General features: G+C 42.6%; 2 protein-coding genes across 2 annotated transcripts; one reads left to right on the top strand and one right to left on the bottom strand.

Moving 5' to 3' along the window:
• The first annotated feature begins 61,055 nt into the window (after window positions 1-61,055).
• CDHR1 (cadherin related family member 1) lies at window positions 61,056-238,085 on the top strand. Its single transcript, XM_029610651.1, has 18 exons — window positions 61,056-61,121; window positions 75,056-75,091; window positions 96,519-96,614; window positions 114,929-115,074; window positions 125,250-125,300; window positions 137,790-137,879; window positions 151,772-151,858; window positions 169,770-169,886; window positions 171,219-171,362; window positions 174,430-174,512; window positions 179,377-179,473; window positions 188,280-188,483; window positions 196,470-196,622; window positions 197,775-197,939; window positions 201,865-201,932; window positions 220,227-220,455; window positions 229,849-230,103; window positions 236,988-238,085. Exons 2-18 carry the CDS (start codon window positions 75,067-75,069, stop codon window positions 237,531-237,533), a joined length of 2,556 nt encoding a protein of 851 aa, XP_029466511.1. The 5' UTR covers window positions 61,056-61,121; window positions 75,056-75,066; the 3' UTR covers window positions 237,534-238,085.
• Window positions 238,086-258,374: 20,289 nt separating this feature from the next.
• On the bottom strand, window positions 258,375-277,703 carry LRIT2 (leucine rich repeat, Ig-like and transmembrane domains 2). The gene is made up of 3 exons (XM_029608050.1): window positions 277,594-277,703; window positions 276,501-277,282; window positions 258,375-259,254 (listed from the first exon to the last, which is right to left on the bottom strand). The coding sequence occupies exons 1-3, from the start codon at window positions 277,701-277,703 to the stop codon at window positions 258,413-258,415; spliced, it is 1,734 nt and encodes a 577-aa protein (XP_029463910.1). The 3' UTR covers window positions 258,375-258,412.
• Window positions 277,704-283,458: the final 5,755 nt, after the last annotated feature.

Below are 283,458 nucleotides of genomic sequence, written 5' to 3'. Positions count from 1 at the left end.
TAAGCATGTGTATGTTTATTTAATAAGGGTATTGTGTCAATAGCCATCATTCTGGCGAGTCACCCACTCTTCATTGGCGGCCTCTTGACTTTATGGATCCGCAGTGTTTATCCCACGCCCCTTTGAAGTCTTTCACAGTTCTGGTCTTCACCACTTCCTCTGGAAGGGCATTCCAGGCATCCACCACCCTCTCCGTGAAGAAATACTTCCTGACATTCTCCTTTTCCCTGTAACCCCTGGAGAGGGTCACAGCTGCCTCCTTCTCCTGGCTTGGTGACTCTGGGGGAGCCCCTGCCCACATCTTAACTAGGGTAATATGCCCTTTTCAAAAACAATTCTGTCTATCAAGGATTTCAGGAAAACCTCCTGACCAACAGATAACTTTTGTTGACTGGAATCTTCCCTGCTCCTCTGCTCACTCTAGGATTTCCCATAAGGGAAAATCACATTAAACAAAATACATTCTCTGCATGTTACACTTTTCACTTTTTCAGTAGCACACAGATGTTACATATTTTTGCCATTCTGTTTTGGCTTAGGGGTAATGGTCTAATAGCATGTGCAATATATTTATAAGGGATTTAATAAAAACATTTTCATTGGAAAATGTATTTGAAATTGGTAAAAACATTTTACTGGGGTTGTGCAATATGGGGTAGATTTTAAGAGGTATGCGCAGGCGCACATGTACACACGCTACCTGGCACACACACATGTACGCCCGATTTATAACATGCATGCGCAGGCATGAGCATATTATAAAATTGGGGGTTGGCGCATGCAAGGGGGTGCATGATTGTGCACCTTGCGCATGCCGAGCCCGCGCCAAGCCGCACTGCCTTCCCCCGTTACCTACTCCCCCACCCCACCTTCCCTTCCCTTACCTCCCTTGCCCTTTCTCCTCTACCTTTTTCTTTTTTTTGTTTTGTTGTAAAACTTCAGCCCTGGGGCTGAAGTAAGTTGTGCACGCCGGCCGACTGCTAGCACACGATCCACAGCACAGCGGCAAATGGCCACTGTGTCAGGAGCCTCTGACCCCGCCCCGCCCCTTTTTGCAAGCCCTGGGACTTACATGCTTCCCGGGGCTTTATGCGTGTCGCCGGGCCTTTTGAAAATAGGCCCGGAGCGCATAACCTTTTGAAAATCCGGCCCTATATCTTTAGTGAAGCTATATATGTACACAATACAATTCTAAATCTGCTTATATCCCTAAGATCATCCCATGAATGGCAGCATATGGCAGTCAGTCACTCTCTAGGAATACAGCGCACTGGAGCTTGGCATGTCATCAAACATCTTACATTACCGAAAATACTGAGGTATTGGTCTTCTACTTGTTACTTGACTGATCCAAATCGCTAGTATGTTAGATTTCAGTAATTTAAAAATGTTGTTTCTCCTAATGTTTCATGCAATTTAATTTAATGTTTTATCTCTTAATGTTTTATCTTAATGTTTTATCTCTTAATATTTTATGCACTTTAATTTAATTTAATTAATTATTCACCCAGTTCTTCATTTCCTTGTTCTATGTAAGACACTTGTGTTATGTCATCCCAAAGTTATATGTAAACCGAAGTGATTGGTAACATTGTTACCAGAACCTCGGTATATAAAAAATGTTAAATAAATAAATAAATAATAAATAAATAAATAAATATATTGTTCTTTGATTTTCCTGCCATTACATATCCACCAACCATGCTGTGCACTTTTCTTATGCATTCCAGCCCTAAGGCAGAGGACCAGCCCTAAGGCAGAGGGGCCTTGCTAGGTGTTGGCTCAAAAGATAAATGGAATGTGACCTATAGGAAGCTCAAGAATGCAGATTGCCTGAGGTCCTCAGAGATTCACCACTAGCACATAAAATTCAGTGGATTAGTTTTCCAGAAAAGACAGAGATATTAACAGAAAAGAGAAGCCAAAAGGCTTTACAAATCCTAAATATATATATTCACAATTTATACTGCTCAGTCAGTGATTCAGTTCTTTGTGGGCCTAACTGGCCCCGTAATACCAAGATTTCACATTTTCAGTCCCTCTCTAATACATTTAGCTATTGCCATTCATCAACAAGAAGAAATGTATAGTATTTCAGTGTAAGTTATATACTTATAGATGTCTATTGTTTATATATGCTGATGATATCTTATTGTTCATAATTCTCCAATATACCTCCATTCCATCAGATTGTTAGATTGTTCATCCCACTTTCTGGATATAAGATTGAGATAAATTGGATCTTAAACCACTGAATTATCTTTGTCAAAGAGTGCTATTTGAAGATTTCATGAGAACATAAGAAGTGCTATGATGGGTCAGACTAAGGTCAATTGAGCCCAGCATCCTGTCTTCAACAGTGCCAGTCCAAGACTCAAGTACCTGACAGATTCCACATAATCTATTTCTTATATCTCGCTTCCGGGGATAAGCCCTAGCTTTGCCAAGTCAACATAGTTAATAACTGTTTATGGACTTGTAATGGGGTCCAAGCTGTCACTAGTATTTCCCTTGTAATTTGGATATTCAGTAGCTATAGGAGAGGGATTGGTATTTTTGGTTCCTCCCTATGTGTTAACCCTGCCTTTTTGAGGGCATGGCATCTGGGGTATATATTACCTAGGAGCATGTCCAGAACTTCAGAGGAAAGGAAGAACTTCAGAGGGAAAGTGATACAGGAAGAGACAGCAGGTAGAGATCCCCCTAAGATTTCAAAGCAAAAAGTGTTAGTGTGGGGGCGGCTTGCAGGAATGACGGCTACTACCTGGAGATTAATATCCTAATTAAATAAACATACACACGGTTAATGCGACTCCAACATTGCTCTATGCTTCAACGGCAAGAGGAAATGGAAAAAAAAGGATTTGCATCCACAAAAAAGCAGGGGAGTAGATTGCTTGATACAGCGGTTACTACCCCAAACCAAATTAACCTGATACTTCACTTTCAATGATATCCAACATAGTTCTCTGCTTCAACGGCAGGGGGAATGATGAAAATATGATTTATATTAAGACAACAACCAACAAGGACTGAATTGCACAGGCTGGATAAACATGCATGGGAGTAGCTGGGTTAGAAACTGGCTGAGTGGGAAATGACCAAGGGTAGTGGTAAATTGAGTTTTCTCTGAGGAGGGGGTTGTTACTAGCTGTGTGCCTCAGGGTTCAGTTTTTGGACCGGTTCTTTTCAAAAATTTTGTGAGTGACATAATGGAAGGGTTGTCAGGAAAGGTTCATGTTTTTGCCGATGATACCAAAATCTGTAACAGGGTGGTCAGCCAGGAGAGAGTGTAAAACATGAGGAGGGATCTAGTGAAGCGCAAGGAATGATTTAAGGTCTGGCAGCTAAGATTTAATGCTAAACAATGCAGAGTAATGCATTTAGGATGCAAATGCCCAAGGAAAAGTTACAGTATTGAAGGTAAAAATCTTCTAAACACAAAGGAAGTGTAAGATCTGGTGATAATTGTATCTGATGATTGTAAGCTGGTCAAACAGGTTAATAAAGCAATGGTAAAAGCCAGGAAGATGCTTGGCTACATAGGGAGAGGAATGGTTAGCAAAAAAACGGATGTGATATTGCCCTTGTTTAGGTCCCTATTGAGACCTCACTTGGAATACTGACTACAATTCTGGAGACCGCACCTTCAAAAGGATATAAACAGGATTGAGTCTGTCCAGAGGGAGGCTAACAAAATGGTTAATGTTCTTCGTTCTAAAGCATATGGGGATACCCTGTATACCCTGGAGGAAAGATGAGATAGAGGAGATATGATAGAGACATTAAAATATCTCAAAGGTTTCCATGCACAGGAAGCAAGCTTTTTTCAATGGAAATGAGGCTCTAGAATGAGGGGTCATGAAATGAAGTTGAAAGGGGGTAAATTCAGGAGTAATCTTAGAAAATATTTCATTACAGAAAGGGAGGCTGATGTGTGGAACAACCTCCCAGGGAAAGTGGCGGAGACAAAAACAGTATCTGAATTCAAGAAAGAATGGGATAATTACAGGGCATCTCTAAAGAAGTGATGAGAATTGCAATGATAAATTAATTGGATGGATGGGCAGACTGGATGGGTCATATGGTCTTTATCTGCCATCATGTTTCTATGTTTCTATATGCTTGGGAGATAAGTATATTTTTTCATTTTGTACTGCACATTCCTAACATTTTTATAATTTTTCATTATTGGAACATATACTTTCTTGTTTGTTATTTTTCTTTTATAAATCAATTGAAAAAACTGAACATAAAAAAAATCTATAAAAAGTAAAAAAAAAAAAAGAGCAGATTTTAGTGTGGCCAACAAGAAAGTATTTAAATCTTTTTTTTAAAAAATGATAATATATCTTCTTTGAAGTATCCATCAGCTTTAGCTTCCCTCAAACCCCAACCCCCCCCCCCCCCCCCACATACACTTCCTTTAAAAAGTAGCAAAGAGGAACCTACAAAGCACATGGCCGTGGGTTACAATTTTTTGTCTTTTCTATTTAGTGTGGTGAAAGCTTTTCATTTATGCGGGCAATTTATTTACAAACTGCTGAACGTGTTCTGAAGGTTGGAACAGGCAGTATTGTAGCATGGGAAAAAACATCCCAGAATTTCAGGGCAATACTTGCTCCACTCTTCCAATAGCTTTCTAAACAAATCAATATCCAAGTCCCACAGAAAAACTGCCTCAGAATTCCATGGTATTGATTATTTCATGCTTCAGAACAATTCTAGCAGTTTGCAAAGGTAGAGAGTTAGCCCAGGAATAATAATAATAAAAAAAAAAAAAAAAAAAAGAATGAACGCACTTTAAAAAAGAACTCCTTTGTCTTTGGGAGCTAAATTATTGTATAGGCTTCTTGATGAGACAGGGTAGGAAATCCATATTGGGTCACTGGTTTTTAGCATCACTGATGTCTAAATGGGCACTTAGCATTGGAAAATTTTGAAAAAGCCTTGGAAAGGATGCACCAAAACTGTAAACTATTTGGCTTTTGTTTGATATCCTGAATGAGAAATATGGTAGTATACAAATATCAAAACTTCTAATCTGTCAAACAATAGTTTAAGTTACTTTGCTAGCTAGCTCCATCAGCTTAGTTGCCCTGTTAATAGAACTTCCTAGTGAAGCTGGAGAATCTCCAGAAATACTTGGAGATATTTTGCAAATCTTAACATCCCTCAAACCAAATCTTACAAGTTTTTTTTTTCTGATTTTCACAGCTTCTGATGAATAAATTATCAGTTTGCTGATGATCCAGTTCTCACTACACTAAGCAATTATTTCAATGCTGAATAAACTGTTCTTGAGGTTTAAAAATAACTGCATCATCCTGTGGCCGAGTTAGAATTTTGCAACCATTTCACAGTCTAGTAATAAAAATAATATTAAATCATATTGTATGCAAAAAGTAAAAATCTGTGATAACTTTACATCTTTCCTAGAAGATCCCTATAGTATTGAGAACCAAATATTATAAAAATACTGAAGAATAAATATATAATATGCATACACTGTCTAATAAATAGCCAAATGCCTATGTAGATAATATATGGGATTAGCCTGTTCATGCCTCTGTTCTGCAAAACTTGGCTGCATGAAAACAAACATTATGCACAGAAATACACAAAGCTCCATGGGACAAAGCTGAATATTCCCCCAACTGGCCCAATTCTTTTTTCTTTTTTTAATTTGCAGCATGAGAAAAACATTCCCAAAGTCAGATACTTTACAAGTATTTGGCCATTTACATGGCTCTGGAATTTTGCAGAATAGAGGTTCATTAAGAATGATGTAGCCATTGCTGATAGACCAGATACAGATGTTTTAATGCTGCTGTAGTACTTGACAAGTGCAAAAGATTTCATTGAACCCACAACTCACAGAAATATATCTGGAGCCTGCTGTGAATCCATAAAAAGACTTTTGTTTTATGAAACTGTAAGCAGCAAGTAAGGCCAGGATTTTATTTTTGTAGAGCAGAAAATGTCAATAATCATTCAATAAAGCACACACTGCACAGCCCAGAAGCTGCAATGACAGAGAATACGAACTGCAACAGAAATGCGGCACCAGGCTTTATTTATTCATTTTTATTTATTTGATTTATATTCTGCTATTTCAGGTACTTCAAAGCTTGTTCACAGTGGGACCCCAGTGAGCAGAATACATCTGCCTGTCAGGTGCTTACCAAGACATACAGTCAATAAAAAATTCTGTTAGAGAGGACCACACCCTGTATTCCTGGCAATATTTTGCAAAGGTCCTGATAGTACCTGAAAGGGAGCCCTAGCAGCTTTGGAGAAGGGCTCTGCTAGCGATTAAAGATATAGGGGTAGATTTTATAAATCTACGCACGCGCGTACTTTTGTTCGTAGCCGCACGTATCTTATAAAATCCAGGGTCGGCGCGTGCAAGGGGGTGCACATTTGTGCAACTTGCGCGCGCCAAGTCCGGCGCACGCTGGTCGTTCCCTCCGAAATCGGAGCGGCCTCGGAGGGAACTTTCCTTCTACCCCCCCACACCTTCCCCTCCCTTCCCCTACCTAACTCACCCCCCCCCCCCCGGCCCTATCTCAACCATCCCCCTACTTTTGTTGTTAAAGTTACGCCTGCCGGAGGCAGTGGTAATGCTGCGCACGCCAGCGGGCTGCTGGCACGCCATCACCCGACCCGGGGGCTGGTCCAGAGGCCTCGACCACGCCCCCGGGCCGGTGCCACGCCCAGACACGCCCCTGGAATGCCACGAAATTCACACCACCCAACCAACACGCCCACGACACGCCCCCCTTGCGAAGCCCCAGGACTTACGCGCTTCCCGGGGCTTGCGTGCGCCGCCGAGCCTATGCAAAATAGGCTCAGCACACACAGGGGGGTTTTAAAATGGTTATGCACGTACATTATGTGCGTAACCCTTTTAAAATCCGGCCCATAATATACTATTTAACGGAATTTGTTTAGGTTTCAGCGATTGTCTGCATTAGCCTGCTGGAAGCATCCAGTGCTAAGAAAGATCTGACTGACTTTTCCTGCAGCACCTCCCACCTCTGAGACAGACCTTCAGAATTTTTGCTGGAAAAAATAACTGTTCAAGTTAAAAATAATAAGTGAGGGATATCTGCATTGGTTCTTCCAGCATCAGAAATCAGGCTGTCTAACTGAGCTGTCCATCTTGGGCTTTCTCAACTGCTTTCCCAGTTCCCAGCTTCATTTTGAGACAGCCATTTTTCATTTTAGTCTATGCTAGAAGTCCTCAAACTATGGCAATTAGGGCACATCCAGTCTGCCAAGCAAATTTATTCAGCCCGTCATGCTTTCTGCTTCAGCTTTTGCAGACAGAGAAAAAGGAGGCATGGGCATGAATTTCACCAGTGCACTGAAGAGGTAGGCACAGGTTCGAGCCACCATGGTGAGAGGAAGGAGGCGCCTAGCACAGGTAAAAGGAGATGGGGAGCTAAGGCCTACTGGGGAGAAGAGGGAAAGAGCCATTGGAGAGAGAGGGTAAGAGACAGTATTGGGGGAAGGGGAAAAGGGCAATGTAAGGAGAAAGAGATGCTGTGATAGGGTAAGAGAAATGGTGTTGGAGGATTAAGACAGAATTAAAGGAGTATAATTGGGAATTGTTCTGAATGGTCATAGGGTTCTTTAAAGTATGGGCGAACAGATGGCATAGTGGACTGCAGGAGAAACCATTGAAAAGCAAGGGTGAGCAAATTCTCTCTGAAGAAGCACTGATTTGTATAAGTCATGGGCTGAAAAGACTGCAGAAAACTACAAAAGTTGTGATCCCAAAAATGGTATGACTTTTATTTACAGATGAATATTTACAAGCTGTTCAGGAGGCAAAATTTGAGTGTACGTAGATTTATTTATCTCTGCTGAGCAAAGTGGGTTCAATTTCAAAATTCTATAAAAGCTCAAGGTTGATATTCATGAAGGTAAGTTATGCATTGATGAACCAAAATGTGTGTTATTTACCACAAATCCCATTATGGCCAATTCACCAACAATGCATATTTTGACATTGTCAGAGAGCTAGCAGCCAGGGCTGGTCTCTGAGGGTAGGCCTCCGGCCACTTCAAAGGCCCTTTCGGACCACATAGAAACATAGAAATGATGGCAGAAGACGACCAATAAACCTAAACAGTCTGCCCAGCAAGCTTTCACACTTATTTTCTCATATTTATCTGTTACCCCAACTGCTGAGTTCAGGGCCCTTATTGGTAACATTTTGATTCTAATTTCTTTCCTCCCCCACCACTGATACAGAGAGCAGTGTTGGAGCTGCATCAAAGTGAAGTAAAAGGCTTAATGTTTGAGGGTAGTACCGTTGAATCGAGCAAGTTACCCTGATGTTTGCATACTCATACTGCTCAGATCAATGCCTTGTTAGATGTTGTCTGGATGTAAATACTATTTCTTCATTCCCCCCTGCCGTTGAAGCAGTGAGCTGTGCTGGATATGCATTAAAAGTGAATTATCAGGCTTAATTTGTTAGGGGTAGTAACCGCCACAATAAGCAAGCTACTCCCGCGCTTATTTGTTTACCCGGACTGTGCTAACTTGTTGGTTGTTGCCTGAATGCAATTTCTCTTTTCCACATTTCCTCTTGCTGTTGAAGCATAGAGCAATGTTGGAGTCACATTAACCATGTGAATATTTGTGGAATAAGGGTATTAATCACTCAGTAGTAGCCGTCATTCCCACAAGCCACCCCCATACCTCTTCTCTTCATTCCCATCCTCCAGGCTTTATGGATCCACAGTTTTTATCCCATGCCCCTTTGAAACCCTTCACAGTTTTGGTATTCACCACTTCCTCCAGAAGGGCGTTCCAGGCATCCACCACCCTCTCTGTGATGAAATACTTCCTAACATTGGTTCTGAGTCTTCCTCCCTGGAATTTTAAATCATGACCCCTGGTTCTGCTGATTTTTTTCCAACGGAAAAGGTTTGTCGTTGACTTTGGATCATTAAAACCTTTCAAGTATCTGAACATCTGTATCATATCACCCCTGCTCCTCCTTTCCTCCAGGGTATACATATTTAGATTCTTCAATCTCTCCTCATAAGTCATTCGATGAAGACCATCCATCTTTTTGGTCGCCCTTCTCTGGACCGCCTCCATCCTGGCTCTGTGATATGATCTCCAGAACTGAGCATAGTACTCCAGGTGAGGCCTCGCCAAGGACCTGTACAAGGGGATAATTACTTCCCTTTTCTTACTCGATATTCCTTTCTCTATGCAGCCCAGCATTCTTCTGGCTTTAGCTATCGCCTTGTCACACTGTTTCGCTGACTTCATATCACTAGACACTATCACACCAAGGTCTCTATCCTGCTCCGTGCACATCAGCCCTTCACCCCCCATTGAATACAATTCTTTCAGATTTTCACAGCCTATATGCATCTCTGCACTTCTTTGCATTGAATCTCAGCTCCCATAACTTCGACCAGTCTTCGAGCTTCCTTAAATCCTCTCTCATTCTCTCCACTCCTTCTGGCGTGTCCACTCTGTTGCAGATCTTAGTTTCATCCAAAAATTGACAAACCTTAACTTCTATCCCTTCTGTGATGTCTCTCACAAAGATATTGAACAGGACCTGTCCCAACACCGACCCCTGCAGCACTCCGCTCATCACCACTCTCTCTTTAGAGTAAGTTCAATTTACCATCACACATTGTCTTCTGTCCTTCAACCAGTTTGCTATCCAGGCCACCACCTTGGCACTCACACCCAAGCTTCTTATTTTATTCACAAGCCTCCCGTGCGGGACCGTATCAAAAGCTTTGCTAAAATCCAAGTAGATGACATTGAGTGCTCTTCCTCGATTCAATTCCTTAGTCACCCAATCAAAAAGTTGATCAGATTTGTCTGACAGGATCTCCCTTGGTGAAACCATGCTACCTGTGGGCCATCAATTCTGCTTCATGTAGATAGTTCACTATTCTTTCCTTCAGCAGTGACTCTAATACTTTTCCCACCACCGAGGTGAGACTAACCGGCCTGTAGTTTCCAGCCTCCTCTCTGCTCCCACTCTTGTGAAACGGGACCACCGTTGCTCTTCTCCAATCACTCGGCACCACTCCCGTTTCCAGAGAACTATTGAACAGGTCACAGGTCACAGGTCACACATCTCTGAACTCCCTCAGTATCCTGGGATGAACCTCATCTGGCTCCATGACTTTGTCCACCTTCAGTTTTCCTAGTTCTTCCCATACATTCTTTCCGTAAACAGAGTTTCATCCATTCCATTCCCGTCCAGTTTCTTGTTAACTAGCATCAGTCCTTCTCCAGGGTCTTCTTTAGTAAATACAGAACTGAAATATTTGTTTAATATTTCTGCCATTTCTTCATCTGTGTCCACCCATTGATCCTTTTCTCTTTTCAATTTCAGTATACCACTTTGGACTTTTCTCCTTTCACTGATGTATCTGAAAAATGTTTTGTCACCTCACTTTACCTCTTTTGCAATCCTTTCTTCCGCTTGACTTTTTGCTTTCTTGATTACTTCTTTGTCTCCTTCTGTTCCACCAGATATTCTTCCTTGTGCTCCTCCCTTTGGGATTCTTTCTATTTCTTGAACGCTGTTCTTTTAGTTTTTATTTTGTCAGCCACCTCCTTTGAGAACCAGATAGGTTTCATTTTTCTCTTGCTTTTCTTTACTTTTCTAACATATAGATTAGTTGCCTTGGTAATTGCTCCTTTTAGTTTGGTCCACTGTTGTTCCACATCTCTCTTGTTCTCCCAGCCTTCTAGTTCTTCCTCCGGGTACTTCCCCATTTCATCCAATTCCATGTTTTTGAACTGCAAAACTTGGGTCTTCATGCTACATCTCCGTATCCTGTTTGTGATATGAAACCATACCATTTGATGATCACTGGTGCTGAGGTGGGCACCCACCTGGATATTAGGGACATTATCTCCATTAGTGAGCACTAAATCGAGTATAGCTCCCTCCCTCATGGGTTCCATTACCATTTGTTTGAACAGAGACCCTTGCAGGGCATCCACTATCTCTCTACTACTGTTAGATTCTGCAGAAGGGATTCTCCATTCTACATCTGGCAGATTAAAATCTCCAACAATCACCACTTCTCCCTTCTTTCCCATCTTTTGGATGTCTTCAACTAGATCTATGTCAAGCTCTTCCATTTGATTTGGAGGCCTGTAAACCACTCCAATAAAAATGGATGTCCCATCATCTTTTTTTAGGTCGGCCCATAATGTTTCTTCTTTGCCCCATCTTCCTTGCAGCTCAGATGCTTGGATATTGTTTCTGACATAAAGAGCCACTCCTCTCCCTTTCCTGTCCTCTCTGTCCTTCCTTAATAAGTTATAGCCTGGTATTGCCATTTCCCAATCATGAGATTCTGTGAACCACGTCTCCGTGTCAGCAACAACGTCCAAGTCCACCTCTACCATTAGGGCTTGCAGATCTGGGATTTTATTGCCCAAACTATGAGCATTTGTGCTCATAGCTTTCCAGCTTTTCTCATTCAGGTTACTGCTTTTCTTGGACTCCTTTTGAGGCTTATTTAGTTGAGTTTTGTTATCCACCTCATCCTTTTCTATTGCATTTGTATTTGGGGGGTGACATTCTAATTTCTTTCTGCCACCCCCGGCTTCTAGTTTAAATGCCTTATGACATAGGATTTGAATTATCTCTTAGGATTCTTTTTCCTACCACAGAGAGATGTAAGCCATCTTTGAAATATAGCTTTTTATTTCTTTGACATATAGCAGATAATTGTGAGCCCCTATGCTATGGTGCAACCTAAACAGCCCCAGGGCTATCATAGTCCACACCGCTGGCAGGTGAGCGCATCCACGCACAAGCAAGGCAAACACAAAAGACACAGAGTCTAAGCAAGACAAGGCACCAGGTGAAAACTAAAGACAAAGAGTCCCAGCAAGACGAGGATTCAGACAAAGACTGAAGACAAGTACCAACAGACCCAGGCATGACCAAGGCTCCAGAAGAGATGGCATGGGAACTCAGGACCAGAACTCAGGAACTCAGAAGACTATGACTAAGACTAGGAACTCAGGAACAGGATTCTGAAGACTTAGAACTGGACTCTGTTCTGAAGGCTGAGGAAACCAGAATGCTGGACCAGGTGGAAGACACCAAACGCTGGAACAAGGCAAAGACTATTGGAACCAGACGTAGACCAGAATGGTGAATCAAGCTGAATACACCAGACGCTAGGACAAGGCAAAGACTAAGGCACTGGAACAAGATGAAGACCACAGGAGACCTTGCAGTACTGGAGACTTGGTATCAGGAGCGAAGACCTGACATCAGGAATAAAGACAAGGAATCCACAGGGCCAGGACAAGAAACCAAAGACCTTGTGAAGGCCAGAAACAAAGACTGAAGAGCCCTTTTATCGCCATCCAAGAGTGATGACATCAGAGGGTGCTGCAGCCTTTCCACTACAGGCCTTTTAACCCTTTGAGCCTTAGGTTCCTATGGCGATAAACCCATCAACCCTAATTTCCTTGGGAAAACCAATAATTTTTGTCAATGTGCTATTTTTAATATTAGTATTGGTTATTCAGCATGTGATTATACGGGTTTACTGGTTATTCAGTATGTGATTATACCGGTTTACCAGGATAACAGGTGTTGATATTGATATTAGGCCATCCCTGAATTCAGGGACAATGGGTTCAAATCTTATGCAGAGGCACACTTGCCTAGGAGGCATCGCATTGCTTCGGGGATTGCCAGTGGCATTTCAGGAGTCAGGATTGCACCAGCATGGAAGAACCTTCCCATGATTGGTAAACCTAACAGACATGTTAACACTTACCACACCTTCATGAAAAGGAGTCCAAGCATGTGTTTAAGGCAGTTAGCATAGCTGGGTTCAAAAAAGGTTTGGACAAGTTCCTGGATGAAATGTCCATAAATTGCTGTTAGTCACATTGAATTAGGGAGTAGCTACTGCTTAATACTGGCATTACTAGCATAGGATCTATTTAATATTTGGGTACTTGCCAGGTACTTGTATCCTGGATTGGCCATTAATGGAAAAAGGATGCTGGGCTTGAGGGACCCTCAGTCTGACCCAGTATGGCAACTTCTTATGTTATTTACTCACATCCCTGATAGCTTTTTCATTAAAAAGTATAAAGATTTTAAAATGTGCTGCTTCTCCCAGCCTTCCTGAGCTAATAGATTACATACACTTCCCTCTCCATTACAAGCTATCTCCTATAACTGGCTTTAATTTGGAACTTTAGGAACACAGTTGTAAATTCAACAGAAATATAATCAATTCTGGGGAGCGGTAAGAGGAGGAAAGAGAGACGCCCTCAGTAGCCCCGAGCACTGTACCTGGATTGCCCCTCAATAAACAGCTATGGAGGAACAGCTGATACTCGGAGAGGAGGCGGGGTTATGGTGACATCATCAGCCAGTGCCAGTCCTTTAAATCGACGGTCTGCCGAGAGAGAGACTGGGGAGCGGTAAGAGGAGGAGAGAGAGACCCCCCTCAGTAGCCCCGAGCACTGTACCTGGATTGCCCCTCAATAAACAGCTATGGAGGAACAGCTGAGACTCGGAGAGGAGGCGGGGTTATGGTGACATCATCAGCCAGTGCCAGTCCTTTAAATCAACGGTCTATTGGCGCATTGTCGCCGTCGGTGCACCTAAGCCGCGAGCTCCCAAGGAGCGAGCGGCTTGGTCCGGCTTAGTCCAGAAAGGCCGGACAAGCTGGCACTGGCTGATGGAGCTCTTTGAGTGAAAATTTGTGTTAATTCCAATGGTACACTTTCCTCCTTAAATTCATGGGGAGGAAAAGGAAAGTGAAAAGCTTTCCTATTTCACCAATTGCTATAAAGGGCCCTATGGACGATCATGTGTTTAAGCGGATCAAATCACCGAGTGAGGACAAGATAGGGGAGCATTCTTCAGCTTCCCTAAGTCCTGGTGAAGGACCATCACTTCCTCCACAGCCTTTGGCATCAATTTCAGATGGATTTTTGCATTTGGGAACTGAACCCGTTGCTTCAGGAAGCATAGAGATAAGTAACCAACTAGTTGTAATGGATAAAGGTTGTATTGAAGGGGAGGTGAAAAGGCCTGAACAATGGCCTGATAACCCCCCTGACAATATAACTATGAAAGATTTATGAAAACTGATGTCAAATGTTAATAATAATGTTATACAACTGAACGATTCATTGTCAGCTGTTGTAAATACAACTAAAGTAAAGGTAAAAGAACTAATGAAGGAAGTAGCTACTCTGAAAGAGGAAATGGGGAAAATTACATCGAAAATTAAATTACTTGAAAACATTGATTCTGCCCATATTAGAGATAGTTTCTCTGTACATAGAGAGCTAGAAAATATAGAGAATATAATGCGATATAAAAATCTGCGAGTGATTAATTTCCCGCAGACCAGACTTCTGTCACCAATTGAAATGTTTAAAAAATATTTAAGGGAGATTATGCAATATGGCAATGGCATAATGAAAAGATAAAGGAAACCAAAAGAAACCTGAGAAAGAAAGAGAATGGAGAAAAACCAAAACACAAAACCTAACTAAATATAGAAAACATCTAGCCTACTACAAACAAACTATACTCAACGCAAAAAAACAATATTACAGTACTAAAATAGAAAAATTTGCAAACAACCCAAGAACACTATTCAGCATTGTAAATAATCTCATCAATGATAAAACGGATACTCCCCAAAACTTATCAGAAAATAAATGTAATGAAATAGCCACTTTCTTCAATGAGAAAATTATGAACCTAAAAAACAAGATTCCTAACACAACCAAACAAATCATTAAAATGCAAAAACGAGATGTTAATCAATGGTCAGAATTCAATGAGATTTTGGACTAGAAGTCGAAACCATGCTAAAAAGAATTAACCCCGCCCCACATGCCATTGACACTATACCAACCATAGAAATAAAAAAAATAGTCAACACAGTATCCCCGACACTAACAAAGATTATCAATCTATCTTTGACAGAAGCAAACATGCCAGACTCACTAAAAGGGGAAATTGTAAAACCAATTTTAAAGAAAAAAAACAGTAATCCAAACATTCTGAACAATTATAGGCCAGTATCAAACTTTCCACTAATCGCAAAATTAATAGAAAAATCCATACAAAAACAGCTCGCTGAACATTTAGAGAATAACAATATCCTATATCCATCACAACATGGCTTTCGCAAAAACTACAGTACTGAAACGCTACTGCTTGCCCTAACAGATAACATCATGAGAGGCTTTGACAGCGGGAAGCGGTACATCCTAATGATGCTTGACCTATCAGCAGCATTTGATACTGTAAATCACAACATCCTACTAAATAGATTAGAAGAAATAGGCTTAAGTAATAAAACAATCAAATGGTTCCAATCATACCTAGACATCAGATTCTACCAAGTGCAGATAAAAGATGTAATGTCAAATAAAATAAAACTTCAAACTGGAGTCCCACAGGGATCAGCTTTATCGGCCACCCTATCCAACATATACCTACTACCACTTTGTCACCTCCTAGCTGGTCTAAGCATCTCACACTACATTTACGCTGATGATATCCAAATAATCTTACCCATTGATGATACAATCGAAAAGACCCTGAACATAGCTAATATGTATCTGGATATCATCAAACAATTACTAAACCAGATGGAACTAGTGATTAACATAGAGAAAACAGAATTCCTACTCTTGGAACGCAAAAACATTGAAATCATCCAAAACCCTATCACACTCAAAAACAACCAAAAAATTAAACTAACTGAGAAAGTGAGAAACCTCGGAGTAATAATTGACACAGAAATGAACCTAAAACAACACATATCATTAAAAGTAAGCGAAGGACACGCCAAACTCATGACCCTCAGAAGACTAAAACCACTACTGACAAGTAACTTCCGTTCAGTGTTACAAGCTCTTATTTTCGCAAGCACGGATTACTGTAATGCCCTCCTACTTGGTTTACCATACACAACAATTAGACCACTCCAAATAATGCAGAACACGGCCACCAGAATTCTGACTGGTAAAAGTAAAAGAGACCACATCAAGGAAACCCTGATGGAATTATACTGGCTACCCATTGAGCAAAGAATACAGTATAAAACCCTTTGTACAATACATAAGCTAATACATAATGAATATGCTGAATGGCTGAATACAGCCCTCCACGTACACGTCCCTAACAGAAACCTGAGATCAGCTAATAAAGCTTTACTGTCCATCCCCTCAATCAAAACAGCCAAACTAACCCGAGTAAGGGAAAGAGCGCTCTCCTTAGCAGGTCCTATGCTATGGAACTCCATGCCCGTCAAGATCCGCTTACAAAGAGACATCAAAACCTTCAGAAAACATTTAAAAACATGGTTATTTAAACAGGCATACAACAAAGAGAAAGGAGAGTAGAACACTGGGAAAAAGAATAGCGATTGGCAGCACACCCTAAACACACTACCCAAATCAACACGGGTACATATTCTATTTTAATCTTAAATTTCCAGAATAAGATGACATACATTCTCTTTTGTTCCCGCTCACGCTCAAAATAAACGGACATAACATAACACATCCAATTATGAGTTTTTATAACTACTTTTGTTACCGTAACATCTTGGCACATGTATAGTGATAGAATTCATAATCTGTTCCAATATTAATATTTGTGTCTTATTGTAAACCGTTATGATGGTACCTAACTTAATCACGGTATAGAAAAGTTTTTTAAATAAATAAATAAATAAATAAATATGAGGAAAGGAGATACCAGTAGTTTCAAAAAAAATTTATTTTTCAAAAAAAATGGGAGAAAAGGAAGAGGAAAACTCTATATCTTCAAGTGTGGGAGTTTTGACTTTTTTAGAAGAGTCCATAGATATTATTCATAGGAGAGCCACTTTATTTGTGTCTTTTCAGTTAGAAGCTGATAAAGATAAAGTGTTTAGGGATTTCCTTAAACACAAAGGGGTAGATTTTAAAAAAATGCGCGTTTGCGTACTTTTGTTGGCGCACCAGTCGCCAACAAAAGTACGCTGGATTTTAGTAGATACGCGCGAAGCCGCGTGTATCTTCTAAAATCCAGGATCGGCGCGCACAAGGCTGCCGATTTTGGGCAGCCGGCGCGCGCCGAGCCGCGCAGCCTGCCTCCGTTCCCTCCGAGGCCGCTCCGAAATCGGAGCGGCCTCGGAGGGAACTATCTTTCGCCCTCCCCTCACCTTCCCCTCCCTTCCTCTACCTAACCCACCCCCCCGGCCCTATCTAAACCCTCCCCCCTACCTTTGTCCACGGATTTACGCCTCCCGGAAGGAGACGTAAATCCACGAGCGCCAGCGGGCCGCTGGCGTGCCGAGACGCGACCCGGGGGCGGTTCCGGAGGGCGTGGCCACGCCCCCGGACCGCCCTGGGCCGAAACCACGCCCCCGGGCCCGCCCCTGAAATGCCATGTCCCGCCCCCAAAACGCCACGTCGATCGGCCCCGCCCCCGACATGCCCCCGACAAAAAACCCCGGGACTTACGCGAGTCCCGGGGCTCTGCGCGCACCGGCAGGCCTATGAAAAATAGGCGCGCCGGCGCGCAAGGCCCTGCTCGCGTAAATCCGGGCGGATTTACGCGAGCAGGGCTTTTAAAATCCGCCCCAAAGAATTAAACTTTTGTGGTCAGAGAATCTTAATTTTTCCTGATGTCTCACGAGCCACACAGGCAAAAAGGAGACATTTCCTCTCCTTGAAGGTTAAATTAATTGCCATGGGAGCAAGTTTCTTTTTAAAGTATCCATGTTTATGTTTAGTAACCTATCAAGGTAATAAGTACAGTTTCTCTGACCCATTGCAGTTGGAGACATTTTTGTTGGATAAAAATGTAATAAGAGGTAGTCTTGATGATCAATAATATTCCATTGTCTCTCTCTCTTTTAAAAATGTTTAATTTTATTTTGATTATTATGGAAATAGCTCCCCCATTTATAGGTTATGTAATGGAGATGTAGATGATTATGGTAATTGTTATTATGTTAACTAATTACATCTGTATTACTTTCTGATATTTTTGTTTGAAAAATTTTTAAATGAAAATTCAATAAAGATAAAATTAAATAATAAATAAATATAATCAATTCATCTTATGTAAATTCAGATATGCTATTTAGAGTAAAGCTCCATGACTTTTAGAGATGTGCTTCGGGTAAAAATTTCATGTTGGGCTTCGTTTCGGGCCCTCCCCATGGGAATTTCATTTTTCCCACGGTTTGGGGTTTTTTTCGGGGGTCCTGATTTTCGGGTTTGTGCGTGCTAACTCCCGTTTCTGCATGCTAACTCCCTATAGTGTGCACTAACCTGGCAGAGTTAGCGCGCACTTTTGGGAGTTAGCGCGCACTAACTCAAAAATGAATTTTTTCTGAAATTTCAGAAAAAATTCTATCGTTTTTTTGGTTCTCCTGAACCATTCCGAATTAGGAAATTTTGACATTGCCTAATTCGGGAAAAACGATTGCATATCCATAATGATTTTAATGCATGTGGCTTCTCTCCATCTTTCTCATGGAATGGATGTTCTTACTCATTCTTTTGTTGACTGCTTTCCCTCGTAGAAGGTACTACTCAGTGAATCCTTTCTGTTCCAGAGGTACAATAAAGTAGAGTTTCAATTTATCCTTAAAATGTGTATGTTGGATATGTGAGGAGAACTCCTTTTTATTCACTATTCCATGTCCTCACTGACTGGAAACTCTAACAAGTACAGTAGCTTACTTTTCCCAGGAACTTAGGATTTTACCAGGAGCTTGCTATCCTTTCTTCAGTCATAACTCCTGCAAACCTCCTATTCTTAGTCCTCTTCCCTGCAGTTGCACTCATACCCTACCTCACACACAAAAATCCTACTCAAGATGGGCATACTCACAAAATCTCTGGGTCGCTACCACTGACACTCAAAACTAAGAGATTTCCTCTTTCTGGGACATACTATATGGCACAGGTGCTACAGGAGTAAGAGGTGGGGGAAGAGATGTTGAGGAAGGAGAAAAGTGAAGAGTTAGTGATGTACACAAGAGAGTGAGAGGCAGAGAAGAAAAATAGATGGCAGGAAATATCATGAAAGAGACAGGTGACAGAGAAAAAAGAAGGGAGAGGGAAAGGAGAAGAGACACAGAAGATAAGACAGAAAAAAGAATAATAGAGAAGCCAGACAAGGTAAAATAGGGGGCAAAACTGGAAACAGTGCAGATCAGACTGTAATTTTTCTTAATTTAAATGTTAAATCATTATATCCTGGATTCCTGGAAATGGGAGTGGTGCCACGTGATTGGAGAAGCGCGGTGGTGGTCTGCTTCACAAGAGTGGTAGCAGAGAGGAGGCTGGAAACTACAGGCCGGTTAGCCTCTCCTTCGTGGTGGTAAAATTAATGAAGACTCTGCTCAAGAAAAGGATAGTGAATATCTATAATCAGGAGGGTTGCTGGACCCGAGGCAGCATGGATTCACCAGGGCAAGGTTCTATCAAATAAATCTGATTGACTTTTTTTTATTAGGTGACTAAAGAATTGGATCAAGGAAGTGTGCTCGATGTAATCTACTTGGATTTCAGCAAAGCTTTTGATATGGTCCCACATAGGAGGCTTGTGAATAAAATGAGAAGCTAGGGAGTCAGTGCAAAAGTGGTGACGTGGATTATAAATTGGTTGATGGATAGAACCTACTCTGAAGAGAGAGTGGTGTTAAGTGGAGTACCAGAAGGATAGGTGTTGGGACCAATTATGTTCAATATCTTTGTGAGAGATATTGTAGAAGGGATAGAAGGTAAGGTTTGTCTATTTGCAGATGATACTAAGATCTGCAACAGAGTGGAAATGCCAGAAGGAGCAGAGAGAATGAAACGTGATTTAAGAAAGCTTGAACAGTGGTCAAAGATATGGCAGCTAGAATTCAATGCCAAGACATGCAGCATCATGCATCTGGGGTGCAGTACTCCAAAAGATCTGTATGTGAAGGGAGGTGAAAAATGGTTGTGCATAGACAAAGAGAGGGACCTTGGGGTGATAGTTTCTAGCAATCTGAAGATGGTGAAGCATTGTAACAAGACGATAGCTAAAGCCAGAAGAATGTTGGGCTGCATAGAGAGAGGAATAACCAGTAAGAAAAAGGAGATGATAGTTCCCTTGTACAGATTCTTGGTGAGCCTCACCTGGAGTACTGTGTTCAGTTCTGGAAACCGTATTTCAAAAGGGACAAAGTCAGGATGGAGGCGGTCCAGAGAAGAGTGACCAAAATAGTATGGGGTCTCCATCAAATGACTTATGAGGAGAGGATGAAGGACCTAAATATGCATACCCTGGAAGAGAGGAGGTGCAGGGGAGATATGATACAAATACAAAACTTCAGATTCTTGAAAAGTTTTAATGATACACGATCTTCTAAACTTTTCCATTGGAAAAGAAACAGTAGAACTTAGGGTCATGAAATGAAACTTTAGGGGAGATGACTCAGAAACAACGTCAGAATATATTTCTTCATGGAGAAGGTGGTGGATACCTGTAATGACTTTCCAGAGGAAGTGGTAAAGACAAAAACAGTCAAAGGATTCAAAGGGGCATGGATAAACACTGTGGATCCCTAAAGGCTAGAGGACAGAAATGAAGAAAAGAGTGTATGGAGGTAACCCGCTTGGTGCGACACTACAACCCTTATCAGAAGCACCCTCAACCAATAAGTCTTGATAATTTTGATGCAACTGTAGTATTACCCTCCATTTTGACGGCAGGGGGGAGGTGATTTAGATTCAGACATCAACCAATATGGGCCCCAACTTTTATGGTCTGGGGATACTGATTTGCAGACATAAGGCGAAAAAGCACAGGACTGTTCTACAGCCAAGTCCAAAAGCAAAGCATTGCTGGAATTTCCTGGAAAGCTCTTCACCTAGTAACAATTTTGCTACCAGTAATTTTTTTATTGTTTTGACAGTTGTTTTTTGATTGTAAATATTTCAAACCTTATCATAAGGACTGGGGATAAGTGCACGGACTACCCTTAAGAGAAACCTGGGGTATCGTACATGGCATGGTAGAGATATTACCATGTGAAGATTGCTGGGCAGACTGGATGGACCATTTGGACCTTTTCTGCCATCATTACTGTGTTACTATGTATATGTTACTATGGATGTAATAGTTGACTTGTGCCACATGTCTAGCTTTGTTAGTTCTATTTCCCGTACTATTTAGCAAATACTATTTTTGATACTTTATTGTAGTAGCATTCACTCGCAGCCCTTGAGGGCTGCCAACAGTTTGAGTTTTCATGATATCCCTAACGAATTATGCATGAGATAGATTTGCATACAATGCAGGCAGCGTGTATGCAAGTCAATTTCATGCATATTCATTAGGGATATCCCAAAATCCCAAGCCATTGGTGGCTCTTGAGGACTGGGAATGAATACCATTGCTGTGTTGCATTGATTTTACTATACTTTTTTTGATTTATGTAATGTTTTTAATGTATGTTGTGTAAGCCACTTTAGTCATTGATAAGGAAAAATAGGTTATAAATTATGTGGTTAAATCAAATCAAATTAAATTATTTTCCAGCTCTGATAATGGGATGATATTTCAGCTGCAACAGTTGTTTTGGTCTGACTCCCCAGTGTCCTGGAACTTTATTTCCTGGCTCCAGTGATGGGGGTGATATTATTTCTGCAGCAGCAGCTCAGTCCTGATTTCCCAGAGTCCTGGCACTTTGTTTTCTGCTTCCAGCCGTGGAGTCATGGATATAGTGGACCAGGAGAGAGAAAATTGTGCTCTGCCATCAGCACATTCCCTTCACAACTACAGGCACCATGCAATCATACTTTCTTCTAGCTTTGCACCCCTTTAGGTGACTGATAGGATAGGCCTCTTTCTTCTTTTCACTAACTAGTAGTATGGACTCCTCCAGCTGCCCTGCATCTCCTTGTAATGACCCCATAGTGCTTTGGGAAAATTTGGGAGGCTTAGCCTTCCCAATACTATTATATGCACTGACTATGGATAAAAGTTTTCCCAGCCCTGAACACAGGTTGCAACCATGGCTATTAACTTCCTACACCTCACCCTTGTCTAGTTATTGCTTCATTCCTTTTCCTTAATTAGTGGAAGATTATGACCATGCATCTAACCTACAACTTTAGTGTCTGGAAAATCTGGTCAGAACCACCTGATGAAGTTTATAATACATAATGTCAACAAGTGAATATCCTGCCAGATTTCAGACCTATAAAATCTAATTATAGTCCAGACCAGGGTAATGCAAATCCAGACTTTCAGGACCACAATCTAGTCTGGTTTTTCGGATAAACAAAAAATGCAAATTTATAAGCAAATATATCGAATTAATATATATTGTGAATATTCTGAAAACTGGCCACCCCTTGAAGAACCTGGAATTGAACACATGTTAGCCAGTTTAAAAAAAAAGCCCTCTTCTATTACTGGCCTAGTGGCCTTATGAAACACGGCCATTATACTACAGGCAATGTGGGAAATGGAAGGGTGAAGTGAAGGGTAATGGTTGTAATTGTCTACAGTGTGTCAGGAGGAAACTTGTGTGATCTTAAAATCTCATGCACTACAACATCTCTTTTGTCACTTCTTTCATATATATCATAACCTATTAAGCAGTTTCAATTTTTTTCAGGACCAATATGGCTACTAGAACTGTGGTAAGGGCACAAAATGATTTTCAACTGCAACCCCCTTTTCCTTCTGGGGTCAGCTTCTCAGCTTTGGGTAGGCTGGGGTCACTCACTCAAAGTGAGGAAATCAGATCTCCTGGATCTGTATTGTGACCCTTACTTTTTAATATATTTATAAATGATCTGGAAAGAAATATGACGAGTGAGATAATCAAATTTGCAGATGACACAAAATTGTTCAGAGTAGTTAAATCACAAGCAGATTGTGATAAATTGCAGGAAGACCTTGTGAGACTGGAAAATTGGGCATCCAAATGGCAGATGAAATTTAATGTGGATAAGTGCAAGGTGATGCATATAGGGAAAAATAACTCATGCTATAATTACACAATGTTAGGTTCCATATTAGGTGCTACAACCCAAGAAAGAGATCTAGGCGTCATAGTGGATAACACAATGAAATCGTCGGTTCAGTGTGCTGTGGCAGTCAAAAAAGCAAACAGAATGTTGGGAATTATTAGAAAGGGAATGGTGAATAAAACGGAAAATGTCATAATGCATCTGTATCGCTCCATGGTGAGACCGCACCTTGAATACTGTGTACAATTCTGGTCGCTGCATCTCAAAAAAGATATAATTGCGATGGAGAAGGTACAGAGAAGGGCAACCAAAATGATAAGGGGAATGGAACAGCTCCACTATGAAGAAAGACTAAAGAGGTTAGGACTTTTCAGCTTGGAGAAAAGACGGCTGAGGGGGGATATGATAGAGATGTTTAAAATTATGAGAGGTCTAGAATGGGTAGATGTGAATAGGTTATTTACTCTTTTGGATAATAGAAAGACTAGGGGGCACTCCATGAAGTTAGCATGTGGCACATTTAAAACTAATCGGAGAAAGTTCTTTTTGACTCAACGCACAATTAAACTCTGGAATTTGTTGCCAGAAGATGTGGTTAGTGCAGTTAGTGTAGCTGTGTTTAAAAAAGGATTGGATAAGTTCTTGGAGGAGAAGTCCATTACCTGCTATTAAGTTCACTTAGAAAATAGCCACTGCCATTAGTAATGGTAACATGGAATAGACTTAGTTTTTGGGTACTTGCCAGGTTCTTATGGCCTGGATTGGCCACTGTTGGAAGCAGGATGCTGGGTTTGATGGACCCTTGGTCTGACCCAGTATGGCATTTTCTTATGTTCTTATCATGGACTGGGGGCAGACAGACCTGAAGTGCCAAACTGAGTTTAGAACATACTCCCAAACACCTCCACAAATCATTGTCCACTACAGATGGTGTGCCCCAACAGAAGGTAATTTATTTAAACCTGTTCAATCAGTCAAAAAATTGTAGAAATCACACTTCCAGAAAAATTAGCAATTTCAATCTCAATCCTTTTCCAAGAGTTCAGAACAAATTAAAATCACAGTTCTATGAACAAATCTCTCTTCAGCCTTGAACTAGGCGAGAGTTCCGTAGCATTCACAACAGTTTAAATCCAGTTTGTTACTCACAACATTTAGGACAGCTGCAAGCAACTCTCTCCTTCTTCTGTAGATTGAATGCAGCTCCCCAGTCCTGCTCAGAGACTCCAATCAGGCACAGGCTTCCTTCTGGTCCTGAAGGCCCTCCTAACAGTTCCCTTAATTCAGTCTGCAAACTCCCAGAGTAATTTCTTTAGAAATCTCTTCACATTTCTCAGGGATTCTGAGACACCTGTGGGGGGTATCTCTGCCCAACACATTTCCATCCCACTGTAACCCCGGGAGAGGGTAACAGGTACCTCCTTCTCCTGGCTTGGTGACTCTGAGGGAGCCCCGTCCTTGTCTTCACCAGAGTAATACTCCCTTTCCAAAGCCCTGCCCATAGGAGCTGAGAATGATTGTCAAAGGATTTCAGGAACTCTCGCCACCCCACAGATAACCTTTTGTAAACCGGAACCTTCCCTGCTCCTTTGTTCACTCTAGGATTTCCCATAGGGAGAAAAAGCACCTTTTAAGCACAACATCTTCTGCACATCACACTTCCCCCTCTCAGAAAGCATACCCTTACCAATTTCCGTTAGGAGGAAATACCAAAATTTTCAAAAATTATACACTCTGCATTTTCTCTGTGGCATGCAGGGGGCCCCACAAAAACAACAACAACAAAAATAGGCATGGACCATTGCACTGGTGCAAGTCCTCCCTGCTCATCCAAAGCACACAAAATGCATCAAAAAGAGATTTTGTAGAAGTAAAAACTTGGAAAGTTTGTAGAAAGGTACATAATAGCCTGTGATTCAGTGGAACACTGTGTTTATCTATTGCTGCAGCAGTGCTGCAAAGTACCTGGATACAACAATTCAGTTTTAATTAGTTTTCTTTACAAAGAAACTAAGTACACCAATATGTTATATCACTGACTACGATAGTCTATTGGTAATTACAGTATAAGTGCAGTTATAATGACTTTTAGGATCATTAGAGAACATTTGATATGCTCTTTTCAGAAACAGTAGCGTGTTTGAAAGCAGGTTTGTTCATCAGCGTGGGTTTAGAATGTAAAATTTCAAATAGGTGTTAATGGGAAAAATGTTTATTAGCTGCCATTTGCTCTTCTTGTATTTCTCTAAGTTTCTCATTTTAACATTTGCACCCAGGATAAAACCACATTAAGATAATAATTAATGAACCTCATTTATTAAGTTGGCGCAGAGCAATTAAAACAAATTTATAACTAGTTTCTCTGGGTCTGAACTTTGAGTTCTGGGCAATTGGCAGCTGCATTGTATAGTACAGGACTATTAGCTTAACTAAAAAAAAAAAAAAGCATCATTATGGGCTGAGGTTTGCTCAGTGTTTCCTTTCCTATATATGCTAACTCCTTTAAATACCTGGAGGTATTGACGTCATGCAGTGGGGACACCCCCGAGGTTCCCGCCATGCAGTGGGGACACCCCCAAGGTTCCCGCCATGACGTGTACATAGGCATAGGCAATGTGCGCGCGCGTGCCCTAAGAGGCCACGGGAAGGAGCATGGCGGACTGGGACGCCCATGCTGGATTGGAGATGCCGAGGGTTGCGGCACTCGGCACTGGGGGCAGCCATCTTGCTCAAGGAGGAGGAAAAGGGTAGAAAAGGGGTAAGGCAGAGCAGTCGCAGCTGTCTGCGATCGACGGACGCAACACTTTACACGTTTGAATAGGGAAGGGGATTTGTTAGAAACAAAATTGGAAGCCAGGGATATAATTACCTGCCTTACATCAAAATGGCACCCTCTGTTGGGAAGGATGTGTCGTAGTTAATTAACCTCTACACCTCCCAAGCAAACAGCATGATTTTGTCGAAGAAGAAAGAAGACTGAAGACTTCCGAGATCTGGGTGACGGGTTTGGGCTTGACCCTGGCATCAGGACCTGGCCTCCAGGCTGGGACCTGGTGTCTGACCTGGGCCCGGGCATGGGAACCTACTCTCTGGACTGGGCCAAGGCATAGGCCTAATCTGTGGTAGATTGCCAAGACTTTTGCTTAGGCTCTATGCAAGGCCCAGGCTTTGGCCTGAGTATAGGCCTCAGCATTGGACCTCCCCACTCCCCTGGACCGAGTAAATGGGGACTGGAAGGATCCTGGCTCCTACATTTTTTTGGGTAGGAAGGATGGTTGGGGGGGGGGGGGAGGGGGGGAATGAGAGGGCTCAGGAGACCCTGTTTCTTTTATCATTTTTGTTTTTTTAATATTTCAATTTTTTTACCTAAATAAATGAAATAAACATTAGATGAAATGAAATTTGTAGAAAACCAACCCAACAAAAACAAAATGAAATGACATTTTTTCTTCTTCCCACCCCTATTTTTGAATACTATGTGAGTAAATTGGCTCCTCACCCTGGGAATATTTTTTAGGTTATTTACATATTAGCTGCTTGATTCACTATGGCTTTTCTCCCATTCTGTGTCTATGGGAAAATACTTTGATGAATCAGGCCTTGGGTTTGTTGCTGCACAATACCTGAGTATGCCCTTATTTAACTTCTTACTCGCAGAACTGTAGAAAGGGCTACTGGTATCAGTAGAGAAATGTAAGCTTATTTGTAAGACCAATAATAAGCTCTTTGAAATGGTGGGTGACTTTTACATTGAGATCTCAGATTAACTGGAAGCATGTGGAATCCAGGTGCCCTGTCCTCTAGCTCATGGGCAGCCAAAGTAGGTTCTTTATATTCTGTTATAAAACTAATTATTAAAAGAATCCTAGGGTTTATCCATCAGCTATACCTTGTTGTCTCCCCCATTTCCCAGTATGTGTGTAAAATGTATATAAAATAAGATGCTCCGGAATGAGATCCAAAAGCTTTATTCTTTATTATTTTAATAGAACATTTGGAACTTCACAGACAGCTGAGGGTGAACAAATCTTTTCCTAATTTTTCTGAAAATTCACATTTATCTTTACAATAGTGCTTAACCCCTCAATGCTTAATATGTACTGATGTGGGTGCTCATTAACCCTTCATCTCAGTGAAACACTTTTTGACATGTCACATGTGAAGTCATTATTCCTGTACTCCTGGGTTTTTGTTTTTTTTCATTATACGCAGTTTTGTAATTACTAACAACATTATAGTCTCAGCCTTGCACTTGTTTTTCCTAGACAAAAGTCTCCATACATTAGATAAAAGATGCTGAAATACAAGGCTGTAGAACATTCTGAACTGATAGGAGGTCAGTTTACATTCCATCTAAGATTATAGAAAATATTCTTAGAACAAGCACAAGGTTGCTAATGTTGGCAAATTCCAAGAAGACATTTATATATGAGACAAGGATTAATTAATTTGGAGAATTAAAGCAAATTACCATACAGCCATTCGGATTATTTATTTATAATAGGAAACTAATCATAGAGATTTTGACAATTGTGTAACCTAGTTTAGGGTTTGGAAATATACAATTGAAATTCTATATATTGCTGTGCTATCAATAAAATCATTTGAGAGGGAGCTTATGCTAGTGTCTTGCCTGGCATTCTTCTTCTCTATAAGGTAGCTTATTATTTAATGTCTAAGATTTATATTATAGCAGTTAATTAAAAAAAATGTTTTCTCTATAGCTAGTGGCTTTAAGTATTCTTATTTTCAATGAATCACAACAATTGGCAACCCAGATGGGACCTGGAGAAGATAGTAGGTGAGATTGCCTGGTCTTTTCCTTTTGTCTTTCAGAGAAACAGCTGGATAAAACTTTATTAGGATAAGATTTAAGATTTATAGTATAAGATTTATAGTTTAAGATAGGCATGGGGTAGATTTTCAAACTAGCGTGCGGGCGTACATAGCAGGTGCATGCATGTTATAAAATCGGGGGTTGGCGCGTGCAAGGGGGTGCACGCTGACACCCGTGGGATTCCCCCATTCCCTTCCCCCTAACTTAACCTTCCCACTCCTTCCCCTAACCTTTCCCCCCTAGCCCTACTCTAACCTTCCCCAAAAATGTTATCAAACCTTTTGCGCCTGCCTGGAGGCAGACACAGGTTGTGCGCGCCGGCAGCCTGCCAGCATGCGATCCTCCAACACAACGGCAAATATATGCTGTGTCACAGGCCTCTGGCCCCACCCTTGCTCCACCCCCGGACCACCCCGCCCTGCCCCCACCCTTTACTAAAGCCCTGAGACTTAGACATGTCCTGGGGCTTTACACGTGTCACTGGGCCTTTCTAAAATAGGCCCGGTGCACATAGGCCTTTGAAAATCTGGCCATAGGGGTACCGAGCCCGCGCTGAGCCATGCTGCCTTCCCCCGTTCCCTCCCAGGCCACTCTGAAATCAAAGCAGCCTCGGAGGGAACTTCCCTACCCCCCCACCCCTCCTTCCCTTCCCCTACCTCCTCCGCCCTTTCCCCCCTACCTTTTTCCTTTTTTGGCTTTTGTTCTAAAACTTACTTCAGCCACTGTGCCAGGAGCCTCTGACCCCTCCCCTCCCCCTCCATGCCCCTTCCCTGCCCCTTTTTGCAAGCCCCGGGACTTTGCATGCATTGCCGGGCCTTTTGAAAATAGGCCCGGCACGTGCATAACCTTTTGAAAATCCAGCCCATAGAGTATAGCTAAGGATGTTACGGTCCTTATCAGACTAGAACACATAGGGGCCGATTTTAATTCCTGTGCATGCGGGGTACATTTGTGCGCGCTACCCGGCGCGCACAAATGTACATCCAATTTTATAACATATGCACCTTGCGTGCGCCGAGCCCGAGGGGAACCCTAATGGCTTTCCCCATTCCCTCCAAGGCTGCTCCCCCCACCTTTCCCTCACTTCCCCTATCTAACCCAGCCCCTAGCCCTACCTAAATCCCCCATCTTATTTCTTCAAGTTACATCTGCCTCCCTCTCCCTCTCCCTCCCTCTCTCTCTCTTTCTCAACATGGTCCCCCAGTGGTTGTATGCTGGAAATACAACAGGTCTGGCACTTATCACAAAGTCTAAAAACGATATCGCAATTTGCGCTAACTTAACTTTTCGCATAGGTAATTAGCGCAAATTATGATAAACTGTCTATTAGCCCCTTTTGCTATTGCATGCGATACTTATCGTATTTTGATAAATCCAGGCCTATGTTTGGTCCAAAAAATGCATTGGTAGTATTTGGAATATTACGTCTCTAATGACTTTCACTTATTAGCAGGAGAAAGCCATGAGAGCAACTGAATTTGCGCATGTGTGTGTGTATGTGTGTGAAAGGAAGACAGAAACATTTGAGTATGGCTGCAACTGTATGTGTGTATGTCACTACTGTAGTGACAATTTTGTGAAACTAGCTCTGTACCAGCGCTAATTTATATGAACTGGCTACGGAGCTTTGTCTGTGTGTCTCTATGATCTTTATTAAGGGTGTGCATTTGTTTGCAACGTATTGGCAATCTGCAATGTATAGGGCCATATTCGTTGTATTCGTGGGGAAGCGAAACGTATAGCGATTCCCACGAATACAACAAATCTTCACCGAATTATTCGGCCATCTAAAGGAGCGAATTTAAACAAAACCCCCACCCTCCTGACCCCCCCCCCTCCAAGACTTACCAAAACTCCCTGGTGGTCCAGCGGGGGTCCGGGAGCCATCTACTGTACTCACGCCATTGGCTGCCGGTATTCAAAATGGCGTCGATAGTCCCTGTGACATAGTAAGGGCAAAGGCTATCGGCGCCATTTTGATTACTGGCAGCCGATGGCCCGAGTGCAGGAGATCGCTCCCAGACCCCCGCTGGACCACCAGGGACTTTTTGCAAGTCTTGGGGGACAGCTTGTCCCCCAAGACTTGCACTCGGGCCGACTTTGGGCAAGTCTTGTGGGGGTCAGGAGGGTCCCCCAAGCCTTGCCAAAAGTCCCTGGTGGTTCAGTGGGGGTCCGGGAGCGATCTCCTGCACTTGGGCCGTCAGCTGCCGGTAATCAAAATGGTGCCAATAGCCTTTGCCCTTACTATGTCACAGGGCCTATCTGCGCCATTTGTCGGCCCCTGTCACATGGTAGGATCAATGGATGTCTGGCTCCATTTTGTACTCCTACCATGTGACAGGGGCCGACCAATGGCACCCGTAGCCCCTGTTACATAGTAAGGGCAAAGGCTATCGGCGTCATTTTGAATACCGGCAGCCAATGGCGTGAGCGCAGTAGATGGCTCCCAGACCCCCACTGGAACACCAGGGAGTTTTGGCAAGTCTTGGGGGGGTCAGGAGGGTGGGGGTTTTGCTTAAATTCACTCCTTTAGACGGCCGAATAATTCGGTGAAGATTTGTTGTATTCGTGGGAATCGTGATACGTTTCACTTCCCACGAATACAACGAATATGGCCATATACGTTGCGGATTGCTAATATGTTGCAAACAAATGCACACCCCTAATAAAGATCATAGAGACACACAGACAAAGCTCTTTAGCCAGTTCACATAAATTTAATTAACTACAACCCCCCATACTCCTGACCCCCCCAAGACTTACCAAAACTCTCTGGTGGTCCAGCGGGGGTCCTGGAGCCATCTCCTGCACTCGGGCCATCAGCTGCCTGTATTCAAAATGGCGCCGATAGCCTTTGCCCTTACTATGTCACAGGGGCTACCGGTGCCATTGGTTGGTCCCTGTCACATGGTAGGAGCCCAAGATGGCGCCGGACGTCCATTGATCCTGCCATGTGACAGGGGCCGACCAATGGCACCGGTAGCCCCTGTGACATAGTAAGGTCAAAGGCTATCGGCGCCATTTTGAATACTGGCAGCTGACAGCGTGAGTGCAGTAGATGGCTCCCGGACCCCTGCTGGACCACCAGGGAGTTTTGGTAAGTCTTGGGGGGGGGGGGGGGTCAGGAGGGTGGGGGGTTGTAGTTAATTAAATTTTAGCCAGGAAACAAATAAGAATGGAATGCATGAACGGATCAGGCCCCCCCCCCTTGCCGAATGCAACATATCTGCCTCCCCATGAATACGAATACCGAATGTAACGTATGTGGTCCCTCTGCACATCCCTAATCTTTATGTAAAGTATAGCATCAACAATAAGATTCTGATAGCGCTTATGAAATTTTTTTTATTACATCTTAATGCCTTGCAGAATATAAGAGCTCTATATTTTTTCTCCTTAAAGAAAGTTGTTCTAGGTTGCACTGCCACCATGCAGTTGTGTAACTGAAAATTAGGTAAAACTCCTGTCCCTTTCAATGCTTAATTAGTGTAAAATTATTTTTTTCTTATCAGTTTTGTCTTGAAAAGGGGATTGGGGAGCTGCCCCTGCTAGTAGCTCAGAATAAAAAGCTATGAAAAACTGAAATGCTTTTTTTCTTTTTTTTTAAATATACATAAAAACTTCTAAATATCTTAAGATATGTCACCATGACTGCCTTTAAAATAATCCTGCTTCAATATTTAGAATTCTTTTCATGTTTGCCATTTATCTAATGTCTGTATGTTTCAGATGTTAATTTCCTATCTGTATACTATAGATTTGAAATAATAAAATGTTTCCTAATAACCTTCTAACTGCACAAATGTAAGGAAAATAAAAGCTGTTAACTATTAACCTCTTCCTTTTTTTGCTCTGGCTGGAGGAGGAGATTGTGGGGAAGGGATGGCGGGGGGCCTGCCTGTTTCTATTCTGTTTCTGTTATTCTCTTATCTGCATTAGTGTATATGTGTGTTATAAACAATAAGGAATATTACTCTCTGCTCTAGATTTATCAGTCAAAATGCTTAGATTTTTCTTCTGTGTCTGTCTTCCTCAAGCCATTACTATTAAGTTTAGATAAACTATCTCTGCTTTATTTTCAGGCTTTAGAACTGTTCAAATTTATTTTCATCTTATAGTTTCAGTCATTACTGACTAAAGCTGTGGTTAATATTCATAACTCTGAAATGCCTGCTTTTATAAAGTAATGAGAAGTAATGCCATGGTTCAAAATGGCTGCTGAAGGAATATCTTATCTTACTACTGAAATGTCAAAGGGAAAGCCTACTGCGGTCTGAATTGTCATTGCCTATCATTAATTATGTTAGAATTCTTATTCTGTTTTTTTATTATGAGCTGATCTTTGTTCTTGTACACTGAATGCATTCAAGAGAATTTGTGATTTATAAAGCTCATTAAATAAGAAACTAAAAAAGAAAAAAGATACTCACAATGTCAAAGTTGCTGTTTCCTAAACTCCCAGGTTTAATTTTGTTCATTTTTCCTGGCATATGAAGGGAATAATGGATTTTGTAATAATAACATAATACGTGCTTCAAATTTGTTTTAACTCTATCCTCCTCTATGTAAAAAAACTTTTGATTCAGACAAATTGCTGAAAGACAGATCCATTCTATATTTATACCAATCTAGTCTGAATACACTGAGTTTATTTTTGTGAAGGTTTTGAAAAAAGTTTATTTGAAATGTGTATTAGAATATCAGAAAATAATATAATTTTCTTATTTTCTTCCTTGTTCCTGAATTAAAAGTAATAATTTTTTTTTACAAAATCTTCATTTTAACTACTAACAAGTCAACAAAAATGTATGAATACTACATTTGTCAATATGATAATTTATATTATACTGTATGACAATTAATTGCAAAGAAATCTTTAATATTGTTTTCCCTGTACTGAAAACACTGAATTATAAAATGCAATCAGAATTGTTTAGAATTTTTATGATCCTGCAGAGAGAAGAGAGATTCTTTATAAACAAACCCCTAGATTCATCAAAATGTGATAACACCTGCAATAAGGAAAGGGGGTGTGGATATGATAATTTTAGAATTACCGCAGTGCGTGCTATCTTAGCATTTCACATAGGTAGTTTATCGCAACATGTGTTAAAGTTTTCGCACCCTGCGATACTTGTCCTTTGCTACTTGCGAAGTGCCCAGACAGGCATTTCCTTACTTTTATATGACTATAGGAGGGCAGGACCAGCTAGTAACTTGAGTTGAGCTTTAGGTGGTGGTCTAGAGTTTTGGGGCCAGTTTTATATGCAGAGTGAGACATACGAACAGCACAGTAGAACTCAGTGACAACTCAACATGGGAGGAGGAGGAGTCTAGTGGTTAGAGCAGTGGGCTATGACCCAGGAAACCCAGCATTCAAATCCCACTGTCACTCCTTGTGACCTTGGGCAAGTCACTTTACCCTCCATTGCCTTGGGTACAGAATTACCCCATCATACATCAAAAAAAGTTGATAATGCATGTGTTATGAATAAGGGGTGTATGTCAGGAAATTTGTAAGTTATGCTTTGCATAGGTATTTCAAATTTTAATTAAACCAGGGAGCATTACACTTGGCAAAATTACTATTATTTAGAGATGTGAATCGGAACCTGAATCAGTTCTGATTCCGGTTCCAATTCACATCGTGTTTTTTTTTTTCGTCCAGCCCGATTGCGATTTTGTTTATCGGCTGCGCTCGAGCCGATAAACAAAAAACTAGGGATGTGAATCGTGTCCTCGATCGTCTTAACGATCGATTTCGGCTGGGAGGGGGAGGGAATCGTATTGTTGCCGTTTGGGGGGGTAAAATATCGTGAAAAATCGTGAAAAATCGTGAAAAATCAAAAAAACGTAAAATCGCAAAACCGGCACATTAAAACCCCCTAAAACCCACCCCCGACCCTTTAAATTAAATCCCCCACCCAAATGACTTAAATAACCTGCGGGTCCAGCGGCGGTCCGGAACGGCAGCGGTCCGGAACGGGCTCCTGCTACTGAATCTTGTTGTCTTCAGCCGGCGCCATTTTCCAAAATGGCGCCGAAAAATGGCGGCGGCCATAGACGAACACGATTGGACGGCAGGAGGTCCTTCCGGACCCCCGCTGGACTTTTGGCAAGTCTCGTGGGGGTCAGGAGGCCCCCCCCCAAGCTGGCCAAAAGTTCCTGGAGGTCCAGCGGGGGTCAGGGAGCGATTTCCCGCCGCGAATCGTTTTCGTACGGAAAATGGCGCCGGCAGGAGATCGACTGCAGGAGGTCGTTCAGCGAGGGTTCCGGCGCCCCGCTGAACGACCTCCTGCAGTCGATCTCCTGCCGGCGCCATTTTCCGTACGAAAACGATTCGCGGCGGGAAATCGCTCCCTGACCCCCGCTGGACCTCCAGGAACTTTTGGCCAGCTTGGGGGGGGCCTCCTGACCCCCACGAGACTTGCCAAAAGTCCAGCGGGGGTCCAGAAGGACCTCCTGCCGTCCAATCGTGTTCGTCTATGGCCGCCGCCATTTTTCGGCGCCATTTTGGAAAATGGCGCCGGCTGAAGACAACAAGATTCAGTAGCAGGAGCCCGTTCCGGACCGCTGCCGTTCCGGACCGCCGCTGGACCCGCAGGTTATTTAAGTCATTGGGGTGGGGGATTTAATTTAAAGGGTCGGGGGTGGGTTTTAGGGGGTTTTAGTGTGCCGGCTCACGATTCTAACGATTTATAACGATAAATTGTTAGAATCTCTATTGTATTGTGTTCCATAACGGTTTAAGACGATATTAAAATTATCGGACGATAATTTTAATCGTCCTAAAACGATTCACATCCCTACAAAAAACCCACCCCGAACCTTTAAAACTAATCCCTTAGCTTCCCCCACCCTCCCGACCCCCCCAAAAAACTTTTTATAGGTACCTGGTGGTCCAGTGGGGGTCCCGAGAGCGATCTCCCGCTCGCGGGCCGTTGGCTGCCACTAATAAAAATGGCGCCGATGGCCTTTGCCCTTACCATGTGACAGGGTATCCATGCCATTGGCCGGCCCCTGTCACATGGCAGGAGCACTGGATGGCCCGTGCCATTTTTAAAGATTGTGCCGGCCATCCAGTGCTCCCTCCATATGACAGGGGCCGGTCAATGGGATGAATACCCTGTCACATGGTAAGGGCAAAGGCCATTGACGCCATTTTTATTAGTGGCAGCCGATGGCCCGAGAGCGGGAGATCACTCCTGGGACCCCCACTGGACCACCTGGTACCTGTAAAAAAATTTTGGGGGGTCGGGAGGGTGGGGGAAGCTAAGGGATTAGTTTTAAAGGGTCGGGTGGGTTTAGGGGTTATTTTTGTGTGCCGTTTTTCCTGCCCTCCCCCAAAACGATAAGAGAACCCCCACAAACAATTTCGTGGGGTTTTCCTATCGTTTTGGGGGAGCCCCCGATTTCTGATGATTTTGGAAATATCGTACGATATTTTCAATCGTCCGAAGCCCGATTCATATCCCTACTACTATTGCTGATAGTTTTTGATATAACTGGGCTAACATAATCAGCCAAAGAAGTGAAAGGCATAAGAAACATTTTGCCTCTGTTTGGGCTACTTTGCTCTGTCACAGTGCCTTGGGATATTCCTGCCGCTCTTGGTACCACTTTGCCCCACTCATGGGGGCGGATTTTAAATGCCCTGCGCATGTAAATCCGGCCGGATTTATGCGCGCAGGGCCCTCGCGCGCCGGCGCACCTATTTTGCATAGGCCGCCGGCACGCACAGAGCCCTGGGACGCGCGTAAGTCCCGGGGTTTTGTAAAAGGGGTGGGGAGGGGGCATGTTGGGGCGTTCCCGAAACAACGTAGCGTTTCAGGGGCGGGCCCCGACGTTTTGGGGGCGGGCCCGGGAGCGTGGCACCGGCCCGTGGGCGTGGCACCGGCCCGTGGGCGTGGTCGAGGCCTCTGGACCAGCCCCCGGGTCGGGTGATGGCGCGCCAGCAGCCTGCTGGCACGCACAGATTTACGTCTGCTTTTAGCAGGCGTAAATCTGCCAACAAAGGTAAGAGGGGGGGGTTTAGATAGGGCCGGGGTGGGTGGGTTAGGTAGGGGAAGGTGGGGGGAGGGCGAAGGAAAGTTCCCTCCTAGGCCGCTCCGAAATCGGTGCCTGGTGCGCCTGGTGCACGAACAAAAGTACACTTTTGCGCAATTTTTAAAAATCTAACCCATGGTGTCTTGGAGTGCTCATTCCACTGCTGCTGATGTCTGCCTACAAGTTTCACTAAACTTGAATAGAAAACCCCAATTTTGGAGCCCAAACTAGGGTGCATTGCTTTCTCTATTGACTTTAAAGGGAAAAAAGTGAACTAATGACATGAATAATGAAAAAAATAAATTTTTGTTTGAAATGAACAAAATAAATTATGAAAGCAAACAAACAGAAATAATAAACCAAATAAAAAAGTTTTCCACGCATATCACTAGTACAATATTCAGAATATATAGGATCATTTATCACAATGCATTATGGTGTTAACGCATATGATAATGCATTAACGCAATAACGCAAGCGAAAATTATAGCAGTGCATGGCTCGAATGCAAATTTTTGAGGGGGCGGGATTGTGGGAGGAATTTGGGTGGGTTTTAGTTAAATTAGGGCCCATATTGCACCGTGCGATAGCATAACGCATGATATTGTACTGTTTTAACGCTAGAAATAACCACAACTTTTCCCCTGTTGTTAAGCATTCTGTCACCCTACCTTGATTAGAGTCCATCAAGCTAGAGTGAGAGAACATAGTAGAAATTTCATCTTTGTGAGACTTTCCTCACTCCAAATGATGTCAAATCTTCACCAAGGTATACTGGGCTGTTCATATATCTCACTCTACATGCGAAACTGGCCCCTAAACCCTAAACCACCACTAACACTTCACCTTGACATATCAGGTGGCCCTTCCATAGAGATATAAATACTTAACTACTCTGAGGGCCTTGGAAATAGTCGCTCTCCCCTCCCCCCCTGCATAGTGCAGGATGTTTAAAATAGGGATTATCACAGTGCATGCTAAGTTTTTTTGTGCCTTGTGGATAATTACCACACCACACAGTAACTTACAAATTCCCATAAACACACCCCTTTTTGATAACACATGAGTTATTAACTGTTTTTTATAAATGATGGGGATAGTGCTGTGCAGAAATATCTTCTATGAAGAGATATTTTTCCATTGGTTCAGACTTTTACATATGTAATCTCTGTCTGATTTTAAAAAGCATTTACACACTTATAATATTGGATTTTACACATATAAATAAGCTTTACCCATGTAAGTGGGCTTTAGAAAATTGAAACAATATATGCCATTGAACAGTCCAAAGGATATTCATAAGTAAGTGCTCTTCATGCACATAAATGGCTTTTCAAAATTTCTATGATAGTATGTTACATTTACTAGTGTAACTCCTTTTAAAATAACCTCCTTAGTGCGCACCAGTCTGATAAGCACTGTAAATTAAGTTATTTGTGGGATCGCACCTAAAACTACCCATAGGATATCATTTAATCATTCTTCTTTCTTATTCACAGGAGCATAGGAACTTAAAGGTCCAGAGTAGCCTGATGACTGATGATAAAAGTGTGACAAATGGATTGAAAAATGATTGTTCCTTCTGCTTAAAAAATATACAGCGATGCAATACAGTGGCTCAGGAATACACAGCCCTACTGAAGTAAATCAATACTTTCAGCAGCATTGAACTTTCCAGACTGAAGCCGACAGTTAACTAAGGCCTTGAGCACAACCATTATCTTGAAATTACATATAATTGCTCCTGTGATCCCACAAATATTCTAGTTTTGTTAGTTTTATTTAACCAAAAGTATATTTACCTTTTAAAGAGTAAAATTGTGCAATAGAAATTCTACTGAAAATAAAGTCCAATATTACTTATAAAATATAATAAAAGCTGATCCTGAAGGTTTTGGTGTCAATGTACTCCCTGCCGTGCCTCTCACTTTGTGGGGAAAATACTAATTCTAAGTATGATTGCTAAGAGTAAAATGTTTTTAGGATCAATCTCAGAATAAAGAACTTTTTCTTTGATTTGTCTAAATTCAGTAATTAATTCCTTTTATTTATATATTAAATGCATAATAATTTGGTCATTTAGTTATGTCACAGCATCTCAATTGACTCCATAGATCAATCAACTAAAGTTTTCACAGATTTATAAATTCATAAATCCTATCAATTGATTAACCCCCAGATTACTTGGGACCAATTCGCTGACCTTTTTAAATTAATTAGGAGTTAAGATCTGTTTTCTTATCACATTGATAAATGATAATGATTGAAGCATTGAACAGTGTCTTTTTGGGCAAGGATCCTCTGCGCTGGGCAGGAACACAGGGATTTCAGTGTCAGCAGCTACAGATTTGTCACAGAATATAAAACAAAGATGCAGGCTTGTGTAGAAACCATGGATTTACACACTGTCCCCCTTTCAGTCATCAATTCAAATTGGATCATATTATGATCACTATTGCCAAGTGGCCCTACCACTGTTACCTCACTCACCAAATCCTGCGCTCCACTGAGAATTAGATCTAAAATTGCTCCTTTTCTCATCGGCTCCTGAATCAATTGCTCCATAATACTATCATTTATTCCATCCAGGAACTTTATCTCTCTAGCATGTCCTGATATTTCACTTACCCAGTCAATATTGGGGTAATTGAACTCTCCCATTGTTACTGAACTACCAATTTGGTTAGCTTTTCTAATTTCTCTTGGCATTTCACTGTCTGTCTCACCATTTTGGCCAGGTCGATGGTAGTATACTCCTATCGCTATACTTTTGCCCAACACACAAGGGATTTCTGCCCATAAAGATTTGATTGTGCATTTAGTCTTTTGCAGGATCTTTAACCTATTGGACTCTATGCCATTCTGGACATAAAGCGCTGCCCTGCCACCAAGTTGCTCCTATCTATCATTGCGATATAATTTGTACCCTGGCATAGCACTGTCCCGTTGGCTATTCTCTTTCCACCAGGTCTCTGAGATGCCAGTAGTCTATGTCATCATTCACTGCTATACACTCTAACACTCCTATCTTACTTCTTAGACTTCTGGCATTAGCATACAAACATATCAAAGTGTGTTTTTGGTTTGCATTAACATTCTGCTTTTCAGTTGACAGGGATAAATTGGAATCTTTTAGCTCAAGTGAGTCTTTAATTATAGGCACTTGGACTACTTTTCTTATTATTGCAACCTCTCTGTGGGGCTGCCCTAACTCTAATGCTTCATTTGTATCCTTTGAAGATACCTCCCTCTGAACCATGCGCTGCTGAGCAACTGTCGGCTTTCCCCTTTGATATAATTTTATAATATAATATTATTATTATAATATTATAATATTATTATGGGACTAGACAAAGGACATTCTTTTCTTCTAATCCTTTTAGACATATCAGCGGCGTTCGATACCGTCAACCACGCCATCCTCCTGACTCGTCTATTAGACATAGGCATCTCAGGACAAGTCTACAACTGGTTCAAGTCTTTCCTTAGCGATAGAAGTTTCAAGGTCAGAATAAATAATAAAGAATCACCACCAACAAATTCATCACTTGGAGTACCTCAAGGATCCTCCCTGTCCCCCACCCTTTTTAATATCTACCTCCTCCCCCTATGCCAACTATTAACAAGCCTCAACCTTATTCACTACATTTACGCGGATGATGTGCAGATCCTGATCCCCATAACGGAATCCATCACCAAATCTCTCTCGATCTGGAACAACTGCCTACATTCTATCACTAATCTCCTCAACAGTTTAAATTTGGTCCTCAATGCTAAAAAGACCGAACTCCTCCTCATTTCCGCCTTCCAAGATAACTATCAGTCACAGGCCCAACATAACCACGCCCTCTCTCATACTCAAGTTAGAGACCTTGGGGTTATACTTGATAACCGTCTTAACCTAAAGAGTATGATTAACACTATAACCAAAGATTGCTTCTTCAGACTACAGGTATTAAAAAGACTCAAACCCCTTTTATATTTCCACGACTTTAGGACAGTTCTTCAATCATTGATTTTTGCCAAAATAGACTACTGCAGCGCGCTCTTCACAGGATTACCCAACTCATCCATCAGGCCTCTCCAGATGATACAGAATGCTGCAGCTAGAATCCTGACAAGCACCAACCGGAATGATCATATTACACCCATTCTCCGAAATCTACACTGGTTACCAGTCAATTACAGAGTCCTTCACAAATCTTTAACATTAATACACAAATTCATCTATAATCTCCTTTATCTCGACCTTGAAATTCCATTAAAACTCCATACTTCTAACAGGCCAATGAGAGAAATATCCAAAGGAACGCTACAAGCCCCTCCAACCAAAGCCACACGACTCATCGCATCCAGGGACCGAGCATTTTCGACAGCAGGCCCAGCCATCTGGAACAACCTCCCTGCAGAACTTAGGCTGGAACCTTGCCTGCTAACTTTTAAGAAAAAACTCAAACGTGGCTGTTCCGCCAAGCCTTCCCAGAACCCTGGGATACACATTAGGCGTTATCTACCCATGATTAATGGATCCTCCCCTCCTCTGAATACCTTGACAGCATGGATACCGACTCTAACATGTGGACTATCTCTAGTCTGGACTACCTCTAGTCCGGAATTTGTTTCTCTCCCTTTAACTTAACTTTATATTTCTCTTCTAGCTTCCTAAGCTTCCAAGTTCACAGTCCTCGTTGTAATGTAACTTTGTTTTTCTTCCTTTATCTAGTTATTTTACCCCTGTTCGATGTAAACCGTCCTGATATGGTATTTAACCATGAAGGTCGGTATAGAAAAATGTTAAATAAATAAATAAATAAATAATTTAAAAGCTACTCTATCTCCTTTTCATAGGTTAGCACCAGCAGCCTAGTTCCACCCTGGTTAAGGTGGAGCCCATCCCTTCAGAAAAGACTCCCCCTTCCCCCAAAAGGTTCACCAGTTCCTTAAAAAACTGAATCCATCTTCCTCATATTCTCCTCTCATTCATACATTGAGACTCCGGAGCTCTGCCTGCCTCTGGGGCCCTGCACGTGGAACAGGGAGCATTTCAGAGAATGCTACCCTAGAGGTTCTGGATTTCAGCTTTCTACCTAAGAGCCGAAATTTGGCTTCCAGAACCTCCCTCCCACATTTTCCTATGTCCTTGGTGCCCACATATACCAAGACAGTCGGCTCCTCCCTAATACTGTCTAAAATCCTATCTAGGTGATGTGTGAGGTCCACTACCTTCACCCCAGGTAGGCATGTTACCAGGCAATCCTCATGCCAACCAGACACCTTGCTGTCTACATTTCTAATAAACAAATCACCAACTATGACGGTCAACCTAACCCTTGAGTGTGGTTGCCACTATTTTTTGCTGTCTTGTCCATTTCTTCATGCCTTAAAGTGTTGATGCCACTGCTCTTGCTGCCCTGCCCCTTTCTTGGTTCTTTGGGGTACTGATGACACAGTTGCCATTTTCTTACCCTTTTTTCATTGTCTTGGGTGTTTACGACAGCTGTTGCTGCCACCCCCTCTCTCAATGTATTGAGGCATTGTTGCCTCTGCTCCTACTGCTTTACCCCTCTTTCAGTGTCTTGGGTTCTTGTTGTCTCTACTCCTTCTGATGTGTCCCTCCCTTGATATCATGGGGTGTTTTTGACTCTTCTCCTGTTTCCTTGACCCTCACTTTGAGTTTTGATGCCACAATTTCTGTTGATTTTCCCCTCTCTCAGGGCCTCATTTTCTAAAGTATCGCAGGCCTGCGATACTTTAGAAGATAAGGGGCGGGGGGCCAAAATGGGGGGAGGGCCTGCGCTAGCCAGCAGCGATCGCACCGTCACAGTGCGATCGCTGCCGATTTCGCACCCAATAGCGCCACCATAGGAGGTGTAGCTATTGGGAGCGAAAGCTGTCCGCGGCGTCGGTGCAGAGTCAGCCCCGGTGACGCCCCAACTCCTCCTCTTCTGGGGCCGACTCCGCCCCCATCCTGGTATCGCACGCGATAAGGGACTTTTCGTGTGCGAAAGGTCCCTTATCGAATGCGAGCGGCGTGGAAAATGAGGCCCTCAGTACCTTAAATTGCTGTTCTCTCTGATATGGCTCTTCTGCCCTTTCTTGGCATCTTCTAGGGCCAGAGTTCTTGTACACTGGTGAGGGACTCCTCCCTTCACCTGTTGCACTGGAGGTGGACCCTTGGCCTGAGGTGAGGTTGACGCTACACGTAGGGCAAGCCATATGGGTCCCCATCATTGGGAGATGGAGCATACTGGGAGACAGAGGCCGACTGGAGCTTTGCCAATACCAGTCCACGTTCCCCGCATGTTGAGCCCTTGAGTGCCGGGGCCAGCTGGACTTAGGCGGGCCTCCGTCAGATGACTCCCAGTGGATGTTGTAGCAGGTAGCCAGGGACCAGCAGAAGTATTGGAGGGACCGAAGCAGGTCCAGATGAGGCAGGATCCAGAGACCTGGGCACCAAGGACGGGCCAGAAGCAAGAACGGGTGATGCCCAGGAAGTAGAAGGCCAGAGCCTGAGAGAGCCAAGTCCAGGGAGACACCGAAGGTGTAGTAGAGAACAGGCTGAAGTCGGGCCAGGCAGCAGAGCTAGTCAAGATACGGAGTTCCAATGAAGCAAGGGTCAAAAACCAGAAGTCAATCCTGAGGTGGTCCAAACATAGCAAGGGTCAAAGCCAGAGATCAGTCCTGAGCATGGTCCAAACGTAGCAAGGGTCAAAGCCAGAGATAAATCCTGAGCGTGGTCCAAACATAGCAAGGCTCAAAGCCAGAGATCAGTCCAAGCAAGGCTAGGTAGGAACTGGGAACAGAGTCGGGAACTGGGACCAGGAAAGAAGTCAGGAACAGGTACCAGGAACGAAGTCAGGAACTCGAATGAGCAACGAGCACGTGACAAGCATGGAGACCTGTTGCCAAGGCAAGGAACTAGTTGCGGGCCCTGCCTTAAGTAGCAGGGCCCAATGATGTCATCATCTGGGGCCAAAGCCCCTTTAAAAGCTGGCAATACACGCGTGTGCCTAGAGGGAAGCAGGACGCTGGATGGCGGCATCCCCCCATGGCACATGAGGGGAGACTCGCTGGGAACTGGGGAGGTCCACAGAGGAGCCAGGAATGCCTGAGGAGGCAACGGAGGTGCAGGAGCGCAGGTGACTGCCAACAGCCACGAGAGAGGATGGGCCAGGTCCAGGAGCCAGGCACCGGAAGTGAGTAGGCCCAGCCGCGGGCCTACCATGGGCAGGACATGTAACATCACCTAGGATTCCTTGTGAGTCTGGATCCTAAGGAAGGCTGGGCGACAAAGCTATGCCTAGTCCCTTATGGTAGTCTGAGAGATTTTCCTATAGAATCCCTCACAAGGTGACTATTAGTTTTCTGATGCATGATTAAAACATGGCTTTTTAACTAATGTGCTGATTAGGAAGAGTTTTAATTGTTTTTTTTTATTTTTTAGATGGCTGTTTTGTGTTTTTTTAGTTAGTAAAGTATTTAAGAAACAAGTTCCACAAGGTTCGGGACTCTCCACTGCCATGTTTAACATTTACCTTGCACCTCTTTTCTACTTTGGGTCTATTTTATAGAATCTATGCAGATGTGATACAGTTTTTCTTTCCCATCACAACATCTTGGTCACTCACATCACAGTTCATCTCTCTCTGTCTCTTTTCTATCAGAGCTTAGTTGACACATAATAGACTATCCCTCAATCTTGGAAAAACAGAAATCATGATCTTAGGAAGGACCTCATCACAGGACATTCCATCTTTATTACAATTTGACCGTCTATCCATTCCCATTGTTACATCTGCTCGCAACCTTGGTATCTAGTTGGATTCAACTTCATCCATGAAGAACCGTGTTAAAACAAGGATACATTCCTCCTTTTACAAGTTGTACCTTCTCTGACATATCAAGCCTTTGCTCTACACACAATATTTTCAGTCAGTATTACAATGTTTAATAATTATTTCACTTGACTATTGCAACTCTCCCTTTGGTCTCCCATACCATTAAGCCATTACAAATAATTCAAAACTCTGCAGCAAGACTTCTTGCAGGACTACAGAAACACAAAGACATTACTCCAATGCTGCAAGCTCTCCACTGACTTCCCATACAGAACCGTATTTAGCATAAACTTGTACTGCATGTACATAATCTATTACATCACATCAAATCCCCTTTGATCAGCAGCTTGTCTTAAATTCCATATCCCTACAAGATTGCTCTGTTCAGCTTCCCAATCCTTACTAGAAATCCCCTCCCTGTGTGATGTTAGTTTGTCAAGTACAGGTGAAAGAGCCTTCTCTCTTACCAGTCTGACCACTTGGAATTCTCTCCCTCAGCAACTCCTTAATTTGCCTGACACTAAAGAGTTTAAAAAATCTCTAAAATCTCTTTTATTCACAAATGCTTTCTCCTTGTCAACAACAGTCAATCTTCCTTTTAGCAAATATGCCCCCCTTCATTGTTTATACTCAAAGTCAGATTGCTTCTCCCTAATGAAGCCTTTTGCATCTCAGACTTACTGTCTCATGCAGGAAGCAAATATAATAAGTGGAAACTGTCTAGATCTGTTTTTGTATTGTCTATTTTACCATATTATTATTTTTATGTATGTAATACTGATACCTGCCCTAAACCTTGGAGGGTGCGGGCTATAAATAATTATAAATAAATAAATAAACATTTTATCTTTCTAGATTACTGTTTTATAACATAAAAATGCACTAAAAATGTTATCTTTTAGATTATTATAGTGCATGATTTTTAGATCTTAAAGTATGATTTGATTTGTTTTAATGGATGGACAAATAACATTGTTCTTGTCAAGTTTTCTGTAATGTATTTCTGCCTTGAGCATTAGTTTGGAGTGGCAGCCTCCAGATGTTAGAATTAAATTAATGTAATTAAATTAAACCAGTCAGATTCTCCAAATGGTAAATGCAGAGTTGATAGAAAAACAAGTATTTAGCAAACTAACTTCATCCATTTCTCCCTCCCACTATCTTCATTATAGAGAGGGAAAGTGAAATTGAAGCAGTCATTCTTAATTCAGAACCTGCTATAATGATCTAAATAGAACTGTGGTTTATCAAACGAAATGAATAATGTTTATCATCTATATATATGCTGAATATATATAAAATAGTCATAGGAAGAATGTCTGTCTGCAATTGGTGGGGTGCACACAAACACTGTTTCAGAGTTATGCTCATAAGTGAAAGCTCTGCGTACAGCTCAGCAGTTACACACATTTGTTTCAAGCTATGTGTGAATGCTGCTCAGCATATAGTGTCTAATTACATTCACCTTCACCCCTTCATTGAGTTAAAGCCCAGATATTGCCAGCATTAAAACCACCATCTTTCCATGCTGGTTTTTAACATGGCTTAGTACCTAGCCTCCTGAAAACTGATTGACTAAAAAGTTTGTGCCAGTGCTAATGCTTGACCAATGAGCCCCTGGGGCAGATTTTCAAAGCCCTACGCGCGCCGGGCCTATTTTCAAAAGGACCGGTGGTGCGCGTAAAGCCCCGGGATGCGTTTAAGTCCCGGGCCTTGAAAAAATGGGCGGTTCGGGGGCAGGGCGGGGGTGTGGCCAGAGGCCTCTCCACAGCTGCTGGGCTGGGGAATCGCACGCCGGCAGTTAGCCGGCGCTCGCAAATTACGCCTACATAACTTGTGAAATAAAGATACGGGTTGTTTTTTTTTTCAGGCTGGGGGGCAGGACAAGTAGGGGGAGGGAGGGGAAGGTGAGGGGGGGGGAAGGAAAGTTCCCTCCAAGGCCTCCTAGTTTCTAAAGTGTCTGTTGTCAGGAGATGCTCTCCTTTCAGAAATGATTGACAGGGTTTTCCTATTCAATGGGCAAAATAAATTCTGTCCAGCAAAGACTGAGCTTCTTCCAACAGGTTAACCTTGCATTAGACAAGGTATAAAATTGCTCTGTTATGGATCTCATAACAGTAAGCCTTGGTTGAAGGTTAAGTCCTGGGGAAAGTAAAAGGTCTTTATCACCCTTCAGAGCAAAACATTCACAATGTCCAGCCTGCACAAGCAGTGCTGTATCTAAAAGAAACCAAAAGAGTTCATTATATAGTTCCATTCACTCACAGTCTTGCTTCATCTTGTAGCAGCTTTAAAACTGGTAACTCTGTTGAAAACCTAATCCCTTGGTAGTCCCAGCAGACAGTCTTGACACTACCAACCTCCCCTCACAGGTAATTGCATACATATATCCCTTTTTCAGAGATGCATGGAAAAGAACAGTTCTCAGCTTCTAATAGGGATGTGCATTCATTTTCAATGAATGTGCAATCTGCAATGCATAAGTCCCTGTTTGTTTGATTCATGGGTTCGCGAAATGCATGGTGATCCCCCACGAATGAAACATATCATATTAGTTTCATTATTTTGGTTCACAGCGATTTCTTAGCGGCCTTTTGAAATAGGAGGCCATATGAGAGTATCCATAGCAAAAACCAGCAAGGAGACGAGAATGCAACCTATCAGAGCTAAGCATTTTTCTAATGCAGCCAATTGCTGCTGTCAGTGCTCTGTGATGCTGTTCCTGCTGACGCTGTACTATTTATACCTTAAGCACGCGTCCTGCCATGCACTTTTTTCTTGGGTGTTGTCTGGGGAGGTGGCTTTAGTCAGAGCTAGTCCGAGTGTCTCGAGTCTGTATTCAATTGCTATTGCTGCTGTGCTTGCTACTTTGATAGAACTTTCCATTGAAAAAGATATTTGTTCGTTTTTGCTGCTGTGCCAGCCAGGCTATTTTACTCCACTTTTTTTTTTATTGAACTCAGACTATCTCTCTGTCTCTCCCACTGAGACAAGCTGCCAGGAGTGGCATTTTGCTGCTGATCTTATCCCCCTAGGGTAGGTTGCAGCAGGGTTTGGGTGGTGTGGGTGGGAGATAGTGTGAGAGTTGCAGTGGCTGTCTGGGAGTTGGTATTTTCAAAGAACAAGCAGCATCACTGTAGGACTTGGGCTTGCTTAGGCTTCCAGTCTGTGTGTATGTAATTTTCCACACTCACATATATTGGTCAGAGGTGTTCAGTCACCAATAAAGAAATAATTGTTTTAATTGAAATCCCTGTAGGCAGTGACATTAAATCCATGATGTCAGGGAAAGCTAGACGTGGTCAAGTGATTGGGTCTAGCAGAGGAGGCACTTCAAAAGGCAGTACCAGTCCCCCATTAAAGTTAAAAAGGGAGCTGTTCCAATCTAAAATCTCTGGAAAGGCAGGCCGTTCAGGCCGTTCAATCCAGAAAAAACTGAAATTTGAAAATGATGCACCACCACCACTTGTTTCTGACCCTGTAGTTTTGGAAGTGAGGGAAGGGGAGGCTGAGTCATACATGACAAAAGGGTGATACCCAAAAGCAACAGTGCGACAGCAGACTCTAGTTAGCACTGAAAATGTAGCACAGACACTGTTTGCTTCTGATTCCGATGGAGAATCTTCTTGTGTGGGATTCTCATCATCAGAAATGGAAGAAGTAATAGCTGAAGAAGGTTTAGGAGGATTAGTTAGTTCTGTCTTAGCCTCCACTTCAGTGCTGCAGGGGAGAGATGAAACTGATGATGATGAGGAGGAAGAGCAGTCAGTGCAGGCACAGAGTATGACTGATACCCCTGGCATTGCTTCTCAGGGTTCACCCACTACTTCAACTCCAGTGCCAGCATCCACCCCAAAGGCTATAGAGAAGGGATCATGAAAGAAATCTGCAATCTGGAGCCACTTTAAAGTGACGGAGGACCCACATTTTGCTCAGTGTAATTACTGTGCCAGGGCTATTAGCAGAGGCAAGCAAATGGGGCATCTAACCAATTTTGGCATGATGTATCATATGCAGAAACAACACCCAACAGTACTGCCATCTGGGGATGGAGGCAGTACCAGTCAGGAGACCCCTTTTTCCAGGTAGCATAAAGTGCTTGAAAAGGAGCAGAGTCATCCCACACCCTCAGCCCCTTCTAGCAGTCAGGTGGCAGGCCAGCAGCCCCCTGCCATGTGTCAGAAGTGACAACCCACTATGGAGGAAATAGGGTAGTGTTTGGTAATGCTATCCCAGGGAAGGAGGCAGGCAGCCTCAAAAGTTGTAACCAGGAGCATTGGGGAAATGATTGCCCTTGATGACCAGCCCTTGCAGATAGTGGAGAATGTGGTTTCAAGCATGTGCTGAAGGTCTTAGTTCCAAATTACAAAGTCCCCTCCAGAACCACATATAGCAGAAAGGTCATCCCCAGTCTGTACAACCAGTGTCATAGTCACATCCAAGCGCTGCTAGCTAAGGCAGAGAGGAATGTGCATGTCACCTGTGATATCTGGACCACCATGAATTCTGCACACTCTTACCTCTCCCTGACAGCACACTGGTGGGACCTGGCTGAGGCAGGAACAAGCAGCAGCTCTATTAGTGATGCAGGTATCAGGGTGGTGGTGGGCTTTACTGCATACCACCTGACGGACGAGGGCCATACCTCAGCCAATATTCTAGCATGCATCAGACAGATGGTGGCGGTCTGGAAGCTACACCAGCGAGACAGGAATCTTCAGGCAGGATTATTTGTCACAGACAATGGTGCAAACATGGTAAAGGCAATATGCAAAGGGTGCTTTCAGAACATCTGATGTTTTGTACTCACTCTGCACCTGGTACTGAAGTCAGTTCTGGGATTGGAGTCCAGTCACCAAGAGAATGAATATCTATAAATATTAATACACAAGTGCAGGAACACAGCAGCGCAGTTCCACAGAAGTGTGAAGGCGGGATAGGTTCTCTGACAAAAACAGACTGATTTGGAGATGCCTCACAAGCGTCTCATTCAAGACATTGGCACCTGGTGGAATTCTACCTATATGATGCTGCAGAGGTTAGTGGAGCAGCAGGCACCCCTTCATAAACTTTCTGCGGCAATGGACATAGGTGTGCAGAGTACCCTAGGGCATCATGATTTGTTAGTCATGAGTCAGCTGGTAAAAATCCTGTAGCCCTTCAAGGATGCCACAGAGGAGCTGAGTTCCAGAAGTGCCACCTTGGCTGACATAATCCCTATAGTTAATTATCTGGAGGAAAATTTGGAGGGCTTTAAACAGGAAGAGGGAATGACAGCAGAGGTGCTGCATTGTCTGGACTTTTTGCATAAGCAGGTGCAAGAGAGATTAAGACCTTTAACAAAAGACCACACATACATGCTCGCCACAGTCTGTGATCCCCGTGTAAAAGGGAAACTCTCCCTACAGTCTGATTGTCTCACATTTGTGAAGGAACTGCAGTTAGTAAAAGTCCATGAACAGGGTTGCCATAGGCAGAGACAGATTAGGCATGAAGCAGAGGAGGAAACAGCGGGCACTTCAGAGAGTAGTGCAAGCCCAAGCAGGAGCAGCACTCTGTCAGCGACAGCTAGTACTTCCTCCTTCACTTCAGTACGCCAAAGCAAAGTTTCCCCAAAAAAAGCATTTGTTCTGCAATGGACTAGAGCAAAAGCAGCTGGCAAGAAGGACTCTCAGCCCACCCAAGCAAAGGAGACACCAGCACAAATGTCAGTGACATGGTATCTCACAGAGCCCATAGAGGACATGCAGACAGATCCGCTGGCATATTGGGCACACAAGTCCATTGTCTGGCCACACCTAGCCAAAGTGGCTCACCAATATCTGTCATATCCACCAACCAGTGTGCCCAGTGAACGTGTATTTTCAATGACAGGGGATATCATGAGCCCTCACCGCTCAAGACTGGCACCAGAGTTGATGGAAATGCTAGTGTTTTTGAAAATAAACATGCCTTTGCTTGGGTTTGAAAATTTTCCCTGTGAATGGCAAGATGAATAAAAGCAATTTAAAGCCTTGCAGCAGCTCCAACTGCCTCATATGCTCCAGATAATATCAGCACATGTACCTGACTTCAACTGCTGTGCCTGTCTGTCCACTGTCCAGCCCTTACGTCACTACAAGGGCCTGACCCCAAATGCTGTGCCTGTCTGTCCAGCCCTTATGTCACTACAAGGGCCTGACCTCAAACACTGTGCCTGTCTGTCCACTGTCCAGCCCTTATGTCACTACAAGGGCCTGACCCCAAATGCTGTGCCTGTCTGTCCAGCCCTTACATCACTACAAGGGCCTGACCTCAAACGCTGTGTGTTATGGCCACCGGCCACGGCGGTCCGTGACCGGGACCAACCTCCCATCCACATCATCGGGCCGCCTCCGAGGCTCCCGCTGTCATGGCCACCTGCCTCAGCAGTCCACGACCAGGGCCGATTACTTACCCGCGGCGTCGGACTGCCTCCAAGGCTCCTTCAGGAGCAGGCAGCCATCCCCGACACTCCCTTCGCAGCCGTTGCTGCTGCTGAGGCTTGGCCGCATGGCATCCTCCCTGCCGGACTGACTCCTTTCCCTCCAGATCTGCTTAGAGCCACGCACATGGTTGAAGAGTAAAATTAAAGGGGCCATTACAGGAAGTTGTCGTGGCACCTCCCTGGGTCTCCTTCTTGAGTTCCTGTATTTAAGGTAAAGTCTGCTCCTCAGACCTTGCCTTGGTATTGTGGCTTCTAGTCAGGTTGGTTCCTGAGCTCTGAGTTCCTTGTTCCCGCTGTTGGTCTGCTTCGGTCTTGTTCCTGTACTCCTATTCCAGCTTCTGCTTCTCCTCTCTCATTGGACTGATTCTCCTGGATTGACTCTTGGACTGGCTTCCGACCATTCTCCCAGCTCAACCTTGGACTGGCTTCCGACCATTCTCCTGGCTTTGACCTTGGACCGACTTCCGACCATTCGCCTGGCTTTGACCACTGGACCGGCTTCTGACAATTCTTTGGCCTCAACTCCTGGGCTGGCTTATGACCTGCTGGAGGTGCCAGCTGTCTGGATTCCATGACCTGCAGGAGGCATCTGCATCCAGACCTATCTTCAGTCTTCAGCTATTCACCTAAGTCCAAGCGGCCTGGCTTCTCCTGGGGGGACCACGGGCTTCCAGTGGTGAAGTACCTGTTCATCTTCTGCTGTACCCGGCCTTGCCTTTCGACGGTAGGGACCTAAGAGGGTTTACTCTCTCCTAGGTAGTGCTAACCCTTCCTTGGACTAAGGAAAGCCATGGACCCGGCAGAGACCTCAGCTCTGCAGGCCATTCCTGGACTGGTCCAGAAGATTATGGAGCAACAGTGATATGAGAATCCATAGTGTCCTCCTTGGATCGACTCAACGCCAGTCTTGATTCGGTAGCTGCGGCTCAGGCAGCTCCTCTACCATTACCACTATCATTCATGATGCAGAGAAATACTCGTCCAACCATTCTGTTACCGATTCCTCCATGCTATTCTGGTGAACCTCGCTTGTGCCAGGGAGCTTCCCTTTTTCCGGATGATCTTATAAAGACTACATATATCTTATCCCTGTTAAAGGGTAAGGCCCTGGCTTGGGCTTCTCCCTTCTGGCAATGGTCAGCCCCAGTTCTGCAAAATCTTCTAAATTCTTGGAGCTGTTCCAAACATTATTTGACGATCCAGGAAAACAGTCGCTGGTTCCAGCCTTCTGCAACTTCGCCAAGGAGGTTGTCCACGGGCGGATTACACCACTGAATTCAGAACTCTAGCATCAGAACTCCATTGGGAGGAGAGCTGTCTCCGGACCATATTTTTGGAGGGATTTTCATCCAGAATTAAGGATGAAATGGCAGCCCGCAAGCTGCCTCGCTCTTTGGACTCTCTTATTGAGTTAGTAACCAGGATTGAACGCCGTATACAGAAAAGGGCTCGTGAAGGACTGAGCACAAGAAGACGCACGGCGGGTCCTACTTCTTCTCGTCCCTTTTCTCCTGACTCTCAAACTGCATCCACCACAGAGGGGACTGTCGAAGAACCGATGCAGTTGGGACGTGGCCCTTTCTCTCTGGAGGAACAGAAAAGAGATGAGAAGAAGTAGGACCCACCGTACGTCTTCTTGTGCTCAGTCCTTCACGAGCCCTTTCCTGTATATGACGATCAATCCTGGTTACTAACTCAATAAGAGAGTCCAAAGAGCGATCGCGGGGTGCCATTTCATCCTTAATTCTGGATGACAATCCCTCCAAAAATATGGATTTTGTGCATTCTTTGGGATAATTTTGAAAATGAAATTTGCTCTGAAAACTGGCATAAGCTATGCACTTTGACAACATACATTATGTGGGTTGCTGTGATACTGATATGATCTCCTTGTAACAGTTTCTACATCCAGTTTTTTTGCTAATTAAAGCAAGGCCAATGTAATAAAATGTGCTCAGCAGAGGCTCAGTTTTACCTGCAGCCATGTGAACATTTTTTGTGCACAAACTTTACTGCTGATGCAGCAAGGAGTTTTCCCCACCAATAAATGTGCACATAAAACCATATGCTTTGATTAGTGCCCTTATATATAGATCCTAAACTAACAAAAGCATTAGCTATTACTAGAGATGTGCATTTGTTTTTCCCGAATTAGACAATTTCAATGACAATTTCAGAAAAATTCATAGTTTGTGTTAACGCGCGCTAACCCAAAAATTGGGGGCCCACAAAAAAAACCCCCGAACCACATGAAAAATGAAATTTTCTGGGAGGGCCTGAAAACAAAACCTGAACCAAAAAAACCCAATGCACAACTCTAGCTATTATCTCTGCCCTCTCCCTTCCCCATACAGAGAGGTATGTTGATTGAACATGTGTTTTCTTAGTGTTGGAAACTTAACTCCTAGTCAGAAGTGGAGTAAAGTTTACAGTATTAATGTTAATCTATGGGCAGAGGCTGGAGTTTTGGTGACGAAAATATGCTTTGTGTGCACACAGCATGTTTTTTGCACACAGAACAGAGAGGGGAAAGGAGTTTTTCCTCTGACCCTGTGCTTTCATTTCCTGCAGTGCCAGAGGCTGGATCTTGCTTGTTGCAGAGCTCACAAAGTCCACCCCCCCGACCTCCCACGAAGAAAACGCCACTGATAAATGCGAAGAACTAGCAAAGTACTTCCAAAACAAAATCGCCAACATTCTCCATCGCTTCCGCACCAAGCCTTCACCCACCTCTCCGCTCCCTAATGACAAAGGAATCAATTTTGGGTCCCTCGACCTTACAACAACCTTGGAGATTGAAACCATCTTGAAAAAGATGAAACCAGCCACTCATATCTCAGACACAATCCCCTCAAAATCCCTCCTCTCTATCCCCACTGCCATTGCAAAACCCATAGTTGACATAATTAACTGCTCCCTTACTTTTGGTAAAGTCCCAGACTCTCTTAAACTTGCAGTCATCAAGCCCCTCCTTAAAAAACCTTCCCTCAACCCCACTGACCCAGCAAACTACTGGCCTATCTCCAACCTGGTAGTTAACACGCAACTCACTGACTTTCTCAAAGACCATAGTATCCTACACCCATCACAATTTGGCTTCCGTAAAGGTCGCAACACTGAAAACCTTTTACTAGCAATTACAGACACCATCCTCAAAGGCATGGACCAAGGTAAATCGAATTTACTTGTCCTCCTAGATATCTCGGCAGCCTTTGATACTGTCAACCACCAAATCCTCATTTCACGTCTGGCAGAGATAGGTATCTCTGACACAGCGCTTTCATGGTTCTCCTCCTATCTCACCCACAGAGAATACTTGGTAAAAATTGATGTCTGAATCCTCGCACATTCCCCTCACACAAGGTGTGCCCCAAGGATCCTCCCTATCCTCCACCCTTTTCAGTATTTATCTTTTGCCACTCTGCCACCTACTCTCTGACCTAGGCCTGAAGTTTTTCCTGTATGCTGATGATGTGCAGATCCTTATCCCTATTCAAAAAACCCTCAAGGAATCCCTGCAATTCTGGGAATCTTGCCTTGTTTCTATCAATCCCCTACTATCCAACCTCCACCTTGCACTTAATGCATCAAAAACAGAAATCCTCATCATCTCTAATCAACCGGTACACGCATCACAGTCCACCTCTCATAACTCTACCTTAGCCCATACCCCTCTGCACTCTGTAAGAGACCTAGGCATCTCACTAGATCAACACCTAAATTTCAAACCCCACATTAAGTCCCTTCTAAAGGGGGGGCTTCTACAAACTCCACATTCTTAAAAAACTTAAGCCCCTCCTCCACGCCCAGAACTTCCGCTTAGTTCTGCAGATGATCATTCTATCTAAACTGGAGTACTGCAACTCCTTCCTCCTAGGTCTCCCGTCTTCCTCCATTAAACCCCTTCAAATCCTGCAGAATGCCATGGCGAGAATCATAACCAGCACCCGTAAAAGGGACCACATTACCCCGTACTAAAGGATCTGCACTGGCTACCCACCCCCTTCCGCATTCAATACAAAAACTCAACATCCTATACAACACGCTTTACAATAACAATCCCTCCTGGCTCAAGGAAATGCCACGTTTCCGCTCCTCTAACCGTCCCACCAGAACCTCCCTCGTGGGTACCCTTCACACCCCATCCCTCAAAACTGCACATCTTTCCCTCACACGAGAAAGAGCCTTCTCCATTGCCGCCCCTACCCTATGGAACTTCCTACCCACTGATCTCCATCTTGAACCTTCCTTACACAATTTCAAAAAAGGTATCAAGACATGGCTTTTCAAGCAAGCCTATCCAGATGCTAATCAAACCTAGACAGTGCCCCCCCAGCCTTTCAGAACTCGTCTTGAATCTAGTATATTTGTGTACGGCTAATCCAGTTACAGTATGTACTCCTTTCCCATGATGTGATATTTAGTAAGTTATTATGGTTTTTATGGTTACTCTCCACTCTCTCTTCCTAACTTCATTCCTTTATCTCTCCCTCAGTCTTTACTCGCTCCCACCCCACCTCTTCTTCCCCATTTCTTGCCTGCTCCCCTCTCCCCCTCCTTGTTCAATGTAATTTTCCTCTCTTTTAGTTAATTGTAAACCGGCATGATGTGTTCTACAAATGTCGGTATATTAAAAGTTGTTAAATAAATAAAAAATATAAATAAATAAATAACCTCCTCCCCCCCTCCCCCACCTGAGTAAAAATGGCTGAATGCACATTTAAACTCAGTCTATGAATACTTTTTATGAATCCCAATACATTAGCATACCATTTGTTTATTGCATCAGGAGTAACTTTTTTTTTTTTTTGCTATGTGAGTTAAAAAAAACAACTGTGCACTGATTATCAGAATACAATTTTAGCACACTCCTTTGTATAATGGTCCCTCAGAAAAAAAAACTGACTTCAAGGGAAAACATTATATGTACTGAGTATCTCACTGAAGAGATATAAGCTTAAGAATCATTTGACTGTTAGATATGGTGTTGACTTTTCCTTATATAAATTCATCACAAAAGGTGTTTGACAATGTTGAGAAGATTCTGAATGATATTAGCAGTGTGTGTGTAATGTTGGTTTAATTAACTTCTTGTTACTCTTCTCTTGATTGAAATAAAATGCATAAGCTGTTTTGGTAAAAAAAAAATATTTAAAAGATATACAAATAAGAATGTTATTCCTTCCTATTACATAGGCATAATCAATGGGACATAGTAATACCAGGGTACAAATTATATCAGAATGATAGTCCAGGTCAAATTGGTGTAGGGATTGATATGTGTGCCTGAGCTTGAGACCAACATGGAGATGGCAACTGACCCAGAATCCTCTGCTATCTTAGCCTTTCTGGCTATGTGAACTTTAAATGTCTTACTGAGCCTGACCTGGAGGAATTCCAAGGACACCTGGACAGCAGTTGAAGCTGGTGGTGACACTTTGTGATGCCTAATTATAGGGTCATAAAAGCAGAAAGCAAGGGTTGGAACTTCAGGCTAGACTGTCACTACAGGGGCACCATTAACAGGGGCATCTGTAAACCCAGCCTAAGATGTGATTATTGCCCTGACCAACAGAACAAAGGACTATCTAAAGAGTGATGGTAAATGGGCTCTACCTTGGAGAAATAATCAGGGTAGTTTAGGGATAATCTATTATGCTGTTGACATGACAATCAATGTAAATGATTCTCTGGGTAGTCACACACTTTTAGAATTTGTAACCTAGTACTACATTGTATTTTACCTATAAAAGAAGGATCAGTTCATGTATACGAGATGCTGGTGGTCAGTTTGTCAGAAAAGTGGAATCAGCATTTCCCAAGAATATTTAATAAAAAAAATAAAGAATACTTAATAAAAAATTATACTTTCAACAAAATCCAAGTGTTCTTGTTTCCCTGGGTAAGCGTCATAAAGTATAATTTGGTGCTTAACAGGATGGCACTCTATCTTAAGGATGGCATAGAGTCAAACAGAGTGAAAGTCCTAGAGGAGGCAAAATGCACTATGGATAGAAGAGTATAGCAGTGGGAGTATACAAGCATTCACCTAACTACGATGAAAAGACAGATACAGAAATGCTAACAGAATTTAGGAAAGCTAACAGATAAGGCAACACAATAATAATGGGAAATTTCAATCACCCTAAAACTTATTGGGTAAAATTCTCATCAGGACATGCTAGGGAATTAACGTTTCTAGATGCCACAAGTGACCTCTTCATGGAGCAGCTGGTCTCAAAATTGCTAAAAGTTGGGTCTTCTATAGCTCTAATCATGATTGGGAAATAATATTGGTGGGACTACTTGGCAATACTGTTCATAACCTAATCTTAATTAATATAATAACTGAAGAGGGAATATTAAGGAAAACTATTGCCATAGTATTACCTTTAAACTTAGATAAAATGAGGAAATTAGAGAAAACCACAAAAAGAGCAGTTGCAAAGGTTAAAAGTTTCCATGCGGCATGGATGCTGCTTCAAAACACCATATTGGAAGCTTAGATCAGTATACATTAAAAAGGGAGAAAGAAGAACAAATAACTGCCAACATGAATAAATAATGAGGTGAAAGATGCTATCAAAGCTAAAATGACATCTTTCAAAGACTGAAATTGGATCCAAATGAAGAAAATAGGAAAGAGCATAAGCACTGTCAAGTTAGCTATAACGCCCTATGAGCAAGCCAAAAAAGAATTTGATAAGAAAATTGCCTGAGAGGCAAAAGTGCAAGGTGTTGCATATAGGGAAAAAATAACCCTTGCTGTAGTTACACAATGTTAGTTTCCATATTAGGAGCTACCACCCAGGAAAAAGATCTAGGCATCATAGAGGATAATACTTTAAAGTCGTCGGCTCAGTGTGCTGCAGCAGTCAAAAAAGCAAATAGAATGTTAAGAATTATTAGGAAGAGAATGGTTAATAGAACGGAAAATGTCATAATGCCTCTGTATCGCTCCATGGTGAGACCGCACCTTGAATACCGTGTACAATTCTGGTTGCCGCATCTCAAAAAAAATATAGTTGCGATGGAAAAGGTACAGAGAAGGGCAACCAAAATGATAAGGAGCATGGAAAGGCTGCCCTATGAGGAAAGGCTGAAGAGATTAGGGCTGTTCAGCTTGGAGAAGAGACGGCTGAGGGGGGATATGATAGAGGTCTTTTAAGATCATGAGAGGTCTTGAACGAGTAGATGTGACTCGGTTATTTACACTTTCAAATAATAGAAGGACTAGGGGGCATTCCATGAAGTTAGCAAGTAGCACATTTACACCAAGTCCCAAATCCATTCTGGCAGCCCCAGTGCTGCCTTGGATCAGAAAGGTCTCCCAGTAGGTGAACATCACCCTGGTGTAACAGGAAGTGATCCTGTAGCAAACACCTGCTCTCCAGGTGATGTATTGTCCTCTCACACTGAGGACAAATCTCCCAGGGCTACTGCTCAGGAGGGAAGGGTTAGGCCGGCCATCATAGTTGGTGATTCGATTATTAGAAATGTAGATAGCAGGGTGGCTGGTGGACGTGAGGACCGCCTGGTAACACGCCTTCCTGGTGCGAAGGTGGCAGACCTCACGCGTCACCTAGATAGGATTATAGACAGTGCTGGGGAGGAGCCGGCTGTCATGGTACATGTGGGCACCAACGACATAGGAAAATGATGTAAAATCTTCACCAAAGTGTACTGTGCTGTTCGTACGTCTCTCTCTATATGCGAAACTGGCCCCTAAACCCAAAACCACCACTAACACCTCATCTCTACCTATTAGGCGTCCCTCATATAGAGATTTAAATAGGTGCATACAGTGAGTCTCTCTCTTATATGCATTAACACCATAATGCATTTTAAAGAATGATGTGGTAAGTTTGGACTGAGACAATAGAGGATAAAGTGACTTGCATAAGGTCACAAGGAGCAATAGTGGGACTTGAACTCTGGTGTCCTGGTTCACAGGCTACTCCTCCACCACTACTACTTCTATTACTTAACACTTTAACTACTTAACACCAGTAAGTTATGTACTTGAGATACATATCACTGTACAAAAAGATGTAAGAGACAGTCCCTTTTCAGTAAAATTTACATTGTAACCAAGATGAACATACAGGGCAAAAGAGACTTGGGGAATTTCTTTTATAAACAAAATAGCTAAAAATTAATGAGGTTGTAAGTGGAACAATCTTGAGTTAAGATTTAAAAGCAGCTCAAAATGGTTCATTTTTCGATGGGATTTAAATAAGGTGAGAGAGGGAGCAAGATGCACTAGCTCTGTAAATCCATTCCAAGCATATAGTGCAGCCAGATGGAAAGCAAGGAGTCAGGAATTAGTGGTAGAGGAGAAGGGCATATATATAAGAGTGGTTTGCCTGATGAGAGGAGTACATAAGGAGGAATACAGAGAGAAGAGATAGTGAGGAGCTGCAGAGTGAAGGCTCGAAGATGATTAAGAGGAGCATGAAATGTATGCAGGAACAGATAGGGAGCCAATGATGTAGTAACTTGAAAAGAGGGGTTATATGGGCATAGCGACTTTGGTGAAAAATAAATTACACAGCTGAATTTTGGATGGATTGTAGAAGGGAGAGATGGATCACTGGGAAACCTGTGAGGATCATGTTGCAATAGTTTATGCAGAGAGAAGAGAGAATGAACAAGGATACTAATAGTGTGTTCAGAAAGGAAGGAATGGATTTTGGTGATGTCATAGAGATTAGCACATTTGGATATGTGTAGAGAAGGAGAGAGAGAAGTCAAAGATAACTCCAAGGTCATGGGCTGAAGGTACTAGGAGGATTACAGTGTTATCCACAGAAAAAGAGAAATGAGGAAGAGGGGAAGTGGGCTTGGGGGGAAAGATAAGTAGCTCTATCTTAGCCATGTTGGGGTTAAGGTGGCAGTGGGACATCCAGGCAGAAATTCAGAACCCCACTATGCTCCCCTTGCTACGTTAAGAATATCCCCCTCAATCTTAATAATGCTTTAAATGAACGCTGTATGTATAAATGAACACTGTATGTATAAATGAACGCTCTATGTACGTCAATGCATCTACTAACCTTCTAACACTTTATCCATCGAATACAAGTTAACCAATATGAATACAATGTTAATCCCCATCCTAACCTCTTAACATCTTACCCATCGAAACGTGTAAACCTTTGTGATGGTGAAACCGAATGACGGTATATAAAACTCGATAATTAATTAATTAATTAATTAATTACATTCTTGATGAAATTTCTGATGTAGAAAAGTAAATCTGGAAAACATCAGCATAAAGATGGAATTGAAAGCAATAAGAGGAAATAAGAGCATCAAATTAATTAGTATAGAGAGAGAAGAGAAGAGAGCTCGCAATCCAGAGACACACCAGTTGATAGTAAGATGGCAATAGACCAAAGGAAATACTAAGGGGTAGATTTTCAAAGGGGTATGCGTGTATGATATGCGCGTACCCCACGAAAACCTACCCCAAACCCCCCCTGCGCGCGCCGAGCCTATTTTGCATAGGCTCAGTGGCGCGCGCAAGCCCCGGGACGCGCGTAAGTCCCGGGGCTTGCATGGAGGGGCATGTCGGGGGCGTGCCACGAGTGACGCGGCATTTCGGGGGCGGGCTGCGAGTGACGCGGCGTTTCAGGGGCGGTCCCGGGGGCGTCGCGCCGACCCGGGGGCGTGGTCGAGGCCTCCGGACCAGCCCCCGGGTCAGGTGATGACGCACCAGCAGCCCGCTGGCGCGCGCAGATTTACACCTGCTTTCTGCAGGCGTAAATCTACCAACAAAATTAGGGGGTGTTAGATAGGGCCGGGGGGGGGTGGGTTAGGTAGGGGAAGGGAGGGAAAGGTGAGGGGAGGCGAAAGGAAAGTTCCCTCTGAGGCCGCTCCGATTTCGGAGCGGTCTCGGAGGGAACAGGCAGCGCGCGCTGGGCTCGGCGCACGCAGGTTGCACAAATGTGCACCCCCTTGTGTGCGCCGACCCCGGATTTTATAAGCTACGCGCCTGGTGCACGAACAAAAGTACGCGCTCGCACAAAATTATAAAATCTACCCCTAAAAGTGCAATGGGAGAATTAAGAAAAGAATCAAGACAGGAAAGAGTCCTGACATCTAAGTAAGGACAGAGTATGAAGGAGTTGATATTCTCATTCAAATTCTGTTTCATTAGGGTAATTTTTAATTGGGAGTTTTTTCTTTTTATTCAGCAAATTGTGTGCACTATTTCTGAATACATCACACTGTTTGCAAATTGTGCATGCTATTCAGAAATATTCACATTAAAAATTAAAGAAAATAACCTTTTAAGTTTCTATTATTTCTTTTTAAACATAGAAATCTGACAGCATTAAAAGATTATATGGGCTATCTAGTCTGCCCATCTCTGTAATCCCTACCACTCCTTCAGAGATCCTCTATGCTTGTCCTAAGCTTTCTTAAATTCAAATACTGAATTTGTCTTTACCATCTCCACTAGGTGGCTGTTCCATGCATCGCTCACCCTCTCTATAAAGTAATATTTCCTTAGATTATTCCTGAGTTTATCCTCTTTTCACCTTCATCCCACGATTCTTTGTTCCAAAGCCTTCTTTTCATTGAAAGAGGCCCAACTCCTGTGCATTGATACCTTGGAAGTATTTAAATATTTCTATCATATCACTCTTATCCAACCTTTCCTCTAGTTTATTACATGTTTAGATCTTTAATTCTGTCTACTTATGCTTTACAACAAAGACCACTGACCATGTTACTATTTATTTGATTTATATTCCACCTTGCAGCCACTTCAAAGCAAATTACTAGCTACCCTCTGGACAACTCCATCCAGTTTATATCATTTTGAAGGTGCAAGCTCCAGAATTGTATGCAGTATTCCAAATGAGGTCTCACTGGGACATATCTAGGGGTAAGATCATTCTTTTTCTACTGACTGTTGCAAGACAACAGCAGGTATTTTATGAAATGTGAAAAGTTTATTACCTAACTACTGTTCGTTGTATGAGTTAACATTAAGTTAAAAGTTAGATGTAATACATGTTTGCAACCCCATATGATAACATATTAATTTAGAGGAACAAGCTTGTTTGTTTTAAATCAATGCTTTATTTAAAGAAGACTAAAGATAAAATGCTTCATTACCTATTTGTTGCAATAACCACTTTGATAATTTTCTATAACACAATTTAGGGATAGTTAACATTATTTAAATAGCTGCAATTTCTCTTTCAAAATCTTTTAGAGAAAATATGCAGAAAGAACAATGTTTTCTTTATAATAATGAATTAAGTTTTAGTCTAGCTTACTGATGGCAGGAATTATTTTTTGTTGGGAGGACTCTGGTCTTTTGCTGGCTTTTGTTTTCTGCCACTAGGCTGGGCAAAATGGATGAGCTTTGTTACTAGATTTCTTCACATTCAGAGTATGGCTTATTCCTGCATTAGTATCATTAATACTTGCGCACAAATTCTCACTCATACTGTGCTAACCATTCTTCTCCAATCACCCAAGAATCTTTACGTTTTTGCCATCACGTTCTCCACCTGTTTGACTATGTCAGGTATGGTTGCCCCCGATCTCTCTTTTCTTTCATGCATAGATTCATTTCATCCTTTACAATATATCACTTCCTTGGCTTTTTTGTACTCCAAGTGCATTGTCTTGCATATTTTAGCATTAATTTTTAGTTACCAGACTCTAGATCATTCCTCATGTTTTTCTACATCTTCCTGTCTATACTGTTACAGAGTTTGATATCATCTACAAAAAAACAATAGCCCTTCCATAATCTTGATTATGAAAATGTTGAGAATAATCGGTCTAAGGACCAATCCCTGTAGAATACCACTACTAGTAATACCCAATTCCTTGGAGTTAACTCCATGATCCTTTGTCTCCTCCCAAAACCAATTTCTAACCCAGATAGTCCCTTTAGAGCCCATACGAAAGGCACTCAGTTTATTTATGTCGCCTATGCAGAACCATGTGAAAGGCCTTAATGAAATCCAAATATATTACACCTAGCACTCTCCCTAACCCAATCTCTTGTCGCCCATCAAAAAAATTGATCAGATTTATTTGACAACATCTATCACTGGTAAAACCAAGCTGCCTCAGATCTTATAATCCATTGTATTCCAGAAACTGCACTATCTTCTTTTTTAGCAGCAATTCAACTTAGTTACCACCAAGGTCAGACGAACTAGCTTCCATTTTTGTGAAAAGGAATCACACTCATCTCTCTCCAGTTCTCCAGAAATACTCGTTAATTTAAAGAAGTATTATCATTTTAAACACAACATGAAATGATATAAGGCATTAGAGACAATGTCAATGACATTGTCTATGTTGTTTCAAATATAAGCATACATTTTTAATGAGGTACCTCAAAGATCTGTTCTGGGTCTGGTGCTTTTTCATATTTTTATACATGATTTGGAAAAGGGAATGATGAGTGAGATGATCAAATTCACATGACACAAAATTATTCAAAGTTGTTAGATCATGAACTGATTATGAGGAATTATAAGAGGACCTTGCAAGACTGGGGAATTAGTTGTTTGAATGGCAATTAAATTTAATTTAATGTGGACAAAAGTAAAGTGATACCTATAGAGATGAATAATCCAAACTAAAGGAACATGATGCTGGGTTCTATATTGGGCATCATCACCCGTAGCGTGGTGATGGTTAATAGAGCAAATACAATATTAGTTACTATTAGCAAAAGAATGGAAAACAAAACAGAGGAAATCATAATACCTCTATATTGATTCATTGTGTGACTGCACCTTATTTATTGCAAGCCATCCTGGTCACCCCATCTCAAAAATGATACAGCAAAACTAGAAAAATACAGAGAGTGACCCACAAGATACAGGGAATAGAATGGCTTCCCTATATGAAAAGGTTGGAGAAGAGACAGCTAAGAAGTGATATGATAGTGGTCTATAAAATCTTGAGTGGGATGAACAAGAAACAGTTATTTACCTTTTCAAATAGTACTAGGATTATGTGAAACTATTAATTAGCAAGTATAAAACAAATCGAAGAAACTATTTTTTCACTCAGTGCATAATTAAACTGTGGAATTTATTGCCAGAGGAGGTGTTAAAAGCAGTTAATATAACTGAGTTTAAAAATGGTTTAGTAAAGTTCCTGGGAATTAATTTATAATCACAAATATATATCTATTCATAAAAAATTCCACTTTACACATTAATAGCCTAATTTTAAAAAGCATTTGCAAAAGTAAAATAGGATGTAAAAGCACTTTACCCATCTAAGTGGACTTTAGAAAATTGCTACAGGATGTGGTGCTTAATGGACCTTGGTCTGATCCAGTATGGCATTTCTTATGCTATTAAGACTCATCTAGTACAATTATTCAATAGCATTTTACCATATCATTAATTCTCCTTTAATTAAACTGCTTTCCTAAAGATTCTGAGACAATCTGTCACATGAAGGACAGAAATTTTCAAATTTTCCATAGCAAAATATATATTTTTTTTTTTGGGGGGTGGGGGGGGAATCCCAACCAGCAACCTTGGCTTTGAAACTATCAGCACTCTGTGTAACATACAATTGTCAAATACAATATTTGTAACCTTTCATTAAAATTCTTCATTGTACCTGAAGACTGGAGGGTGGCCAATGTAACCCTGACATTTAAAAAAGGCTCCAGGGATGATCTGGGAAACTATAGACCAATGAGCCTGACTTCAGTGCTGGGAAAAATAGTGGAAACTATTCTAAAGATCAAAATCACAGAACATATAGAAAGACATGGTTTAATGGAAGACAGTCAACATGGATCTACCCAAGGGAAGTCTTTCCTAACAAATCTGCTTCATTTTTTTGAAGGAGTTAATAAACATGTGGATAAAGGTGAACAGGTAGATGTAGTGTATTTGGATTTTCAGAAGGCGTTTGACAAAGTCCCTCATGAGAGGCTTCTAAGAAAACTAAAACATCATGGGATGGAAGATGATGTCCTTTCCTGGATTACAAACTGTTTAAAAGACAGGAAACAGAGAGTAGGATTAAATGGTCAATTTTCTCAGTGGAAAAGGATAAACAGTGGAGTGCCTCAGGGATCTGTACTTAGACTGGGGCTTATTTACAAATGATCTGGAAATGAATACAACAAGTGAGGTAATCAAATTTGCGGATGATACAAAATTATTCAGCTGTTGTGATTTGACTGTTTAGTGGATCCTTGGGCCAACCTGCCGGAGACTATGGTAAGGTGGACTATTGTCTCCGAAGGAGGGGGAGCAGGCCGGGAGGCAGACACCAGGCCGGGTGAAGGAGGTGGCCTTCACACCGGGAGCACGTACTCCCCAGGAGGAGCCTGTGGGAGTCGAGGGATTAGGGCTAAGAGAACTGAAGAGGGGTCTTCACCCTGGAAGCCGAGACTCCCCCGGGAGGAGCCCGTAGGAGCCCGGCCGCTGGGGCTTAGGGGATCGGTGGTGATGACTTCACCCTGGAAGCTGAGACTACCCCGGGAGGAGCCCGTAGGAGTCCGGCTGCTGGGACTTAGGCGAGTAAGGACGCTGAGAAGGTGAACCAGGATCAAGCAGGTATCTTGGCTGGAACTGAGGCAAGGCACGGAAGCTGGAACCAGGCTGGGACTGAAGCAGGGTACTAAGGCAGGAACCTGGCTGGAACTGAAGCAAGGCACAGAAGCAGGAACCAGGCTGGAACTGAAGCAGGCTACAAGCGAGAAGTTAGCGAACTCCGAGGCACACAGCAACTAGGAACTGCAAGGTAACCTCGTTGCAAGGCGTCTGCTAGAGGCAGCCGCTGACCTTACATACCCGCCGGCATCTGACGTCACGGGAGCGGGTGGAGCACTGAGTGGCGGGATAGGGCCTATATCTTCGGCGTCTTTGGGCACATGTGCGCCTAGGAGGAGGGCGGCTGGGTTGGGCGTCCCGATAGTGTTGCCCCTGCGGGGACGCCGCTGAACAGGCCCGGAACTCGGCGGAACTCTCCAGCGAGACTGGACCCGATGCCAGAAGCCAAGAGGTAAGGCCCCAGTTGCGAGTGCCACGACGGGACCGCAACAGTACCTCCCCTCTTAAGCCCCCTCTTAACCAGTCCTGGTTTATCTGGGTGCTGACGATGGAATTGTCGTAGAAGCTCTTTATCCAGGATGTTGCAGGCTGGTTCCATGTGTTGTCCTCGGGGCCACAGCCCTCCCAGGCAAGCAGATATTCCCAGCGTCGGTGATAGAACCGTACGTCTAGGACTTCTCGGACTTGATAGGTAGGCTTGTCCGGCATTGATGGATCTGTGGAATCAGGAACTCGAGGATGATACCTGGAGAGAACAAGGGGTTTCAACAAGGAAACATGGAACACATTGTGTATATGCATGGAGGAGGGTAGGCGTAACCGATAAGATACTGCCCCTACGTGCTCAGCAATACGGAAGGGCCCACAGTATCTTGGAGCTAGCCTTCGAGCCGGGATTCGAAGCTGAAGATTCCTTGTGCTAAGCCAAACCCGGTCTCCGGGAAGGAAGATAGGCACCGGCTGGCGGTGCTTATCTGCCCATCTCTTAGTGGCCTTGGCCGCTTTAGCAAGTTTTCTCTGGATGGACATCCATAGCGAAAGTAATTGTCGGGTGGAGAGTTGCACTGCTGGTAACGCACTAGAAGGGGCAGAGGTAATGGCGGTCACAACTGTTTTCCATAAACTATAAGGAAGGGCGAGCTTCCTGTAGCAGAATGCGTATGGTTGTTATATGAGAATTCTGCCCATGGCATTAGCTTTGCCCAATTGTCCTGTCTCTCATTGACAAAAGAGCGGAGAAACGTCTTCAGGGTCCGGTTGGTGCATTCCGTCTGCCCATTGCTTTGGGGGATGGAACGCAGACGACAGGCTGAGTTGCACATTGAATCTCTTAGACAAGGCTCTCCAGTATCAGGCGGTGAACTGAGGACCCTGATTGGACACTATGTCCTGCGGTAGACCGTGGATCCTAAAGATGTGTTCTGCGAATAGGTTAGCCAGCTCCGGGGCTGATGGTAATTTCGGCAAGGGAACGAAGTGAGCCATTTTGGAGAACTGGTCCACAGTCACCCAGATGATGGTTTTCCCTTCGGAGACTGGGAGGTCCACCACGAAATCAGTGGAGATGTGAGTCCATGGTTCTACCGGGATGGGTAATGGCTGTAGTAGGCCCCAAGGTTTCCCTATGCGTGGCTTCTGCAAGGCGCAGGTGGGACAGGAATCCACAAATGCGTGGACATCTTGCTTTATCGTAGGCCACCAATAGAACCGGTTAATCAGGTTGAGAGTCCTATCGCGGCCAGTATGGCCCCCAGTGAGGGAGTCATGGGCCCAGACGAGAGCCGCTCTCCGAGAGCGTCGTGGGACTACGGTCTTCCCTAGGGAGCTCACTGAGGTCACAGAAAGATTGACCTTTGCGGGGTCCAGGATATACTGTGGCTGTTCCTTAGCCTCTTCCAGTTCGGTGGAACATGACAGGGCATCAGCACGGACATTTTTGGAGCCTGGCCGGTAACGCAGTGTGAAATTAAAGCGGTTGAAGAAAAGGGACCAGCGGGCCTGTCTCGGGTTCAGGCATTGAGCCTGACACAGGAAGTCTAAGTTCTTGTGATTGGTGTATACCGTAATGGGGTGGTCGGCTCCCTCCAACCACTGCCTCCACTCTTCAAAAGCAAGCTTTATGGCCAGCAACTCCTTGTCTCCAATGCAGTAGTTGTTCTCGGCGATCGAGAATCTCCTTGAAAAGTATGAGCAGGGTAGTAGTTGTCCAGAGTCGGAGTACTGGCTGAGCACAGCCCCAACCGCGACATTGGATGCGTCCACCTCCACCACGAATGGTCGGAGTGGGTCAGGGTGGTGGAGGCAGGTATCGTGCAGGAAAGCCTCCTTGAGGGTGTCAAAGGCTTGACAAGCGGAGTCAGGCCAATCTACCGCATTGGCTCCCTTCCGGGTAAGGGCGGTGAGCGGAACCACAATACGTGAATAGTTCGGGATGAAATGTCTATAAAAGTTTGCAAAGCCGAGGAAGCGTTGTAACGCCTTTAAGCCTCTCGGCTGAGGCCAGTTTCTAATGGCGGCTACCTTCTCTGGGTCCATCTGGAATCCGGAGGCAGAGACTATGTATCCCAGGAAAGGCAGGGAGGTCTTCTCAAAGGTACACTTCTCCAGTTTAGCGTACAGACCATTGTCTCTGAGGATCTGTAAGACTTGACGAACCTGCTGGCGATGTGACAGTAGATCATGGGAGTAAATTAATATGTCGTCAATTTAGACGATGACTGAGGTGTTCAGGAGGTCTCGCAGTACCTCATTCATTAGGTGCTGGAATACCGCAGGGGCATTGCATAGTCCAAAGGGCATCACGAGGTACTCATAGTGCCCGTCCCTGGTGTTAAAGGCGGTTTTCCACTCTTCCCCAGGACGGATATGGACCAGATTATAGGCACCTCACAAATCAAGCTTTGTGAAAATCTTCGCCCCTTGCAGTCTATCTAGGAGCTCTGGTATTAACGAGAGGGGGTAACGATCCCGCTTCGTGATCGCGTTAAGGCCCCAATAGTCTATGCATGGCCTTAGTGAGCCATCCTTCTTACTCACGAAAAAGAAACCCGCCCCAGCTGGTGATTTGGACTGGCGGATGAAATCTTTAGCCATGTTCTCCGAGATGTATTCAGACATGGCCCGGGTCTCGGGTAGAGACAAGGGATATACCCTACCCCAAGGAGGCGTTGTTCCGGGTAGTAGCTCAATGGCACATTCAAAAGGACGGTACTGGGGAAGGATCTCCGCCTTTGCTTTTGAGAATATGTCAGAAAAGTCTTCATAGGGTTCAGGAAGACTGACAGCAGCGTGCAGAAGAGGAAGGCTGGGAGCCTTGGGCACCTTCAGGCAGTTGGCGAAACAAAATGGACTCCACTTAGTAATTTGCAAGATGTCCCATTTGATGGTGGGAGACTGTTTCTGTAGCCATGGCAACCCTAGCACCATGGGGTGGACGGCCTTCTCCAATACCAGAAAGGCTATCCCCTCCGAATGGATCGCCCCGGTGCATACTGTGATGGGTGCCGTGGAAGCTGTGATGCGGCCTGGAAGGAGGGTTCCCTGGATGGAGGTAATCCGCAGAGGTGTCTCCTGACACTGTGTGGGGATCTACAACTGGTGTACCAGATCCTTCAGAATGAAGTTACCTCCTGCGCCGGAATCCAGGAAGGCGAGGGTTTCCAGGGACCCTCCCGGGTACTCCAGGGTAATAGGTACCGTACATTGAGGAGCTGCAGCATAACCTAGGAGGAGCTCCTCACAACCTCCTAAGTTCTGGCATTTTCCAAACGCTCCTGGCAGCGCGCCAGGAAATGGCCTTTCCGATCGCAATAGAGGCAAAGGCCCAGTGTGCAGCGACGTTGTCTCTCCTCAACGGAGAGTGGGGCATGCCCCAACTGCATAGGTTCACTGGAAGAAGTCTCTGGATGCACAGTCTTGGGAGAGGACACTGGCTTAGAGGATGCAGAAGCCAATGAAGGATTGCGTATGGCCGGCCGTAACTCTCCGGCCCTCTGCTGGAGGCGACTGTCAATGCAAGCCACCATTTCTATAAGACCATTGAGGTCCTCCGGGAGGTCACGGGCAGCTATTTCGTCCTTGATACACCCGACCAGGCCCTCCAGGAAGATGGCTCTGAGGCTGTTGTCTCGCCATCCCACTTCTTGGGCGAGCGTGCGAAAATCCATGGCGTAATCCACCAAGGAGCGTACTCCCTGGTGCAACTGCAGCAAGTCAGTTGTGGCGGTGGCTAGTCTAGCAAGCTCATCAAAGGCTTGTTTGAAGTTGGAGATGAATTGTGGCAAATCCTCGAGAGAGGAGTCATTATGTTCCCAGAACGGGGAGGCCCAAACTAGCGCCTTCCCATCTAGCAAGAACAGGATGTATGCCACCTTGACCGCATCGGTAGGGAACTGCTGAGGAAGCAGGGAGAACCGTATGAAGCATTGGTTCAAAAACCCTCGACAGGTTTTCGCTTCCCCAGCATAGCGTGACGGTGCTGGCAGCTGAGTAACAGTGCTAGAGTTTCCCTCTTGAGCCGGTGGCGCAGCGGGCGGAGGGTCCATGGGCATAGTATCTAGGCTGGCAGCCAGCTGCTCCACAGTAGCTGCTAGTACATCAAGGCAATGCTGTTGTTGTTGCATTCGTTGGGCCATTCCAGGAATGGCCTGAAGGCCTGGCATATCCGCCGAGTCCATGGCCTTGCAATCTGTTGTGATTTGACTGTTTAGTGGACCCTTGGGCCGGCCTGCTGGAGACTATGGTAAGGTGGACTATTGTCTCCGAAGGAGGGGGAGCAGGCCGGGAGGCGGACACCAGGCCGGGTGAAGGAGGTAGCCTTCACACCGGGAGCCTGTACTCCCCAGGAGGAGCCTGTGGGAGTCGAGGGATTAGGGCTAGGAGAACTGAAGAGGTGTCTTCACCCTGGAAGCCGAGACTTTCCCCGGAGGAGCCCGTAGGAGCCTGGCTGCTGGGGCTTAGGAGATCGGTGGTGATGACTTCACCCTGGAAGCCGAGATTCCCCCGGGAGGAGCCCGTAGGAGTCCGGCCGATGGGACTTACGCGAGTAAGGATACTGAGATGGTGAACCAGGATCAAGCAGGTATCTTGGCTGGAACTGAGGCAAGGCATGGAAGCTGGAACCAGGCTGGGACTGAAGCAGGGTACTGAGGCAGGAACCTGGCTGGAACTGAAGCAAGACATAGTAGCAGGAACCAGGCTGGAACAGAAGCAGGATACTGAGGCAGAAACCTGGCTGGAACTGAAGTAAGGCACAGAAGTAGGAACCAGGCTGGAACTGAAGCAAGACACAGAAGCAGGAACCAGGCTGGAACTGAAGCAGGCTACAAGCGAGAAGCTAGCGAACTCCGAGGCACACAGCAACTAGGAACCGCAAGGTAACCTCATTGCAAGGCATCTGCTAGAGGCAGGCGCCGACCTTACATACCCACCGGCGTCTGATGTCACGGGAGCGGGTGGAGCAGTGAGTGGCGGGAAAGGGACTATATCTTCGGCCTCTTTGCGCATGCGTGCGCCTAGGAGGAGGGCGGCTGGCTTGGGTGTCCCGATGGTGTTGCCCCCGCGGGGATGCCGCAGAACAGGCCTGGAACCCAGCGAAGCTCTCCAGCGAGACTGGACCCGATGCCAGAAGCCAAGAGGTAAGGCCCCGGTCGCGAGTGCCACGACCGGGACCACAACATCAGCGTAGTTAATTCACAAGCGGATTGTGATACATTACAGGAGGACCTTGTGAGATTGGATGATTGGTCATCCAAATGGCAGATGAAATTAATGTGGACAAGTGCAAGGTGTTGTATAAAGGGAAAAATAACCCTTGCTGTAGTTACACAATGTAGTTACACAATGTTTCTATCTTAGTAGTTACCACCCAGGAAAGAGATCTAGGCATCATATTGAAATCACCAGCTCAGTGTGCTGTGGCAGTCAAAAACAGAATATTAGTAATTATTAAAAGGGAATGATGAATAAAATGGTGGCTATCATAATGCTTCTGTATTGCTCCATGTTGAGACCGCACCATGATTACTGTGTGCAGTTCTGGTCACCGCATCTCAAAAAAGATAGGGGTAGATTTTATAAATCTGCGCCCATGCGTTCTTTTGTTTGCGCACCAGGCACAAACAAGAGTACGCGGGATTTTAATAGATACGCACGTAGCCGCGTGTATCCATTAAAATCCAGGGTCGGCACGTGCAAGGCTGCCCAAAATCGGCAGCCTGCGTGTGCCGAGCCGCGCAGCCTGCCTCCATTCCCTCCACCTCCCCCACCTTCCCCTCCCCTCCCTTCCCTTCCCTCCCTTCCCTACCTAACCCACCCCCCAGCCCTATCTAACCCCCCCCCACCTCTTGTTGTACAAGTTACGCCTGCCCGAAGCAGGCGTAACTTGCGCATGCCGGGCCGGCCGCACGATTCCCAGGCCCGGGAGCCGTTTTGGAGGCCTCGGCCATGCCCCCGAGCCAGAACCACACCCATGGCCCCGCCCCCAAATGACACGCAGCCGCGACACGCCCCCCTACACGCCCCCCAGGAAAGCCCCGGGACTTACGTGCGTCCCGGGGCTTGCGCGCACTGCCGAGCCTACTCAACATAGGCTCGGCACGCGCAGGGGGACTTCGGCCAGGTTTTTGGGGGGTACACGCGTATCTTACGCGTTTACCCCTTTGAAAATCTGGCCTGGCGCCATTTTGCAATACGGCTCGAGTGCAAGAGGTCGTTCCCGGACCCCCGCTGGACTTTTGGCAAGTGTTGTGGGGGTCAGGAGCTCCCCCCAAGCTGGCCAAAAGTCCCTGGGGGTCCAGCGGGGATCCGGGAGCGATCTCCTGGACGCGTGACGTCGGGAGCTAGGAATCAAAATGGCGCCTGCGCTACCTTTGCCCTGCCACATGATAAGGGCAAAGGGCCACTGGCGCCATTTCTCTTCACAGCAGTCGTGGCCAGAGAGTGGGACATCGTGCTGGGATCGCGCCGGGACCCTCCCACTGGACCCCGGGTCATTTAAAACATTTTGGGGGGGTTCGGGGGGGGGGGGTTGTTTTAAAGGTTCGGGGTGGGTGTTAGGGGTTTTTTTTGTTGTGGCCAGAGAGTGGGACATCGCGCTGGGATCGCGCCGGGACCCTCCCACTGGACCCCGGGTCATTTAAAACATTTTGGAGGGGTTCGGGGGGGTGGGGGTTTGTTTTAAAGGTTCGGGTGGGTGTTAGGGTTTTTTTTGTGTGGCCAGAGAGTGGGACATTGCGCCGGGACCCTCCCACTGGACCCCAGGTCATTTAAAACATTTTGGGGGGGTTCGAGAGGGTGGGGGTTTGTTTTAAAGGTTCGGGGTGGATGTTAGGGTTTTTTTGGTGTGCCGGTTTTCCCGCCCTCCCCCGATTTACGATTTTTAACGATTTCAAAACAAAACAAAACACGACGATCCGATTTCCCCCCCCCCCCCAGCCAAAATCGATCGTTAAGACGATCGATCACACGATTCACACCTCTATTGCATATTACAAAAAAACTAGAGCCAATTTTGCATTTTCACAGTCACATTTGTGTTTAGCACATGGAAATTTATAAGAATTGACTAATTTCATTTCCGTAACATGACTTTTGTGAAAATTTGTTGCCCAGTGTTATGAAAAGCATAATATTAGTGATCAAGGAACTTGAAGAGGTATTGAAATAACTTTTATCCATTCACTTTTTCACCTCTGTCATGCTGTTCAGAGAAATAGTCAGTGCACCTTGATCTAGATATTTTTTGATAGGAAACTAGCTCCATTTTAGCTGTAATGCTGAATCTTCTGTTAGATTCTTTTGTGTTGAGACTATACTTGCTCTTTTCTAAGTATTGTACTTTTATTACTACCTCTTTTGTAGCTGTCCTTATCTCTCCAATAGCTTTACTTTTTTCATCCTGTCCTTTCACTTCTTCAGCTCCAGCAATTCTCTCTGCTTTCTGATTGCTTTCTCCAATTTATTATCCGACTCCAACTTTGTATCTTTCAACATTTCATCTATCTCTTCTTCTTTATCTTTGTCTTGTAGACCTTGAATAAGTATTTTTTCACTCAATATGTCTTTCTTCTCTTCACTCTCCTGTATCCTCTTTCACAGGGCAGCAATCTCCTTGTCTCTCTCTAAGACACACAGAAAAAGTTTCTGTAAGTCACTCTTCAGAATATATCTCTCAGCCTTTAGTGTCATTCTTTCCTTTTTGCTTTCATCTATTTTCTCTTTCAATGTCACCACTTCTATGTCTCTCTCATATAGGGTCTCTTTCAGACAAAAGCAATTACTCTGCAGTGCTTTCTTCTGTTCCACCGCCCATTGTTTTGTGGCTACCAGTGTCTATATTTGATGATGTTGTGCCATCTCAGAGCATATTAATGTGGCCTATAGAGAATTTGCTCATGTTTTTCCTGCTCTTCATGCTCTCTCAGGGATTCCATCTCACTTGTCCATTAATGAAGTGCAGCCTTAACTCATGTCAATTTCTCCTGGAGGGCCAGCTCTTGGGCCTCCTCCTCTTTTTAATACCTTTGGAATGGTCATAGCAGAAATTCCTCGCCCTTCTGGAGCAACTTTTGGGTGAGCTCTTACAGATGCATCTATTGTTCTTCTTTATACTCCCAAAGCTCACTGATCTGTTCCTGTCTCTCTCTCTGCTTTTCATTCAGTATCATTTTCCAGTATTCTATATTCTTTGTTCTTTTCTCATCCTCTTCTAACATCACCTTAAACTCTCCAGCTGGCTCTGAATTCTGAGTTGTGTCTGACTGGAAAACTTCTTGGAACTCCTCCTCAGATATATATTTATCAAAGTATTTTCCTGTGGCCAAACTTAATCAGTTTTTGTGGTATCAGTTGTTTTAGTGAGAACAAGTTTATCTGAAATGTTTTCCCATTGCATCAAATGAGCTTTGTCTTCCATTTCCATTTCCACCAAATTTTTCTCTTCCGGATGGATGTCCCCTTTTAACAACTCTACAGGAATATGAAAATCTGTTTCTGTACAGGCTTTCTCAAATTATTTCCCAGTTTTCTCTTCCAGTTTTGCCAGTTTCTTCACCTGACTTCCTTTCTCAGGCTTCTTTACCAACAAGACCATTTCTGATCCTGATTTCTTTATTTCATCACTTCTTTCTTTCTCAAGTGCAATTTTCCCTGATGGAATTTTTTCTTTTACTGAATTATATGCAGATACCTCTTTTGTATTTTGTTCTACTCTGTTCTGTTTTTGCATTATTTTAGCTGGACACTGAAGCATCATTTTCTCATCCAGCTGCATACTCTATCTTCTCTGTAGACATTTACTAAGTTTTATTTTTCATCACAAGAACTTTCATATTATATTTTTCTACTCAGACTTGATGCCTATCCTTGATGTTTTCTTTCTTTCTCATCATCTTTCTTACATCATCTTTTGAATATTTCACTCCATGACAGGATTGTCACTTCCTCAAAAACTTCTGGATAATACACACGACTATCATAATTGCAACTTCTCTCTGTGCTAGGCTCTTGTCATTCAATAACATCTCTTGCCAAGCTCCATGTGGATATAAATGTTTCATAACTTCTTTCACTGTACTTTGCCATGGCTCTATCATATTGACTGCTGTAACTCTCTCAATCCTCTTCCCATATTCTCTGCCTTTCTTCATATGCCACCTGTCTATCTTCCAAACATTCCAATAGACATTGTAGCAAAGATCTTTCAAATCCTGGCCTTTAGAACTTAAATCTTCTGATTCCTGCCTACTATGCCAAATATGTAAACTGCTGACTTGGCCAAGGTTGAAAGTATACAAGTGTAGTCATGTGACCAGAGCAACAAGCTCTCAGATGGAACCCATAGGAGTGTGGTCAACAACCCATGTAGCAATGTCTTTTAAGGTTAAGAGTGGAGGCAAGGATAAATGTACAAAGAAATAAACTTCTCTTTCAATATAAACAAATGTGACTATTTTATTTCATACAAAAGTTTTTCTACTTTTAAAAAACAACACTTTTTATCTCTAATTCAAATAAATGTGCATATAATAATAAATTCCTGAATATTTTTTTATTTTCTCTTAGACACCCCTACTTTTTAAAAAATGAAACCTAAAGCAAAAAACTATGAGGTCTCATAATTCTCTCAAGCAAATATTATCATGCATTACAGTCAGATAAATATTAGACAATATTCATTTGGATTAATAAGTTAACTCAACTTTTGTTCATTAATACTTTAAATAAAGAACTGAGTCTTTATGTGCTCTTTGATTTTTTCCAGGTAAAAGATAAATGTCCTTCCTGGAGTTGCATTCAAGTGAGTTTGTACTTTTTGTTGTTTGCTTTGTTTCTGTATCTGTGTTTTTCTGTGTGTGTTCTCACCTTTCCTCAATGTCCTTTTCTTTCTTACTTTCTTTATTTCTTTTGTTGTTTATTTATTTACTTGTTTGTATTTTATGTGTTTATCAGCTCAGGCTTGGCTATATTATTGAGTTTTCTTTCTTTTCTCCAGAATGGTAATAGTAACAGTTCTTGCAGGTTTGGATATTCTTCTTTGTTTCTTCTTCCCCAGTTCTTTTCCCTGCTACCCTAAACTTAAGAAAATCAATGAGAGGCTTCCTCCCTGCTCCAAGCTCCTTCCATAGCCTAAATGTGACAAATTCTCTCAGTGTTTTTGTCCTCAACGACTTAATGAAAACTGTGTTTAACTAACTAAATTTAAAAAGAAGATAATTAATATACTCCTACACAATGAGAAAGAACATGATTTCTTTCCAATCACATGCTCCAGCACTGTTCCCTAAAATGTGTTACTTTTGTAACATATATTGCTTTATTTAAGCTCTTGAAACATTTTTATTCTATTCAGGAATACCTGTTACCCTGTGGTCCATGTCTGAGGCTACATTAGTAAGAAGGGGTAGGATTCTAGCTTCATTTTCATCATTCTTTTGTCAGCTTTTATCTACAAGCTAACCAGTTAGTGTCATGGGCCTCATAGTAAAACTAAATGAGGTGATGAGCTTCAAGCACTTTGATTCCCTCTTTAATAAATATCTCCTTCTTACTGCATGTGAGGCTTTAGTCATATATTTTTTTCCAATCTTATATCTCTATAAGATTGGAAATATAAACAATGGTGCTTAAATTCACTGCGGAGCAGCATTCTTTTAATATTACTATCCTATCCCTTACCTTAACTGGACAAGAACATTGCTTCTAACATCTACATCCACACCAGACATTCACACTCTACAATGTTTCCCACTGATTTTCTCAATTATAATGTGTTTATTAGGGATGTGAATCGTTTTTTAACGATTAAAATTATCGTCCGATAATTTTAATATCGTCTTAAATCGTTATAGAACACAATACAATAGAAATTCTAACGATTTATCGTTAAAAATCGTTAAATCGTGTTAGTGCACACTAACAGGAGTTAGTGCACACTAACTGCCAGTTAGTGCGCACTAACTCGAGTTAGTGCGCACTAACTGAAAATGATACAAATTGACACTTTCCAGGTCAGTAAAGGTCGGTTAGGAATGAATATGTGTTCCTATTGGCTGGCTGCCCTCTTATCTATTGATGTTAACCAGGTTCCCACTGAGGTGATGGTTGGGGGGATGGGAAATGGAAATGGAAACTCAGGAACACTAACAGAAAATGATACAAATTATTGACACTTTCCAGGTCAGTAAAGGTCAGTTAGGAATGAATATGTATTCCTATTGGCTGGCTGCCCTCTTATCTATTGATGTTACCAAGGTTCCAACTGAGGTGATGGTTGGGGGGATGGGAAATGGAAACTGTTGGTAGTTGACAAAAAAAGTAATGTGATCAGTCAATATGACTAGAACCTGTGCCCTATTCCTGATACCAGGGGTGTTGTGATCTTCCTGCACTCAGTGCCCTATCCCTGATACCAGTCTGAGACAGCTCCCTCCCTGCATTATTAGTGAGAGGCTGGCTTCACAGACAGGGGGGAGCTGCCTGACCCTCACTCCTGACTTCCCCCATGTCTCAGCCAGTGAATGGTGTTTGGGTGAGGGGGGGGAGGATGGTGAAGTCTGAGACAGCTCCCTCCCTGCATTACTAGTGAGAGGCTGGCTTCACAGACAGGGGGGAGCTGCCTGACCCTCACTCCTGACTTCCCCCATGTCCCAGCCAGTGAATGGTGTGTGGGTGAGGGGGTGGGGGGAGGATGGTGAAGTCTGAGACAGCTCCCTCCCTGCATTACTAGTGAGAGGCTGGCTTCACAGACAGGGGGGAGCTGCCTGACCCTCACTCCTGACTTCCCCCATGTCCCAGCTAGTGAATGGTGTGTGGGTGAGGGGGGGGGGAGGATGGTGAAGTCTGAGACAGCTCCCTCCCTGCATTACTAGTGAGAGGCTGGCTTCACAGACAGGGGGGAGCTGCCTGACCCTCACTCCTCCGGGGTATTGTGATCTTCCTGCACACAGTGCCCTATCCCTGATACCAGGGGTGTTGTGATCTTCCTGCATGCAGTGCCCTATCCCTATTAATACCAGGAGTGTTGTGATCTTCCTGCACGCAGTGCCCTATCCCTAATACCAGGGGTGTTGTGATCTTCCTGCATGCAGTGCCCTATCCCTGATACCGGGATGTGTGCAAGAAGATCACAACACCCCCAGTATCAGGAATAGGGCACTGTGTGCAGGAAGATCACAACACCCCCGGTATCAGGAATAGGGCACTGTGTGCAGGAAGATCACAACACCCCTGGTATTAGGGATAGGGCACTGTGTGCAGGAAGATCACAACACTCCTGGTATTAATAGGGATAGGGCACTGTGTACATGAAGATCACAATACCCCTGGTGCCAGGGTTAGGGCACTGTGTGCAAGAAGATCACAACACGCCTGGTATTAATAGGGATAGGGCACTGTGTGCAGGAAGATCACAACACCGCTGGTGCCAGGGTTAGGGCACTGTGTGCAGGAAGATCACAACACTCCTGGTATTAATAGGGATAGGGCACTGTGTGCAGGAAGATCACAACACCCCTGGTGCCAGGGTTAGGGCACTGTGTGCAGGAAGATCACAACACTCCTGGTATTAATAGGGATAGGGCACTGTGCACATGAAGATCACAACACCCCTGGTGCCAGGGTTAGGGCACTGTGTGCAAGAAGATCACAACACTCCTGGTATTAATAGGGATAGGGCACTGTGTGCAGGAAGATCACAACACCCCTGGTGTCAGGGTTAGGGCACTATGTGCAGGAAGATCACAACACTCCTGGTATTAATAGGGATAGGGCACTGTGTGCAGGAAGATCACAACACCCCTGGTGCCAGGGTTAGGGCACTGTGTGCAGGAAGATCACAACACTCCTGGTATTAATAGGGATAGGGCACTGTGTGCAGGAAGATCACAATACCTCTGGTATCAGGGTTAGGGCACAAGTTCTAGTCACATTGACTGATCACATTACTTGTTTTGTCAAGCTACCAACTGTTTCCATTTCCCATCCCCCATATACTGTCAGTGGGAACCTTGGTAACATGAATAAATAAGAGGGCAGCCAATAGGAATACATATTCATTCCTAAACTGACCTTAACTGACCTGAAAAGTGTCAAATTGTATCATTTTCAGTTAGTGCGCACTAACTCCCCGTTAGTGCGCACTAACTCGAGTTAGTGCGCACTAATCGGAAAAAACGATTTTTAACGATTTTTTAACTAAAAAATCGTGCCTAACACGATTTTCTTGCCCTGCCACACGATTTCTATCGTTAAGACGATATGGAACACGATTCACATCCCTAGTGTTTATTACTTATTCAAGGCCTTTTGGGACTGATCACCAAGACAGTACTTCCAACCTCTAAGAGATCAGTATATTTTCTCTGTCCAATTCTAAACAGTCACTGGCCTTACTTTCCCTAGGATACGGCTTCAGAATTATACTTGTACTGGATTCCTTGGTGCTTTGGGGCTCTCTAACTGAGATTTTTCTGGACTAGGCCATTCCCTCACTGTCCCTTCTACAATCACAGGAATCCATGACAATAAAGTGCTTGAAGCTTGTCACCTCATTTAGCCTTACTATGAGGCCCATGACACTAACTAGTAAGCTTGTAGATAAAAGCTGAAAAAAGAATGAAGGGAGGTGCCCAATAAAGGGCCCAGCATGTCGCCGAAGTGATAAGGAACTATCTCTGCCTCTGCCTGCTTGGACTCTCTCTCCTGGGCAACCAAAGGAGCCTAGTTCACTCACCACCATCTCCTGCTGGAAAGGACAGTTGTCAGTACCATCCACAGTCCCTCTCTCATGCAGACTTGTTCCTGCCCCACTTCTGACATCATCGGGAGGTGCCCGATAAAGGGCCCAGTGTGTCACTGGAGGCTCTGCATGCTGGTGTATTGTGCATCCCCTGGTGCGATCCTTCATGACTTTATCATCCATGCTTTGACTGACCTTGGGTCATGCTTAAAGATAAGCTCATTTATAACTCATATGTGATTTCTTTAACTACCATGGAAATCAGTACTATTACAGGTAATGGCCGCTATAGACAATTAAATAGGCCTTATTGCAAGCCCATCCCTTCATAGACTTCTCTTAATCCCATTGCTATTTTCTCCAAAGTCTATTTCCTTATTATTTACCAGTATCTCAATCTTAATTTTAAACGCACAGCCTATCAGAAAGAAAATACCAATTATCCATGATCTAATTCTTTGCCATTCTCCTGATGCTGTCATCAACACCAAAACCTGGCTCTGTGACTATGACAACATAATCCTATATATGCCCCAACGGCTATCTCTGTTTTTCAGAACCCCGTCTAATTGCCTCATTAACCACGCTAGCTAAAATAATCACATCAGTAGTACTCCATCAACTAAATGAATATATCAATAAAAATAACATATGGTTTCCGTAAAGAGCACAGTACAGAATCTCTACTACTTTCTTTCTTGGATTCCATAATTAGAGGTTATGACGCCAATGTAGATTACATATTAATATTCCTCAACTTCTCAGCAGCTTTTGATACTTTAGATCACAACATCCTTTGTGCCAATCTTCAACATATTGGCACAATGGTATGGTCCTCCACTGGTTTAATTCATTTTTAACAAATAGATCACAAGTTAACCTTGGACACTATCATTCCAACTGGTTTTATCCCTACTCAGGTGTTCCTCAAGGGTCAGCTTTATCTGCTATTTTATTTAACATTTATCTGTTACCTCTCTGTCATCTCCACTCTGGTCTCAATATAAGATTTAAAATATATGCAGATGACATTCAAATCATTTTACCATATAACACCTCTTGGAGTAACTTTTTCTCTCTACTTAACCTTTACCTAAAATCAATAAAAACATGGATGTCATGCAATCGACTCACTCTCAATTCTGCAAAAATTGAAATTATATACTTATCCACTATTCTCAATACATCACATGTTCCTCCTTCAGAATTTACATTTGACAATATCACCATCCCACAGGCATGTAATCTAGGTGTCATTCTAGATTCCAACCTATCCAAGACTGCCAATATTTCATCGGTAACAAAACATTCTTTTTATAATATACATCTGTTAAAAAAATTAAAACCCTTGTTGTATCCAAATGACTTTCATTCCATGCTACAAGCTTTAATACTGACTGGTTTAGACTACTGCAATTCACTTTATTTAGGTCTCCCTGACATCACATTACGTCCTCTCCAGCTGGTTCAGAATGCTGCAGCTCGCTTATTAACCAACACAAGCCAAAAAGATAAGATTACTCTGGTCTTAAAACACCTCCACTGGTTACCAATACATCAACATATTCATTATAAAATTGTATCCGCCATTCACAATCTGATTCATAATACATCAACTGTGTGGTTATGTTCCTCCTTGCATCTTTACCAACCTCCGCGCCACTTATGCTCTCTTGATAAAAACTATCTACAGGTACCAAACATCAAAATAGCAAGGCTAGACCTAACCCGTAAACGTGCCTTTTCTGTGGCAGGCCCCATATTGTGGAACTCATTACCAAATGCAATTCGACTTCTTACAAACACAAAAACCTTTTAAAAAAGCCATAAAAACTTACCTATACTCATTTGTAAACAAATGAGTATAGGCATGATGGCTGTTTCTTTTCTGTTTTGTCACTTTAATTCATAAGTTGTACAATTGTGTGTCTATTTTAATTTACACAATTTTTTAACATATTTGTTTTTATTTCTTTTATGATTATTGTTTACATGTCACAATTTGTTTATGTATGTTAAATTTTGTAAACCACTTAGACCTGCATACTGTATAGGCAGTATAGAAAAGCTTTTAAATTTTTTTTTTTTAAATAAATAAACCTCCAGGTTAATTCAGACCCCAGACACAGGCCTTGTACTGGCTTTTCTTTCTCAGAGGCATGCAGTCAGGACCCAGGTGATTTCTATTTTTATTAACATTTATAATTATCCCATATACATTTGCCTTAGATCTAACCCCAGCTTGTGTTCTGTATCCAGCCCTCAGCTGGTACCTGCATCCAGTCCTTAGTCTGTCCTTGTATCCAGCTTCCAGCCTGTGTTTCCAGCTAGTCTTGCCTTGACCAGCCTGCCGTGCCTTGTTCAGCCAGCCTTGGCTCATCCAGACTGCCCTGCCTCAAACAGCCTATGCCTGACCTCAGTTCCCAGCCTGTACTCAGCTCCCAGTCCATATCGTGATGTTCCATAGAAGACAAGTCCTACCAGCCCCCAGAACCTAAGGGCTCAACCTGTGGGGAGGGGCTTGGTTTGGCAGAAGACCAGCTCCAGTCCTATCCTGAAGTCCTTTTCTGCCTCTGTGGGGCTGCTCCCTGACTCCAGCCTGCCAGTCCATGATTCCAGCGCAGAAATCAAACTTAGGTCACCTCTGTATAGTATTGTGAATTCTGTTTTTATTTGCAATACATCTGAAGAATCAAAATACAATTATAATCAAGTCAGTGTCATAAAATGCAGTGGAGCTAATTACAGATTTACCTCTTTACTGACCAAACATATAGGGGTAGACCATCCTCTATGGCAGCGCTTCTCAACCGGTGTGTCGCGACACACTAGTGTGTCGCCAAACACCGCCAGGTGTGTCGCGTCTTCCGGTGTCCCACTACCCCGTTCTACTTTCCTTTTGCCTTTTTCCAGCACACGCGGGCCAATTGGAAGCCTTCGTTCTTCCTACCCCTATTACACAATGGGAAGCCTCCTTCATTCTGCCTGCCCCCGCGCAGGCCAATCGGAAGCCTCCTCCCTACCAGTGGGAGTAGGAAGAAGGGAGGAAGCCTTTGATTGGCCGGTGAGGCAGGCAGGGAGGAATTTTGAACTCTGACGAAGCAAGATCGCGCAGTGAAGAAGAAACCCGACCCCCGACGAAGCAGAGGAGACCTGACCCCGACAAAGCAAGGCCGCCACAGCCTGTGGCGGCGAAGAGGAAACCCGACCGAGGCCACCACGGGAGCCCATTCCCGCGGTGGCGAAAAAAGAAGGCCCGCCGGAGTAAAGCCGCGGCGGAACTGGAGCCCATCCCTGCAGCGAAGGAAGAAGAAGTTTTTGGTGAGAGCGGGTGCATCTGTGTGCGTGGATGAGTGCCTGGGTGAGAGCGGGTGCGTCTGTGTGCGTGAATGAGTGCCTGGGTGAGAGCTGGTGCGTCTGTGTGCGTGGATGAGTGCCTGGGTGAGAGCGGGTGCGTCTGTGTGCGTGGATGAGTGCCTGGGTGAGAGCGGGTGCGTCTGTGTGCGTGAATGAGTGCCTGGGTGAGAGCGGGTGCGTCTGTGTGCGTGAATGAGTGCCTGGGTGAGAGCGGGTGCGTCTGTGTGCGTGGATGAGTGCCTGGGTGAGAGCGGGTGCGTCTGTGTGCGTGAATGAGTGCCTGGGTGAGAGCGGGTGCGTCTGTGTGCATGAATGAGTGCCTGGGTGAGAGCGGGTGCGTCTGTGTGCGTGAATGAGTGCCTGGGTGAGAGCGGGTGCGTCTGTGTGCGTGGGATGAGTGCCTGGGTGAGAGCGGGTGCGTCTGTGTGCGTGAATGAGTGCCTGGGTGAGAGCTGGTGCGTCTGTGTGCGTGGATGAGTGCCTGGGTGAGAGCGGGTGCGTCTGTGTGCGTGAATGAGTGCCTGGGTGAGAGCGGGTGCGTCTGTGTGCGTGGATGAGTGCCTGGGTGAGAGCGGGTGCGTCTGTGTGCGTGAATGAGTGCCTGGGTGAGAGCGGGTGCGTCTGTGTGCGTGGATGAGTGCCTGGGTGAGAGCGGGTGCGTCTGTGTGCGTGGATGAGTGCCTGGGTGAGAGCGGGTGCGTCTGTGTGCGTGAATGAGTGCCTGGGTGAGAGCGGGTGCGTCTGTGTGCGTGAATGAGTGCCTGGGTGAGAGCGGGTGCGTCTGTGTGCGTGGATGAGTGCCTGGGTGAGAGCCGGTGCGTCTGTGTGCGTGGATGAGTGCCTGGGTGAGAGCGGGTGCGTCTGTGTGCGTGAATGAGTGCCTGGGTGAGAGCGGGTGCGTCTGTGTGCGTGAATGAGTGCCTGGGTGAGAGCGGGTGCGTCTGTGTGTGAATGAGTGCCTGGCTGAAAGCTGGTGTGAATGGGTGCCTGGGTGAGAGGTAGTGTGTGAGGGTGTGAATGGGTGCCTGGGTGAGAGGTGGTGTGTGTGGGTGTGAATGGGTGCCTGGGTGAGAGGTGGTGTGTGTGGGTGTGAATGGGTGCCTGGGTGAGAGCTGGTGTGTCTGGGTGTGAATGGGTGCCTGGGTGAGAGCTGGTGTGTCTGGGTGTGAATGGGTGCCTGGTTGAGAACTGATGTGTCTGTGTGTGAATGGGTGCCTGGTTGAGAACTGATGTGTCTGTGTGTGAATGGGTGCCTGAGTGAGAGCTGGTGTGAATGGAAGCCTGGGTGAGAACTGGTGTGAATGGGTGCCTGGGTGAGAGCTGGGGTGTCTGTGTGTGAATGAGTGCCTGGGTGAGAGCTGGGGTGTCTGTGTGTGAATGAGAGCCTGGGTGAGAGCTGGTTTGAATGGGTGCTTGGGTGAGAGGTGGTGTGTGTGGGTGTGAATGGGTGCTTGGGTGAGAGCTGGTGTGTGTGGGTGTTAATGGGTGCTTGGGTGAGAGCTGGTGTGTGTGGGTGTGAATGGAAGCCTGGGTGAGAGCTGGTGTGGGTGTGAGAGCATTTGTGTGTGATTGAGAGCTTGTATATAAGAGACCATGAGTGTGATTGAGAGAGAGACTGGTCAGGGAGGTGAGAGAGACCGAGACTGTTCGTGGGGTCTAATTGGAGTTATTTGTGTGAGTGACTGGTTGTGGGCGCTAAGGAAGAGGACTGTGAGGACAGAGCTTCAGCAGCCCTTGCTGCTTCCTGTGAGTGCTATTGGCCTGGAAGGGAAAGAAGTAGGAGAGTTGCTGGAGAGGGTAAGAAAAGGTGGCTTTTTAAATTTATTTTTCTTGATTGCCATTTTAATTATTGGGTATTATGCGATGTCTGCTGTTTTGAAATATTTTATTGATATTTGGACATGTTTTAATAATTTTTATGAGTTTTTAATTGTTGGATATTCTGTTCAGCAGCTGTTTTGTAACATTTTAGTAAAGCTTTACAATTATTTCTGTGTGGGGCGCTATAGCAGCTTGGCTTATTCTGTTTTCCCAATAGGAAATGTATTAGTGTTTAGGGCCTGGTTTAATAGTTGTGTTTCTTAGATAGGGTTGTTACTGGTTGAGTGTGTTCCATAATACAGGTGTATCTTTGTGCGGGTTAGTTTGTGTGCATTATTGCAGATCCTGGGACTATGTTAGGTGCTATATTTCTCTTTCCATTTCTCTAGGTTTGCACTGCATGCAGAGTGGCTTTTTTGGTTTTCCATTCCAGTTTCTGTCTCCATATTTATAATGTGTGGTCTTTCTGTACTTGGTGAAGGTCAGTTCTGGGTGTGTGACAGAGATGAGATATTTTACTAGCATGTAGGCTTTTGTATCAATCTTATTTGTTGTGTTTTCTCAATAGGATATGCATTAGTGGTAAATTACTGTCTTTTCATAAGAAGGGCTATTGTGCCTGGTAGTAAAGGGAGTTTGTTTTGCTTTTACTGAGATGTCATCAGAACCAGAATATCTTTTTTTGTATGGCGAGTTGTACAGGGTAATGCCCTAGATCTGCTCTGCACTCATTGCGGGGGGTTGAGGGGATTCCTGTGGATGCAGAGTGCATGTTTACATTTAGCCCCGTGACGGTCACATGCTCAGTGTGTCACGCATGTGAGAACCATCTGTCAGGTGTGTCCCGGCCAAAAAAAGGTTGAGAACCACTGCTCTATGGCATGAGACTGAGATAAGCAGAGAACTGTTGTAGTCAGGCTCCTTTCCTGTTTAGTTCTGCAACCTGTTCAGTGGAATTGAACAGGAAAGAACCCCAGGAATAGTAATGTTTAGCGTACAATGCCTGTCACTAACAATTCCTGGCAATGAGCAGCATCCCAAAGACAAGCCGCAACCAGCTCCACTGAAGTCATTGAAGGCACAGCAGGCAGGCTGCTACAGCACCTCTCGGAAAATCTGCAGGTTGTCAGAGGTGGTCAGCAGCCAGTTCTGTGACTGATGTCACATGCAACACCACACCAGGGTGAACAGAGAGACTGGAATTCCTGACAAAGAAAATAATGGCAAGTAAGGTCAAATCTGGCCAATAAACAGACACCTAAAATTATATTATCTTAGATCCAATGTACCCCTGAAAAATATACAACAGAAAAGCATTTTAGAGTATAAATAGTTACTATTGTTTCTCTTCAATGCAGCTTACAAATAAAAGCTTCTATTAATTTCTTCCTTCCTGGCTTTCAGGGCAATATTCAATAAGAAATTTTCCTTAGATCTCATAAACTCAAAACCAGAGAAGATTCAAACTAAACAGAATGATTATTTTATACACCTACAGACAGTAAAGTATTGCATTATAAAATAAACCAATACACTAAGTCACACTACTCAATTTTAATCTGCTATCTGGGAAGAAAGCAAATCATCAAATACAATTTAAATACATCATCACTTTTTACCTTGTTCTATTCTTCTGTGCCCATTTTAAGAAGTGGACAGCAGACAGGAACTTTTATTACCAACATACCAAGCACAAAGTGAGAGACTACAGGGGAGCACAGCTGCTTTCTCCAAAACTGCAGCAGTTTCACAGACGAGTCCCTCAGCTCCTTGCAAAGTAATTGGTCTAATTAGGTGGTAGGAAGGAGCTTCTTTAAATTCCATAGAAAAATAAGACGTGTCATCCGCTTAACATCTTAACATCTGTTACTCCCTCTTTCACATTTAGCCACTGAGCAGTCCTGTAGGGCACTTTAGCAGTTGAGAAAATACCTCCTAGAACAACAACAACATGATAAAAGCTGGAAAAATTGCATCTTTCAGCAGTGGGATGAAGCAGGAGAGACACTTCCATGCATTCCTATTTCTGTCTGTGATTCAGATTGGTTTGGGTAAGTACAATGCTCTCTCCTTCTGCAATGAGAAGCAGTGCAATTACATTTCATGGCGCATCCTCATTCATTTTTATTGCACTCATCACATTTCTCTCGAAGATAATTTTGATCATTGTTTGATGACAAATCTCCTCTCTCTAAGTTTTCTTGCGGTTGTAATGCTGATTTTTAATTCAGTAATATTCCACTCTATAAATTGTCGAACTCACCAGTTTACATTTTCTGTTTGTCACTTTTCTGTTTCTGTCAATTGGCACCAGCACTTATTTACTGTGGGGTACATTTGTGTGTGTATATATCATGTGCTAAAATCAGAAGGAAAATATGTTATGTAATCTTTGTAACACCATCAAAATGATGTTCACTGAAAAAAATTACAGTTTTATTAGACTCTAAGTCATTGAATATGCAGTTACTAAAAAGCTATTTGTCTTTTTTTTTTTTACTTAAGATTCTATTAGTGGTAGATTAAAATATTTAAGTCTAGAATTAAAATAAAATAAAGTGAATGTAGTATTTGTTAAAAGAGCTGAAATGGTTACACAGGAAACTAACAACTGTCATTTATCCAGATAATAAGTAAGGTGTGGATAGTGATATACATTTCCCATATGACTCCTACTAATGGGTCTCAAATCTGTTCTGAAAGGGTCATCTCTAAGGGTGAGAAGGCAACTCATATTTAATACCTGTCAAATCTTAGGCCTCTCTGCTTTGACTGCTAGTGGAAGTTAATGTGTGAGGTTTATGAAAAAACTAAAAATAGGTGAATCTAGCTTACATACTGTAGTATAGAACAATTATTTGTCTACAATGATATGAAATTAAAATGGTTAGCACTGAAAAGGATAATAATGTGAATACCTGTTCTAGCATCATATGTTCAGTATAATTATATATATATATATATATATATATATATATATAAATTCTGGGCACACTTTTATTTTACCAATGGGAATTATGGTGGGTTTGATTTGAGAGTTTATATTGGAGTGGTAGCCTAGAGGTTAGAGCACTAGTCTAAGAAAAAGGGAAGCAAGGATTCAGATCCCACTTCAGCCATTATCACTCCTTGGGCAAGTTGCTTCACCCTCTAACACTTCTTCAGATATAAACTTAGATTATAAACCCTCAAGTAGGGAGACATACATCTTCTATCTGAAATTAAACTTGCCTTGAGCTTGGGTTTTGAAAGGCAAGTAATCAAATCCAAATTCTGTGGTTTGCATTAGTGAGTAAAGTTCCATTTTGAGACAGAAATATTTTAAATACTGCAAGATAAATATGAACTCCATTTCCCATCCTCTCCTTAGCCCCAAATCCATGTTCCCCAAACTATGCATTACTGGAAGGCTTCCTACTGATTCAAGATAGATGGTCCTCAGCATATTGGAGCTCCAATAAGTCAGTGCACCTAACAAACCTCAAACATGCCAAGGTCTGGGCATGCCTGAGCCATGCAAGCCTAGATATTGTGTACCACTAAAAAAACTGCAGACCACTTCAATATAAGAACATAAGATATGCCATCCTGAGTTAGATCAAGGTCCATCAAGCCCTGCATCCAGTCTCCAACAGTGGCCAGTTTGAATCACAAGCACCTTTTAGGCATGACAAAGTACATCTATTTCTTGTTGCTCACTCCCAGGGCTAAGTAATGACTTTCTTAAGTCTACCTGGTTAATAATTGTTTATAAAATGTTCCTCCAAGAATAAAAAAAAATGTGAAGATTCAAGGTGTTACTGCAGAGCTAAAGGGGGCTAAGTGAAGGACAGGATTAAAGGGCATATATTTCCCTACAAAAATATCCGAGAAGGAATAGAGTTTAGATTATTATGGTTATTTGTGAATTTGGAAGTGGGTGACAGAGATCACTGTGTTTGTGGAAGGAGTTATATGATAGTTGAACCTGTAGGAAATCAGAGAACCTTGAATATGTATATGTCTATGCATAATGTCTTTGTGGTTAGATCTGTTTGGTTACTCAGTTTATGGAAGAGAAGACTTTGGCAATTTTGGCTGCTGCTGTGAAATTAACCAGGTTTTGAAGTATCTGTTCAGGATATAATCTATGTGTGTTCAGCGTGAGGACTAAAAGTATTTTTGCCTTGTGATTGCAATCTGCTGATGGTGTTTGGTGTGAAATGGAGTTTTTTTTTTATTAACCTCATGGAAGTTCTGAAATTACATGTACATGTTCAGTACAACAAAATATTTGCTATGTAATATGTTACATGCAAATATGCCAAGATCCCAATAAATAGATCAACTTTTAAAATTTAAGCACATTAAATAATATGTATTATAATAGTATGACCATCATGCCTTAAAGCCATTAATAACACAATAGTTCTGCATCTTGAGTATGGCTTATAGGTTCTTTTGGGACATAGAAATGTTTTTCCCATGATTAAATGCTTTCCTGATTTAACATCTCAGATAGTATTTTACTTGCAATAAGAAAAAAACTTTTTAAAAAATGTGATAATGATTATATATGACCGATGATTACAACTTTCTAAGCCATACTCAGATTCAAGATGCAGAACTATTGTGTCATTAGTGTCTATAACATATGATGGTCATACTATAGAATACATGTGCATAAACTTTAAGATCTATTTTTTGGGATATTGGTCTATTTCACTCTTTTAAGCCTCTTATTATTATACTTGCTTTATAAATATAAATATGCATCAGAATCTGTCTGTGATACTATTTACTAAGTATCATACATGTCTTTCATTGGGCTCTGTTTAGTAAATTGTGACAGTGCTATTGCAGACTTTAATTAGCTAATTCATTAATTAAAATTTGTATATCACCTCCTTGAACAAAAGAATTCCTGAAGCTTTGAACATAAAAAATATATGAACAATGTACATAAACACTAAAGTATGCAATAAAAACATACAAGCAATGTCATATAGCTCTGCATACCCCACAAATTACATAGTGGTCTTAGACTAGACAATTCAAAGCCCCCATCCCTACAAACGTGAATAGATATTAAAACCACATTAAAGCAAGTTAGACACATTAGCACAGTTTAGTTAAAGCAATTTTAGTACTTGATTCCCCCCTCAAACACTGCTTCCCATGCTAAAATGAAAAGGATCTCATTGTTATGAAAACAAATGGAATATAGCAAATAATAGGCACATGCAATTAGTTCATTGGTATGGTAATGCTGCTGATGGATGAAGATTAGCTACAGTTCAGCTTAGGGCAGTCCCCCATTACTGCTTAAAGTTGTCTAAAGTCCCAACTTAACCCCTTCCTCTCCTCCCTCCACCATGGCACTAAGCACTCACCAAAAGTATAAATTTGTATGTCTCCATCCCTTGCTTAAAACCATGCCCCCACCCAAAATGCCGCCCCCCCCTGAAAAAAAACTCTGACCCCCAAACCCATGGAATTTTCCTACTCCAAGGAACTGCTAAGATCTTTGCTCCTGCCCCACTGGCACTCTCATCCAAAATGGTGCCAGCCAATGTAAGGTTTCCCTTTACCCTAGCTGTTAAAACAACACTCTTCCTCAGTATTCACTAAAATGCAGGAACTAACCAGCTTTAGAACTTGGTATTAACACCCACTTTTAAAGTTGTTTTGTAAATAAGCCCTATTATCAAAGCCTCAAGTTTCCTGGACAAATATTTCAAGATTTTGTGGCAAAAGTTAACACATTCTGACAGATTCTTCAAAATTATGTGGCAATTATGTGCAAATTCGCAGCATTTTGCATAAAGATTCACATCTCAAACTAAGCCAAAAATGTCATTTTTTTTCACTGAAAACCTTTCACATTGTTTTTAAATATTTAAGATATATACAAATACAAAAATTAACTATTTAGTAAGTAAAGACATATAATTTACAAACTCAACTGTGAAATATCACTTTCATTTTGAATTGAATTGCAGTGCAATTATCCTTTTTTATATTTTCTTGCAAAACGTCCTTGTCATCTTTCCAAGTATATGAGTTTATGTATGCTGAAATTTCCCACAGCATTATCAGTTTGTCATGCCATTAATTAAACAGAAAGATATGTCTGCATATATTGGACAAATAGCAACTGACATATAAAGGAGTTGAATTAGCACAAGTTTGAACTTGAGAGCTGTAGTGCCAGCTGTCAGCGCTTCTATAAATTGAAATTAATGTCCTCCTTGTCAGTTGTGGGAGCCCAGCAGTTGCAGGCTTCCAAAACTTTTCCAAGACTCTAGCTTGCACATGGTTTTATGAGGTTTGGTTACCTCAGAGATCAGAATTGCTCTCCCTGTTGCTGCCACAATGCAAGCATAAGAATCTTTGTATAAAGATGAAATTCTTCTAAAAGGACATCACTGCATCCAGGAATTATATCAAAATCATCTTTGGTTTGATTTAAGAGATCTTTGAGGGACCAAGCATTCTGACTGCTTTAGAGTTGACAGAGAAAGCAGTCAGAATGCTTGGTCCCTCCTGTCCAGTCAGAATGCTTGGTCCCTCCTGTCCAGAAGGGAACAGGAGAGGAGGGGAGAGGTAACTCTAACCTTTGTTAGAGTTACCTCTCCCCTCCTCTCCTGTTCCCTTCTGGACAGGAGGATTGGGGCAGAGGGAACAATAGGAGATGAGGGGCTGGATTAGAGGGCAAAGTGCCTCTTCTCTCTCTCTCCATCTGCTTGAGCCTTGACCTCACCCCTGCCCTACTGTCCCCTGCAGACTGCTTGCAAGGGGAGAGTATAGAACAGGAAGCAGAGAGAGCTGAGGCTCAGATGATAGCTTTCTTCAGATGATTGAATTGCATCAGGTGTGTTGATTGTATGGCAAAATTATGTGTGTTAATTATGTGGAAATTATGCAATTTCGCCTGCAGTTGCAAAATTGTGGGTTCCTGGGAATGGTGCCTATTATTTGCTATATTGCATTTTATTGTATCTTTCCTTACATTAGACTGCAGAGCAGAGGGGATTTACTTTCTCTGTTTATATATATAATAAATTATATATATGTCACCCATTCTTGGGGAATATATCTAATTCCAAAGAACCTTAAAATAATTTCTTTAGCTGATCTAGCTCCTCTGTCCTTTCCTCAACTCTTCTGTCTCCTTTCTGTGGGGGGAAGACTAACCTTGGCTCACGCACTAGAAACCTTTTGTATATGTGTGTGTGTGTGTGTGTTACCATAGCTCTTTGGGGAAGGTACCGGAACAGACCAGGCAAGATTCACTGGATGAGTGCTCAAATAATATTTTACTGTGAATTATAGTAAGGCAAGCAAGATGTTTAAATAACTTATGGCTTGATTTTAAAAGGTACCAATCCACCTGATCGGGCAAGGGAAGTAGTCAGTTGGTGGAGTAGTTGCAAGATATCGACGGTTGGTGAACTGGTAGAGATTTGTGACGGTGGAAAGACAGATTGTGCCCGGAGGTTTCTTGCTGTGAAAATAGTTAGTAAATATTCTAAATCTGTGAGTATGGATTTGGTTATCAGGTATTTAATATGGTATTGGGTTAATATTGTTTATAACAGTTGGTTTGTATTCCAGGTAAGAATTGTTCAGTAGCACCTCGATAGTTGTAGTGTACTGGTGTCGCTCCATTTGAGGTGTGTAGCTTGTCCATCAAAGTTTGTATTTAATTGTGGGAGTTATGGACATAATGGAGATTATGGATGTTTTAGATTAAATGGTTGTGTCAATATTATTTCTTATCTTTTTTCAGTGGATATTGGGAAAATAATTAAGTGAGTGGTGTGGACATGTATCGGGTACTGTTTAATTAAGTAAGTTGGTTTTAAAGGTATTAGGTGATATCCTATTGGTGGATGTATGTATAACATAGTATTTAAGTGGTGGATATGCTAATTCTTTATATGTATGTTCTAGGAGTTTTGCTTGTGAGTGGGGTTAATAACGTGATATTCTAGAGGTGGTTACAGACCTCCCCTGACGAAGCCCTGAGTGGGTGAAACAAAGCACCTTATTGGGGTAAACATCACTAAAGAAGGGGTGAATTTCATTGAAGAAAGGAGTAGAACATCTTGTGCACCCGATGAAGATATGCGAGCATCTCTAGATTTTTATGGGATGAAGTTTTTATTATGAATGAATGAGGTGTGATTGTGGTGTGTATGCTTATTGGGGTGATGGGTGATTAAATGTCCATTTTTTGTACGTGTGCAAAATTGTAATGAGTTGATCACATTGTCATATCTACTCTAGTTGAGATTGGTATGTATTATAAATGTTGGACAATGTGGTTGTAACAAATTCTGTGACATGATTAAGGTATGAAATGTAATAAATTAATGACAATTTTTTTGTAATAAATATATGTTTTGATTGTAAAGGGAAGAAATGCAATAATCAATAAATAATGTTTTATAAAATATGTGAGTTGTGTGTATAAAAATTAAAAATATTGAATATACAATGTGGGATATAATTAGTGTTGTAGATTTATTGATTTTAAAAGGGCCACACACGTAAAAAATGGGGGTTACGCGTGTGGCCGGGACTTGTACATGCTGCGCACATTTTAGAATGGCCCCGTCATGCACATAACCTCTGTTATGCTTCGAAGTGCCGGGCCCTGCAAAAGGGGTGGGCCAGGGGGGCCATGGTCTGGGCAGGGAGAGGCTGGGTAAGGGGTGGGCCGGGACAGCACCTTTAGCCTCTGCCTTGGGGAAGTGCATGCCAGCAGCTGGCTGGCACGTGGGTATTACTTCTGCTCTCGAGGAGCAGTAAGTATTAAAATAAAAAATTTAGGGATAGGTAGGCTAAGGTTATGGGTTAGGGAGGAGAGGGGAAGAGGTAGGAAGGGTAGGGTTAGAGATAAGAAAGTCACTCCCAGTCCACTCCTTAATTGGAGATGACTGGGAGGGAACTGGGGGATGCCCGATTGCATCACTGCATGTATTTTTCTAATATCCCCCCCATGCGCGGAGCAAGCCACCCACTCACACATGCATGTGTGGATATGAAAATCCAGCATGCATGTGTGCATGGGACCCATATTTTATAATATGCGCATGCCGACGCACGCATGTTACAAAATTGGCGCATCCATGTGCACGTGCCAGGAACTGAGTTCACACTGATATGTGCACTCCTTTTAAAATTGACTCCTTTTTTTTTATTTTTAAACTTTTAACAAAAATATAACAAGAATATATCTTGCTAGGGAAATACAGTACAATTCAAATATAATACTAGTAGTAAAGAAATGAAATATTACAATTCACTCTTTGTACTAAAAGTAAAGGAAAACAAGAGCGGATAATCTAAAGAAACATATATTTTAAACTTAATTCAGGTCGCCAGGTAATTAGACATAACCTATTCTATTTGTGGACCACATGTGTGCTACCTCTGGGTGTGAGCTTCCAAAAAGGCTCTTAACTAATCTATTTCAAAGAAGGCATAGTTAACATTATTATAATATATAGCACATTTGCGTGGATAGCGTAAAACAAATTTCTCTCCTAATTTCAATACATCAGGTCTTAATTCAAGAAAATGTTTCCGTTTCATCTGTGTAGATCTGGTCAGGACCGTAAAACAGCAATTGCCTATTACAGAAAAAACATTTTCAGAATATTATTGTGCTCTGACACAAATGCAAATGTAACTAGGACCGGTCTCCTCTGGATAATTTCTATTTCATTAGAAAGTTCCAAAATTTCAGAAATGTCCAAAAATTGACTCCTTAATATTCAGTTACATCCAGATTTAGTGATGATTTTAGAATACAGGTGTTTAGAAGTTCTTTTCCTGTGTAGGTGTCCCTCAGTGTGGGGAGTTGGAGATCTTTGTATCCTCCATTTGGGAAGAACAGGTATCCCAACAAGACCGGGATGTCCTAGCAATGTAGAGGATTCCTGGGTCTCACAGTACCAGGTGCATGTCATTATCTCCAGCCTATCAGTGGTCCTGCATCCCGGGCTAGAAACTCTGATTGGAGGTCTCCAGGTGTCATTCTCCTCTTCTCTCCAATTCTGTTTTCAAGGGCCTCTTTTGAGGGAAAGATCTATTCTGAAAGCAGATCTTAACTTCCAGTTCTGAGCTAGGAAGGGGGCAGAAAAATGCTTCCTTCTCAATAGATGGTACAAGCTCAATCTTAGAAAAAAACTGGAACCTTGTTATGATCTCTGCAATCTCCTCTTGACTGGGTGAAGCAGTATACAGAGTCCTCCTGCATTCCTGGGGAGGTTTTTTTTTTTTTTTTGCCTCCCAGAAGGTACAGGTCTAGTAGTTAAAAATCTTAAAAGTATTCAAAAGTGAAAAGAAAACACTCTTCCCCTTCTTCCCTCCAGTCTGTATTATAAAGACTAGGCTGAGTATCTCCCTTGCCGTGCAAAACTGAGGGCCTTGGAGAGCACATAAACCATTTCTTCCTTCGACAAACTCAAAGGTGCACTGTCTCAACTATCCCGAAACTCACCCCCCTTTCTGGAATGAGATTATACCATTCAGCCAGCTTTAGGGGGAGGATCTGTAAGGAATGGTATATCCACCATGGCTGACTAAATGCAAGGTGTCTACATATAACAAATAAAAACAAAATTATTCATCTGTTTTATTTTACTTGGGGTTTTTTGCAATTTTTTTCAATCTTACTTCTCTCCATCTTCCTTTTATGTTTTGTTTTATTTTTTCAGGAGTTTTATTTTATTTTCTCTTTTTCCATTTCTCTTTAACTTTCTTAATTTCTGGCCCTTTTCTATTTATTTCATTTCTCCAATCATACACCTTGCCCCTAAACTCTCTCCTTATCAAGTTCCCCAATGTCTCTGAATGTCCCAGATGTCTTTTCTTCTTCCTAACCTTACTAATTTCTCCTGCCATCCATTCAATTGACAATGTTAATGTTATTTTCAGATGCATAATGAGAAGTATATGTCTTGGGACCATATCAGTTGTAGGAAATATTGCTTTTGGACTATAATTTTCCATTACTCATTAGAAACAATATTGCTATATCAGTCTCAGATGAGTTCTTTATTGAGATGTTATTACAAAAGTGATGTGTGTTACCTGAGTCTTTAAAATGCAGATTTATATAACTTTTCATGTATTATGTTCTATAGTGATGTGTAAATTGGATGTATTATAATACATTGCACTGCATTTTGTCAATAGAAAGACCAATAATCTGAGCTCATCAGTCAGGGCACCATTAGAGAGAGAAAATGACAGTTTAGCAAACATTTAGTAAAGTTCAGGGAAGCTTATTAGCACTGTATTACTACATGTGTTATGGTTCCCTGAGTCTATTCTGTTAGGGCTCCCAGAGTCAGGGACACTCACCTGGGGAGCAGCATGGGTTGGCAAGACAGAACTTGGAACAAGAAAAGGGCCGGTCTTCCGCCTAGCTAGCTCCTTCCCCCACAGGTTGAACCCTTGGGTTCTGGGAGCCAGTAGGCCTCTGTGTCGGCAATACATCATTGTGGTAAGTCCACACAGGCAAGGCTTGGACAAGGCAGACTGGAGACTAGCAGGGCAAGGCAGGCTGTAAACTGTGGCTGAAAATAAGGCAGGCCTAGCTTGGCAAGCAAGGCACAAAGCAGGCAGACTGGCAAGCAGGACAAAGCAAGGGCTGGCTACAAACAGCACCTGCAACTAGACGAGATGCAGTTAATTAAGGGAAGACAAAGACAAGACACTGGTATAGGCAAGACTGGACAGGATACTGGAACAAACAGGACAAAACCAACAAAGAAGACAAGGGCAGGAGTCAGACAAGGCAGACAAGCGAAAATCTGAGCAAAGAACATACAAGTCCGACGGCAACAAGGCTAAAGGAAGAGTAGACCCAAAGGCATCAAGGCAAAGCACAAGGCAGAAGGCCTGTTGGCCACAAGACAAGGCTAGAGCAAGGCAGAAAGCCCATAGGCCACAAGACAAGGCTAGAGCAAGACAGTAGGTCACAAGACCAAGCAAGACAGAACAAGAATCAGGTCACAGAGCCAGAAGTGACATCTAGAGAAGACAGGAAGCTTCTGGCAAGACAGGTTTACATAAGGCTGGGACTTGGGAGTGGCAAGGGCAGTAAGGAGGAGCCTGGCAAGACTAGTAGACAGGCTTACTGAGGGCCTCTGCTGGTAGAGAGGCATCAAGAAGCTAGGAAAAGGCCATGAAGCAGGCAAAATCCTAACAACATGCAAGAGTCAACACTGTTCTAATATAATGAGATCACTGTGCTGAGAGCTAGAAACTCCAAAATGCCAAAATATAAAAGCTCTTTCTTTTCTAATTGCAGCTCAGACAAATTATGCTCCCTACTTCTTTGATAATGGTGCTAGCAGCACAAATGGGAATATGGCCCTCCTCAGTATTCCTGAAGATACACCTACTGGTTAGTATAAAATAATACAATTGTTTGTTTGTTTCCACTGTATTGATTATATGACAGTTAACAGAAATAAGAAATTAAAAATGTACATATTCTAGTGGGAGCCAACAGGAATGTTGACTGACTGTTAGCTTGCCCTAGACCACAAATGAACTGTTCTTTAAGCCAGTGGTTGTCAAATCAGTGAACCTTTTTCCTTTCCAGAATTTTCAGAAAACTGAAATCTTGAGCAAGATGCATTATTTTTAAACTGTGCAAGCAAGCTAACTTGCAGGTTGCTTGCCATTTTGTTACTCTTTCCTTCTCCTACCTATTACACCACTGAATTTCTCTTCCTTACCAAATACTTCTCCAGGTTTTGGTTGATCCCATGAGCAATTTTGCATTAAGCCCCATGCCAAAAGTTGTCAAAAAAATGAAAAAACAAAAATTATCAACATCTGCAAAAAAAAAAAAAAAATTACATGTGAAATTTTAAATGATGTAACCCCCTCCTCCACAACCAAATTCTCCTTCTCTTTAGAGCACACATGAAAGACTCAAGTTCCATTCTACTGCTTGAGGCCACACTTAGCAAGAGAAGAAGAAAGAAGTATTCAACCAGTTTAACCACATAACGACAGAACACTCCTTGATAGTTTATAATAGATATTATATATAGTGCAATAACATTTGTTCTCATAGTACATTTAGTACATCAGTCAGAGATGATCTAAACAGTAGGATCTCCCTTTTATTAAATAGAGACTAATTTAATAGCATTCATTCATTTTCTTCATATGCTAAACTTACATTGCCATGGATACCAGTATACTCTGGCTATCATTTGTACCTGTTCTATGGGATGTAGTTCTCTTATTGAAAGTTTCTCTAAAGAGGATTTGGGAGTACATTCATCACTTGCATATGGGTGGTTTTTTGTAAGAATTTCCTGTAATAGTGGTCATTCATCAATCACTTAAAGCTCCCAAATTGTAAACAGCCCATTAGTAATGTCACAAACAAAGATAAATGTGTTATTGCTATAATTTTTTTTCTTTACTGAAGAAAAGATCAGTGGTTTAAAAGTTCTCAAAATGTTCAAAAATTGTTATTTTTTTTTAAGCTTGATCACATTCCAAGGTCTATGTAGAAATAGCTAGATGAGGGACAGAAAACGATGAGAAAAATAAAAAAATAAATAAAACAGACTGGCATAATTACAGGATAATATGCAAATTATACAGCAATATATTAAAATAAATGCAACTAGAAATAATTATAAAATAAAAACAGAAAACAATATATATATATATATATATATATATATATATATAAATCAATACACATGTATTAAAGCAATATATAAAACAATAAATACATAAAAAACAATAACTGGTTCTAAAAACATGTTAAGAGTGCCAACATTGCTGTTTTTTACACAAATGCCTACCTCAGCAGAATATTTAAAACCAAGATAAAAATATTTCACATGGATAAGAAAGATTCCTTTATATGAATGGCAAGTGACAGCCAATCAGAAGTATTTAACTTCAACTGACTATATTGTTAAAAGCAAATGCCCATTATTTGTAAAGAAATGTTCCAAAGTGCCACAGAAAATGCCAGAGGTCTCTACTGCTGTATCAATAAAAGTTCTGAAGCACAGTCATGGTCACACTAAAAGTTGAGTTATGTTTCATATGATATCTTTTTATGTTTTTTTTAATTAATAAGCAATAGGGATGTGAATCGTTTTTTGACGATTTAAAATATTGTCCGATATATTTTAAATCGTCAAAAATCTTTAGGGCCACGATACAATACCAATTCCCCCGATTTATCGTCAAAAAATCGTAAATCGGGGGAAGGGGGAGGGCAGGAAAACCAGCACACTAAAACCCCCTAAAACCCACCCCCGACCCTTTAAATGAAATCCCCCACCCTCCCGAACCCCCCCCCCAAATGTCTTAAATTACCTGGGGGTCCAGCGGCGGTCCGGAACGGCAGCGGTCCGGAACGGCCTCCTGCAATTGAATTGTTTTGTCTTCAGCCGGCGACACAATTCAATTGCAGGAGGCCGTTCCGGACCGCTGCCGTTCCGGACCGCCGCTGGACCCCCAGGTAATTTAAGGCATTTGGGGGGGGTTCGGGAGGGTGGGGGATTTAATTTAAAGGGTCGGGGTGGGTTTTAGGGGGTTTTAGTGTGCCGGCTCACGATTTTCACGATTTTCACGATACTTCAAACACCCAAACGGCAACAATACGATTCCCTCCCCCTCCCAGCCGAAATCGATCGTTAAGACGATCGAGGACACGATTCACATCTCTAATAAGCAATCCCCTGAAATTGTCATCTTGCTAACACAAGGCCATGTTGGCCTTATTTTTAAGGAACCTTCTAGATGTCAACTGTTCACATTAATTTTGTTCAATAAATTTTGTGTAATTACTCTTAGTTTTATAGTACTATTGTTAGCATTGTTAACTATTTGTCACCATTCTTTTTTGACATAAAATCAAAGACCATTACCAGTGGTTTGCCTGGCATATTTTCCTAGGTGGATCTTCCTAAAGGGTTTTGATGGACTAGGGCACCCTATCCATTTCCTGACTTATAAAACATATATATATATATATATATATATGCTCTCCTGAAAGTTAAGACCCTGTGGACCTTCATTTTTCATTCCCAAATGGATAAGCTCATTGAACATTTTAACAAAATCCTGAAACAGCTGTTTGAAAGCTTGGAGGTGTTGATAAAAATTAAACTGGGACAACCTCTTGTTAATGCCTGTTCACTATTTCAGAAATGCCCCAAACCTATATGAGGCCTCTCTCTTTTTCAACTATTATATGAGAGAACCCCTCAAGAATAGCTAGATATTATATAAGGAATTTGGAAGAAAGAGCCAGAGCCAGGTGAAAATGTAATAGATTATATATCCTTAAAGATGAATTTTAAAAACCCAACTCATGCATTAATTAGTAGGGATGTGAATCGTTTTTGAACGATTAAAATTATCGTCAGATAATTTTAAAATCGTCCAAAATCGTTAGAGTGCACGATACAATACAAATGCCCCCGATTTATCGTCAGGGGCATTTGTATTGTATCGTTAAATAGGGTGCGGGAAAACCGGCACACCAAAAAAACCCTAAAACCCACCCCGAACCTTTAAAACAAATCCCCCACCCTCCCGAACCCCCCCAAAATGTTTTAAATTACCTGGGGTCCAGTGGGGGGGTCCCGACGCGATCTCCAGCTCTCTGGCCACGGCTGCGTTGAGAAATGGCGCCGGTTGCCCTTTGCCCTTATCATGTGACAGGGCAAAGGTAGCGCCGCTCCCGGACCCCCGCTGGACTTTTGGCAAGTCTTGTGGGGGTCAGGAGGCCCCCCCCCCCAAGCTGAGCCTGGGGACTGCATTAAATACAGGGGCTCTGATCTCTCTGCCTCCTGCTGCTTCTTCTTCTTCTTCTCCCACTACATCTATGAGTAAGGACCTGTGGAGCATGGGTATTGGGTGGCTGGTCCCAGGAGCATCCCGGCTGGTCCCTGAGCATTCCTGGCTGGACCGGCATGTTCCTGCTCGAGAGCTGTGGAAACAGAGAAGAAAAACAAAACATAAGTACACCAGAGCTGCACTTTGCTTCTTTGCAAAGTGATCATCTAATGCCAATTTCTGTGGGCTTTTTACTAAAGGGTTTTTGCCATTCTGAGTCAATGGGAAAAACGCCTAGTAAAAGACCCCTAATGTCTACAGCTGTTGTTGTCTGGCCATTTATGGGTGAGGTAAACTTATTGACATCGGCTTGTGTGGTGTCCTCCTCACACTCCTCTCACTCATCCTCTGCTCCTCCTTCACTCCTTACACACCTCATTCACTCCTCTTCTGATTCTCATACTCCTCCTCTGCTCCTCAATCTCCTCCTCCACTCCTCACACTCCTCCTCATCTCATCCTCCACTCCACAGAAAATGACAAACAGGACTTGCTATCTTTCACTCCAACAATTATCACAAAAGACAAAGGTAAAGGGAAACAAATGACAACACAAAACAGCACAACTCAGTTAGAAATTGCAAAACTACACCACCAAAGCTCCTCTAACATCACTAACCTCCTCTCCTCTCACTCCAATGCCCAGCACATCCTCAAAGAAGGAGGGGCAGGAAGTGAGCATTTATACTAGGAAAAATATCATGTGCGCAATGATGTACCGTGTACCGCAATGACATACCGCGCACCTTGATGACATACCATGGTGTGCGTTACCTCCTTGTGTGCTGCGGCAAGCCACCAATTTGAATAAACATGCCCTTTTTGTTTATTACATGCAATAGTCAAGCGATAAACAAAGCATTTTTGATGAATCTAGGTGTAAGTTTTTACCTGAGAAAATGGAGGGTAAATGACTTGATTTGAATGCTGGTTTTCCTGGTTTGTAGACTGCTGCTCTAACTACTAGGTAGGGTTCATATTGTCCCTTGCCATTGAGAAGACACATTCACTTGGCATGCTGGTTGATGGGCAGGAAAGATATTCCTGTGTCACCTTGGCTAAGTCTGGCCAGACTGCCAACTTTGGTGACCAAAATGCCTGTGCATCTGTTTCCATGTCCTCAATGGGCTCTGTGAGTTAGCGTGTCACAGAAATTTCTGTTTGGGTCTACTTTGCTGGGTTGGGCCGAGGTTCTGACTTGCCAGCTTCTTTCCCGTGTCAGGAAAGATGGTTCTGTTTGAACAACTTGGCTTTGTAATATTAAGATGGGGGAAGCAGTCTAGCTAACTAGGTGCTTTTCATGCCTGCACTACTCTCTGAGGGGGCCACTCTTTCCTGTGCTACATCCCTACCATGCCTCTGCCTCTTGTGCTCCTGTTCAAATACCCTACCTACCAGTATCTCCTTCATGTGTGTGAAACACTGGGACTGGAGTGTGAGACTCCCTTTTACTTGTGGATCACAAAGTGTGGCAAGAATGAATGTATTGTTTTTTGTGAGAGGTTTCAGTCTCTCTTACACCTGCTGCTGCAAGGAGTCCACCAACAGCAACACCTCTGCCTCTATTCACTCTTGATCATAGATACTTATACCTTTTCCTCCAGAAGATTTACTATAGAGATGACTCAGCCCAGGATGGCACTTCTGGAACTCAGATCTTCCATGGCGTCCTTGAAGGAGCTTCCAGCAGCTGCCTCATCACTACCCAATCATGATGCCCAGGGGGCAATCCACACCTATTTGTTTCCAGAGACACATTGTGAAGGGATGTCTACAGCTCCACCAAATCTGTAGCATCATAGAGGTGGAATTCCAGCAGGCGCCAACATCTTTAATCAGACACTCATGAGACATCCCGCGTTCTTCCTGCTTCTCAAGGAGAAGCAGATCTCATTCATGTTTTGAAATAAATGTCCTGCTATTTTCTTCTACCTTTCTATCACATCCTTCAGGAATAGATTCCCACAGTCCTTGAGCCCCAGCCGCAGGGCACACCATACTACCAACCTGTAGCAGATACCCTGAACGCCTCATATTCCATTGAAATTATCATATATTTCTCTATGTGTGCCACAAAGAAACCTGCTTGAAGATTCCTGCTGCTCTAGTCTAGGTGCTAGGGATCTGCAGAGGGAAGAAAGTTCATAAGTTCAGTTCATAAGTTCATATTGTGGGCACCTCAGTTTGTTTCATTAGGTTTTAGAACAAAAAAAATATTCGTTTATTTATTACATTCATTTTTTGCTTTACCTGAAGTCAATGGGGGAAGGACCCATTGACTTCACTGTAAAAGAAAAATAGGCAGTGGCTCATGCCCAACATTGGGACCTGTTGCCAAGGCCTGGGCCTAGCCCCAGGTCTAATGCTGAGACCTGGGCCTGGGCTTAGTTCTGGTCCTAGGCTCAAGGCAGGGATCTGGTTGCCTTGGCCTGCATCTGTTGCTGGGTCCCGGATTACTGCAACAGCCTGTACCATAGGCTTCCAGTTAAAGCTATTTATCACCTTCAGCTCTGTTAGAAAAATGTAGCTTGTATTAATAGTGGCTCAACCTAATTTGGCCATATTCACCTTAGTTTGCATAAACTTCATTGGTTTCCATTGACAGCTCATGTACAGTTCAAGGCATTAATTCTAAATTTTTTCTTTTTGCACCAAAATTTACCTAGTTATCTGTTGGACTATTCTCCTTACCAGCTTGTTAATGTTTGATCAAGAAATGCTACATTTGATATAATTTATTAGATTTTATTGTAACTGCATTGATGACGCTTTACTGAAGGGCAGTTAATCAAACTAAATAATAATTATAATAATATTCAATGGAGATCTACATTACTGCCCAGTTAAGTCTGATGTCTGCAAAGCTGATTGTTCCTGCAGTTTCTAGCCTGCTTGGTATGTTTAACTTTCTGTTCTCTTCTTTTTAAGCAGTAGGTGTTTGTCAGCACCAGAGAAAGAGCTCTAATTGGCATTATGACTGTGTGAGGAAGTGTTCACAGTGTTGTTAATGATATGGGCAGCTTATACTGATAAGATGAAAACATCACTTACTACATGTGAAATATTTGCTTGGATTACCTGAGAAACTGCACAAAAAGAATACAGTTGAAAAGATATTTTTGCTCAGTTCTTCCATAACTACCACTAACAGTGCTATTTTTTTATTTTTTCTATTTTTTTGCTATTTTTATATTGGATAATCAATTTTTAAAAATCTCATGATTATTTGTGCCTTGTTCATGAATGACTGGAACAGCTCAGATAAACTATATATTTTTTCATGAATTTATTTGTTCTGTTGCACATATTATTGTTACACCCCTGCCCGCGCTTCACGCGGACAGGGCCTAACCTCTGTGGCCTGGCTTGCGGCCGACGCTACTCCTCGCGTCCCAGAGGCCACAGCTGAAGCCGGGGCCTTGCCTGAGGCGGCCAACGCCGGGTGCTCCCGCGGCCCGGCTGCCATCTCGCCGGCACGACAGGAGCTGTGCCGGGTCCTTGCCTCATCCGGAGTGCCTGGAGGCTGACTCCCCCATTGGGGCCTGTCTCCCTGTTGATGTTGTTCCGGTCCTAATGCTCCAGGTTCGGTGGGACCCATGCCTCCTGAGATTCCATGCTTTTACTCTGAGTTCCTAGCTCCAAGATTTTATCTGTTTTCTAGTTCTGACTCTGGAGGATCCGAGGGGTTCCCACTACCCTGTGCTATGAGACTTCCTGAGCCTGCCCCGATCTCCTCATGGTCTGCGACTAGCCATCCGGCTATGTAGGGTGCGTAGGGGACAGTGTGGTCTGTGACCAGCCTCACGTGCTGTGTAGGGCGCCTGAGAGTCTTGCTCATCCCCATCTGTATCCACATTCTTCTACGAGTCTGCAGTGTGGTCCGCGACCAGCCCCACGTGCTGTGTAGAGCGCCTGTGGGACTCAAGTCTACGTCTCAAGTCTTCGTCTACATTCCTAGCCTATGTTCCATGAGCCTGCAGTGTGGTCCGCGAACAGCCCCACATGCTGTGTAGGGTGCCTGTGGGACTCGTCTTCCTCATCCCAAGTCTACATCCAGTCTACGTCTGTGTTCCTCGTCTCTACATTCCAAGTTCCAAGTCTTCACCTCTACGTTCCAAGTTCCAAATCTTCATCTCCACGTTCCAAGTTCCAAGCTTCACGTCTCTACGTTCCAAGTTCCAAGCTTCATCTCCACGTTTCAAGTCCCAAGTCTTCAGCTCTACATTCCAAGTCTTCAGTTCTACGTCTCCACGTTCCAGGTCCCAAGTTCTACGTCTTCATGTTCCAGGTCCCAAGCTCCACGACGTACTCTTTGAGAGTTCCCAGCTTAACGTCGCCTTTCTCGAGAGTCCCAAGTTCCTTCTGACTCTTTGCGCTCTATCTCTGTTCAAACTCTCCAATGGTTCCAGTTCCTAGTTCTAGCCAGAAACCTATGTGGTAGCCTGTGTTCCTAGTTCCGTCCAGCTCAGCTCCTGCACTCGCACCTCACCATGGGTACAACTGATATCTACCTGAGCCGTCCTATGGCCCAAGGGCTCTGCTCTCCCATGAGCCAAGTGATGCGCACCGAGCCCATTCCATCGATCCCAGAAGGCAGCGCTCACAACAATTATATTATATGTAAAATATGTGACATACATAAAATATATTCAGAATACTCCAAATTGTATTGGCTTTATATTTAAGTTATTGTCATAAATGGATTATGTTCTTAACAATGTGATATATTATATCAGGTTAGATATGTTTCAGTTTGTTTTAAGAAAACTATTTTGTGTATGAATGTTACTTATTCTGATTACAAGGCAGCATGTTTATCCAGTATCTATGGGGTCAGTTTTTGAAGGCTGAGCATGTGACCTAGGCATCTCAGGTTTAGACTCCTAAAGATAGACAAAGTTTTAGTCAAACTCAGACCTAGATTTATCATTTTGCTATAAAATTTGCAGGAATACTGCCCGTGATACAAAAGGCAAGTTTTCAAGGCAGCGCAACGTGCGATATTTTGCCGCATTGACTAGGTATTTTAACGCACGCTGCATTGCAGCTTCGCATTCCGCGTTGTGTCATCATGCAGCACATTGCATCATCGTGGCATGTGTTATTTTTTTCCCTGTTTAAATTCAGGCTTCCTGCACGTGCCTCTTTGAGGTTATGTCAGGCATTTGGAGAGAGGAGAGAAGAGTAGGTGAGTTGGTGGTAGTTGGTAGTTGATTGGAGGTATTTAGCAAGTTCTAAGTGAGGTATCCTGGAGCTTGTTTCTCATCTGTTACCCTTTGCCTTTGTCTTTTGTCATCTTTGTTGGAGTGAATGTGTTTGTTTGTTAGTCCAGTTTGTTTGTCTGTTTTTTTGTGTGGAGATGTGAGGAGGAGTGGAGGTGTGTGCGGTGAGAAGGAGTGGAGGTGTGTGCTGAGGAGGTGTATGTGTGTGCTGAGGAGTGGATGGAACATGACAGGCATGGGGAGAAAGAAGAGAAGAGGCATGAGGATAAGAGGGGGAGGAGGCAGGAGTGGGGGTGACAGGTTGAGGGCAGGAGTGGCAGGGAAAGGGAGGAGTGGGAGTAGTGACGGGGCAGGAGTGGAAAGAGGCAGGATAGAAGGGATAGGAAGGTGCAGGAGGAGGAAGGGGCTAAGCAGGCTAGTTTGGAGGGAGGAGTAGGGCAGCATAAGGATAGAGCAGGCAAACTCATCTTGACTTCACCGATCGCTTCTTTACAATTCTTTACAATTTGGATTGGCTTCCGTTTTGTTTCTTATTGCTGAGATGAGGCAAATACGTGCAGAGCTTCGAGCCTTGAGGAGGTCTGTAAACCAGCAGAACCAGGTCCTTCAACAGGATACAGTAGCAAACACTCAAAATATGAATACACTGGTTGCTGCCATCAGCATTATAAGAACATAAGAAATAAGAACATAAGAAATTGCCATGCTGGGTCAGACCAAGGGTCCATCAAGCCCAGCATCCTGTTTCCAACAGAGGCCAAACCAGGCCACAAGAACCTGGCAATTATCCAATGTGCTCACACAAATCCTCCAAAGGATACCAGAGCAGCCGCTGGAGTCCTCTGTGGAGTCAACACCCCACAGCAGTCCCTGTCAGGGGACACGCCCAAGGGGTAGGTCCTCCAAAGCCATGGCCTCCTCCAAGTGACAAGCACGACATGGCCGGGGTCCATCATAAACAGAACCACCTGCCTTACAAGTCCCAAAAAGAAAATGTTTCTAAGAAGCCTGGGCCCGGCCTCACAACAGAGTTGCTGTGCCATCTAGATGGAAGAAGACAGCTGGGCCTGGCCTCGCAACAGAGTTTCTGTGCCAGCATGCAGAATGGATGGTGTACTTTCAACCATTTTCATTAGTTTTAGAACCAAAACAAAAATGTTCTGCATGTTTTCCAATCTCTTTTAACTCCCCTCCACTCTGTGTGCACCTGCTGCCTCTTGTCATCATGTCTCATCTGCTACTCAATGCTACTGGTGTCTCATCTCGGCTCCTGCAACCGCTGAATCCACGCTGCCGAGATTTCTCCTGGGCCTCTTGCTGTGTCCATGCTGCTGGGTCTTCTGCTTCCCCTGCTGCATCCATGCTGCAATCTCCAATCTTGGTCCTGTTGCCTTCATGCTGAAATGTTTGCTCTTGGCTCCTGCTGCCTTCTTACTGAACATTGCTGCCTTGCTCCTGAGGCTGTTCCTTGAGTGTACTCTTTCAACATGGTCTGCCTGGGGCCTTTACTGTTGCGTCTGTCACTGCTTGACGCCCTCACTCCGCCCTCTGTGGCGACTCCCTCCGGGTCTGATGGACGGTTAGCCGCCGCGGCATCTTCTTGCCGACTCCCTCCGGCGTCCCCGGACCGGCACAACGCTGTGCATCCGCCATGTTCCTGATGACGTAGGGCGCGCGCTCCGATTGATGTACCAGCAAGGGCACGAACCTTGGGGGCGTCCCCTGAGATGACGTCATCCGCTTCCAATATAAAAGGTCTCAGTATTCTCTAAGGAATCGAGTTAGCAAAGGGGGATTGCTTCGACTTTCCTCCCAAGCTACTCTGCCTCCTCGGACTTACCAGGGGTACCCGCTCCTCGGGGGCCTCGCTCTCTTTTCTTTATTTCAGATTGCAGATAGGAACCGTTACTTGCTCCTCGAGGGCCCTTGTTCCTGAACACTCTGAAGATTCTCTACTGCCTGGAAGCTATCACAGATACAGACATTTGTGAGTTACCATTGCTGTCTCAGAGCTTTCCCTGGAACCAGGTACTCGCTCCTCGAGGGCCTAACCCTTTCCAGCTACTGAGATTCCTTAAGACCTTATGTGAGTTTTATCATCTAGTTCTGGCTATAAACACAGCACACCCTGTCTACTCACTATCTATAGTTTCTCTACAGCTCAGCAACCCTGGGATCGCTGTTCTAGTACCTGAGGGACTTCAGCCCTGCCGGGCATGTCAGCTCACTACTGTCACCTCTGGTGGTTCTACTAACCTGTCTAATAAAAGAATTATCTGTGTCTGTCCACGTACTCAAGCCTAGCCGGTGGTCCCTCTAAGGATATTCTCCTGGGGGCGCAGTCATCTGCCATCGGCCCAAGGATCCACCTATCTACATTCCTCTACAGCTGAGTGCCCTCTCCAAGCACTCCACTGGTAACAGATTGCTTCTCCTTCTCCATCAGGAGTCTTCAGCAACAGATTCATAACACATTGCTACTCCACAGTCTAAACCCTAACAGATTGTTTACTATTCCCTCTACAGGAGCTGAGCATATCAGATTGTTAACTCCTCCTTCCACAGGAGCAGATTCATTACAGATTGCTAACTCCTCCCTTCTTGAGGAGTAGATAATAACAGATTGCTAACTCCTCCCTTCCTCAGGAGCCGAAACATAACATTTTACTTGAATGTTGCGGCCTTGTCCCTGAGGCTGTCCCCTTGAGGGCACTCTTTCAACATGGTCTGCCTGGTGCCTTTACTTGAATGTTGCGGCCTTGTTCCTGAGGCTGTCCCCTTGAGGGCACTCTTTCAACATGGACTGTCTGGGGCCTTTACTTGAATGTTGCGGCCTTGTCCCTGAGGCTGTCCCCTTGAGGGCACTCTTTCAACATGGTCTGTCTGGGGCCTTTACTTTACAGCACATAGTAGTGCTGCTGTAACCTGTAACATTACAGCAGTACTGTAGTTATTGGGTTGCCACGTCTTCTTTCTATCTTCTTAGTTGTAATCATGATTGTACATTAAGGATAAGATGCTAAGCCTGTATAGGTAATGGTGCCATTTCAAAGTATTTTTGTACATGTGTTCACAGAATGTGCAGGTCATGAAATTTACAATGCTTTTTGCTATTTCTTATCTTGTCCTTGCATAATGTGATTACCTCAGACTTGCATAATGTGATTACCTCAGACTTTCACTTTATTTGTTAATAAAGTAGTCACTACTTTCCAAAACAAACTTCCTGGTCTCCTTTCATTATGTTCTTTTTGGGCTAACATTTGAGATGGTTAAAGGTTTGCCCTCCACATGACCTTGCATGTTAGAATGCACTGGCACATTCCTACTTTGCACTTATGTAGCAGGTAAGACCATCTGGCCTAGGCCATACCACAGAATCTTCAGGGTATGCTGGTAAGGAAGACAACCAGAGGTTACGAGGAAGTTCGTACCTGGGGGCCTTCAACATTGCCTCATGTTACCTTCTTCACATACCATACTGTTAGCTAACTCCTGATTACATGGCCCTGTATATGACATGCATAGTGGCTTCATGGGCAACACTGAATCTTGTGTATATGTACAACATGTGTGGTAGTAATTGGAAATTAGTCATCCTCTGACAAGACTAGATTTTCTGCCCCCCTTTTTGGTGTCAGGAATAAAAGTGTGTGTGAATGCCTCCATTTTTAGCTTGCACTGTTAACCTGTTAAGACGTACATGCTGAGTGTACTGACACAGTGTCAGCTGCTGTGTGACAAGTGAAGAGGAAGAGTAAGGTAGTAATGTGTGGTCCACAGACAAATAGCAGAGGGCGTAGAGGCCAGCTGCTGGTGCTACAGACCAGGCACACTTCCACAAACTGCTTGCAACCCCTGTAATGGCAATGCTTGTGGGTCAGGATAATATGTGAAAGAGAAGGATGACCTTACAGGTAGCATCCAGATCCCGGTAGGCAGCCCACTACAGGGATGGAACTCAGTCTCTGGAAGTCTACCTGCTCTTCTGCAGCAGCCCTCTATATCCTGTGTTATTTGCCTGTGGACATTGTGGACCACACATTACTACCTTACTCCTCCTCCCTACTTGTCACACAGCAGCTGCTACACAGTGTTCCAGCACTCAGCAAGTATATAGCGCTGTGGCATGGCTTGTTAGGGTACTGTACAAGTGAAGCACCTACAATGGCTAGCATGGCCTGTCCCAGACATTTCACTGCAAATATGGCCGCACCACTTCTATATCTACACAGGGAGGGTACTGTCCTTCAAATGGCACAAAAAAGGTTGGCCTACCCTGCCATTGTTTACAGAGCACAGAGTGAGTATCAAAAGATGCAGGCTGGGGTGCCTACCTCTATGTGAAGTGCGCATGATATGATCCATGGAGAGGAGGCAAAGCAGACCAGTGACAGCAAAAATGGACTCTAGAATAGGAGTTCCATTAGGTCTCAGCCACCAGGCAAGCTAACCTGCGTTTACGAGCATAGGTTTAGCGCCTAGGCCTGGAAATTAGGACCTTGAACCTTATTTCCTCCAATCAGACCATGCCCCTGGCCCTGTACACTTTTAGAAATCTTGATCTAAGCGAGCGCAGATTAAAAATAAAATGCTAAATTTAGGAGCTTAGCAAAGGGAATTTTTTTATTTATGCAGATCTGGGTAGGGATGTACTGGCAAAATATTTTTGGTTCAGTTTATTTTGTTCATTTTGGCCAGTTTTTTTTTTTTCTGGCAAATTTCATTTCAGTGGCAGGGGGCAGAGTTTGTTTTATTTATATTTTTCATTTCAGCAAATAGCATACACTATTTGCAACTAGTGTGTGCTGTGTGCAGTTAGGGGTAGATTTTAAAACATTGCGTGCACATGTCCATGTGCACGCAATGTTTTATAAAATGCCAAGTTGGCGCACGCAAGGGGGGAAGATATATGCAGTTTCACGCAGCGACGCATCAGGGCCTTCCCCAGTTCCCTCCCAGTCCACTCCCAGTCCCAGGGGTGTATGTGCATGGCCGGGCCCTTTGAAAATTGGCCCGACGCGCGTAAGGCCTGGCCAAGTGAGTAAACCCCCGGGTTTCACGCACTTAAATCTTTTAAAATCTGGCTCTTAATGCACTTTAATTGCAAAAAGTATGCTTTATTTGCCAAAATGAAAACTCAGAAGACTTTTGGGTTTTTCACAGTTATTTTATTTGTTTTGGATTTAAGAACATGAATGTCAGTGGCCTCATTAGTTTGGAATGCACATTCTTTTTAAACAAATGTACATCTTTAGATCTTTGCACCTAACTCCTTAAGTTAAACACCTATATCTTTTAAATATCTACCCCTAACACAGTCTGTCAGTGAACTCCTTATAGAAGTCCATTTATCAGCAGGAAGAATGGGTTTCATACTTTTCCATTCATGACCCAGTTCTAAGGAAGTTGAGAGATGACATTTGCTACAGCAATTTAGGCTGGGATAGTAAAACAGACTCAGTTTGCCAAATAGTCTTTATCTGCAAAGATTTACTTTGCTACCTATTTTTTTGTGTGGAAATTACACTTTGAGTTGTGTTTTGGTCAGACTAATGATGCCAGTTTTTTACCAGGAAACAATGCCTTTTGTTTTACAATCCACCTTTTCCCCATTCATAAGACCAAGAGAAGTGGGACACAAATCAGAGAAAATTCTTTTTCACTCAATGCATAATTAAACTCTGGAATTCATTGCCAGAGGATGTGGTTACAGCAGTTAGTGTAAGTAGGTTAAAAAAAAGGTTTGGATAACGTCCTAGAGGAGAAGTCCATAAACTGCTATTAACAGGGGCAGCCTGAGGCAGGGGACAAGATGGCACCCTACCCCCCTCTTGCTCCACCCTACTCCACGCTGCCGGCCTGGCCTCCGGCGGCAGCTTCATCTCTCTTCCATGCTTCCGGCCTGGCCTCCAGTGGCGGTGTCATCGTCCCTCTTCCACGCCTTTGGCCTGACCTCCGGTGGGCGTGGCTGCGGCCCTCCTCCGTCCTGACCTCCGGTGGCAGCAGCCCGCAATAGCGACCCTCCTCTTTTCTGCCACCACCAGCCTGGGTTGGCAGCTGTGGCAGGAGCAGGCAGAGTGAGGCGGATGCCACACTGGCGTTCTGAGGGGCATTTTTTGCTGCCTCAAAATTCTGCAGCCTGAAGAAGCACCTCATTCTGCCTCATTATAGAACTGCCCCTGGCTTTTAATCAATACGGAATAGTAGCTTGGGATTTATTTAATTTTGGGGTATTTGCCAGGTACTTGTAACTTGGATTGGCCACTGTTGGAAACAAGATGCTGGGCTTGATGGATTCTTGGTCTGACCCAGTAGGGCATATCTTATGTTCTTATGACACAGGTATTTTCTTTAGATCTACTTATTCCAATGACATGCATGTAATTGTCACTTCCAAATAACTTTTCTGTTTTGCATTTGTTCTACAACTGATCCATACCAAATTTTCATAACATGTCAGGGTGTCCACAAGGATCATTGTTTGGGGGGATTCACATGTTCCAAGAATACACATGTATATTTCAACACCAAATCATTTTTTCACAAATACAGCACTTAATAATTGTTTTGTTTTCCATCTTATTCACACTAAATTTTCAGGACATGGCAATTCTGATAAGGGAAGGGTTTTTTTATTTTTTAGCTATGAATTCTCTGAATACACAAATTGTTGCCCCCTTAACATCCTTTTGGTTTTGCATCTAATCAACACCAAATTTTGAGGACATGTCAGGGGGTCTACAAGGATCATAACAAGTGTATACTTGGGGGATTAGTTTATTCCACAAATACTTGTGCAATCACCTAATAATTTTTTAGTTTTGCATCCAATCTATACCAAACTTTCAGCAGAGGTGAGAGGTCTATAAAAGCATGATAGACTATTTTTTTGTGTTTACCTGTGTTTCATGAATAAGCTCACATGTAATTACACCACATAATAACTTTTTGGTTGTATATCCAATCCACATCAAATTTTCAGGAGATTACAAGGAGGTCAGGAGGAATTGGAATCTGGTATTGTTTTCTATGAATCCACATAAGTACACAGAGCATTCCAGAAAATAAACTTCATTAGTTGTGTGGAATTTCTAGCTTATTTTATAGGTATGTGCATAGTGCTCAGTTCAATAGTGTTGAAACAGACCAGGTCATACAAAGTTTTCTCCCATTTTGTGTCTATGAGAAAAAAATGCTTAGTACATAGGCCCTTTAATGTGGGGGTTTCATATTACATAGAAACATAGAAATGACGGCAGAAGAAGACCAACCGGTCCATCCAGTCGGCCCAGCAAGCTTCACACATTTGTTCTCATACTTAACTGTTTCTCTTGGCTCTTAGTAACCTTATGTTCTAATTCCCTTTTCACCCCCACCATTAATGTAGAGAGCAGTGCTGGAGCTGCTTCCAAGTGAAATATTAAGTTTGATTAGTTGGGTAAGCGGCAGCATAGCTCTCTGCCATGAAGCAGAGGGCAATGCTGGAAATGTGTGAAGTATCAGTTTTTCTTTTCCCCTGTCATTGAAGCAAGGAGTCATGCCGGACATGCACCGAAAGTGAAGAATGCCTTGAAAGTCACATTAACTATCATCAAATATTGAAAAGCCTAATAATTGGTAATACCTATAAGCCCATGAACCCATCCCTGTTTTTTTTTCTTTTTTTTCTTTTCTTTTTTTAATTGGGAGATGGATGCCCTTCATCCTTCTACTCTGTGAAGGTGGACACCTACCACCGGCCACTGGCATCCCGCTCCGTTAATGCCTCTGTGGCTACTGCCGCTCCATGCAGTGTTTTACTACCTGCTCTTTATATGCGTCCTCTAGAACTGATGGATCCCATCCCTGGGTTTTTTATTATTTATTTAATTGGGAGATGACAGCCCTCCATCCTTCCGCTCCGTGAAGGTGGACACCTACCACTGGCCACTGGCATCCCGCTCCGTGAATGCCTCTGTGGCTACTGCCGCTCTGTGCAGTATTTTACTACCTGCTCTTTATATGGACACCTACCACTGGCCACTGGCATCCCGCTCCGTGAATGCCTCTGTGGCTACTGCCGCTCCGTGCAGTATTTTACTACCTGCTCTTTATATGTGTCCTCTAGACCTGATGGATCCCATCCCTGTTTTGTTTTTTGTTTTTGTTTTTTATTTAATTGGGAGATGACAGCCCTACATCCTTCCGCTCCATGAAGGTGGACACCTACCACTGGCCACTGGCATCCCGCTCCGTGAATGCCTCTGTGGCTACTGCCGCTCCGTGCAGTATTTTACTACCTGCTCTTTATATGCGTCCTCTGGACCTGATGGATCCACAATATTTATCCCATGCCCCTTTGAAGTGCTTCACAGTTTTGGACTTCACCACTTCCTCCGGAAGGGCATTCCAGGCATCCACCACTCTCTCCGTGAAGAATTCTTCCTGACATTGGTTCTTAGTCTTCCTCCTTGGAGCCTCAGCTCGTGACCTCTGGTTCTGCTGATTTTTTTCTGTTGGAAAAGGTTTGTCATTGTCTTTGGATCGTTAAAGTTTTTCAAGTATCTGAAAGTTTGAATCATATCACCCCTGCTCCTCCTTTCCTCCAGGGTGTACATATTTAGATTCTTCAATCTCTCCTCGTATGTCAACCGATGAAGACCCTCCACCTTCTGGTCGCCCTTCTCTGTACCGCCCTCCAAACTTGTCCTTGTCTCTTTGTAGATCGGTCTCCAGAACTGAACACAGTACTCCAGGTGAGGCCTCACCAAGGACCTGTACAAGGGGATTATCACTTCCCTTTTCTTACTCGATATTCCTCTCTCTATGCATCCCAGCATTCTTCTGGCTTTTGCAATCGCCTTGTCGCATTGTTTCGCCGACTTCATATCATTAGACACTATCACCCCAAGGTCTCTCTCCTGCTCCGTGCACATCAGCCTTTCCCCCCCCATCGAATACAGTTCATTCGGCTTTCCCCTCCCAAATGCATGACTTTCCACTTCTTGGCATTGAATTTCAGCTGCCATATCTTCGACCACTCTTCCAGCTTCCTTAAATCCCGTCTCATTCTCTCCACTCCTTCCGGCGTGTCCACTCTGTTGCAGATCTTAGTGTCGTCCGCAAAAAGACAAACCTTACCTTCTATCCCGTCCGCAATGTCGCTCACAAAGATATTGAACAGGACCGGTCCCAACACCGATCCTTGCGGTACACCACTTAAAACCGCTCTCTCTTCAGAGAAAGTTCCATTTACCATAACCATTAATCTCTTGATTTTTGTTTACCACAAACATTTCAGAGCTGTGAGATCAATATTCAACCACTGAAATAGCATGAATCAGCCTCAAAATATTTTACCACATCAATAGGGATGTTTTTTCTACTACAAAACAAGTAAAAAAAAAATCCCATACAACAAAAATCCCTAGAATTTAATTAGTTCTAACAGCCACCAGTTTATTCCTCTATGTTATCTACTTTGTTTTGACACCCACAAAAAAGATGAAAATTAATCAGTGTGCATATTTTCAATACGCTGCAGTAAAAATAACAAATTGTTAAAAAATAAGTATAGTTAATTCTTAAATTATAGCACTAAGATATTTCTTTTGACCATTTTTTTTCAGGATCACACATATATACCCTAAATGGAACTGACCCAGAAGGACATTCTGTGATATATGGTCTGACTTTTGAACCTGGGTCAAAGAACTACTTTGCAGTTGATCCGGTTCTTGGGAATGTCACGTTGATTGAAAAACTCGACAGGGAGGTAAAGTAACGCACCTGTAGATGCTGCTCATAAGAGCTATTCACTAAACTGCATGCAAAATATTTTTTTTATCATTGAGGTTCTAAATTTTTTAATGTGCATGCTAAATTTGAATGTAACCCCCATTTTACTAAGATACAGATCATGTAGTAGCACAAAAAAAAGATGGTAACATTTTTAATGGGTATACAAAGAGTTTATCATGCATGCTGGTGGAAATTAGCGATTGTATGGTACTCTCTCTTTAGGCAATGGGGTTTTAATGTTATGACACCATTTAAGGCATGGACCCTTGTTTGTTTTCTGCAATTTATGCCCTGTATTTCCCAAATTAATATTAGTCTTCCCCTCTTCCATCTGACATCCGGGCCTTTATTCCTTCAATTCTAAAATGACTCAGTGACCTAATCCAAGGTATGTAGATAAGATTGGCATTAGAAAACAAGATGGATGATATTGTTCCTAGCAGCAAGTTGTCGTGGGCCTGATAATCCAGAGCCATCTTTCTCTTCTTTGGTGTTTCTCTCTTTCTCTATCACTCTCCTTTCCTTCTTTCTCTTGTTCCTCTCTGTCTGTTCCCTTTTTTCTTGCTCCTTTCCTTTCTGTCCATCTCTTCCCCTTACGTTTCCCATAAACGTCTCTGCACAGCTGGTGGTTTTTGGAGCAGGTGCAATCAGGGCCTAACGTGTATTCTACAGTTGGCTGTTCATTTTTGTTTGTAGTGTGTGGTGGTAAATTAATAGGGATGTGAATCGTTTTTGAACGATTAAAATTATCATCAGATAATTTTAAAATCGTCCAAAATTGTTAGAGTGCACGATACAATACAAATGCCCCCGATTAATTTTATTTATTTATTTAAAAACTTTTCTATACCGTCGCTAAGTTATATACCATTGCAACGGTTTACAAATAGGCACATAGACTAAGGTAAGTAAATGTAGGATATCTTACATTCTAACAGGTGCCAATAAAGTTCGGTTACAATTTCATAAATAAAATCATTATTTGAGTAATGTTGGTCAAGTCCAGGTATTTTATTGAGTTACTATCACTTTGAAATATTACTTCTTAAAAGTAGGATTGATTAAATTCATTCTTATCTGCATTACCTTGTACTTTCATTCTCTACCCTCCACACTCTTTAGTGAAGGCTTTTTTAAAGAGCCATGTTTTTAGATTTTTCTTAAAAGTTTTGAGATTATTCTGTAATCTGAGTTTGGGTGGCATCGTGTTCCATAGTATGGGCCCAGCCAATGATAAAGCCCTTTCTCTCACTTGGGTTAATTTTGCTGACTTTACTGAAGGGATTGTTAGTAGTGCTTTGTTTGCTGAGCGGAGGTTTCTTTGTGGAACGTGTACTCGTAAGGCTGTGTTTAGCCAGTCTTCTTCTTTATCATATATTAGTTTGTGTATGGTGCATAAGGCTTTGTATTTTATCCTGTATTCGATGGGTAACCAATGTAAGTCTGCTAGAGTTTCGGTTATATGGTCCCTCCTCTTTTTTCCCGTTAGTATTCTGGAGTATTCTGCAGTATTTTGAAGTATCTGGAGTGGTCTTATCGATGTGCTTGGGAGTCCTAGTAAGAGTGCGTTGCAGTAGTCAGTGCTAGAAAAGATAAGTGTTTGCAATACTGTTCTGAAGTGGGCAGGTGTGAGTAATGGTTTTAATCTTCTGAGGACCATAAGTTTTGCATAGCCTTCTCTTACTTTTATAGATATGTGTTGCTTCAGGTTGATTTCTGGGTCCATTATTACTCCCAGATTCCTTACTTTTTCGGCTAGCTCAATTTTTTGGTTATTTCTTAGGGTTATTGGTGTTTGAATGATTTTAGTATGTTTTCTCTCAAGGTGAAGGAATTCAGTTTGTCAATGTTGATAACCAGTTCCATCTGGTTTAGTAGTTGTTTAATTATGTCTAGGTACATGTTAGCTAGACTTAATGTTTTTTCAATTGTGTCGTCTATTGGTAGAATTAATTGAATGTCGTCTGCGTAAATGTAATGTATTATCCCTAGTCCTGCCAGCAGATGACATAAGGGTAGCATATATATGTTAAAGAGGGTAGCAGACAGCGCTGAACCCTGAGGTACTCCTGTTTCAAGTTTAAATGCCCCTGATTTATCGTCAGGGGCATTTGTATTGTATCGTTAAATAGGGCGCGGGAAAACCGGCACACCAAAAAAACCCTAAAACCCACCCCAAACCTTTAAAAAAATCCCCCACCCTCCCGAACCCCCCCAAAATGTTTTAAATTACCTGGGGTCCAGTTGGGGGGGGGGTCCCCGACGCGATCTCCCTCTCTCTGGCCACGGCTGCGTTGAAAGAAATGGCGCCGGTGGCCCTTTGCCCTTATCATGTGACAGGGCAAAGGTAGCGCCGGCGCCATTTTGGTTCCTGGTTCCCGACGTCACGCATCCAGGAGATCGCCCCCAGACCCCTGCTGGACCCCCAGGGACTTTTGGCCAGCTTGGGGGGGCCTCCTGACCCCCACAAGACTTGCTAAAAGTCCAGCGGGGGTCCGGGAGCGACCTCCTGCACGCGGGCCGTATTGCCAATCTTCAAAATGGCGCCGGCACTACCTTTGCCCTCACTATTTATTTATTTATTTATTATTTTTGTTATACCGAGTTTCATGATTAGCATCACATCAAACCGGTTTACAATTAACAATGTGTGTAAGGCAGAGAGTAACTTAGTAAACAATATTCCCAATTCAAACTTCAAATACAGTAAAACAATAATATGGATGTGAGAAAGTTACAATAAAACAGGGCAAATTAACTAGGATCTGGAAAGGGGGAGAAATTGAACAAAGAAATATTTACATTTCAGCCAATTGCATCAAATAATATAGTTGTATAGCAAAATAAATAAATTGCATCAAATAATATAGTTGTATAGCAAAATAAATAAATATGATACAGTTGTGAAGGATGATAATATGGTGCTGAGTATGAGTGGGTAGTTGGTGGATTCTTATTTTAATCCAATTTTTGAATACGAGTTGTGCTGATGGGTGGAGGTTTTAATCAAGGCCTGGGAATGCTTTTTTGAAAAGCCAAGTTTTTAGTCTTTTCCTAAATGTTAGCGTGCATGGTTCTTGTCTTAAGTCAGGTGGGATAGAGTTCCATAGAGTTGGACCTGCTGAAGAGAAAGCTCTGAGACTCAAGGATTTATGTTGGTAGGTTTTGGCAAGTGGAATCTGGAGAGACTCTTTGTAGTATTCCCTGATGGGTCTGGCGGATGTGTGCTTTTTAAATGGGATTTGTAGGTCGAGTTGAGTGTGTTGGTGGATAGCCTTGTAGATGATATTGATGGATTTGTACACGATTCTGTAGTGGATCGGTAACCAATGAAGGTCTTTGAGGATAGGGGAGATGTGATCGATTTTCCTGGAGTTTGTAAGGATTCTGGCTGCTGTGTTCTGTACCATTTGTAGAGGCTTGGTGTAAGTAGCTGGGAGGCCTAGTAGTAGTGAATTGCAATAATCTAGTTTGGAAAAGATTATTGCTTGCAAGATTGTTCTAAAGTCCTGAGCGTGGAAAAGTGGCTTTATTCTTTTCAGAATATGTAATTTGTGGAAGCAATCTTTGGTGGTTTGGTTAATGAATGGTTTGAGGTTAAGACAGTTATCTAAGATGTATCGTTAAATAGGGCGCGGGAAAACCGGCACACCACTCTTACTCTTACTCTTACGTGAGTGAGTGGTTTGAAGGAGGGCTGATGGCTTTGAATGTGTGTTGTTGTTTTCCGGTGATATGAGCAGGTATTCCGTTTTAGAAGCATTGAGGACGAGGTTTAGGCTGGTGAGGAGATGTTTGATTTCTAATAAGCAACTATTCCAGTATTCCATTGTTTTTGAGATTGATTCTTTTATGGGGATCACGATCTGTACGTCGTCTGCGAAGAGGAAGTGTTTCAGGCTTAATTTTGTGAGTAGTTGACATAGGGGTAGCAGGTAGACATTAAAGAGCGTAGGTGAAAGCGATGAACCTTGCGGCACCCCTCGGTTGGAAGGGTGATATTGGGATTCTGTATTGTGAATTTTGACTATATCCTCTGTTTTCCAGGAATGTTTTGAACCAGGTTAGTGTAACACCTGTCAATCCAATGTTTGCCAGTTGTTTTAGAAGGAGGACATGGTTGACGGTGTCAAAGGCCACCGAGAAGTCAAGGAGGATTAGTAAAAATGCTTGGCCTTTATCAATTCCGGAGAGGAGGAAGTCCGTGAGTGAGAGGAGTAGCGTTTCAGTGCTTGCGGCTTTGCGAAAACCATATTGGTTTGGAGACAGAATACTGTGGTCCTCTAAGTAGTTGGATAGTTGAGTGTTTACCAATTTTTCCATGATTTTGGCTATGAATGGGAGGTTGGAAATAGGGCGGAAGTTGTTGGGATCATATGCATTTAGAGTTGGTTTTTTTAGGAGTGGTTTGATTGAGGCAGTTTTTAGGTCATTTGGGTAGATACCATGTGACAGGTAACAGTTTATGATTTCGGCTAGGGTTTTTGATATAGTATCAGGGATGAGAAGAAGCATTTTGGAAGGGATTTGATCAAATGGGTGTGATGAAGGTTTCATTATCTTCAGCACCGATTGTATCTCTGTGATTGTGATGGATTCGAAAGCGTTAAGCTGAATGTCTTTGTTTGAGAGGAGATATGTGTTATCTGGAGAGGTAGTGTTTGGTATCAGCTGATTGAGGAGGTCAGATATTTTTTTGTTGAAATGAAGAGCCAGTTTGTCTGCTTTAGTCTGAGATAGTTCGGGTGGGATATCTGGAATGATAGGTTTAGTGAGACTGGAAACGAAGGCGAATAGAGCTTTTGAGTCAAAGATGAGGTGGTGAACCTTAAGGGCATAGTAGTCTCTTTTGGTTTTCAGAGTAAAGCTTTTGTATAGGTGGAGTGAGCGTTTGTAATCCGAGAGTGAGGCCGGTGAAGGGGCTTTGCGCCATTTTCTTTCTTTCTGCCGAAGTAGTTGTTTGAGATTTCGCAGTTCATCATTAAACCAGGGTTGTCTTTTGGATGCATTTAAAGTCTGTTTTTTGGTTGTCAGGGGGCAAAGAGTGTTTGCTATTAATTTTGTTATTTTGGACCAGGATTGGAGTGCAGAGTTGGGGGTGGAAACATCGATGAGTGGTAGATCTAGGGCTAGAAGTTTGCTGAGGTTTTCCGAGGTGCAAGGTTTTCTGTATAGGAAAGAAGGTCTTGAGTCGAGATTGGAGTCTGATCGTGATAGAGAAAAGCTGGTGGAGATTAGCGAGTGGTCTGACCATGGGACTTTTTTGCAATCTGGTTGTTTTGTTTGAGAAATACCGGAGTTTGTAAAGAAGAGATCGAGCATGTGGCCTGCTTTGTGAGTGGGTTTGTTGATTTGTTGTTTGAAACCCATCGCTGACAATGCGGTGAGGAAGGCTTCACAGTTTGTTGAAAGTGGGACTTTGTCAACATGTAAGTTGAAGTCACCCAGAATTATAGCAGGGGAGTCAAGGTTTAGGTGCAAAGTTATGGTTTCGAGAATAGAGGAGGCATCTGACTCTAGTAGGCCTGGAGGGGCATAGACTAGAAGGATTTGGAGATATTCTGATTTGAACAATCCTAGTTCTAGTTTGGTAGCTGTGTTGATAGGGTAGTGTGTGAACCTTAGGGATTTTTTGGCAGCTAAGAAGATACCCCCTATTCTTTTTTTTTGTCTTGGGATAGAGAAAAAATCGTAAGTCTGTGTTGGTAGTTGGTTAATGAGGGCGATGTCTGTGGATTTGAGCCATGTTTCTGTTATGGCGCAAAAGTCTGGGGTTGTGTCCTGCAGTAAGTCGTTAAGTATAAGTGTTTTGTTGGTGAGCGATTGGGCGTTAAATAGGATGATGGTGAATAGGGTGAGACCTAGGAACTGTGTGGTGGGGGAAATCATGATTGGGATGAGGGATTTGTAGGTGCGTGGGCGGTAGTGCATAGTTGATAATGTGCTGCTGGAGGCTGGATGAGTGCTGCTGGAGGCTGGATGGGTGTTGGATGGGTGTTGCTGGAGGCTGGATGGGTGTTGGATGGGTGTTGCTGGAGGCTGGATGGGTGTTGGATGGGTGCTGCTGGAGGCTGGATGGGTGCTGGATGGGTGCTGCTGGAGGTTGGATGAGTGCTGCAGGAGGCTGGATGGGTGCTGCTGGAGGCTGGATGGGTGCTGCTGGAGGTTGGATGAGTGCTGGATGAGTGCTGCTGGAGGCTGGATGAGTGCTGCAGGAGGCTGGATGGGTGCTGGAAGGGTGCTGCTGGAGGCTGGATGGGTGCTGGATGAGTGCTGCTGGAGGTTGGATGAGGGCTGCTGGAGGTTGGATGAGTGCTGCAGGAGGCTGGATGAGTGCTGCTGGAGGCTGGATGAGTGCTGGATGAGTGTTGCTGGAGGCTGGATGAGGGAAGTACGTTGGCTAAGTTGTGTGCCAATGTTAAGGCAAGGGATACTTTGAGAAGGCCTTAGTTCTGATTCCTGGGGCTCTCCAAGGGGCGCTCTAAGGGGCAGGGCGTCACCCATATGACATAGTGAGGGCAAAGGATGTCGGGAACCAGGAACCAAAATAGCGCCGGCGCTACCTTTGCCCTGTCACATGATAAGGGCAAAGGGCCACCGGCGCCATTTCTCTCAACGCAGCCGTGGCCAGAGAGAGGGAGATCGCGTCGGGACCCCCCCCACTGGACCCCAGGTAATTTAAAACATTTTGGGGGGGTTCGGGAGGGTGGGGGATTTTTTTTTAAAGGTTTGGGGTGGGTTTTAGGGTTTTTTGGTGTGCCGGTTTTCCTGCCCTCCCCCGATTTACGATTTTTAACGATTTTTTAAAAAAAAAACACGACGATAAGATTTCCCTCCCCCCCAGCCAAAATCGATCGTTAAGACGATCGATCACACGATTCACACCCCTATAAATTAATACATGACTTAATGAATAAAATGACAGATTTAGCATGCTCATTATGCATTCATTTATATAGTCTTTTGCTCATTAGCATGTTCTGAAACATTATGCATCAATATTCAGCAGCATTTATCCAGATAACTTGTGAGTTTTCAAAATATCCCCCACTTATTCAGCTAAAATTTAGCCGAATTATGTAAGGGTGACCCATGGGCATTCCAGCGCAGAGTTAAGTTAGCTGGATAACTTATCCAGCTAACTCTGGTTGTGCCATAGAATAGGGTCTAAAGATAGCCGGATAAATGTATATCTCTATATTCAATAGCGCGGCTCTACCCCGGAATATCCCTCCAAAGTAAGCCAGATTAATTTATCTGGCTAACTTTGCAATCCGACCAATGACTGAATATTATCCCCCATGGTTTTCCATCTGCAAGTTAGTGGTAGTGGGTCTCTTAGCATGCATGCTAAAACTTGAGTAAATGTAATGCTATTTATCACGCATGCTAAATGTGTTCAGCATATATGTGAATAGAGATTTTTTGTTAATCAGCCCCTTAATACCAGGCCAGCTTGGCTCTGCTCAAGCATCTCAAGGGGTACAGCCAAATGTAAAGACTGCATCTCCCAGTTATTGATGGAGAAAGATGTCCCCTCCTGCTTTTGGCAAGGAGCTCATCTGAGCTCCCTCCAGGGCATTTCTGCCAATGTTTTATTTCATTCTAGATGTACCAGCACATATTCTTCTACATTTATAAAATGTATGAATATACTAAAGATGCAGTACAGATGCAGACAGTAATAGACAATCCTTTCTATTATTAGTTCCCTTCCTTGTGTCGTACTTTATGCCAGTGTCTCTCAACCCAGACCTCGGACACACCTAGCCAGCCAGGTTTTCAGGATATCCACAATGAATATGCATGAGATAGATTTGCATGCACTGCCTCCATTGTATGCAAACTTATCTCATTCATATTCATTGTGGATATTCTGAAAACCTGACTGGCAAGGTATATCTCAAGGACTGCGTTTAGAAGCCCTGCTTTATATAACACTGTATGAATATGAAAAGATAGAAAGGATAATTTTCAACATCCTGTGTAGTGCTAAAGTCTGAGAATATAAAATGCAAGCTTTAAGCTGAATTTTAGCTGAATTTTCAAATTAGACTTAAACATATAAGCCCGCTTTGAAAAATCCTGTATCCTAACAGTATGTGTATGGACAAATGGGCAGGAATTTATATCACCTCCCAAATATGTGAAGTTTTCTACATGTTCATTTATATACATGCTTTCGAAAGTGGAAAAAGTGTGAATATAAATGCCCAAACTCCATCCCCGCAAGGAAAAGTATGCATATTATTGAGTTATGCATGTACTATTCTCTGCACTCCGGATGATTTTCAAAGATCAGTTCTGAAAATCCGTTTGAAAATTTACCCTATAGTGTTCATTTAACCATAAGAGTCCATGGCCAAATGGTTACACCTTGATTTTGATATTCACTTCTATTGACCCCAAAGAGAGTTCAGTTTGTTGATATGGATTTGATTTTCTAATTTTCAAAATTTCATTGTAAAGAATAAAAGTCTTGTAAAAACAAGTTCAGGTATATATGCATAACTGAATTTGAACTACACTAGTAGCAAACGTAACATGCTTTTTCAAGGCAAATGCTGTCATACCCTCCATTTTTGCAGTTCGGTTAGAGAAAAATATTAGCCAAAGTCTATGTAGCCCCCTTGAATAGGTGCATTAAATGGTAGAGGATGTGATGCCTATTTGGGAGCTAAGCACTGATATCTAAGAGTTCAACAAAATAATGGACAAGCAGATGTTGCGGTGACCAGCATCAGAGGCATGGGTTGTATTATGCCCTGTGATATAGGGAAAATGTTCTCCACAGTTTCTTTTTGTGACCGCACCCCTGATAAAAGAGGAACATACTCCAGAAGTATCTTTCAACAAATATTTTATTACAAATAAAAAGAGGGGGAGGGTAAACAGAAGTCAAATTTTATAAAGTCTTAAAAGATACTGATTTCATCAGAGTCTATAGATTTGTACAACAGGGCTGTAGCAGCATCAGCGATAACAAAGAGAGCCACAACATTTTCTCTCTCCAAATCTGTACATCATGAAGTTGCTTGGAAAAATACCCACTTTAGTCCCCTTCTCTCTTGTTCAGTAAGAAAGGTTACATCACATTCCTCTTCAAGCATAATCACATCATTTCCCATTCATCAGATGCAGCATGGCTTTTTTTTTTTTTTTTTACTACCTTGGAGTCATTCAGTATTCTCACTGGAGGAGGCGTTATTAAATGCCACACTAACTTTCCTCCAACATTCAAATAATTTAAGAACCTTTACAAGTGTTAAGCATTGTCTCTGCTGACTGTCATAATAGGATAAACTCTGGGATATACAGTGCTAAGATTGAGAATATAAGTATTTGTTTTTAAATTGCAAAAAAAATCCTAAAAATTTAAGAATGATGAAGTTTGACTTATGATTACATATAAAGCAATGAAGGCTCTTTAGCTAGGTGGTCCTCTTGGGGAGAAACATTATTCTAGCTTCAGACATTTCCTCCTGATGAGAAAGCCCTACTGAGCCTTCTCATTGAGGAGATGCCCTCCGGGCACACCAGTCTTCTGGTAGCTACCCTGGATCTCAACTCTAACTAAAATCCTCTATACATTTATATGGATTTCAAATATACTCCCTCTAGTGGAGCTTCTTCCCATTGCCACTTAAAGGAGACCCACTATTTAGCACATACAGCACACGCTACTTTCCCATTGGTTCAGTGAATCTCCCAATGGTTTTTACCCAAAGCCACAAGGTTTCCTAAATTTTGTTCAAGAGACAACAATAGCCATGGCCTGCTCTGGATAAATACCTTCTGTATCATTCATTTCTCTCTTTTAAAACCATACCCTTGTCAATCAGATATTCAGAAATATAAAAAATGTTCCCATCTTTATAGAAAATTTAACAAAGTAATGATCATAATGATGTAGTCTTACAGTACCATCAAGATGTCTACACCATCAAGGGATTCGGCAACCCAAAATCTCTGCAAGGGCAATACAACACAATAGTGACATGGGGCATATTTTTGGGCCTGTCACATCTAGTACTAGCAATATTTGATAAGGCTAATATCTGAACTCTTATAAATTTATTGCTGATCATGCTTTTATTAACAAAATCATGCAAATTAACTACAACGTTAATAATTCTTGTTGGTTCCTAGAGAGAAGATGAGATAGAATTGATAGTAAGAATTTCAGATGGATTGAATAAAGTAAGTATGAGGCAATCATGGGGACAAACTATAGTTCTGATTACTAAGCTTTTACCTATTTGTGTCTGGGGCAGCGGGGAGGGGGGGGGGCAGTTTAGTAAACCAGGCCCTATATTATTTAACAAATGAGAAAAGTATAATTAAACTCTATTTTGTTTTAATACAGCAAAAACTGTGCAAAATGAATAATAAAGTAGTGTAACTTATACTCTGATTGCAGCATGCAGGCATGCGATACTCAAGACATATAGAAAATCATTTTTAGAGACATCAAACCTCTGGTGCCTGTATGCCTTCTTCAGTTTTTTTAATTAGGTTTTCCTCCGAGTCCACCATGGCTCTTATATTCAGATGTTAGGAGAAATGCAACACCATAAAGGACTGGGATACCTATTAAGGAGTTCTCAGAGCTGACATGACTTGATAGAACATAACAGATGTTAAAATCTCACCTCTTTCCTCTACATTATGGGGTAGATTTTAAAAGAAGCGCGATCAGCCTACTTTTGCTTGCGCATCAGACTCAAGCAAAAGTACGCTGGATTTTAGTAGATACGCGCGGAGCCGCGCGTATCCACTAAAATCCTGGATCGGCGCGCGCAAGGCTATTGATTTTGTATAGCCTGCGCGCGCCGAGCCGCGCTGCCTCCCCCCGTTCCCTCCAAGGCCGCTCCGAAATCGGAGCGGCCTTGGAGGGAACTTTCCTTTGCCCTCCCCTCACCTTCCCCTCCCTTCCCCTACCTAACCCACCCGCCCGGCCCTGTCTACACCCCCCCCTTACCTTTGTCGGGGGATTTACGCCTCCCGGAGGGAGACGTAAATCCCCGCGCGCCAGCGGGCCTGCTGCGCGCCGGGCCGCGACCTGGGGGCGGGTACGGAGGGCGCGGCCACGCCCCCGGGCCGTAGCCACGCCCCGTACCCGCCCCCAAAACGCTGCCGACACGCCCCCGGAACGCCGCGACGACCGGGCCCGCCCCCCCGACACGCCCCCGACACGCCCCCTCCGAGAACCCCGGGACTTACGCGAGTCCCGGGGCTCTGCGCGCGCCGGGAGGCCTATGTAAAATAGGCTTCCCGGCGCGCAGGGCCCTGCTCGCCTAAATCCGCCCGGTTTTGGGCGGATTTAGGCGAGCAGGGCTCTGAAAATCTACCCCTATGTGTAGCATATATGGATTGTATATGATGCTTGTATGAAGCTTTGCATTTGAATGCTCATTTTGTTGAGGAGGAAACATACTAATTTCTAGGGATGTGAATCGTTTTTTGACGATTTAAAATATCGTCCGATATATTTTAAAATCGTCAAAAAATCGTTAGGGCCACGATACAATACCAATTCCCCCGATTTATTGTTAAAAAATCGTAAATCGGGGGAAGGGGGAGGGCAGGAAAACCGGCACACTAAAACCCCCTAAAACCCACCCCCGACCCTTTAAATTAAATCCCTCACCCTCCCGAACCCCCCCCTCAATGCTTTAAATTACCTGGGGATCCGGTGGTGGTCCAGAACGGCGGCGGTCCGGAACGGCCCCCTCAATAGAATCGTGTTGTCTTCAGCCGGGGTGGATTTTAGGGGGGTTTAGTGTGCCGGCTCACGATTTTAACGATTTTTCACGATAGTTTACACACCCAAACGGCAACAATACGATTCCCTCCCCCTCCCAGCCGAAATCGATCGTTAAGACGATCGAGGACACGATTCACATCTCTACTAATTTCAGCTTGTGAGTACAACCCAAAACAGCAGTTTATTACTGCACTGGGCTTCCAAGAAGATATTGGAATAACCTGCAATGAGTGGCAATTACAACCCTAAACTACAATGGAACAAGAACATTGGGATTCCTGGAAGGCTGGGGTGAGCGCCCCCCATTCATATCTCTTTCTCACATGTACTGTCCCAAGACCAAACTACTGGCACCTACCCTGCACACAAACATTTGCACACATACATAGTACATGTCAATTTAGATAAAATCCCCAATAAGGACAACAAAAGTAGCCAAAAAATGTGCAATGTTTATCTACAAGTTAAAAGAAAAATAAAACTGAAGAAGGGGCAAAACATAAGAACGTGGCTTTATTTTTGTGGGAACAAAGGAGACGGGGTTTTTAAAAGGATAGTCACTCAGAATGCCAAACAGACAAAACAGAAAGCAGCAAATACAAAGTAGAACAGGGGCAGCGCATACAAACTACACCTGCAACAGAGAGTCTCTCTTCCTTCCCACAGCAAACCCTTGGGGAATCCATGAAGGTTTGGATACATGTCTCCCCTGGTGGCATGCCAATCAAAAGAACACTGGGCCTTTGGAGAGGCTGGAACATGCATTAAATAGTCAAGGAAACACAAAAGAAAGATAGATATAAGGAGTATAAGTTACACTTAAGAGCATAAGCAAAGAATGAAAGGGAAGAACACATGGAAATTAGAAAACAATGGGGAAGATCTAATGTGGCAGGGGTGGCCAACTCTGTCCTTGGGAGCCACAAACAGGCTTGGTTTTCAGGATATCCACAATGAATATGCACGAGAGAAATCCGCATACATTGCCTCCATTGCATGCAGATCTGCATCATGCATATTCATTAGGGATATCCTGAAAAGCTGGCTTGTTTGTGGCTCTCGAGGACCAGAGTTGGCCACCACTGCAAATTGGTATCAGCCCTGCACTAAGCTGTGGCATGTGCTCTAGATTAGTCATGTCCTTTATTTTATATTTATTGCTCTTTACAATGCCTCTTACCAGATCTACGGCTTTGTTTGTTCATGCCACCACTGTCAAACAATCACCCAGAGAAACAGCCTGGGGAATGCTAAAGATGAAATGTGACCTACTTCTTTTGAGATCAGAAATAATGCTCAGTCCTGGTGCAAGAATGCTGATGCCACTTCCAGAGAGATTCCTTCACCCCAGTGAGGTCTTTGCAGCTATCCCAGTCCTAAATAATTGAGATGATGCAGCAGCCAGAGACTCACTGAAGGTTATACTAGAGCATTGTTTGAAATGCCAAAGAAATTGGGATCTGCCAGTGTTGAGGACCTGGGAGGCTCTTGAACTTAGAATAAAAATGGAGCCGATTGATGGAGCTTGGAGTACAGACTTCTTAAGCTGCAGCTGGTAAAACAACCCACCTAAAGCACTAATGATGCTGTAGTTACACAATGGGGTAGATTTTCAAAGGGATACGCAAGCCCCAGGACGCGCGTAAGTCCCGGGGCTTGCAAAAAGGGGCGGTCGGGGGCGTGGCCAGGGGGGTGCAGGTAGGGATCGGGGGCGTGTGGGCGGTCTGGGGGCATGGCCGAGTGCCCCGACACAGCGGCCTGTGTCGGGGCCTGCCGCACCGGCGCGCGTAAGTTACTACTGCCCGGAGGCAGTAGTAATTTCTCTGATAAAGGTAGGAGGGGGGGTCTAGATAGGGCCGGGGGGGGGGGGGGGGGTTAGCTAGGGGAAGGGAAGGGCAGGTGCGGGGGGGTAAAAAGAAAGTTCCCTCCGAGGCTGCTCCGATTTCAGAGCGGCCTCGGAGGGAACGGGCAGCGCGCGCAGGGCTCGGCATGCGCAAGTTGCACAAATGTGCACCCCCTTGCATGCGCCGACCCTGGATTTTATAAGATAAGTGCAGCTACGCGCATATCTTATAAAATCCAGTGTACTTTTGTTCGCTCCTGGTGTGCGAACAAAATTACGCACACGCGTATGTTTTTAAAATCTTCCTCAGCGTTAGGTTCTATATTAGGAGCTACCACCCAGGAAAAAGATATAGGCATCATAGTGGATAATACTTTAAAATCGTCGGCTCAGTTTGCTGCAGCAGTCAAAAAAGCAAATAGACTGTTAGGAATTATTAGGAAGGGAATGGTTAATAAAACGGAAAATGTCATAATGCCTCTATATTGCTCCATGGTGAGACCACACCTTGAATATTGTGTACAATTCTGGGTGCCACATCTCAAAAAAGATATAGTTGCGATGGAGAAGATACAGAGGAGGGCAAGCAAAATGATAAAGGGGATGGAACAGCTTCCCTATGAGGAAAGGCTGAAGAGGTTAGGGCTTATCAGCTTGGAGAAGAGACGGCTGAGGGGGGATATGATAAAGGTCTTTAAGATCATGAGAGGTCTTGAACGAGTAGATGTGACTCGGTTATTTACACTTTTGAATAATAGAAGGACTAGGGGGCATTCCATAAAGTTAGCAAGTAGCACATTTAAGACTAATCGGAGAAAATTCTTTTTCACTCAACGCACAATAAAGCTCTGGAATTTGTTGCCAGAGGATGTGGTTAGTGCAGTTAGTGTAGCTGGGTTCAAAAAAGGTTTGGATAAGTTTTTGGAGGAGAAGTCCATTAACGGCTATTAATCAAGTTTACTTAGGGAATAGCCACTGCTATTATTTGCATCAGTAGCATGGGATCTTCTTAGTATTTGGATAATTGCCAGGTTCTTGTGGCCTGGTTTGGCCTCTGTTGGAAACAGGATGCTGGGCTTGATGGACCCTTGGTCTGACCCAGCATGGCAATTTCTTATGTTCTTATGTCCTTAAGCGGGTTCCCAAATCTGTTTCTCTAGATGAGTTGGAGTCACAACTCATGAGAAGAATATCCTTGCTCAGTGCATTTCTCAGCTTTGTAAGTTTTTAACTAATTCTATGCAGTATTTGAATCTCATGACATAATAGAAGACCATATGGTTAAACTGGGACACTGTACAGTTTTCAAAGCCAATTATGAGGGTCAATGTAACTTGACTGTCTGAAAATTACCCTTCTTCGAGATGGCTAAAAGTATGCACATTGTTTCAAAGAGCAGGTGCAAAATTCTGTGTACTTCTAGCAAGTTTCAAAAGGAAAGTATACATATACTTTTTCTTTGAAGCTTGATGCAAAATCTGTAGAAAAAAAATACCTGCAGGCTTTGTCCCAAAGTAGCCTGAAAACTGTTCACCTAAATAGCCTATGTCTATTTTGTGTTGGCTAGGCACAACTGAGAAGGCAATGTGTAGGCTTGAGAAAATGAGCAAGAAGAGTGTGTCACCAGTCTCCATTTGAACAACACATATGGCCATCGGCTAGTGTGTGGCCTGTTTGCCTCCTAGAGTAGTAGCATTGCATCTCTGTTGTTGTGCAGGACATCTGGACCTAGATGGCACTTGGCCTGCCATTGTGGGCATTGGTTATGTTGTAGAAAAAAAAAAAAAAAGAATGAGTTCAGGACTGGGATGTACAGACAACCTCCCCAAGATAGGGGAGGATGCAGAATACAGATTATGTGGATACAGAGAACTGTGTTTGATTTTTGCACACATGCTGATCTTGCATGCTAGCAATTCATATGTCCTGCCGTCTTGCTACAACATTAGTGGCTTGTTTGGTGACTCTATTAAGTAGTTTGCTATTTAATGCTGCTATTGTCCCCACTGAATCCTATGGAGCTGAGGAGAAGAAGTGTTGGGGAGAGTATTCAGATGGTTCCATTTTTACTTAGTGGTCTGGAGCCTCTCAGGTCTTCAGCACTGGCAGCTTCTAATTTCTTTGGCATTTCAAACAATGCTCACTGAGTCTCCTTCTGGTTGCTGCATCATCTCAATTATTTAGGACTGGGATAGCTGCAAAGGTTTCACTGAGATGAAGGAACCCCTCTGGAGGTGGCATCAGCATTCTTACACCAGGACTGAAGTTTGGCCCGGCCTTCTTGGCTTCTTGCCCTTAATTTGTTTTGACATCAGGGCCTGTGCATGCATGCTTGATATGGTTTCTCCCCTCTTTGGGACTGCAGAACACAAAAAAGGAAAATGAGGCTCAGTAATAGGGATAAGAAGCAGTTATTATATTCTTCAGCTCTGAGCAGGGCAATTTGCTGTATTCGAGTACCCAAACAAGTCCTGTCCTAGTAGTGAATTGCAAAAATGTGTCTTCACTGGCTGGTCTGAATAGCTATTCACTTCAGCTTCCATTCTGGTCTCAAAATAAGTGAATCAGCTCATTTCTGTGTATTATTTAGCCAGAACATTGTACAAAATCTAAGCTATATACAAATATGGAGAATTGTGAAATTTGGTGTTCAGTTGCTATTTATTGAACTGTGATAAACTGTAAGAGATACATCACAGAAGAAAAAAAACACTGTTTTATAATAGAATGGTACTAAAAGCTCTTGGATGTCTATTTTCTATGGGAATATTAATGGATGTAGTTCGTTAGCAGGCTAAGTTGCTTTTCTCTATTTAATTTGATCTTTTGTAAAAACAAAAACAAAACCAGTCGCTGTGAGAACATTTCGTGATGTCTTGTATCCTCCTTTGGCACAGAAATGACAGTATTCATTATGTGAATTGCTGTGAAACAGATACATCACTGAACATCAGAAATGCTTTTCTCTGTAGGAAACTAAGGAAGAAATGAAGCCAACTGGTGAGAACCAGCACTAAGTAATGCAAACGCAGCTGTAAAAAATGCTCAGCAAGGCAGTGTGCTGAGACCTCCTCGAGATTTCAACTGAACTGACCTGAAGTGGCCTCTTTAACTAGAGAAAAGAAAAAGGGATTCTAGGGGGCTAGGAGAGTGGTGATAATATTCAAATAGCCTGCATAGGTGCAAGATTTTAACTACTTTTACTATGCCTATGTCAGCTACCAGGTAGTTTCTCTTGAAAAGTCAGCAGGCATAAGGTAGCCACATACTTTGCACTTGTTTGCGCAGGTGGTTGAGGGAGGTAAAAAGGTTAATGCCCGTGGACTAGTTTTCCTTCCCTGACCTAAATCCACTCCCTTGGGAACATCTCTTTTTCACCTGACTAACTGTGCACGTGCTATGGAAGCCCATGAGTGTTTTTATCAGGGCAGAGGCAAGCAATTTTGAGAGAGGCCAATTTATCTGGCAGACTCCCCAGATTTATAAAAATGCTATAAATATAGTGGTAATAGCGCCCGCGATAAAAAGGGGCCTGCTTAGGCTAAGTACCTTGCTCCTACATAGGCTATTTCTGCAAGATGTGATAAATGTATTACATGCATGCTATTTTTTTGCTTCACATGCTGATTAATACATCAGGGGGAGAGAGAGAAAGCGAGGAGAGAGAGGAGAGAGGAGAGAGACTCTGTATAGAGTCAGTCTGGCACTCTCTCTCTATCTAAATGTACCACTGTAGAGGGACACTTTGAATCGAGGTGGGTTTCGGAAGGTGGAGAAGGGTTGGGGGTAGTATACAAACATTCTGAGGTATTCTTTAGTAAAATTGACATTATTAAAGATTTGTAATCACTATAATGAATGAAAATTATAACAAGAGAAGTTGATTTGTACAATACAAAACAACTCCTCTAAATATACTTTTGTACAATACAAAACAACTCCTTTAATTATACTTTTGTACAACACAAACAACTCCTCTAGTTATTATAATGACTACAAATCTTTAGTAATGTCAATTTTACTATGAATACCTCAGCTTTTTTGCTGCCCTGTGCAAACAATTACTGTGCTGACCCCCCTGCCCCCGCATCATTCAGTCTCTGTCTCGCGCCCATCAATAAAAGCCCAGCTCCCTCCAGCAATTATATTTTTAAAAACTGACAAGCCCCCAAATGGAACACATGGTCAAGGGAAAGGTATTAGGTACTCTATAGTCTTGCACACATACACACACACACCCTCTACAGACACACAATTCAATTAGCATTTATAGCAGATTTTACATGAAAAAAGAACATTCAAAAGTACAGTATTCTGAGGCAAAATAGTACAAAATGCACTGCTGTGGTGCCAAAAGAAAATCCAGTGATAAGGTCACTTGGAACTCCTATAGAATTACACTTTTTGTAATGTGTGCTAGGTGTGGGCTTGGCCCTCAGAAAGCCATGAATAACAATTACAATATAGTAAACCTCCCATACCAAAACAACCCTAACAGCCAGCACTCAAATAGTGACAATCTTATCTATGAAAAGGTAACACTATACATATTACACCAAGCCCTAGAACACCAATACCCTTCCTATTAGGAAAACAGAACAAATCATACTGCTATAGATCACTACAGATAAATTATATGGTAGTAGAATACCTCACTTCAGTCATACATGGATAACACAGACAGACCCTGACCAAATACAGAATAAAGAGACCAGAATGTACAAATAGAAACATGCTGATAAGAACTGAACTGGAGCCCACAACAAGTCAGCTTCTAAAAGCAAAGCAACACTGGATTACTGGCAAAACAATTACCGGCATGGTTAAAAGGTGAGGTAAAAGAAGCTATTTTAGCCAAAAGATCTTCATTCAAAACTTGGAAAAAGGATCCAATGCAAGAAAATAAGATAATGCATAAGCATTGGCAAGTTAAATGTAAGACATTGATAAGACAAGCTAAAAGATAATTTGAAAAGAAGTTGGCCGTAGAGGCAAAAACTCACAGCAAAAAGTTTTTAAAATATATCTGAAGCAGAAATCCTGAGAGGGAGTCAGTTGGACAGTTAGATTATCGAGAGGTTAAAGAGCACTTAGAGAACATAAGGCCATCGTGGAAAGATTAAATGATTTCCTTGCTTCTGTGTTTACTGAAGAGGATGTTGGGGAGATACCCGTACCAGAGAAGGTTTTCATGGGTAATAATTCAGATGGACTGAACCAAATCATGGTGAACCTAGAAGATGTGGTAGGCCTGATTGACAAACTGAAGAGTAGTAAATCACCTGGACTGGATCGTATACACCCCAGCGTTCTGAAGGAACTAAAAAATGAAATTTCAGACCTATTAGTAAAAATGTGTAACCTATCATTAAAATCATCCATTGTACCTGAAGACTGGAGGGTGGCCAATGTAACCCCAATATTTAAGAAGAGTTCCAGGAACGATCTGGGAAACTACAGACCAGTTAGCCTGACTTCAATGCCAGGAAAAATAGGGGAAAGTGTTCTAAATATCAAAATCACAGAACATATGGAAAGACATGGTTTAATGGAACAAAGTCAGCATGGCTTTACCCAAGGCAGGTCTTGCCTCACAAATCTGCTTCACTTTTTTGAAGGAGTTAATAAAGATGTAGACAAACGTGAACCAGTAGATGTAGTGTATTTGGATTTTCAGAAGGCGTTTGACAAAGTTCCTCATGAGAGGCTTCTAGGAAAAGTAAAAAGTCATGGGTTAGGTGGCGATAATATCCTTTCGTGGATTACAAACTGACTAAAAGACAGGAAACAGAGTAGGATTAAATGGACAATTTCTCAGTGGAAGGGAGTGGGCAGTGGAGTGCCTCATGGATCTGTATTGGGACCTGTACCTTTCAATATATTTATAAATGATCTGGAAAGAAATATGACGAGTGAGGTAATCAAATTTGCAGATGATACAAAATTATTCAGAGTAGTTAAATCACAAGCAGATTGTGATAAATTGCAGGAAGACCTTGTGAGACTGGAAAATTGGGCATCCAAATGGCAGATGAAATTTAATGTGGATAAGTGCAAGGTGATATATATAGGGAAAAATAACCCATGCTATAGTTACTAGGGATGTGAATCGTTTTTTGACGATTTAAAATATCGTCCGATATATTTTAAATCATCAAAAATCATTAGGGCCACGATGCAATACCAATTCCCCCGATTTATCATCAAAAAATCGTAAATCGGGGGAAGGGGGAGGGCAGGAAAACCGGCACACTAAAACACCCTAAAACCCACCCCCGACCCTTTAAATTAAATCCCCCACCCTCCCGAACCCCCCCAAATGACTTAAATTACCTGGGGGTCCAGCGGCACACTAAAACACGGCACACTAAAACCCCCTAAAACCCACCCCGACTCTTTAAATTAAATCCCCCTCCCTCCCGAACCCCCCCCCAAAATGCCTTAAATTACCTGGGGGTCCGTAGCCTTAAATTACCTCCGTAGCGGCGGTCCGTAGCTAAATCGGGGGAAGGGGGAGAGCAGGAAAAGCGGCACACTAAATCGTGCAGTCTTCAGCCGGCGTCATTTTGCAAAATGGCCGCCGCAAAATGGCGGCGGCCATAGACCAAAACGATTCGACGCAGGAGGTCGTTCCGGACCCCCGCTGGACTTTTGGCAAGTCTTGTGGGGGTCAGGAGGCCCCCCCCAAGCTGGCCAAAAGTTCCTGGGGGTCCAGCGGGGGTCCGTGAGCGATTTCCTGCCGCGAATCGTTTTCCGTACGGAAAATGGCGCCGGCAGGAGATCGACTGCAGGAGGTCGTTCAGCGAGGGTTCCGGACCCCGGCTGAACGACCTCCTGCAGTCGATCTCCTGCCGGCGCCATTTTCCGTACGGAAAACGATTCGCGGCAGGAAATCGCTCACGGACCCCCGCTGGACCCCCAGGAACATTTGGCCAGCTTGGGGGGGCCTCCTGACCCCCACAAGACTTGCCAAAAGTCCAGCGGGGATCCGGAACGATCTCCTGCATCGAACGGTGGCCATTTTGCAAAATGGCGCCGGCTGAAGACTGCACGATTTAGTGTGCCGCTTTTCCTACTCTCCCCCTTTCCCCGATTTAGCTACAGACCGCCGCTATGGAGGTAATTTAAGGCTACGGACCCCCAGGTAATTTAAGGCATTTGGGGGGGGTTCGGGAGGGTGGGGGATTTAATTTAAAGGGTCGGGGTGGGTTTTAGGGGGTTTTAGTGTGCCGTGTTTTAGTGTGCCGTGTTTAGTGTGCCGCTGGACCCCCAGGTAATTTAAGGCATTTGGGGGGGGGGGGTTCGGGAGGGTGGGGGATTTAATTTAAAGGGTCGGGGGTGGGTTTTAGCGGGTTTTTAGTGTGCCGGCTCACGATTTTAACGATTTTCACGATACTTTACACACCCAAACGGCAACAATACGATTCCCTCCCCCTCCCAGCCGAAATCGATCGTTTAGACGATCGAGGACACGATTCACATCTCTAATAGTTACACAATGTTAGGTTCCATATTAGAAGCTACCACCCAAGAAAGAAATCTAGGCATCATAGTGGATAACACATTGAAATCGTCGGTTCGTTGAAATTGTCTAATTCGTTTAAAACGAATGCACATTGCTAATGGACAATGAATGAGCGTGACTGTATAGCCTATTCCGCCGCAACACCTAGGTCCCCAGAGGCTTAGGCTCTCTCCCTGGCAGAGAACCCTGGCCCCCAGGACTGAAGTTTGATGTTTGAGAGTGATGGAGGTCCAGGAGAGTAAAGAGAGCCCTGGGACTTTGTTGTAGCCCCTGTATCTGCCAGAGAGGGGGTTATAGATAGATAGATAGATATGACTTCAATGCAGGTAGTTTTATAACTGTGCATGGTTGGGTATAAAGTCTGCACTTATCTTTTACATGGAAACTTCACCCCAGATTTTCAAAATTAAGTTTGCTTTGAAAAGTTATAGGTAATTGGCTTGGTACCTGCACAGAATAACTCGCATAAAGTTACACCTGTTCATATAAGAGTCTGTGGAGAACTTGGTTCCACATGAATTTTTATGCACACTGAGTCCTGGGTTATCTTCAAATAGCTATTTATGAATTCAAAGGGGCATGGGATAAATACTGTGGATCCCTAAAGGCTAGAGTATGGAAATAAAGGAAAGAGTGTATGGGGGTAAGTTGCTGGAGCTGTGGCTGTTACCCTTAACCAATAAGCCTTAATTCTGTTGATGCAACTTCATCATTGCTCTCTGCTTCTGTGGCAGGGGGGAATGGGGAATTGGATTCAAACAGCTATCAATGAGGGCCCCAACTTTTATGATCTGGGGAATTGATGTGCAGACATGGGGTAAAAAAAACAAAAAAAAACAGTACTGCTTCTACACCCAAGTCTATAAGCAAAGCACATGAAACAGCACTGTCTGAATTTTCAGGAAGACTCATCACCCAGTAAAAATGTTGCTAGCAGTACATTTTTTATGGGTTATCAAAAGCCTCGGGGGCTGCATGGAGCAGTATTTGCTACCGTTAAGAGAAACATGGGGAAACTTGCACGGTGCGGCGGATACTACCATTGGAGGCTTGCTGGGCAGACTGCATGGACTATGTTTGTCCTTTTCCGCCATCATTTCTATGTTTCTATGTAAAACATGGTTTTATGCAAATGACTTTGAAAATTTAGCCCTCAATGACTAGGCCCCTCAAAGTGCATACAAAAGAAAAAGTTAAGACAAGCTATTTTTCTATCATTAATTCTATCATTAATTCTTGTAAACTCTTGATTTTAGCTAGATGAAACTTTTGTACACCTTTGAATGTACAGTTTACAGAACAGACCACTAAATCTTTTAAAAATCTTGACTTGAAGTCTTCTAGAGCACGTTTATATTTACAGATTGAAATATGCTGTCCATTCTTAAAAATCAGATATTAGTAAGTCACCTGCAGTCTCCCATATTTTTTTCTATCTTATTTCCCAGATTTTTTATACCCTTTGGCTGATCAGCGAAATAACAGTATACAAAATGACTGATGTATAATACATTTGCTTTTTAATGTGTTTTCCATTATATTCAACTTCTTTAGGTTTCTGAAAAGGTCAGAATCCTTGTAACAGATGCCAATGATGAAAGTCCGGAGTTTCTCAATACACCATACATTGTTAAAGTCCCAGAGGTAAACTGATTTTTTTAATCTCTTTTGTGCAATCTCACTTTCCTAAATGACAGGCACTGAGCAAATGTACTTGCTTCTGAGTGAGATATGGGTCCTGGCCTTATGGATTTTATGCAGTGATGATGATCATTGCAGAAAAACAGATTAATACAAAATCAAAGAACTCCCATTAATATAAAAACAATAACAGAATTCCAAATCAGACTCCCACCCTCTTGTATACTGAAGGTCTGATTAACACCATGGTGCAAGCCACTAATGAGTCCAAGAAAACACTTTCTTGAAAAGGTCAGGTGCTGTCTGCATTTGAGTTGTGAAGGGGAGTCTTCAGAAGCACTCTCTCTCAGCAGAGGGGAGGTGGTTATTGATTGCTTGGAAGTTAAAAATGGTAGATAATTGTGACTATCTTTGCTGTTTGGTGTTGCTGGAAGAATCTCTCACTCATGCCCTTATTGCAAGGGATGTGCTAATTTGTGTAAAGGATGCAGGACGTTATTGCTGTGCCAATATTTAAGTCCTGATATGCCATACTATCTCTGCTGTCTGCAATCCTAGACACTTGCTTCCCTCTGGGCTACTTCTTAGCTGGATCAAGTGGTGTCTGATGCACTAATGAGTCCCAGTGGCTCTTGCTTTTGGATGAATTGGTCAGCTGGTCACCTGTGAACAGTCTTCTTAGGTCCTGGTTTGGCTGCACTTGCTCAGGTGGGCCCAAAGAAATCAAAAAGCATGTACATAAGTGCAAATTCTAGCCCGACTCCTCCCCTCTGAATACGTCTTCTCAGTGCGTAGAAAAATACATGAGAAACTGGGTCTCACTCAATCTTTTATGCACACTGAGCCAGCTCACTTTTAGAACAGACATTTATATGTATATAAAACTGGATTTTATAAAGCATAAATGGGTTGTAAAATTACCCTTTTTGTGAGATCTCTATGGAGTTCAAAACATGCAAGAAGAAAGATTGATACCTGTCCCCAGCTCTACTGCCTCAGGTGATTTGCACTGTGTCAGTCTAGTCACTATCCAGATAAGGATGAGAAAAGTATACATAACTATAATAAGTTATTGAAATGAGCTAAGAAACATTTCTTAGTACTCAGTCTGCATCTGTCCAGTAATGCCCTGCTACTGGTCTCTTCACATTACACTACAGTGGTGGCACATAACCCATACATGCCCAACCCACATACTCATTTTATTTCAAAAGCAGTAGGTATCTTGTCTAATTCTGAGTCTTCTTTCACAGATTCAAAACTTTATTCAGTCCCCATGGCTCCTGTTTTCTGGGAAACCATATTGCAAACAGCATTAGTTTGGATTCACATTGTCATGTCACATGACTCTCAGAACTGCTGAATCACTCTAGAGGACTTACTCCTCTGAGGCAACTTGTAGCTCTAATGTTTATTGAGCATGTCTGGCTCCAATGCATGCTTTGGCATATTTCTCTATATTCTAAAACTATAAGAGACTCCAGGTGAGCACTGCAGCATGTCTACATTTACACACACATAGTGACACTCACCTGGCTCTCTTACAGGTGGGATCAATGTAGATTTCAGATAATGAGGCAGGAGCACCAGGATCAGCACCACAGGGCCAGCAATGCAATGGCTGGTGGCATTTATCTGGCCCCACCAGCAGAAGGAAATAAAAGGAATGGCAGTGGCAGAGCTGGTGGGGTTTCCTAGTTCCTACCAGTAGCAATAAGCGGTCCAAGATGTGATGTGGACGTTGAGAGGGGAGGGAAGGGGAAGCAGGAAATTGAGAGAAGATGAGTGGAGGTAGGATCGGCTGTAGAGCCAGCATCAGAAAGGTTGGTAGGGTTTTCTAGGCCCCACCAGCAGCAGAGAGTGGCCCGAGGTGGGAGAGAAGGTGGGGGTGGGGATGAGTGTGAGAAACAAGAAGAGAGGGTTGGGTTTGGTTGGATTGGGAGGGGGGGAGGGCTGTGAGGCAAGAAAGGAGTGCCAGAGTAGGAAGGGAAGGGAAGGGATGAGAGGGAAGGACAAGAGAAAGAGGAGGAGAGGGAGAAGACAAAAGTGCAAGAGGGGGCAGAGGGAAAGAGTGCATGAACTCATACACCTCACCCAGCCCTATCCACACTACCAATTAGCCCCCTCCCCCCGCACACACATACACATCCCTACCTCCCTACCCCCCAAACATATATCCTACACACATCACCACCACACCACTCTCCACACACACACACACACACACATGTTCCCACACACATACACACATCCCACGCACACCACCAACTCCCCTATATACACATATCCATCACTCGCTCCCTTCCCCTCCCCCACAAACACACACATAGAGGTAAGGAGAGAGAAATTGGAGAGTGTGAGATGGAAAGAATGCTCTCAGGCATACACAGACATGCATCACTGAACCTCCCCCTCTCCTATACCATTCACACCTCCACCCCTAACACATCCCACCTACCCACTATTCTTCCCCCATCAATACATACACATACATTCACAGACACACACACACACACACACATTGTTGGGAGAGGGGAAGGAGAGGCCTACAAAGTAGAAAGGGGAAAGAGACATATACACACACACATAGGAGGGAGAATAAGGGTACAAACTAGAAAGAGTGAACAAATACAGGGAGATTCACTCGAAAGAGGCCCCAAATATTCTGTTGTAACTTCCGTTAGTATGAAGCAATCTGAACAAAACAAAAAACTGTACATACCTTTACGTATGTGAAATTTTTTACATTACATGTGATACTGGAAATGATTGCCATTTTCCGCCAGACACATTTTGACGCGGCGCTCCATTTGTTTGGGCAATTGCCAGGTTCTTGTGGCCTGGTTTGGCCTCTGTTGGAAACATGATGCTGGGCTTGATAGATCCTTGGTCTGACCCAGCATGGCAATTTATTATGTTCTTATGTTCCTGAATGTGTCTGTGAACATATCGGGGAAAATAGCAGCAATTTCACGTTGGATGTTTTCCTTCAAATCTTCCATAGTGTGAAGCTTGTTCCAATAGACCTTTCCTTTGAGCATACCCCAAAAGAAGAAGTCTGGTGGTGTCAGATCTAGTGACTGTGGTGGCCAAAGCCCCTTTGAAATTACCCTGTTGCCAAAAAAGGACTCAATTTCTGCTATGCTCTTTGCTGATGTGTGACACGTTGTTCCACCTTGCTGGAAGTAACCTTCCGTTAACTCACAATCATCCAGTTGATTCACGAACTGTTCAAAAATGTCCAGGTACATATCAGTGTTCACGGTGCTTCAAAGAAAATGGAGCCTATGATGCGCAACTGAGACATTGCGCACCATACACCAAGTTTTTGAGCATGGAGTGGTTTTTGGTGAGTGGCAAAGGGATTTTCAGCAGCCCAAATACGGGTGTTGTGCGAGCTAACATAACATAAATGGAACCACGCCTCATCTGAGAACCATGTGATGTCCAATATTCCTTCGTTCTCCCTTACAAATGCCTGGAACCAGTGACAGTATCTGATTCTTTTCTCCATATCACTCGCTTTGAGCTCCTGAATGACAGTGACATGATACACATGCAATTTTGCCCTTTTTGCAGCTCTTTGACATGATGAATATGACCTCCCAGTTTCCTGCGCTAGGCGTCTCAGAGGTTTCGTAGGTGACTGCTCCAGACGATGTTGCACATCATCGAATGTGAACTGCGACATTTTCAGACTGCCTCTACCATGAAAAGGGATCAATGATCCCGTCGTTTCCAGTTTCCGTACCATCTTCTGATTAACACTCTTTGAGGGTACGTCACGAATACCATATTTCTTCCTAAATTCACTCTGACATCACTTAAATGAATTAGTGATCCAATAGGTTCGCACCATGAAAAAGCACTGCTCAATACTGTACACCTCACCAAAAACAGTTACCTCACCAAAAACTTAGGTCCCTCACCAAAAACAGTTTTCCTGTCAACGTGAACTTGATTTCGCTCACATTTTTACATTGGACTTTTACATCAATCCTTTGCTCATCATGTCAGTATCGCACACAACACTTAAAAGGATTCCCTCTCGTTTAAACAAGGAGTTTTCCCTTCAATTTTCATTTTCTTCAAAATGGCCGCCCGCATGACGTCATTGCCCATATATGGACTTTAGTTGTTGTAGTATTCCCCCACACACGTCATTCACCATATATGGTTATCTCCTATTTTGGAGTTACATACGTCATTTCCTGCTATTGTTAACTCTAGTCGGCAGGTCCCCTTTAAGACCGGCGTTTTCCCGCGGTTCCTTGTCATTTTAGCGGCATAGACCTCGGCAAGGCTGCTTCACTTTTGGTGCACGTAAGTACTTTATAACCTTATTGCAATAGCATTATTAAGCTCATTGAGAGACTTTAACATACACCAGCGAGTTAAAATTTTTCAGCACTCATACGAACATGTCATTCTCCCTGTATTTTCACAAAAGAGCCTCTTTCAATGTAACGGCATTTTTCAGCTTTGACATCACCAAGAAGATTGTGAGATGGCATTACTCAGCCCACAGAGAGACTGCAATATACATCAGCGTGTTAATTTGTTGCAGCATTTAAATACATATGTATTTCAGTTGTCATTCTTTTTTTCATGAGAGAATCCTTTTAAACGCTAATTGTTTTCATTCTTATTTTCATGAGAGAACCCTTTTAAACGCTAATTGTTTTTTTTCAGTGAGTACAGCCAGTGGTTTTCACCGCTTGTCTATTGACCACAATCATTATCTCACAGTAAGTCTTTCACTTCCAAACCTCTGCCATCTGTTGGATTTATTAGCCTGTAGGCATTTTGTAGAACTCTTTATACTGTTTTTTCCACATAGAGTTACACCAGAGCAATCCCTGAAGCTCCCTGAGGAAGGAGTCGAACACTCCGAAACATTGCAGTGTTGGAGCGAGCACTTCAGGATGTTATACATTACCAGCCCTTCCGGTGGAAACTGATAAGTGCAAATATTAGTAGTACTCACACAGTATTTGCTCTTAAATACACTTGCAGCAACCTATGATTATTCAAGCCCAGAGTTTCACAGGCTTGACACCATAAGCCATCATACTCTTGAGGCCATGTATGACGGTTGCAAGTAAGCAAGTCACACTTGAGTTCCATATATCAGCTGGATATTTGAGTATTTTGAAACAATACTGTACACCGCCATCCTGATGAGAAGTTGAATGATTGAGGGAAGGGATATGGGGGTATGCACCCAGAAGTTGAAAACAGAGGTTATACGTCATGACGGCTGTTTGGCGCCTACCTCATTGCTCCAACATGGGGGAATCCCAGCTTGTTTGAAGCTCCATATACTGAGGAGCACATTGCATGTTGTTTCATTCAGAGTGAGAGTTATTACAGAATATTTGGGGCCTCTTTCGAGTAAATCTCCCTGTATATACATGCATCCCCCTGCAGCTCCACCTATCCCCACAAATACAGGGGAGAGTACAAAGGGAAAAATGCCTCCACCCATACACACTAAACTTATACTACTATACCCCACCATCCTCTCCACATACATGCACAGGAGAGAGGAGGTGAGGGCTATAAATTAGAGTGTGAGGGTGAGTGTAAGATGGGAGGAGAAGAGGAGGGTGTAAGCAAAGGGTTGGAGAGGAAGGAAGGGAGAGGACTATGAAGGGGAGAGGAGAACAAATTGAGGAGTGACAATGTAAGGGAGGAGAGGAAGGGAGAGGGGAAGAGAGTGAACATTCACATACACTCACTAAATCCCCTAATTTACTCATTCCCCTTGCCCACTCCTTACTCTGCAGTCCCATTCACAACCCTGAACCCATCACCCACCTCCATTACACCTACACCACTCGCGCTTCTCTTCTTCCACACATACAAGCACACACAAATACAGCTGAAGATAAGGGGACAAAGTGGAAAGATGGAAAATGTTCCCCAGCCCAACAATCACCCGTCCTCCCTGCCCCAATGTATACCATTTATACCACTTCTTCATACACAACATACACACACACATATACATAGGGGGAGGAGAAGAGTGCTACAGAGTGGAAAGTTCAACGGGGAAAGAGTGTGCACCCAGCCCATTCCACCCAACCACTTACCCCCATTTTCTCCCCACTTAACACATATACAGAGGTGACGAGAGGAAAAGAATGTTCCTACCCATGCAGACACGCAGACACACACACACACACACACACATATACAGGGAAGATGAGAGGGCTACAAAGTGGAGAATGGGGGGAGAGGGAAAAAGTGGAAAGAGCAAGGGAGAGATGGGGATTATATGGAGAATGTGAGAGGAAATTGTGTGCATACACACACTCACATGCACACCCCTCCATCTGTACTAGAGATATGCATCTGTTTGAAAAGAATGGGTAAAATGCAACAAATGAAACCAGTTTTGTTCATTTGGGGAACTCTGAAATGAATGGAGGATGCCTATAAATTTAAACTAAAATTTCCATTTCATTTGTTGGTTTACCATTTAAGTCTGTGGCCCATTGAAAAGTTATATAGTGAGACTGATAACTTTAGCAACCAACCAGTGCCTGTATGAGGTAGCAGTCAGGCCGTAGCTGAGGCAGGAGAAGTAGGCAAATAGCCAGGATAGAGGACTAAAGAAGGTGAAATATTTTTTAAACTAAAAGAGCAGTGTTTTCAGAAGCTCTCTTAGAATAAAAAAAAGGTTTAGAAAAAGAGATAGATTAATTTTGGCATTGGCAAAGGGATTTTTGTTATTTTCACTGCTGCAGTTACAGTGCAGTCACTGAAAAAAGGAGACAAATATGCTGCTTCTTTCTGTCTGTTACCTGGAGCAGAGCAACAGGTAGTGGAGAAGTAAAAAAGAAGTAGAGCTACCAAGTTACTCAGTTCCAGGAGGGAAATTTTAGGCCAGTCCTGGATTTCTAGCAACCCTATTCTGATGCATTATGGGTCTTGTAGCATTTAATTCAATAGGTAGAATCAGGGACCACAAATAGCACCATGGTTTGAGATGTAAGTTCAAAACCAGAAGTGGCCAAAACATCTCCCTCCTGGAACTGGGTAACCTGGCAGCTCTGGAGAAACAGGACCAGTGAACAAACAGCACTGGTAAAGTGAGTCAAAAGCTAATAATAAAATCCTGTTTTTAAGTACATTTGAAGCAAACATCTGTGAGAGAGTCAGTTGGGCTGTTAGATGACCATGGGGCAAAAATGGTACACAGGAAGGACAAGAAAATTCTTCACCTTGGTATTTACGGAGGAGAATGTTGGCAACATAACCCTCTCCTGAAACATTCTTTAATGGTTGAAATTCTGAGCAACTATGTAATCTGCTTTGAATAACCTGAAAAGCAGGTTATTAAATAAATAAAGCAAACAATTAAAGCAAATATCGATGACAATGGAGGATGTAATAGATTAGATTGATAAACTAAAGAGTATCAAATCACCGGAACCAGATAACATCCACTACACTACAGAGTTCTAAAGGAAGTTGAAACTATAACATGAAAATGCTTACTTGTTACTAGAGATCTGTAATCTACCATTAACAATAGCCACAATTCCTGAAAACGGGAAGGTGGCTAATGTAATGCTGATTTTGAAAAAGTGCTCTGGAAAACTAAAGACTGGTGAGCCTGTCAGTGTAGAACAAAATGGTTGTAGCTGTTCTTTAAAAAATTCATTGCTCATATAGATAGACATGGCTTAATGGAAAAAAGAGTCAATATGGTTTTAGCAAGAGGAAGTCTTGTCTTACCAATCTTTTAAAATTTTTGAAGGTCTAAATTGACATGAGAATACAGGAAAATTGGTTGATATATTGTTTTTGGATTTTCATAATACATTTGACAAAGTGCCCCCTATGAAAGACAACTCAAGAATTTGCAAAGTCATGGGAAGGAGGCAGTGTTCTATTGTGGATTAGTAATTGGTTAAAAGGTCAGACACAGAGGGTAGGACTAAATGACTAGTTTTCTAAATGGAAAAATGTCAGTAATAGAACTGGAACCTGTGATGTTTTACATATTCATAAATGATCTAGAAAAGGGAATGAGTGAGGCGATCAAATTATTCAAAGTTGTTAAAACGGCAGCAGATTATGAGAAACTGCAGAAGGACCTTATAAGACCAGGCAACTAAATGGTAAATGAAATTTAATGTGGAGAAATGCTAAGTGATGCACATAGGGAAAAACAATCCCAACTATCGGTACACAATGCTGGGTTTTGTGTTGGAAGTCATTATTCAGGAAAAGGACCATGGAGTCCTTGTGTACAATACATTGAAATCCTCTGCTCAGTGCATGGTAATCAGTTGAAAAAACAAATATGATTTTTGGAATCATCTGGAATGTAATGGAGATTAGAGATGTGAATCGTGTCCTCGATCGTCTTAACGATCGATTTCGGCTGGGAGGGGGAGGGAATCGTATTGTTGCCGTTTGGGGGGGTAAAATATCGTGAAAAATCGTGAAAAATCGTAAAAAATCGAAAAAACATAAAATCGCAAAACCGGCACATTAAAACCCCCTAAAACCCACCCCCGACCCTTTAAATTAAATCCCCCACCCTCCCGAACCCCCCCCCCCAAATGACTTAAATAACCTGCGGGTCCAGCGGCGGTCCGGAACGGCAGCGGTCCGGAACGGGCTCCTGCTACTGAATCTTGTTGTCTTCGGCCGGCGCCATTTTCCAAAATGGCGCCGAAAAATGGCGGCGGCCATAGACGAACACGATTGGACGGCAGGAGGTCCTTCCGGACCCCCGCTGAACTTTTGGCAAGTCTTGTGGGGGTCAGGAGCCCCCCCCCCAAGCTGGCCAAAAGTTCCTGGAGGTCCAGCGGGGGTCAGGGAGCGATTTCCTGCCGCGAATCGTTTTCGTACGGAAAATGGCGCCGGCAGGAGATTGACTGCAGGAGGTCGTTCAGCGAGGCGCCGGAACCCTCGCTGAACGACCTCCTGCAGTCGATCTCCTGCCGGCGCCATTTTCCGTACGAAAACGATTCGCGGCGGGAAATCGCTCCCTGACCCCCGCTGGACCTCCAGGAACTTTTGGCCAGCTTGGGGGGGGCCTCCTGACCCCCACAAGACTTGCCAAAAGTCCAGCGGGGGTCCGGAAGGACCTCCTGCCGTCCAATCGTGTTCGTCTATGGCTGCCGCCATTTTTCGGCGCCATTTTGGAAAATGGCGCCGGCCGAAGACAACAAGATTCAGTAGCAGGAGCCCGTTCCGGACCACTGCCGTTCCGGACCGCCGCTGGACCCGCAGGTTATTTAAGTCATTTGGGGGGGGGTTCGGGAGGGTGGGGGATTTAATTTAAAGGGTCGGGGGTGGGTTTTCGGGGGTTTTAGTGTGCCGGCTCACGATTCTAACGATTTATAACGATAAATCGTTAGAATCTCTATTGTATTGTGTTCCATAACGGTTTAAGACGATATTAAAATTATCGGACGATAATTGTAATCGTCCTAAAACGATTCACATCCCTAAGAGATTAAAACGGAAAAAATCATATTGCCTCTGTATTGAGCCATGGTGCAACAATGCCTTCAGTATTGTGGGCAATTCTGGTCGCATTATCTCATGAAAGACATAGTAGTACTAGAAAAGGTACAGAGGAGGATGATAAAAATAATAAAGGGGATGGAATTTTGCTACATGAGAGATTACTCAGGCTGAGACTCTTAAGCCTAGGAAGGGACATGATATAAGTTTATAAAATCATGAGTGGGATTGAACAGGTAAATAAAGGATGGTTATTTACCCTTTCAAATAATACTAAAACTAAAGGGAAACTCCATAAAATGAACAATCAGCAGCTACAAAATAGATTGTAGAATGTACTTTTCACTCAGCACACTATCAAGCTGAGGAATATGTTGTCAGAGGCCATGATCAAGACAAATAGTATAACAAGATTTAAAAGAGGTTTGTCAAGTTCCTGGAGGAAAAGTCCATAACACATTATTTGCCAGGTAGATTAAAGATAGCTTTTGGCATCCCTGGGAGTAAGTAAGAAGAATTAGACTATATTATGGGATCTAACAGTTATTTGCAATCTAGATTGGCCACTGTCAGAGACAGGATGCTGGACTCGATGGACCTTCGTCTGACCCAGCATGCATTTCTTATGATCTTATGCTCTTAGCAGTGATTCTTTGTCTCTGACTGAACTGTGCTCTGCTTGACACTTTAGTATTGCTGTGCTATAATATGGAAAAAAGCCAAATTGGTGGAGGTCCAAGATGTTATATCTATCTAAAAATTCATGAAGTTGTTTAAGTACTGCTGCTTCTATTTCTTTATTTCTTTATTTATTTTTTGGTTTTTATATACCGGAAGTTCCTGTATACAATACATATCACTCCGGTTCACATTTAACAAAGATAACTAACGCCGGGTAGGCGGTTTACATGGAACATATCAAATATAATATAATGAACAGATGAACTATAATACAGTATAATATATTAAGAAACAACTAAGATCAACTTAGAAAACAACTTGGAACTGACTCAATGTGAGCATTACATTATTGTAGTATGACAAGGCTGGAAGTTTGTTCTTCCTGCTTTAGCTCTCTGGGAAAGCTTGAAGGAAGAGCCAAGTCTTGAGTTTCACCTTGAACGTAGTGTGGCATGGTTCAAGGCGGAGGTCCGGTGGTAGTGAGTTCCAGAGTGACGGGCCCGCTGTGGATAGAGCGCGTTTCCTCAGGGTAGATTTTGCAGGTTGGGTGATCATTCTGTTTTGGTATGCCCTTCTGGTTGGTTTGTTAGAAGAGTGTAGTTGCAGCTGGAAAGTTAGGTTGAGGGGGGAGATGTTATGTAGTGCCTTGTGAACCATCATGCAGGTCTTGAACTGGATCCTATATTTGATGGGGAGCCAGTGGAGATGCTGTAGGATTGGGGTGATATGGTCCCTTTTTTTGGCATTGGTAAGGATCCTTGCAGTGGCATTCAGAACCATCTGGAGTGGCTTGGTAGTGTATGCTGGAAGGCCCTGTAGGAGTGCATTACAGTAGTCTAATTTAGTTAGAATGATGGCTTGGAGTACTGTGTGGAAATCCCTATAGAGTAGAAGGGGCTTAAGTTTCTTTAGCACTTGTAATTTAAAGAAGCATTCTTTTGTGGTGTTATTTATCAATTTAATGAGGCTGAGTTTGTTGTCTAGTAGTACACCCAGATCTCTGACTTGAGGTGCGGTGGAATATCCTGAGGTGTCTGGAGAGTTGTTGGATGTTGGCGGGGCAGGTAGATCTGGTGCTATGATGAGGATTTCCGTTTTTTTGTTGTTTAGCACCAGGTTGAGGCTGGTTAGCAGATCGTTGATGGATGAGAGGCATTTTTTCCAGTAGGACATGGTTTTGTGTATGGTCTCCGTGATAGGGATGAGAATTTGAATGTCATCCGCGTATAAGAAATGGGTGAGCTTGAGGTTAGTAAGTAGATGACAGAGAGGGAGCAGGTAAATGTTGAAAAGGGTGGGTGAGAGTGATGATCCTTGTGGTACCCCTATCTTGACTTGGATGGGGTGAGATTCCTTGTTGTTTATCTTAACTTTGTATGTTCTGTTCTCTAGGAAGGACTTAAACCAGTTGAGAGCTGTTCCAGTGATGCCGATGACTGTTAGTTGTTGTAGTAGGCTAGGGTGGTTCACGGTGTCGAAAGCTGAGGAAAGGTCTAGAAGCACGAGCAGACAAGGTTGGCCTTTTTCGAGATTGAAGATAATGGTGTCTGTTAGTGTGGCTAATAGGGTTACTCTTTGCTCCCCCAAAGAGATAATGTTAAAAAAGAAAAATAATTTCTCCTTTCACTTAACCTCTTTTCTGGCTCTGTGCCTTGCTTTATAAATCTGCCACTGCTCAGCCTGCTCCTGGATCTCTCATGTTGTCTTGGAGAACACATGCCACTATGGTTACTGTTTTGCTGCTTTGTGATGCCCTGGGGATATTCATGCCACTGTTAGTGCTTCTATGCTGCTCTTTTGGTGCATTCACTACCTTGAGCTGTTTCCCAAGTTAGTGAATGATGTCTTGGGAATTTTGATGCCCTGTGCTGTTTATAATGCCTTACACTTTACACCTTGGATGTTTTAATACCTCTGTGTTATTTACCAATCACTCTACACTCGGGGTTTTGTTGCCTCTGCACTGTTTTCAATTCCCAGCACTCTATGCCTTGGTGATTTTAATACCTTTGTGCTGTTTGCAATTTCTCACACTCTATACCTTAGATGTTTTGATGCCTCTATGCTGCTTGTGATTCCCTGTACTCTACAACTTTGGGCTTTGACACTTCCATGCTATGTGTGTTACCCTGTACTTTATGCCTTGGGGATTTTGATGTCTCTGTGCTATTTGTGATATAATTTACTTTATGCCTTGGGGGTTTTGATGTCTCCTTGCTGTTTGCACTCTCTATGCCTTTATGCTGTTAATGATACCCTTATAAGTAACCACACTTATCTGAGTGCTTGTGCCTCTAGGAATTGCCTTTGTGTATATCAACTGGCATATATAAATCTCTAGAGACCCAGAGACAACCTAACACTATAGGGTTTCGGAAGGGATCTTCCTTCTTCAAGTGTTACCAAAGTTGATCTAGTCTTTCTTGGTATGAATCTCAGTTTCTAAAATAATTCAGCACATAGATGTTGTAGTCTTTAATAAAACAAAAAAGAACAAACACACTCACTCTCACCCCCTACTTTAGGATCTCTGCAATATAAATAAACAAAATATCTATGGCAATGACATAGACTCCTGTTGATCTCTGGTTTTCCCTTCTTTGCATCCTGTGCAATAACATATCAGAAATGACGTGGATATATGAAACAAAATGGACTATAATTATGTATATATTTAATTTTAACTGTGCATGAGTACTTCGACTATCGATTAAATCCCAATGAATTGTTTAGAAAGTTTGCCTTGATACACAGTATCCAAATACTGATTAATTGATTATAACTTGCTTTCAACTCTCTTGCTGGAAAAGTATGTTATAAGTAAACAATAAAATCTGCTGCTCTAGAAGTATACCTGGAATGGCATTTAATTTTGCTTCACTTTAAATAGCATAAATGTTCTATCACCTTATCTCTTCTAAAGTGAAAAAAATCCTGCTTTCCCTCATTCATTGTGTTTTCTCTTCCACTGCTCTCAAACTCACTTTTGCCTCTTATTTGTTCAGTTTGAGCTAGTACTACTAATATTTATTATTTCTAAAGTGCTATGAGACATACACAGGTATGCACTGATGTACATAACAGAAGGTCCCTTGTCTATAGACCTTACAATCCAGTCAAGACAAACACGACTAATGAGTCTAAAGGAAGTATGTTTATTGTACAGAAGTGGTTAGGATTTAAAAGCACCTTTAAAAAGGTGAGTTTTTAAACTGGATGTGAATATGGACTGCGAAGGAGCAAGATATACCGTCTCAGGCATATGGCGCAGCAAAGTGGAAAGTGCAGAATTTGGAGGTGGAGGTGGAGAAGGAAACAAGAGTGGTTTGGTTGATGATTAGAATTCACAAGGAAGGGTGTAGGGAGAGAGAAGATAAGAGAAGACAGATAATGAGAAGCTGCAGAGCAAATGCATTTATTGGTGAGTAAGAGAAACTTGAATTGTATATGGAAGTGGCAGAGAGCCAATGTAGCAATTTAAGGGGTTGCATGGTCATAATAACAACATTGAAGGAAGATACATTTTTTGTAGCCTTCTCTATGCTTTGCCTTCCATTATATTCCCTTCTCACTTTTGTCATTCCATTTTTATCTAAGGTTGGTTTCTTTTTTTAATCTTCATCCCAATCTCTATTCCATTTGCTTTCCAAATATTAAAATTAGCTTCCAACAATATTGCAAATGATTTTCTCTACTTGACATGTTAAATGTTTGATTAACAGGATACTCCTTCTGGAAGCAGTATTTTCAAGACTGAAGCACTAGATAAAGACACAGGTTCTGGGGGTAGTATTACCTACTTCCTGCAGGTAAATATATACGCTATTAACCATTTGTCTTGCAAGTTATTTTGACATGTTTCAAACTTCTATCTGTAGTGCAGAATTCAAGCATCTTTATTGGTCTTGGAAAATAGATTCTTTAAAGGCTTTGATATTTTTTGTCAAACCAACATAATGTCTTGGTCTTATGTTTGTCCAACACAGATTATCACAATCTACACAAGAAAACAGTTTAACTTCCATCCCAATAACCTTAGGTACTTATACGCCTACATCAATGGTTTCCTATTTAAAATGTTGTCTGATATTAGTAATTAAGAGAACAATTTTCAAAATATCCACATTAAGACAAAGACCCACCAATTCTCTGTCAAGATCAACAAGGTATGAATAAATATCCCAGGGCTTCTCAAGCTTTTAGCTGGTGTGACTCCATTTTAGCACTTGAACATTCACAGGAACCCAGAGGGCAACTAAAACAAATTAGCAAGGGTATGATCCCCTTCCAACAATCACCCCTCACTCTCCCTGCACTTTAGCTAATACTTTCTCTCAACCTCAACCCCTTCTAAATGACCTCTTCACTTAACCTCTTCCCCTTCAGCACACCACTTCTATCAATCTCTACTCCTCTCATCCCCTCCAGCCCTATTCACATTACACAGCTGATCCTCTTGGCATCTCTATAACACCCAACTGATCCTCTGTCATCCTTTCCATCTCACCCTATCTCCATTCCTCATTCCTAATCCCTCTCTCAACTCCCGGCCTCCCCCTTTAACCCTCCTCACACATTTCCCCCTCCAGCTAATTCCTCTCACCATCCACCTCTTTTTACATCCCCAAGTTGATCTTCTTTCATTCTCCCCTCTCTCATCCTCCACAGCCAATCCCTCTTTGTTAGGATTTCACCTGCTATGCAGCCTTATCCTACTTTCTTGCCCTTGATAAGCCTCACCTCCAGCCTTGCTAAACTCCTACTCTCTACCCTTGCCACGTCTCAGCCTCAGTCCTATGTAAACCTGTCTTGCATAGTAGCCTGGTCTTCTTATGGTGTCTCACTTGACTCCATGACCTGACCCTTGTTCTTGCCTTGTGGCCTTCAGGCCTTCTAGCTATTAGGATTTTGCCTGCTATGCAGTCTTATGATGCCTCCCCACCAGCAGAAGCTCTCAGTGTGCCTCATAACTAATCTTGCCAGGCTCCTCCTCACTGCCCTTGCCACACCCAAGTCCCAGCCCTATGTAACCCTGCCTTGCCAAAAGATACTTGTCTTCTCATGGTGTCACTCTGGCTCCGTGACTCGGCCCTTGTTCTTACCTTGACTTCTGGCCTACGGGTCTTCTGCCTTGCCTTTCCTTGTGGCCTACAGGCCTTCTGTCTTGCTTTGAGGACCTCAGCCTATCCTGCCTTATTTCCTGTCTTGAGGCCATCTGGCCTTTTCTCTCTTGTATCCTGCCTTGGGCCTTCAAGCCTATACTGTCTGTTCCAAACCTTGCTGCCTTCGGGCTTTTGAGTTCATTGTTCGGTGTTTCCTTTGTGTGCCTTATCTAACTCCTGCCCTAGTCTGCCTTATTGGTCTTGTCCTGTCTGTTCTAGTATCCTGTCCAGTCCTGCCTTTCTTTGCCTTCTCTCATCCTTGTTTTGTCTAGTTCCAGGTCTTGCTTAGTATCTAGCCTTGCCTTGTCCTGCCTGCCTGCCCGCCCAGCCTGTCTGCCTTGTCCTACCTGACAATACCTGCCTGCTGTGTCCAAGCCTTGTCTCCAACCTTGCCATGCCTAGTCATGTTCCTGCCTGTGTGAACTCACCAATATGATGTACTGCCACCACAAAAACCTACTATCCCCAGAACCCAAGGACTCAACCTGAGGGGAAGGGAGCTAGCTAGGCAGAAGACCGTCCCTTTTCTTGACATGAGTCCTGCCTTGCAGTCCCATGCTGCTCCCCGGGTAGGTTTCCTGGACTTTGGAACCCCTGGTACTCTCTATCTTATCCAACCCTAAACCCCCTCCTGTCTCACATCCCTTCCTGGTGGTAAAAAAAGAGTAGGCTGATGTCAGGGACAACATTTTTCTTTTGGGCAGGTTCAATGGTGGGCGATAAGAGAGGAGCAGTAGAAATTTCCATCGACGGATACACATTAAGCCTAGTTCCAAGCCTGACAGTGATCTTCAAGTGCAGTAACATAACTAAGGAAATACAGCATAGGACCGATGGGCTAGTGCAAGCTCATGGGCCCTGCAGCAGTCCTGATCCTCCTCACACAGGGCTTCCTGTTACCATAGAAACTCATGCAATGGCAGCACCACTGCAGGACCTATAAGTATGTGCCAGCTTACAAGCCACATACCAACTTCCACTACTAATGCTGCTGGTGTCTGAAGAGAGAGTCCATTTGGGGCACTTGTGACCCCAGCTGAAAGTTTTGTGATCCCATATGGGGGTCCCGATCTCAGTTTGGGAAGACCTGCAGTAACTCTTGAGAACAGAGATTGGGAGGCTGCAGAGGAGCAACAAAGGCAAGGAAGAGTAAGGGGGCCTTTACCCTCTTGTTTACATGTATTTAGGACACACCCTTGGAAGGTCTCATTGTTCAGCACAGAGCACACCCTGATTGGTGATAGTATATAAAAAGAATAACAGAGGCACACTTTTGCTGGTACCATAGAATCCTAGGACATGTTCTTTGGAACCTCTGTTCATTCGGCCTTGCTCCTAGTCCTCATCCAGCCCTGCAGTTCTGCTCCAGTGGTCCTGCTCCATACCAGTCTCCAGAGTTCCTGATCCTGAGCCTACACCAGTATTACAGTTGCATGCTGAGATCCTTCCAAGCTAGGCTTGGATTTACTGGCCTTGGCTCTATTTTTTCCTAGACTAGCAAGAGGAATTGTGGGGGATGGAGTCAGGATGGAAAAAACATTTGCAAATATGCATGTTACACATGCATATGTCTTAACACATATTGGCAACTCATAAAGCTTTATAACGTGCACTTATGCACATTAGGGATGTGCCATTGTTTTTAACCACATAGAAAATAATTTTTAAGTTGAAATGATAGAAATTTCCATGAAATTTGTATTTGTATTTTTTGTTTTAGTGCACACACTATATTAATGTGCACTTTTTCTAATTCGTGTGCACTGTTGTTAATAGTGTGCACTATTACAAATTATGCATGGTAAATGGAATTAGTGCACACTAAAAGATTACAAACAGGTTAAAAAGTTATGCATTTGATGAGCAGTTCATTAGCTAACCTTCTCTATCCCCATTGGCTGTTTCTTCATTACTTGTTTGTGTTGCCAAGGTTTCAAAGTAGTCTACTGGAGAAAATGTCACTACCTCGTAACAATAAGTAAACAACCATGTACAATACAACACATGTGCCAAGTACTAAGCAAGGGCATATTTTGAATTTGCTAATCTATGTTCTTTTTGGAAAGGGGCCCTTGCATTTTGGGATATGCATACTTTGACTCTGCCAATCCTGCTTTGCTATTTTAAGAGGGACATGATAAGTGACAAAAGTGCCAATCATGTGAGGATTTTTTTTTCTTTGCTAATACAAGAACAGATATATGAAGGGGGGGGGGGGGCTCTGGTTGTCTGCTGCTTTTGTTTGGGTGGAATTTAGGTGACAATAGCATAGCTCACTGCTCTGTTGAGAGAGATATATAATGTCAAAATAATCATTGTATTAATTGGTGATCAATTTGATTTTGTGCCAGTCTTGAGAGGCAATAGGCCTAGCAAGGCAGTATTTGGCATTGGCATTAGTGCATAGACAGTGCACTCTACTACAGTGACTGCACACAGATTAGTAGGAATAAGACACTGCTGGCAGGCAGTCACGGTCACTTTCTAATTTTATATTATCTGTCTAAGTTTCATTGGCTGCATTGCCCTTAGTGTGTATGTGTTTCAGTGCTATATGTGTGGCTGTTGGCCAGTGACCCATTGACCTCACTACTCTTAGCTGGAGTGCTGGTGGTGGGGGTGACCATTATTATTATTTCAAACAGTCGGACATTGGCTCTGCAGAGAGCAGGCTAAGGTTCTTCATACTATTATAGTGACAGCCTGTGTGTCTCTTTTCTTTTTGGCTTTTGCTGTTAAATCATCACTCACTCTTTCAGTGTGTAACCCCATCCCTGGGTACTGACTGCACACCGATGAAGCCATAAATGAATTTGTAGTCTCTCTTGGGGCTGGATCACTCCGGCTAGCTTGCACCCAAGTCTCTTTCCCCAGGGCCTGATTCCTTTGTTGGTGGGGGGAAAGAAAATCTATTTCGGTCCTCGAGTCACAGGGTTGCTAGGGTTCTCTTTTCACTGGAGAAGAGCATTGAATTTTCCCACTGTGGGTGCTGGAAAGTGCCAATAGCCACACGAAAGGCTTTAATTTAGTGTCCAAAAATAGTCTTTAATGATGGGTAATCAGACAGAAAAATGGTACAAATAAAGTCCTTAGCACCACAGATCTTTTCTTTCCGACAGTCTCTCGTCTCTGTCTGTGCAGGGCTTGACTAAGCAAGGTGACCAAGTGGCCAACATTTTCTTTGTTGGGACAGGAGAATCTTTCCAATGCTGGTAAAAAGGACACACATAGCCCATGCACAGAGAGTCCAACTCCTCTCTCCCCAGGGGCTGAAGAGTCCAATAGCAGGTCCTCAGATGTAACTTGCTCGAGACCTTGCTCACAGCTGGTTCTCTCCCTTTCTCCTTGATCTATTTAGACTTTTCTTGAATCCCACGATGGGAAGGAGACACTTGAAACACGCAGCTCTTGATGCACCTCTGAAAGGGCAGGAAGAGGGGCAGCAAATCTCTTCCTCCCAGTTCTTCTAACCAAAAGGTCATTTGCCCAAAAACCGATTCAGAAAACAGCAGAAGACACTGAAGCAGGTCACCACCATTCCTCTGCTCCCTCAACAGGTCGCATCAGGGCAGGCCTTTCCCATCCAGCACACCTCAAAAAAGAGGTTTTCCCAAGACCTCTCCCTGAGCAAACACTCTGGGGTTTCACAGTCTTCTTACAAATAAAAATCCCAAAAACAACCTAGGACAAAATCACCCTGCACCTAAAGAGTGAGATATAGGAGTGGAGTCCACAACCTGACCTACGGACCATAGGCAAGTTGGAGCCCAAATCCCAGGTAGGCCAAAAATTCAATAAAGGAAAAAAGCTGGCAACTTCTTCCAGCCATACTGCCACAGCGCTCTCCGGAGAGAGCTGCTTTTATTCCTTCCCAGGGAGATAGCCATCCCATCACTAACTCTTTCTACACTAGCAGAAACAACGAGTTACCAGGGCTTAATGGTAATGTGCCCAGGAAGAGGGTCATTACATGTCTTAGCACAAGTTCTGAAGTAGCAGACTAGTGGTTATGCACCCAGTCACACACTGCACTCAGTGCTATTGTACATGTGTTTGTGTGAAGGGGTGGTGCGGGGGTGCCCTCACATGCTCAGTGCCAGTTCTTCTAGTAAGTAATCTCATTTCTCAATTGTAAATTAAAGAGCAGCACTCCTACTACATACACAATACCGTAATAGTGGGGCACTGCTGGCAGGCAGTCACAGTCACTTACACCTGTTGCTGCTTTCTAATTCCATATCATCTGACTAAGGCTTACTGGCTGCATTGCCTTTAGTGTGAGAATTTAATTCTCTTGGTATGTATTTTGCTGTCATTGTTTGGAGAATCACACATACTTTGCTAGCTAAGGTGTCAGTGTGTCAGGGTCGGTGTTCTGTTGTGTGGCCTTACTACTCCTCCTCCATGACCTCTGCAAGACTAGGTTAGATGCTTGGTCCACCTTAAATCCTCACAGATGGAGAGAGCTCTGTGGGCAGGACCCTTCTGGGCTGGAAGAGTTCTGTGGGCAGGACCCTGCTGGGGATGACAAGAGTCAGAGTCCAGCTGAGATCAGGAGGCCCCGTGTCTCTAGGAGAAAGTAACTCCTATATACATTTCTGTCCTGTCTAAATCTATGAGTTCTGCTGCTAGAAGGTAGGCACTCTACTTTGATTACATAAGAACATAAGATATGCTATACTGGGCAGACCAAGGGTCCATCAAGCCCAATATCCTGTTTCAAACAGTGGCCAATCCAAGTCACAAGTACCTGTCAAGTATCCAAACATTAAATGGATCCCATGCTACTAATACTGGCATCAAGCGGTAGTTATTCCCTGTTGATTAACAGCAATTTATGGACTTCTCCAGGAACTTATCCAAACCTTTCTTAAACCCAGCTACACTAACTGCCTTAACCACATCTTCTGGCTATGAATTCCAGAGCTTAATTATGCATTGAGTGAAAAATAATTTTTTTCGATTTTTTTAAATGAGCTACTTGCTAACTTCATGGAGTACCCTATTGTATTATCTGAAAGAGTCAATAACCGATTCACATTTACCTGTTCAAGTCCTTTCATGATTTTGTAGACCTCTATCATATCCCCCCCTCAGCCGTCTTTTCTCCAAGTTGAATAGCTCTAATTTCTTTAGCCTTTCCTCATAGGGGAGCCATTTCATGCCCTTTATCATTTTGGTCGCTCATCTCTGTATTTTCTTCAGTGCAACTATATCTTTTTTAAAATGCAGCAACCAGAACTGCACATAATATTCAAGGTGTGGTCTTACCATGGAGCAATACAGAGGCATTATGACATCCTCCATCTTATTTGCCATTCCTTAATTCTGAACATTCTGCTTGCTTTTTTGACCACCACACCACACCACGATTTCAATGTAATATCAGCTATGATGCCCACATCTTTTTCTACACTATGGGTTATTTTTCCGTATATGCATCACCTTGCACTTGTCTACATTATATTTCATCTGCAATATGGACGTTCAATCTTCCAATCTCACAAGGTCCTCCTGCAATTTATCACAATCTGCTTGTAATTTAACTACTTTGAATAAATTTGTATCATCTGCAAATTTGATCACCTCACTCCCCTTTCCAGATAATTTATAAATATATTAAAAAGCACTAGTCCAAGTATAGATCCCTGAGGCACTCCACTACCTTTTTCCACTGTGAAAACAGACCATTTAATCCTATTCTCTGTTTCCTGTCTTTTAATCAGTTTGCAGTCCACAAAAGGACATTGCCTCCCATCCCATGACTTTTTAGTTTTCTTAGAAGCCTCTCATGAGGGACTTTTTCAAACACCTTCGAAAATCAAAATTTGTATGCTGAGAAATATGAATAAAGATATAATCTGTTAAAAAAATGCTAGAAACTACATGATTTCTGTCTCCAGCCTATGAAAGTTTCTTGGACATCCCACAGTGACATTCTACTGTTTTACACTATTTTATTGTTATTATACTTTAGTTCTTAATTGCCTCCATGTTTCTATTATCTGTTATTGGCAACCTTCCTTAGAACCCATAGGTCCACGAAGCCCAGCATTCTCTCTCTGACAGTGGTTAATCCAGGTAACTAGGAAGTATCCTGCAGATCTCAAATAATAGATCTATTCCTTGTGGCTCATTCCCAGGGAAAAGCAATGGCTTTTTCAAGTCTACCTGGCTAATAATTATTCATGGACATTTCCTCTAGGAACTTATCCAAACCCAATTAAGCTAGATGCCTTGACCACATTCTCTGGTATCAAATTCTACAGCTTTATTGTGTATTGAGTCAACTAATACTTTCTCTTTTATGTTTCAAATATTCTATTATCCTAGTTTCATGGAATGTTTCTTAATACTAGTTGAAATGGTAAATAACATTTCCCTATTACCTATTCTACCCCATTAATGACTTTATAAATCTCTATCATATGCCCTCTCGGTTGTCTCTTATCCAAGCTGAAGAGCCCTAGCCTGTTTAGCCTTTCTTCATCGGAGACTCATTCCATGAACTTTATCATTTTTGTTGCCCTTTTCTGTACCTTTTCTAATTCTGCTATATCTTTTTTGAAATGGGCTGACCAAAACTGTACCCAGTATTCAAGGTGCAATCTCATCATGGATCAAAACACACACATGCTTTTACATATACATAAACACACACAGACACACACACACATAGGCTCCCACTTACACACACATACATATGGTCTCTTCTTCAGCTACTGCTAAACCCCTTTTTCATCCCACATCAGATAGGGCCCAAGCAGTGGTATAGCCAGAACTGAATTTTTGGGGGGGCCCAAGGTTAACATGGGCAGTAGGCATATACAAGTACATTTTCAAAGGAGTGCATGTGCACCCATAAATGCACGCATTGGGCATGTGAGAAAAAATATATTCAATTTTATATCATGCTTGCAAGTATGTACATATCATTTAAAATATTCCTACTGTGCATACTCACAAGTGAAGAGAGAGAGACTGTTTTAAAGAGACAATCTGACACTCTATATATTTCCCTCTGAAAAGGGAACACTATCAACTCAGGGTGGGTTTTGGGGGTAGGGTGGGGTTACTAGGGTCTACAGACCCTTACACCCTAGGCAGACCAATGTAACACTTCCCCCCCAAAAAAAACAAAAAACAAACCCACCCTGAGTTGAAAGTGCTGACCTTACAAAGGGAGATGTAAATTGTCAGATTACCTCTTTAAAATAGTCTCTCTCTCTCTCACGTTCTCTCTCTGTCACACATCAGGACCACACATATATGGGGCTATTTTTGCATGATCAACGCTTTTAAAATCTGTTTCATAGGTCTGAGCCTTGCTAGTTGTACTCGTATCAATAATAGCTTAGAATGCACCTGACAATGGATTTCTTTATAGTCTGCAACAGGAATCATGAGTCATGTTTTAAAATATTTTGTTTCAAGCACTTATCAACATTAAAAAGAACTTATTGATCTGTATTAATTTATTTTATATGTATTAAAGTTTATAAATATACAATATCAAATAAAAAGTAAACAAAGAACTCAGAAACATCAGATCCAATCATGTAATAAAACAAATAACAATGTATTCTTTTATGAATCCTCTTTCCAAAAATGCAGACTATATCAACAATAAAACAGCAATAATCATAAGAATCATAAGAACTATGGGTGCAGAGCAGAACTAGGATTGTTCATACTATAACCCGACATGCAAATATTATATATATATATTCAGATTTGGGTGTCACCTCAGTAACAGCAAAACAAACTTCCTTCACTGCCAAGCATTTTGTGAAGTAATACAAACCCCTACTAAAATATAATAAAAAAGCATCTAGAAGCATGCCGTATCATATCATAACAGCAGTAACTCTCAGGACTCAAATAGCAGCAACCCTATCTATGAAAAGGCAGCAAGGCACACATTATACCAGGCACTAGAACACTAATATCCCACCTACTGGGCAAACAAGCCAGACTACTATAAATCCCTACAGAGAAACTAAATGCTAGCTGAAATACTCCACCACTGTCACATATGTGCAACACAGAGAGAATAAGAAACTGTAAATTAGCTAGTTAGCTAATACAGAATAAGAAACTATACATTAGGAACAGAAACACGCAGATAAGATTGAAATGGAAAACCCAAGAAACCAGACTCTGTGAACAGTGAAATATTGAAGAAAAAGTCAAATACAAATATATAAGAAATGCACATTCCCAAAGAGAGCATATTTCAATCACTGAAAGTCAAAATATTTTTTTTTACCTCCATTGTCTGATCTTATTTTTCTAATAGCTGGTCACAGTCTCCGTTTTACCTTGTCTGTCCTTTCCTACTTCCTTTTTTAAGGTCTCTTTTATTCTTTCTGTTTCTTCTCTTTTCTCTTGTCTTCTTTCCTTCCTCCCTCATACAGGTTCCCACTCTCACATACTCTCTCTTACCCAGGCTCCCATTCTCACATGCAGGCTCTCACTTTTATATATGCTCTCGCACACTCAGGTTCCCGGTCCCACACGCACACACGCTCTCACTCTTATATTGTCTCTCTCACATGCAGGTTCCCACTCCTACATGCTTGCTCTCTCTCACATCCACAGGATCTCATGCCCATATACTCTCTCTCTTTTACACCCACACAGGCTCTCCACTCCACATGCTTTCTCTCAAAAAAACAGACTCACTCCCACATGCTCTCTCTCACACACATGACACACAGGCTTTTCAATCCCATGCCCTCACACATGCACACATAGGCTTCTCACTCCCAACCATTTCCTCTCTCTCTGACATGTACATGCATACAGGCTACTCACTCCAGTGCTCTCTCTCATGCATACACACAGGCTTCTTACTAGTATGCTCTCTCTCACACATCCACACATGCAAGTTTCTCACCATCACACACTCTATCAGGGCTCTCCCTCTGTCCTGGGCCTCCTTGCAGCAAGAGGCCTCCTTTTTGGGCCGTGCAGAATGAACTCCGTGACAGTCCTGAGTCTTGTCTCTTCTTCTCAGGCCATGCGGAATGAGCTCCACAATGGCCCTGTGTCAGGCCTCCTCTTCTCGGGCTGCATTGAATGAGCTCTGCCACGGCCCTGCATTGAGCCTCCTCTTCTCAGGTCACGCAGGATGAGCTCCATGATGGCACTGAGATGGCCCTCCTCTTCTCAGTGCTGGGCAACAATTATTAGGTGGGCCCAAGATAGCCCTCTCTTCTTTGGCCACTTGGGGTACCATGATAGCTCTCTCCATCTTTAGCTGCCGTGGGATGGGATCCATGCAGCCATTCTTCAGGCATCTTCAACCGCTGTGGGATAGAGTCCCACAGCAACCATCAACAGGAGATGTCTAATATATTATCAATGCAGTTTATACAGAGGTCCTCTAATTTTCTATATGCTTTCTGTTAATTACTTAATAAAATGAAACAATAGATATATTATTGTCACTTTCATTCACTTTTAAAATTTATAACTATTATAGACCAGACAATCCGAGCAATACTGGGCTCGTTTCACTAGCTGCAATATAAAAGGAAGTCTTTATACATGACTACTGCTCAACTTGTGAAATTCTAGCAGCGCCCGCATATAATCATCAACCTCTACCCTCTCTTGATCAAATCAATATCCATTTTTTTTTCGCAATTTAAAAGGGCTTATCTAAAATATCACGAATGTAATTCAGTCACTTATTAATGCAACATCTGACACAATCGATGTTTCAAAGGATTCTGCTTCAGGGGTTATCCACCATTACAGTTCTTCATTATTGCATAACATCACTGGAGCAACAAGCCTCTTTATAATTACTAGCATCACCTGCAATATATCCAATTAATTCTATGAGCTGCAAACAAAGCAGCCAATCATGCTTCAAATAATTGATTGGCAATCAAGTTCTTCATTTAACCTTAAGTGAGTTAATATAAAACAAGTTATGATCGTTAGCTAATTAGATTTCTTTCTTGTATTAATATACCTTTGACTTGTTTTCTTTGAATAACAATCACAACTTGACTACTTCGAGGTCCAATCAAAAAAGAACTATCCTTTATTTTTTTTCAGTTTGAAATAGTTCTATTTTCTGCCCTTAGTGACTTCCTATAGCAACATCAGATACATCAGTTTAATGTCATGTTTCTAAATTCCATTCAGCCATATTCTGGTCCATCTAGAATACTTTAGATTGTCTTGATGTGATGGCCGCCCACTGAGAAGTATGCCAGTAAGCTCTCCTCAGTGTTTCCTCAATAATTTCTTTTCCTGCTAGCAGAAAATGCCTCACACAAAACGTAAGGCTAGATTCAAGGAAACTATGTCTAGCTCTTCCTTACCAGGACCGATGCAGCAGAAGATCGAGGAGTTCTTTGGTGTGTCCTCAGTTTTGGCTCCTGATGTGATGGCCGCCGCAGAGAAGGGCTTAGAGCGGAAGCCCTTCCTGCAGGCCGACAAGATCTCTCTTAGCCCAGGAGCACCGGTGACACCTTCTCCTCCGGGGACTGGACTTTTGGACCCAGTGAAGGAGCCTGTCAGAGCAGGGAGTTCAGCGAGAGGTTTTTTCAACAGCAAGGTCGGATGGGGTACAGGCAGTGGGGAAGGCTCCTACTGTAGGAGACCTTAGAATGATCTCCTCCATGCCTGTTGATTCAAGGTTACCTCTCTCTCTCAGATGGTATCTCTTTGGGCCGATGGAGATGAAATAAATGCCCAGGTTGGTAAACCTAAAATAATTATACCTGCTATTATCACCATAGATGTGCTTTGGAATGCATTGGTCAGCTTGGAAACATCTATCTCAACACTAACAAATGTGGTTTTGGGGAATAACAACGCTTTCAAGCTGAATTCAATGATATTGGCTAAACAGGAGGGTAAGATTTCAAATCTAGATTCTCGATTAAATGTGGTGGAAAACGTTCAGCAGCATTTAACTCAGACTGATATATTATATTCCAAAAAATTCGAGAATATTAAGAATGCTTTACGATCTCTAAATTTGAGGGTACTCAATTTTCCTATTATTAAACAGCTTGCTCCTGTTGTTCAAGAATTATGTTTCTCAGATCTTAAAAATTCCGGATACCTGTATGCCTGTAATTACCAAAGCTTTTTTCCTATCTCAAGTTCAGTCTGAAGAAAAACGTGGTGAAAATCAACTTTCTGGAATGACATTGAACTTGACCGATTTCCTTCAAAACTCCCAAGAGGTTGAAATTATACATTGAGGGATGCTGTTAGTTACATTTGCTTTTTCCTCGGATAGAGATAATGTTTTACGTTTCATTTTTCAGACTCTATCTTTTTTATTTTATGGTCAAAAGATTTGGGTCTACCCTGATCTCACTAAGTCTACCCAATCTCATCAGAAAAAAATTCTTTCATTATACTCCGAGGTACAATCAAAGGGGGGGGGTATTTTATGCTACGCTACCCTTGTAAATGCCTGGTAAGGTATAAAATGCTAATTATGTTTTTTTCGAACCAGACCAACTTAGGGTGCTTTTGGATGCTCCATCTTAAATAGACCTGGTATATATATTGAAACTGGTAGTTTTTCTCTGTGTTTTCTTATTAACTTAATTTTATACTGCTTGATTTTCTCTTGGCCCCCCATTTTTTCTTGAAACGTTTAGGGTTGAATGTTTATTTCTAGAATGATTTGTAAGATCTTCTGTTGGGTTTTTTTTCTGCACACCTCAGTTTCTAATACAAGGTGTTTCTTGTAATTATTTCTGAAATTGCATAAAAATAAAATAAAAAAAAAAAGATTGTCTTGATTTAAAGTAAAATCAACTGTACTAACCTGTTTTTGGCAAGTTACAATGAGAAGGTGACGTAATAGTGATCACATTCAGTAATATTCCAGATTCCTGACCACTTTTATCACTGTCTGATCACCATGTCTGAATAGGGTGCTTAATAATAACCTTATAGCATAAGCAAAATGCCTATAGAAACTGAAGTAAGATGCCTTGCAAGTTCCAGAACTAAGGGACTATGTATTTAATCTATGCTTTATTTAGCATGTAGATTAAACATGTTTACTGCATATGCAAAATATTTACCAAGGCCTTCCCGTGGGGCCCAGCAAATGTGCAGGTGCATTATAATAGGTAATGAGCCTACATACACAAAACATTAAAACTGCATGAGAATGAATTAATTGTTCATTTCCATGTTAATTACATAGCCTGCGGTAGCTGGAATTAACTTCTAACCATAGTCCAAGGCCTCCTCCCCAGCCTTCCTCCAAGAACACACACTGAGCCCTGCAGCTCACTATCCCTTAGCATCCCTCAGTCCCTGACAAACATTCTCTCCCTCAGGCAGGATCTTCCCGCAACAAACAGGCCGATTCTGTAAGAAGCGTGGGAGAATGAGCCCTTTGCCCTTACCATGTAACATGGTCTGGCTCTTACCATGTGACAGGGGCCAGCACCGGTAGCCCCTTTCACATGATAAGGGCAAAGGGCCACCGGCACCATTTCGAATACTGGCAGCTGACATCCCCGGCCCCCTGCTGGACCACCAAGGACACTGAGTGAGTCTTGGGGGATCGGGAGGGTAGGGGGCTTTTTATTTAGTTAAATTTGAAGGATAGGGGTGGGCTTTTTTTTTCTTAGATATGCAGTTCCTGGGGGGAAAAAATTTCATGGGTTTTCCTATCTTTTTTTTTCTTCCAGAAATGCAATGAAATAAGAAATTTCATCTTTATTTCCTATTTCATTGCGAACGAGTGCACATCTCTAGTATTTTCTGCTTTTCTGTACACTTTTTCGGGCTGTTCATAAATTAATGCCTGCCCTGTAGCAGGCATTAATTTCTGAGCATAAAATGTGCAGATTGGCCGCACATTTTACTTTCAATAACCCAAATGTGATGAGTGCTTTTAGTTTCCAGGGGATTTGGCTGCACATGTTTGACGTGCTAAACCCCTTACATTATAAGGGGTAACTGACGCACGTCGAAAACACATGGCCAGCTGCATGTTAAACAGCACACACGGCCAAGTGCACTTTACAGAATCAGCCTGAAAGACAGAGACCCTCAGCAAACACTCACTCCCCAAGGCAGACAACTTCCCCAAGGCAGAACTTCCCTCCCACCACAGCAGACTAGGGATGTGAATCGTTTTCCATATCGTCTTAACGATAGAAATCGTGTGGCAGGGCAAGAAAATCGTCTTAGGCACGATTTTTTAGTTAAAAAATCGTTAAAAATCGTTTTTTCCGATTAGTGCGCACTAACTCGAATTAGTGCGCACTAACTGGGAGTTAGTGCGCACTAACTGGGAGTTAGTGCGCACTAACTGAAAATGATACAATTTGACACTTTTCAGGTCAGTTAAGGTCAGTTTAGGAATGAATATGTATTCCTATTGGCTGCCCTCTTATTTATTCATGTTACCAAGTTTCCTACTGACAGTATATGGGGGATGGGAAATGGAAACAGTTGGTAGCTTGACAAAACAAGTAATGTGATCAGTCAATGTGACTAGAACTTGTGCCCTAACCCTGATACCAGGAGTATTGTGATCTTCCTGCACACAGTGCCCTATCCCTATTAATACCAGGAGTGTTGTGATCTTCCTGCACACAGTGCCCTATCCCTAATACCAGGGGTGTTGTGATCTTCCTGCACACAGTGCCCTATTCCTGATACTGGGGGTGTTGTGATCTTCCTGCACACAGTGCCCTATTCCTGATACCGGGGGTGTTGTGATCTTCTTGCACACATCCCGGTATCAGGGATAGGGCACTGCATGCAGGAAGATCACAACACTCCTGGTATTAATAGGGATAGGGCACTGCATGCAGGAAGATCACAACACTCCTGGTATTAATAGGGATAGGGCACTGCATGCAGGAAGATCACAACACCACTGGTATCAGGGATAGGGCATTGTGTGCAGGAAGATCACAATACCCCGGAGGAGTGAGGGTCAGGCAGCTCCCCCCTGTCTGTGAAGCCAGCCTCTCACTAGTAATGCAGGGAGGGAGCTGTCTCAGACTTCACCATCCTCCCCCCCCCCTCACCCACACACCATTCACTAGCTGGGACATGATGGAAGTCAGGAGTGAGGGTCAGGCAGCTCCCCCCTGTCTGTGAAGCCAGCCTCTCACTAGTAATGCAGGGAGGGAGCTGTCTCAGACTTCACCATCCACCCCCCCCCCCTCACCCACACACCATTCACTAGCTGGGACATGGGGGAAGTCAGGAGTGAGGGTCAGGCAGCTCCCCCCTGTCTGTGAAGCCAGCCTCTCACTGGTAATGCAGGGAGGGAGCTGTCTCAGACTTCACCATCCTCCCCCCCCCCTCACCCACACACCATTCACTAGCTGGGACATGGGGGAAGTCAGGAGTGAGGGTCAGGCAGCTCCCCCCTGTCTGTGAAGCCAGCCTCTCACTAGTAATGCAGGGAGGGAGCTGTCTCAGACTTCACCATCCTCCCCCCCCCCCCCTCACCCACACACCATTCACTAGCTGGGACATGGGGGAAGTCAGGAGTGAGGGTCAGGCAGCTCCCCCCCCTGTCTGTGAAGCCAGCCTCTCACTAGTAATGCAGGGAGGGAGCTGTCTCAGACTTCACCATCCTCCCCCCCCCCCTCACCCACACACCATTCACTAGCTGGGACATGGGGGAAGTCAGGAGTGAGGGTCAGGCAGCTCCCCCCTGTCTGTGAAGCCAGCCTCTCACTAGTAATGCAGGGAGGGAGCTGTCTCAGACTGGTATCAGGGTTAGGGCACTGTGTGCAGGAAGATCACAACACTCCTGGTATTAATAGGGATAGGGCACTGTAAGAGATGACTGTAGTAGATTGAATAAAGATCTGATGTTTCTGCTCTCCTCACACCAAACAAAAACAACACACAAGCAGAGAAGCCCTTCTTACAAAGCTGAGCTAGTGAGTTAAGTAGGAGGAAAAGTAAACATACTGGTGCCAGTGTGGCTACTTAAAAAATACACTTACCAACAATCAATTACATATATTTGAACTGTGTACAGTTCCAGCCAGGACCACCTTTCTAAAATGCACAGTGATTGGCAAATTCAACATGCACTAGCATTTCAGGTGCCTGCTAACAAAAATAATAAACAAACAAGTTCTAGTCAGGTGAGTGCTGATCATTACATTACTTTTTTTGTCAAGCTTCCAACTGTTTCCATTTCACATCCCCCCAACCATATTGGTAACATCAATAGATAAGAGCACAGCCAGCCAATAGGAATACATACATACATATTCATTCCTAAGTGACCTTTACTGACCTGGGAAGTGTGAACACTTTGTTTCATTTTCTGTTGGTGTTCGTTAGTTTCCAGTTCCATTTCCCATCCCCCCAACCATCACCTCAGTGGTAACCTTGGTAACATCAATAGATAAGAGGGCAGCCAGCCAATAGGAACACATATTCATTCCTAACTGACCTTCAGTGACCTGGAAAGTGTTTATTTGTATCATTTTCAGTTAATGCGCACTAACGGGGAGTTAGTGCGCACTAACACGATTTAACGATTTTTAACGATAAATCGTTAGAATTTCTATTGTATCGTGTTCTATAACGATTTAAGATGATATAAACATTATCGGACGATAATTTTAATCGTTGAAAAACGATTCACATCCCTACAGCAGACCCTACTTCTCCGGGACCCAAGAAATGATAGGCAAAAGTAAGCATCCTACCTGTAGTCTTGCCAGTTTACTAATCCACTTCAAAATGGTGGTCTTGCTACCATGCTCTTTAAGTTGTATAGCAATATGGAGTGTCTGCCAGAGAAGTCTACCTCAGGATGAAGGATTTGTTTTAGGAAAGCATTTTGATTCTTGCTGTTCAGCTCTTTGATGGCACACATGTATGCAGTCTGATTATTATTAGCTTAGTTGATATACTGTACCTTCAGCAAAAATGTGAAATAACATTAGCATAGCCAATTTTAGCATTCTTCTATTTGGCTTAGATGTTTTGGAGGAATGAAAAATGCATTACAAATTATTTCCCTTTTAGGATGTTGGTAGAAATCCTAGTTCAGATGGTCTATGTGAAATGAGCCAATGGTCACAATTCAGTTCCAGAGGGCCGTCGCTGAATTATAGACATTACAGTTTCTGTCAGAGTCCAGTGGATTCTGCTCATATCATCATTAACTTTTGCAAAGGACATAATGAGAAAGAGTATGCTTTTAAGTACATAGGCTTCTAAATTAATTATCCTGATACTGCTCCAAAAGAAAATCAACATAATTGCTCAGATCATAAAAGAGAAATGTAAAGCAAGGAGCAATGATAAGGAGCTTATTAGAAATTGACTGAAACAGCTTTTATGATTTGCAACCTCTGGATTGCTAGCAATTTGGGATTTGAACTGAAAAGGATTTGGAATTTTTGGGTTCCATTTTTTGAAACCAAAACAAAAATCAACTCATTCATTGTGTTTTTCCATTTGGATCAAAACGAATGTATGTCCCTAATGGGAATGTTCTGTATCATATTATCATTGACCTATCCAGTATTAATAATCTTTAATACATTTTTCTTTGTTCATTTAGAATGTCCATTCAAATAAGTTTATCATAGATCGGCACAATGGAATTCTTCGCATCAAAGCAGGAGTCAATCTAGACTATGAAAAAACAAGAACCCATTTTGTCACAGTGGTAGCAAAGGTAATATGATCTGAAAAGGGGAAAGAATGATTGGAAGGCCACTGAATGTTCTAGAAACAGGCTGGCCCTGAGACACAGGCAGCACTGTATTGCAGGAGATCCAGGTGTGTATCCCTTCTCCACTGAGATCGATATGGCATGGGCAATACCCCATCTTCCTCAAACCCAGTGAAGGAGGGAAAATGGCTATTGGTTTTGTGATAACCCCTACGAGTCAGAGAGGCATTGGAGGTATTCTTTAAAGGAGGCACCCTATCAGTCCCTGGGCTGATGAAAGTTCCCCAGATCCTCACAGGCACCCCATCTGGGAGGAAAGGGCTTGAAGGAGAGAAGGGACAAAGGAGAAAAGACTTAAAAAATAAAAGATGTAGGAAATAGGTTTAGGAACCTATGTTCTGAAGTGACAGATTTTCCTATAATGATGCCCAAGACAATCAGATCCCATATTCTGTATTTCCTTGTCCTTTACCAATAATGTCTTCTAATTAGTGCCTAAAGATGAACAGTATAAACATTTTACATGATGTAATCCTAGATAGTGGTTGAAATCTAATTTAACATGTATATTAAAATACCTAGAATATGAAAAGTATGATTTGTTATTGGAAATAAAGTTGTCATATAGAAATATATACTGTATCATTCTGAAAGATGCATTGTCATTCCTTGGTGACCCCCCCCCCCCCCACACCCACACACACACCTCATCTTCATGCATATAATATCCACCTCCTGTACTATACTTCATGCATCAGATGAAGTGGAATTTGTCCTCGCAAGCTCATGCTTCAATAAATTGGTTAGTCTATATCGTGCCACTCGCCTCTTGCCATTTATACTAATACAATGAAATTCACACCAATGCCCCCCTTTCTTATAATAAAACTGAAATTTGCCATGAAGAAGAGGTCAACCCTGAATATAACAAAGGAGCTGAAATCCTGAGCTCATTTTCTGTCCTAGAAAACATCACAATCCTAGCTTCCATCTGATTTAACATGGTGTTAAGAAAAAGATAGTTTTGCCCTCAGTCTCATTCTTCAGGTTATCATAGTCTGATCACAAATTGGGTGCTTTTAAAATGACAGCATCTAAAAAGTATTAAAATACATAGGTGTCAAAATGGGTTCATTTAGGCTAATGTACGAAACAGTCATAAATGTTAAGCTAATCATGCTTTCATTATTGACCATCCATTGTATACTCTTTCTTGGCAGCTCAAGTTAATAGTTTATGTATATATTCATGAACTTAAATGTTTCTAATTAAAATTTTCATAATGTCATTTTTGGTACTTTGAGTTTAAGCAAGATATCAAATATTTTTTTCCAGGATGGAGGTGGAAAGCTCAGGGGTAAGTACCAAGTGTTTTCAACTACAACCACAGTCACAGTCAACGTGGAAGATGTTCAAGACACGCCTCCCATGTTTATTGGAGCCCCATATTACGGATATGTCTATGAGGACACATTGCCAGTAAGTAACAATAGGTTATTGGCAATAAATTAGCTGTAACAATGGAGAGGTCACATCCAAATTACTTCAAGAAGCTAAAATATCCCAAATGAAACAAACCATATTTTATGCATGTTCAAGCAATAAGATGCAGTAAGATAGGATATTATTAGGTAGGGATGTGAATTGGGCTTCGGACAATTGAAAATATCGTTGATATTTTCAAAATAGTCAGAAATCGGGGGCTCCCCCGAAACGATAGGAAAACCCCATGATATTGATCGTGGGGGTTCTCTTATCATTTTGGGGGAGGGCGGGAAAAACGGCACACAAAAATAACCCCTAAACCCACCCCGACCCTTTAAAACTAATCCCTTTGCTTCTCCAACCTCCTGACCCCCCCAAAAACAATTTACAGGTACCTGGTGGTCCAATGGGGGTCCCGGGAGCAATCTCCCGCTCCTGGGCCATCGGCTGCCACTAATCAAAATGGCGCCGATGGCCCTTTGCCCTTACCATGTGACAGGGTATCCGTGCCATTTGGCCGGCCCCTGTCACATGGAGGGAGCACTGGATGGCTGGCACTCAAGCCAATGGCTAGAGCCATCGCTGGAGCAAAGCGTATGCCGTGATGTCATGTGCTTGGCTGGCTAGAGCACCCAAATTGACGGGCGCTCAAGCCAATGAAAGCACATGAACGCGCATGCGCGTTCATGTGCTTTCACAGCATACGTCACAGCGTACGTCACAGCGTACGTCACGCACGCCCGTCCATGTGCTTTCATTGGCTTGAGCGCCCTTGCACTATGGGCGTGCGGGGGCCGGCGGGGGCCGCTGGAAGCCGCTCTCGCCGCTGGCTGCCCCCTCCAGAAGACGGCAGAGAAGGCTGAAAGGGCTGAAAAAGCAACAAAAAGTAAGTTGGTACATGTCGAGTCGCTTTGAGAGGGGATTTTAGGTTTTCAATATTTTTTTTTCAATATTTTACATGTCAAGTCGCTTCGGGAGGAGGGGATTTTAGGTTTTCATTATTTTATTTTACATGTCCAGTCGCTTCAGGAGGAGGGGATTTTAGGTTTTTAGGTTTTCTTTTGGGGGAAAGTTTGCCGTCTACCCTTACCCTGCCTCTAACGCAGGGGTAGGGGTAGGCGGTAAATTAGCAGGTTAAATGTGCGGCTAAACTGCAGGTTAAAAAGGCGATAGTTGGGGCGTGCGTTACTGAATGGGGGGAATAGCTAATCTGATCGTTTACATCTCATATACATGCCGCGGGCGGAAGGGGTTACTTGTTGATTTAAAGAGGTGGTAAGAATGGGTTAAAGGGGATAGTGAATCGCGGGTTGGACTAACGCGGCCAAATTGTGAGTAAAAGGCGGGTTAGAAACAGGGTAACCGCGGCCGCACTTTACTGTATTGACCTGTCAGTTAGCCGGATAAGGCTTATCTGGCTAACTTACATGAGATATTCAGCACTGAATATACCCAGATAAGTATTAAAGTTGTCCAGATATGCTTATCTGGCTAACTTTAGGCCTGCTATGAGACAGGTTATCTTAACTGGATAAGTCTGAATATTGCTACTTATCCAGCTAAGGGCCTCATTTTCCAATATCGCATGCGATACCAAAAAGGATACCAATTTGCAATACACATGCTAATAAGCATGTGTATTGCAAATTGGATATCAGCTATGTGAAAAGCTGTTATTGCAAGTTGCACTATTATCCCAATTTGGGCTACATTGCCAGTATATATCACGGTTAGGCCTGGAAAGAGAGAGAGAGAGAGAGAGAGAACCTTGCTATAGTGCCTCCTCCCTAGACGGGTATTTGTATCCCTATGGGAGGCCCACCTAGTAACTCGAGGTGAGGGTTAAGTATTAGTGTAGGGGGGTAGGGGCCACTTTGACATTCAACCTAGCTTGATGTTACCCAGGTAGAGAGTCCCTCAAGCTAGGTTGAGAGAACCTTGCCCAAATCTCATCTTGGAGTGAGTTTCCTCACTCCGAAGGCCAGCAAATCTTCACAAGAGACCACTGTTCTGTTCATACATCTCACGTTGAATGTCACAGTGGCCCCTACCTCCCTACACTAATACTTAACCCTCACCTCGAGTTACTAGGTGGGCCTCCCATAGGGATACAAATACCTGTCTAGGGAGGAGGCACTATAGCAAGGTTCTCTCTCTCTCTCTCTCTCTCTCAACAGGCCTGTCCAGAAACATCATGAACCACAATAAACCTTTACTGGCCTCTAGCGCACAATGTAACACAAATGAAAGAGGTGTAGTTAGGAGCCACGCTAACACTGCAGCTGTTTCGTGGCACACAATAAATCCTCCCTACTTTACATTTGCTCCACCCCCTGAATACAAAATTAAAAATTCACAAATCGCATTAACAGCTGTTAGCACGATTTGCAGAATTATCACCCACGGTAACTCCTTGGAAAATGACCCCCTAAGTTAGCCAGTTAAATAGCACTGTCCGGTTGCACCCACTGACTAGTAGCTAGCTACTTAGTTGGATAAGTGACTTATCCAGCTGGTTAAGTGATGTAGTCAGAAATTCAGAGTGCACACCTTAGCTGGATAAGGCTAGGTTCTTGAGTCTCATTTCATAGAACTTTTGTTGTAGACCCCAAACCAGTTTTCTTTGCGGCTTGCCTCCATTCTTTCTATATCCTTTCGTAGGTATGGCCTCTAGAACTGGACACAGGTGATTTTTCAGCTGAAAAATTAGGCCCTTAAGTTTGACTGAAGTTAGGTGCCTAACTTAAGAACTTACCTTAGATGTCTATATTTATATGTTCAGCTTTTTTTGAATATCAGCCTCTATGAGTTCTAGTCTTATTCTTTAATTGTCGAATAGTACTAAAACACAAACAGCACTAAAAACATAACTAAAAGTACATGCAGCTCATTGTACATGACTATGCTGGGGGGGGTACATGTACCCCCCCCCCCCCCGCATAGTCATTATCAAATATGTTCTACAAAAAAAATGTAAAGAAAAATGGCAATTATGAAAAAACAAAGATTTTGACATGCTGCTATATATTCAAGTGCATTTGTTTCTGTTATTTCTTTGTAGGGATCTGAAATATTAACAGTTGTGGCTTATGATGGTGATCGAGGAAACCCTAATACTATTCACTATTTCCTTGTGAATGGTGAGTGTAATTTATTTGTACTAAAAAGAAAAAAGTCCAGGTAATTTGAATTCCCTCCTCCCCATCTTCCTTTCCAGACATGACCTGGTCTTTAGACAAGCTGTCCTAACCAGTAAATATTTCTGCTTACGATACAAATCTATTTTTGATCAACTCAGGATAGCTGAAAATCAGAAACTGTCAAAATACAAAAGGATCCAGCTATGTAAAGAACTCAATGTGAACTTACTTGGCAACCGTCATACATAGCCTCAGTAGTATATTGGCTTATGGTGTCAAGCCCTTGCAACTCTGGGCTTGAATAATCATAGGTTGCTGTAAGAATTTAAGAACCAAACACTGTGTGAAAACTACAAATGTTAGCTCTTAACGTTTTCCACCAGCCAGGGGAGAAATATCTTACTACCTGAAGTGCACGCTCCAACACGGCAGTGTTTCGGAGTGTCAGACTCCTTCCTCAGGGAACTTCAGGGAGGTAATTTGCTGGTGTAATTCTGTGTGGAAATACAATAAAAGAGTTCTGCAAATGCCAAAAGGCTAATAGTTCAAGCAAATGGCAAAGATTTGGAAGCAATGAAAAAACTTACTTTGAAACGATGTTTATGGTCAATCAAAAAGCGGTGCAAGACACTGGCTGAAATCGCTAAAAAGACAATGTGTGAGAAAAAACGCATATAGGATACAAACATATGGGGTACAGACAACCTTCTCAATAGAAAGAACTAATGCGTTAAAAAATGAGATTTAACATCTATAGAAGTGTAAGAGTCTCTCAATATTGTCATAGCAGTAACCTAGTAAAAAGGTTAGAAACTTACATGCCCCAAAAAAGTGAGCAGCCTTGCCGAGATCCTTGCCGCTAGAAGTGACAGCTAACCGCGGGTAAAAACGCCGGTTTTAAAGGGGATCTGTCGACTGCAGTCAGTGCTGGCAGGAAATGACGAATGCACCTCCATATTTGGTGATGACCATATAAGGTGAATGACGTGTGTGGGAAAATACTAGCCCAGCTGAGATCCATATATGGGCAGTGACGTCATGCAGCGGCCATTTTGAAAAAAACAAAACAGATGTAAAATGAATCAAAGAAACAGGGCAGCGCATGGGGGAAACCTCCATACTTACTAGATGTAAAAAAAATTTTGGATGGCCCATAATAAAGTCAAAAGGCCTGTGCATGGCTCATATAATGTGAAATGGAAACCGTGTTATAATGGTGACTGTATAGTCAAAATTGAAAAACATACACAGATTATGATGTTTAAAATATTTAAAAAACCTGATAAAGTTTGGGGGAAAGAAAACTCATTGTGAAAATGTAATATTAAGTGAGGGAAAACCATTCCACTCTTTCATTCAGTCCCTGTGGTTCTGTGGAACGCAGTTGAAAGATCCAACGATTTTCTTTATAGTTGAGCTGTGAAGTTCTATCGCCTCCTCTCCAATGCTGGGGAATGTGTTCCAGAATAGTCCATTTATATTCATCAAATGTGTGTGTGTGGGCTATGCTATGTTGGACTAATGGAGCCTTGATGTCCTGAGTGTTGATCCTACTCCGGTGTTCCACAAGTCTAATGCGGATCTTGCGTCGAGTGCGTCCTATGTAAATTTTATTGCAGGGACACTGAAGTGCATAAATTACAAAATCTGTATTGCAATCAACATGATGTTTGTGAACAATCTTTAAGCCTGTGTGAGGATCAGTCCAATGGGAACCAGTCAAAGCTTGATTACAACAAGAGCATTTTCCACATGTAGTGAATGACCCTGGCGAAGAGCCACATTGAGAGCGAGGCGCTGCTCTGACAACCTTCTGTTTGATGTTGTGTCCTCGAGAATATGCAAACGTGGGGGGTTCGTGAAACAGCGAATGGGGACTAAGAACGTGCCAATTGTTCATGATGGCTTGTTTAACGTGAGTGGTGAGTTCTGTGTATGGTAGAACGCAGATAATGCTGGGGGATTCATTACGACGTTTATATTGTAAAAGCTGAGATCTGTCAGAACATGTGGCCCTTTTGTGGGCTCTTCGAATAACTCGGGAGGGATATCCTCTTTCCAAAAACCTGTTGCAAAGATGTCCAGCCTGTGTATGAAAGTCTTCAATGTCGGAACACAGTCTTCGAAGTCTGAAGAATTGGCCCACCTGAATTTAGCTAAGGGTTCCAAGATGGAGCCGTTGGCTGAGACTATGGGCCGACAAGGCGGGTGAACTAGAGTTTTGTGGATTTTGGGAACCCCATAAATGACAGGGGTGCGCGGATATTCTACCTTGAGAAAATTGTGTTCCTTAACAGTTAGAAAACCTTGTTCAAGTGCAATCTTAAGGAGATTGCCAATCTTAAGAGATAATGGAGGGGTTGGATCGTCTTGTAGTGACTGATAATATTTTTTGTCATCAAGTTGCCGTAAGATTTCTGTGCGATAATCCTGTTGATCAAGGATAACGGTGGCTCCGCCTTTGTCAGCGGGTTTGATGATTATTTCCGGATTAGTGGATAATGCCTGAAGAGCCTGATTTTCTATGGAAGAAAGGTTGAAAAAGGTGTGGTGATGTCTGGATTCTATATCCGACACTTCTTGGAGAACAAGGGTTTGAAAGGCCTTGATTTGTTCATCCACCATACCCGGTGGTATCCAACTGGATTTTTTCTTGATGATAGAGGGATCCAGAGATGTATATTGTGGACTTTTGGAAAAATAATGTTTAATCATGAGGAGTCTGAAAAATTTGTGTAGCTGGATACGGCAAGCAAAAGAATCATGTCGATTAGTGGGAACATAAGACAGCCCTCGATTCAACACCTGTTCTTCCACTGTTGTCAAATGGTGTTTTGATAGATTAATTATCGACGATTGTTCTGGTTTTGTGACCGTGTGAACGGTTTGTGCCACTGTGCGTCCTCTTCGGGAGGAGGTTGTTGACGAGTTTTTCTGCCGTAAGGTCTTGAGGGACGGGATGGATAACGGCGTTTGTCTAAAAAAGTCGGCGGGCGTGAACCACGAGAAGCTGAATGGTCTTCTGATCCATTAGAAGAGTCTTCCGATGATGCGAAGGCAACTTCTTAGTCCCCATTCGCTGTTTCACGAACCCCCCATGTTTGCATATTCTCGAGGACACAACATCAAACAGAAGGTTGTCAGAGCAGCGCCTCGCTCTCAATGTGGCTCTTCGCCAGGGTCATTCACTACATGTGGAAAATGCTCTTGTTGTAATCAAGCTTTGACTGGTTCCCATTGGACTGATCCTCACACAGGCTTAAAGATTGTTCACAAACATCATGTTGATTGCAATACAGATTTTGTAATTTATGCACTTCAGTGTCCCTGCAATAAAATTTACATAGGACGCACTCGACGCAAGATCCGCATTAGACTTGTGGAACACCGGAGTAGGATCAACACTCAGGACATCAAGGCTCCATTAGTCCAACATAGCATAGCCCACACACACACATTTGATGAATATAAATGGACTATTCTGGAACACATTCCCCAGCATTGGAGAGGAGGCGATAGAACTTCACAGCTCAACTATAAAGAAAATCGTTGGATCTTTCAACTGCGTTCCACAGAACCACAGGGACTGAATGAAAGAGTGGAATGGTTTTCCCTCACTTAATATTACATTTTCACAATGAGTTTTCTTTCCCCCAAACTTTATCAGGTTTTTTAAATATTTTAAACATCATAATCTGTGTATGTTTTTCAATTTTGACTATACAGTCACCATTATAACACGGTTTCCATTTCACATTATATGAGCCATGCACAGGCCTTTTGACTTTATTATGGGCCATCCAAAAATTTTTTTACATCTAGTAAGTATGGAGGTTTCCCCCATGCGCTGCCCTGTTTCTTTGATTCATTTTACATCTGTTTTGTTTTTTCAAAATGGCCGCTGCATGACGTCACTGCCCATATATGGATCTCAGCTGGGCTAGTATTTTCCCACACACGTCATTCACCTTATATGGTCATCACCAAATATGGAGGTGCATTCGTCATTTCCTGCCAGCACTGACTGCAGCCGACAGATCCCCTTTAAAACCGGCGTTTTTACCCGCGGTTAGCTGTCACTTCTAGCGGCAAGGATCTCGGCAAGGCTGCTCACTTTTTTGGGGCATGTAAGTTTCTAACCTTTTTTACTAGGTTACTGCTATGACAATATTGAGAGACTCTTACACTTCTATAGATGTTAAATCTCATTTTTTAACGCATTAGTTCTTTCTATTGAGAAGGTTGTCTGTACCCCATATGTTTGTATCCTATATGCGTTTTTTCTCACACATTGTCTTTTTAGCGATTTCAGCCAGTGTCTTGCACCGCTTTTTGATTGACCATAAACATCGTTTCAAAGTAAGTTTTTTCATTGCTTCCAAATCTTTGCCATTTGCTTGAACTATTAGCCTTTTGGCATTTGCAGAACTCTTTTATTGTATTTCCACACAGAATTACACCAGCAAATTACCTCCCTGAAGTTCCCTGAGGAAGGAGTCTGACACTCCGAAACACTGCCGTGTTGGAGCGTGCACTTCAGGTAGTAAGATATTTCTCCCCTGGCTGGTGGAAAACGTTAAGAGCTAACATTTGTAGTTTTCACACAGTGTTTGGTTCTTAAATTCTTACAGCAACCTATGATTATTCAAGCCCAGAGTTGCAAGGGCTTGACACCATAAGCCAATATACTACTGAGGCTATGTATGACGGTTGCCAAGTAAGTTCACATTGAGTTCTTTACATAGCTGGATCCTTTTGTATTTTTACGATACAAATCTGTCAGGTCTGTAAGGAATTTATGCAATATTTTTCTCTCAAAGTTTCACGCTGATAAATAACTGATAATATTTCTATTTTGTGACAGAAAGTGAAGGATCATTTGTACTTAACAATAAGAGTGGATCTATTTCGGTGATAAAAAGCCCAAATGAACTCAAGAAAGAAGTCTATGAGCTGAAAATTCAGGTATTGTGTTCTGCTTCCTGACAAAGGTCTAGTGTCCATTCACATTCTGCCCTGTCTGAAATATTTAAGACAAAACATAATCATAGTACTGATTGTTTTATCTTAATGATTGTGCTTTTCTTTATGCAGTAATATAACATGAGAAAATTCAGTAGCCAGATAAAGAATGCCTAAGACTAAAGTGATATATTTGTTGAATCCTCAAGCTTTTTCCCTTTTCCGAAATGATCATAAAAATTTCAGTTGTCTCATAAAGTGTAAACAGCAGCTGTCTGGAGTTTTCCTATGTTTATGTCTTTATTTCAGAGCTTTCCAAACTTTTCATGTTGGTGACACACTTTTTAGACAAACATAATTTCGGGACACAGTAATTCAGTCTACTAGCAAACCAGAGGTTGTATGCAGTGTAACAAAGGAAAAAAGAAACATCACCCATCCTTATAAAACAAATCAAGAAATATAAAATCATCAGCAGTAAAACTGTACTAACAAAAAGAACATATTTCGAAACAGCTGATGAGTGGAATATCCAATAATTAAAAACTCATATAAAACATTTCCAGATACCAACAAAATATTTCAAAATAGCAGACACAAAGACCCAGTAATGAAAAATAATAAGGATACAAACATTTTTTTGCTCTGCATACCTGGGAACGTTTGATATCCAGGTGTCCTGAGATTGTTCTGAATTAGCAGGAGGAGGGGTGGTTTGCTTGGAACTTTCTCCTCTCTCAGTCACATACCAGCGCTCTCTCTCACACTGGCTCTCAATGACACACCTATACACACATGCTCTCAGTACTCACATATACACATGTTTTTTCTCTCTCACTTATATAGGCTCTTAATTACACATTTACACACATGCTGTCTATCTTTTCACGCTTACACACACACAGGCTTTCAATCACACACATACATGCTGTCTTTTTCTCTCACACACAGACTCTCATTCACATGCTTACAAACATGTCCTCTCTTTCTCTGTTACACACAGGCTCTCAATGACATACTCACATGCTCCATCACCTGAACCAGCTCTCAATCACACACAGACACACATGGTCTCTCTCTCTCATTTAAACACAGGCTCTCAATCACATACTCACATGCTCCATCACACACAGACACACATGGTCTCTCTCTCATTTAAACACAGGCTCTTAATCATACATACACATGATTTCTCTCACACACAAAGGATTTCAATCATACACACATACTCTTTCACACAAACAGGTTTTCAATCACAAACTTACACATACAGGTTCCCAATGGTAAACTTACATTCATGCTCTCTCTCTCTCACAGGCAGGCTCTCAATCACAGACATACTCTCTTTCACATGTACAGGCTCTCAATCATTCACATACATGCAATCTCTCACTCTCTCATACACACACACAGGGCCCCGCGGCCCGGAAGAGGAAGTGGAGAGTATCGGGTGAGTGCGCGGCAAGAAGAGGCCACGCTAGTGCGCTCGGCATCGGCCCGAAGAAAAGAAGACTGCAGCGTGCGCGGCTCGGAGGAAAATGAAGAGGTTCAACCGCAGCCGATGGGACTCCGCCTCTGCGAGGGCTGAAAATGAAGAGGTTAGCGTTGGGAGGAGGCTGCTGCTGCCGCGAGTTCCCGGGGTGCGGGTGGGGGAGAGAGAGAGTGAATGAGTGGCTCGCTCATTCACTCTCTCTCTCCCCCACCCCGGGAACTCGCGGCAGCAGCAGCCTCCTCCCAACGCTAACCTCTTCATTTTCAGCCCTCGCGGAGGCGGAGTCCCATCGGCCGCGGTTGAAGCTCTTCATTTTCCTCCGAGCCGCGCACGCTGCAGTCTTCTTTTCTTCGGGCCGATGCCGAGCGCACTAGCGTGGCCTCTTCTTGCCGCGCAGGCAGCCGATACTCTCCACTTCCTCTTCCGGGCCGCGGGGGGGGGGGGGGGGGCGGGAAGAAGAGAGCACGCCGGTGCCGCTGACTCCAGCTGTCCTGCCGCGTTCCGCCCGGGCGGAGGAGGACTGGGGAGCAGCTGGGTCAGCGGGAAAGTGTGGCGATACTTGTCTGCGAGCCAGATGCAGCCCTCAAAAGAGCCATATCTGGCTCGGAGCCATGGGTTCCCGGCCCCTGCACTTGCCGGTGTGTCACGTGCACCGGGCTTGCGCGACACACCGGCACACCTCAGGCGACACAGTAAAGTGTCGCGACACAGTAAAGTGTCGCGACACACACTTTGGAAAGCTCTGCTTTATTTTATTAGTACTTTAATTAATGGTCAACAGCACCTTCTGCCATTATGCTCTTGTCCCTTTACTGAGACTGCCGCTAATAGCTCTTCTATAACTTTCTCCTTCAAAAGTGTTTCAAACAAGCTGAATGCCTTTTAACTCGAATAAAAACATGTAATCAGCTAGAGCTAGTTCATTCTTGGATTAGTTATTTTCTAAAAAAAAATATTCATAGTAAGGGGTATAGAATTTTTCCCATAGATACTAAATGGAAGAAAACCTTTAGTATATTAGGCCCTAAGCAAGTTAACCATCCCAGAGACCCAGTTGAAAGAAAGGTTTGGTTAGTACTTCCTTATTACCAAAACTGTTTCATGTTTCTTGTGAAAATGTCAGATTGAAGCATGAAGAAGTATAAGCTGAGAAATTCATAATGAAATCAGCCTTTTAAAATGCTTTTGGCTTATATGCATGTGATAGCAAAAGTTTAGACTAAAAACTGGCCACTACGAGTTCTAACCAGAGTGCATCACAATGGATCCATTGTGAAAGTATAACATTGGCTACTATACCTGGCTGCCTGGCATCAGTGCTGCAGCTGCTTGATATTTGCTTAAAGAAGCCCTTCAAGGATCTCATTAGAAGGATATGGCAGGAGTGGATGTGCTCTGGAGATGCACGTGCAAGCAAAGAAGGGAATTTAATGAAGTCTGATATGCAACTTGTCAAAGATGGATAGGACGATATTCCTTCAAACATGGCTCGCTATTCTTTCTTGAAGTGTAGCATAAGCAATGCCATGGGCAACACTGAAAATGGCATGCTATATGAGAATGATATCAATGCAAATGGCAAAAATGGCAATGCTGACAAAGAAAACAAACAACAGTGTCACAGTTTTGCCTACCATGCAACATCACCGAGCCTGATCCAGCCTGTTACAACATCTCCCCACTTGCAGAGGCCTTCAGTGAGCGCTGCTTCCAGCTACATGAGCCATCTGTTCACTGACCACCTGACTCAGTGAATTTCATCTCCAGCCTTGACAAGTTCCACCTTGCTGCTTGCACCATGCTCAAGTCTCAGCCCTGTGTAAACTGGGCTTGCCAGAATCACCTTGCCTCTTTATAGAGTCACACTTGGCTCTCTGACCTGGCTACTCTCACCTTGTTTATTTATTTATTTTAAAACTCTTCTATACATTCGTTAAGTTAATTCAACATATTTTAATAAAAGACTATGTGTTAAGGCTTATACGTTGGTTGAAAAACTCTCAAGCGGTTCAAATCTAGCGTTAATATGCAATTGGAGATATTAGAGGGAAAAACTGATTACTTGGTGCGTCATTATCTTTCAACTGTTTTCCTCCTTCTCTTTGTCTTTATATAAAGCTTGTTTAAAAAGCCAGGTTTTCAGACTAGTTTTAAATAGTTTCAAATTTCTCTGCAGTCTTATTTCAAGTGGCATGGAGTTCCATAGAACAGGTCCAGCCAGCGACAGTGCTCTCTCCCTTACCTTGTGGCCTTCAGGCCTTCTTGTTCTTTGCTCCTTGCCTTGTAGCCTATCTAGGCCTTATCTTGCCTTGAAACGTATGGGCCTTCTTGTTCCTTTCTCCTTGCTTTGTGGCTTATCTAGGCCTTTCCCTGCTTAGTGGCCTCAGACCTTTGCATTCTCCAATATAGCCCCCTTAAGGATCAACACTCATATAGAAACAATTAGCAAAGGAAACCTTAAATCCTTACCTATAAAAGCTCATCCTGCTTCTAGTTCCAGCCCAGTTCAATTGGAAGCCTCAGCACATCTTGTTACAATTAAACCCAACCAGGAAGAAGCAAAATCAACACATTTGGGGGTAGAAGCTGTCTTACAATTTGGCACCCATTTTGTACTTCCATCCCTGTGTCAGTTGGCTACTGTTTCTAAGCCTGCTCCTGTGATGCAAACTTCTGATGTTATCAGTAAGAGTCTAGCACAGCCCATTTAAGAGGCACAACAAAGACAGCTAAAACAGGTCAAAATTATTTTAGTTTTATACCTGCAAAGATCAAAGCTGTACCAGAATCTAACCAGGGCAATCCTGGGTTGATTAATTGCTGGGTAACCCTGCTCTGAAGTTACTGTCTCTGTCTGTAGAAACGCTGTTTCAGAAGGACCTAATTAATCCATAAATACTGCAGCTTGCCTGTATGCAGTTTACTGAGGAAACTCTCAGCACAGGTTTTCTGGGAAACACAGATCCCTTGGAAACCACAGTTTGTCAAGTTAACTTTGACTACACAACTAATACAACCATAGCTTGACCAACTGAGTTAAATTCCTTACCTGGAAAGAAAGAATTTTCTTCTTATCCCACCCAGAAAACCAGAGGCAAATGCATACTCTGGATATTTCTGCTCTATCCCTGTCAGTAGAGCCTCTGATTCAAGCAAAGCTAATTACTTCTGCCTCTAGAGCTCAAAGAACCACAACTGTTTGAAGCAACTTGATAATGAGATCAACGCTGACTGCTAAGAGGGTAGCATGCACCTTTCCTCTGCCTGTCTCTTTAGATTCTTCTCACCAGGAACACAGCTCTAAGACCAAACCTTATCTTGATATACAGAGTTCACACCAGATTACTGTTCCTACTACTGCTATTCTGTCTTGAGAAATCTCCAGTACCTCTTTTTAGCTAATGAGTGAAGGAAGAAAACTGGGGTGTTATACCCAGATCCCAGTAAACATGACACAACGTGTACTCTCATGACATAACTGATAATGATTTTGAACAAATATTTGGTGCCACTGGGCTTTTCCTTTTCTTCATAGTCTACAACTATAGAAGTAGACTTGGGGGTATCAAGATGGAGAATTGGAGCATGTGCTTAATATGCCCAGGGCTAACAATACTTCTGGGACACTGTGTAATTGTTTAATGGTTTTATTTATTTATTTATTATTTAGTGTTTTTATATACTGGCATTCGCGATAAAGTTCACATCATGCTGGTTTACATTTAACAAGGGGTGTAAAATGAAAATAACAGAACTGTAACAAGTGAAGAGAAACTCTGAAGTTACAATAAAACAGGGATGTTTAAAACTGGGAGAAGGAGAAAAAGGCGAGAGGAATTTAACAGAAGAGCAATTATTTACAATTGTTTACAATGTTCTAAGAATGTCTGACTGTGGTTGTCAGTGAATTAGGGGTCAGTTGTGGTCTGGAAAGGCTTGCTTAATAGGGATGTGAATCGTGTCCTCGATCGTCTCAACGATCGATTTCGGCTGGGAGGGGGAGGGAATCGTATTGTTGCCGTTTGGGGGGGTAAAATATCGTGAAAAATCGTGAAAAATCGAAAAAACGTAAAATCGCAAAACCGGCACATTAAAACCCCCTAAAACCCACCCCCGACCCTTTAAATTAAATCCCCCACCCTCCCGAACCCCCCCCCCCCAAATGACTTAAATAACCTGCGGGTCCAGCGGCGGTCCGGAACGGCAGCGGTCCGGAATGGGCTCCTGCTACTGAATCTTGTTGTCTTCAGCCGGCGCCATTTTCCAAAATGGCGCCGAAAAATGGCGGCGGCCATAGACGAACACGATTGGACGGCAGGAGGTCCTTCCGGACCCCCGCTGGACTTTTGGCAAGTCTTGTGGGGGTCAGGAGGCCCCCCCCAAGCTGGCCAAAAGTTCCTGGAGGTCCAGCGGGGGTCAGGGAGCGATTTCCCGCCGCAAATCGTTTTCGTACGGAAAATGGCGCCGGCAGGAGATCGACTGCAGGAGGTCGTTCAGCGAGGCGCCGGAACCCTCGCTGAACGACCTCCTGCAGTCGATCTCCTGCCGGCGCCATTTTCCGAACGGAAACGATTCGCGGCGGGAAATCGCTCCCTGACCCCCGCTGGACCTCCAGGAACTTTTGGCCAGCTTGGGGGGGCCTCCTGACCCCCACAAGACTTGCCAAAAGTCCAGCGGGGGTCCGGAAGGACCTCCTGCCGTCCAATCGTGTTCGTCTATGGCCGCCGCCATTTTTCGGCGCCATTTTGGAAAATGGCGCCGGCTGAAGACAACAAGATTCAGTAGCAGGAGCCCGTTCCGGACCGCTGCCATTCCGGACCGCCGCTGGACCCGCAGGTTATTTAAGTCATTGGGGGGGGGGGGTTTAATTTAAAGGGTCGGGGGTGGGTTTTAGGGGGTTTTAGTGTGCCGGCTCACGATTCTAACGATTTATAATGATAAATCATTAGAATCTCTATTGTATTGTGTTCCATAACGGTTTAAGACGATATTAAAATTATCGGACGATAATTTTAATCGTCCTAAAACGATTCACATCCCTATTGCTTAAACAACCATGTCTTAAGCCTTTTTCTGAAAGTTAGCAGGCATGGTTCCTGTCGAAGATCCGGTGGGATGGAGTTCCATAGTGGTGGTCCTTCTGTAGAGAAGGCTACAGTATCTGCCAAGATACCACAGGGAGGCATCGTCCTGGAGAATATAAGAGCTCCGTGACTCTGAAGCATTGTATAGGGGAGAAAATGGCTGCCAGACAGTTGTAGAAGTTAGTATATAGTAGCGTTCTCTGCTACAGGAGCACTGAGGGACAGCAGTAGCAAGAGTATAATGTAAATCGCCCATATAGGCTGGAGAAGAATGGCAATTTCTTTAATAGAATGCGAAGCCCAAAACATTCTCTTTAAGGAAGCACATGAGACAAAAATAAGGCAGGAGGCAAGGATCTTTGGCACAGAAAGCAACATTTCTGCAAAACCCATATACCTGAGGATCTGAGACTCCTGGCTCAGCTTTCTCCATATTTATTTTTTTTTTTTAACAAGGACGATATTAAAAAGCCATTTAGATAGATAACTAAAAAGTTGGTTACCTGGCGATGTTCAAATCTGTAGATGGCTAAATTCTAGCCCCATAATACATTATGGGGCTAGAATTTATCCACATAAGGTGGGAATATTCCAGGGGCAGGCAGGAGGCATTTCAGGGAGGAGCAGAGTTAGCTATGCAGATAACTCTGATATTCAGAGATAGCCACATAACAGATATGTCTAACTCTGGTTGAGCCATAGGGCTGTCCTAAAGTTAGCTGGATATACTTATACTTATCCAGCTAACTTTAAGATAGCTGGGTATATTCAGTAGGGTGGAAGCACTGCTGAATATCCCGGTTAAGTCAGCTGGATAGCTAACTTAACTAGCCACTTTGCTAAATATCATCCTCCGTTAAAGATGGGACTCATATTCTCACAGTTTGCTCTCACTGTTTTGGTTTATTTTCTTTGTGACTGAATTTATTCCTTAGCTATTCAGAATTTCTAAAATAATTTGTGGAGGAGAGACTCCATCAAGAGTGATGGACCAATAAACCAATATACACAAAATAAGCTAGAGTAGATGAGTGGGGCAATATAAATTAAATACACTTCTAAGATTCACAGTGCAAAAAAGTTAATTCATAATCTCTAATATTCCTGTAGTGAAGATAAGTACACAACTGGCTAATTTATTACATATTTTACTATGAGAAATGTGAAAAAATCTATCTCAACTGAAAGAAATAGCAACCATCTGGCCTAATGGCAGAATCTCTACCAATTAGTCTTATGTGACTCTTCCTGCTGGTCAAATAGTAGAAGCTTGACCCTTTTCCAGCTGAGTTTACTTCATCTTACTTCTGTAAGTGTTCATTAAATATCACTCCCATTTTAACAAGTGTTCCATCCTGAGAATACAACCACATCCTGTCTCACCAATTTCACATTCTCTGGCTTTTCTAATATATTCTAAATATTACAAAACATCAAAACAATTGGGCAGAGCAATAATTAAATGTGTTCCCCAACTAGAACTACCAACAGTAACTTATTAGTCTAAAGACAGTGTGCCATAGTCAATAAAAATATTTCTGTAGGCAAATAATAAGAAAAACTCCTTGTTGAATAAGGACTCTTGATTGTACTGACTGGCCTATAGATGTTTTCTTACTACAGCTGTTAAAAGCTTTGTTACCTTTCCCCATTTTGTAGGTGTTTCTTTTTCCAACTGCACATTACACAGAGATTCAGAAAACCTGTCCAAGAAAATATAAAACTTAATTTGTTGAGATTTACTGGTTTTTCCTTACATAATACTGACCGTTATAACATGCAAATGATTGTCCCATAGATATGCCAATAGTTGTCTCAATAACCCATAGTGCTACTATGGATTGTCAGCATCTTACAATGTCCTAAGTGGATAAAGTAAAATAAGTACATAAGAAAAATAAGAAGTAAGGGATCCAGGAAATGTTTAACCTGTTAAAATATAATATTTGCTTCCATTTTTGCTCATGATGTAGATTGATGACCAGAGAAATTATGGCTTTTATTCTGAATAGATAAGTTAACAAAAATTAATTAGAAATATTATCTAGTTCTCTAGTATGTGACAACAAGAGCTTCAGTTACAAGAAACTCATTCCTTGGAAATGGTATATCACCTATTGGAAACTAAACAAGGATCAAGAAATGCTGCATGAATGAAAATGCATTTAGACCTTGCATCAAAGTACAATTGTCAGGGGAGAATATTCTTAGTGTGTGTTTTCATTTCCAACAGGTATCAGAAATGACTCCAGAAGGTAATGTGGTGGCTCATGCTTTTACTGTAGTTACTATAAGAGTTGTTGACCTCAATAACCATCCTCCAACATTCTATGGGGAAAATGGACCCCAGAACAGATTTGAATTAACAATGTATGAACATCCCCCAGAAGGAGAGATACTGAGGTGGCTGAAGATTACAGTCAATGATTCTGATCAGGTAAGTCTAATTTCATTGGCAAATACAGGCCAAAATGGTCTATCTAGTCTGCCCAGTTAAGATTGATCTTCTTGAAGTAGAAGTGCATATAAAATTCCTGAATGCAACCTAATGCCAACTCCCCACTTGGGTATTTCATCCAATCTCTCAGTCTTTTTCTTGTGGTTGTTCCAAGCCTGGCAAACAGTCATCACAATGCTTATATTATTTATTTATTTATTCTTATAAACCACTTCAAACAAATCAATTGAACTAAGCAGTATACAATAAAACATAGATCATATATGAAAATGAAACCAACAAAAACACATTCAAACAAAAATGAAATAAATCAATTACATCAGTTCAAAATAAAACTGTAGACATCACTGCAGGACAGTTGCAAAATCTTTCTGGAATAACCATGCATTCATTTTTTTTTTTTATGGAATGACAATATTGGGCAGCAAATGCAAATTCCGAGGTAACAAAGTCCATAAAGTAGGGCCGATTATAGAGGAAGCCCATGTATGAGTTTCTGCTGGATGGATTTCCTTGAAAGAAGGGAGAACAAGTAAAAGATCATCCTGACAACACAAAGAGTGGGAAGGTCTATACTGTGTAATTAAAACAAGATAGCTAGGTAGGGCTGGCCCCTTAATAGCTTTAAATACTAAGGTAAAATTTTTAAATTGTATCCTTTGAGTGATGAATAACCAGTGCAATTTGACAAGTATGGGGATACATGATCCCTGAGCCTTCTATGAAATACCATCTGAGTAGCAGAACTTAGTAGCAATTGCAATGCATGAACCCTATATCTGGGTAAACCAATTAGAAAAGAGTTACTGAAAATGTAAGGAAGTTAGGACAAAAGCATGGATAATTATTCTAAAATGTTGAACTGGTAAAAAAAAAAAAAAAAAGCTCAGATGATGCAAGAGACACAACTTATAAAAGCAACTAGTGATCAGATATGGGAAGGGGGAGGTAGGTCATTGCAGGATCAAAATAAAATCCTAAATTGTGACTCATTAAAAGGAATAGTGGTACCCTCAGATGACAACCAGGAATAAAAACCAAGAGGGGATTATTTAGATATCCACATCGCTTCTGTTTTTCTAAATTTAATAGTAAATGATTAGCAGTTAATCCATGATTTTACTTACTCCAGACATTGATTTATTTGTAGCAATGTTGCTGTAACATCAGCTTCAAGAGGGGAAAAAAGTTGAATGTCATCAGCATATACTGTATTTTATAACAAGGTGCATAATGATCATGAATGGGATATAATGAAGATGAATAAACCTAAAAAAGGGTTACCTAGATTATGGAACCTTGTGGCACAGCTAACCTATGATCTTTCCAGGAGGAATCATTGTTAGTCCTAACCTGGAATTGTCATCCAGATATCAAATTATAAAAACCAGTGAAATACCTGACCTCCTAATCTTGCAGCCCTAAGTTTTTGTAACCATAAAGAGTGACAAATGATTTCAAATGCAGACAATGTCCAAAAATACCACAATAACTGTTTTGTATCTGTCAATTTTATGAAGAAGATAATCAGAAACTGAAACTACTATGGTTTCAGTATTTTGCCCCATTTGGAAGCCACATTGATACTGATTTAATAATTCCTGCTGGTCTAAAAAGTAGCAAACTGTAATAATAGAATGCACTCTACAATTTTGACTATAGTCAACATTGTTAAAAATAGGTCTGTAACTGGAATAATCTTCAACTGGAAGAGGGCCATGTTTCAGTACAGGGCATACATTAGCTTTAAAAAAAAAAAAAAAAAAAAAAAAGGTTAGGAAAAACACCCTCCTTCAGAAAGAAATTGACAATTGAGACCAAAATATTTAAAAACAAACTCTTTCTAACACAAAGAAGCGCAACTGGTTAAGGATCAAGTAGAGAATAACAATTCTTCAATCTTCAGAGTGCATTTGCAACTTCAGTAGATGAGGTGTATTCAAAACTATTCCACAATGCAGATGAATCAGGTTCTACAAGCAATGGTGAAGACACATGTAAGTCACTTATTGTCTTCAGAAGAGAATCAGTCTTATACTAGTAGAAATATACAAATGATGGACCATCTGTTTATTTAGCATTGGTAGTGTTGGCTTCTCCATGCTTTCTGGAGCATTGATACAGTCATACAACTGTTGGTTAGGGCTGTAACTGCTACTGGAGGATGTAGGAAAATGTACATCTTTTCCATCCTCTTTCTACTATGGATCATCTGTGCTTGTCCCATGCAGACTTGAAGTCAAGTACAGTTTTTGTCTCCACCACCTCCTCTGGAAGGGAATTCCAGGCATTCACCACTCTTTTCGTGAAAAAATATTTCCTGATATTATTCCCAAGTCTTATCCCTCTGAGCTTTACCTCATGACTCCTAGACCTACAACTTCCTTTCCATTGGAAAATGTTTTCCTCTTGTGCACCATTCATATTTTTCAGGTATTTAGGTGTCTCTATCATATCTCTGTTTTCTTTCTTCTCTAGAGTACATAATCATATATTTAGGTCCATCAGACTCAATCTCATGTGGCTTTTGTATAGTCCTTACACCATTTTGTTTGCTTTTCTCTGAAATGCTTTTAGCCTCTCTCTATCTCTTATAGGACCCAACCTCAAGAACTAAATACAGTATTCCAGGCGAGGCCTCACCGATGACCTGCCCAGAGGGATTATCATCTCTCTTTTTCTACTGATTGTGCCTCTCCATATACACACAAGCATCTCTCTGGCATCAGTCACAGTCACCGTGGGGTACCCCATATGCATGACTTTGCAATTTTTGCTAATGAATCTTAACTGCCAAGCATTTGACCATGTCTGCTCCTTCAAGGTGTCCACTCTGTTGCAAATCATTGCATCATTGGAAAAAAGACAATCTTTTCCTTCCAACCCCTGTGCAATGTCATTCACAAAGATATTAAACATAACCAGCCTCAGGACTGTTACCTAAGGCACTGCACTATTCACTTTCTCTACTCACAGCGAATTCAATTTATTACTGCCCACTATTGTTTATCATTCAACCAGTTTCTAAATCAGTCCATCACCATGGGATCCACCTCCATGCAGCATAGTTTATTTATGAGCTTCTTATTGGGGACAGTATCAAAAACTTAACTGAAATCTAAATAAACCACATCTTAGCACATACCTTTGGCCTAATCAACTGGTCACTCAATCAAAAATATTAATCAGATTTGTCTGACACAATCTCCTTTTGGTAAAAATGATGCTGCCTCAGATACTGCAAGCTGCTGGTTTGTAGATACTCCACTATCCTTTCTTTAATAAAATCTCCATTCTTTTTCCCACTATCAAGATCTGACTAACTGTTTTGTTTTTTCAACCCCCATCGCTGTTACCACCATTATGTAGAGGGATAAAATCTGCCCTTTTTCAGTCACATGGGTCCATTTCCGTCTCCAAAGATTTACTGAAAGATCATTCATCAGACCTGCCGGAACCTCCTTGAGTTCCTTTAATATCCTTGGATGCTCTCATCCAGTCCCCAGGATTTGTCTATCTTTAATTTTGCTAGCTCCATCCAAACACTCTCGTCTGTAAGGGTGCGGTATATACCCCATGCCCGTATGCACTTTTGACATCCTTTTCGACAGGACATGAAATTGTGGTGGAATACTTTTGTCTTTATTCTAAATTTGAACTTGCTGCTATGGTCAAGTACAACTCTGGGCCCGCCAGGAATAAAATGTGGGATCAGATTGTTACTTTTTTGTCCAAGATTTTATCTAGTTTTATCTGAATTATGTTATTGACAGTTTACTATACTCAACCTCTGTTTGTAATTTGCTTCATGTTTCTTCTGTTTTTGCTTCCTGTTAAAGTGGTTTGTTTTCTAATGAACTTAATAAAAAATTTAGATCTAAATCCCTCCTCTTTCAGTGCCACATTTTTCATTTATCCAACAAATACCCTATCCAGTTCCTCTGCTAGAGTGGGAAGTCTGTAGTCTACACTAGTATAGATGGAAATTCCATTTCTCCTTTTCAAGATAGCCCACGGTACCTCCACTTTCCCTTGCATTTCCATTATTTTGATATTATTTTTACTATAAAGAGCTACTCCATACCCTTTTCTACCATCCCTGTCTTTCCTGAAACTTTTATAACCTGATATGACAACCTCCATTTATGACACCTACTTAACCATATCTCTGTGATTGCAATGATATCCAAGTCTGCCTCCACCATTAAGGCTTGAAGATCTGGAATTTTGTTACAAGTACGTGCGTTCATAACTTTCCAGCTATTTCCCTTTGGCTTACTTCTACTCTTTAGTCTTTATAACCTTGCACATGCTTTATTCTTCTATCTTTTTGTTCCAGAGTAAAGTAGAGAGCTCTTTGCTGTCCAGATTTTCCCCACAATCTTCTTTGCAAATATTTGAGATGAGAAGATCGCAAAAATTCAAAACTAACAGAAAATGCTGAGGTCAATATTCAACAAGCCTAAAATGGATAACATATCCAGCTAAAGTTAGCCGAATAAGTTATAGTATATTCAATGGTTTAAAAATCCTCTTGAATAGTGATAAAGTTATCCAGGTATCTCCGAAAATCAGTTTCTGACCACCTACTGGCCCAGCGTTCAGCACTGATCAGCTGCAGATTCACTTGAGTAATCTCATTTTCATCCTATCAATTAGAGACCAATTGTCAAGCTCTGCATTTTGGGATTAGGTCCACAGGTACTTTTACCTGCAGTCCTTGGCCCACATTTCAGAAAGAAAGTACATTCATAATTTCAAACTGAAACTGCCACTGATGCAAAGGCCTCACAGACATTTGCACTTGATTTTTCTGTAAGTACTGTTTCATGGAAAATAATAAACATAAAGTTGAAAATCTAATCTAAATAAGATTGCTTATTATTTTTATTAGTTTTACAAGATTAATCAAAGATTAAAGATTGTCACTATACATGAAAACAGCAAAATTATAAAATAAAAATTGAATAGGAAAAAGAATATCCATTTGAAAAAAACCTCAAAATGGGAGGATGTAGTAACATGGGCAATAACGGCTTAGAAACAGCCAGAAGGAATAAGAAGGAAGACTTTGGCTGTTTCCTTAGGTGCAAATTTATTTACAGTGAGAAACAAAACAGAAAGCAAATGTAGCTCACCTTGCAGTTCAGGTAGCACTCAGACATTAAACATAGCAGGTCTTCACATAAAATGGGTTCCTGACTGCTCCCTGGGGCCTGTCTAACCTTTCTAGGCCCCAAATTCTTGTATACTGGTGAGTAATAGGGATGTGAATTGTTTTTTGATGATTTAAAACAATCGTCAGATATATTTTAAATCGTCAAAAATCGTTAGAGCCGCGATACAATAGCAATTCCCCCGATTTATCGTCAAAAAATCGTAAATCGGGGGAGGGGGAGGGCGGGGAAACCGGCACACCAAAACAACCCTAAAATCCACCCGACCCTTTAAAACATATCCCCTACCCTCCCGAACCCCCCAAAAATGTTTTAAATTACCTGGGGTCCAGTGTGGGGGGGGGGTGTCCCGGCGCGATCTCCCGCTCTCGGGCCATGGCTGCGTTAATAAAATTGCCCGGTGGCCCTTTGCCCCGACCATGTGACAGGGCAAACGTAGTGCCGGCGCAATTTTGGTTCCTGGCTCCCGACGTCACGAGTGCAGGAGATCGCTCCCGGACCCCCGCTGGACCCCCAGGGACTTTTGGCCAGCTTGGGGGGGCCTCTTGACCCCCACAAGACTTGCCAAAAGTCCAGCGGGGGTCCGGGAGTGACCTCCTGCACGCAGGCCGTATTGCCAATATTCAAAATGGCGCCGGTGCTACCTTTGCCCTCACTATGTCATACGGGCGAGATCAGATGCAACGGATTTGGCTCCCCATGAATACGAATACCGAATGGGACGAATCTGTCCCTGCTGCACATCCCTACTGTTTTTTCCTCTTTGGGTGCCTTAGGGTGTTCCTGCTGCTGTTAGTAGTGTACTGCTGTGCCCCCTAACAGAGCTTTAAGGTGGTCATGTCATTTGTGATGCTTTGCCTCTCTTACTGTGATTTGGGCTGTTCATGACACTTCATTCTACTTTGCCAGTACCTCTGCTCTGTTCATACCACTACTGGTGTCACTTTTCCCCACTTTTAATGCCTTGGAGTGCTGTTCTCTCTGATGCTGCCGCAAATTTCATTGCCTTGGATAGAAACCCCCCCCAAAGTTAGAGACCAAATTAAGATGCATTGCTTCCACCATTGACTTTAATGTAAACAAATTAAACAATATGATAAAATAAATGAATAATCTTAGGAATCAAAATGAGCAAAGTGAATAAAAATGGCAGCCAAATTGAAATTATGATATAAAATCAAGGGTTTTCTGTTCACATCCTTAGTGGATAAAATGCTTTTTTACCCACTTAAATAGCTTTGAAAATTATCCTTCAAATGTTTTTAAAACTAGGACTGCAGAGGCTGCTTAATTAATCTTCCCATAATATTGAGCACATTTCAATGGAAAGTTAAAGGATATACATTTTTTATCTCATAGAGCATGTACTGCACACAAAATTAATGTTCATTTGTCTTTATCTTCTCTAACAGAATCATGCTTAAGACTTATATCACATCAGCGATACTGTTCTGTAATCCCAGCATCAGTTAGCAAAGGCACATCATTGCTATTTTTAAGGTGCAATATAGTTTACCAGCAATACTAATTTTCATATGTATTGTAGAAGAAAAATAAAGAGTAAAAGGCAATGACAAATTTTGAGTCAATCAAATGGCTCACTATATTGTTTTTTGAATTTAGGAGTGAAAATGGGCCTTACCTTGATATGTATCTCTCTTGTCAGTCATGTGCCACAGCTCCTTCTGTCAGGTCTTCCATGCAAACTGCAGCAGTGTATCACAGTACTTGGGCATTCAAGGCTCAAAAAGGGAAAGCATGCAGCTTTAAGGGCACTGATACATTAAGATAAGTAGAATACAGGTGTGTTGATTTCATTGATTTAGAAACCATACTTTTCAGGTCTCAGACTCAAACATAGTGGTGAACAATAGGTTAAAAATGATAATATAATTATTATTTATTTAGACATTTTATATACCGTTGTTCCATATATAGATCACAATGGTTTACAAAGTGACATTCATAGTTATGACTCAGCAAACATGCAACAATAAGCAATATAAACATTCTACATAATCATTACAAACAACAAGTTATACATCTTTAACACAAAATAGCAATATAATAAAACATCCAAAACAAACCCATCCCTCATGGATATATCAGGCAAACAAGCATCAAAAATATATCCAAATACCCAACATGAAAAAACTCAGCCCGAAATAAAACATTTCCCCAATAAACATATAACCAAAATAAAAAATTGACTAAAAATCATGTCATCTCAATAATTCAAGACAGTTCATATATAAATAATAATATACAAACTAAAAACACCAAATGCAGAAAACCTATTTAGGAACTCAAGACCTGCACTACCTATCATAAAAAACACTTCTTCATCTATGATCGAGGCTCATCATGGGTGAGCTTAAACAATGTCAAACAGTGTTATAAAACTGATAAGAGGCAGAACCCTCAGTTATTTGAAATTTTGAATGATTCAAATTTACTTTGCCTTCCTAAATATTCCAAATTCCTCCCAAGACATCAGACTGACATAAAGCAAGATAACACTCAATAACTTTATACATGAATATAATAAGCTATCATTTACAGTATTACCAAATACTGTCAAACAGGTTTTCATGTTATAGCAAAACACTTCACAAGTCTTTGTCCACCTCACATCAGAAGTATATAAATTCAACTTGGACATGGATTGATATTAATTAAAGCTGAATCCTTTCAAATAATTATCACTATCTTCTCGATAGCTTTGTTTGTGTAACACTGTGCTATTTGTTTTAACACTCTTGTTTTGATACAGTTTCTCTTTCCATAGGGAGCCAATGCTAAATTCAACCTTCGGCTAGTTGGACCAGGTGGGTTCTTTCGAGTGGTCCCACAGAGTGTACTGAATGAAGCTCAGGTTACAATAATTGTTGAAAACTCTGCTGGAATAGATTATGAAAAGTTCCAGTTTTTAACCTTTAAGGTATCTTTCTTTGTTACTTTTCGCCGATCCTGGTTTACTGTCTTCAACTCCATCTCTTTTCCAGATATATTTGGCAGGATATTTAACATTTTTAACAATTTGTTGAAGAGTTAATTGCAAAAACATCTATCATTCTACAATTCATTGAACTACATAAAAACATTCTACTCTAGTAGTCCATTAATGTTAACCCATCAGTAACATAAGACTCTGTGTGGGCCATGATATTCCCACAACCCCCCTCTGGACTGAAAAGGCAACCCATCCATGCCAAGACCGCCATTCCCCAAAGTAAAGAAAAAGCTTCTTCGGGTCCATTCCCCTAACTCCAGTATCCCCTAGATCCCAAAGAAAGACCCTCCTGGCCATTCCCCCTCATCTCAAATGCCCCTCCCATAACAAAAAGAAAGCACGCCAATAGCTCCCCTGCCTCCTTTAACTGCTTCGGAGTTGTGGCCCAGAGGAGGTCTTCTTTTTCAATCCATCTGGAGTGGAAGGGGGGATTGGTCCAGAGCTAATGCAGTGTTAGCATGCATTGAACAGACCATAAGGCACTCTAGTCCCTAAAAGCAACTTTGGTATGAAAAATATAGCCAGTATTTAAAATTAGGAGCATGGTCTTAATGTTCTTTTGTGGTTACATGTTAGACTAAAAGGTTTTCAAAATGCTAGACTAAAAGGTTTTCAAAATGCCAAAGCTACCCCTAAAGAAAGTAATGAGAGCTGAACAGCTGTGGCAGCATTCTAGTCCAAATTCATGCCAGCCTCAAACAGGAATAAATATATTCATGTCTCAGTGCTCCCAGTGCATCATATCTGGGGGAGAATAGGTATTTGTTGATGCCCATGAGCAGAGTTGAGGGTATTAATGGAGTTTCTATGGTAACTCCTCTTTCTATGATCTCAGAATATCTTTTCAGGCTATAATGAATAGCTTTGTCAAAAATCTGCTTTTACAATAGTTGTGTTTCAGTTTTTTCCACTGTTCCATTTCCAGGGGCCGAAGAGAGATTTTAAGTGAATTGAGCCCACTGGCTTTTGTTGCTTTATATACAGTACATGTTATGTTGGAATTACAGTAATTCAGTATTTCAGTATTAGATATGACTTCACCTATTGTAAACTGGAATATCATTCTCATTTTCTCTTTAGCTTCTTGCAATAGAAGTAAACACTCCTGAGAAATTTAGTTCAACAGCAGATATAGTGATCCATATTTTGGACACCAATGATAATGTTCCAAAGTTTTCTTCAGAATACTACATCGCCAGAATCCCTGAGAATTCCCCTGGGGGCTCCAATGTTGTAGCTGTAATGGTAAGTTCTTGAGTACAATGGCCACATAGAGACGCAATGAACATGATTTGTAATGCTCTTCATTATAAAAACTGGATTATGCAATATGTGCTTCAGTCGCCCCAATCTAAATCATTGCAGCTTTTCTAAGATTTGGTTTCCTTCCGCATATCAATTGTACTCTAAGTCCCTTCCTTCTCAAATCTTCCCTCTGTTAACAGTTCATTCTCTCTAATCCAGATGTCCTACATTTATCAAAACCCTTCAGTTTCAACCAGTGTTAGTGAAATATTGAGGTGAAAGCATTGGGCTCAAAATAAATACACCTGAAGCCACAGGATGGTAGGTCCAGGTAACTACAATCCAGGTAAAGTGCTAGGTGAAGGTCAAAAGCAAGAAGTCAGTCTGGCAGACGAAAGCTAGTAGAGAAGGGAACAGGAGCAATGAAGGAGGTCGATGTAAAAAGATAAGGATTAAAATAGTGCCCTGTAATTTGGCACACAGTTTCTTAACACACAAGCTAATTTTTTTTATAACTCCCGATACAGTATGCTAATACATTGGGAATTAAAACGTGCAGAAATTGGAAAATTTGCAAAAAAAAAAAAGGTTTAGCACAGAGCAAACCATGATTTATGTGCACAAATCATGTTTTCTGCATATAGAATTTAATTTATGCTCACAAAATATGCTTTCTGCACAGAAAACATTTTAAGGTGAATTTTAAAAGCCTGCTGCACAAATCAATTAGGGGTTGTGCAAATATATTGGGCTTGCTTGCACCAAGCAGATCTTAAAAGCCACTAAAATACGCCTGTATCTCCCGTTGGGTGCACATCTCAGAAGTTTTCAAAGCGGGGTGTGGACATGGTCTGGGCCGGGCATGGATGTTTCGGGGCATGCACCTGAGATGTGCGCATAAGTACTTATGAGGTCACAGTACACACCAAGATGCCTTGCCAAGTAACTTTACTTATACTATGACGTGTAAGTGATAAAATAAAGAAAACCAGGCAGACCAGCAGGATTTTAAGGGTTGAAGGTAACGGGGAGAAAGAAGGCTATTAAACTAGGTGGTTTAGAAGATCTCTCTCGTAACTGGGTGAACTAGGAATAAACTGGTTTTAGTGGCAATGGTGTCGGCACGTTCCCTTTTAAAATCCCCCCACTTATACGGTAGAAGCAGCATTTGTGCGCACAGGTGCATGCCCACTTAAAATTGGGCGCACATGTGCATGAGGCCAGCCTATTTTCTAGCATGCATGCATATGTGTGCGTATGTTATAAAATGGCCACGTCCCTGGGCGTGGGCTAACATATGCGTGCACATATGCGCCCGCGTGCCAATTTGAAAGTTAATGTCCTTTTGTGCACAAATTATATTTTATGCATGGAAAACAAAGAGTTGTGCACATAAACAATATTTTCCATGCATAAAATATGAGATGCACACAAAAAGTGTTTTCAGCACCGAAAATATCAATTACAGGTCCTGGTAGTAGAACTCAAACTCCAATAGACTAACAATAGTCCTAAAAACTTTAATCTACTTTGGACTAGGAGTTAAATTTCCAGCACCAAGAAAACATGAAGTAAGCCAATGCACCTCCCTGCATTGTGGGTAATAGCTAATGCCATCATTAGCATGGATTTCCCATGTGAGGAGAGTGCTAACTTAAACAATTTTTTGTGCGCATGTTTTTGGTGTTGAAAACGCCTTGCTATATCAGCAGTAAAGTTTGCACATAAAAAGTGTGCACACAACTGAAGTTTAAACTGTGCACTCTCTCGCGTCAGCCTCAAGTATAACACAACAGGAGCAATCCAGAACCATATGGGGGACTAGGCAGACAAGAACAGGAACCGAACTGGGTGGTAGAGACAGAAACATGGGAACTAGGTCTCAGCAGATCTGTTGTGCCAAAAGGAAACAAGAGCTGAAAAATTAATTTGAATCCTGTAACTAACCAGGGCTGATTCTTCCTGGCCAATTAATTAGCAGCAGGGCATATCCAGTTGCAGCTTCAGGTAGCAATAGTGAACATGTAGGAAAATATCCACCACTAAGTGGCTAGATAGCTCACAATACAAGTGTACAGGCCAGAAAGTTATAGTGCATTGTTCTAGACCGGTCAGATGGCCTGAGTTTCAAAGCTCAGTTTGAAACTCAGAAGTTAGAGCAAAGATGATCAAAAGGTTTTTTTTCAATCTCTCAAGGGTAAAATAACATTGTGTTGACAGGATAATACAAGAAATGGATATTATATTATGTCAATATATTAAAAAATGAACATTTAAAGTAAACAAGTCTTTAATTAGATAATAAAGCAACACATTTATTGAGGCTTATTGCATATCCGTGTAAGATGTAATATACAAACACAAAGAAAATCAACTGAGAAGTGCAACTTTCCCTATCAATCAACAAAAAGGATTTACGCACGTAACCGGATCTACGCGCGCCGGGCCTATTTTAAAAAGGCCCAGCGATGCGCGTAAAGCCCCGGGACATGTGTAAGTCCCGGGGCTTTACAAAAGGGGCGGTCCGGGGGCGGAGCCAGAGATCTCCGACAGAGTGGCCATTGCTGCTGTGTCAGAGGATCGTGTGCCAGCAGGCTGCTGTCTCAGAGGATCGTGTGCCAGCAGGCTGCTGGTGCGTGCAACTTGCGCCTGCCCGCAGGCAGGCGCAAAAGGTAAAATAAAAATTTTGGGGGAGTTAGAGTAGGGCTTGGGGAGGAAAGGTTAGGGGAAGGGGTGGGAAGGTCAGGTTAGGGGGAAGGGAAAGGGGGAAGGCAGTGCGGCTCGGCGCATGCAAGGTGCACAATTGTGCACCCCCTTGTGCGCGTGACCCCTGATTTTATAACTTGCGCACACCTGCGCGCGCAAGTTATAAAATCAGGTGTATATGTGCACATGCTGGATAGCGTGCGCACATGTACGCTGCGCGCGCTCCTTTTAATATCTACCCCACTATTTTTAAAGACTACTTAAACACAGAAAAACACTTGCCTTTTTTTTTCATCTAATTCCTACCAGTGTCTGTGGAAATCCATGAGTCCACCTTTACCTATGTGGGTCTTCACTTGTACATAAACTGGAAACAGCTATGGCTACTGAAAACCTGAACTGAAAGAATTGAGTAATACTATTTATTATTGAGTTATTAATTAAAAGGGTGGCTGAATATCTAGCTCTGAATCACCATTTAAAAGCTTTTTCAGTTCCAGAATATAATTCTCATTCAAAGTATCATGGGGTGGAATAGCAAAATTGCTATAACCTGGCTCAAATCTCAGCCTATAATCCATCAAAGTCAAATCTGATTCAGCCTGCGAATCCTTGTTGGATAAAAAAAAATTGGATTCTTGTTCCTCTGGCCCTAAGCCTGACCCAGGTCTGGCTCTTATTAGAGGAAAAAGTCATAATCTGAACTTCCACCTTGGACTTCAGAATCATTATCATAGTTCATGCCTTTTCTGAAGGAGGAATGAACTTTGTTGATGTTTCAGAGTTGATGAGTAGGAAAAGTGAAAATTTGACCCTGTTCAAATCAGATCAACTAAGGGGGCTTCTATTTTCAGCTCAGAAGGGATATGGCTTGTCCAGGTCAATTTGTCACAGTATTGCAGCTGATGCAGGGAGCACTGAAAGCCTCCAGTATTACCTTGTTAATAGTAGAGCCTCAATCCAACAAAATTCTTGTGTATGTCAAATATCTGAAATTCTGGAGCTATTTGGCCACTGTGATTTTTCTCATCCTGCTCAAGACGTTTTGGACTGGCTTGAGACATGTTTATCCCTATCCTGAGGAAAATGTATTCAAGGTTCATAATTTTTGAAGACATCTAAATTTCACAGATTATATAGGTCACAGATATAAAATACTTACAACATATCTTTATCTATGTATTGAAAAATAATTATTTTTAAAAATTCTTTCTTAAAGGCTACTGACCCAGATTCTGGCTTTTGGGGTGAAGTTAAATATTCCATATATGGACCTGGAGCTGATCTGTAAGTATAACCATGAAAGCTAAAATATAATAAAATAGGTAATCACTGTAGATTAAAGGTCAGCACTCTGAAAAAAGAAATAAAACACTAAGAGAGACTAAGGGTATTGAAACTTAGAATAATCAGTATTCTCCAGTACTAAGTGCAAAACCATTACAATTAAAAAAACGTATGTTACTTATGCTTGTTCTCCCTAAGAACATGACATTTTAAATTATTACTTATATTTTTAAATCATCCATGTTTCCACAGTCTCTTGATACCACTTACTGATCTTCTGTCCCAGCATATGTCATTGGCTAGACTGCACATTGCCAATTTTGATGTTTATTATTTATGTTTAATTTTTATTCTGGAATTAATTATGTTTATATTATATTTTATTGTCTATGACTTTGATTTTATTGCTGAAAAGAATAGATTAATCAAATTCAATAACTAAATTAAACTAAACAAATAGCAATACACACTACTTGAATGATCCAATCTAGTTCCAGTTTACATGATATAATCTGTTACATTCTTGTCGATGTAGCAGCAGAACATTTACAGAGCAGCACTTAATTTGAAAAGCAATAACATAAAGGTAATATTTGTAACTTTTGTAATGAAGAAGGCATGAACGAATAATCAGTTTGAATTTTGTTAGCAATGGCAGTACATTGTGCAAAGCAGAGACTTTAGTGTTTTTTTTTTTTATTATTTTAACCTGATCCTCCAATAAAAGTTATGGCATTATGATAGCAACTCCTAAATCTAAAGACATGGTTGCATAATTCAGAAAGGCTTTATAATATATAAAAGATGTTCACAGCATTGGTCCTCAAGGGCTACAAGTCTAGTTTTCCAGGTAACCAAGCTATGCAAATGTATTCAGATATGCCCAATGAATATTCAGTATGGCTATCTTGAAAATAAGGTCTTTTTGTAGCCCTCATAGACCAGGGTTATGTACTTTCGGCCTATTCGATGATAGAATGAGTCTCAAAGAACATACATGCACCCAAAGGCAGAGGTATACAACCTTGGACCTCAAGAATGGCAAACAGTTCAAGATTTTCATAATGAGTATTCATCGGGCACATCCACATATGCACTGTGTTTTCTAGAGATATGTATCGTGTGATCGATCGTCTTAACGATTGATTTCGGCTGGGGGGAGGAGGGAATCGAATTGTCGCGGTTTTGTTTCTGTAAATATCATGTAAATCGTAAATCGGGGAGGGCGGGAAAACCGGCACACTAAAACATCCCTAAAACCCACCCAGACCCTTTAAAATAAATCCCCCCCCTCCCGAACCCCCCCCCCCCCCCAATGTCTTAAATTACCTGGGGTCCAGTGGGGGTGTCCCGTTGTGATCTTCCACTCTCGGGCCACGGGTGCATTGATAGAAAAATGGCGCCGGCGCTACCTTTGCCCTGTCATATGACAGGGCAAAGGTAGCGCCGGCGCCATTTTGGCTCCTATCCCCCGACGTCACGAGCGTAGGAGATCGCTCCCGGACCCCCGCTGGACCCCCAGGAACTTTTGGCCAGCTTGGGGGGCCTCCTGACCCCCACAAGACTTGCCAAAAGTCCAGCGGGGGTCCGGGAATGACCTCCTGCACGCAAATCGTGTTGCCGTACGGCCGGCGCCATTTTGCCGTACGGCCATATGGCCGGTGCCATTTTGCACCGGCCCAGTCTCCAAGAAATCCAGAGCCACTTTCTTAGTTCTTCAAACGTGCATTGAAGTACCTAGTGCAACAAATCCTGCCTTTCCCCTTGCCATATATAGATAATACCTCAGAAAATGCCACCATTTTGGACAGCTGCCTCTCTAATTTCTTGAACTCTTCTTGTACTTTCCAAACTTGCTTCTAGATTTATCAAAATGCTATAAAAATAGTAGAAATAGCGCCTGCAATAAAAAAAAAATGGGCACGGTTAGGCTAGTTTCCTATCTTCTGCATCATATAGGCGATATCCACAAAGTACGATATGGTATCACAGTACACGTCATTTTACACAGCACTGTTGCGCTGGAGGTGGACCCTTGGCCTTGTGCAGGATTAGTACGGCCCTCCGGTCAGACCCGGAGAGTGCCTGCCACCAGGAGGCGGAGCACAGGAGGAGACAGAGGCTAGATGGAGCTTCGCCAATAGCAACCCAGGGTTCCCTCAGGTTGAGCCCTTGGTTACCTGGGCCACCTGGTCTTAGGTGGACCTCGCAGGGTCTCCTAGAGAGAAAGTTCAAAGGAGTGACCACCATGAACAAGGGTGCGCGGTCGGTGTCCAAACAGGGAAGTCCAGAGGTCGCAGGAGGCCAGAAGAGAGTGTCCGAGTGTATAGCGAGGATCAAGGCCAGAGTATCAGTTCAGAATGGTCAGCCAAAGCAGGGTCGGTAACAGTGATCAATCCAGGTGTAGTCAGGTCAGGCAGAGGTCAATTTCCAGGTGGCGATCAAGAGTAGTCAAAAACCAGGATTTATTATTCTGTGGCCAAAAGATTTGTGTCTTTCCGGATGTTTCAAAGCCCACGCAAGTGCGCAGGAAACAGATTCTTGCCTTAAAAAGCATAACTTTGGAGTTGGGAGCAACTTTTTATTTAAAGTTCCCCTGTCGATATTTTGTTAATTATCAAGGCAAAAAGTTTATTTTTAGTTTACCACCCCACCTAGAAAGTTTTTTGAGGGACAAAGAATTAGAAAAGTCGAGTCAGGCTCAAACAACGGAAGAAGGTCCGTAAGAAAAATATATTACCCCCTTTCTTCTAAAATTATTTTGTGTTATGAGGTATTGTTACCACTTAATTGGATCCCATTTATTGCATAAAATGTGTTAATCAATCATAGATTTGCTTCTTAAAGTATTATATATATTAATTTCTTATGGTTTGTGCACAATTTTATTGCTTCATTTATGTTTAAAAATGTATTTCATTTGTTATGAAATTGAAAACTAATAAAGTATAAATTGAAAAAAAAAAAAAAAGAGTAGTCAGGTCAGGCAGAGGTCAAGTTCCAGGTGGCGATCAAGAATAGTCAGATACAGGCAAAGGTCAAGTTCCAGGCAGCGATCAAGAGTTGTCAGAGAATAGGCAAAGGTCAGTGCTGTGAGATCAGTCCAAAGGGTACTACCAGGAATGGAGAGACGAAGACACTGGAACAGGAGACATAGGAGATACTGGAACAGGAGACACAGGAGACGCAGGAACAGGAGACACTGGAGCACAGGAAGGCAAACTAGAGACTCCAGAGTGTACGACCCGATTGCCAAGGCACTATTCAGGGGACCGGGCCTGGCCTTTTAAGCAAGGGAGTTGTGATGTCATCGAAGGGCACCTGGTTGGAGTTTCCCGTGCTGGTGCCTTTAAGTACGACGACGTCGGCCGCGCGTGTGCCTAGGGGCAAGGCCGAGGATCAGGAGGATGCGGAGCCCCTGCGGGAGCTCCGCTATGAGGAGATGGTGAACGGGGGAGCCAGGGATGCCGCAAACGTGCTGCAGCGGCAGAGGGAGTGAGCCCGGAGCACATTGATTTATGCATAGTGCGCTATTTGGTTTATGTATATGCCTCTTTGGGGTGGGAGGGAGAGAGAGGCTGAGTCTAGCTAGAGACTCCATTGTACAAATCAACTCCTCTTGTTGTACCTTTCATCGATTTCAATTTTGCAGTTAATTCCTCTGACTGTGTATGTAATAGGGATTTGCATTCGTTTGCAATGAAATAGGAAATAGAGACAAAATAATAAGAAAACCCACAAAATTTCATATGGTTTTCTTATTGTTTTTTGGGGGGAAGCAAAGGTACATTAAAAAAAAAACCCAAACCCACCCCAACCCTCCAAATTGAATTAATTGCAACCCCACCACCTTCCTGACCCCCCAAGACTTGCCCAAATGCCCCCCAAGACTAACCAAAAGCCCCTGGTGGTCCAGCGGGGTCCCGGGAGTGATCTCCCCTCTTGGACTGTCGGCTGTCACTAATCAAAATGGCGCCAATGGCCCTTTGCCCTTACCATGTGACGGCTATCGGTGCCATTGGTCGGCCCCTGTCACATGGTAGGAGCAATGGATGACCCATGCCAATTTTTAAGATGGTGTTGGCCATCCATTGGTCTTACCATGTGACAGAGGCTGGCCAATGACACCGATAGCCTGTCACATGGTAAGGGCAAAGGGCCATTGTCACCATTTTGATTACTGGCAGCCAACAGTTCGAGATTCGAAGGTCGTTCCCGGGACCTCCGCTGGACACCATGGAATTTATGCAAGTTTTAGGGGAGTCAGGAGGGTGGGGGGGTTGCAATTAATTAAATTTGAAGGGTTGGGGTGGGTTTGGGTTTGGTTTTTTTTACAACCGCGTTCTAATTAATTAAATTGGAAGGGTCGGGGTGGGTTTCGGATATCGTTTCAGGGGCAGCTGAATTAAAATCGGCCCGAACCGCGGGAAAACAAAATTTCCCATGGCAGGCCGCTAACGAAGGCCGAACCAAATGGTTCGGCCAAATCACATCTCTAGTATGTAACACCACCACCCAAACCCACCTTGAGTTAAATGTGCTCATCTATGGTGCTAGATATATAGAGAGTCCTATTCTCCTCTCTCTCATTTCTTCACTGCAGTACTGAGAATGTGCTTTCTGTATCAGCAAACCAAGGATCCCAGTAGATATTTAAAGCAGATAGTCAAAGACCAACTAAGTGGGTAACATAAGCAGCTAATTTTAGCCAGTTATTTTTAGGTAAATATTCAGCTGAACCTAATATTTGACTGGGTCTTCAGCTGAATATTCTCCTAAATCTAGCCAGTCAAAACGTCATGGATAGATCTATAAACTTAGGGTCTGATTTACTAAGGCTTTTCTCCTATTCTGTGTCTATGGGAAAAATGCAGACTGGTTAGCTCTGAAAATCAATGCTAGCCATTAAGGTAAAAAAAAGAAAAACACCAAAACATAAAGCTTGAATCCCTCCTCCATACAGTAAACAAAAAGTGCTGGTATCTAGAGCTCCCTCCCACACATTCCCTTCATAGTTTACAAAAACGTAATTGCTGACATCCCAATCCCCCATCCCAATTCCCTTCATCTTTTAAAAAATGAGTTCTGGAATCTCTGGACACCCCCAATCCCCTTACTGCATTTACAAAAAAAACCATAAATACCATCCTTTCGCTCTCCCAAAACCCACCGCCATCCCTCATAACCCCCTTCCTCCAGAACTGCCAAAAATCTCCTGAAGGAAAGTGGGGGGGAGGACATATTTATTTATTTATTTGCACTTTTTCTAGCCCAACATTTGTTGGGAACTTCATATCGGTTTACAGGTAACAAGAAATATAGCAAAATAGCTTTACAAATAACTGTGTTTCAACATATCAACAGCAAGAAGGGGGTAGATTAAGGGAGGAGAACTGCATAACTAATAGGTGAAAAATCGGTGATAAAGGAACAGTAGATATATACAGGATTGTACAATATAGTAGCAGAGAACATATTTACAGCATAGTACTTCCTCCTCCTTTGCAACAAGCTGCAAAGTTTTGAAAATCGTCCCCTAAGTGCAAACGCAAAGTAGGAAATTGATGGTAGGGGTGGAGGTTGGTTTATTTGTCCCCGTCAACCAAGAAGGCATTCCACTGCTCCTGGTTTAAACCATTGAATATTCAATGTTGGGGGGGGGGGACTCATGAGCTGTTGTCAGAGATAGTTTCATAGAGAAGTCAGAAAGCAATAATATGACAAGAACCCTTTGAATCAAACTCGCTGGACTGCTGAACCACAAGAGCAATTAATCAGGTAGGGAGAGCAACATTCAGGACCATTTATGTGGGCAAAGCAGTGCTGTTGATGCATACATGGCTCCTCCGGAAATTTCCCACCCGGTGTGAACAGAAAATAATACACATACATGCGATATACGCATAAACTTAATTGCACACTGGCGGCGACATTACAGGGCTGGAGTCGGGGCAGGGATAGAAGTAGATATTTACAAGCATGCTTTTTGCTTTCAAAACACAAATTCCGATGGAAAAAGTGCCCACATATCTATCAGGTGCAAGTCGATGGCGGGTAGGTTTTCCAATTCAGTTTTCAAAGGGAAATGTTTCCATTTGAAAATGGATGAAAAGTTTATGGGTAAGAAGTGTCCAGAAACATTACCCTTCCTTGCACAATCTTAAAATTACCCCCTTAAGGATACTGAAAGATATAGAAACAGTCTTGTAGCGAGAATCAGCAGTCATGCTTTATTCTAAAGACTCATACTCAATGCTTTAGCAGGCTGTTAATTGGATAAAGGAGAAAGAAGAAAATAAAGAAGGACAAAAGGTCATTAGATGCAGTCAGATTAATTACACACAAATGTGACTGCTTAATCTAAGAAAGGTAAAAATGTTTAAAAATCAGCAAAAAATAATGACAGGTACAAGTTTATTCAGGTTTTCACACACCTAAAATGTGTGAAAACTAAATAAAGAAATTATCTTTTTTACAGGAAGTCAGTTGTTGGGCAAATTTTCTTAAATTATGATTTTCATGAACTGCTGAAGTTGAAACTACATCTCATGATAGTATGAGCAGTGAATAAAATATTAAGGCAGGAAATCACCCATCTGTTACTAAGCATTAGAGAATGGACATTATTTTCACAGATGGAAAGGTGTTTAGGGTAGCAGAAACACAATTTCTCAGAGTGCGGTCCTTCATTTTGTGTTGTCAAGGCAGGATAACATATCCCAGAAAGTTAAGGATTGGAAAACAAAAATATATGAAGCCCCTATTCCACTGGCTAGTCTGAAAAAGGGGAACACTTGGAGTGCTGGAGCCAAAGTTGTGACCCATGCTCCAGGGTATTTTTCCTGATGGGGGACGAGACCTCAAGGCCCTTAGGATTTGTTCTGACACCTTCTTAGCTTCCAGTAAGAACAGCACACTACCTCACAGTCTGGTGTTGATAATAAATCCTTTACTGGAGTACTGGATGTAGATACATTCATTCAGCATAGTGCACACTGAAGAATAGTGCAATTCATATAGAAAAGCATAGAATAGTAAACAGTCTACACTTTCATAGTCAATAAAATCTTCACATACTAGAAGGTGAATTTTAAAAGCCCGATGCATGCATTAATTAGGGGATGTGTGAATATGTTGGGCTCGCACGTGCCGAGCGGATTTTTAAAGCTGCCCGGATAGTAGGGGTGTGCATTCGTTTTGAACGCATATGTAAAACGCAACTTATATTTTTAAAAGAGAAAAAAAAGGTTTGAGGAGAAACGCATCGCGAGTTCCAACGTATTCAACATAGCTATGTTGAATACGTTGAACCTAAATAAACACTTAAACCCCCAACCCTCCTGACCCCCCAAGACTTACCAAAACTCCCTGGTGGTCCAGCGGGGAGTCAGGAAGCCATCCCTGTATTCCTTTGCGAGGAGCACGTGACGTCTGCGTCATGTCGAGTGATGCCGACGTCACGTGCGCCTCCGCGCCTCCGCTCCCGGACCCCCGTTGGACCCAACCGGAACTTTTGGCCAGCTTGGGGGGGGTCAGGAGGCCCCCCCAAGCTGGCCAAAAGTTCCGGTTGGGTCCGGGAGCGGAGGCGCGGAGGAGCACGTGACTTCGACGTCACGTGCTCCTCCACGCCTCCGTTCCCGGACCCCCGTTGGACCCAACCGGAACTTTTGGCCAGCTTGGGGGGGGGGTCAGGAGGCCCTCCCAAGCTGGCCAAAAGTTCCGGTTGGGTCCAACGGGGGTCCTGGAGCGACCTCCTGCCACGTGACCTACCTGTCACGTGGTAGGAGTACAAGATGGCGCTGATGACCATGTGACAGGGGCTGACCAATGGCATGGCAGCCCCTGTGACACAGGCTATCGGCGCCATGAGGAAATCGCAGATGAGTGCAGGGATGGCTTCCTAACTCCCCGCTGGACCACCAGGGAGTTTTGGTAAGTCTTGGGGGGGGGATTAAGGAGGGTGAGGGGTTTAAGTTTTTATTTAGGGAACCGGTGAACGTATGGACAGACCCTCAACTTATGGAATTCTCCATATTTCCATATTGAACGAAATCGACCCTCAACTTCAACTTATCAACGAAATCTTTTTGTCTGCACATCCCTACCGGATAGCGCATAAATACCTCAGTGTACACATCTCAGAAGTTTTCAAAAAGGGACGGACCATGGACATGGTCTGGGTGGGGTATGAGTGTCTTGGGGCGTGAACCTGAGATGTGTATGTAAATATGTGATCTGGTGTGCGCCAAAACCCCTTGCCACGTAATTTTACTTCTGCCATGGATGCCGTGTAAGTTATAAAATAAAGATAAATAGGCAGATCTGAATGGTTTTAAGGGTTGGGATAACTGGGGGAAATTTAAGGCTATTAAACCGTGGGGGGGGGGGGTGTTTCAAGACCTATTTCTTAACTGAGTGAACTGGAGACGAACTGGTAAAACTGTAAATGGCGTCAGCGCATGCTCTTTATAAAATGCCAAGATTTATGCAGTAGATGTGGCATTTACGCACAATTGCATTCACCCACTTAAAATCTGGCACACACGTGCATGTGGCCAGGCTATTTTATAACTTGCATGCAAGTTAAAAAATGGCCGTGTCCCTGGGCACGGGACGATGAATGCGCACACATGTGCACCCACCCTCCAGTTTGAAAGTTACTGGCCTGGCCCTGATTTTTCTTTACCAACCACTCTTGAGCAAGTAGGTGCTCTTTGGAGAAGGACCCTCCCTGGGTTTTCCCTTTATTGGTATCTGCTGTTTGGCATGCAGATCTCTGTAGTCCTAACCGGGAATGCTTTCCGTGCACAGATACAGTGGAACTCTTGCTGATACATGGTTGAGCCGCAACTCAGAAGTAGATACTCCTAGTCTGGAAGTCCTTATTCTTATTCCAACCAGAATTCCACTTTCAAATACTCAAGACAAATCTTTGATAAACTTCAAGGGACTACTCTTTCACCGCTCTTCACTTCTTGATTTTCTCATTCTCAGGATTTTCCTTGGATCATAATAAAACTCCTTCCTCCTGGAAAGCTTGAGGGTTCCGACCTTTAATTTCATTTACCTTTCCAGGAAAGAACATGAGCTAAAGTGAGCTCATGAGTTTTTTGAAAGCACACTCCCTGCAAAACACTTCCTACTAGGCAGTCTTGAATTTGTTGGCATAGTAGGCCTGTGCCTAGGATAGCAGATATCTGGGGGTGGGGGAGGGTGTAGGAGTCAGAGCAAAAAAATGTCCTGCCTCTTAGCAGCAAAAATAAATAAATAAATACATAAACAAACAAACAAATAAGCATCAGCCACCATCTGCCCCTGGTTCAATCTTGCAGCAGGGCCAGAAAAAACTGCCAGAGCTACCACCATCCTCTCTGCCACTTCCAGGGATATCCTTTTGGAAAGGGGGTGAACCAGAATGACAGCCCTCATGCCACTGTGGTAGCTCCACCTGATGTGGAACTCTTCCTGATGTGCCCTAGGTTCAAATGAAAATGTATTATTGTTGGCACCTTCACCTCTGAGTCAGCCTGAGAAGGGCCAAAGCATCACTGCTGCTGTTCTCTGCAGCCCACTGGAGTCAATAAGTGAGAGGTAGAATCACAGAGGAGAGCAAGGCCACCAATCAAGCCTTCTAAGCTGACTCTTGTTGCTGTGGGCTCATCTTCCTCCTCTACCAGTCAAACCAGGGTTTAATTTGTAGACAAAAAGGAAGTGGAACTGTGCATTGGGAAGATGTGTGGTTGGATGTGACCTATGAGGGGTGGTACCAGGGTTGGATGGGACCAGGACCAGATGTGACTTCCTTCTATCACAAACACAGGTGCACACTCTCTCATGGTGTTTAATTTGTAGGTAACAAGGAAGTTGACATGCACATAGCTTTTCTGAAAATATAACATATAACATAGTCTGGGTAAAACAAGTAAGCATGGGTGTAGCTTGCTTATTGCGGCGGTTACTACCCCTACTACCCCTAACTAATCAAGCTTGATATTTCACGTGGATGCAGCTCCATCACTGCTCTCTACATTAATGGTGGGGGTGGAAGGAAAATAGAACCAAAGAGCTAAGAGAAACAGATAAGTATGAGAAAAAAAATGTGTGAAGCTTGCTGGGCAGACTGGATGGGCCGTTTGGTCTTCTTCTGCTGTCATTTCTATATATTTTTATTTGTTTTAGTTAAGAATGTCACCAATAGTACAAATATAAATTTTCAGCACTTCGTTCATACTCTGATCAATCAATAGAAGTTCCCTCATCTAATGCATCCATACTTTCAATAACACAGGCCCAAACCAACAGTGCTCCATGGGACCAAATCCTTCTAGTACCGTTGTTCCTTCTGACTAGAAAGAGTGTCGACAGGGAGTCTCTCCAGTAATTTTAGATAAACTTTCCAGCCAAATTAGCATGAATCTTGTAACATGCAAAGACTTGAGCCATGAGCATCTTTGACAGGAAGTAATGGTGAATTTTGCAAAGACAAATGAGTTAGTGCTTGGAGGTTAATTGTAGTGGATATCGTAAAACGGTGAAGCTGAGCTTGGAGAACGAAGACTGCGTTTGCAGCAGAATTAAGCAGAGACTGCCTCGGTGTTTGAAAAAGCGAGATTTGAAGAAATAAAATAACGCAGGTGTTGAAGATCATCCTGAGGATTGAATAGAGCAGTTGTGTCCACAATTAAAGTGGCTTTGGCGTCCAAGTGAGACCAATGATTTGTCTATACATCACAACGAAATGAGTGAAGAAGTGTTTCCTGTTCAATGACGAGAGTCATCTATTGAGTATATTGGACTGAAAATTCCCTTGAAGAAGCCGTCAGGTGAAACAAGGGCCATGTTGGGATTTATTAAGATTGGTATTGGGATTTATTAAAATTTGGGATTTATAAAAATTCAACAGATTAAATGCATTGGGGGTCTAAAAAAATTCAATATAGAGTTTATTGTTGTTTAACATGAGACTAGTATCAGGAATCTAGATAGCTCATTGCGTATTTACCACATAAGGAGTATGTAAGATAAAATAATTATATGAACAAGATTAGCCTAATGAATTTGTCTAACACTGTGAAATTAGAAAAATCAAAAACAGAGTTTAGTTTCATTATGGTTTATTGAATCTGATTTTGGAACTAGTTTTTATGAGTGAGTTAGTATGATTGAGTATGTATGGGTATGAATGATATAACGTTTTTTTAATTGAGATATTTAAAATATGTTGAGAGTATTTTGATAACCGCACAATTAATGGATGTTAAAGGCAATTTGTATTGTATGTATGAACTATTTGAAGAATAATAAAAATTGTTTGTGATATAGAGACAGTATAAAAATATTTATATGTGCTTATATCCGACTCTGGAAGGAGTGTTGGTTTTTTTTTGGTGTATATATATATATTTTTTTTTTTTATTTTTTTTTTTTGCTTAAACACACAGCAATTTAATGCAGCAATATCAATAGCTAGAAAAATATACAGATAAGGCTAGCTCTATACAAAAAACAGAAAAATATAACAAGCCCTCTGAAATAAGAATAAATGAAACTTATTCCTTAGCTCTCCCCAAGAATTTGTATTTATAGCTGTCTCCTTCAAGTTGAAAGCAGACTGAGCAATGCAGTGGATTCATCAAGAAATATGGAGAATTTGGAGTTGGAGTCAATGATATTACAAATTAAATTCATTTTCATCATTTTGGATGAGTGAAGAACAATATTTGAACATGGACATTGGAATGAAGAATATGACCCATATCCACACTATTTACCGCTTGAACATCAATTTCACTTTCAAAATCAAAGAAAGTCTGATTTTTAGTGATGTTCAATGCTATTCTAATTATTTTAGCAGTAATTTCCTTACTACGAACTTATGCCTTAAACACTTCTGGCAGTTTCTTCTTTTGAGATTCAACTATGTTTATTCTGCTGATTTATGTGAAAAGCTTTCCTTGTGATCAAATATTTTTCTGCAATGAAGTATGTTGTTTTGATCTAGACTCTCTATATGGTCCAACTTCATAACGGGCCCATTCAGTTGAAGCTTTTAGACCCTGTGAGGTCAATATCGAAAGCTACTGTATCCAGGTATGTAACTTAGCCGGATATAACTTATCCGGCTAAGGGGGTCATTTTTCAAAACGCGGTAAGGTGTTTTCGCATGCGTTAAGGGCTTATCACATGCGAAAAGCCCCGTTTTCACATGCGATAGGCCTTTAACACATGCGAAAACATGTTTACCGCATGCAATCGCACCATATCATATGGTGCGATGCAAATTCCAAAAATGGGAGGAGAGTGGGCTGGGTTAGGCTCTCTGTGAAGAGTATTGCACAGCCATAATGCATATTTTTAACTACACCTTTTTCAAATGTGTTAGGCAGTGTGATAGTGGCTGTGACCATGCAGAAAGGGTTTATCACCATTTGTGATGTGTCCTGTAAGGCTTATTTCAGAGGATTTGAAGGAGAGAGAGAGAGAGCGCGAGAGAGAGAGAGCCTGGCCATAATAGCATGTCCCATAGATAGGTATTTGTATCCCTAGGATAGGCCCACCTAGTAACTCGAGGTGGGGATTAGGTAAGAGTGTAGGGGGTTAGGGGCCGCTTTCACATTCTACATGAGACGTACGAACAGAACAGTGGTCTCTTGTAAAGATTTGCTGGCCTTCGGAGTGAGGAAACTCACTCAAAGATGAGATTTGGGCAAGGGTCTCTCAACCTAGCTTGATGTTACCCAGGTAGAGAGTCCATCAAGCTAGGTTGAGAGACTTTTGTGAGGCTGCCCAACATGTGGGTAAATCTGCATTCACACTCACTTCTGATGTTAAATTTTGAGGGCACCCAGAGCTATTAACATCATACAGTCTTGGGTAGATTTTAAAAGGTGCGCGCGGGAATAGATTTGTTCACGCAACCTGGTGCGAACAAATCTACTCCTGGTTTTATAACATGTGCGCGCTGCCACGCACGTTATAAAATGCAGGGTCGGCACGCGCAAGGCTGTGCAAAATCGGCAGCCTGCGCACGCCAAGCCGCGCAGCCATACTCCATTCCCTCTGAGACCGCTCCGAAATCGGAGCGGCCTCGGAGAAAAAAACTTTCCTTCTGACCCCCCCACCTTCCCCTCCCTTCCCCTATCTAACCCAACCCCAGCCCTAACTAATTCCCCCACCTTTATTTTACAAGTTACCCCTACTCGAGGCAGGCGTAACTTGCGCAGGCCGGCCAGCTGCTGGCGTGCCATGTTCCGGTCCGGGGGCTGGTCTGGAGCCCGCGGCCCCACCCCCGGAACGTCCCCCCGATGATGTGATGGCATGACACGCCCCCCCAGGAAAGCCCTGGGACTTCTGCACGTCCTGGGGCTTGCGTGCACCGCCGAGCCTATGCAACGTAGGCTCGGCAGGGGGTGGAAGGGGCAGCTTTTCGGGGGTTACACACGTATCTTACGTGCGTAACCCTTTCAAAATCTGCCCCACTGTTTGTAAAACTGCAGTCTTCACTGAATATTTTGAAAATGTCTTTGTTTTCACATTCTAAAACATTATCTATTTTTGGGGGAGGGGGGGTATGAAACCATTATCTTCTTTGCAAAAGTAACTGGTCCATTTTTTTAAACTCATTATATAACATAAATAAATAAATACCAGACAACGAAGTAACACTTCACTTTGAGTTTCTGATTCATATGCATGTGATGCTTTGAATGCTCAACTAAAGTCATATGCTTGACCAACTAATCTAATGCATATAGTGCTGCTTCTGTAAACATGTACAGGAATGCCATTCTGGACTGAACTAGAATTTCTTTCCAAAAATTAAACTAGGATATACTAGTGCTCACTACTTGTAACTAGTGATGTGAATCGTTTTTATAACAAATTGAAATATTGTATGCTATTTCTTAATTCATTATGTGAAACAAACTTTTTCCCCCAAATTTTCATGAAAATCGTTTTTCGGGTTAGTGCGCGCTACCTCCCGTTAGCATGCACTAACAAAAACCCATTTATTTTTCTTAGTCGCGGGAAAATGAGATTTTCCTGCGGCCACATGAACCCAAAAGCTCAAACAATGGGGCACCCGATGCACATCTCTACTTGTAACACTGTCAAGTATTTTGCATACCCATGTCTCCATCTCAATTTATGAGAAATTTCTTCTTTGCACATAAAATAATTTCTTCAGTTTGCAAAAATAAATCCTAACACCTCCAGATCTTATCTCTGAACATATGTGAAAATGGCTGTCCAGCATTCTCCATCCAATTCACGATGCCAAACAAGCCATATTTTGTTGCCTTCAGAGCCTTCAACCAGGGTTCAAATCTCTTCAGTAGCCACTTATTCCATCTCCAGCATTTGGCTTGTTATGATGAATTTTCAACATGAATAAAGTAGTACACCTCTGAAAAATGCTAACAAGGGTTTGTGTCTTTATCACTTACTGGTCTGCAGTTACCTGGATCATCCCTAAAGACATCTTTCAAAACTGCAGTTATATTGAGTAGGCTCAGAGCTGTTAGGTACCTTCAGTTTTGTGCCCCTCTATCCTTCAACTTCTCCCCTGCATCCACAATTAACTTCCAAACATTAATACTATGCTTGTATATTATATTTTTATACACTAATACAGTGCTAACTAGTGATATTACTGGGTACCATCATCGCCGCTCTTCCTCTGCCTCAGGGAAGGGGAAGGGAGGCGGCTTGCTGGGAGCAGCTGCTGTGTTTTTTGCAGCTCCGAGTGTTAGTGGGATCCAATGCAGGTACAGCTGCCCGCTCCTCTGCCTCAGCGAAGGAGGGCAGAGGAAGGCTTCCAGGAGAAAAAAGAACACACCGCTACTAATGTCGGTGTACTTCTGGTGCAGCTATTCAAAGAACGCGCTGTGCTTTGCTCTGCCTCCTGAGTAGGTGGGACCAGAAGCAAGCCACTTCCAGTCTGGGGATGACTTCCATGCTGGAGCCTTCAAAAAAGTAGCAGAACGGCAATCCGGTCCAGCACAAATTAAGCCCTGGGTCAAACAGATGATCTGACTAAAACCACTTACTCCTATACATGAGTATTCACAATTTTTATCATATCCAGGGTAAATATTCAGATTAGCAGGGGTTTTTTTTTTCTTTGTTATAAGGCTGCTCAACCTTTACCATAGGCTAACGTGGAAATATACAGCAGTAGGTGTGGGAAAGGGAATATACAGTAGCTAACAGTGAATGATTGACATGATTCATCCTCCACCCCCCATTCCCAGGATGGCTCCCTTTCTCACTATCTATATAGGTATCTTTATGAGGCACTAGAGGGCATTTGACATTCTGGAGAAGCAGCAAGGATGCTGGCCTACTTTCTGGAGAGGTTTCTCCAATTTTTCACTTTTCCAGTGGGAAGACCACTTGCCTTTTTACAGAGTCAGAGTTCATTTTCCAGGTGTTTTCTACTGTTTTGTGGGAGAGGAATAGTTTTTCCTTTGATTTTCTTTCACAAAAGTAAGAAAGATCAACCCTCTGCAAATCTTCTGTCCAAGGATCTCTAGTGAGGTACTAAAAATTCACAGTGGTGAGCTGTATTCTATTTTTAGTGAAGACTCTGAAGGTGAAAATCTTTGAAGGGTGTCCATCTTAAGGAAAGGAGAATAGAATCATTTCCGAAGTTACCCAATGAAGCTGTGACTGCTACATCAGATCCTGCATTTATTTTGGGAAGGTCTTAGAGGCAAAAAGGAAGCTTACAAAGGACCCTCTAGGAGTTATGCTACTGCTCTATATTTTTTTTGTCTTGGACTGTGAACTGTAGATGTTGGAGAATTTGCAAGTCTGGAATGGACTATTTGTTTTTCTTCCTCTTTACTATTCTTCAGGATTCTTTTGATTTTGGAACAATACATTTTGTGTGAAGATTCATTTTTTAGTGATTGTTTAAGATTCCAGTCGGCCTTACAGACTGAGTTGTCCCTCACTGAAAGGATCTGGGACGATAGTCAGTTTTTCTCTACTCTGCAGTACTTAAAAGGTAGCCCCTTACCTAAACAGGGAGTGCTGTGGGAAAAGGAGGCTTGCCATGACATCACTAAACATTATAAATGCCGCAGAAAATGGCAGTCCATTTTATTGTGATCAGTAGGACATCATGTGGTTTTCCTCTAATTTTCTACAACCTTTCAGCAAGCTGTTCTGAAAATATATAAGATGGCATCAGGGTAAGCCACATAGGCATGAATGGCTCTAAAGGTCACATGATTAAAAGATATCAAGGAAGAAGGAGCTCAGTTACATCCAATTTATACTTTAGTTGATTCCAAGAACCTGCAACAATTACTGAGGAGTGCTAACTGCTAATAGAGCAGGAACAGAGCCTGACAGAATTCTGAATTGATTGTGAAGTGCCAGCACACCAAACGTCAAGGCATATTAAAGGAGGAATAAATACACTTAATGCTATAACTAAAAAAGACCAGTGGCTCATCAGATAACAGAAATAGTCAGGCAGTCAAGTGGCAAAGAAAGATTTTCTAGAACAGCTGCCTGAAAGGTTTTTACAAGGCTTGGAGCCGAACAAGGGGGCTCCAAGCTGTCCACAGCTCCAACTTCCAAGCATTAACTATGGCAGAAAAGCAGATTTGAAAGAAGTCAGTGCTGCTGTCATCATGGAGCTCCCCTGTCAGGCTCCAAGCTTTGCAAAATAACCAGCCATGAAAATCATTAGACTTTGTTGTAGGGTACAGAACATGTAAACAGTTAAGGTCCCTGGTGATTTTCTGCCAGGTCACCAGCCTGAAACCTTTTTGCTTCCTTTTCTCCACTGGGAAAAAGTAGAAGATGAAGGCTGTCACCAGACCCAACACAATACCTTTTTTATTTAGAAAATTACCCTTGTTTAAGGTTCAATGGCCCTAACTCAGAAAGGCCTAATTTAAGAAATAAACCAAAATCCCGCAGCATTGTTTAACATCTTTTGGTTTGTGCAGTTTTAATGCAAGTTTTTAACCTTGCCTCAAATGTATGCCCTGGCCAAAATTGTGCTATTTCACAATTAGCAGGCTAAATGATTGGCAGCATTTTTACAGATGTTTAGCTTTATTTTTGTATTGTTTGGTGGTGAAAAATTTAGGATTTTTATCCAAATGTTAAATTTGAAAAAAATGTATGTGGAAAAAAAAGACAAAGTATGTACACATTCAAAATACAGTTCTGCCAGGGTTAGCAGTATTTTAAAAATTTTGTCTGCTGGAGAAGCAAGATGGAGTCCTAGCAGTGGCCACGCAGAGGAGTGTTACAATTTCCGGAGGTGGACCCCTATTCTAAGGTAGAGTTGGTGCTACCCAAATGGACAGAGAACCCGTTAGGTCTTTACCGTCGGAGGGCAAGGCTCAGTGAGATGAGTGTTGAAAGAGGACTTCACCCTGGATGCTCGTGATCCCCCCAGGAGGAGCCTGTAGGGATCCGGCCGCTGGGACTTACGGAACTCCCTGAAGACTACTGAAGGTCTGGACGCAGGTGCCTCCTGCAGGTTGTGGATTCCAGATGGCTGGCGCCTCCAGCTGGTCGTAGGTAGTCCAAGAGTAGAGGTCGAAGGAGAATCCCAAGCCGGTCCAGGGGTTGAAGTCCAGAGAGCGGTCCAAAGCTAGAACAACACAGGAGAAGGGTCCAAAGCCAATCCAAGGTCAACGCCAAGAACTCACCACAGCCGGTCCGAAGGTCAGGAGCCAAAGAGTCAATCCAGCGAGGAAGGAGGAGCAGAAGCGGGGCGAAGAACCAAGCGGGTCCAGGAACCAGAAACCAGGCAACAGCCTCAATACCAAGGCAAGGTCTGAGGAGCAGACCTTGCCTTAAAATACCTGAACCTGAGGGAGGACCTTCAGAAGGGAGCCACGACACTTCCTGTCGTGGCCCCTTTAAATCCAATCTTCAGCCGCGTGCGCAGCTCTAAGGCAACCAAGAAGGGGTGGAGTCATTGCAGCTAGCAGGGCCCTGCAGCCGGCCAAGCAGCGGCCATGGCTGCGAGGAGAACACCGGCAGAGGCTCCCTGCCCCTGCAGGAGCCTCCAAAGCAACCTGACGCCAGTATATAGATAGAGCACTGGTATAATGTAACCTGGCTTGGTTTACAAAACTCCCTTCTATATAATATTGACTGAATTGATAAAAGTAAAGTATATGCGGTGAACGTTTTGTAAAATTTAGCTTTGTATTTTGGATGGTACCAAAGCATTGCACACATGCATCTTACTTCAGTGGTTCAATGTTCTGTCTTTCCCTACAAAATAGTCACTGACTGTTATGCCTATTTTTGCAGATTTCTAATCCACTCTACAACTGGAATTGTTTATACACAGCCGTGGGCCACATTAGATGCTGAAATCAACTCAAAATATAACTTTTATGTGAAGGCTGAAGATGCTGAGGGAAAATACAGCTTGGCTGAGGTGTTTGTCACCGTGTTAGATGTCAATGACCACTACCCAGAATTCAATGAGAACATCCAGGAAAAGACCATGATCATTGGGCTGCCAGTGAAAATAGAGGTCAGCTGATTCACAACAATTTATAAACATAGTCTATTGGATGAAGTTTTTAAATTTATAATTGCTGTCAATGTTAAATTGTTTCTGAAATTACAAAGTTAACATAAGTTTAGAAATTTTTACTCAGTGAAATTTTCAAAGCATTATGTGATATTGGAATAAATGGAGATACTGTAATAATGGTATTTAGCAGTGTACACAGTTCTGTACAAGTAAATTAAAATTATTACAATGTCCCTGTCCTAAAGAGCTTAGCGGTTAGAAATGAGCACAGGGAGTTACTTAGTTGCTTTTAGTGTCTCCAGATGCATAGGTAGAGATCAGATCTGCCATACTATACTGTCAGCCATTTAACCAGCACTGCATGGTAGAAACATAGAAACATGACAGCAGAAAAAGACCATATGGCCTATCTAGCCTGCCCATTTGTTGCCCATGTTTCTTTATCCTTGAGTATAATTTGATTTGATTTATACATTTCTATTCCACATACATCCAAAAGACACATTTTTGTTCAGAGTGCATTATACCAGTTTCAGTAAAGAAAAAAAACACCCAGTACAGTTCACATGACAAAAGCAATTCATCTTTCCACACCAAGCAGAACAAGAACAATCTAGACAGGTCAAAATATACAACAGGATGGCACAAACCCCCCCCCCCCCCCCCCATAAAAATACCAAAATAGTATATTTTAATTGATGCCAATGCCTAACAAATCAAACAGTATGTTAAAAGCAAACCAAAATTAAAACATACAGTAAGAACTTCTTCACTCTTCAAAGCCTGTCATATCAGATATTCAGGCCCAAAAGCCATATTTTACAATTAAATCTAGTCAGTTATCTACAACTCAAGCAATTAAATGCAGCACTGTCTATAAGCAAGAAATAAGCCAAAATCAATTTGTAAGATAAGAGAAACCAAAATTCTGGGAACTCGTAAATTCTTCTTGTGATACTAAGAAAGAAGAATAACTAAGATCAAACATAAAGGCATTTAAGCATTTTCTAAAATGCAGATAATCAAGTTTCCTGACTTAACTACAAATTATTGAGGATTGGAATCCTAGCCTCTATGTCTGCCCTAAGGCCCTCAGCTAAAAACAGTATAATACTATAGCAAATTTATACCTGACCTGGGGACATTTGCCATCTCAGATTGCCATTTTTCAACTTTTAATTCTAAAGAATTGTTCTAGAGTCATTGTCTGGCAGTAAGTCAGACAAACCGGCCCCAGCTAGTGGTGGAGATTGTAAGTAATCTACTAGGTGAAACAGAAATTTAATCAAACCAAAAAAAAAAAAAAAACACCAACAACACAAGTGAAGATGATAAATAACATATAAAGAAGGCATACTATGTAGATACAGTGAAACTTCTGTCATTGACCATTCAGAAATAAACTAGCCAACAATTTTAAGTATTGTGACACCAACGCACATGGATTGCATCATGGATAATACATGAGAGCAACTGATTTACATTCAAATCCAGATTGCTCTCAATATCATTGAGGTAAACTGCAGAATACTGGAGGAGCTCAGGCATAAAGAGAGGCATTTGTGGTCACAGAAGGTTCAATCAATCAATCAATCAATCAGAATCCAGAATCATGCTCCTCCACTGACAGGGTCACTTCTAAGTTGTTCGATCTTGCACCACTGTCAATATCTTACCCAAAGTAGTGCATCATTGACCTCAGTCCCCCAAGACATGTGAAGAGAGTATGGGGGTTATGAGGTCAATGATGAGGGTTTTCTGTGTGCAGAGGACAATAAAATATAAGAATAGAATGATGGGGCTCCATTGGAAGAATGTAGTATATGAGTTTATGATACACAAGTGAAGTTAAAGGAAACCAAATGTGTGGAGAAAGGAAGGGAGGTATGTAGAGGGGACAATAGCATAATTTAAAAATAAAAATTACTAATGGCAGCTATCTCAGGGTATTCATCCATTTTCTTGGCTAAGGAATTTGGCAAAGAAAAATAACCTTCAATTAAATGAACGAGATGTGGTTAAATACTTTCTGGCTTATTACATTGACATGTGAATGCATGACATTATTTTGCGTCTTTGAAAAATTACAATTTTTAAAAGAGTCTTACTTCCCCGCTGCTGGCTTCCTCATCCCATATATTATTATGCATTAGATTTTAAGTTGGTGTTCCATGTGTTTTCTGCTTTGGGCAAAGGTGGAAAGGTGGAAAACCAATATGCTATAGAAATAAATAAATTTTGTGTTGTGCTTGGAGGTGGACCCTTCTCCTGGAGCACATCTCCCTGGTAGGGACCAGGAAGCACCTGCCCCCAGGGCAGGGTCAACAAGGCAGGGATCAGACCAGGTCACAATGCAAACAGAGGTCATGATCCAGGCTGAGGTAAGTACCAGACAGACAGTCCCAGGGTACTACCTGGGGAGACAGGACAGACAGACACTGGACAAGGCAGCAAGCTAGTACACATGCAGTGCTGACCCAAAGCTGTGCTCGATGGTAATCCAGCAGGGCCATGGATCTCCAGCCACCATGGACTTGGAATACCGGACAGAACAACTCAGGAGACAGTCAACAGGAGCAAGGTCCAGGGCAAGCAACTGAACAGGACAGTAATGTTCCAGTTGGCATGGATATTCCTGGAATTCTTGAAGTGGGACCTTGAACCAAGGAGCTTGGAATCAAGTGTTCTTGGCTTCATAGATGTGGGGGCTTGAACTCACAACCTTAGGATCAAAGTTTCTTATTGACTCTACGGAAGAACCAAAGTCTCTTCACCTTAGCCATTATGCCACGGCAAGGAAGTACAGGCAGGGAATTTCTTATATTGAACATTCAATCAGGGCGCGCCACGGAGTTAGGACCCGCCCCATGCCCTACAAGAGGCCGGGCGGTCCGCGCATGCATGTAGGGGCGTGGCCAATGTCACTGGAGACGCTGAACTCCGGCGTGAGGCCTGGTGCGCAGTGGAAGGCCTGGTGACCACTGCCCTGGGATGTCGAGGCCTGGAGGAGCTCGCGGCTGCCACTGGGGAGGCCAACCCGTGACTTGCAGAGGAGCTAGCAAGGTGGGCAGGCCCGTGCGCAGGCAGGGTGCGAACGGGGCGCGTAACATTTTGCAAACTAGAAAAATGCTTAAATGCATACAGCACAATTAACTAGCAATAAAAATTTCCTTTTTCATTATTTTTCTCTGAATTCCCTTTCTCTGTTGCTTTCTATTCACTCTGAGGTATTCAGGGTGCTTTTGATCTGAGCTAATATTTGATTGATTCACTCATGGGACTGAATGTCTCAATTTACCCAAACTTCTTTTGGCTTCTTGTGGGCAAAAAGTGGGAAAAATCTGAATAGCAATGATCATACAAGCAGATTCAGGAGATACTCATAAAAAATATTTGTTAGGACCTACATAAATAAATTTGGAGAGTGCAGGAAGAGTTCCCACAATAGAGGCTCCATTAACAGGCTAACAGCTATCCTTCTGCCCATTGTCCACAAGCACCTACAGCCCCTCATATTATCTATACCTTTCTATTCAGTTCCAGAAACCTTCAGATCCAAATATATTCACTCCTGCTTATAGCTTGGAAAAATTGTTATTGCAGACACATAGATCACATTGCTTACTGTGGCAAATTTATAGTAAGATGCCCAATTGCAAAGGTCTGCATGTCCTTGAAAATCTGCATAGAGAAAGGCAATATTCAAACACAAAGTACTGTTTCTAGTTCTACATGTATCAAGTTTAAAAGGCAGATTATGTGGGCAAACATCTGTGCATACATTTTAGATGAAGTAAAGTTAGGCACAATGGAGGCATTCCATCTACAGCCATATCTTTTGAAAATGTAAGGTACACGTGTCTGCCCAATACAAAACCCTGGAGCATGCCCCTCCGGAATATCTCTGTTTTATGCAGATAGGTTTGTGCATGTTGTCAAAGTAGGCAAGTAATTATAGGCATCATAAAATCAACTTGCCTACTTAAGGCTTACTTATCTTACAGGTAACTCAGGGGCCTTTGTACGAAAGGGTGCTAGTAATTAATGACATGTCAGTTTTTGATACATGTTAATGCAAAGGTTACCTAATGCCCTTATTTATTTAAAGGCTTGTATACTGCTAATTAAAATTCCTAAGTGATTTACAAAAAAAATTCATAAAAACATAAATATTAAACAAAAAACACATTTACAATAAATAACACACCTATGTCATACTGACTGCCTTCATGGTCATAATTAATCCATATTCAGTGCTGGCTTTAGGTTCTTACACATGAGTACTCGTCATGAAATAATCTGCTCATTACTGGCTACACCTTAAGCAGGAAAGCCTTAGAAAACAAAAAGGTCCTTAGGAGTTTAAATTTTAACAAAGAGGATTCTTCTTTTAAACTTTGAGGGAGAGAATTCCTGAACAAAAAAAAGTCTGTGCCGAAACTCATCGAGACGGACAGTCCCAGATGAAGGAACATTCAGAAGCATTTGACTGGCGGATCTTAAGGTTCATGATGGAAATACAATTTTAAAGCCACATTAAAACTGGGAGGAACAGAAGCATTTAAACCTTTAAAAATGAACATTAATATCTTAAAAGAAATCCTCCATTTGATAGGGAGCAAATGCAGACTCTTTAGGACAGGTAAAATGGATTAAGCTAGTGGTGTCCCAGTAATCCAGCTTCGATATTCAATTTTTTTCCAGTTATAACATAATGCAGATTATGTACCAAAACCCTCCCCCACATTACTTAAAAAAGTTGATATAAATTATATAAATTGAATCAATTCTTGTTGACCATTAATCTGTTTGTTATCAGTTGCTTCCAAAATGTATTAAGTTGTTGTATCTGTAAACCGAGTGAAGGCAGCTAGCTAAACTTCGGTATAGAAAAGCATGTATGTAAATAAATAAATAATTAATTAATTAATTAATTATCCTTTCAGTCAAATTCTGAGCAAGCTGTAACGCCTTCAAAGATTATTGTGGGAGACAGAGAAACAAGGCATTACAATAATCTAAAGAGGAAATAGCAAGAGAATGAGTTACAGTTCTTAGATCTGACTCATTTAAAAACAGGTTATTGGCATTACTGTGTGGAAATGTAACATGCATTTTGCATGCATAGTAGTTATAAGGTCAATATTAAAAGTACCACTGAGTGGGTAACATAACCAGTTAACTTTGGCTGGTTACATTTAGGGAAATTTTTCAGCTGAACCTAGCCAGCAAGCTTTTCAGCTGAAAATGCATGGAAATCTAGCCAGTCAAATTCTGACTGGCTAGATTTAGTGCAGCTGGATTTCCCCAGGTAAACATAAGAACATAAGAACACAAGAAAATGCCATACTGGGTCAGACCAAGGGTCCATCAAGCCCAGCATCCTGTTTCCAACAGTGACCAATCCAGGCCATAAGAACCTGGCAAGTACCCAAAAACTAAGTCTATTCCATGTTACCGTTGCTAATGGCAGTGGCTATTCTCTAAGTGAACTTAATAGCAAGTAATAGACTTCTCCTCCAAGAACTTATCCAATCCTTTTTTAAACACAGCTATACTAACTGCACTAACCACATCCTCTGGCAACAAATTCCAGAGTTTAATTGTGCATTGAGTGAAAAAGAACTTTCTCTGATTAGTTTTAAATGTGCCCCATGCTAACTTCATGGAGTGCCCCCTAGTCTTTCTACTATCCGAAAGAGTAAATAACCAATTCACATCTATCCGTTCTAGACCTCTCACGATTTTAAACATCTCTATCATATCCCCCCTCAGCCGTCTCTTCTCCAAGCTGAAAAGTCCTAACCTCTTTAGTCTTTCCTCATAGGGGAGCTGTTCCATTCCCCTTATCATTTTGGTTGCCCTTCTCTGTACCTTCTCCATCGCAATTATATCTTTTTTGAGATGCGGCGACCAGAATTGTACACAGTATTCAAGGTGCGGTCTCACCATGGAGTGATACAGAGGCATTATGACATTTTCTGTTTTATTCACCATTCCCTTTCTAATAATTCCCAACATTCTGTTTGTAGCTGAAAATCAGTGCAAACAAGTTAAATAATGAAAAAAAAAAAAAGTCTAGCCGTGATCCTCTCTCCCCATCCTTCTTTCAGCCCAACATAACTCATTCCCTCCTGTCAAGAGCCTGAACCCCCTCCAACGCCCCCTTTCATCACAATTTAAAAAAAAAATGGGATCCTACCCCCTAAGCCCCTCCTAACTTGCCTCCAGACTCCCCCTTTCAGCTACATATCTAAAGAAAACCCAAGTGTTTTCCAAGAGTTCCTAGGTCACCTGGTCAAGCCTGGAGGAGAGGGCCCTACCTCCTCCCATCTAGAATGACTACTATGGGCCAGTAGAGATAGCACTTACTATTCAACCAAAATGAGAGGAGGTAAAGACCCTCTCTTTCTGCTGGCATGATTGGGGGACATTTGGGGGCTTTGGGTGAGGGAGGGGAAGGGAAGGGAGAACTATATTCCAAAATATTTTTTTAATGTCTAGTAGGGGAGGATTGGAAAAGGGTTTGGGCATGAGACAATTTTAAAAAAAGAATGGGGGCATTGTCAGAGGGTTGAGGTATGGGACCCAGAGTTTTTTTTAATAGGCATGGGAACATAAGAAATGCCTTGCTGGGTCAGACCAAGACGCATCAAGCCCAGCATCCCGTCTCCAACACGGCACAGTCTGGGCACAAGCACCTGTCACATCCCACAAGGTTCATCTATTTCTTATCACTTCCTCCCAGAGATAATGGCTTTCCCTGGTCTACCTGGCTAATATTGTGTTTTGGACTTTTGCTCCAGGGGCTTGTCCAAACCTCTTTTAAACCTTGACTACATCCTCTGGCAACAGATTTCACAGCTTGATCATGTGCCGAATAAAAAAGTGTTTTAAATCTGTTGGCTGTTACTTGCATGGAATGTCCCTTGTTTTAGTTTTATTAGAATGGATAAATAACCATTCTTTATTTATGTGTTAAACCTCACTCATGAGTTTATAAACATCTATGATCTCCGCTCTCAGCCATCTCTTTTTCAAGTTGAAGAGGCTTAACCTGTGCAGCCTCTCATCATAAGGGAGTCATTTTATTCCCTTTATCATTTTTTGTCACGTTCCTCTGCATCTTTTCTAGTTCTGCTGCACCTTTTTTGAGTTGGGTTGACCAGAACTGCACACTGTACTCAAGACGCAGTCACATCATGGTTCGATACAGAGGCAGGATGATTTTTTTCTGCGTTATTCTCCATTCCTTTTGAGATGATTCCTAAAATTCTATTTACATTTTTGACCAACACTGCACACTGAGCTGAGGACTTCAATGTATTGCCTGCAAGTACACCAAGGTCCTTTTCCTAGGTGGTGACTCCCAATGCAGAACTCACCATCACCTACCTGTAGTTGCGATTATTTTTCCCAAACATGCATCACTTTGCACTTTTCCCTATTAAATTTCATTTGCCATTCAGATGTCCAGTTCTCTCACAGCCTGCACACTTCGGGGTAGATTTTCAAAAGAACGCATGCGTGTCCTTGTGCGCGTGATACCCGGCATGCACGCAAGGGTGTGCAATTTTATAACATGCGTGCGCCAGCACGCATGTTATAAAATGCCAGGTTAGCACGCACAAGGAGGGGTCTAATTTTGCAAAATCGCATGGTGACGCATCAGGGCCTTCCCCATTTTCCTCCCAGTCAGCTCCAATTAAGGAACGGAGTGGGATGGAACTTCCCAACCCCATACCCTAAATGTCCCTTCCCCTATCCTGCCCTACCCCTATCCTAACTACCCCAAATTTTTTTGTTTTACCTTTTGCTCCTGCAAAGGAGCAGGAGCAAGTTGCACGCGCCGGCGCCCTGCCAGCGCGCAATCCCCCAACACAGCGGCAAATGGCCGCTGTGCCGGACGCCTCTAGCCTCACCCCACCCTCCCAGACCACCCCCTTTTAAAGCCCCGGCACTTACACGCATCCTGGGGTTCACGCTCGTAGCCAGGCCCGTTTGAAAATTGGCCCGGCACGCGTAAGGCCCGGCCATGTGCGTAAACCCCGGGATTTACACGCGCCGGGGTTTTAAAATCTACCCTTTTGGGTGCAAAAAGTGCTTGCAGACTTTGACTCTGCATTGCATCAGGTGCAAAGTACACACTGGAAAGTATGTATGATCTCAAAATGAAATTACTGTGTGTGCTCTCTCTTCCCCTTTTCCCCACAGGTATAAGTGAAACAGCACGCAGACGTTTACCCATCCTGGGGCGCGGGGGGGGGGGGGGGGGGGGGGTGCAGTTTTCAAAAGGCATCTTTATGCTGGTAAACCCATATAAAGACCTCTGAAAAACTGTCATCTAAAACTTGCTCCATGGTGACATCACAATGTGAGCTACACGGCATACTTTTTCTGCTCCAGATGCTGATGATGTCATGATAGTGCCTCTGCAAATCAGGGGGAGAGAAGGGTATTACATATTGTATTGAGGTAGATATAAACAGTTCACAATTCAGATCAGGTAACAGTTTAAAACCTGTGAGGTAGATCTTTAAACAATACGCGATCGCGTACTTTTGTTGGCGCACCAGGCGCAAACAAAAGTACGCTGGATTTTATAAGATACGCGTGTAGCCGCGCGTATCCTATAAAATCCGGGATCGGTGTGCGCAAGGCTGCCGATTTTGGGCAGCCTGCGCGCGCCGAGCCACGCAGTCTGCCTCCGTTCCCTCCGAGGCCGCTCCGAAATCGGAGCGGCCTCGGAGGGAACTTTCTTTTCGCCTGCCCTCCCCTTCCCCTCCCTTCCCCTGCCTAACCCACCCCTTACCTTTATTTCGTGATTTACGCCTGCCCAAAGCAGATGTAAACGCGCGCCAGCGGACTGCTGGCACACCATCATCCGACCCGGGGGCTGGTCCGGAGGCCGCGACCATGCCCCTGGGCCGGTGCCACACCCCCGGCCCTGCCCCCGAAATGCCGCGTTGTTAGGCCCCGCCCCGGACACGCCCCTGGCACGCCCCTTTTCAAAAACCCCGGGACTTATGCGAGTCCTGGGGCTCTGCGCGCGCCGGCGGCCTATGCAAAATAGGTGCGCCGGTGCGGGAGGGCCCTGCTCGTGTAAATCCGGCCAGATTTACGCGAGCAGGGGGTTTAAAATCCGCCCCTGTATAAAAAGGATTTATTTGGCTTTTTCTAAGATGCACTAAGCTGCATTTTTTTCAAACTGGATTTGAATATCCTTTTGATGACTTATGACTATATTTCAGCTAAAGATTTTGTATCTGATAAAAACTGTGTAAGTCCTGAGTACGGGTGAATCAGGCCCCAAGTGAGTTAATCTGTAGCACAAAAACATGTTGGTATCTTTGCTGCATGAATTATTACCTTCACATTTCCCTTGTGCAGGCAACAGATCAAGATGCAGAACAACCCAACAACGTTGTCGATTATGCCATCATGCAGGCAGATCCAGCGAATGTGTTTGATATAGACCCCAGCACTGGCGAAATAAAGCTCAAATCCTATATCCGATCCCTGGACATCATTCAGAATATCACCAACAAGAGGGACTGCAAGTGGTCAGTGGTGGTACAAGCTAAAGACCGAGGCTCTCCATCCTTTAGTACAACAGCAGTAGTAAAAATTGATGTCACCGAAGAGGTAAGGTACCATGCCCAATAATGGAAAATCTGAATACAGCATGACTTAATATGCAATGCATTCATCCTGTAAGATGAGTTTTCACTCATAGAAAAAGAGGTGCAAAATGCTTAGGCATTTCGAAAAAGGTAAGTGCATCTTGAAAAAAGGCAAGATTTGCAGAAAATGTGAACAGGATTGAATGTTCTGATCCTCTGTTGTGTCTAATGCAGTTAGGGAAGACGAGGAAAGCTAAATCTTGCTGAAAGTTTAGAATTTGGCTTTCTGATCCTTTAAAATAGATTTTCTGTTATCCTCTTCCATTCTTGGCTATACACCTAATGGAGTAGTTAAAATTATTTGTAGGAAATCGAGTGGAAATAACATTTTGTTCCTTGAGGATCTTCAAATTCAGAGAAACACATACACAGACATGTGTTCCATCCTAACTATGGCCTGGATTCACCATTCTATCGCAGAATGGTGAATCCAGTGAAAACAGGGGGTGGGCCGGTGAAAGCCGGCAGCCTTCACACCACCGCGGTGTTTTCGCTGCCAGCTTTCGCACCCAATAGCACCACCGTGAAAAATGGTGCTATTGGGCGCGCTACTGGCGACGATAACGTTACTAACCTTATCACCGCCAGCTAAGACAATGCCGAGTCCACCTCCTCGCGCCCCGACTCCTCCCCTCACCTCCCCGACTCTGCCTCCAGCTTGCTATCTCTGTAAGCCTTTGAAAATGACCCCCTATGAGTCTTAAGACCCCTATGTCCTAAGCATTTGTCCCATAGACACTACAATAAGCTCATGCTAACATTTTCTTAGCGTGTGACTCACTAAAAATAGGAAGAGTAATTTTCAAAGCCATTTCCATGTGAAAACCCCCAGAAATTACCTTTTGGAAAATTGCCAACCCTACATGTGCATAAAAAAAAAAAAAAAGTACTTAGGGCCTCCATGGGGGTCATTTTCCAAGGAGTTACTGCAAATCACTCTAACAGCCGTTAACGCGATTTACAAATTTTTAATTTTGTATTCAGGGGGCAGAGTATATGTAAAGTAGGAAAGAGTTATCGTGTGCTGCAGCTCCTAACATGGCCAATAGCTACACCTCTTTCATTTGTGGTACATTGTGTGCTAGAGGCTGGTAAAGGTTTATTGTGGTTCATGATGTTTCAGGAGAGGGAGAGAGAGATAAGATTTGGGCAATGTTCTCTCCACCTAGCTTGATGGACACTCTACCTGGGCAACAACAAGCTAGGTGGCGAGAACATTGCCCAAATCTCATCTTGGAGTGAGTTTCCTCACTCCAAAGGCCATCAAATCTTCACAAGAGACCACTGTTCTGTTCGTACGTCTCATGTTGAATGTGAAAGTGGCCCCCAACCCCCTACACTCATACCTAATCCCCACCTCAAGTTACTAGGTGGGCCTCCCATAGGGATACAAATACCTGTCTAGGGAAGAGACACTATAGCAAGTCTATCTCTCTCTCTCTCTCATGAACCACAATGTAGCCCAACTTGCACTAAGAGCATGTTGCATAGCTGTTATTGCAATACACATGCTTATTAGCATAAGATAACACCCCTTTTTGGTATCGCATGTGATACTGTGCGATATTGGAAAATGAGGCCCCATGTGAGCAATTTTATTGACAGTAGGTGGAGATGTTCCTGGAGGTGAGGGCAGGCTTTGGAACTATGTGCAGTACTTTTGAATGCTCAAAGTATGTACAGAGGAGAGTGTATTCAGCTGCTGAGCTGGATAAGCTCTGAATATACCTGGGTAAGCCATTTAAATGGATTACTATACTATTACCTGTCTAAATGGCGTTTGAATATGGATATCATAGTTTTTTGCTATGAAAAGTATCCACTCAAATTAGTAGGTTCAAATGTATGCAGACAATTCTCCTGGGGTCATTTCCAAAGTGAAAGAATGTGCATAGTTTCCCTTTGAAAATGAGTGCAAAGCATAAGGGTAAAAAAAAATATCTGCCTTAAGTAAATCAAGCCCTTAGATTGTGAGCCCTCTGGGGACAGGGAAATACCTACAATACCTGAATGTAATCCACTTTGAAGTGCCAAAAGGTGAGTATAAATTTAAAAAAATTAACAAAAGACTCTTAACATGCACATTAAGCTTTATTGCATAGGCCCCAAAATGGCATAAACTATTTAGTAGGTCACCCTAAGGCCATCTTGAAACACAACTATTAGTGATTTCAGGTGTAAATAAATTCTTATATGACACAGCAGAAATAGATGTATTTTTTTTAATTACTTTAGTCAGCTCTCGGGATTATCAAATACCAGCAGCCATTCCATCTCAGCTTCCATTTCATTTACAAAGAAAAATGCATGTAGAATGTTTCAACATATCCAGCTTTGCTCATCTAAGCATTATGCAGTGTACTTTGAAATCGGGCTAACCTGCTAACTCCTGAAAACCATCGACTAGATCCAACATTTGAAAAGCCAGCTGCTTAAGAGAGTCGCTTAGTTTTACTTGATGGCCCTCTTTAACTGCTCAAAACATAGGCAGTCCTGGGAGCGGGCTGCGTCCAGGAAAGGAGAGGAAGTTAACCATCTAATGCTGATTTTCAGCAATTGCAGGCACAACAATTTCAGGCTTAAGTCTAATAGGTGTGTTGGGCCGGCTAGATTTAAGCTGCCTCCTAGCTGGCAAAATTAAGGCTGACAATCAGCTATCTGATGCACTCTGCTGCTTCTGGGCCCCTGTATTTTTAAGTCACTATGGAGCTGTCCTACCTGTCATGATGACAGGTCCTATCTGTCATGATCTTTGATAACACCACCCAGTGCCAGGCAGAGCATTAAACAACTGAACTATGATTTCAGGGGAGATAGCTACAAAATGGTGCACGCTATCAAGAAAAACAAAGGATTAAAATTCTCCATGATGGAAAGTCAAATGACAAAAGCTGCACGATAAATATAAAAAAAAACACACACACACATAAAAAAAACCCAGAAAACAGAAGATAGACACAGCATCTAGAAAGAAGGGGACCAGCCTAAACAGTCCACGTTCACTTGTGAAAGACAATAAATTGTTGGAATGTAATGTATAATGGATTTTTGCATTTTACAATGGTTAAATGTTCTTCACTGTTTACTAGGGCATCACATAAAATAATATAAAATATATTAATAAATGCATAAACAAAACCCAGATTAAGGGGTTAATGATTACTTGACATTTATGACAACTCTTCCTTCTTTCCAGAAGCTGCATATTTTATGGTGTGCTTTATAGTTTTCTATTATTTAACCTGTAGACTTTGTAGTTATTTAATAAAAGTAGTCATAATGAATTATGCTTGCCTTGAATTTATCTTCCAACTTGCTGCCAAAACATCCATAACCTCTAAGAAATGAAAATTGTGGGCCAGCTCAGTGCCCTAGGAGTAGCATTAAATTATAGGAAACTGGAGTTAGATTCACATTGGTGAGACTGGCATTACAGAAGGTTTTTTTTTTTTTTTTTAATACCTCATCTTTTCCTTATAAGCAAAATAAGTGCAGGCTGTTTTTGTTTAATTCTTTATTACTAAATGACTTAGAGGAAGTCAAAAGAAAGGTCTATAGATATATGCATACAAAGTGACAGAGAGAGCAAAGTAAATGGAAGCTGTAGTTATACATACATCTAAGACAGCAGGTTGTAAACTGGAGTAACATCTTTCCTAAATTGCCTTAGATTACATGTCAGGCCTTCTCTCCCATAGCCTTGGTATTTACTAAAACATCAGTGGATAAGGGGTGAAAAGGATTTCAACATGATATGTGCTCCTTCTTACCATGCATTCTTGGATCCCAGGCCTTGTTATCTGTCTCTAGATAGAAGCAATGTTTCAGTAGATAAAGATATTTTCTCACCTTCTTGATAGAATATAGCTTGGCAGATGTTTTGGTGCCTGTGGGATGTGAAGTGTTTTCACAGCAAGAAGCACTGAAAGACTCAGTTGCTTGACAACTTATTGTTGATGATTGCCTGTTCCTGGATTTTAGTGCTGGGATGGAGGGCGAGAGCAGTGCTAATTAGAATTAGATTGGATGGGGAGTGTCTCACCCCCACACCAGCTGTGAATCCCCCACAAAGAAAGATCATTAAATATCTCCCTTCCTTAATCATATACAGGCTAGTCCCCATTAAGAATACTTTGCCTTTGATCTGAACCAGCAGAGATGGTGCTTATTGGCATTACATCAGTCTTTAGAATTGGTTTAGACACTTGCAATCCCTTTCTGGTTTTGTATCTATGACACTGACCCTGTGAAAAATGTAGAGTAAAAGCTTACACCTATAAATAGGACTTTTCTTACCTCTGTCTTGCTTTCTATGGGGCAGTCTGACCCTATAAATGAAATGTAAGTGAATTGTATTGCAGTTAGGTCACTTTGGAATTATTTTCAATGTGATGCGGGGTCAGTGCAATACTTACTGTAAAAATATCTTTTGGTGCTTTATAGGACATAAAGGGTCCACAAATGCATTTTGGTTATCTGGGATAGGGGATAAAAATGCAAAAATGTAAAATAAAAATGTTTTTTTTTCAATGAAAATAGCCCTTTTATGTAATAATAAAATACGATCTAGAATAGATCATGTGGTAGCTAATCCGTCTATTAGATCAGCTAATACGTAGCATATTTAAAACAAATTGGAGAAAGTATTTTTTTCACTCACCATGCAATTAAACTGTGGGGCTTGCTGCCGGAGTAGGTGCTAAAAGCAGTTAGTGTGGCTGGATGTAAAAATGATTTAGACATGTTCCTGGAAAAAAAGTCCATAAAAGATTTTCAGCTATGTAGACTTGAAAAAGCCACTGCTCATCCCTCGATATGAGCAAGAAGGACTGAATCTATTGTTTGGGATCCTGAGAAGATCTCATCCTACCACCAGGGCTACACACATGCCCCGGATATGCAGGCAGGGCCGGTGTTAGAGTATTTAGTGCCCTAGGCAAACCTTCGGTCACGCATCCCCTCTCCCCGACAGATACACACATGCGCCCCAGTTGCCTATTGGCGCTAGTTCCAGTAGAGCAGTCCCTCAAACTGGCGGTGGTGGCTGCAGGAAGCACGCCCTTTCTTGGTGGTGTTGGCTCTGGTACAGCACCCTTCAGAGCCTCATGCTGATGAGTTTTGCTGCCCCCAAAAGTTTGGCACACTAATGAATTACAAATGGTGAATAGCTGAAGTATAATATAAGAAGTCTATTGTCTACGGGGTTAGAACAACTGTATTATAATCTATTCATTTGCAGCTATTACTTTGTACTCATATTTATTTTTACAAATTAATTATTAATTGAAAACCTTACTCAGTATTTCACAAAAGGTTTATAATGTTAGGACACTTTCTTTTGTAACTATGACCCTATTCATACACTGTTTTCAGATTCCCAATGTTTAATTTAATATGCTTTGAGGCATATTGCAGACAATGCCAATTTGCACATCACTATTGTAGCTCAAGATTAGAAATTGTAAAACACTTTATTTCTGAGCCAGCATGGCCTTCCACTTGAAGCTGTATGGGCTGTAAGCAAGAGGATATTGCTGAAACTGTTTATGTTTGACATTTCCAAATCAGATCAATGATAAAGCCATATGTATTGGGCTTCAGGCAGCAACCCTGAACATTATTTGGGATATGGATGAGCACCGTCCTTTCCAGCATATTTATAACAATGGTGACATTCACCATCAGGTACTGGAAAAGTGTGAAAAGATCCAGGATTCATCTACAGCACAGAATTTAAAAATTGAATTAGAGGGTCCTCCAAAGCAGAAATAATTTCAGTATCTTACTATTAAAGCTGCTCCTGTATCATTTATTCATTTTCCTTAATATTAGGGGTGTGCATTCATTTGCAACCTATTGGCAATCTGCAATGTATATGCCACATTCATTGTATTCGTGGGGGTCACGAAATGTATGGCGAACCCCCACGAATACAACATATCACTAACGAATAAACCCCCACCCTCCTGACCCCCCAAGACTTGCCAAAAGTCCCTGGTGGTCCAGCGGAGGTCCTGGAGCGATTTCCTTCACTCGGGCCGTCGGCTGCCGGTATTCAAAATGGCGCCGATAGCTCCTGTGACATAGTAAGGGCAAAGGCTATCGGCGCCATTTAGAATACCGGCAGCCGACAGCCTGAGTGCAGGAGATTGCTCCAGGACCTCTGCTGGACCACCAGGGAATTTTGGCAAGTCTTGGGGGGGTCAGGAGGGTGGGGGTTGTAGTAAATTAAACGTAAAGGGTTGGGATGGAGGTTTTTTGGGGAAACGAATACATATGTAACTAATGAACGGATCGGGGTCCCCCGAGAATGGATGCAACGGATTTGGGTCCCGATGAATCCAATACCGAATGGGATGAATCCGTCCCTGCTGCACATCCCTATTTAATATGTCATCATGATCATGACAGTTTTCCTTCTGAACCAAACTTCCACCTAAAATGTACATATTCTGTCTGTAAAAGAGTACTAGAAAGTCATTCATATTATAAATATGAATATATATTTTATATAGTTGCAGAATAAAGTAAATGCATAAAAAAATCTTCAACAAAAATATTTGTATATCCTATTCACTAAAAAATTTCCATAACATTCTTTGCATCTAAATTCACAAATTTTTCTCTTTTTGCTTGTTCATTGGAATAAAGCTAGAAAAAAAAATGAACCCTCAGTTTCTAAAGTGAAGTAATCCAATCTGTTTAACTATTTTTAAAGGATACTGAAATGTTAATATTTAGTGAATTTTCAGCTCGGTGTCACATCATTTAGACAAACGAGAATTCAATCTCTGCAGCTCGGAAAGAGTTAAATCGCATGTACTCTTTGTTCTTTTTTTTTTACAGACTCTTCTTCACAGAGGGCCTATGGCTGCCTTTCTGATGCAGAGTAAAGATAACCCCATGAAAGCCTTAGGTGTGCTGGCTGGTATCATGGGCATTATGGTGGTCATTACTCTCTTCATTTCCACTGCCATGTTCTGGCGCAACAAGAAGACCAGCAAAATCACGCCACTGCGACGGATGATAAAAAGACGAAGGGGAGACTCTGGCCCAAGGTCTTCCAGGATGGAGTGGCTAAAATTCAGAAGGTCCGAAGAGAAGTTCACTCTCCAGGAACCAAAGTCTGGCCTTCAGAGTGAAAATAATAACAATAACATCCCAGGACTTCCCCTTCCACCCAGTGTCCCGTTTCTTTCCCCTCCCCCCGTCGTACTGGGAAAGGTGATGAAATCTGAATGGCGTCTACCCACTGTGTCTGGTTCTTTGACACCCAGGTTCATAGATCAACAGCCGAATAACGAGGTAGCCGGTGCTAACGCTGCCCTGGTGTCTGAACTCAAGCTGAAGTTTGAAAAAAAGAATGCAGACGCTACCAAACCTGACTTCTAAGCACATCAGAAACGATGACTAAAATGTGGTCAATAACTTTAAATATATATTGTTCTTTCCCATTTTGCTCAGTATATTATGAACTTTAAACAAATCTTTGCAAGTCTAATCATCCCCAGACTTGGTATCTGGTATATTTGATATGCCAATGTGTTATACATTTTAATGGGACTGTGCAAAATAAGATAAACTACAGAGATGGTCACTAATCAGGCAGGATTCATTAGTTCACCATGCAGGAGTCAGTGACTGGTTTGGGTAGAGCTTGGTCCCTACCTCTAGCAAAAGTCTGCCCGAGGACACCTTTTCCCTTCTCAGGCCTGTTTTTGTTGTTTGTTTTTTGTTCAGATTTTCTTTGTCTTTGTGATCTTAGACTGTCTATTTCCCACTGCTGTTTCTTAATTCCAAACCCAGGTCTGCTGTGAGGTATGTACTTGGTACCCCGATATATATTCCCCATTTGTCATAAGCGTGGTATCACTATCTGTGGCAGCCTGACTCCCTCTCTTTCAAAACTGAAAATCCACATTTACATTCTCTTTTCCTGAATTTCAAAGCACTGTTGCTGTAAGACTAAACACCACCTCATTTTCTGGGGGTTAGTCTCTCTCTTGCTTCGCAGTCACCTAAGAACGGTGTAATCTGTTACCAGCCTAAAAGTCCTTTCTTGTAGGTAGTACCTGAGGCCTTTAACAACCTATTGATTACCAAGCACTTCCTTTTGTTATTTACAGAACAGTTTGGGCCGGATTTTAAAAGCTCTACATGCGTAAATCGCCTTATGCGCGCCGGGCCTATTTTCAAAAGGCCCGGTGACGCGTGTAAAGCCCCGGGACGTGTGTAAGTCCTGGGGCCTGCAAAAAGGGGTGGGGAGGGGGCGGGGCAGGATCAGAGGCTCCCGGCACAGCGGCCATTTTGATGCTGTGCCGGGGATCATGCGCCGGCAGTCGGTCGGCGCGAGCAACTTACTTCAGTGCAAGTTCTAAAATCGGGCGTACATGTGCGCACGCCGGGTAGCACGTGCACATGTACGCCCGCGCACTGTTTTGAAAATCTACCCCTTTATTTTTTCCTGTGCTAGCTGTTTCCGGCCGAGGTCAGGGATTGGATGTTCTTTCCCATCCCCTTCTTTAGCAAAAATGGCGTCCTTTCTATCTTTGGACGCATCTGTTTGTAAAAGGTTCTGGCTCCTCAACAAGTAGTTTTTTTTAGGGGAACAAATGCTTCTTTATCATTCTGCAGCCAAACAACTTTATTTGGTGCCGTTGTGATGGATGGCATACCTGCAGCAGAGGGGAACATGACAGAACATTCCTGGACACAAGCACAGGGAGCAGAGCCAAAATCAGAATGAAAGGAAATTTATTAATCAAATGTATTTATTAAAACATGCATTATCCTCCTATAGCAGGATAAAGGGAGAGACCTGGACAGAGCTTTCGGTAAAGCTCCAATTCCCTACCAGTTGGATGAATAGAAAGGAGCAACCAGAGGGCCTCATATACTAAGCATTTTTCCTGTAGACACAGAATGGGAGAAAAGTCTCAGTAAATCAGGCCCAGAGACAGGTGAAGTGTGTGCAAGTAGGGATTAGTTACATGTACTAGATGAGCATATATAGAAGATTTATTTCTGTATTTATTTCTGTATTTAGAAATGTATAGCATGCATTAGTCCAGGGATTCCAGACAGAAGCAGAAGTAGAGAAGACGGAGAGGTGAAATTTCAAAAAATTACGGGGGTAATCTTCAAAATGATTTATACACATAAAACTGGGTTTTACATGGATATATTTTTTAAATATGTATGAAAAGTATTCACGTTCAATGCATTGATATACATTCTTTCAATGTATCGCTTGAATTTTGCACAGAAGCTTACATACGCTTTATGTTGGGGTTTTTTATAAAACGCACATATATTATACACACAGGTTATAAATTACTAGCATAGATCTGCTCATGGCCATATACGCTAGTGGTGTGCACACATTTTCTTTTCGTTGCCGCTTTGTTTTCGGGTTTGGGGGTGGGCCATTTTTCGTCCCAATTTTGTGAAAAAAAACCCCAACCCTTCAAATTTAATTAAATACAACTCCCCCACCCTCTCACCCCCCCCCCCCCCCAAAGACTTGCCAAAAGTCCCTGGTGGTCCAGCGGGGGTCCCGAGAGCGATCTCCCACTCTCAGGCAGTCGGCTGCCAGTAATGAAAATGACACCACTGGCCTTTTGCCCTTACCATGTGACACGGGCTACCGGTGGCCGGTCCTATTGGCCCACTAGGGACTTTCAGCAAGTCTTGGGGGAGTTGGAAGGGTGGGGAGATTGTATTTAATTAAACTTGAAGGGTTGGGGGTGGGTTTGGGGTTTTTTTTTAGTAGATGTGCCCTTCTTCCCCCCCCCCAAAAAAAAAAAAAGCGATAGGAAAACACACAAAATATTGTGGGTTTTCCTTTCATTTTATTTTTGCTTCCCGAAATGCAACGAAATAGAAAATATCGTCTTTATTTCCGATTTCATTGCAAATGACTGCACACCACTAATATACACATGTATATGCCGCTGTGCACATTTGTTTGAAAGTTATCCTCTGAGAGTACAAGGAGCCACAAGAAGAAACCTTAATCTGTCCCACTGCTGTAAGACCTAAACTCGAGACATACCCAGATATCTGGTCCGTGAGGGTAGCCTGCTCATTCACATAAGGTGGTAGCTCTAGGATTTCATTTCCTGGGACATCCCTGAGAGCTGGTCCCAAAGAGAAATAAAGGCATTTTCTCAGAAGCCAGAAGTAGCCAATAAGGATACTTAGCATGGCTCCTCTATCTGGAAGTGAAAAAGAAAAAAATAAAGAAAAATGTCAGTCTTATTTATTGTCCTCTAATCTTGAAGGAAAAATTTAGGGGATAGTCTTTATTTATATATGTGTATTTATAAGCCTTTGATATTACACTTTTTCCTAAAAATAGGCTCAAGCTGACTTACATAAAGTAACAAGGCACTGAGCACATAAATAATGGATACATATAGATATGGTTTACAGATAGGAGGTAGATTGCTAGTAAATAGATAAAAAGTAGGATACATTAGGTAGAAATAAGGAAGTGAGTACAATAAGTATAAAACAGAAGTTATACCAGCAGGATTCAACAATTGCCTGTGCAGTATTATTGATTTCTTCTCATTTACCATAAGTTTCTCTCTTTCTTAAAAAAAAACTCTGTAAATAAATGTTTTGAAAACTAAGAAACTGGTCCACCTGCATAACTGAAATTCAGAGTTTAACCAGTTGTCAACCAATACAGCATCTGTAGTGTGAGGACAAGATAATGCCACATGTGGTTGGTTGTTTTTCTTATTTTCTCCCTCATTTAGTGCCTCATACTAGATTCTGATATCTTACTCAGGTGGATGGCAAAACAGCAGCAGATCCTTCTTCAGCAGCATGCAGTGGAAGTATTCCTGGATTTGATGGGGGATCAACAATGGGACCCCATCCTGGCCCTCTTATTGGAAAGGATGGCCTGGGAAGAAAATGGAAGCAGGAGTAAAAATTCTCAGTTACTTTACTTTGAAATGTGCAAGGATTTATTGCATCAAGTGGTTCAGAACTCACAGACAAGAGGTTACTGGGTCCCAAACACTTTCAGACACATCTTATAGAGATGACTCTGGCATGGTTACTGTTCAGTTCTTCTATCCACTGATATACCAATATATCCAAGACTGTTGTTACTTTTGTCCCAAATGCCATCTTATATTCTCCCAATGGGCACCTCAGCCCTGTTGGTCCCCTATCAGTAAATGACTCCCTGTTTATTCAACTGGGCATAGGCATAGTTGGACCCTTTGACCCATCCACTGATGAGTACTGTTGCCTCTTAGACATGGTAAACTATTACATTTGCTACCCTTGTGTGATTTACCTTCATATGTTATCAGCTGAACAGTGCCTCACAAGCTACTGCAGATATTTGCCCATGTAAGTTTTTGCTGGGATTTGCTGATGGAGCAAAGGACCAATTTCATGTCTCTCCAGATATAGGAGTTGTATCAAACCCACAAGCAGTGGAGCTGAAACCAGATGAAAAGGAAATGGCAGAAAAGTAAAAGAGAGAGCTCTTGGTACAGCTTCACATAATGAAGGGAAGAAGCTCCATCCCTTTAACCCAGTCCTTCTCAAGGACTATGGGGTATGGGAGTCTTATGGTCCCACTCTTCACCTACACTATTGATTTTGAAGCTTTTGCTGTTTGAAATTTTGAATAAAGTGTTTTGCATCATTATATGTGGAGTTGATATTTTGGAGGACATTTAAATCTTATCTCACACACCTTCATTGGCTTTTCAACCTGAGTGTATGGTTTTTAGCTCCACTTTTTTTTATTGCAATTAGAAGGAAGACAAACCATTCAATCTCCATCTACCTACCACAAGAAAAACAACAAAAAATACCCTACCAAAAATGATGATGAAGTATTGGTGGCCCCAACATAACTACTACTATCCCACCCCTTATGCTACTTTGCCTCCTCCATCTCTCCCCTACCTTTTGCCCAGCACCAGTATTCTCAGTTTCCCTATTGTTTGAACTCTACCTTCCTCCTTCTGTCCCCTACTATCTCTTCTCTGTCCCAAGTCTCATACTTTTGCTCCTTCTGCTGAACTCCATCCCCTTCTTTCTCTCCTTCTGCTCCATGCACCCTCTTGTCTCCCTCCATCCCTCCATCCCACTCGTTCTCCTTGCTCTTTCTTCTCTTCCTTCAGTCTCCTTTCATATTTCTTCCTGCCCACTCCCTGCTCCCTGTCTCTCTCCCTTCCATGCTCTCTCCAGGATCCAGCAGAGGGATAGAAGAGAGGAATGCTGGTGATAGCGGAAGCTGTGACTCTTTGCACTGCTGCAGGTGGCAGCAACATTATGCAGGTTCAGTGGCAGTAGTAGCAACAATGTGAAGTTCCTATACATGGTGATTGCCTCTGGCACAAGTTTGGAGTCATAACTTCTACCATGAGCAAGCTGTTCAGAAGGTGGATGATCACCTGGAGATACAGAGCATGCCTGATCCTGGAAGACAACTTTTTTTGTTACTAGGTTCCTATGTGATCAACAGCCACTTTTCACATGAAAGAAACCCTGCAGCTTGACCTCCTCAAAGCTGGTTGGGCTGTGGCCCACCCCATTCCGATGCTTATGTCTATTCTGACATTGAGGTAAGTTTTCCTGTCTTCAGCGCAGATACAAATCTAATCCTCACCCAATCATCATCCCTCCACAGCCAAAATTCTACAAGTGTGGGTCTCACTAGAGTTTGACCACTGCTGGAATGTATAAAGGACCCCCATTAACTTTTACCACAGGACACTGGAGGGTTCTCTGGGGAACTATCAGTTATCCAGTGGTGAAGTAATTGATCATAGAACAATTCATGAAATGGCATTCCCACTTCCAGTGTCCCATCTGATGAAAGAGAACATGCATGTATCCTTTCTGGGTATTGGGGGGAGGGGGTAGTTGGGGGCTTGTGCATTCAAACATGGTCTGGAACCACTTTTCAGATCTCAGGTGTCACACTTCCTTGTTATCCAGCTGGATACTAGGCTTGAAAGGTGGGGGTTTTTTTCCTAATGAGATATACCCATGCCAGTGATATCTATCCATGATAGCTTAGTCTACAGTTCTTGGGAATCTATCCTCCCAGTTGTGAAGCCCCATGCCTAGGTCTTGCCTAAGGGAGTGGCCCGCTCTTGGTCCAAAAATTGTTCTGATAATTTTGCTGTCTCCATTAGGTGCATGCAGATTGTCATTGTAACTATTCTTAAGGTTTAGGGTGTGAGACCTCTAGGAACTGCTCCAAGACTACAGTTTCCCCTGCTTACTCACTTAAGTGCCTAGTGGGTTGCAACTGGTACCTGCAAGAGTCCTTTACTTGTTAGGATAGGCTTTGGGTCTCATTCCCCAAGTGAGTTGAATGGTCCAATGTCTGGTATGCTTCAGAGATGATGACAAGACAATCCAAAATAGACACTTTTTTCTCCACATATTCTCTAGTGTCCACCTCTGATAGGTCATTAGGGCCTGTTCTGTTAAAAAAAGGGGCCAGGTGAACAGTACATTGACCCGATGGCCAGCCCAAGGCTTCTGTCACCCATTTGAATATTATTAGGAAGGCCTCTGCATCATCATCAGAGTCAGACTTCAAGAGAAGACCATCTGTATATATGTCTTGTTTCACCAGTGAACTCAGGACTGTCTACTACTAAGCCCATAACAGTTTACTAGTACTACAGTTGCTGGATCACCTTTATTGATTCTTTAGTTGAGACTGATAGTGCTGGTGCTGCTTTGTGATTTAATAAAGAAACTGCTGCTGCATTTGTAACTGTAAGTGCTACTGTTCCTCCATCCACTTTAAGAATTTTCCAGCTCCATTGGTGTCTCTATTTAGGTGGAAGGAGGTTCTCTTTTACACAATGCAAGTATGGAAAACAAGAAATCTAATCTATGAGTGCAGACTGAAAAAGACTCAGAGCAAACAAAAATCTCCAAAAGATAAGGAAAAATAAAGAATTCCCAACTCCCTTTTTAAAATTAACATAGTAAGGTGCATTTAGTTATTCTTAACCCAAGCTCTTAAAACACCACACCCATTATTGTTGCTCAAAATCATGAAAGGACTTGAATGGGTAAATGTGAATCAGTTATTTACTCTTTTGGATAATACAAGGACTAGGAGGCACTCCATGAAGTTAGAAAGTAGCTCATTTAAAACAAATTGGAGAAAATTCTTTTTTACTCAATGTATAAATAAGCTCTGGAATTCATTGCCAGCGGATGTGGTTAAGGTAACTAGTAGAGCTGGGTTTAAAAAAAGGTTTGGATAAGTTCCTAGAGCAGAAGTCCATTAACTGCTATTAATCAATAAGGATTAGGAGATTGGGATCTATTCATTTAGGGGCAGATTTTAAAAAATACGCTCAGGTGTACATGTGTGCATGCTACCCGGTGCACACACATGCACCCCCGATTTTATAACATGCGCGCGCAAAGGCACGCATGTTATAAAATCGGGGGTTGGCGCGAACAAGGGGGTACACACTAGTGCACCTTGCATGTACTGATGCCCACAGCCTTCCCTCGTTCCCTCCCCCCTATTCTAACCTTCCCAACCTTTCCCCTAACCTTTCCCCCCAGCCCTACTCTACCCACCCCCCCCCCCCCCCCCGACCTCTGTCTTACCTTTTGCGCCTGCCTCCGGGCAGGCACAAGTTGCGCACGCCAGCAGCCTGCCAGCACGCGATCCTGCAACACAGCGGTAAATGGCTGCTGTGCCGGAGGCCTCTGGCCCCGCCCCCGTCCCACCCCACTCTGCCCCCAGACTGCCCCTTTTGTAAAGCCCCGGGACTTAGATGCGTCCCGGGGCTTTACGCGCTTCACCGGGCCTTTATAAAATAGGCCCGGCATGCATAACCCTCCCTACATGCATAAATCCTTTGGATTTACACACGTAGGGTTTTGAAAATCCAGCCCTTAATGTTTGGGTACTTGCCAGGTACTTGTGACTTGGATTGGCCACCTTTGGACACAGGATGCTGGGCTTGCTGGATCCTTGGTCTGACCCAGTCTGGCATATCTTATGTTCTTATTAATCAAATGATGTTTTTAATAGGGTGTAGACATATTCTGTGTGAAGTACTCATACTGTTTCTACAGCACATGCACGACAAAGCTTACTTGATTTGAAATATCTGTGCACAAATCATAACTTATTTATACCAATGACAATTTTGTTTGAACCACATGACATATATAAAAATAGTTGAACTGTAGTTTGAATTTTTTAATGTATTTGCACCAATATTCAACCTTATAATGTATACAGAAAATGTTTATTGCAATAATTCACAGAAGGCGAGAGTAATTGAGAAGCACAGAGTTGGGACTGTGAAAGCAGCTGAAAATGTTGCTTACAGAGTGAGCACTTAAAAAACAAAATATAGCAATCCCACCCCTGTGTGCCTATCCTGCATGGGCGGGTCCATAAAATAATTTTGTTATGCTTCAGGGCCTGAACCTCTCACTGTCTAGCTCTTTCACATTCCCTCTTACCCCCAAGGCCAGATCCTTTGGAGTGGGTGTGGGGAGGGATATACTTCTAGGGCACGATGTGATAGGGCTGAACATTGTACACATTCTTTTATTGTCCTTTGTGTTCCCTTGGGGAGGATACTTGTCCTTAAGGTGGGTGCAATACTGCCCTTGTACAAGTAGCCACTATAGTGGTTACTTTTGCCTTTGAATTTGATAGAGATTGAGTTTTGAGACTTTATTTTAAAAGTTGTCTTGAGCCTTTCCTTCAGTCTGTAGTAAGGGTGTTCTCTGACATCTCACGGCATACACAGAAGAAGCGACATCAGTTCCTCTTGATGAGACCAAGGGTTTTGCAGATCGGCGCTACTTATCTCTTGAAATTCCCATGTAAATGATAATTAGATATAAGGGGTTGTCTTATGTCTTTCTTATCCCCTCTCAACTATCTTTTTTTCTTGCTGATCAACCTGTTTTAGAGTCTAGGAGGTCAGGTTTACCTCAGTCCAGTACTCCTTTAGAAAGATGAGTACCCTATTTAATAGATATATTAACTGCTGTACTATAACTGCTCCTTAATATTTCTTTTGATATTTCCCTTTTTGGGGTTTCTTTCTTTTGTTTATGTTTCATAATTGGATCCCTTATTATGGACTTGTAGGTGCAGGAATGTATTTTGCATTATTTTAATTACTTGTTGTGGGATATGTATTTTCTTTCCTTCTTCCCTTACTATTTCAAGATTGTATTTCTTGATTTCAAATAAAAATGCATAAATAAAATAAAATAAAAAAGGTGGGTGCAATGAATGCAAAAGAAATATTCTGGAGTCACTGATTTAGGGGTAGATTTACAAACATGGCGCGTTCGTGTACTTTTGTTGGCGCTCCAGGCGCAAACAAAAGTACGCGGGATTTTAGTAGATACGCGCGTAGCCGCGCGTATCCGCTAAAATCCGGGATCGGCGCGCGCAAGGCTATCGATTCCGTATAGCCGGCGCGCGCCGAGCCGCGCAGCCTACCTCCGTTCCCTCCGAGGCCGCTCCGAAATCGGAGCGGCTTTGGAGGGAACTTTCTTTTGCCCTCCCCTCACCTTCCCCTCCCTTCCCCTACCTAACCCACCCGCCCGGCCCTGTCTAAACCCCCCCTTACCTTTGTCGGGGGATTTATGCATCCGGAGGGAGAAGTAAATCCCCAGCGCGCCAGCGGGCCACTAGTGCACCGGGACGCGACCTTTGGGCGGGTCCGTAGGGCGTGGCCATGCCCCCGGACGGCCCTGGGCCGTAACCACACCCCCCGGCCCGCCCCCGAAACGCTACGTCCCGCCCCGAAAACGCCGCGCGGATCGGGCCCGCCCCCTCTACACGCCCCCGACACGCCCCCCTCGGACAACCCCGGGACTTACGCGAGTCCCGGGGTCTGCGCGCGCCGGTAGGCCTATTGAACATAGGCGCACCGGCGAGCAGGGCTCTTAAAATCCGCCCCTTAGTGTCCAAAATTAAAGTCTTTACTGTTTAACACTGGTTTTGAATGGCACAAAACTCAAACTGCAGCATCACAAAATTATCTTCTCAGTTACTTACAGTCTCTTTCTTCTATCTGTGCAGGACTCACTTTTGTCAGGGCTAGGGAAATATCTGCTCCCTTAGATTAAGAAAATTGAAGCTCCCAGATGGGCAGGGTCCCCTAGGATTGTCAAAATGCCTTCTAAAACTGATAAAACTAGTAAAAGTCTATGGCACGGACAGTAAGGGGCAGATTTTCAAAGGGTAACACTCATAAAATATGCGTGTAACCCCTGAAAAGCTGCCCCTTCCACCCCCTGCATGTGCCGAGCCTATCTTGCATAGGCTCGGCGGCGTGCGCAAGCCCCAGGACGAGCGAAATTCCCGGGGCTTTCCTGGGGGGGGGGGGCATGTCGCGGCTGGTGTGCCATCGGGGGGCATTCCGGGGGTGGGGCCGCGGGTGTGGTTCTGGCCCAGGGGTGTTCCAGGGGCGTGGCTGCGGCATCCGGTCAGCCCAGGACCAGAACATGGTGCATCGGCAGCCGGCCGGCACGCGCAAGTTATGCCTGCCTCAGGCAGGCGTAACTTGTAAAATAAAGCTAGGGGGGGAATTAGTTAGGGCTGGGGGGAGGGTTAGATAGGGGAAGGTGGGGGGGCCAGAAGGAAAGTTCCCTCTGAGGCCGCTCCGATTTCAGAGCAGCCTCGGAGGGAATGGAGGATGGCTGTGCGGCTCAGCGCATGCAGGCTGCCGATTTTGCGCAGCCTTGCGTGTGCCGACCCTGTATTTTATAACATGCGCGCGGCAGCGCGCGCATGTTATAAAATCGGGAGTAGATTTGTTCGCGCCGGGTTGTGCAAACAAATCTACTCCCACGCGCACCTTTTAAAATCTACCCCTAAATCTTTTCTTTCTCTCTCCCTGGGGTGGTGAAACACCGGATGGGTGTCCCCAGTGGTGTTTGCTTTCCTTTATACACGGCCAGCAGATCTTCAGTGTTGCAGTCTTGGTCACGAGTCTCTCGACCGAGCCCTTACCTGCAATGCCGAGGCTCCAACTGTGGGGTCTGGGGTTTGAGCGCTCTTTCTTTCTTCCTGCGCACCGGCAAACACCGCTGCTGCTTGGGCCTACTAAGCCTGCCTCGCGGTGGCGTCTCCACGAGGGAGACGTCGCCGAGCCTCAGAACTTAGCCCCTCCCCTCCTAGATGCGTGCGCGCGTAGGGAGGATTAGTTTAAACGGCTTTTCCCACCGGACTACGGGCCGCCTCTGGGAGTGACGTCAGACGCCGGTAGATACTTAAACCAGGCGTCTGACTGATTCTAGTTGCTTGGCAACAAAGTTCCTGCTTGGCTCTCGATGCAGCAGTTACACTCTGCTTAGCTAGGATCTTTTCTTGGTATTTTTTCTTGATTTTGTTCCGCTCCAGCTTCGGATCTTCAGTTTCAGTTCCAGCTCTGGATCTTCTGCTTGTTTTCCTGGTTCTGGACGTTGGTCTGTTTCTGATTCTTCATGCTTGCCACTTGTCTCGACCAAGGTTAGTCACTGTCATCTTCCTTTCTCTGTTCTCCTAAGTCCCAGCGGTCCAGGATCTCACGGGCTCCTCCCGGAGGGTCCTCGGGCTTCCAGGATGAAGTCGTCTTTTCAGTTCTCTTGATCTCCTAAGTCCCAGCGGTCCGGGATCTCACAGGCTCCTCCCGGGGGGTCCTCGGATTTCCAGGGCGAAGACTTCAGTTCTACGTTCAGCTTGGCACCGCCTCCCGGCCTACGTCTTCCAGCGGAGTGTTCTTCATCTCACATCATCTCCATCCGTTAGGCCGGCCCAAGGGTCCACCACTACGTTTGCAACATTCAGGATCTCTGTAGTTCTTACACAGTCTCTTTCTTCTCCCTGCATCCCTGATTGGAAGGATACCCTTGAAACAAGCAGCTATCTTGTTTCTAGCAGGAAGGAGGGGCAGCCAAAATTTCTTCCTGGATTTTCTAACAAAATAGTTCCTTTTCCCCAAAAACTGATATTAACACTGGAATTGTTCCTTGCAGTGGGTTACCACCATGTCAGGGGCAGGTCTTCCCTATCCCTTGGCATCCTAAATACAGGGTTCCCCAATCCCTGTGCCCAAGAAGGCCCAGATGTCTCACAAGGCTCCTACCATGAAAAATCACAAATGCCTTAAACAACCCAAAGGGAAATCCCAACCAGCTAGTGAGTAGTCTGGAAGGAAAACCCTTCCGACCCTGGTCAGTATCCCCAGCCTAGGTTAGCCTGCTTCCACTGACTGAACCTGAAAAATAACAAAGGCAAAAGCTCCTCTGTGCCTCCTAACTCTTTGCAATCCTAAAGGGACTGCCTCCCGAGCTCTCTCTGGAGAGCTGCTAAATAGACTCACCAAGTGGGACGGCCATTCCAGTCCCCTCAAAGGGAGGGGCTGCATTTGAATAGTAACTTCCCCCTCACACTAACCTGCACTCTCACTAGCTGAACTAAAGGCTCATCCAGGTCTTAATGGTGACGTGACTGTAGGGTCCATCACACATACAAACAACAAACAGATGAAACATTTGGTCTGAATTTTCCTATATATTGTTAATTGCACTGAATGAGAGTCTGTTACTTTCTATAAAATTACAAATTAAAGGGGTCATTTTCTAAGCCTATTGCACGTGAAAAGTCCCTTTTCACGTGCAATAGCTTGCCGGGGGCGGAGTCGGGGTGGCAAGGGGAGGAGTCGGCGCTGTGAGGAGGCGGACGCGGCATTATCTTCGCTGGCAGCGATAAGGTAAGCACAGTTATCGTTGCCAGTAGCGCGCCCAATAGCGCCACCTTTCACAGTGGCGCTATTGGGTGCAAAAGCCGGCAGCGATAACACCGTGGTGGTGCGATCGCTGCCGGCTTTCGCAGGCCCGCCCACCCCTTCGCCCCCTGCCCCCCATTACTGCTGGATTCACCATTCTGTGCGAGAATGGAAAATCCAGGCCTAAATCTTAAAAAGACTGGGCCTCTTTTGTAATATATTGATGAGGCCTCTCGTGAATTTTTCTTGTATTTTTTTTTCTCTTTGATCCGGCAGTTTACTCTGATACCTTTAGGTTTCCAGTTCAGTCAGATCTGGCAATGTAACTACCCAGTGATTTTTTTTTCACACTGTTTTCTATCCCCTCCCAACCTTCTTCAGTCCAGTCACTGCAGAAGCAGTCCTCCAGGAGCCATGCAACAGGGCTCCTTCCAGAACCTGCAATATGGCCACTGGCTGTCACCATTGGATGATGGCTATTACTCCCATCACCCAGGAACTGTGATTGCTGCCTCTGAAGTATCTCCAGCTCTGGCCAATCCAAGGAGTGGAATGAAATAATATAAAAATAAATATTTAGTATTTCTAGTCTGCCTTTTCCAATTTACAGCATTTTTCAGGCATGAACCAAACCCAGGTCCCAGTGCTTGTTTGGCAGTGCACAGTACAGCCATTCAGCCATTGGACTGTCTCCTTTTCTTAAAATTTCCGTTAATTCAGGCTTCTATTCTGTAAAATTAAGAGGTGGGCTAAAACAAGAAAAAAATCATGCACACAAACAAATCACCACAGTACAGAAACAAATATCCCCCTGAGTTTTTCTAAATATCTTTATTTGCAGCATGAGAAACTCTGTTGCTGGTCACCAGTCTCCAGATATTCAACCTTCCACTCAGCTCAAAGCGTTTTCCAGGCCTCAGGACCGCAAGTTAGATTATGAATCAATCAACAGTCGAACCACACAGGAAAGTTTATATTTTTACAAAGGAGACCTGAAAGCACACAATACACAGAAATATGTGAACTGACAGATTTTGGATAACAGCATATTCTAGAAATCTAGCCAGGTTACTCTGCTTAACCAGCTGAAACAACTGTGACTTACATCTAAAGAAACAGAAAGATTCCAAATACTTAGTACAGAAAGCACCATTTCATTATTTGACAAAATACTAATATGCCAAGTTTATTACTATCTCTGTGCCATTATGAAGCTTTCTTCATTTGAGAGGGGAATGTTGTTTTGTTTCTTCAGTCAGGCCAACAATATTATTTAATCATTTGTAATGGATCTCTACCACAGAACAGAAAAGACACAAGCAAAGCTACAGGGGTTGATATTTTTGTACACTGTGTCCCCTGGAATGAAAAACAATGGGGTAGATTTTAAAAGGTGCGCCGGCGCGCGCATGTTATAAAATCCATGGGCCGTGTGTGTTTGTGCGGGCAGCACACGCAGGGGGGCCGAATTTTGCATGTCTACACATGGTGATGCAATCAGGTCTCCCCCAGTTCCCTCTCAGTCCGCTCCAATTAAGGAGCGGACTGGGAGGGAACTTCACAACCCCCCTACCTAACCTTCCTTCCCTTTCCCCTCTCCAGCTCGACCCCTAATACCTATCTAACTACCCCAAATTTTTTAAATTTAATTTATTTTTTTTTTACTTACGTGCGCCAGCTGGCTGCCAGCATGCACTTCCCAGGACAGCGTACAATGGCGCTGTCTCTGCCCGCCATGCCCCTCCCCTCCCTGCCCAGTCCCCCCCCCCCCCCCAGCTCGCCCTTTTGAAGAGGCCCAGCACTTGTACGCCTACCGGGGTTTATGCACGTGGCCGGGCCCATTTGAAAATGCACAGGCATGCGCAAGGCCCGGCCACGCCCGTAAACTTTGGTTTTATAAGCGCAGGCCTTTGAAAGTTTGGCCGAATATTCTGATGGCTAAAGATTTGGCATATTTGGTATTGTTAGTATTAATTTTATTCAAAAGAAATGCACAGCTGATCTATGCTAATCATTCTATCAATATGTAGGCGGGTTTAACTTTTCTTTAATTAAAATCTCAATGGAGAAAATTTAACTCACTTCAGCCCTCTGTCTAACACTAGAGCTGGTAACTTTCAGCATTACCGACGTACAATATTAAACTTGTTTCTCCTCACAAGTTTAGCGGGTGATCTTCCAAATGTTACAAGTGATGATGGATAGATGGACAGCTTCATATCCTATGCTGAAGCTTTTGAAAACTTAGTACATTGTATATACTGACACAAACCATAACAGCTACATTTAGTATATTATAATATAATCTCTTTTCTAAATAAATACTGTCAATAGTCGTGCTATACTGGATACAGAATTTTTGTATCAATAAAATCAACGGAACATAAACATAAATAGTATCTGCATTTTCTATTGTGATGTAGCACAGCCCGGCCGCTGGCAGGAGCTGACAAGCTACCATAAGCACAACAAGAATACCAGCGCCAGGCAGCAGGGGGCGCAGGAAAAGAGGAGAAGGACTACACATCCCAGCTTCCCTGAAACACCACCAGACAGGGGAGGGAAGCCAGAAGGTGAACAGGTGGCAGGCATAGAGGATAATGAGGTAGACACTGATGAGTCCATGGAGGTGATGGAAGAGGGTGTGCCCCCTTGGTGGAACTGGCCACAAAAACTCAGCTCTTCATTGTCAGAGGAGGAAGAGATGGAGGTAGGTTCAGGGGGAGAGGAGTCCTCCAGTTCATATATGGATACTGATTAAGCTGTGGGGGGTAAAGGATACTCCTTAGCCTAAAGGGGAAGACCGGGAGGAGGGCTCTAAAGGGGCCTGCGGGTTAGCTCTTGTGATAGAGATAAGCATAAGAAGTAAGAGGGTTACTCTGTAATAGCACTGCTTGTAAGAGAACCGGAGGGCTGGAGGGGGATGGGACAACCCTCATGTAATGTTTCCAGGTGGTACTTTATAAACTGCTTTGAAGGAACTAGCACTCTCTCTCTCTCTGTCGTCCTTGGGGGGATCGGGGGCTTGCTTACCCCCAACCCTGCTTGAAGGGAACTTAGGAGCCCAGCCAAACCAGGGCCAGCGGAGGCCCGAACCCCGGGATTTACGCGAGCCTGTCGAACTCCAGGAACCTTGGCCGTAGGTGGTGGCACAGGAAGGACGACAGAAGGGCGGCGCCCGAGGCCTCACGGACGGTGAGCCATCACACTATTTTCAAGGACCATCCTGATTTTCACAAGTGTCAGAGCTACATATTTCCCTTTATCCATTAGTAACCGGTGACAGGTGAGAGGGTTCCAGAACCCTCCTTGGTTACTGGTTTCTTATAACAATGGTACATTTAAATGTGAATTTTAAAAGAGTGGTTGCATTAAAAGTCATACATGAGTATCTGGACCAAGAGCAAGCTAGTCATATTTTAAAATGGCTCAATTATGTGCATGATTGCTTACCTGTTTTTGCTGTGTTTGTTTATTTTGTATACAGACTAGATGCTAGTGGTGGGGCATTTAGATCTGAACAAAAGGTCTGCTTTTTCTAAGATGTGTGTTGTTTGCCTGCACCAGTATATTCCCTGCCTTTGAACATGCATGAGTGGCCTGGTCCAGGATAATCGCATTGCTCAGAGTATGACAATTCAGCTTTGTTTGGCTCCTGCTGTGTGCCCTATAAGCTTTGGATGATAAAATGTGAGCTGAAAGAGAAGGGTTGAAATGGTGACCTGGCACCAGGATAAATTTCTTAATGGCATGATGACTCTATTACTTCGTTTGAGAGCTTCATTTTTTGGTGATGTGAGATGACTGTCAACGTTGCAGACTATTTTTGCATTTTGACAAGTGGAGTCACTTTAGGTGGCCTTTACAATATTTATGATGACTGCTATGTTTGGGGAGTACTAGGCACCATCACACTGCATTGATACATATTAACCTGATCAGTATTGCAATAGTGTGTATTTTAGATAAGGAGAAAAAGTTGATATGTAGTATGGTGGGGACTCCAGATATGACTTTTATTGTGGGGGTAGCACCCTATTATATCTTTGTTCTCCTGCTCCTTACTGTAGTGGTTCCCAATCCTGTCCTGGGGATCCCCCCCTCCCCTCTCGGCCAGTCGGGTTTTCAGGATATCCACAATGAACATGCATGAGAGAAAATTTGCACGCACTGCCTTCATAACATGCACATTTTCTCATGCATATTCATTATGGATATCCTGAAAACCCGACTGGCTGGAGAGTCCCCTGGACAGGGTTGGGAACCACTGCCTTACAGGGAGCTGTTCCATGGGGAAGCTATTTAGCCATTAGGGTGGCATTGGGGAGGGAGTAAGGGTGGGGGGACCTTTGAATGTAAGAAAGGGCAGGTACAGAGAAAGGCGACCAAAATGATAAGGGGAATGGAACAGCTCCCCTATGAGGAAAGACTAAAGAGGTTAGGACTTTTCAACTTGGAGAAGAGATAGCTGAGGGAGGATAGGATAGAGGTGTTTAAAATCATGAGAGGTCTAGAATAGGTAGATGTGAATCGGTTATTTACTCTTTCAGATAATAGAAAGACTAGGGGGCACTCCATGAAGTTAGCATGTGGCACATTTAAAACTAATAGGAGAAAGTTCTTTTTCACTCAACGCACAATTAAACTCTGGAATCTTTTGCCAGAGGATGCAGTTAGTGCAGTTAGCATAGCTGTGTTTAAAAAAGGATTGGATAAGTTCTTGGAGGAGAAGTCCATTAACTGCTATTAATTGAGTTGACTTAGAAAATAGCCACTGCTATTACTAGCAACGGTAACATGGAATAGACTTAGTTTTTGGGTACTTGCCAGGTTCTTATGGCCTGGATTGCCCACTGTTGGAAACAGGATGCTGGGCTTGATGGACCCTTGGTCTGACCTAGTATGGCATGTTCTTCTTATGTTCTTATCTCAAGAATCATTAACCAATTGTTTTACTGTGAAAGTTAGGGGACTGCCATTCGAACTGGGATAGGAAAGATTCCTACGAGATTTCTATTTTGAAATATCCCTGCTGTATGTCAATAAGATCTATGATGGTAACCCTTATTAAGTATACTACTTGGAATGTAGCCGGCCTCAGTTCCCCATGTAATCGATGTATGAAGTGCTCTCTTCCCTGCATGACATTCAAATATGTGTTCTCCAGCTCACTGCATAGTGAGAGAAAGGCAATTAGCGGAGTGCTTCAAGGATCTATACATTATATTTGTAAGCGATATTGAAGAGTGATGAGAAGGAAAAGTTTACCCTTTTTTGGATGGCAGTAAAATATGTAACATAGTTGACATCCCTGAGGAAGACAGAAAAAAATATGATCTAAGAAAGCTTAAGGAGTGGTCAAATGCTTGGCAGGGAAGATTAAATCTGACTTCTAAGAAGATATGGGGGCGATCATGTGTTCCGTGGAAAAGTCATCACTGCCTGATGCTCAAATCCAGACCCACCTAGGTTCTCCCCTCATCACCTCACAGCAACAAGAGGCGCCAGTTGTGGCTTTTAAACATGCAGGAGCTCCTTTCTGAGAACAGTGATGTCAAGTATGCATCTCATTTCTAGCTAAAGCAAGAGCCCCAGAGTATTGGAATTAATGGGCAAAATGCATGGTGTGAATAACTGTGTCCTACTTTATGCCACACTTCACCTCCTCCTCTTCCCCCTCCTGAGCCTCCTCTTTTGGATCTTTTCAGTCTCTGTCTTACTCCAGGCTGAGTGAGATATGGACAGCATGCACTGAGGACTGAATTTTTGGGAACAGCAGCAGTGGAGGAACTCAGGCAGTCACATGCAGCAGCTAAGACCTGGCTTTTTCCAACTTTTCTTTTTTCCTGCAGTTGTACATAAAGGGAGTTGGTCCACTGTGATGGGTTCATGCGTGTCTCTCGCCACCCCCCCCTCCCCCCGCCCCCCATGCTTTAAAATTTGAATGAGAGACTGGTGGAGGTTTCAGCGCTTCCCTAGATCTTTGTCATATGAGTCCTCTCTATATCCGCCCTGCCTGCTCCTTGGAAGTTGCTTTGCCAGATAGTTTTTTATAATATAGGTGTACCTTGGACCCAAAAAGGTTGGGAAGCACTGCTCTAAATGTAATGCCTGTGATGGAGTGTGTCCAAAGATTCCCCACTATTCCCCATTCTCATCAATGAATACCTCCAATCCCTTGCAGCCATCAAGGGGCTGAAGGCATTCACTGAAGAGTATAAGTGATGGAGGATGCCCCAAGGTTCCCCACTATTACAGGCATTGTGATTATCCTGATGATATACAGCTCATCCTTCCTCTCTCAGGTACCTAGGATGGAACAGTGCTCCTCAACTAATGCCTCAGGACAATAACAAAGTGGATGTTTCGGAAATCAACTTCGGTTAAACAAAGATAAAATAGAGGTCCAGTTTCCACAACCAGATAATGCCCCCTTTCCTATTATGCTGGATATCACCCTGCATCCTCAGCATGAGCTCAAAAGCCTAGGAGTCATATTTGACTCTTCCTCAACTATGGAGAGTCAAATATCAGCAGTATTTAAAAAAAAAAAAAAAAAAAAAAAGCACCTTCTGGAATCTTTGCATGGTGAGGTAACTCTGCCCCTTTCTGCAATCAATTGACTTGAAAACAGTTATGCAATCATTACACATTTAGAACACTACAATGCTATTTATATAGGACTATCTCAAGAACAATCACAAAACTCCAACAACAACTGTTGCCAGTGACAGAACAATCACTGGCAACAGAATTTAGGATTGGGAGCCTTCCCTCTTAATCTCACTGTACAGGCTTTCAGTTTCTCTGTGCATTAAATTTTAGATTCTATCCTTCACATTCAAGGCAATGAAAGGCATTGGTCCAACCAATTTTGCTGAGAAGATGAGGGAATATCACCCCACCCGAAAACTTTGATCCAGGAAAAGTAATGTCTGAATGCCTCACCCCTTAAGTCCCTCTGGCTAAAAAAAGAAACAGGTCTAGAACCTTCATGAGAGCCATCTCTGAACTTTGATACTCTCTCCTAGCCATCCTAAAAGCCAGCAATGACTACATGGTTTTTCGCTAACTAAAACATGGCTCTTCAACCAACAAAAAATGTGTGCAGACAAGGTTACCCAGCATGATATGTTTTTAATGCACTAGATTTATGTTGGTAAAAGCCAAATTTACTTATATAAATCTTTTGAATATGGACATCTGACTTTTGTGTCATCCATTTCTGTCTTTTCTCCTATATTAAACCAGTGTCTTATGATCACTGGAGCTCTGGAAACCTCCTACTTGCACATTAGAAATACATTCCCTGATGGAAAGAACCAGGTCCAATATCACCTCCTTCCTCTCTCTTATAGGATCTGTCACTATTTACGTGAATTCAGTTTGTTGAAGGGAGTTCAGCATCTCTCTTTTCTCACTCTGCCTCTTGTTTCTGCAAATGGGATGTTACCATCGCTATATGGCAGATTACAATCTCCCATCAATACCTCCCTCTTTGGTGCACTCTTATGTATATCTTTGATTAGATCTTTAGTTAAAGTCTGAAATGAAGGAGAAAGAATTGCTGCAGAAGATTTTAACTGGAATATCTCATCTATGGTGGACCCCTCAGCAAGCACCACAGCAGAGGAGGCCATGGAGCTAATCATAGCTAGTTTTTCTAGGCCCATGACTACTGTACTTTGCCTTCAACCTATTCTTGTCCTTCAGCAGCCTTCAACTTGTCCCCCATGTCACACATCTGGATGAAGTAAGGCCTGCTTCCTCTGGAGTTGGTTGGATGAACCAGTATCTTAGATATTGCCTGGTGATGGCCTTGGCTGTTTCTTTTCATAACTTGTCCTTTGCCACTGTTGACTAAGGTGAAGTGACTAGTGCTCTAGAACCTGGTGAAGAAGGTCATTCTTCTCAGTGCTGAAAAAAAAACTGTGGAGCCATTCATTAGGTAGTGATTTCTCTGCACTATATGTTGCCTGTGATGCCTCTCGCACATACAGAAATTCAGAATGATGAAGGGGATCACTCCCTTTTTGTTATTTCTTCCTTTTCCCTTCTGTCCACTTTTCTACTTCTACTTCTCTATCTCCAGTTCTGTCTTTGCAATCTCTCCTTCCCTCTTTTCTCCACCTCTCCATCTTCTCCTCCTGCTCCACTTTTTCTACCTTCTTGTCATCAGTCTCTTTCCTCCAATAATTCTTCATAATCTCCTAGCAGTACTGATTACAAGTGGCTTTAATGAAGCATAAAGATTTATTGTATATATAAATACATATGCAAAAGCAGTATAGTTCACATTTCACTTAATACAAATTTAGTTTTAAATAAGTTTTAATCCCCAATTAACTCAACCTAAAACGAGTTTCAAAAGCATTTGAAATGCACTGTACAATAAGACAGAAATATATTTCTGGCTCAAGTAATTCACGTCATTTTTCTTATTCATTCAAAAGACATACATTTCAAATTCAGATAAAGACTGCATCATACTCAGTCAAGCTATGAAATATTATGGGGTGAAACTTGTGTCTGCTGGTCGAGTTCAGCATTGTTTCTGAGGTTGGATTTTTGTTCGTTGAGTTTGTCTTCTGAACACCTCTTATGTTCATTGCCTTCCTGGTGACAACAAAGTCCTTCGTCACTGCTAGCCTGCAGGTTGTCAAAAGTGTTCTCTTCGTTATTGCTTTTCAAAGTTTTCTTACCATTCTTTTTCTTATGGCACAAGACTGAAAACTTTTCCATGCAGTTGCATCTGGTTTCTGTAATGCAAGCATACAGCCCAACTGGCATTGCTAGCACCATGATGCACACAATGACGATAATATGAATGAGCTTCTCTCGCTGTTCCAGCTGACTGATGTCCCGTCCCGTGATAAAGACAATACACTGACCTTTCTGTCGCAGCTGCTTCTTTAAAGTGATGCAGACTTCATACTTTGTAGCTGGCAGCAAATCATTCACAGTATATCTATTTATTCCTGGACCAATTGAAATTGTTTCCTTGTTGGCATCCCCATATTTGCCTAAATAGATGGTGTACCAGCTTACTGCTGGACTTCCTGTCGCTGCATGCCATTCCAGGGAAATCCCATAGACTGTTTGCTTTGAAATTCTTAAATCAATGAAAGCCCTCTCTTCTGAGGTCGGAGGTGGGAGAGAGTAGGAAAAGGAGGATGAAGGCGATGAGCTTTCAGGAGTTGTGACTTTAAGGGATACCACGGTGGAGGAATTACCAAGGAAATTTGTGGCAGTGCAGGTGTACATGCCTTCATCGGCAACATGTGCTGAAGGAATCACCAGTTCTGACTTTGCTGTGTCTTCATCAACATGAGTGGCAGACACTAAAGGAAAGAATTTCAATAATAAATATGACATGGTATATTTGCCTTCTCTGATATATTTCAATATAAATTGTAATGCAGCTTTAAAAAGCAAAATCTATGGGGTCTCTCACACAATCAAATACTTTGTATGTCACTAGCGAGCTGTTAGTAATAATATTAAAGTTCATTAACTTGCAAAGCAAATAGTTGGGAAATATCGTTAATTACAATTTCTTTAGTGCTTCATGTAAACTATATAAAACTGAACTTAATTTGTATTTCTATATATAGAATAAAAATGACCCCAAACTTCGGGGCCAATGTACTACAGTGTGGTAATGCTTTTGCAAGCATTAACACGTGTTGAAAGCACTGTTAATATGCACAATTGAGTTTACACACATCAATAGTGCTTTTAACAAGTGGAAACTAGCTTGTAAGACTTTAATACAAAATCCATACTAATAAGGTAATCAGATGAAAGACTGCTCCTCACCTTTAGCACATAGGAAAATAACATATATTAAAAAGCATGACAGTGAACAAAAACCTGTTAACAAAATAAAAATATACCTCAAAGAGTTGTAGTTAAGTTTTTGTGTTAACATTAGTTTAATGTGCGGGCTTTAACATGCATAAATTAATGCAGAACTCATTTGCATACTATTAACATCAGCTATTAATACAAACTAATTAACCATTGATTTTAATGATCCTTAGTATATTGATCCCATTATTTAGCATGTACAGAAGAGCTGATGAATCAGACCTAAGAAAGAGATACATTTTGATTTCACTTAAGGGAACTCAATGTTTTAGGCTTTTAATTAAATGTAAGTCTTCTACTCACAATCCCCAACTGAACTACTATTCAGGTTTGCACAGAAGCAATTTTCAAACTCTTCCATGATGATACATTTTGATCTCTAACCCCAGAAATCTTACCAAAGTTCATGAAATCATAGAAGGCATTGGGATTTTTGAAAATAGTTCTATGTATGATTATCAGCATTTGAAATCTCACACCAGCAAACCACTGTCAGATCAGAAATGGGGCCTAAATAAAGGCATTGTATTCTGTTGAAATTAAAAACAGAATGCAGATCTTTCAAGAGTCCTTTACCTTAACAGCCATTAGAAATTTTACAAAATGTTTCATAAAAATCATATTGAATGCATAGTATATAAAGGTCTGGGTACTAAACCTCCCTCACAATATTTTCTAGCATGTGCTAATTAAACATTTAAACAGGAATGCTAAAATAGCACTTAAAGTACAATATACTAAATCTTTTACCACATGCACAAAAAGATAGACTTAATAGTGCAGAAACACTATTAGCCTGCACATTATCCCATAAAATTATAACTTCTATGTAGTAATAGGCATGGTTTTTCTTTGAAATGGCATAGACCATGTCATCAACTTGCATCAGCAAAGCAAGATCAAGCAATTCACAACACCGCACCGTGTGCCTCATCCCTTGAAGCTATTATTCTTTTCCCCTTGCATCAGCAACCATTCATCCAAGTTAGTACATAAGAACATAAGATATGCCATACTGGGTTAAACCAAGGGTCTACAAGCCCAGTATCCTGTGTCCAACAGTGGCCAACCAAGTCACAAGTACCTGGCAAGTACCCAAACATTAAATGAATAGATCCCAAGATATTAACCTTATTGCTTAGTAGCAGTTTATGGACTTCTGCTCTAGTAACGTATCCAAAACTTTTTTAAACCCAGTTTTACTAACTGATATAAACCCAGTTTTACTAACTGATATAACCTTATCTTCAGGCAATGAATCCAGAGCTTAATTATGCATTGAGCGAAAAAGAATTTTCTCCGATTTGTTTTAAATGAGCTACTTGTTAACTTCATGGAGTACCCCCTAGTCCTTGTATTATCTGAAAGAGTAAATAACTGATTCACATTTACCCATTCAAAACCTTTCATGATTTTGTAGACCTCTATCATAACCCCCTCAGCCGTCTCTTCTCCAATCTGAATAGCCCTAACCTCTTTAGCCTTTCCTCATAGGGGAGCCAATCCAACCCCGTAATCATTTTGCTCGCCCTTCCCTGTACCTTCTCCAGTGCATCTATATCTTTTTTGAGATGCGGTGATCAGAACTGCACACAGTACTCAAGGTGTGGTCTCACCATAAAGTGATACAGAGGCATTATGACATTCATCATTTTATTCGCCATTCCCTTCCTAATAATTCCTAACATTCTGTTTGCTTGTTTGACTGCCACAGCACACTGAGCCAACGATTTCAATGTATTATCCACTATGGCACCTAAATCTCTTTCCTGGGTGGTAGCTCCTAATATGGAACCTAACATCATGTAACCTCATCATGGGTTATTTTCCCTATATGCATCACCTTGCACTTGTCCACATTATATTTCATCTGCTGTTTGGATGCCCAATCTTCCAGTCTCACAAGTTCCTCCTGCAATTTATCACAATCCACTTGAGATTTAACTACTCTGCATAATTTTGTGTCATCCGCAAATTTAAGCACCTCACTCATCTTGCCCCTTTCCAGATCTTTAATAAATAAAATAATAAAAAGCACTGGTCCTAGAACAGATCCCTGGGGCACTCCACTATTTACCTTTTTCCACTGTGAAAACAGACCATTTAATCCTTCTCTCTGTTTCCTGTCTTTTAACCAGTCACGCCTTCTGAAAATCTAAATGCACCACATCTACCATTTCACCTTTGTTCACATGTTTAATTTCCCCTTCATAAAAATGTAGGAGATTTATGAGGCAAGACTTCCCTTGGGTAAATCCATGCTGGCTATATCCCATTAAACCATGTCTATCTAAATATTCTGTGATTTTATTCTTTATAACTATTTCCTCGATTTTTCCCAGCACTGAAGTCAGGCTCACTGATCTATAGTTTCCTGAATCTCCCCTGGAGCCTTTTTTAAATGTCAGGGTTACATTGGCTGCCCTCCAGTCTTCAGGTACAATGAACAATTATAATGATAGGTTACAAATTTTTACTAATAGGTCTGAAATTTCATTTTTGAGTTCTTTTAGAATCCTGGGGTTTATACCATCTGGTCTAGGCAGTTTACTACTCTTCAGCTTGTCTATCTGGCCTCCTACATTTTCCAGGTTCACCATAATTTGGTTCATTTTATCTGAATCATCACTCTTGAAAACCGTCTCCAGAACGGGTATCTCCCCAACATCCTTTTCAGTAAACACCGAAGCAAAGAATTCATTTAGTCTTTCTGCAATGGCCTTATCTTCCCTAAGTGCCCCTTTAACCCCTCAATCATCTAACGGTCCAAATGACTCCTTCTCACTCAATTTTCATGGAGAGAATTATGGTTTCACTGATGCAGCCTCATCTCTCTGCTGCAGATTGTTCATACATTCTGAGACCATGCAGGACATACAACATATTTAGTGCAATGTTTCAGCATAATCATGTCATTTGATTGGAACTTATGAGATGAGTCTTTATTTTCAATAGTTTCTCAACATGTCTTGTGTATTCCAGGGCAGTACTATCATTAGGCAAGATGACTCAGGTAGAAAATTTTTGGGACTACAAAATGCACTTCCCCAAAATCACTCCTAAACAGCTGACTCACCTTGCAGAGGAATTCCGAAGTGAAGCCTAGTGGACCCCATCCTGTGGTGGCCCAAAGAGAGAGGCCAGACAGTGCTGTATCAGACCCCCATCTCGCTACAGCCTGAAGGGAGAGGCCTGGTGACACTATGATAGACTGCATGCCACTGAGGCCTAAAGAGAGAGGCCCCGTGGGGCCACAACATACTTCTTCCTATCATGGTCAAAAGAGAGAGACCCAGTAGGGCCAAAGCAGACTCCATCCCACTGCAGCTTGAAAAGAGGGGGAGGCCCTGATAGCATATATGATTGTGTGTAAGAGGGTGTTTGTGTAAGAGAGAATGAGAGCCTGTGTGTGCATATGAGAGTAAGAGTATGTTGTGAGAAAGCATGTGTGTGTGTGTATGTGTGAGAGACAGAGAGAGAGAGAGAGAAAGAGAGCCTGCATGTATATATGTGTGTTTGAGAGAGAGAAAGACGGCATCTGTGAGAGACCCTGTACACATATGTGAGAGAGAGGGTGTGTGAGAGAACCTATGTGCATGTGTGGGTGAGAGAGAGAGCCTGCGTGCATGTGTGTGTGTATATATGAGAGAGTTTGTGTGTAACAGCCTGTGTGCAATTGTGCATGAGAGAGAGGGTATGGGAGTGTGTGTGGAAGGAGGGAGAGAGAGCCTGTGTATATGAGAAAGAGAGAGACTGTGTATCATAGCATAATATGAGAGAGGGAGTATGAGAGAGGGAGTGCATAAGTGTGTGTGTGATAGAGAGAGTAAAGATTCTGTGGCACCCCTCCCCCAATCTACAACAATCTCAGGGTAACTGGAAATCCAAAGATCCCAAGTGGAGAGCAGGGAATTTTTTTTATTCTCATGAGTTTTAAGTGTTAGTTGTTGTTTGATGTGTCTGTTTTGACACAGACATTTTTAAATATTGTTTTGAGTTTAATTATTGAATGATGTTTTGTTCATCAGCTATTTTGAAATATTTATTTTTTCTATGGTTTTACTATTATGATTGATGTGTTATGTTTCTTGACTTTATTACTGTTTTTTGAGGCATGATGATGTTTCTATTTTTCCATTTTTGTATTACATACAGATTCTGGTGATTTCCGGTTCAATTTTTGTCTACATGTTTCTATTATACTTTATGGTGTCTTTATTCTGTATTTGCTGAAAGTCCATATGTGATCAAGGTGAGGTATTCTGCTAGTATGTGGTTTCTAAGTAGGGATTTATAACAGCCTGGCTTGTTCTGTTTTTCCTAATAGAAAATGTATTGTTTTATGGCCTGGTGCAATATTTGCAGTGTTACCTTTTCATAGGGAGGGTTGTAATTGTTTGAGTGCTGGCATTTAGTTCTGTTTTAGTATGTGAGGTTTACTGTATTATAATTGTAACTAATTTTGCTCATGACTTTCTAAGTGCCAAGCCCATATCAAATGCATTTCGGTCTAATACCATATGGTTTCCAAGCATCTTTTTTGCAGGGTTTTCTGGTTGATACTACAGTGATTGTGATATTTTTATCTCACCAAACTGTGAATGTCCTTTTTAATGTAAAATCTGTTATTATAAATGTGCTATTATAATTGCACATTTTTTTATTGTGTGTGGTGAGGGATGGGAGAGAAAGGGTATAAGGCTGTAAAGTTCACCTAGGGCACCTAATACTCTCGCACTAACCTAGAGAGAGTCCACTACAAACAAACCCCCACCATTCACCTATCTCCCACTTCTCCAGGTGGCAAATGCTGAGGAAAAGAGAAGAGCAGGTCATAGGGTTCCTGGGAGTGTGTTCCCAGCTTCCTAGGCATATTACCACGTTCTGCCATTTCTTTGGGATTCTGACCCCTGCTTTCTTCCTTCTGCAACATTTCAAATCACTCCAAGGGGATCACCTTAGGCCTCTCACTCCAAGTATCACAGGCCTGTGATACTTTAGAAAATGAGGCCCTAAGGCCCTAAGGCACTTAACTTAGGTGACAACTTAGGTAACAGCAGGTCAAAATGTAGGGCTCTAAATTGAAGTGACTTTTCAGCTGAAAACTTACAATCCTAACTTTGACTGAAGATAGGATCCTAACATAAAGTTGAATTTTAAAAGCTCGGCATGCACGAAAACTGGAAAATATGCGAATAGGTTGGGCCGGCATGTGTCGAGTGGATTTTAAAAGCCACCAGAATACGTGCATATTTCCCACTACATACACAAAAAATTTCTCAATGAAACCAACGCATAAATACTTATGTGCAGAAGCCTGCGCAGGAGTCCCCTGCCATGTAAATTTACTTCTGTTATGGATGGTGTGTATGTCATTAAAAAATATATATATAGGCATGTCAGTGAGATTTTAAGAGTCGGGAGGCTATTAAACTAGGGGGTTTGGAAGTCCTATTTATTTAAAAAAAATTATTTAAAAACTTTTCTATACCGTCGCTAAGTTATATACCATCGCAACGGTTTACAAATAGGCACATAGACTAAGGTAAGTACATTGGCTCCCAATTAAGTACAGAATACTATACAAAACATTAACAATCGTTCAAAAAACCATTTACAAGGGCAGTCCTCTCGAACTCAACTCTCCTCTTCTACTTCATCAACCAACCAGACCAACGAGAACAGCGTACATAAACACTCTCCAAACAACACAAGTCAAATCTTCAGCAAGCAAACGAGCCTTGTCTTCAGCAGGTCCATCTCTCTGGAACTCGCTACCTTCTTATCTCCGGTCAGAACATTGCCCTATCAACTTCAAAAAAAGACTAAAAACCTGGCTTTTTGTTCAAGCGTTCGAATCATGTTAATAAAGCACCTCATCTTCCACGCACTAGCAAACATTCCATCCATAGACTCTCAATCAAACCTGAAACATAACACTTCACAATCAAGATAATTTCCAGTTTTCACTTTTTTTTTTTTATACTATGTTTTCACATTTTTTATACTATGTTAAGTTAATTTTACCCATGTATTCGTTCCAAGTTTTTTAGTCCCTGTTCTATGTAACTTGCGTTCTTTATGCATGTCTCTTTTCAGTTACAATGTAAACCGAGCTGATATGCAATCCTGCATGAAGCCCGGTATATAAAAATGTTAAATAAATAAATAATAATAAATAATAAATAAGTAAATCTAGGATATCGTACATTCTAACAGGTGCCAAAAAAGTTTGGTTACAATTTCATAAATAAAATCATTATTTGAGTAATGTTGGTCAAGTCCAGGTATATTATTGAGTTACTATCTCTTTGAGATATTACTTCTTAAATGTAGGATTAAGTAAATTCATTCTCATCTGCATTACTCTGTACTTTCATTCTTTACCCTCCGCACTCTTTAGTGAAGGCTTTTTTAAAGAGCCATGTTTTTAAATTTTTCTTAAAAGTTTTGAGATTATTCTGTAATCTGAGTTCAGGGGGCATCGTGTTCCATAGTATGGGCCCAGCCAATGATAAAGCCCTTTCTCTCACGTGGGTTAATTTTGCTGACTTTACTGAAGGGATTGTTAGTAGTGCTTTGTTTGCTGAGCGGAGGTTTCTTGCCTTGGTGAAAGGGAATGAACTGGTGAAACTGGCAATGGCATGGACGTGCTTCCCTTTTAAATTCCCCCCACTTAGGTGGTGGGATTTGCGCACATATGTATCAGAGATGTGATTCAGCCGAACCCTTCGCTTCGGCCTTCGTTATCGGCCCGCTGCAGGAAATTTCGCTTTCCCACAGTTCGGGCTGATTTTTTTTGGCCACCCCAAAAGTTTAATTAACTAACCCCCCACACACACCCTCCCGATGCCCCCCAAGACTTGCTGAAAGTCCCTGGTGGTCCAGCGGGGGTCCCGGGAGCGATCTCCCCCTCTCAGGCCGTCGGCTGCCAGCAAATCAAAATGGCGCCAGTGGCCCTTTGCCCTTACCATGTGACAGGGGGTATCAGTGCCATTGGCTGGCCTCTGTCATTTTTTAAGATGGTGCTGGCCTTCCACTGCTCCTACCATGTGACAGAGACCGGCCAATGGCACCGTTAGCCCCTGTCACATGGTAAGGGCAAAGGGCCACCGGCGCCATTTTGATTTGCTGGCAGCCGATGGCCTGAGAGAGGGAGATCGCTCCCGGGACCACCACTGTACCAGCAGGGACTTTCGGCAAGTCCTGGGGGGTTGTAGTTAATTAAATTTGAAGGGTTGGGGCGGGTTTGGGGTTTTTGTTTAATGTTCCCTTTCTCTCCCCCCAAAAAAACGCTAGAAAAACCACACAAAATTTTGTGAGTTTTCCTTTAGTTTTGTCAGCTCCCCGAAATGCAACGTAATAGGAAATATCATCTTTATTTCCTATTTCCTATTTCGTTGCAAACGAATGCACATTCCTAATATGCATGCACCCACTTAAAATTGTGTGCACATCAAGGAGGAAGTGACGTCATCCCACTCGATGGCAGCATAGCTGGTGAGCTCCTGCAAAACCCAGTAAATTCCTTCCGTCCGACACCCTTAATTAAAGCGTTTTCTCACGAAACAGCGACGAAAGCTACATAAACCTCGGAGGCATGGCGGGGAAGAAAAAACAAATTGATTTCAAGCGGTTTTCCTACCGCAAGCTTTCTGAGCTGGGGCCTTCCGAGGACGGCGAGGAAATGGCGGACGATCCTGACGGTTAGATGGCTGCTCTGGAAGGAGACGAGTTCAACTTAGCCACGGATGAAGCGCCAACTCGTTCTGAGTTTCGGAATTGGTTCTGTACCTTGCGACAGGATCTGAAAAGCTACAAAAAGGAAATACGCACAATGCTGGAGGACTTCCGAGAAGAACTGCAAGAGGACAATTTACTAATTAAAACAAAACTAGCAGACCTGGAAAACCGCGCACGAAGGGGGAACCTGCGGTTTCGAGGATTTAAAGAAACGGAGGAAAATGCGGATTGCCATGCTGCGGTACGCAGGTTCTGCTCCTTTTTGCTCTCTACGGGGGATGATGATGCGGCTCAAGCTTCGGCCCCCATAATCTTTGACAGAGCGCATCGGGTCCTCAGACCACCGAAGGCTAATCTCCCTCTAGATATCATAGTTTGTTTCCATGATTATTTGCAGAAAGAAAAAATACAAGAAGTGGCAAGGAAAAATATTCGCTGGCAATGGGAAAATCAAGAGATCTCTGTATATGCCGATCTTTCTCAAGCCACGTTGCAGAATAGATTTGAACTGCGAGATGTTACCCAATTTCTAAGGCAAGCCAACGTGAAATATAGATGGCTGCATCCTTTTGGGCTGGCCTACACATGGGATGGAGCGTGGGATGGAGCGTCAGTGCAAATCCGTACACTGCAAGAAGCGGCGGCCATCTTAGGAGAGCGGGGATTCAAGGTATCCCAAGCAGCGGGTTTTGCCGGCCGGAAAGATGAAGGACAAGCTCAACACCCTAGGTGGCAGCGTGTTGGAGCGCGGAATAATCGTCTAAAAAGGAGCTCTGATGCTACCACTAAAAATCCTGGCTGAGATGACTAACTCTAAATGCTGCGGGTAGGGTACAGTAGCCCCAGGCGATTGTGGAGGCGCTGCAGCCTTGGGACTGCATTCTGAGTTCTAATGTGTTGTGAGCCATTTGGTTTCTTATTTCATCACTTTATCCTAGTTCTTTCACAGGTTTAATTGTCTGCTATATGTTCATGCAGATGGGTGTTCGGACGTTGTTGTTATTATTCATAGTTTATGTGGGTTTGCAGGGGAGCGGGAGATATTGTCAGTTTCTTTTCTTCCTCCTTACGGTGTAGAGGATGGATCTGCATGGAGGATTATGCAGATCCTATACGGGAAGGGGGGGGTGGGGGGGGAACCATGGGGTGGGGGTTCATGCCAAAAGGGATTGCGAAGGTTGAGTTTCAGGATCTACTTGACATGCGACGAGGTTCTTTTGATCATATCCTCTCATGTACTGTTATTATATATGATGGTGTTTGCTAAATGTTTCCCAGCTGACCAACCCCTTGGATCGCCGATGTTCACCTTTTTTTATGCACCATGACTTCTGTACGCTTGGGATCTATTAATGTTAAAGGTTTAAACACACCCTTTAAGAGGCGGCTGCTTTTTAAAGAACTAGCTCTTCAAAAATTAGATATCATATTCCTCCAAGAGACCCATTTAAAAAGCCATCATCAGCATCTCATGGCTTCTAAACTATTTTCTAAGCAATATTATGCTCCCTGTCACAAGAAGACTAAATATACGGGAGTTGGAGTCTTGTTTTCTTCTAATTTTGTTTTTGAATGTGTATCTTGCACTAAAGACCCTGAGGGCAGATACCTCCTGTTAGAAATCAAAGTAGAGGGGGAGACATATACCCTTATTAACATCTATGCACCCAATACGGACCAAGGGGCTTTCTTTGATAAACTGAAGCATATAGTGTTATCACATGGAAAGGGGAAATTGATAGTGGGGGGGGGGATTATAACTTGGTAAGAGTGCCTGGTATGGATGCGTCTAGGGGATATGTTTCGGCCTCTCCTCGTCATAGAAGAGCGCTACAAGATTTTATGGATGCTTGCCAACTAGTGGACGCTTGGCGATTAAGATATCCTACCTCTAGGTCCTATACATATTTCTCCTCCACCCACCAAGTATATTCTAGGATAGATTATTTTCTTATAGATAAAGGGGTGTTCCATCAAGTTGCTCAGACGGCTATTCACCCTATTGCCTGGTCCGACCATGCTATGGTTGATCTAACTTTGGATTTTGTTGCCTATGATAGAGGAACCAGATTTTGGAGACTCAATGAATCTCTGCTATCAGATCGAGAGTTCAATCAAACTCTAATTTCAGAAATCAAAGAATTTTTCTTGAGGAATGATTGTGGTACTGTGGACCCCCCTATAGTATGGGAAGCCTTTAAGGCATATCTTAGGGGGATACTCATCTCCAGGGGGACGTTCCTCAAGAGAAAAACTGATAAAGAGGTTCACTCTTTGCGGACTAAAATAGCGGCTCTGAGTCAGGAACATCAACTTACAGGTAGTCCCAAGACTCTCCACAACTTGGCTAAAGTTAGGGAAGATCTAATGCGGGTGGAGGCCGCTAAGATGGCTCATGGGCTGCAAATAACCAAACAGGTCTATTTCGAGGGGGCCAATAAGGCGGGGAAAATATTAGCTGGCCAATTGAAAAAAATTCAATATCAAAACCACATAACCAAGATAAAGGGAGATGGAGATAGGATCTTAACTACTAATACGGATATTAGGAACAGATTTCTTAAATTTTATGCTGAATTGTATAGTGATCGCAACCCTATCTCACATCAACATATAGAAGAGTAGGACATATTGATCTTCAACTACTTCCTGAGCTGGCGAGACAGGAGTTAGATGCTGAGATTACTACCCCAGAAATCTTGGCGATAATTAAGACATTGAAGAATGGCAAGTCGCCAGGACCGGATGGTCTGACTGCTAAGTTTTATAAGCAGTTCGGCCCCTATGTGGTAACACACCTGAAAAAAGTATTTAACTCATTGATGGGAGGGGAATTCATTTCCGCCAAATGCTAATTTAGCTGGGATCACTATACTGCCTAAGCCTGGCCGGGACCCCACTGTATGTGGCTCTTATCGCCCAATATCTCTCATAAATCTGGACCTTAAGATATTGGCGAAAATTCTAGTGAATCGGGTAAATAAGTATATTACTAGTCTGGTTCATCCAGATCAAGCAGGGTTTATCCCGGGGAGACTAGCGGGAGACAACATTCGCAAACTTCTAAATTTAATGTGGATAGCGCATTCTTGTCCTCCAGAAGCCCTGTTTCTTTCAATAGATGCGGAAAAAGCATTTGATATGGTGCATTGGCCGTTTCTATTTGGAGTCCTGAAGAAGATGGGGTTTGGTGATTACTTTTGTACCTGGATTCGAAAACTGTATGATAAACCTAAGGCCTGTCTCAAGATTAATGGAGGATATTCCAATCATTTTACTGTAGAGAGGGGGACTCGACAGGGATGCCCCTTGTCTCCAGTACTTTTTGCCCTCTTCTTGGAACCTCTAGCTACTAGCATTAGACAGAATACTAACATAAGGGGTTTTGAAGTGGGAGATCATGTTTACAAGTTGTGCCTGTTTGCTGATGACATAATGTTCACGGTCAGGCACCCCCATACATCTCTTACGGGCATTGAGACTGAAATCAAGCAGTTCAGCGAGGTTTCGGGGTTCAAAGTCACCTGTTCGCAGGACACAACTGCGGAGCTTAAAAGTAGCCATCCCTTTCGCTGGGCGCTACAGGACATTAAATTTTGGGAATAAGGTTGGCGAGTCATCCTAGGGAGCTTTTCAGGCTTAACTATGTACCCCTACTTCACAAAATATATCGGGATCTGGACATATGGACACGTTTACCTAATTCATGGATGGGGCGTATAGCCACGATTAAAATGAATATTTTACCTAGATTATTATATTTATTTCAATCGCTCCTGATCCCTATATCCTCAAAGCTACTTAAGAAATGGCAGAGAAAAATATTTAGCTACATTTGGAAACGCAGACCTCCAAGAGTAGCGAGAACGACTCTTTATCGTCCCAGGTTGGAGGGGGGACTTGGGGTTCCAAACCTACAGTGGTACCATGCGGCGTCCCAGCTGCGGCCACTGGTGGTCTGGCACGGGATACAGGATGTGAAACATTGGGCCCAAATTGAACAATATTATTTAGCCAACATGCCACTTTCAGCTTTGCCATGGCAGCCTAAGACAATGTGGAGGCCCTGCCCTAACATGCTCCCCACGACTCTGAACACTTAAGCATGTGGAACAAATGGAAACTACATTTGGTAGGCAAGCAGAGATACTATCGTCTGTCGCATCTTTTCCACAACACCACATTTTTACCCTGTGTACCTTTGAGAGCGTTTCAATTGTGGAAAAAAGAGGGAATATATGCTATAGCTCATATAATGTTAGATCGAGGTATTATTCCCTTTAACACAGTGTGTACACAGCATGGTCTCTCACAACGAGAGTTCCTGGCCTATAATCAAATTTCCCATTATTATGGGCACGTTATCAAATCCGAAGTGCTAACCACCAGCAAAACCTTGTTTGAAGTTTATTGTTCCTCACCGCATGTGCCAGGAAAACTAATTTCCAAAATATACATGTTACTCAGTACTCCTCCACCGACAGTCCCGTCCTTTGTTATGCAATGGTCTGCAGACTTACCTGAGACGCTGGATTCAGATGATTGGTCTCATATATTTCAGCAGATCAGTAAAGCTTCTATCTCAGTGGATCTTCTAGAAAATAGTTATAAACTTTTGTATAGATGGTACATTACTCCTGAGAAAATGTGCAAGTTTATTCCTAATACCTCGGGCTGTTGTTGGAGAGGATGTGAGTACCGGGGAACCTTTGCTCACATGTGGTGGTCGGGCTTATGTATCTCTTATCTTTGGAGGCAATTACAGGTTATTCTGTCAACAATTTTGGACGCTAATATAACTTTAACCATGGACTTTGCTCTTCTCCATAATGTGGACAGTGTGGACGGCACACCGGGACAACTATTGAGTATGCAAGCCTGTATAGCTGTTCGGATGGAGATAGCACATGCGTGGCGGAACCCACAAGGACCTCAGTTCTCAACAGTTTTGCGACGTTTAGATAGGGTATGCTCTCTTTATAAGATAACGGCGTATAAGAGGCAGAAACCCATTAAGTTTCATCAAATTTGGGACCCGTATCTGGCATGGAGAGGAACTGAGGAGCATTCAGGTCGCATGAGAGGGAACTTAGCAACTAGTACTTAACACAGTTAACCTTAATGTCTGGCAATCGATGTATGATGTTGGCATGAACATTGGAGGAGGGGAGGGGGGAGGGAGGGGGCAGGGTTACAGAATGTATTCACTGGCGATGTTACCTTATGATACTGTTGTTACAGATTGTTTTCATCATGTACGTCAATAAACTTTAAATGATAAAAAAAAAATTGTGTGCACATATGCGCACACTCAGCCTATTTGATACCATGCGCGCATATACATGCAGATGTTATCGAGTAGCCATATCCCTGGGCGTGAGCCGGCAAATGCACACACATATACATCCATATGCCTGTTTAAAAGTTATCATCCCTAGGGCCAAATTTTAGGGACTCAGCTTTCTTTTTTTTAATATCAGCCTCAAAGAATCATGCAAGACTATATTTATTGACACTGGGAGATCTCCAGCATTTCAATAATCATCAGTTTGTACATTTCTTTTTAACTTCCAAACACAAGACAGTGAAAATTATGTGAGTAAAGTTTCCCAAAAAATTGAGAGCTTTAGTATTTTTCTTGTTATCGATACTATAATTTTAACTTGTAGAAATACAGCAGTACCTCCAAGATTCAATTTATAACCTTCTACTTTTCAAAAACTAAGATTAAAAGGGAGTACAATGTTACTCCGCCAAACAATAAGAATGATATCTTTTAGTATCACCGTATTAAGAAAAATTCTGACAGAATAAAATTATCTATAGAGCAGCTTGTTAAATGAGTAGCTCATTAATTAATTCAAGGTTTGAATATCCACATGTAAATGAGCTGAAGTTTAAATTTAGCTTGGGTAGGTCGTGGTTATTTTTGAAAAGTTACTGCATTTTTGTTCATGTCATTGTTAAATCAAGATGTACAATTACACAATAAATTAGCCTCATTAGAAAAAATATTATGTTGGGGATTAGCTCCTTCTCCAGCAAAAGTTCTAAAGTTTCTTCTTGTATTGGTGTTTTATACCTAAAATTTAGACTGAGAGGTTTCATTGACATCCAGTATCTGCTGTAATTTCAAGATTATAATGTACTTGCTTGAGGTGTTACATATTAACTGTTGCTTTAAGAGATGCCTCTTATGGTGTAAAAGATGGCAGCTTCTTAAACAAATCAACACAGCAATTAGAAAACTCTACCCTTCCTCCTTTTTACATCAAACTAACTGACCAGACCCAATGACAGTTAACAGCCCCTCTTAAAATATTTATTATTTGGATCCCTTATTTACTTATTGTACAGCCCAACTGAGACAGGTCATTTGACAGCATGTAAATTGCAAGTAGATTGTTTAATTTAGGGTTTACATACCTATGACACCCCCTTTTGGTGCAATAATTCAGCCTGGCTCTGGTCTGAGAAGCAGGCTGTAATTGCATTCATTGTGGAAAGTGAGAATCTACCTTATAAATGGCCTGTGACCGACGGCCCGCAAATGCGCAGTAGAGACCAGCTCTACCGCGCATGTGCGGGCGAGCACGTCGCTCTGAGGCAGCTTCAGAAAGAAAAAAAAATGGCGGCGTCCAGTGGCAGCAGCGGGCGGCGGCGGCGGTACCGGCAGCGGGCGGCGACGGCTGTAGCGAGCGGCGGCGGTAGCGACGGCGGTAGCGGGCGGTAGCGAGGGAGGGAGAAGAGAGAGAGAGGGAGAAGAGAGAGAGAGGGAGGGACGGACTGAGTGGGAGGGAGGGACGGAGAGAGAGAGTGGGAGGGAGTGACTGAGTGAGAGGGATTGAGTGAGGGGGAGGGACTGGGACTGAGTGAGAGGGAGAGGGGGGACTGAGGGAGGGAGTGGGACTGGGAGAGAGAGGGAGGGAGTGGGACTGAGGGAGAGTGAGTGGGACTGAGTGAGTGAGAGGGAGGGGGGAGGGAATGACTGAGTGGGAGGGAGGGATTGAGTGAGGGGGAGGGACTGAGGGAGGGAGTGGGACTGAGGGAGAGAGAGGGAGGGAGGGAGTGGGACTGAGGGAGAGGACGGAGGGAGTGGGGACTGAGTGAGAGTGAGTGGGACTGAGTGAGTGAGAGGGAGGGAGAGAGGGGGGAGTGAGTGAGACTGAGTGGGAGGGAGGGACTGAGTGATAGGAGAGGGAGGAGTGGGTGAGGGAGGGGGTGGTGAAGAGTGAGGGGAGAGAGAAAGAGGGGGAGGTGAGAGACAGAGGGATGTAGCCCGTTTTAACGGGCTTAACGGCTTGTAAAATATAATGGAACATAAATTTAAAATACTAAAGGTGTTTCTTTCGATGTTATGAAGAACATGAACAGTCATTTTTTACTAGCAGTATTATTAAGGGCCTGTATTATCTCATCTATATAGAGGGATTGGTCAACTCTCAGTGAAGTAACCAATCCTGGCTTGAGTGATGTGAATAAATGAATATCTAAGTTCCAGTACAACAGCTACTGGCACTTAGATATTCAGCCCACCAGAGGACATAAAGCTTTTCTTCCACTTTTTAAAGAAGGGGCAGGGGATCAGATTGCTCAGGCTGTGACATTTTTTTTTTCAAATATTCAATATGCTGGTGAGTGGCAAAATGGAAGATAAATTCTGCCAAATATTCAGCTAAAGTTATCCAGGTAACGTTTACCCAGAAAACTTTGCTGCTTGCCAGCTTACTGAATGTTGACCCATAAGTGGCTAGAACAAGCCATTCACCAAGCAGACATTTCTGTAAGTGGGGTCGGGTCAGAGAAAGGACTTAACCAGCAGCTGGCTAAGTTTAGGCACCTAATCCTGAGCATCAGCATTGCTGGCCTAAATCTAACCAGCTAGATTTGGTCAGCTAAATTTAGATCAGTTTTCAGCTGCAACTTAGCCCACTAATTTGCCTGGCTAAAACTTAACTGGCTATGTTGGACATTCTGAGCCCTTTTGAAAAATCACTTGCATAGCTCGGATACCATAAAACAAACCTGTTTGCTGCGCTGGAGGACTGGAGTTGAGAACGTTTAATCTTATCTAAGTGAAACATATGGCCATCACAGCCTGAGATAATGGCAGTTCTTTTTTAAGGAAGTTAGTAGGGACTACATTAAAAACAAAAAAATTCTTTCCCGAATATGCTCTGAATCAGGGGTGCTCAAACCAGTCCTACAGGCCCCCCCAGCCAGTCGGGTTTTCAGGATATCCCTAATGAATATGCACGAGATATATTTACATGCACTACCTCCTTTGTATGCAAATATTTCTCATGCATATTCATTAGGGTTATCCTGAAAACTCGACTGGCTAGGTGCACCCCTAGGACCGGTATGAGCCCCCCCTGCTCTAAATGAATACAATTAAATTAAAATTTTGCCATGCATGCTATAACTATTCTTTTGTTTAAATGATTTATTTTTCCTCCTTCATTACTAACATCCTCATTAATTTGCTGGGCTTTACAATAGTTATTTTCATAATTGTGTGTCTGAAGGAACCCCTTGATACTTTTCTTGAATGGAAATTAAATAAAGACAGAAGCATAATAGCACATGTCAATACAGTGCTTCACTTTGGCTATTATCACTAACAAACAACAGATTTATAATAAATTCTAGAAAGTATTTAATTTATTGAACGCAAAATCAAGCTCTGGAATCTGTCACCAGAGGACATGGTCAAGGCAACTACTATAGCAGGATTTGAAAAGGGATTTAGATAAATTCCTGGTAGAAAGTTCCGTAAAATATTATCAGCCAGGTAGACTTGGAAAAGCCACCACTTATCCCTGGGAGTAAGCAACAAGATATAGATTTACTTTTGGGATCTGCTGGGTACTTGTGATCCAAATTGGTCACTGCTGGAAACAGGATGCTGGGCTCAATGGACCTTGGCTTGACTCAGCATGGCATGTCTTATGTTTTTATTAAGACTACTTACCAGTAAATGCTCTTAACATTGCCAGCGTATACGTCCAAAATATTTCTGGAAAAGGGCTTGCAGTTGCTAAGCAGATCAAAGAAACATTCCACCCCACCTGCACAGTAAGGTTGGAAAGAAGAGCAGACGTGATTGGCTTTGTACAACTGCTCAACTCTATTTCATGAAAGAATTTCCCTGCCCAAAAGTGTGGACTGGAACACATCAAATATGGATTCATTAAAATGATAGGTGGACTGACTGATTTGATAAACTGGACAAATCCCTGAAGACGGCAGTCACATATCCACGGGTTCTCATGCAGAGCTAGCACCGAGCCGGGTGCAGTTTGTGCTCTGCTTTCATACAGCTGAGTTTTCTGGTAGAGAGGCCAGTTAGAGAAGACATCCTTAGAAATGACAGTGAGCTGATTGAAGGAGAAGTCTAAGTAGGTCAGGTTTGCAAGATACCTCAGGGCATGATCTGGGAGAACATCCAGCCTGTTGTGCTTAAGATCCAGTATTTTTAATGCCGGAGTGTCTTGAAATGCTGTCCATGGGACTGTAAGCAACCTGTTTCCTTGCAATCTCAGTTCTGTCAAATCCTTCAGGTACTCCAAGCTTTTCAGGTGCATAACTGTGATGTTATTGAAATTGAGCCAGAGGTATTTCAAAGCACTCACAGTGGCAAAAGACCCAGGAGGCAATTCTGTTAGATGACAGTTTTCTATTCTAATTTTCCGGATGTCTGGGGGAATATTTTCTGGGATCTTTCTCATGGTTGAAGCCATGCACAATAAACTCCTATGAAAAAAGAATCAGGGATTTCACTAGAAGCAATAATGTCTAACAAATGCTGTTATAATGTATAGGTAACTAAACTGCAGACTAATGAGGAATACATAATTATACATTAGCCCTAAAATAAGCTTGTTTACTTGATATAAGGAAGCTATTCATATTTACACATTTGCAAAAGGTTTAACTAATGTTGGATAGGATCATGCCAAGCAGTCTATTACTATTATTGCCTATCATTGTCACTGTAAATCCACTCTCTTATATTCAGGGTTATCACCTAGCACTCAAATACAATATAAATATTGTTGTCTTACCTTCCACTACTATTATTTGAGCAGGAACATCCAATAATGCAGAAAGAAGAGATTGTGTTCAGTTTGATTAAGACAAGATTCATTAGAAAAACATAATAAAGAGGGTCCATATTCTTGTTTAAGGAAACACACTGCCTGTTTGGTACAAGGACATGCCAAGAGTTTCCAAGTAGAAAATCCTATTAGTACTAGTAATCTCTCCTGACGCAGTAGTCAAGATTGCTGGCGGTAAGAGGACAACAAAATAGTCAATAAGCTAATTAATTTGCTTTGGGTCTTAGAATAATTCATATTGTTTATTTTAACACATGTACAAAGCATGTACACAAAGCTACTTGTCAGGTTTCATTAATCAATTTTTGACAAGGGCTCCACAATAAATATAAAGATACAAAATCACTCTTGGGGCACATACACAGACCATTTTTTTCTGTTTAATATTTTGTAATTTACTTTTAAATGGTAGCACTACAATTTGAGATCTGTATACTGGCAACCTTTTATTTTATACAATGATTACTCTTTCTTTTTTTCAAAGTCGATGATTATTTCAAAATAATGTGAACACTACGTCAACAATAGATTGTTCGAATATTTCAAAATTTCAAATATTTTCAAAAACCAGATCCCATTAAACAAGATCCCATTATTTATACATTGGGTGCAAATAGTTTGTAGACCTTCATACCATCCCACGGTCTTTTGAGCTTCTCTGCTCTTTGTTTAAGCCACTTTTGGGATCATCTTTAATCATAGGTCTTTTTTCACCCGTATCCGAATTTTTCTTTTTTCATTTTTTTCAAGCAATTTTCGTTAATATAAAATATGCTGTAAGCTATTTCAGAGCAAGCTATTGAGATCCTCTTAGCATTTCACTTTTAAAGTGGTAAGTTCAAGGTACTTTTCTTTCAGTGGTAACTGTACTCTGTTACAGAATTTGAATGTAATTCTTAAATGTCTTACATATGGTTCATGTGGTATAATGGCTATACCCCTACCCACCCTCTCTTACCTCCCATGCTCTCTCTCACACCCTCCCCACCCACCTCTTACCAACCATGTTCTCTGTCACCCCCTCTCTCTCACACACACATTCTCTCTCACCGGCATCCCCCCCCCCCATGCTCTCTCTCAAACCCTCCCCACCACCCCCTCTCACCAACCATGCTCTGTCACACCCCCCCCCCCCATCTCTCACACACACATTCTCTCTCACTGGCATCCCCCCCCCCCCCACGCTCTCTCTCACACCCTCCACACCCCCCTCTCACCAACCATGCTCTCCGGGCGGCGAGCCTTTTTATTTGCACATCTGCTCTTGCTTTGAGCAGAATTTCCCTAGAAATTCACTGTAAGAGTGTCCCTTCCACATACACACACCCTCATACAGGCTCCTTCACTCTCTGGCAGACACACACACATCCCCTCATATTTGTTCCCTCTCTGAAACCCACACTCAAGCATCTCGCGCACTCCCCCTCTTACCAACCAACCTGTCTCTCGCACTCCCCCACACCCCCTCTCCTCTCTCACACAGATATTCTCTCTCACAGGCATCCCCCTCCCCTCATATAGGCTCCCTCTCTCTGAAACCCACACTCTCTTACCTACCATGCTCTCTCTCACACCCTCCCCACCCCCTCTCACCAACCATGCTCTCTGTCACCCCCCCTCTCTCACACACACGTTCTCTCTCACCGGCATCCCCCCATGCTCTCTCACACCCTCCTGCTCTCTCTCACCTTCCCCTTCCTGACACACATTCTCTCTCACCGGTATGCTGTGGGACCCGCACCATCAGCTGTGAAGATGAAGGCCTGGCGCGCCGTTCGTTATGAAGATGAAGGTCCGACAAGCCATTTGCGGCACATGGGGGGTCTTCTATTTTCGCCTTGAGCAGAAAATAGCAGCAGAGACCCCGGCATGCAGCGAACTGAGCGCGTCCTGTGCCACACGCTCCGTTTGCGGCATGCCAGGGTTTCCTCTGCTATCTTCTGCCTGTCTTCAGCCTGTCCCGCGATGGCCACTCTCCTTCGTACCTGTTGTAGATGGCCACTATACGGCTTGTTTGAGCCATTATAGCGCCATCTATCGGTGGGCTGCGGAACTTCCGCGATCACTGATGGTCACCCAAGCCCGATATTATTTTTATATATATATATATATATAATAACCCAAACCAGAGCACTGAAAGCAACCTTTTTCACCTGCTCTTACCTCAATCTTGAAGGAAAAATTCACACAAGATGGAAAATAGGTCACTATTTCTCATTAACATGCAATTAACAATGTGATCAGATGACTAATCTGCATAGAGTTTTACAGTAGTCCTGTGTGAAAGCAAAGTTTTATTTGGTTTGCAGTTACATTTTCCCAATCAGAAGAGTAGAAACATGTTTAAGAATGGTTGTTAAAAAATAGGGTTACAAGAACGTAGATATTAAAATAAGCTTAAAATAAACAAACAGTGGTACAAAATAAAGTAAAGAAACAAGAAGATAAGAATGATGGTGGCTCGGCTCACAGAGGAAAAAAGAGAAGGATGCCATGGGAAACAAGAGAAAACAGGACTGTTCTGCCTCACAGATACTGGCAAGATTCGGTGGATTAATGATATAAAGATCACATTCGTTTCCTGGTCAGATCACTTACAGATAACTGTAAGTTCAATTGGTGTCATTGTGCCTTTTCTCCAGCCACAATGCTTTTTTTTTTTTCACAGAAGAAAACAATTTGTAACTTTGCCAAGGCTTTGGTAAACAAATTTATAGAATCTTTTAACTTGGTAGCTCCTATGGATGAGGAGAAGAAGTGGTACAGTTGACAAATAATTGGTATTTGAAAATGAGTAGAGTTGCAGATATTGTAGCTCCCTTGCATTCAGTCATTAGGAAATATCACAGTAGATTGCTATGGTTTACAGGGGAATTAGCTCAACTTAAATGTGGAGCCTTGTTGGCATAAGTTATTCAGGAAAGATGATCAGTTAGAATGTAAGCTGCATAGAAAGTTGTATTACACATAAATCAATAGGAACAAAATTAATTTTACTCAAATTGAAAGGAAACTTAGGGGTAGATTTTCAAAGGTACGCACGGGCGTACATGTGTACGCGCTACCCGGTGCGTGCACATGGACGCCCGATTTTATAACATGTGCGTGCAAAGTATAAAAATGTGATTAGAGCTCACAGCTTTAAAGATCTTGAATCAAGCCTTAATAAGGTCATTAGTGGGTTACTGCAATGCTCTATATTTTGGTCTCTCTCAGTAGACCATTGGTTCAGAATGCCATGGCTCAGCTTCTCATGGAGTAGGTTTTTCTGAACATATATCCCCAGTGTTGAAAGAGCTTCATTGGTTACCAGTGAGTTGTCAATCCAACTGTTAAGGTTTTCTAATTTTCTAAGCCTCAAGGGGACAGGCCCTGATTGTCTTCTGGATAAGTTTCACATGTATGTTCTGTCAAAAATTGCACTTACAGGGCAAGGGTCTCCTGATGTTTTTTTCAATAAGGGAAGTTCAGTTGGTGTCAGTTCATTATCGAGCTTTTTCTGTGTTTGCTCCTATCCGCTACCAAATACCTAAAAAATTGCATCTTTTGCAAGATCTGTTGATTTTTCATAAACATCTAAAAAATTTGTTATTGACATAGGTACTCTGAGTTATGACCTGGATATTCATGGTCTTATTTTTGTTTTATTAGGTATTAAGTTTTTTTTATTTGGTCTAGTTTTAATTTTGCTTATTTATTGTGAATGTGGGTATTTATATATTGGGATTGGGGATTGATTTTGTATTATATGCTGTTTTTTGAATTGATTCTGTATGGTTTACTCTGTTTTTCAACTCATAACTTGCTTAGAATTTTAAAAAATAAGCATGTCAAAAAATTTAAATAAAAAAATAAAATAACTTGGAAAGTCTGATGTGAGAAAGATCAATAGTGGTCTATGGACTAAAACTCATGCTAAAAATTGTATTTATTTAAAAAAAAATGTACTTATAATATATGCTCAAAGTGTGATACAAACTGAAAATCAAATACTCCTTAGAATGCAAATAAAATACACACAGATAAATCAAATTAAACACATAGGTCCTGATTTTAAAAAACATTTACACGCTTAAATTGGGTTTTACATGTGTAAATGCACTTTACCTGAGTAAGTGGGCTTTTGAAAATATATGCCATTGAAATATTCATAGGATTTACCCACATAAGTGCACTTTATGGGGCCGATGCAATACAGTGCACTCAGCCAAGCGCACTGTATAACCCGTAGTCGGATGTGGGATAAATAGGCGCTAATCCACCCCCTAATGCAATAGGGGAATTAGCGCCTGTTTAAAACACGTCCGACATGGAGTGTATGAGATAGCTCTCATCGCATGCAAATGCATGTAAATGAGCCTATTACTCATTCACTGTGCATGCAAAAAGATAAATGTGCATCTCAGACACACATTTATTGCTCAGCTAACGCTTGCCTGGAGCAGGCATTAATAGCTGAGCGCAGGCAAAAGAAGTACAGAAAAGCAGAAAAAATGTTTTTCTGAACTTCTTTTTTAAAGTAAAAAAAATAAAATAAAATAAAATAACTTGGCAGACCGCTGAGTTATGAAGGCTGACGCCGGTAAACTCGGCCTCGGTTTTCATAACCAGCCGTCTGCCAGTAATGAAAATAGCCGCCGATAAACTCGGCTATGTGTGCCGACGATAAACTCAGTGGCCGTTTTCATTACTGGTAGACGGCCGGCTATGAAAACCGAGGCCGAGGTTATTGGCGTCGATCTTAATAACTCGGCGGTCTGCCAAGTTATTTTATTTTATCTAAGAGGTTTAGGAAGTTTTCTCCTTTACTGGGCCAAAACTGGGAACAAACTGGGGAAATAGGTAATTGCGTCGGCACACATAGCTAGTATAATTCCCCCCCCACTTACGTGCTGTAGTCACCATATGAGTGCAGATGCGCACATCAATATAAAATCATGTTCACATGTATGCACGTATATCCGATTTTATAATGCACGCGTTATGTTATAAAATTGCTGCGTCCATGTGCACCCACCGGCAAACACGCACACATGTGCACCCACACACAGATCTGAAAATGTACTTCTATCTTTTTAGGATGGCTTTTGGACGAATTTATACCTTTGCAATGTTTTTGTTTTGTAGGGGTACAGTATTTACTTTTTATGTTCAATTGTTTGTTTTTTTTAATATATATGTTTTACTGTGAGACACCTAGACTTTGTCTATACATCTATAAAAGAATAATAAATAAATAATAACATAAGTTGTTTACCCCCCAAAAAAAAAATCCTCCTATAGACCAGCAACTGAAAGCCTGAAGGAAAATCCACAGTTTAAGCTGTTTCCTAAAGAAAAGGAGTTCCTGTACTGAATGTAGTACTCTGTGAAACTTATTCCAAAGTTTAAAGCCAATTCATGAAAATGCTCTATTACGGACGGCCATCAAGTTGATTTCCTTAAAGAAAGGAATAGTTATTAGACCTTCTTCATGGGAATACAACAACCAATCATGGATCTTTAGGTGACAATTCATCCAGAAGGTAACTAAGACCCAGACCATTCAGGCTTTTAAATACGAGACAAAGCAGTTTCAATATATTCTGCCAGCTTATAGGAAGACAATGAAGCTCTTTTAAATGCTGCCTCATTTTTGCATCCAGAAAGAAGATAAACAGCTGCATTCTGGACTAACCGTAAATGCAACAGGGTTTCACAGGGTAACCCCACATAAAGGGCATCACAATAGTCCAGAAGGGAGACCACTAATACTTGAATCAAAGAAGCCAAGTTGTCTTTATCAACCCACAATTTCAGTTTCTTAATATT

This window comes from Rhinatrema bivittatum, chromosome 7 (assembly GCF_901001135.1).
Source record: "Rhinatrema bivittatum chromosome 7, aRhiBiv1.1, whole genome shotgun sequence".
NCBI classification, from domain to species: Eukaryota; Metazoa; Chordata; class Amphibia; order Gymnophiona; family Rhinatrematidae; genus Rhinatrema; species Rhinatrema bivittatum.
The sequence above is the reverse complement of the archived record's forward strand: the minus strand, read 5'-3'. Positions and strand labels throughout refer to the sequence as shown.

Coding starts and splice junctions, on each gene's coding strand:
- CDHR1 (XM_029610651.1), top strand. CDS start 75,067: ATGTCCTTCCTGGAGTTGCATTCAA. Junction 75,092..96,518: donor CTTCCTGGAGTTGCATTCAA/GTGAGTTTGTAC, acceptor TTCTAATTGCAG/CTCAGACAAATTATGCTCCC. Junction 197,940..201,864: donor CCAATGTTGTAGCTGTAATG/GTAAGTTCTTGA, acceptor TCTTTCTTAAAG/GCTACTGACCCAGATTCTGG.
- LRIT2 (XM_029608050.1), bottom strand. CDS start 277,703: ATGGACCCTCTTTATTATGTTTTTCTAATGAATCTTGTCTTAATCAAA. Junction 277,283..277,593: donor TCAAATAATAGTAGTGGAAG/GTAAGACAACAA, acceptor CTTTTTTCATAG/GAGTTTATTGTGCATGGCTT. Junction 259,255..276,500: donor AATGTTAAGAGCATTTACTG/GTAAGTAGTCTT, acceptor TCTTTCCTTTAG/TGTCTGCCACTCATGTTGAT.